Source organism: Zalophus californianus, chromosome 4, assembly GCF_009762305.2.
Source record: "Zalophus californianus isolate mZalCal1 chromosome 4, mZalCal1.pri.v2, whole genome shotgun sequence".
In the NCBI taxonomy this organism is placed as follows: domain Eukaryota; kingdom Metazoa; phylum Chordata; class Mammalia; order Carnivora; family Otariidae; genus Zalophus; species Zalophus californianus.
The window spans coordinates 42281406-42509438 of NC_045598.1; the positions used below are offsets into that span (position 1 = coordinate 42281406).

The following is a 228033-nucleotide window of genomic DNA, read 5'->3' on the forward strand; positions in this document are numbered from 1 at the left end:
TTAGCTTTCAGAGTAAGCCTTTGGAACAGGTTTGGGGAAATGGCACTAGTAGCCAGATGCTGCAAGTGAATGGCTTACTCCCCCCTGCATTCAGTAGGACAGCTGTTTAAACTTATCTTGTAATGACTCAGTCAAAGACCATCTCTAGTAAGTATCCCTCCTAGACTGGGATGTGAATATAAGAGCTAAGAGTGAAAAAAAACTTTGCTCAGGCGCCTGGGTGGCTCAGACAGTGGAGCAAGCGACTCTTGATCAAGAGTGAGCCACACGCTGGGCATAGAAATCACTTAAAACAAAAAACCTTAGATCTCCTGTCACTTCCCATTAATACACATTATAAAAGGAACCATTTCAATTACATACGAATGGTGATTGTCATATGTGAATATGGAAATTAAGGAGTTAGCAAACACATTTTCTACCTAATTCTCCCGTCTCATCAATTCAGCTTTAAACAAAACACTTCAAAACTGCAGATATTATGAATAATTAGCCAAGTGCTGTGTTTAACTCTCAAACATCTTGTAAGGGAAGATAATTATCCCCTTTGAAGGGAAGGCTAAAGAGGTCAACCGACTTGCTTCAAATCATAAGACAGTACGGAGGAACTTGGAGATTAAACGTAGACACTTTTCACACTAGGGTCCCCACTATTGGCAGAACCTTGGCTACTTTGTAAAATACTAGTACTGATGTCTTTCAATGTGAAGGCAAAGGTATAATTATAATTATAATTATAATCAAAAGCCCTCTGAAACAGCTCATGAAATAAATCACATTGTTTGTGGATATTAGCAATGGATTTAAAGACTTTTCCCCTTTAAAGACCTATGGGAATAAATCAGCCATAGTTTAGGATGTGGGGTCAATCAATTAGCACTATGCAGCAAGTACTATTGTAGGGGGTCTATAATTTCAAATACTACTAGTTATTTGATAGATTCCAATGGTTGACTTGGAATTCCAATATAACCAGAAAGTATATCAAGGCAAGCACTATGCTAAGCCGTTTTATATCTATTTTCTCAGCTAAGCCTTGCAATAACCTTGTAAAGATGATAATTATTCCATTTTATGGATACAGAAATTGTGAGGTATTAGATAATTTTGCCAAGGTCACAAGCTATTAGGTGTCAGAGTCACACATAAGACTCAGGTCTGTCAGACTCTGAAATCTATGCTCTTAATCACTGTGCTATGAAGAGGGAAAATCCAATTTAACCTTTAAGGCCCATCTCAAATCCAATTTAAACCTTTCCTGTTTAGAGCTCTGACACTTTGTACTCTTCCGTGGTTCCAGTTTCATTCTTTATTTCCTAGGCATGCTTTTCCCATAATAAAGGCTTTATTGCTGATCACTACAATGGGAGAAATAAACCAAAGCTAACAGACATAGATATGGGTAAACCACCAATGTTAATAGCTTATTTTTGTGTGTTTCTTTGATGCCCAGAAAGAGACAAAGACTTGCTCAAATTTAGACCATCACATGACCCTTTCCCTTAGAAAGCATCCTTTCTATTTGAGAAGCCAAAAATAACACATGGGGTAGATGTTCTATTAGTTTTTGAAATTCTGCAAGTTTGGTATTTTTATTAAACTCATTTTCCAGAAAAGGAAACTGAAGCTCATAGGTTAAATAACTGCCCAAAGCAGAGGTGAAGTGGAACTTGAATTCAGGCTTTTTTGACATCAAACCTCGTGATCTTTCCCCTATACTTCAGGGCAACAAAGCTTAAGAGATTTTATAAAGTCCTTTTTTTTTTAAGATTTTATTTATTTATTTGACAGAGAGAGTGAGAGAGCACAAGCAGGGGGAGCAGCAGAAGGAGAGGGAGAAGCGGGCTCCCAGCCAAGCAGGAAGCCCGACGCAGGGCTTGATCCCAGGACCCCGGGACCAAGACCTGAGCCGAAGGCAGACGCTTAACCATCTGAGCCACCCAGGCGCCCTGAGATTTTATAAAGTTCTTAAAAAAATTCTACCATAATTTAAAGCGATCTTGACTAGGGTTTTCTAATTTTATTTCAGAAGTTTAATTTCTTTAAACTTCTCAATTTGTCTGCATCTGCACTATCATTCCCCTACCTTTTCTTCAGAGTTGGCAGGAAGAGGGTGGGGTATGTCAGTAAGACTTTTTTTTAATTTTTTTTTTAAAGATTTTATTTATTTGACAGAGACACAGCGAGAGAGGGAACACAAGCAGGGGGAGTGGGAGAGGGAGGAGCAGGCTCCCCGCTGAGCAGGGAGCCCGATACGGGGCTCGATCCCAGGATCCTGAGATCACGACCCGAGCCGAAGGCAGACGCCCAACGACTGAGCCACCAGGCGCCCCTCAGTAAGACTTTCTAGAGGAAGTGAGATCCAAGTGAGATCTAAAGGATCAATAGGAATTAGTAGGGGGAAGTAGAGTGGATAACAACGAGTGTGCAGAAGTACATTTTGGTAGTGAAACAACTTCAGTACACAATGGCCAAAGGAAAGGTTATAATGAGAGTATTCATGGTTTAGACTAGAGAGGTAACCAGGAGCCTGATCATGAAGAGCCATTGAAAACCATTCTAAGAAGTTTGGGTTTCATTCTGAGGACAATGGGGACATGGAAGTGTTTTTGTGTGTGTGTTTTTAAGATTTCATTTATTCATTTGACAGAGAGACACAGTGAGAGAGGGATCACAAGCAGGGGGAGTGGGAGAGGGAGAAGCAGGCTTCCCGCTGAGCAGGGAGCCCGACGTGGGGCTCGATCCTAGGACCCTGGGATCATGACCTGAACCGAAGGCAGACACTTACCGACTGAGCCACCTAGGTGCCCCATGGAAGTGTTTTAAAACCGGGAAGAAAGGTGATCAGATTTGTGTTTTATGTAGAGCACTCACTGAAAGTGGGTGAAGAATTAGAAGGGATGAGTCTGGTAACAGATCAATTAGGACCATGGACTCAATCTTCAAAAACGGTTAAACTGAATTGAAAAACTGACGGGGCACCTGGGTAGCTCAGTCGTTAGGTGTCTGCCTTCGCGGCTCAGGTCATGATCCCGGGGTCCTGGGAACAAGCCCCGCATCAGGCTCCCTGTTCAGCAGGGGGGTCTGCTTCTCCCTCTCCCACTCCCCCTGCTTATGTTCCCTCTCTCACTGTCTCTCTCTCTCTGTCAAATAAATAAATAAAATCTTAAAAAAAAAAAAGAAAAACTGACAAATTGGTGGGGGGATAGGCATAGAGGAGATTAGGGGAGGAAGGGACAGAGGAACAGGTTATCACAAAACTTATCCCTCCCTAAATAGAGGCAATCTTGTCTGTGATTTCAGAATGAAACTTTCCTCTAGAGCTACAATTCATTTTTTTTTCAGGTAGCCATGTATTTTTTCAACAAATATTACTGACCACCTTCTAGAAGTTAGGCACTGTTTTAGGCTTGGGGATACAACAAAGCAAAGTCTTTGTCCTCATGTAGCTTACATTTTTTTTTTTCCCCTTAGAGAGGGGCAGTCAGAAAATTAAAAGAAATAAAATAAATAGCATGACAAATAGTGTTAAGTTTGAAAGCAGAGCAAAAGGGACAAGCAGTATGGGGATGGTGTGGTGATCGTTGTGAGGATTGCTATTTAATGTATCCCAGCCAGGGAAGTCCTTATTGATAAGGCAGTATTTGAGCAAAAACTTGAAGGAGGTAAGAGAGCCATCCATGAGAATAGCAAGGAGTCCAACAGAGCTGGGGCAGAATAAGCACAGGGGAGAATGGCAGAAGGGGAAGGGAGAGAAGGGCATGAACAGAACAGACTATGTAGAATCTTACAGATTCCAGACAGGAGGATATTGTAAAAGTCCAAGTGGGCAATGATAGGCACTTGGCCCGGGGAAGAGTAAGACATAGTCTCTAGATATATTTTGAAGATAGAACCAACAGAATTTCTTACTAAATAGGATATGGGGTATAAGAATAAAAGATGAGGGGGCACCGGGCTGGCTCAGTTAGGAGAGCATGGGACTCTTGATCTGGCAGCCTTGAGTTCAAGCCCCATGTTGGGCATAGCGCATACTTAAAAAAAGGGGGGGGGGCACCTGAGAAGATGCCTGCCTTCAGCTCAGGTCATGGGCCAAGGGTTCTGGGTTCGAGTCCTGCTTCAGGCTCCCTGTTCAACGGGGAGTCTGCTTCTCCCTCTCTCTCTGCCCCTTCCCACTGCTCATGCGCATGCTCTCTCTCTCTCAAATAAATAAAATCTTTAAAAAAAATTAGAAGAAAAGAATAAGAGTTAAAAATGATTTCCAAGAATTTATAAGCAACTGAAATGAAGAAGTTGGCATATGCTGAAATAGGAAAGACTGAGAAGAAAAGCAAGTTAGGGAAGGATATCAAGAGTTTACTTTTGGACACATTAAGGCTGTTTACATAACCAGGTGGATATGTTGAATAGACAGCTGGATATGAGCCTGAAGTTTTAAAGTGAGGCATAGGGTAGACACATTCAAATAGGGATACATCAGCATATAGATTGCTTTTAAAATTGTGAAACTAGATAAAATCCCCATGAGTAAAAGAGAATGGCTAGAGGAGAGGTATACAAGTGCTAAATCCTGGCATACACAAAGATGTAGAACTCTGAATCAGGAGGATGAGAAGGAGCAGCCAATGAGGTAGGAGGAAGAGAGAAAGAAAGAAGAAAGACGTAGGGATGGGAGAGGAGGAAGAGATGTGTTCTGGAAGCCAAATGAAAGTATTTTAAAGAAGAAGAAATCACTTGGGTCAAATGCTGCTGAATTGTCAAAACAAAGAAAGAAAAGTGACCACTGAATTTAGCAACTTGGAAGTTGACAAGAACTGTTTAATGGAGTGGTCAGGGTGAAAGCAAAGGGTACGAGACAGTGAATACAGACCATATCATGGAGAAGCTTCTCTGTAAAACATAGGATATGGGGATAATACCTTGTCAAAAGTTCAGAAATAATTGAAATAAAACAAATGAATCACCAAAGTAGTGATTAGTAAAAGTTTATTGTGCACACCAAAACTTTGCAAACCAAGAGCACTCAAAACCAAAATATGGAGTGAGGCTCAGGGGTTATAAAGCAGCTTGTATAGTGAGAAAGCGGGGATTGTTTACTCTTCACAGTGGTTGGTTATAATACTAGAGTTTTCTTAAATGATAGGGAATTGGTCAGTGGTTACCACATAGGAAACTTGGGAAACAGTTTAAGTTCTGTGGGTTTTTGTTTTTTGTTTTTTGTTTAAAGATTTTTATTTATTTATTTGACAGAGAGATAGAGAGCGAGCACAAGTAGGCGGAGTGGCAGGCAGAGGGAGAGGAAGAAGCAGGCTCTCCTCTGAGCAGGGAGCCAGACGTGGGGCTCAATCCCAGGACCCTGGGATCATGACCCGAGCCGAAGGCAGCCGCTTAACCGACTGAGCCACCCAGGCGCCCCTGTTTTTTTTTTTTTTTTTAAGATTTTATTTATTTATTTGACAGAGAGAGGGAGAGTGAACACGAGCACACAAGCAGGGGGAGCAGAAGAGGGAGAGAGAAGCAGGCTCTCAGCCGAGCAAGGAGCCCAATGCTGGGCTTGAGCCCAGGACCCTGGGACATGACCTGAGCCGAAGGCGGACGCTTAACAGACTGAGCATGCAGGCACCCCCAGTTTAAGTTTTGCTTATGATTTTCAGAAGCATAGGCAAGAAATGACCCAGGCTAAGTTAGCTTTGCAAAATAAGCTAAACTAAACTGTTTTCTTCTGTTCAGGGAATGAATTTTCTTTTTTTTTCTTTTTCTTTTTTTTTAAAGATTTTATTTATTCATTTGAGACACAGAAATACAGAGAGAGAGAGAGCGTGCATGAACAGGGAGAGAGGCAGAGAGAAGCAGGCTCCCCGCTGAGCCAGGAGCCTGATGTGGGGCTCGATCCCAGAACCCTGGGATCATAACCTGAGCCGAAGGCAGACGCTTAACCATCTGAGCCACCCAGGCGCCCCCAGGGAATGAATTTTCAAAGCTGGTCTCCATTTGTTTTGATTTTAACAACCTGAATAGAGAAATTAGGTTAAAAGAAGTATTTTTGTTTTTAATTATGGGAAAAGTATCAGTTTGACTTATTATTTATTTTTACTTATTTTTAAAAGATATTTATTTATGTACATATTTGAGAGAGAGTGCACAAGCAGGGAGGAGGAGCAAAGGGATTGGGAGAAGCAGACTCCCCACTGAGCTGTGAGCCCAATGCGGGGTCCATCCCAGGACCCTGGGATCATGACCTGAGCCCAAGGCAGACGCTTTCACTGATTGAGCCACCCAAGTGCCCCAGTTATTTATTTTTTTTTAAAGATTTTATTTTTAAGCAATCTCTGCACCCAAAGTGGGGCTGGAACTTAACAACCAAAATCAAGAGTCCCACGCTGCACTGACTTAGCCAGCCAGGCATCCCTCAGTTTGTTTGTATGCTGGTGGCAATGATCCAAGAAAGAGGGAAAAAATGATAATGCAGGAGTAAGAAAGGACGCTGCTGGATGATATCTTTGAGTAAGCAAGAGGGGATGAGATCTAGTGGACAAGTCCAAGTGCAGGAGTTGGCCGTAGGTAAGAGCAAAATAGGTGATAGTAATAGGTGGTAAGGCAAAGACAGCCAATATAGATAGGTGGGTAGATGTGATGGCGGGAGCTTGGTACCTTTTTTTTTTTAATTGCTTTTCTTTTTTCAGTAAAACAGGCAGCTGAGAATATGGTTGGGGGAGGAGGTGTTGGAAGTTTGAGGATAGAGGAGAAGCTATGAAATAGTCCACTGAAAACCCCCCGAACATTTACTGGCTAGGAGTTAGAAAACTGGATTTTGACTGTCAGGTTTTCCACTCATCAGGTGGGTACAATTTACCTTGTCTTTTCAACCTCTCAGGTGTTCAGTTTCTCTGTGGGTAAAATGGAGATACCTACTGACAAGGATTTTTTTTTTTTTTTTGGTATAAGGATTAAATAAAAGAATAAATGTGAAAGGAAAGCATTTTGCAAAGTATTTGTACTTTGAATCCACTTATCAAGGACTTACTATGTGTCAAGCATTATGTTTTTTATGTACATTATCTTGTTTAATCTTTACATAACTCTCTGTGCTAAAACATTCTTACCCTACTTTACCGATGAGGATGTTGAGTTTCAGAGAAATTAAGAATCTTGCCCAAGGTTTACAACTTAGTAGATACGGCTGAGCAGGCATTCCAATCCAGGATTCAAATCCAAGGTTCATACTTTTAGAACTACCCTTTTCAAGACATATTTTTTCTTTCTTTTTTTTTAATTAACTAATTAATTTATTTGAGAGAATGAGAGAGAGAGAGAGAGAGAGAGAGAGAGAGAGCATGAGAGGGGGGAGGGTCAGAGGGAGAAGCAGACTCCCTGCTGAGCAGGGAGCCCGATGTGGGACTCAATCCCAGGACTCCGGGATCATGACCTGAGCCGAAGGCAGTCGCTGAACCAACTGAGCCACCCAGGCGCCCTGGTTTTGGTACTTGATTCGTCCAATGTCAGGAGCTGAAAAAGCGAAGTCTGATGCAATAGAGGTGCCTGTGCTGGAGTTTTAGGAGAAAGGTCTTTAAAGTATATATTCTATATATATATTTAAAGATTTTATTTATTTGACTTTGACAGAGAAAGACACAGCGAGGGAGGGAACACAAGCGGGGGGAGTGGGAGAGGGAGAGGCAGGCTTCTGGCTGAGCAGGGAGCCCGATGTGGGGCTCGATCCCAGGACTCTGGGATCATGACCCGAGCCGAAGGCAGACGCTTAACGACTGAGCCACCCCGGCGCCCCAGTATGCGACTCTTGATCTTAGGTCCTGAGTTCGAGCCCCACGATGGGTATAGAGATTACGAAAACAAAAATAAAAACATATTCTATTTCCCAACTTCATTGAAGTGGTCTGTGGGCAGGCTTTAGAGCGGCGACAGAAATGCGCTATCAATCTTTGAGGTATAGGTATCTGTGAAGTTGGTCTCAGAGGGGTGAGTAGGAGTTGGGTGAGTGGCACAGCAGGTATTTAGGCTGCTTGCGGCGGCGACGGGGTGCCCGAAGGGGGACGGTTGGGCCCTGACAGGGTGGGGTAGTGGTCGGCTTTGGTGGGGGAGGGGAGAATAGGCGAGGGGAGAGCTCATCCTGGGGGCGGGGTCTGCGGCGGTCAGGCCTCCGCGGGAGGGGCGAGGCTGCGGCGGGCGCGTGCGCGCCGCCACGCCGGGCGTTTCAAAACTCTCGCGGCCGGGACGGACCGGCGTGAGGGCTGCGTACGCTGCCTAGGAGCCGGCGCGGCTCAAGCTGCCTCCCGGCTGGAGTGGACTCCTCCTCTCGCGGGATCCTGGTCAGGACTCGACTCCCGGCTCGTCGCCCGCTCTCTCCTGACGCCCCACCGAAGGGGGTCGCCATGGTTCACTTCTTGCACCCGGGCCTCTCGCCCCGGACCATCGTCCCTCCTGACGCTCAGAAGGATGCGCTGGGTTGCTGCGTGGTGCAGGTGAGCACGGGGGCGGGGACGCGGACCTCGGCGGGACGCCACGCTCGTCAGGGAGTCGTCGGGGACTGCGCGGGGGCAGTTGCTGGTTCGTTTGGCCGACGCGGGGGTAAAGGCAAGGGCTGAGCCGCGGCTGGGCTCCTGTCGTCGCTGGGGAAGTGCTTGCTGGAAGGGAGTTTTCTGCCCAGGGCGTCCCAGCCTCCGGGCCGAGCGCGCTCACCTCACGCCTTAGCGTGGAGGCGCGGCGCGGGCAAGTGCCGTCCCTCGGGTGACCTTGGGGAGGGGGTAGGCCTCTCCTCGGGTCTCCGACTCTTACCTGTTTGCGGAAGGCAGCCGGTCTTTTGCAGGGTGGGATAAGTTTGGACGTAAGCTCTGGTCATAGCACTAGGCTTGGCCGGCAGTAGACGGTGGCGCTTATTACTGTCAAAATGGAGCCAGATGGCCCAAACCTCGACCTTACTGCCACGTGCATTGTGGACGTGGTACCCCACAGAGGCTGTGACCCAGCAGTCCCTATTACCCAAGGCCTTGGGCCTGGCAGCTCTAACTGGAAGGCCCTCCTGAGCCCGGCGAAGAGAACTGGAACCCCAGGACTGAAATTCCTTCATTTCACGTGTTCTCCCTCCCCCCGAGCCCCCCCCCCGGGATTCCTATTAAACTAAACTAAACTTACGCAAACCAAAAGAGTGTATTTGCTGCTTACTGTGTGTTGTGTCTCGTTTCTAGAGTAATTTGGTTATCTCCTGTCTTTTGTAGGCATTGATAGTCTCCATTTTACTGGTGTGTGGAGAAGTTGAGAACTCTGAAAGTTAGTTGATTTGCTCAGGAACCTGAACCTGACATCAGGTGTTCTGAAGTCAGACTCCACATTCTACAAAGCCCCAAGGGTCACCCTCGTAGAACTCAAAATCTAGTGAAGGTTCTAGTGAACCTAAAATACGGAGGGAAGGAAATATTCACTGAGGTTGTACTTTGCATACAGCGCCTTGTTGGAAGGCTTTTGTGCCCTGCAAAGATCTTGCCTGTGCTCCTGTACTTTTTTGGACTCACTTTTAAATGCTGCTATATGATTTGTAAATTTGTTTGTACCTAATGGAACAGCTGGGTTTTTAAGCGTGTGCTAGCACAGTATCTCAAGCACATTTTTTGTTGCCGCTGCCTGAAGTTAAAACAAATTTCCTTAGAAAAGTGATCAACCCGTTTTCTCTCTGGTTCCATAGTGTACTGTATACAGTTGTATTATTTATAAGCTTTTATTTTTAATTAACTTCAAAAATTAATACAGTGCACGAATACATTTTTGCTTATGCTGTTTCTCCATTTGTGTATGTTGCCTTTATGTGTTGTGGTTTTTGATATAAAGGTCTTTCACATATTTTGTTAAATTGATCTCTAGTTTTGATTCTGTAAATACTTTTAAAAACAATACAATTTTTTTTTGATGTATTGATCTTGTGTTCTGCAACCTGCTAGGTTCACTTTTCTCTAGTTTTTTTTTTCAGATTTCTTAAGGTTTTCTTCACAGTCATGTCATCAGCAAATAAAGACAGCTTTACTTTATTCCCTTTTAGTTCAGCTTTTTGTTTTTTAAGTTTATGCTTTCTATTTCCTTCCCCCCACCTTTTTTTTTTTTTTAAGATTTTATTTATTTATTTGGAGTGGGGTGGAGAACACAGGCTAGAGTGAGAGAGAGAAGCAGACTCCCCTCCAAGCAGAGAGCCGGAGTCCGGGCTCAGTCCCAGGACCGGGAGATCATGACCAGAGCTGAAGGGAAACGCCCAACCGACTGAGCCACCCAGGCGCCCCCTTGTTAACTTTTTCTAAATTGCATTTTCTAGGACCTTTGTAGAATGTTGAAGTTGTGAGAGTAGACATCTTTGTATTCTAGGTCTTTCACCTTTAAGTATGATACTGGCTGTAGGTTTTTCCATAGATGCCCTTTATCAAATTAAGGAAGTTTTCTTCTATTCCTGCTTTGCTAGGAGTATTTTTTAAGTTATGAATGTGTGTTGAATTTTATCAAATGCTTCAGCATTTAAGACTGTATTTTTGTTGTTGTTGTTGTTTATTCTGTTAATGTGGTGGATTTTATTGTGAATTTAACTTTACATTCTAGAAATAATCCCCACCTGGTCATGATGTATTTTTTATATATCACAGGATTCTGTTTGCTGATATTTTGTTAAGTATTTTTATGTCCATGTTTATGAGGAAAATTGCTCTCCAGAAAAGATTTTATCTAGTTTTAGTATTAGGATAATACTAGCCTCAAAAAATGAATTGGGAAATGTCCCCTATTCAAATTCTTTTTCCTATTCAACTTTTTTAGTTTGTGGAGCATGGGTATTCTTTTTTTTAAATTTTTTCTTTTTTTTAAGATTTTATTTATTTGAGAGAGAGTCAGAGCGGGGTGGAGGGGCAAAGGAGAGAGGGTCTTTTTTTTAATTTTTTTTAAAGATTTTATTTATATATTTGGCAGAGAGATAGACAGTGAGAGAAGGAACACAAGCAGGGGGAGTGAGAGAGGGAGAAGCAGGCTTTCCGCCAAGCAGAGAGCCTAATGTCGGGTTCGATCCCAGTACCCTGGGATGATGACCTGAGCCGAAGGCAGATGCTTAACAACTGAGCCACCCAGGTGCCCCAGGAGAGAGGGTCTGAGGCAGACCCTGAGCTGAGTGCGGAGCCCAGTGTGGAGCTCGATCTCACAACCCTGAGATCATGACCTGAGCTGAAACCAAGAGTCTGGCGCTTAACCAACTGCGCCTTGCAGGCACCCCCTATTTATTTCTTTTAAGTAAACTCTACCTCCACTGTGGGGCTTGAACTCACAATCCCGAGATTATTTCTTCCTTTGATGTTTAATAGAACTCACTAGTGAAGCCATTGAGACTTGAATTTCTTTGGGAGAGCTATTCATATACTTTCATTTTATATTTATAAAAGGGTCAGTTTATCAAGAAATAAGTGCACATACGTTTAGGAATGTTATGTCTAACAGATTGTCAGTTTTTGTAGTTTGTTATTCTAGTAATTTCTGTATTTCATCTGAATTACCAAATTTATTGGCAAAATTGTTCATAACAATTCCTTTATTATCTTTTTAATGCTTATAGGGTCTGTAATGACGTTCAGTCTTTTGTTCCTGGTACTGGTGTTTTCTCTTTTTTCTTTCTCTTAGTCTTTGTTAGCAGGGATTTGGTAATATTATTAGTTTTTTTGAAGAACTGACTTTTGGCTTTGATTTATATCCATTGTACATCTGTTTTCTCTTATTTCTGCTCCTATCTTTATAATTTCTTATGTTTACTCTGGGTTTAATTTAGTCTCTTTTTTATCTCTTTAAGGTGGGAACTTAGGTCATTAATTCTATATCTTTCTTATTTATAATAGAAACATTTAGAGCAGGGCACCTGGGTGGCTCAGTCGTTAAGCGTCTGCCTTCAGCTCAGGTCGTGATCCCAGGGTCCTGGGATCAAGCCCCGCATCGGGCTCCCTGCTTGGCGGGATGCTTGCTTCTCCCTCACCCTCTCCCACTGCTTGTGTTCCCTCTCTCGCGCTCTCTCTCTCTCTGTCAAATAAATAAATGAAATCTTTAAAAAAAAAAAAAGAAAGAAAGAAACATTTAGAGCTATACATTTCCTCTAACACAGCTTTGGTTAATACCCATAAATTCTGATATATTGTTCAAAATATTTTCTGATTACCATTATGAGATCTTATTTGAGCCATGGGATATTTAGAAATGTATTGCTTCATTACCAAACAGTTGGGGATATTTCACAATTTTTTTTAAATTGACTTCTAATGTAATTGTCAGAGAACTATGATCATAGAACTATGTCTCTGATTTTATTTTATTTTTTTTTAAAGATTTTATTTATTTGAGAGAGAGAGAATGAGAGATAGAGAGCACGAGGGGGAAGAGGGTCAGAGGGAGAAGCAGACTCCCTGCTGAGCAGGAAGCCCGTTGTGGGACTTGATCCCGGGACTCCAGGATCATGACCTGAGCCGAAGGCAGTTGCTCAACCAACTGAGCCACCCAGGTGCCCTATGTCTATGATTTTAATCCATTTATATTTATTGAGATTTGTTTTATGGCTCAGATATGGTCTATCCTGGTGCACATTCATGTGCACTTAAAGAATATGTATTGTACTTTTGGATATAATATTCTATGAATGTCAGGTCAAGTTGGTTGATAATATTAATTTTCTATATTCTTACTCATTTTCCAACTACTTGTTTTTTATCAATTGCTGAAGGTGTTTATTTCTAACTGTAATTGTGGATTTTTCTTTTTATTTCAGTTTTTGCTTCATGAATTTTAAAGCTGTTAGTAAGTGCATATACAGTTAGGAAGTATGTCTTCTTGATGATTTAATCCTTTTATTTTTATGATTTCTGGTAATATTCTTGCCCAGAAGCCTTCTTCTTTTGACACTAATAATAGTTAACTCCATTTTCCATATGATTAGTGTTTAATAGTCTTGTATTGTTTATGTTTAAAGCACATCTCTTGTAAACAAAAGTCTTTTTTATCCAGTTTGACAATGTGTGCCTTTTAAATTAGAGTAAATGTAATTATTCAAAATTGTTAGGTTTAAGACTACTGTGTTACTATTCATGTTCTATTTGTCCTTTTGTTTGTTTTGTTTCTTCCTTCCCTGACTTTTTTTTTTTTTAAGATTTCATTTATTTGCAAGCAGGGGGAATGGTAGGCAGAGGGAAAAGCAGGCTCCCTGCTGAGCAAGGAGCCCCTCCATCTCAGGACCCTGGGCCAAAGGCGGATGCTTAACTGACTGAGTCACCAAGGCGTGCCCTTCCCTGACTTTTGAATTGAACATTTTTCTAAGTTCCATTTTATCTTTTCTATTGACTTACTGTTCTGTTCCTCTCCTTTTTTTTTTCTTTTTCCCTTCCCTCAGTCTTTAATGGTCACTCAAAGGTAACAGTTGTTTTGTTTTGTTTTGTTTTAATATTTTTATTTCATTCTTTTTTAAAAAAATTATTTATTTATTTATTTGTCAGAGAGAGAGAGAGAGAGAGAGCAAGCACAAGCAGGGGGAGCAGTAGGCAGAGGGAGAAGCAGGCTCCCTGCTGAGCAAAGAGCCCGACTGGGGACTTGATCCCAGGACCCTGGGATCGTGACCTGAGCCGAAGGCAGACGCTTAACCCGACTGAGCCACCCAGGTGACCCTAAGACTCCATTTTCTTAAGTTACACACTAATGAATTTGCAAAACGTAAAACAGTGCTTCTTTTATCACTAAACTTAAAAAAAATTGCTTTTGAAAATGTTTTTTAAAATTGTTCTTTTAAAAAAACTGTTCTTAAAAAGGGGGCGGTGCCTGAGTGGCTCAGTCCATTAAGCATCTAACTCTTGATTTCAGCTCAGGTCATGATCTCAGGGTCATGGGCTTGAAACCTGTGTCAAGCTCTGTGCTCTGCAAGGAGTCTGCTTGAGATTCTCTCTCTCCTTCTCCCTCTGCCCCTCCCCGTGCTTGTGTGCACACTCTCTCTCTCTCTCAAATAAATAAGTAAATCTTTAAAAAACACATTTCAGGGGCGCCTGGGTGGCTCAGTCATTAAGCGTCTGCCTTCGGCTCAGGGCATGATCCCAGGGTCCTGGAATCGAGCCCCACATTGGGCTCCCTGCTCCGCGGGAAGCCTGCTTTTCCCTCCCCCACTCCCCCTGCTTGTGTTCCCTCTCGCTGTATCTCTCTCTGTCAAATAAATAAATAAAAATCTTAAACAAACAAACATATTTCATTGGGGAACCTGGGTGGCTCAGTTGGTTAAGTGTCCAACGCTTGGTGTCAGCTCAGGTTTCTATCTCAGGGTCATGGGTTCAAGCCCTGTGTTGGGCTCCATACTGAGGACAGAACCTACTTAAAAAAGGTAATTCATCGTCTTCTGGCTAGTCTTGCATCTGATAAAAATTCAGTGGTCATACTTTTAAAAAAAGAACTGCCACAATCCACCCCTCAACCTTCCATGTTAGAATTTTTCTTTTCATTGTTGGTTTTTAGACATTTTCCATATTGTGGGATCTTTAGTGTATTTCATTTTGGGTCTGTTTTGCTTCTGGGATCAGTGGGTTTATATTTTGTATCTAATTGGACATATTTTGACTTTTTAAAGAAAGCCATCACATTTGTTTAAATTGTTCTTTGTACTCAGTGAATTAACTGTGAGATTCAATTAATATTTAACAAAAACAACTGCATACATTCCAAGGATAGGACAGTGTCCTTGTTGACCATTATTTTAAAAAAAATTTTTTTTCCCTCTGTCTCCTGTCTTCGGAAGTTTCAATCACATGTTTATTATATTAGACTGCTTAAGATTGGACTTGTGGCTTTATGCATACTTTATTTATTTATTTTTTGCCAACATTTTCCTGTTTCAGTTTAAATAGTTTCTATTGCACTACCTTCAACTTCACTGATGTCTGATTTTGTAGTGTCTAATCTGTTAATCTCATCTGATGTATTATTTATTTTAGGCATTTTACTTTTCAACTCTAGAAGTTCCATTGGGTCTTTTTCAGATCTTCCATTTCTCTGTTGAGATTCCATACTTATTCTCTTGTTATGCTCATGTTCTCCTTTATATCCATGAATTATAATATCTGTTTTAAAGTCCTTGTCTTTATTTTACATTTTTTTAAGATTTTATTTTTAAGTAATCTCTACATCCATGGGCTCAAACTCATGACCCTGAGATCAAGAGTCACATGCTTTCCTGACTGAGCCAGCCAGGTGTCCCTTAAAGTCCTTGTCTTTAAAACATGTTAAATATGGTTGGCTCAGTTGGTTAATTGTCCAACTCTTGATTTTGGTTCAGGTCATGATCTCAGGGTTGTGAGGATTGAGCCCTGCATCGGGCTCTGTGCTCAGCACAGAGTCTGCTTGTCCCTCCCCTTATGCTCCTCCCCCTGCTTACTCACGCTCTCTCTCTCTAATAAATAAATAAAATCTTAATAAATAAAACATGTTTATTAGAGCTACATGGTACAGTTTATATTTTAGAAATGAGTCTAGACTCCAGGTAGAGATGGATTGGAAAAGGATTAGGAGCAAAAGTAGAGAAATTAATTTATAATTTCTCAGTATTCTAGGTAAGATATGGTAGTAACTTGGATTAGAAATTGGTAGTGTAGGGGCGCTTGGGTGGCTCAGTCATTAAGCGTCTGCCTTTGACTCAGGTCATGATCCCGGATTCCTAGGATCAGCCCCGCATCGGGCTTCCTGCTGGGCAGGAAGCCTGCTTCTCCTTCTGCCACTCCCCCTGCTTGTGTTCCCTCTCTCGCTGTCTCTATCTGTCAAATAAATAAATAAAATCTTAAAAAAAAAAAAAAAGAAATTGATAGTGTTAAAAAAAAGAAATTGGTAGTATAGCTAGAGAGAAGGGGATGGACTAGAAATTAATTTGGAAGGTGTAACAGGCATATGCACAGCAAGAAATAGATGACACATTCAGAACAGGGATAATTCAATGAGAATTTAATTAAAGGACTACTTCCAAAGATAATAGGGTGAGTTATGGAAAAGCACAATAATGTATTACTCAACTAAGTAACTATTGCCATCGTTGGGCCCAGATGACCTCCCAGAAGGAGTGTCTTAGTCTTCAGCCTGCCATAACAAAAATACCATAGACTAGGTGACTTATAAACAAAAGAAATGTATTTCTCATAGTTTTTTTTTTTTTTCCCCCTCATAGTTTTGGAGGCTAGGAAGTCCAAGATCAAGTCCATGTCTGCTGGTAGATTTGGTGTCTGGTGGGAACCCACTTCTTGTTTCATAGATACTTTTTGCTGTGTTCTTACATGGCAGAAAGGGGAAGGGAGTGCTCTGGAGTCTGTTTTATAAGGGCACTAATTCCATTCATGAGGGCTTATGACCTAATCACTTCCCAAAGGTTCCTACCTCTAAATATCATCAAAGTGGGGGTTAGATTTCAACATAAGAATTTTTGAGGAGCACAGACATTCAGTCTATAGCCAGGAGAGAGAGCTAACTTTAAAGCAGTAATTGGCGGGACACAGCCCCTCAAGGCAACCTTAAAGAGAGAGAGCTGGGGAAATAATCTGTAGTGGGTTGAACCATGCCCCCCAAAAACATGTTCACATCCTAATTCCTGGAATCTGTGAATTTGACCTTATTTGGAGATAGGGTCTTTGCAAATGCAATTAAGTTGAGAATCTTTTTTTTTTTTTTTAAGACTTATTTATTTATCCTAAAGAGGGCTAGAGCACAAGCAGGAGGGGCAGAGGGAGAGGGAGAGAATCTCAAGCAGACTCCGCACCAAGCGTGGAGCCCCACATGGCTTGATCCCACGACCCTGGGATCACAACCTGAGCTGAAACCATGAGTTGGACATTCAACAGACTGTGCCACTCAGGTGTTCCTAAGTTGAGAATCTTGTTGAAATTATCTGGATTTAGGGTCCGCCTAAATCCAGTGACTGGTGGGATCTTTATGAGAAAAGGGAGGAGATTTGAGACCTAGAGACACAGGGAGGAAGGTCATGTGAAGATGGAGACAGATCAGAGTTATGTTGCCATAGCCAGGGAAAGCCAGGAGCCACCACAAGCTAAGAAAGGAACAGTTTTTGCCTAGTGCGTTCAGAGGAGAATGGCCCTGCTCACAGGGGACTTGATATTTGGACTTCTGTCCTCCAGAACTCTGAGAGAATAAATTTCTGTTATTTTGAGCCATCCCATTTTTTGTGGCATTTGTATAGTCACACTAGGATAGGAATACATGTTCTAACTTAATTCACCCTCCTGTCTTCTTTGGGAGTTTCACATTGTCAGAACCAAACTGATAGCAGGGCAAGGGGATCTATTCATGGGATCCATTTACCTCCAGGAATAGAGAGCAGGGTGAAGAATAAGGGGGTGAATTTGGGTGGGAGGTAGGTGGCAAGTTGAAGCTACCCGATAGGTAGAACTGTTAGGATTTTGCTAAGTATTGGAAATGTGTATTTGTATGGGGTGTTCATTAAGAACAAGAAAGTATCAGTAATTTCTCTGTTGGTGGAAGGACCTAGACTTCTTAGCACGCAGTGTATGTGCATTACCTCTGTAACCTTAGATTAAAATTCTTTTTTAGGAATTGTGGAGGTTAGTGATAATCCATCCACATTTATATAAAACTTCATGTGTCACACAGCTGCTGACTCTAAATCAAAGTTTGTGACAATGGAGTTTGACTTGGTGGCTATCCTGGACAGGGAATTGATTTATTCCTAGAATGTATAGGTATTTATTTTATTTATTTACTTATTTTTAAAGATTTTTATTTATTTGAGAGAGAGTGAGAGAGAGAGAGAGAGAGAGAGAGAGAGCACAAGGGGGGTGAGGGGCAGAGGGAGAAGCAGGCTGTCTGCTGAGTAGGGAGCCCGGCCTGGGACTAGATCCCGGGACTCCGGGATCATGACCTGAGCCAAAGGCAGCCGCTTAACCAACTGAGCCACCCAGGCGCCCAGAAAGTATAGGTCTTTAAAGTGAGAAATAATGGATTCTATATTATGCTTAAATAGAATGTCACATTCACCATTGGTATAGCATGGGCTTTGAATGTGATCTTGTAATAATCACATACTACAAGGAGCATTTTCCAAATTCACAAGAATACTTTATAAAATTGTGTATTTAGAATATATGGATAGAAGTGCTTACTTCAGCAGCACATATACTAGAATATATGGATAGGAGGGGTGCCTGGGCTTAGTCAGTAGAGCAGTTTTGATCTTGGGGTCATGAGTTCAAGTCCCACATTGGGTGTAGAGCCGACTTAAAAATAATGTATTTATGGATAGGATTTTGTTTTAAATTAATTTGAATTTATGGTATACCTTCCATATAAAGAAAGCATCGTCATGTAAAACAAAAGAAATAGAAACAATGGGTTTTGATAGGTTGCTACTGCTTCTTCTCCCCAATTCTGTTCAGATGTTCTACTCTTTATCAAATTGTGTTATTAATCCTGAGAAATCTTCTTTCAGTACTGTTCCATTCCCCAATATGTCTGTATAAAGGAATGGTTAAAAATAAACATTTGAATGTACAGGTACTTCACTTTTTAGTTATTTATATTTATCCTCTTCATACTTCCAAAATGAATTTGAGATATCTTCATATTCTACTTTTATAAAGAATGAAACAACAATAACAAATCCAGTATCATCAAAGTTATGAAATAGATAAATTAGGAAATTATTCACATTCTAACAAATAGTTACCAAACTTTTCTTTATAGGATGCAGTAATGCAAGGTCATCTAGATAGCAATTCGTATAGCAAGGTAGATTGGTAATGAAATAATTAATTTATTTATTTGAGAGAGAGAGAGTGGGTACTAGCAGGGGGTCAAGGGCAGAGGGAGAAGCAGGCTCCTCGCTGAGCAGGATGCCCGATGCAGGGCTTGATCCCAGGACTCCAGGATCATGACCTAAGTGGAAGGCAGCCACTTAACGGACTGAGCCACCCAGGCACCCCAAAATGAAATAATTTGTAAAGATCATATATGTAACTTTTTTTGCAACTTGATCTATTGCCGAAAGTAAAGCGTCTGTGAATACTTCTTACTTTTTGGTACATACTGTAAACTCTTGAACCTTGACATTATTTTTATTGTTTATTCTTTTAACGTGCTCATTGAGGCTTTGCTATGTGTCCCGGGTTGTACTCTTGCTGGGGAAAAGTCATATAAAGACACAGCTGCTTTTCATTCTAATTTCAGCGTTGGGGAAATTTAATATCTGAGTGAAAGGTTGTTGACGGCCTATTGGTGGGTCAGAATTTGTTTTCATGTTCTGGTTTTCAAGAGTTGGTACTTGAGCACAGCAACTAGTTCCCATGCATGCTTTATGACAGCTGATAAATAGAATTAACCACCCGTAGACAATTATTGATCTTAAATTGGTGTGTCTTATAGAAACACTGTTAAAAATTCTCTGTATTACAAGGAATTAAAAATAGTGTTTTTGAGTGCAAATTTTTCTTGTTACTCTGTATCCATCCAAGACAGTAGAAGGAACACAATTAGCCATTATGTTAGTTTGTTTGAAAACATGCTATTTTTAGCACACTAATTTCTAGAAAAGGGGGAAATGTGATTAAAATTAGATTGCTCTCTATCTCTCATTCTCTCTCTCTCAAGTAAATAAATAAAAAAAATCTTAAAAAAAATTAGATTGATCCAGATTGCAATGTGAGCTTATATTGTTTGATTCTCTTGGAAGATTTAGAATTGATTGTAAGAAAGGGTTTGGCAAATGATGCTTTTTAAAAGAAATGGTCTTGTTTCTTGTGTGCTCTCAACGCATTGTGGAGATCAAAACTCTAATGCCATATGTAATTGAAATGCCAAAGGTGAGCTGCAGCATGACAGCCCGACAATGTGGTTATGATTTGATTCAGCATTTGAATGTATTTTCTAAATTACTAGCCATGGCAGTAGTTTAAGAGGTTCTTTTTTTTTTTTTTTTTAAGATTTTATTTATTTATTTGAGAGAGAGCACAGAGGGAGAGTGAGAAGGAGAAGCAGACTCCCCACTGAGCAGAGAGCCTGATGTGGGGCTGGATCCCAGGACCCTGAGATCAGGACCTGAGCCAAAGGCATGTGCCTAACCAACTGAGCCACCCCAGCACCCCACTTTTTTTTAAAGTAGGCTCCAGGGGCGCCTGGGTGGCTCAGTCGGCTAAGCATCTGGGATCGAACCCCATGTTGGGCTCCCTACTCAGCGTGGAGCCTGCTTCTCCCTTTCCCTCTGCTGCTCCTCCTGCTTGTGTTTTCTCTCTCTCTCCCTCTCTCTGTCAAATAAATAAATAAGTAAATAATCTTAAAAAAATAATAATAAAGTAGGCTCCATGCCTAGCGTGGAGCCCAAAGCGAGGCTTGAACTTACAGCCCTGAGATCAAGACTTGAGTTGAGACCTAGAGTCAGATGCTTGACTGACTGAGCCACCCAGGTGCCCCTAAGAGGTTCTTAATATAAAATTACAGGGGATACTGACAAGTAAATATCTGCTGTTGTTGATCAAAAATTAAAGCCTAAACAAGGAAAAAAAAAGTACCAGTAAAGATTAAACAACTAAATAGATGTGATGCCATTTTATTGAGCAGTAAAAGACTGGGGAAGTTCAGTTTTCTACATGGTGAATTTGATGTATTTGTGACAGTTAAGTAGACATGTCAGGGAGGCAACTGGGTATCTAAGACTAGCTTAACGAGAGATACGACCTGGGGATAATCTGGAATTCATTGGGTTTATAGATTAATACCTATTTATTTTTAAGTAAAGTCTTTTCCAGCATGGGGCTCAGACTCATGACCCCGAGGTCAAGAGTCGCATGTTCCACTGACGGAGCCAGCCAGGTACCCCTATAGATGAATATTTAGAGTCATGTAATCAGTAGTCAAATAATACAGAGGTAGAGGCATTAGTCGTTAGTGGTCTTGGTGGAGGGTGGAAACCTAATAGAGTGATTTGAAGAATGAATGACATAGGATGTTTCTCTAAAACATACACTGATTTATGAAATAAAAACCAGTAGCAGATTACTGTAGTATAATTCTGTTTGCATAAAGTTCACAACATGGAGAACTAAACAATATTCAAGATGATTGTCTCTGGGTGAAGGGTTGGGAAATAACATCAGGGAGGGACACAATAAGGGACTCCAACCATATTGGTATGTTCACTTTAAGCTATGGGGTATATAAGAATATTTTTTTAAAAAGATTTTATTTATTTATTTGACAGAGACACAGTGAGAGAGGGAACACAAGCAGGGGAGGGGGAGAGGGAGAAGCAGGCTCCCCGTGGAGCAGGGAGCCCGATGTGGGGCTCGATTCCAGGACCCTGAGATCATGACCTGAGCTAAAGGCAGCCGCTTAACCGACTGAGCCACCCAAGCGCCCCTATATAAGAATATTTAAAAATAGATTTATATTGTTTATATTTTATTACATTTTTATATTTGAATGTTTGATATCTTATATGTGGATTTAGTCTTTAATATACAGTATTTTTAAAATGGGGCTGTCATGTTCAGCAATATGGCAAATAATGTCAGAAGGTCTTAAGACTAAATATTCAGGATAAACTGTTACAAACACTCTCAAAGTAAGAGAAATCCCCAGCATTCCCACCTAATTCAGAGAAGCTGGAAAACAACACTGTAAGCAGACCCTGAAGTTTTGATATTTACCAATGTCAATAACCAGGGATTGGAGGCTAGGCTTTTCCCAAAACCAGGTAGGGAATTTGAATGGAGACTGTAACTATAACTATATGTATAATATAATTAATATGGGCTAACAAAGGCTGGCTTTACTTTAGTGAACTGGTATATCTAAAAAAAATCTGCTTATGGGAAAGGGAATTGGGGAATCTTGTCAGTTTTGGCTTGGATTTTGAGTGGAAAGCTATCTCCTAAAAATTTGCTATCACAGGCCTGTCTTCACACAAATTCAGCGTTTTATTTTATTTATTTTTAGTTTTTTTAAAGATTTTATTTGTCAGAGAGCACAAGCAGGGGGAGCGAAGCGGCAGGCAGAGCAGAGGGAGAAGCAGGCTCCCCACTGAGCAAGGAGTCCGATGTGGGACTCCATCCTAGGACTCCGGGATCACGCCCTGAGCCAAAGGCTGCCGCTTAACCGACTGAGCCACCCAGGTGTCCGAAATTCAGGGTTTTAAATGACATATGTTGCTTGGTTCAGGAAATCTGTAGCTGAGAAATTATCAAAGTGATCCCTGGTAATGCCCCTGGGGTAACTGGTGTTTAGCAGAATCTCTCTGATGTGACATATATTCTACTCAGGCCTCATAGGAGTCCTCCAAATAAAATCCCACTAAAGATGCACTCACAGTCTTGATTTATAAAGCATTAGTCTCCATGAGTAAAAATCAATGACTAAAAGAGTTATATTCCAGGAGACCTCAGAAAATGGAATTGTGGGGCACCTGGGTGGCTCAGTCAGTTAAGCAACTGCCTTCAGCTCAGGTCAGCAATAAAGAGGAACTAATTACAAAAACACACAACATGGATGAATCGCGAATGCATTATGGAAAGTGAGAGAAATCAGATTCAAAAGGCCTACATACTGTATGATTCTATTTATATGACATTTTGGAAAAGGTAAAACTCTGGGGACAGAACACAGATTATTGTTGTATGGGGATGGTGGGAGGGAGTATCTACAAAGGGACACTAGGGAATTTTGGGGTCATAGAACTGTTCTCTATATTGTGGTGGTACATGATTGCGTTTGTTAAAACTTACAGAACTAAGGATACAACAAAAAGTAATTTTTTTGCTATATGTAAGTTACACCTCAATTAAAAGAACAAAAACAAAAATGAATAGGAAAAAGTGATTACAGTAGTCCCCCTTTATCTGAGGTTTCACTTTCTGTGGTTTCACTTACCCGAAATCAACTGTGGTCTGGAAGCAGGTGATCTTCCTCCTGTTGTATTGTCAGAAGGTCATTAGTGTCATTTACCTAACTACATTTCATCACATAGGCATTTTATCATTTCATATCATCACAAGAGGGGTGGATTATAGTACAATAAGATATTTTGTGAGAGACCACATTCATATGACTTAATACAGTAGGTTAATCTCTTACAGTGCCTAATTTATAAATGAAACTTTATCATAGGTATGTATGTATAGGGAAAAATAGTGGGTATAGGGTTTGGTACTGTTGGCAGTTTCAGATATCCACTGGGGTCTTGGAACGTATCCTCTGCAGATAAGGGTGACTACTCTATAGCATGTGAACTTATCGGAGAAAGTCAGTTATGAAGAGGAGTAACTGAAGAGAATATGGGGGTCAGCAGAAGGTTTTTTTGTTTTTAAGGTATATAGTAGTGCATAAGTTATATGTTAAGAATGATCTATTTGAGGGGCACCTGGGTGGCTCAGTCGTTAAGTGTCTGCCTTCGGCTCAGGTCATGATCCTGGAGTTCCAGGATCGAGTCCTGCATCAGCCTCCCTGCTCAGCGGGGAGTCTGCTTCTTCTGATCTTCCCCCCTCATGCTTTCTCTCTCTCTCTCAAATAAATAAATAAAATCTTAAAAAAAAAGTGATCCATTTGAGGAGAGTTTGAAATATGTGTGTACGAATGAAGAAATGACAAGAGGAACCAAGGCAAAGAGGGATGAAATCCAGTCAGCACATAATGGAAGTGTTGGCTTTTTCAAGGAGGTACATGTTCTCCATGTAAGAGGAGAATAAAGAAAAAATCCATGTGGCTTCCAGCTAAGTTTAATGGTGAGATGGCTTCATTTTTCTCAGTGAAGTGAGTCAGATTATGATAACAGCATAAAATGTGTTTGAGGAACAAGTGGAAGCCAAGGAATAATTCTTGCTTGATGTTGGGAGAGTACGCTGTCTGGAAGAGATCTTGTGAACAGAGCTGTTGTCTCAGAGCTACTGAGGGCTCATTTGAAGTTAAATGATTATGAATTTCCTGTGACACACTATGTTATGTGAGTCTTTCCCCTCTCCATAGATGATTAGCTGCTGCGTGTTGCTATAAAAACTGGATAGTGGAGTTCTTCCAGGAATGGAATTTTGTCTGGAAGAGGGAACAAGGAGTTGAGGGTATTTGCAAAGCAGTAATTTAAACTTTGGACCATGGAGGTCAAAGAATTATTCCATGTTGAAGCCTTTGACAAAGGTAACAACCTCAGTTTGGCCTTTGTCTAATACAGTTGTGTCTAACACAGTGCCATGCCTTTCAAATTGTTGAATGAACAAATGCCAGTTTCTCTTAGAGGAGAAAGGGACCATAGCTCTCACCTCTCTTATGGTTCTCATCCTTCTACAGCACCCTGGGTATAGCAGCCCTTTACATTGTGAACACTTGAGGATAATAATAGGCTTTCCTTCTTATCCTCTGGGACATAGTAATCACTGAATAAATATTTGTTGAATGAATGGCCATGTGATCTCTGCTTGAGTTGTCCCTTGTGTTTTATTGAAATTGTCGGATTTCTTGGTTTTATTCCCCACTAAACTGTAGCTCCAAAAAGATTAGAACTATATTTTGCTCATCCTGTATTTTCAGTGGCTGGTACAGAACAGGTGATGAGTGAAGGATTGAGAGAACTTAATTTTTTTCAAGTTAGAACAAAGTATAATAGATAAAATTTTCCATTCAGTTAACAGTTGGAATAAGGTGGTTTCATTACATATAGATCATATAAATCACTATTAGGGTAAAGAGAATGTATCTTCAGATATCCTCATCAAGTAATTAGATGTATTTTGCATGACCACTTTTATGTTGAATTTTTGTAGATGTATTCTAACAAAGTTTGTTTTCTAGGAGGAGGCATCTCCCTACTCTTTGGTCAATATCTGCCTGAACGTCCTGATTGCTAACCTAGAGAAATTGTGTTCTGAAAGATCTGACGGAACCTTGTGCCTTCCAGAGCACTGGAGTTTCCCTCAGGAAGTAGCTGATCGATTCCTTGGGGTAATGACATGGCAAGGTAAAGATAAAGCTCCTTTATTTTTATTTAATTTAATATTTTTTGATAAGGCTCCTTTATATTGTACTCTTATAGCACTTTACTATTTGAAAAGCACTTTCATATACAATTTCTGTTTTGCTCCTCACAACAAGTGGATGGGAAATAAGGAAATTATTACCATTTTATTTGTGTGGAGATTTGAATCTCTGAGTCTTTTGGGGATCCCTTGATGGAAATTTATCTTGCTTCTAGGCTTATGGCTATTGGCTTAGCAGAGTGAAGATGGTGGGGAACTAAACCAAGTTCCCACTCCTCCATCTGCTCTCCAGCTTCTGAAATGCTGTTGCTGTAGTTTTGTCTCCTACTCTTTTTTTTTTTTTACGTTTTACTTAAGTAATCTCTACACCCAACATGGGGCTCGAACTAATGACCCCGAGATCAAGAGTCACATGCTCTTCTGACTGAGCCAACCAGGTACCCCTCCTACTCTTTTCATTGTGAATATGAGATTTTAAAAAAAATTTTCTAGGGCACTGGGTGGCCCAGTTGGTTAAGTGACTGACTCTTGATTTCTGCTCAGGTCATGATCTCAGGGTCCTGGGATTGAGCCCGCATCTGGCTCCACGCTTGGTGAAGTCGGCTTGAGATTCTCTCCCTCTACCCCCTCTGCTTGTGCTCACTTGCTCTCTCAAATAAATCTAAAAAAAAAAAAAAAAACCCTTAGAAAATTTTTTCCTTTACTTCCCACTGTAGTCGGGCCTTCAGGGGCTATGTTTAATTTACCATGTTACAGTTTTTTTTTTTTTTAAGATTTTATTTATTTATTTGAGAGCAAGTGAGCAAACATGAGCCAGGGGAGGGGCAGAGGGACAAGCAGACTCCCTGCTGAGTGGGGAGCCTGACACGGGATCCCGAGATCATGATGCTTAACTGACTGAGCCACCCAGGCACCCCTACAGTTTTTTCTTACTAAGAAGGCTTTTTTGTAACAAATTATTGAGAGATAATTTCACATACTATATAATTCCCCCTTTTAAAGTGTACAATTCAGTGGGCAGGGGTTTGTTTTGTTTGTTTTTATCACAGATTTGGGCAACCATCATCACAATCAATTTTAGAACATTTTCATCATCTTTTTTTTTCTTTTAAAGATTTTATTTATTTATTTGAGAGAGAGCATGAGAGAGAGAGAGAGCATGAGGTGGGGAGGGTCAGAGGGAGAAGCAGACTCCCCGCTGAGCAGGGAGCCCAATGTGGGACTCTATCCCGGGACTCCAGGATCATGACCTGAGCCGAAGGCAGTCGCTTAGCCAACTGAGCCACCCAGGAGCCCAACATTTTCATCATCTTAAAAAGAAACTCCTAACCCGTTTCCCCAACCCTAAACAACTACTCATCTTCTTTCTATCTCTATGAGTTTGTCTTTTCTTAACACATAATATAAATAAAATCATGCAGTATGTGACCATTTATGTCTGGCTTTTTTTACTCAGCATAATATTGTCAAGGTTCATCCATGTTGTAGCAGCAGTCACTACTTCATTTTTATGGCTATGATATTCCACTGTATGACTGTACCACATTTTATTCATTTATCAGCTGATGGACATTTGGGTTGTTTCTGCATTTTGGCTATTATGAATAATGCTGCTTATAAACATTCGTGTACACATTTCTGTGTGGAGATATGTTTTCATTTCTCTTGGGTGTGTACCTGGGAGTAGAATTGCTGGGCTAAACAGCAACTCTATGTTTAACTTTTTGAGGAATTTCCAAATTGTTTCCCAAAGTGGCTGCACCATTTTATGCTTCCATCAGCAGCATGCAAGCGTTCTGATTTCTCCACAACCTCACCAAAGTCATTGTTTGACTTTTTGATTATAGCCATCCTGGTGGGTGTTAAGTATTTATTGTGGTTTTGATTTGCATTTCCCTAATGAGTAATGATGTTGAGCATATTTTTATATGCTTTTTGGGCATTTGCATACCTTCTTTAGAGAAATGTCTATTCAGATCCTTTGCCCATTTCTTAATTAGATTGTCCTCTATTATTGAGTTGTGAGACGAGATTTTTTTTTAAGATTTTATTTATTTAGAGTGTAAGCAGGGGGAGAGGCAGAGGGAGAGAGAGAATCTCAAGCAGATTCCATGCTGGGTGTGGAGCCCATCGCGGAGATCCATCCTATGACCCCGTGATCATGACCTGATCCGAAACCAAGAATCAGTTGCTTAACCAACTGAGCCACTCTGAGCCCCAAGAGTTTTGTTGTTGTTTTTTTTAAAGATTTTATTTATTTGACAGAGAGCACAAGCAAAGGGAGAGAGAGGGAGAAGCAGGCTCCCTGCTGAGCAAGGAGCCCGATGTGGGACTTGATCCCAGGACCCTGGGATCATGACCTGAGCCGAAGACAGATGCTTAACCGACAGAGCCACCCAGGCACCCCAAGTTTTTTTTTTTTTTAACGAAGTATAATTGACATCATTAGGTGTGCAACACAGTGATTCATTGCATATGTTACAAAATGATCACTTTGGTAAATCTAGTTGCCATCTGTCACCATACAAAGATTTTACACTGACTATATTCCCTATGCTGTACATTATGTCTCCATGTCTGTTTTCTTTAAATATTCTAGATGCAAGTCCCTGATCAGTTATTGGCTCGCAGTTATATTCTTCCATTCTATGAATTCTCTTTTCACATTGCTGATAGCATTCTTTGACTCACAAAAGTTAATTTTGATGAAGGCCAATTATTCTGCTTCTTTTATGGCTTCTGCTTTTGGTACCCTATCTAAAATTCCATTGCCAAATCCAAGGTCCTAAGTATTTACACTTGTATTTTCTTTTTCTAAGAGTGTTGGTTTCTTCTCCCTTAACACACTCTAAGGTTTTTGATCCATTTTGAGTTTATTTTTGTATATGGCATGAGGTGTAAGAGTCCAGCTTCATTTTTAACATGTTCCTGTACAGTTGTCCCATCACTATTTGTTGAAAAGTCTACCTTTGATTATTGAGTGGTCTTGGCACCCTTTTTATTATTTTTTATTTTTACTTTTTTTATTTTTAAAAATTTAAGTAGGCTCCACACCCAACATGGGGTTTGAACTCACAACCCTGAGATCAAGAGTTGCAAGCTGTATGGACTGAGCCAGCCAGGTACCCCTGGCCATCCAGTTTTTTTAAAAAGATGCCAATGGGGTGCCTGGCTGGCTTAGTCAGAAGAACGTGAGACTCTTGATTGCAAGGGTGTGAGTTCAAGACCCACACTGTGTATGGAGATTACTTAAAATCTTAAAAAATATATTGGAAGACCAGAAAGGCACAGGTTTATTTCTTACTCTCAGTTCTGTTCCATGGAACAATATATCTGTCCTAATGTCTCTATGACTCTGTTAATGTTGCTTTGTAGTAAATTTTGAAATTGGAAAGTGCGAGTCTTCCAACTTTGTTCTTTTTAGGATTGTCTTGGCTATTCTGGGTCCTTTATATTTCCATATAAATTTTAGAACCAGTTGGTCAGTTTTTTTGTTTTGTTTTTTTTAAGAATTTATTTATTTGAGAAAGAGAATGCACATGAGAGAGCACAAGCAGGGGGAATGGCAGAGAGCAAGGGAGAAGCAGACTCCTCACCAAACAGGGAGCCCAATGCAGGGCTTGATCCCAGGACCCTTAACCGACTGAGCCACCCAGGCGCCCATCCCAGTTGGCCAGTTTCTACAAAGAATCCAGCTGTGGTGGGGCACGTGGGTAGCTCAGTCATTAAGCGTCTGCCTTTGGCTCAGGTCATGATCCCAGGGTCCTGGGATTGAGCCCCAAGTTGGGCTCCCTGCTCCGTGGGAAGCCTCCTTCTCCCTCCCCCACTCCCCCTGTTTGTGTTCCTTTGTTTGGCTTTGTCTCTGTCAAATAAGTAAATAAATAGTAAAAATAAATAAAAAATAAATCCAGCTGTGGGGCTCCTGGGTGGCTCAGTCAGTTAGGTGTCTGCTTTCGGCTAGGGTCATGATCCCAGGGTCCTGGGATACAGCCCGGTGTTGGACTCCCTGCTTGGTGGAGAGCCTGCTTCTCCCTCAGCCCCCCGCTCGTGCTCTCTCGCCATCTCTCTGTCTCTCTCTCTCAAATAAATACATTAAAAAAAAATCTGTAGTTTAAATAGCCAACCCAAACTCAAGAATGAAAGATTTCAAATTGTTAAGATGGCAAAACACTGGTGAAAATAATTAAAGAGGATCTAAATAATGAGACACCATGTTCCTAGATCAGAACACTTAATACAGTTAAGATGGCAATACTCCCCAGATTTACATACATATTTGATGCAATTCCATTTCAAATCCCAACTGGATTCTTGTTTTTTGTTTTTTTAAGATTTTTTTTTTTAATTACTAGATTTTTGGGGCACCTGGGTAGTCCAGTTGTTAAGCGTCTGCCTTCGGCTCAGGTTATGATCCTGGGGTCCTGGGATCGAGCCCTACATCGGGCTCCCTGGTCCACGGGAAGCCTGCTTCTCCCTCTCCTACTCCCCCTGCTTGTGTTTCCTCTCTTGCTGCCTCTCTCTCTGTCAAATAAATAAATAAAATCTTTAAAAAAAAACTAGATTTTAAATTTTTAAAAAGATTTTATTTATTTGAATGAGAGAGAGAGAGCACATGAGTGGGGGTGAGAGGCAGAGGGAGAGAGAGAAACAGACACCCAGATGAGCAGGGAGCCTGACGCAGGGCTTGATCTCAAGACCCCCGAGACGGATGACGGGTACTTAATCAACTGAGCCATCTAGGCGCTCCTTTTTTTTTTTTTTTTTTTAATTTCCTTCAACAGTGTTTTCTAGTTTATGCATATAAGTTTTACAATTATTAAATTTATTTTTTAGGGGCGCCTGGGTGGCTCAGTTGGTTAAGCATCTGCCTTCAGCTTGGGTCATGATCCCGGGGTCCTGGGATTGAGCCCCATGTCACACTCTGTGCTCGGCGGAGAGTCTGCTTCTCCCTTTCTTTCTCCCTCTGCCCCTCCCCCTGCTTGTGCGCGCGCTCTCTCTTTCTAATAAGTAAATAAATAAAATCTTCAAAAATTTTTTTTATTTTTTAAGTTTTTGTGTTTTTTTGTTTTGAGAGAGAGAGAGCAAGAGCACATGCACTTGCAGGGGGAGAGCAGAGGGAGAGGGAGGGAGAATCCCAAGTAGGGATTTGATGATGCAGGGCTCGATCTCTTGACCCTGAGATCATGACCTGAGCTGAAATCAAGAGTTGGACACTTAACTGACTGTGGCCCCCAGGCACCGCAGTATTTTATTCTTTTGATGCTATTTTACATGGAATTTCTTTCCTTTCTTTCCTTTCCTTTCCTTTCCTTTCCTTTCCTTTCCTTTTTCCTTTCCTTTTTCCTTTCCTTTTTCCTTTCCTTTTTCCTTTCCTTTTCCTTTCCTTTCCTTTCCTTTCCTTTCCTTTCCTTTTTCCTTTCCTTTTTCCTTTCCTTTTTCCTTTCCTTTTTCCTTTCCTTTTTCCTTTCCTTTCCTTTCCTTTCCTTTCCTTTCCTTTCCTTTCCTTTCCTTTCCTTTCCTTCCTTCCTCCCTTCCTCCCTTCCTCCCTTCCTCCCTTCCTCCCTTCCTCCCTCCCTCCCTCCCTCCCTCCCTCCCTCCCTTCCTCCCTTCCTCCCTTCCTCCCTTCCTCCCTTCCTCGCTTCCATTTGACAGAGAGTATGAGCAGGGAGAGGGGCAGAGAGAGAGGAGGAGCCTGACCTGGGACTCAATCCCAGGACCCTGGGATCAGTCAGAGGCTTAACTGACTGAGCCACCCAGCCGTCCCTGGAATTGCTTTTTTAATTTCATTTTTGGATTGTTCATTTTTAATGAACAGAAATACAATTTTTTTAAAAAATACAGGCTCCACACCTAATGTGGGGCTTGAACTTACGACCCAAGATTAGAGTGGCATGCTTTACTGACTGAGCCAGCCATCCCCTACAATTGATTTTTTTTCTTATGTTGATTATAAATCCTGGAAACTTGCTGAACTCATTTATTAATTCTTAACAGTTTTTTAGTGGATTCCTTAGGATTTTCTATTATAAGATGTCATCTGCAATGAAGATAGTTTTACTTCTTCTTTTCTGTTTTGGATGCCTTTTATTTAATTTTCTTTTCCAGTTTCCCTGGCTAGAGCCTTCAATGCAGTTTTGAAGTATTGAACATTGAAGTTGAAGTATTGAAATGGACATGCTTATCTTTTTTCTGATCTCAGGGGGAAGGCATCTAGTCTTTCACTATTAAGTATGATGTTAGTTTTGGGGTTTTGGTAGCTGCCCTTAACAGACTGAGGAGGTTTCCTTCTATTTTAGTTGTTGGACATTTTCATCAGGAAAAGTGTTGGCTTTTTCTTCATATGTCAAAATGCTCATGGTGGTTTTGTTTTTTATTCTATTAATATGGTGTATTATGTTAATTCCTTTTTGGATACTAATGCGGTCTTGCTTTCCTGGGATAAATCCTACCTGGTCATGGTGTGTAATTCTTTTGTATGTTGCTAGATGGTTTGCTGCTATTTTGATGAGGTTTTTTTTTTTCTTTTGAGATTTGTCCATTATTTTAAAGGATTATTGGTCTGTTCCGCTTTTGTGATGTCTTTATCTGGGTTTGGCATCAGGATAGTACTGAGTTGGGAGGTGTTCCCTCTTCTGTTTTTTGGAAGAGTTTGAAGAATTGTTATGAATTCTTTAAATGTTGGTGGAATTCACCAGTGAAGCCCTTGTGGCCTCCTTGTGTGAGTAGGTTTTTTTGTTTTTTGTTTTTTTTTTTCAAGTAATCTCTAGGCCCAGTGTAGGGCTTGAATTCACAACCCTGAGATCAAGAGTTGCATGCTCTACCAGATGAGCCAGCCACATCCCCCTGTGTGGGGAGTTTTTTTGTTTTGTTTTATTTTAAAATTTTATTTATTGGATGCCTGGGTGGCTCAGTCAATTAAGCATCTGACTCTTGATTTCAGCTCAGGTCATGATCTCAGGGTTGTGAGATCAAACTCCACATCAGGCTCAGTGCTCAGCTCAGAGGCTGCTTGAGTTTCTCTCTCCTCCCTCTGCCCCTCCCCTTCCCGTCTGCCCCCCTAAATAAATAAATAAAAATCTTCAGAAAATTTTCTTTAAAAAGATTTATCTATCTTTGTCTATCTGAGAGAGATGGAGAGCAAGTGCCTGTGAGCAGGGGGAGGGGCAGAGGGAGAGAACCCCCTCCCTTTTTTAAAGATTTAATTTTTATTTGTCAGAGAGGGGGAGCAGCAGGCAGAGGAAGAAGCAGGCTCCCCGCTTAGGAAGGAGCCTGATGTGGGACTCGATCCCAGGACCCTGGGATCATGACCTGACCCAAAGGCAGATGCTTAACCTACTGAGCCACCCAGGTGTCCCAGAGGGAGAGAATCTCAAGCAGACTCCCTGCTGAGCATGGAACCAGATACGGGGCTTGATCTCATGACCCCAAGATCATGACCTGAGCCAAAACCAAGTCGGATGCTTAACCAGCTGAGCCACCCAGGCGCCCCATGGGTAGTTTTTTGATGATGAATTCAATCTATTGTTATAATAATGAGTATTGTTATATTGTCTATTCTTTTTTTATTTTTAAAAAAAATTTTTTAAAAGATTTTTATTTGAGAGAGCACAAGCTGGGGGAGAGGTAGAAGAGGGAGAAGCAGACTCCCCCTTGAGCAGGGAGCTCTATATGGGGCTCAGTCCTAGGACTCAGTCATCATGACCTGAGCCTAAGGCAGATGCTTAACCAACTGAGCCACCCAGGTGCCCCTATTTTTCTCTTTTTCTCCCCATTTTTCTTGTTAAAGATTTTAGTTTAGTGTACAGATTTATTTATTTATTTTGGTGGGGAGAGGGGCAGAGGGAAAGGGAGAGAAGTAGACTCCCAGCTGAGTGAGGAGCCGACCTGGGGCTTGATCTCATGACCTTGAGGTTACGACCTGAACCAAAAGGAAGAGTCAGATGGTTAACCAACTGAGCTACAGGTACCCCACGATTTTATTTTTACATAATTGCTACATCCAGTGCAGGACTTGAACTTAGAAGCCTGAGGTCAGGAGTTGCATGCTCTACTTAATGAGCCAGCCAGGTGCCCACATAATCTATTTCTTGAGCAGTTTTGGTAGTTTGTGTTATTCTTTGAACTTGTCCATTTCATTTAAATTATCTAATTAATGGCATATGATTGTTCTTAGTATTTCTTTATAATATTTTATTTCTACAATGTAAGTAGTTCTGTCCCTTTTCATTTCTCATTCAAGTAATTTGAGTCCTCTCTTTTGGTTAGTCAAGCTAAAGGTTTATCAATTTTGTTGATCTTTTCAGAGAACTAACTTTTGATTTCATTCTTTTTTTTCTTTGTTGTCTTTTCTATTCTCCATTTCATTAATTTCCGCTCTAATCTTTATTATTTCCTTCCTCCTACTCACTTAGTTTGCTTTTTCTTTTCCTCTGTGTATTAAGGAAGAAGGTGAGGTTATTGATTTGAGATCTTTTTTTTAATGTGATTAGAATGACAGATTTTCCTTAAGTACTGCTTTAGCTGCGTAAGTTTTTGTGTGTTGTCTTCACTCTGCATTCATCTCAAATAACTTTTGATTTCTTTCTTCCTTTTGATTTCTTCCTTGGCCCATTCTGTTTTTAGGAGTGTATTGTTTAATTTTCACATAGTTGTGATTTCCCAAGATGTCTTTGTTATTAATTTTTAATTTATTGTAGTTGGAGAACATACTGTGTTTTATTTCAATTCATTTAAATTTATTGGGATTTATTTTGTGGCTTAATATATGGTTGTTTCGGGAGAATGTTCCATGTGGTCTTCAGAAGAATGTGTATTTTGCTGCTACAGGGCCAGTTACTCTGAAGATTTCTGTGAGATCTAGTTATTTGTTTATAAAAAGATTTATATATTTGAGAGAGAGAGCATGAGTGGGGGGAGGGAGGGAGAAGCTGAAGCAGACTCCCCACTGAGCGCAGAGCCAGCTGCAGGACTCCATCCCAGGACCCAAGATCATGATCTGAACCGAAGTCAGCCACTTAACCAACTGAGTCACCCAGGCACTGCTGAGATCTAGTTGTTTAGAATGTTGTTTTAATTGTCTGTTTTCTTGTTGGATCTTTTGCCTACATTGATAAAGTTTTGAATCCTTTTTGTTATTCATGCTAAATAGGATACACCTGTACTCTTAAGAAATTTAACAGGGAAAAAAGAAAAAGGGGGGTGGGTGACTTTTTATGAGGGTGCAGGTGGGGGAGGGGATAGCATGGACCTATTGCGTGGAAAAAGAGAAAAGCCAGTGAAGAGGGAAACATTCAAAATATAAGAGCTGAAAATTGATGACACAAGGTCCTGGTGGTGACTGAAGGACAAGAATCATGAGCCTAGGTGTGTAGGGTTTGCCTCAGAAGGAAGAAATGACAGATAACGAAAAGGAAAATAGCGAGGGTGGAATAAGAGCTGTGTTTGATGTTGGTGCGGAGGAATGTCATTCTGAAAGATTCTAAGTTATTTGCTGGCCGAGGGGAGGTGAGGTGATAAAGAGAAGGAGATAAAAAGATTTATTTTTCCAAGTTGAGGTTGGAGATAACCAATTTGTAAAGTCAGTGTTTCTTGACTCACTCAATTTATTTATGGGAGGCAGGACCCTAGTGTTCAGGGATCCATAGGATAACTTCAGAAGGGTACAGTTCCTGGTGGATTGGGTGACTGAGGCTGAAGATTGGGAAGTTTCGTTCTGTGGTTTAATTAGGAACAACCCCCCCCCATCAGTTTTTCCCAATTGAGATAAGCAATATATCAGCCATATGTTATTAAGTTTATATAATAATAAAGCCATTAAAGTTATAATGGCTAACATTTTGACAGACACTGTAGTAAGAACTTTTTGTATATACTGTTACCTCTTTTTTCCCCCCTCTGTTATCTCTTTATAGATGAAGAAACCGAGGATCAGAGAGATTAAGTAACGTTTGGTTCAAGGGTCATATAGCTCAGAAGTGGCAGTCAGGATTTGAGCCAAGGCCCTCTGGGTCCAGACACAGTGGTTTTTTGTTTGTTCTTTACCATGCTGTCTGTGCCTTCATATGTTCACTTCATGTGCTGAATTGTTTGGCTAGAATTTTCCTAGGTGACAGTTTGATAACCTTTTCAAGAGACTTGTGGCAAATTTCTTACAAATAACTATGTGCATATAGCTATTTTTACTTCTTAATTTATCAAGTCCCTACTACTCACCAGACACTGTGCTAGGAGCTAAAGCTATGAAAATAAACCCCGAGCTCTATTCCCCTTAAGGAGTCTCTGAAAGTGCTACTTTGTATTCAGTCCCCCCCCATTTTAGGTATTCAGTGTTATTTATTTTATTGTATTTTTTTTTAAGTAGGCTCCATGCCCAACATGGGGCTTGAACTCATGACCCTGAGATCAAGAGTTATACGTTCTACTGACTGAGCCAGCCAGGCACCCCTCATATTTACTTTTAATATAAAGATGCTATATGCCACCAGTTAAAAATTTTGCAAAAAAATTAAAAGAAAATGCATTTGGGGCGCCTGGGTGGCTCAGTCGTTAAGCGTCTGTCTTCGGCTCAGGTCATGATCCCAGCATCGTGGGATCGAGCATTGGGCTCCCTGCTCAGCGGGAAGCCTGCTTCTCCCTCTCCCACTCCCCCTGCTTGTGTTCCCTCTTGCACTGTCTCTCTCTCTCTGTCAAATGAATAAATTAAAAAAAAAAATCTTACAAATGAAAAAAAAATGTATCCTATGATGTGGCTTTTACCCTCGGAGCGGCATATATTCTTCAGAGTGTATATAGTTTAGTAAGAAAAGAAGATAAATTTTATATCTTCTAATCTCTCTGTAGCTTTGAGTTTTTAAAAACTCTATTACGTAAATGTTTTGAAATGTACAAAACTAGAGAAACTAAACCTCAGTATATTCAACTTAGACATTATCGACTCATGTCCAATCTTGTATCATCTATACCTCTACCCACCCTTGTACTGCCCCCACATATTTTGAAGTAAATCCTAGATATTCTGTCATTTCAACTGTAAGTGTAGTTGGGGAGTGGGAACTTGTTTGCATGTGTGTGTGTATATATATGTGTGTGTACGTATATGTATATACATAACACCATAATTTTAATCTCACACTTAAAATTCTAATATTTTTAATATTATCAAGTATATAGGGAGTGTTCATTTTGACTGTCTTACAACTTTATTTTTTTAAAAGATTTTATTTTATTTTTTTTTTTGTTTTTTAAAGATTTTATTTATTTGAGAGAGCGCACAAGAGCCAGGACAGGGTGAGGGGGAAGAGCGGGGGTGGGGGGGGGTGAGAAGAGAAGCAGACTCTCTGCTGAATGGGGAGCTCCAGGCAGGGCCTCGATCCCACGTGACCTGAGCCACACGGGTGCCCCTTATTTATTTTAGAGCGAGAGAATGGGGAGAGGGACAGAGGGAGAGAATCCTGAAGCAAGCTCCCTGCTGAGCATGGAGCCCACAGGGCTTGATCCTAGGACCCCGAGATCATGACTTCAGCTGAAATCAAGAGTTGGCTGCTTAACCAACTGAACCACCCAGGTGCCCCTGTCTTACAACTTTTAAAAAACCTTTGTTTTAATTAGTATCCAGGTGATGTCCATATATTGTGATGGTTGATGGGGTTTTTAGGACTCTTTTATATTTCTTGTATTATTTTGCAATATGCATGTTGTGCGTGTATTTCTATCTTTGTATGTGTATTTTTTTAAGACTATTTTTTAGAGGAGTTTTAGATTTACAACCGAATTGAGAAGGAGGTACAGAGATTTCTCATTAATTCTGCCCCCACACATGCATAGCCTCTCCTGTTGTCAATATCACTTATCAAATGGTACTTTTTTTTTTTAACCAAGGGTGACTCTACATTTGACACATCATAATCACCTAGAGTCCATGTTTTACCTTAGGGTTCACTCCTGGTGTTGTGTATTCTGTGGGTTTGGATGAAAGTATAATGACACATTCATCATTATATCAGAGTATTTTCACTACCCAAAAAGTCTTCTGTCCTCTTCCTATTCATCTCTTCCTCCCATTCCTGGCAGTCACTTATCTTCATACTGTCCCCATATTTTGCATATTTGGAATCATACAGTATGTAGCCTTTTCAGATTGGCTTCTTTCACTCAGTAATATGTGTTTCACCATGTCTTTTATAGTTTAATAGCTTATGTCTTTTTTCTTTTTTTTAAGATTTATTTTTTATATTCTTTTTTTTAAGATTTTATTTATCTGAGAGAGAGAGAGAATGAGAGAGAGAACACGAGAGGGGGGAGGGTCAGAGGGAGAAGCAGACTCCCTGCTGAGCAGGGAGCCTGATGCGGGACTCGATCCTGGGACTCCAGGATCATGACCTGAGCCAAAGGCAGTCGCTTAACCAACTGAGCCACCCAAGTGCCCTAAGATTTATTTATTTTAGAGAGAGAGAGCACACAAGCAGGGAGAAGGGCAGTGGCAGGGGCAGAGGGAGAGGATCTCAAGCAGACTCCCTGCTTAGCATGGAGCCTTACTCGGGGCTGGATCTCACGACCCTGAGATCACGACCCAAGCTCAGACTAAGAGTTGACCACTTACTGACTGAGCCACCCAGGTGCCCCCTAGCTCATGTCTTTTTAGTGCTGAATAATAGTCCATTGTCTGGATGTGCCACACTTTATTCATTTACCTACTGAAGGATGTCTTGCTTCCAAGTTTTGGCAATTATGAATAAAGCTTCTATAAACATCTCTGTGCAAGTTTTTGTGTAGGCATGTTTTCACTTCCTTTGGGAATGCGAGTGCTAGATCATATGGTAAAAATATGTGTAGTTTTGTAAAAAACTGACAAACTGTCTTCCAGAATGGCTTAGGTACCATTCTTCGTTCCCACTAGCAATGAGAGAATTCCTGTTGCTTCACATTCTGCCCAGCTTTGGGTGTTACCAGTGTTTTGAATTTGGGCCATTCTGATAGGTGTACAGGTATACAGTAGTGACTTCTTGTTGTCTTAATTTACATTTCCCTAATGACAGATGATGTGGAGCATCTTTCTGAATGCTTATTTGCCATCTACATGTTGTCTTTGGTGAGGTGTTTGTTCAGGTTTTTGGCCCTTTTTTTTAATTGGGATGTTTGTTTTCTTACTGTTTTTTTTTTTATTGTTATGAGTTGTTTGTATATTTTGGATAAGTTATTTACCAGATATGTGTTTTATAATGATTTTCTCCCAGTCTGGCTTGTCTTTTAATTCTCTTGATATACTCTTTCACAGGGCATAAGATTTTAATTTTTTTTAATTAATTTATTTGAGTGTGAATGAGAGTAAGAGGGAGAGAGAACATGAGGCAGACTCTGCACTGAGCACAGAGCCTGACATGGGGCTCAGTCCCATGACTGTGAGATCACAACCCGAGCTGAAACCAAGAGTTGGACACCCAACCGACTGAGCCACCCAGGCACCCCAAGATTTTATTTTAATGAAGTCCAGCTTATCAATTATTATTTTTTATAATTTTATTTATTTAAGTAATCTCTAACCCCTCCCATGGGGCTCTAACCCATAACCCTGAGATCAGGAGTCATATGGTCTTCCAACTGAGCCAGCTAGGTGCCCCTCAATTATTTCTTTCATGGATTGTGTCTTTGGTGTTGTATCTAAAAAGGCATCACCATACCCATTGGTTTTCTCCTATGTTATCTTCTAGGAGTTTTATAATTTTGTGTTTTACATTTAGGTGCTGCATGATCTGTTTTAATTTTTGTGAAGGGTGTTAGGTCTGTGTCTAGATACGTGTTTTTTTGTTTTTGTTTTTTTCATGTGGATGTCCATTTGTTCGAACATCATTTGCTGAAGATACTGTATTTGAGCCATCGAATTTCCTGTGCTCCTTTGTCAAAGATCAGTTGACTATTTCTTGGCTCTCTCTTCTAGTCCATTGATCTCTATTCTTTCACCAGTACCACACTGCCTTGATTACTGTAGCTTTTATAATAAGTCTTGAAGTTGAGTTAGTAGTGTCAGCTTTCCAAGGTCGTTCTTCTCTTTCAGTATTATGTTGGCTATTCTGTGTCTTTTGCCTCCGATTTAAACTTTAGAATCAGGGTGCCTGGGTGGCTCAGTCGGTTAAGCATCTGCCTTCAGCTCGGGTCATGATCCCGGGGTCCTGGGATCAAGTCCCGCATCGGGCTCCCTGCTCAGTGGGGGGCCTGCTTCTCCCTCTCCCTCTGCCTGCCATTCTGTCTACTTGTGCTCTTTGTCAAATAAATAAAATCAAAAAAAAAAAGGAAAAGATTAAAAACAATTTAAAAAATAAACTTTAGAATCAGCCTATTGATATTCACAAAATAACCTGCTGGGATTTTTCTTAGGATTGCATAGTATCTGTAGATGAAGTTGGGAAAAACTGATAACTTTTTTTCTTTTTCTTTTTAATTCCAATGTAGTTAACGAACAGTGTTATATTAGCTTCAGGTGTACAACTTTGTGATTCAACAGTTCTGTACATCACCCTGTGCTCATCACAAAAAGTGTATTCCTTAATCCCCATCACCTATTTCACCCCCCCACTCCACCCCCCCCACCCCCCGCCCCGTAACCATCAGTTCTCAGTAGAGGCTGTTTCTTGGTTTGTGTGGGTCTCTCTCTCGTTCTTCCCCTCTCCTCATTGTTTTGTTTCTTAAATTCCGTATGAGTGAAATCATACAGTATTTGTTTTTCTCCAACTGACTTATTTCATTGAGCATTACACTCTCTACCTCCGTCCATGTTGTTGCAAATGGCAAGATTTCATTCTTCTTTATGGCTGAGTAATGGGAAAAACTGGTATCTTGATGATATTGAGTCTTCTTATTTGTGAACATGGAATATCTCTCCATTTATTTAGTTCTTTGATTTCATGTTTTCTAGTCTTCCTCATATAGATCTTGTACGTATTTTATTAGGTTTATACTTAAGTATTTCATTGTTTTGGGGTGCTGATGTAATTGTATTTCTAGAAAGGAGTGGTGAGAGGGGACATCCTTGCCTTGTACCTGATCTTATTAAAAATTTTTACTTTCTCACTACTAAGTAGATTAGTTGTAGATTTTTTTTTTTTTTTTTTTTTTTTTTTTAAAGATTTTATTTATTTATTTGACAGATAGAGACACAGTGAGAGAGGGAACACAAGCAGGGGGAGTGGGAGAGGGAGAAGCAGGCTTCCCACTGAGCAGGGAGCCCGATGTGGGACTCGATCCCGGGACCCTGGGATCATGACCTGAGCTGAAGGCAGACGCTTAACGACTGAGCCACCCAGGCGCCCAGTTGTAGATTTTTTTGTAGGTAGGCTTTTCAAATTGAGCAAGTTCCTGTAGTTTATTGAGATTTGTTATTAGGAATGAGTGTTGGATTTTGTCAAATGCCTTTTTTTTTTTGCGTCTATTGATATAATCATGTGATTTTTCTTTTTTCAGTCTGTTGATATGATGGATTACATTAATTGATTTTTTTTTGCATTTTATTTTACATTAATTGATTTTTGAATATTGAACCGGCTTTCCCATACCTGGGATAAATTCATTTGGTTGTGGTGTGGAATTCTTTTTATACATTGTTGGATTTGGTTTGCTAAGATTTTGTTGAGGATTTTTGCTTCTGTGTTCATGAGATTTATTTGTCATTAGTTTTCTAACATCTGTGTGGTTTTGCTGTTAGGGTATTGCTGGCCTCAAAGAATGAGTTAGGAAGTATGTCCTCTGCTTCTATCCTCTGAAATAAATTGTGGAGGACTGGTATAATTCCTTGTTCAGTGTTTGGTAAAATTCGCCAGTAAACTCATCTGGACCTGGTGCTTTGTGTTTTGGAAGGTTATTAATTATTGATTTAGTTTCTGTAACAGGCTGTTCAGATAATCTATTTCTTCTTGAGAAGTGTGAGTTTTGGCAGATTATGTCTTTCAAGGAATTGGTCCATTTATTTAGTTTATTGTATTTGTGGGTATAGAGTTGTTCATAGTATTCTTTTCTTACCTCCTTTTTTTTTTTTTTTTTGCTTTTTCTTATCCTTTTAATAGTCAAGGGATCTAGAATGATGTCTTCTCTTTCATTTCTGATGCTAGTAATTTGTCTCCTGTCCTTTTTTTAGTTAGTCTGGCTAGAGGCTAACTTTTCTTTAATTAGCCTGATTTTTTAATTTTTATTTATTTGACAGAGAGAGGGAAAAAAAAAAGCACGTGTGCACAGGTGCACAAGCAGCGGGGAGCAGGAGAGGAAAAAGCAGGCTGCCCACTGAGGAGGGAGCCCGATGCAGGGCTCAATCCCAGGGTCCTGGGATCATGACCTGAGCCGAAGGCAGATGCTTAACCTACTGAGCCACCCAGGTGCCCCAGTTAGCCTGATTTTTATAGATCTTTTCAAAGAATCAGCTTTTGGTTTTGTTGAATTTTCTCTATCAATTTCTGTTGATTTCACATTTTCAATTTTCTTGATTTCTGTTCTAATTATTATTTCTTTTCTTCTGCTTACTTTGGATTTAATTTGTTCTTTTTCTAGTTTCCTAAGGTGAAAACTTAGATGATTGATTTTAGATCTTATTTTTCCTAGTGTATGTGTTCAGAACTATAACTTTCCTTCTAAGCACTGCTTTCACTTTATCCCACAAATTTTGATAAGTTGTGTCTTCATGTAGTTCAAAATTTAAAATTTCTCTTGAGATTTCTTCTGTGATCCATATGTTTATTTAGAAATGTGTTGTTTAATCTCCATGTATTTGGGGATTTTCCCGTTTTTTTTTTTTTTCAAAGAAACATGGTGGTTTGTTATGTAGAGTTTTTCCAGTCTGGATTTTGCCATTGTTTGACAGTACTATGATTTTTGACTTTTCCTCTGATCCTTGTAATTCCTCTAAATTGGAAGTTAGATGTAGAGGCTTGATCAGATTCAGGTTTGATGTTTTTGGTAGGGCCCAATACTTAAGGGGGTTAATTAAGTTTGGTTGTCTGGTTTTGTGACTTTGGTGGCCATAAATGAGCATTACGTAGATTCATGAAATCATCAGGGATTCTTGTATCTTTGACTTTTAGTATTAATTACTCTTGACGTTTCTGACTTAGAGTATTCATTTTTTTTAAAGATTTTATTTATTTATTTATTTATTTGACAGAGAGCACAAGCAGGGGGAGGAGTGGGTAGAGGGAGAAGCAGGCTCCCACTGAGCAGGGAGCCCAATGCGGGACTTGGTCCCAGGACTCTGGGATCATGATCTGAGCCAAAGGCACACACTTAACTTACTGAGCCACCCACGTGTCCCGAATATTTCATTTTTCTGTTTTTTTTCCCCCTTGTATCATTGGTTACTCTTCCACAATTTCCTTTGTATGCTGTTGTTTTTCTGTATGTATCTTAAGTGTTTTATGTTCCTTGAGGTTCCATCTTGGGTACCCATCTCACTTTGAACGTTCCTTAGGCCTTTTTTTTTTTTTTTTTGGTTTAGCTACCACTTCTACTCTGATTCCCCAGAGTTCCCAGCACATTTCTATTCTAAACTTGAGAACCATATATCCAGGATGCATCCTGCTCATGCTGTATTTCTTTTCTGGGCTGCTCAATCATCAGATTCTTCTGGTTTTCTTCCTGCCTCAGTGGCTGCTGCTAATCTGTTTCCTTATCCAGCTTCCCTTGAAAGGAAGTACAAATTAAGGTTTAAGAGTTCTGGTTCTGGTGTCAGACCATTTGGGTTTGTACACTGTCATGACTATTAGATATGTTTCCTTGGGCCAGTTACTTAACTTTCCTATGCTTCAACTCATCTGTAAAACGTGACCACTAATAATCCCTTCCTCATTGGATTTTATGAGCATTTAGAGAGTTTAATATATCTAAAATGTTTAGAACATTCAGCAGCTGTTATTTGCTAATATGACTTATTCCTCATTCTACTGACCTTAAATCTAGATGTTTTCAGTACTTCATCCTTGCTCCTTCTCTTTCATTCCCGTATCATCCATTCCCATAGCTTTAAATACTGTCTCTATGTCAGTTAATTCCAAGTGTTTATCCTTCAGTCTCGTAGGTTTAAACTCTATAGAATCTAGAATACCTCAGCTGATCTTTGGGGAATCCTGAAGGTGGAACAATTACTCAGATCTGTATAGAGTTGGAATGTGAGGGCTGGACCTTTATACCTCCCAACTCAGTATATGGGTCTGCATGGGAAATGGTGTGACCTTGGGTTATTTTAGCTGATGTCCCATGGATGAGGGCTCTTAGCTGGTGGCACTCCCAACAGCTCTAGTAGTAAGTCCTTTGTTCCTATAAAGGATCTCGGTGTCCCATTACAGCATCTACTGTACTACCATTTCCCCCATCTCCAAAATGACTTGGCCATCCACCTCCTTGTTTAATGACTTAGAAGGAGTCATTTTTCATTTTTCCTTCTTCTCTCCTTGGTTCTTTTGAAACATTTTCTACCTTCAAAATATCTGTCTCAAACATTCTTTTTCCTCTTAGCTCCTATTAATGACACCTTTCTCTTTCCTCTCCCCTGACATCACAAGTGCCCTCCTTACCTCCTCTTTTGCCCCTTGCCAAGCTCTGCCACATAGCAAACAGCCCTCTTAACAGATCTGGCCACTCCTCTGTCACCCTTGAAAGGCTTCTCCTTGTACTTAGGATAAAATGTCAATTTTTTGCCCTGGTCTGCAAGATCTGACTTTTGCTTTTGTCTCAAATCTGTCAGATGCTGGTATCCCCTTCATCAGCCGTGCTTTAGTCTCATTGGTTTCCTCTCATTTCACAGAAAAAGCCTATCTGTTTCCCATTATCAGGTTTTTAGCTCTTCCTTCCATCTAGAATGACAGTGACCTTTACCTTTCACGTCCTTTAGGTCTTAGCTTAAAACATCACCTCCTCAAACTCCACAGAGAGACAGAAAATTCTTGTTACCCTTCTTTCTTTCCTTACCCCTGTATTATGTTCTTGTTTCCTTTAAACACTTACTACATTTTTTAAAGTTTTTATTTAAATTCCAGTTATTTAACATACCATGTACTATTAGTTTCAGGTGTACAGTTTAATGATTCAGCCATACATCACCCAACACTCATCAGGACAGGTGCACTCCTTAATCCCCATCACGTATTTATAACCTGTCCCCCCCTTCTCCCAGTAACCATCATTTTGTTTTCTATAGTTAAGGGTCTGTTTCTTTTTTTTTCTTTTCTCTTTCCTTTTCTTTCTTTTGAGAGAGAGAGAGAATCCCAAGTATGCTCCCCACCCAGGGCGGAGCCTGCCTTGGGGATTGATCTTATGCCTGAGATCATGACCTGAGCTGAAATCAACAGCTGGACACTCGACTGAGCCACCTAGATGTCCCAAAAGTCTTTTTCTTGGTTTGTCTCTCTTCTTCTTTTTCCCCTTTGCTCTTTTGTTTTCCTTTTTTTAAGCAGGGGGAGCAGGAGAGGGAGGAGCAGGCTTCCTGCTGGGCAGGGAGCCTGATGTGGGACTCGATCCCAGGACCCTGGGATCATGACCTGAGCCGAAGGCAGACGCTTAACGACTGAGCCACCCAGGCGCCCTTTTGTTTTGTTTCTTAAATTCCACATATGAGTGAAATCATATGGTATTCATTTTTCTTATAACTTATTTTGCTTAGCATAATACTCTGTAGCTCCATCTATGTTGGTTACAAATAGTAAGATTTCATTCTTTTTTATGGCAGAGTAATATTCCATTTGTGTGTGTGTGTGTGTGTGTGTGTGTGTGTGTGTGTACGTGTGTACGTGTGTACACATGTATATGTATATGTATATACATACCTCCCTTCTTTATCCATTCATGAGTCAATGGACACTTGGGCTGTTTCCATAATTTATCTGTTGTAGATAATGCTGCTGTAAACATCAGGGTGCATGTATCCCTTTGAATTAGTACTTTTGTGTTCTTTGGGTAAATACCTAGTAGTACAATTGCTGGATCATAGGTAGTTCTATTTTTAACTATGTATTTTTTTTCTCACTATATATATATATTTTTAAATGTTTTATTTATTTATCCATGAGATTCAGAGAGAGAGAGAGCGAGAGGCAGAGGGAGAAGCAGGCTCCCCGCAGAGCAGGGAGCCCGATGCGGGACTCAATCCCAGGACCCTGGGATCATGACCTGAGCCAAAGGCAAACGCTTAACCATGTGAGCCACCCAGGCGCCCACGATATTTTTAATATTAGTAGTTTTCTGCTTGTTCAGTGTTCTCCCTCTAGGGTGTAAACTCCGTGTTGGGAGGAGCCATGTTTGTCTCATTCACCATTCTTAGCACTTAGCATAGCTAGCACTTCACATACAGCAAACACCCACTATTTGTTGGATAAATGTATGAATGAATGTACTGAATTCTTCCTCAAAGTCTGAAGTATAGGGACTTCCTTCCTCCTGTCTTGGTAGCATAACCCAGTTCAAACTCAGAAGCTGGGAATCAGCTTATGTATATATATATATTTTTCCTCAGTTCTCCCCCAGTCTGTTCAGCCACCATGTTCTGTCAGCCTTAGTTTAAACTTTTATTTCACATTATAAAAAGCATTAATAAAATCTTGCCCCATCTCACTCCCACCAGACACCATCTTAATTATTTTATAGTCACATAATTGGTTTTTCTTTTTTTAAAAGATTTTATTTATTAGAGAGAGAGCAAGCATGAACGGGGGAGGGGCAGAGAAAGAGGGAGAAGCAGACTCCCCGCTGAGCAGGGAGTCCATCGTGGGCTCAACCTGAGCCGAAGGCAGATGCTTAACTGACTGAGCCACCCAGGCACCCTGGTCTTTCTAAAAATATAATTGTGACCATTTTTTTTTTCCTGCTTCAAAATTGAATTGTCCATAGCTTTGTGTACAGTCCCCCATCTGCCTTTACCTTGCTTTCCACTTTCCTTCCTTGGTTTTACACGACTGTGTCCCAGTAGTGTTGATCTACTTAGGGCCTTTCCAAATAATCTGCTGGTCTATGCCTCCTTGTCTTTGATATGTCCTTCCACCCTTCATCTTCTCCCCCCACTCCCCCAAACTGATATTTAGTCTTCAGAACTTTTCCCAAAGTTAATCTCATCTGTTCTAGTTCAATAACTGGTACAAATCAGTACTGCACGTAATACACTATTATAATCATTTATTTGCCTGATGTGCCTTCCGAGACTGGAACTCCTTGTGGCCACAGGGGTCTAATCACCTTGTGTGCCGATTACTTAACACAGGATCTCACACATAGATGTTTAGTAAATCTTTTCTAAGTAAAATCTAATATAATTCATTTATTTTATAGATGAGGAAAATGAGGCCCAGAGAGGTAAGTGAATTGTCAGAGGCTATTGATTAATTTGGTTAAAAGTAATCATTAGTAGTGTTATTTGTATATTATATATCCCGTACTTATTTACCTATTTTCTTTCGTTTTTTTTTTTTTTTTTTGTGAACAAGGTTATTGTGGATAAAACTGGGCTCTGGAGTTGAACTGGTTTTGATTCCTGATTCTGCTACATATTTTGGCTTTGAGCAAGTTACTTAACCTCTTTAAGCTCTAGTTTCCTCACTTATGATAGTAGTAATAATAGTATTATAGTATTATTATGGTATTATAAAGAATAAATGAAGTAATCTGAGTAAGGGGTTTAGAACAATGCTTGGCACAGAGTAAGCAGTAAATATAGTCACTGTTATTAGCATCTGTCATTGTTCATTGGCCACAATGCCTGCTGAAAAAGGCATGAGATTTAGTTATTATTACAGCTGGTTTTGGTTCTCTTATAGGCAAGCTGACTGATAGAACAGCAAGCATTTTCCAGGGCAACCAAATGAAACTGAAGCTGGTCAATATTCAAAAAGCTAAAATCTCAGCAGCTGCATTCACAAAAGCCTTCTGCCATCACAAAGTCATTGAGCTAGATGCTACTGCTGTGCACACTGACCTCCCAATTCCAGACATCATAAGCGGACTCTGCAGCAATAGCTGGATCCAGCAAAACCTTCGGTGTCTCCTATTGGACTCGGCAAGCATCCCTCGAGATTCAAGACTGCTCTTCTTTGGCCAGCTCATTGGTCTTCGCATTTTAAGTGTTTTCAATGTTTGTTTTCATAGTGAAGACCTGGCTAATGTTTCTCAGTTACCAAAACTGGAAAGCTTGGATATCTCCAATACTCTGGTCACTAATATCTCTGCACTCCTTACCTGTAAGGATCGACTCAAATCTTTGACAATGCACTATCTGAAATGTCTGACTATGACCAAACCACAAATTCTTGCAGTTATTAGAGAACTTAAATGTCTGCTTCACCTTGATATTTCTGATCACAGGCAACTCAAATCAGATTTAGCTTTTCATTTGCTGCAGCAAAAGGATATTCTGCCTCATCTTGTGTCACTGGATATTTCGGGGGGCAGTTGCATCACCGATGGAGCTGTAGAACTGTTTATACGGCAGAGACCTGCGATGCAATTTGTGGGACTGTTGGCTACGGATGCTGGTTATTCTGACTTCTTTACTGCAAAGCAAGGCTTGAGGGTTTGTTTTTTATCTGAAATAAGTTTGTTTCCTTTGTTCAGAAGGTTACTAGGTTTTTGTTGTATATAAGAATGTACACGAGGGGGCGCCTGGGTGGCTCAGTTGGTTAAGCGACTGCCTTCGGCTCAGGTCATGATCCTGGAGTCCCTGGATTGAGTCCCCACATAGGGCTCCCTGCTCAGCAGGGAGTCTGCTTCTCCCTCTGACCCTCCCCCCCCTCATGTGCTTTCTCTCTCTCTCATTCTCTCTTTCTCAAATAAATAAATAAAATCTTTAAAAAAAAATGTACACAAGGTATTATGGTTACAGAGACAGATAAAAAAATCCTTAAGGAGCTTAATAATTACTCTCTAGCTACCAAACAAGATATGATCCTGGCCTCCAGGTCTTCTAGTCTAGTTTGGTATGGTAAGTATAGCCATTTATACATTCCCTCCTATGTACCAGATGCCACATTGTGTACATTGTTTTCCTCTTTAACCCTCCCATTTTACAGATGAGGAAATGGAAGCTCAGAGTTAAGCTAATCATATAACTGTGTATTAAATGGTAGAACTAGGACTTGTATCCCAGTCTTTGTGATTCTAAAACTTGTGTTGTTTACCTAAATATAATTAGTAAGGCCAGGTGATCAATGTTTTTGGTGACAGTACGAGAGAAAACAATTTTGAAAAGAGTCTTAAGACGGGGTGCCTAGGTGGCTCAGTTGGTTAGGTGTCCAACTCTTGATTTTGGCTAATGTCATGATCTCAGGGTTGTGGGACCGAGCCCTGCATCAGGCTCCATGCCCAGCCAGGAGTCTGCTTGAGATTCTCCCTCTCCCTCTTCTTCTCCCTGTTCTTCTGCCCCTCCCCCTGCTGGCACAAATTGTGCTCGCACTTGTTCTCTCTCTCTCTCAAACAAGTCCTTAAAAAAAAAAAAAAAAAAAGGAAGAAAGTTTTGAACATTGCCAGAATAAGTTTATAGCCAATCATGGTGCTATTTTTTAATTTTTATTTATTTATTTATTTTTAAAGATTTTATTTATTTATTTATTAGAGCGAGAGAGTGCACACATGAGGGGGGGAGGGCCAGAGGGAGAAGCAGACTCCCTGCCGAGGAGGGAGCCCAATGCGGGACTCGATCCCGGGACTCCAGGATCATGACCTGAGCCGAAGGCAGTCGCTTAAACCAACTGAGCCACCCAGGCGCCCAAGTGTTTCACATTTAAAAAATAAAAATTGGGCGCCTGGGTGGCTCAGTTGCTTAAGTGACTGCCTTCGGCTCAGGTCATGATCCTGGAATCCCGGGATTGAGTCCCGCATCGGGCTCCCTGCTCAGCAGGGAGTCTGCTTCTCCCTCTGACCCTCTTCCCTCTCGTACTCTCTCTCTCTCATTCTCTCTCTCTCTCAAATAAATAAATAAAATCTTTAAAAAAAATAAAAATAAAATGTGAAACACTTTACAAATTTGCATATTATCTTTTCGTAGGGGCCATGCTGATCTTCTCTGTATTGTTCCCCAGTTTTAATATATGTACTGTTGAAGGAAGCACTCATGGTGCTGTTTTTAAAACAGCATATATTTAAATATTTATGTTTCAGAATATTTCTTTTTTAAAACAGTGGTTCTCTACCTTGGTTGTACATTGTACATTTGGAAGTTTTGAAATGTACTGATGCCTAGGTCTGATCTCCCAGAGATTCTGATTTAATTGGTCTGGGACTTGGCGTGGGCATCAAAATTTTGAAAGTTCCCAGGTAATTCTAATGTGCAGCCAAGGTTCAGAAACACTGCTTTAAAATGCTTTATAATTACACCATATGTAATTCCTTCTAGGATGAGAGAACAAAATGATTTGCAATCATTAGTTGTATTTATTTATTTATTTACTTACTTACTTACTATACCCAGCCTGGAGCTCGAACTCACAACCCAAAGATCAAGAGTCACGTGCTCCATTGACTGAGCCAGCCGGGTGCCCCAGTTTGTTTTCACATTTTTATTCTCCCCCCCCAACCCCCCAACAAAAGGTCTCTCATGTTAATTACTGAACCAGCCTACTGGTGCAGAAGCATAGTGACAGAGAAGAATCATTTCCCCAATAAAATATATCTATTGTGATGTTTACAGAGTGATAAGATATGAGCTCATGACCTTCATGTCGCATAAATGTATGTACCATCTCATGTGCGATTCTCTTTAGACCCAGCTTGGTTCTTCAATGCCTCTTCTTGGAGTTTGTACTGGATTTTATTACCAGTTTTCATCCGAATCCACTGGGGAATGGGACGCATCTGCTTTTGTTTCTTGGCCAGGAATTGCTTGATCCTGAAAGTCTTGTGAGAAGACATGGCAAAGGACATTCAACTGCACACACCATGATGGCGTAGAAAAGGAGAGAGCTGTTTTCACATTTTTATTCTTTGATTTGAAAATAGCAATTGTAGGGGCACCTGGGTGACTCATTCGTTAAGCATCTGCCTTCCAGCTCAGGTCATGATCCCAGGGTCCTGGGATTGAGCCCCGCATCTGGCTGCCCTGCGCAGTGGGAAGCCTGGTTTCTCCCTCTCCCCGCTCCCCCTGCTTGTGTTCCCTCTCTCGCTGTGTCTGTCTCTGTCAAATAAGTAAAATCTTCAAAAAAAAAAAGATATCTTTTTGAGATCCTGTTTTCAATTCTTTTGAATATACCTAGAAGTGGAATTGCTGGATCATATGGTAATTCCATCTTCAATTTGTTGAGCTATCACACTGTTTCCCACTGCAGCTGTACAGTTTTATATTTCACAAGTGGTTCATAAACATTCCAATTTCTCTGCATCCTTGTCAACACTTGTTATTTTCTGTTTTTGCTTTTGAAGGTAACAATCCTAGTGGGAATGAGGTGGTATCTCATTGAAGTTTTGATATGCATTTCCCTACTGATCAGTGATTTTTAAGCATGTTTTCATGAGCTTTTTGGCCATTCTTTGTCTTCTTGGAGAAGGTTAAGTCCTTTGCCCATTTTTGAGTAGGGTAGTTGTTGTTTTTTGTTGTTGAGTATAGTTCTATATTATGAATATAGGTATCTATTCATGTATCTGTCCCTTACCAGATACATGATTTTCTGGTACTTTCTCCCTTTCTGTGGATTGCTTTTTACTCTGTTGATTTATAATTTGAACAAATTTAAAAAATAAAATTTAGGTCCAGGGTGCCTGGCTGGATCAGTTGGTAGAGCATACGACTCTTGATCTTAGGGTTTTAAGTTCAAGCCCCACACTGAATATAGAGATTACTTAAAAAATTTTTTTCTTTTTAGGTCTGATATTTAGATTTTTTTCTTTTATGCCAGTCTTGGTATCCTATCTAGTAAATCATTGCCCAAATCCATTGTCATGAAAATTTTTTTTTTTAAGATTTTATTTGTTTGAGAGAGTGAGCAAATGAGAGAGATAGAACATGAGCAGGGGGAGAAGCAGACTCCCCACTGAGCAGGAGCCCACTGCAGGGCTTGATCCCAGGACCCCAGGATCATGACCTGATCCAAAGGCCGATGCCGTAACCAACTGAGCCACTCAGGTGCCCCAAGGAATTGTCATGAAGCTTTTGCTGTAGGTTTCCTTGTAAGAGTTGTATAGTTTTAGGTCTTATATTTAGGTCTTTGATCCATTTGGAGTTAATTTTTTATATGGTGTATTTATTTTATCCATTTGCATGTGCATATCCAGTTTACTCAATACAGTTTTTTTTTTAATTTTATTATGTTAATCACCGATACATTACATCATTAGTTTTTGATGTAGTATTCTATGATTCATTGTTTTGCGTATAACACCCAGTGCTCCATTCAATACATGCCCTCTTTAATACCCATCACCAGGCTAACCCATCCCCCACCCCCACTCAGCACAATTTCTTGAAAGACTGTCCTTCCTCGTTGAATGGTTGTGGCACCCTTGTAAAAAAATCATATGATCACATATATGACCATATGTGCAAGGGCTTTCTATTTTGGAGCTTTCTGTTCTATTCCATTGGGTCTATATGGCTGTCTTTATGCCAGTACCACACCGTGTTGATTTCTGTAGCTTTGTAGTTAAGTTTTGGAAATTAGGAAGGTGACTTCTCCAGTCTTGTTCTTTTTTAAGGTGGCTTTGTCTATTTGGGGTCCTTTGGAACTCCATATGAATATAGGATGGATTTTTTCTGTTTTGGTAAAAAAAAAAATCTTAGGAGTTTGGTGGAGATTGCATTGAATATGTGGACCACTTTGGGTAGTATTGTTGTCTTAAGTCTTTGATCCATGAACATGTCTGTCCGTTTATTTATGTCTTCTTTCATTTCTTTTAGCAGTGTTTTGTAGTTTTCATTGTGTAAGTCTTTCACCTCCTGGGGTTAATTCCTAAGTACTTTATTATATTATTATAAATGGAATTGGTTTTCATAATTTCCTTTGCAAGATTGTTCATTCTTATTGTATAGAAATGTAGCTGACTTTTTAAAAGATTTATTTATTAAGAGGGAGTAGGACTGTGGGGGGGAGGGGCAGAGGGACTGGGGAGAGAATCCATATGCAGACTCAGCACTGATGCAGAACCCAATGTGGGACTTGATCTCATGACCTGAGATCATGACTGAACTGAAACCAAGAGTGGATGCTCAACTGACTGAGCCATCCAGGTACCCCGAAATGTGCTGATTTTTTATGTTGCTTTGTTTCCTGCAACTCTTAGTTCATTTTTAGCACTAATGGTGCTTTTGTGTGTGTGGGATCTTTAGGGATTTCTGCATATGAGATGATACTATCTGCAAACAGATAATTTTACTTTTTCCTTTGCAATTTGGATGTCTTTTATTTCATTTTCTTGCCTAATTGTTCTAGCTAGGACTTCCAGTACTGAACAGTGGAAGTCATGAAAGTGGGTAGCCTTGTCTTGTTCTTGATCTTAGAGTAAATGCTTCCAGTCTTCTACCATTGAGTATGATGTTCACTGCAGGTTTTTTTTTATACATGGCTTTTAAATTTTTTTTTTTAAGATTTTATTTATTTGACAGAGAGACACAAAGAGGGAACACAAGCAGGGGGAGTGAGAGAGGGAGAAGCAGGCTTCCCTCAGAGCAGGGAGACCGATGTGGGGCTCTATCCCAGGACCCTGGGACCATGACCTGAGCCGAAGGCAGATGCTTAACGACTGAGCCACCCAGGAACCCCTTTTATACATGGCTTTTATTAAGTTGAGGTAGTTTCCTTCTATTTCCAGTTGAGTGTTTTTGCCAGGAAAGGGTTATCGGATGCTTTTTCTGCATCAGTTGAAACGGTCATGTTTTTTCCCTTAGTTCTGTTAACATGTATTACACCTTTCAATTTCTATATGTTAAACCATCTTTGCATTCTAGGAATAAATCCCACTTGGCCATGGAATATAATCCATTTAATATGCTGCTGAATTTAGTTTGCCTGTATTTTGTTGAGTCTTGACGCACTGTTCATAAAGTGTATTTATCTGTAGTTTTCTGGTAGTATCTTTATCTGGCTGTCGTATTAGGGTAATGCTGGCCACATTGAATTAGGAATTGTTTTCTTTTCAATTTTTGTTAAACTTTATGAAGGATTGGTATTAATTCTTCCTTAGATGTTTGGTAGAACTTAATAGCAAAGCCATCAGATCTGACTTTTCTTTGCAGGAGATCTTTGATTACTGATCGATTGTCCTTACTAAGTTACAGGTCTCTTAAAATTTTCTGTTTCTAGAAATTTGTCCATTTCACCTAGGTTATTCAATTTGTTGTAGCATAATTGTTCATAATCTCATAATTTTTTCTTTATTTCTCTAGAATTGGTAGGAATGTCCCCACATTTCAGATTTTAGTATTTTGAGTCCTTTTTTTCTTAGTCCATCTAGTAGCTAATGGTTTGTCAATTTTATTCAAAGAACCAACTTTTGCTGTTACTAATTTTCTGTGTTATTTGTGTATTCTTTATTTCATTGATCTCTGCTGTAATCATTATTATTTCCTTCATTGTGCTAGTTTTGGGTTTAATTTGTTCTTTTTCTTGTTCCTTAAGTTGTGAAAAGATAGGTTGTTGACTTGAGATTTTTCTTGTCTTCTTAATTTAAGCATTTATAGCTATAAATTTCCCCCAGCACTGCTTTCACTGGGTCCCATAAGATTTAGTATGTTGTGTTTTTTGTTTTCATTTGTCTCTAAATATTTTCTAATTCCCCTGTGATTTCTTCTTTGGTCCATTGGTTGTTTAAGAGTATGTTATCTAATTTCCATAAATTTATAAATTTTCTAGTTTTACCTCTGTTATTTCTAACTTCATCCTCTTGTCAGAAAAAACACTTTGTATGATACTTGTTTTTTTAAAATCTGTTGAGTCCTAATTTGTGGTCTGACATATGGTCTATCCTGGAAAAGTCCCATGTGCACTTGAAAGAATGTGGATGCTGGTGGTGTTGGGTAGAGTGTTTTGCACTTTTAGATCTAGTTGGTTTATTGTGTTAAGTCCTCTGTTTCCTTACTTCTGTCTGGTTGTTCTATCCATTACTGAGTGGGTTGTTGAAGTCTCCATTATTGTAGAAATGTCTATTTCTCCCTTTAATTTTGTCAGTTTTTGTGTCATGTGTTCTGTTGGTCTGTCATTAGGTACATAAATATTTATGCTTATATTTTCTTGCTGTACTGAACCTTTTATTAATATGTAATGTCTGGCTTTGTCTCTTGTAACCTCTTTTGATTTAAAGTCTACTTTGTCTGATAGTAGTATAGTCACCCCTGCTGTCTTTTGGTTAGGTTTGCATGAAATACTGTTTTCCATCCTTGCATTTTCCATCTAGCTGTGTCTTTGGATCTAAAGTGAGTCTTTTATAGACAGTGTATAGTTGGATCATGTGTTATTTAATTCATTCTTCCAATCTTTGTCTTTTGATTATATATAGCATTTAATCCATCTACATTTAAAGTGATTAGTGCTAAGGAGGGACTTACATCATTTTGCTCTTTGTTTTCTATATGTTCTGTAGCTTTTTTCTTCCTCATTTCCTGCATTACTGTTTTCTTTTTTGTTCAGCTGATATTTTTTTTAATTTTTTGAGAATGAGTTTCCTTTTTTTTTAAGATTTTATTTATTTGAGAGTGAGTGCAACAGACAGCACAAGCAAGGGGAGGGGCAGAGGGCAAGGGAGAAGCAGACTCCCCACTAAGCAGGGAGCTGATTTTTTTTTTTTTCTTTCTTTACAGGGACAGTTGCTGTTGATTTCTTTTTCTTTTCTTTTCTTTTTTTTTTAAAGATTTTATTTATTTATTTGACAGAGACCTAGAGAGAGAGCACAGATAGGCAAAGCAGCAGGCAGAGGGGAAGGAGAAGCAGGCTCTCCGCTGAGTAGGGAGCCTGACATGGGGCTCGACCCCAGGACCTTGGGATCATGACCTGAGCCGAAGGCAGACACCCAACCAACTGAGCCATCCAGGCACCACCCCTTTTTTTTTCTTTTTTAAGATTTTACTTGAGAGAGGGAGAGGGACAAGCACACTCCCCACTGCACAAAAGCCCGATGGAGGGCTCTATCCCAGGACCCTGAGATCATGACTGGAGCTGAAGTCAGGCACTTAACCTACTAAGCCACCAAGGCACCCCCTAGATAATAGTTTTAAATATTAGTTTGTTTTCCCCTCAGGAACTTCAGGTATTATGCATCATGGATCTTTGTCTTTTTTCCATATCAACATTCAATCTTAGATCTTTTGTACTTCTTTCTTTTAAAAAATTTTCTTGTTTTCAGGGCACCTGGGTGGCTCAGAGGGTTAAGCCTCTGCCTTAGGCTCAGGTCATGATCCCAGGGTCCTGGGATCAAGTCCCACATCCGGCTCCCTGCTCAGCGGAGAGCCTGCTCTCCCTCTCCCTCTGCACCTCCCCCTGCTCATGCTCTCTCTCTCTCGTATCTCTCTGTCTCAAATGAATAAATAAATAAATAATCTTTAAAAAAAATTAAAAAAAATTTCTTGTTTTCTTGCATTTCTTCCCCTTACTAAATTTTTATTCAAATCTGTCCTTCCTTGGGTACTTTTTTTTTTTTTTAAGATTTTATTTATTTATTTGAGAGAGAGAGAATGAGAGATAGCATGAGAGGGGCGAGGGTCAGAGGGAGAAGCAGACTCCCTGCTGAGCAGGGAGCCCAATGCGGGCCTCGATCCAACAGTCGCTTAACCATCTGAGCCACCCAGGCGCCCTCCTTGGGTACCTTTTAACTTAGTTTTTTTTTTTTAAGATTTTATTTATTTGACAGAGGGAACACAGGTGGGGGAGTGGGAGAGGGAGAAACAGGCCTGCCGCGGAGCAGGGAGCCTGATGCGGGGCTCGATCCCAGGACCCTGGGATCAAGACCTGCGCTGAAGGCAGACGCTTAACGACTGAGCTACCCAGGCGCCCCTTTAACTTAGTTTTTATATTTGATATAATTTTGTCTTTTTCTTCCCTTTTTAATGAATTGTTTTTTCATCTTTTTGCTGAAGGTATTTTTTCACATCCCAAAATGCTTATTGAGGATATTTAATTCAGTTTAAGTGCCGTGTGAAAATTTTCTTCTGATTTGTTGAGTTTTTTTGTTTTTGTTTTTGTTTTTAAAATAAGCTCCACACCCAGCATGGAGCCCAACACAAGGCTTGAACTCACAACCCTGAGATCAAGACCTGAGCTGAGATCAAGAGTTGAACGCTTAACTGAGCCACCCAGGGGCCCCGGTTGTTGGTTTATTGGAAGAATTTTTCTCAGCTGAAATGTGTAGATTTGCTGCTTAAATATTTCTTATAATAGCCTTACATGGAATTGGTTTGAATTTTTAATTTTTTGTTATTTAATTGACATAGTTCCTAATTCAGAAGCATTGTCCATTAGTGATATCAGTTAGCAATGTTAGGTTTCTTGAGTGATGTTGTTATTGGTCATGGTAGAGTAGAGAGGGGAGTGTTTTTCTTTTCATTTTTGCAAGATCGGAGTTTCCCCCTTTATTTTCTTTTTTTCCCTTCACTATCTAGAAATGCTGAAAATTGGGTCATACCTAGTTTTATTTGCATTCCTTGTTAATTTTATGTTTTGGATCTGGGGGTACCATTATCCTCCAGACCCAAAGTCTATGTATAGATTTTTTAAAAACTATTAGCTAAGTGGTAGCAGGAAAAATTATGTTAACATTTAATTAATAATAAAATAATATTACTACAAAAAAGTCAATTCCCTTTTTCATTTTCGTTGTTTTATGTGGCCTTTTACCTTTCTCTTATTGTCTAATTTATTCTATATGAGTAGTACTTAGAAGATACGCAGTTTTGGGCGCCTGGGTGGCTCAGTTGTTAAGCATCTGCCTTCGGCTCAGGTCATGATCCCAGGATCTTGGGATCGAGTCCCACATTGGGCTCCCTGCTCTGCAGGAAGCCTGCTTCTCCCTCTCCCACTCCCCCTGCTTGTGTTCCTGCTCTCGCTATGTCTGTAAAAATAAATAAAATCTTTAAAAAAAAAAAAGAAGATACGCAGTCTTGGTTTTGATTGTTTAAAAATTTATATGCTACCCATTGTTCAGTTGAAGTCTTAACTGTAATGTAGTTGTAGGGAGATGGTATTTGAATTTGGCTCCACTACTTAATTGGTTTGTTACATTTAGCACCATACTTCATCTCTCTGGCCCCATTGTAAAAATGAGGTTGAGGAGAACATTTACCTATTAGACTTAGGATTCGTTTAACTTTGTAAAGCCCATGGAACATTTAATTGAACACCTGTCATTGTTTCAAACACTCAAAGCCCCTAAAAGCCTGAACTATGAAACCTATTGGTAACATCTTTGTTTTTCAGGTTGCTGGAGGAGCCAATATGAGTCAGATTTCAGAAGCACTGAGCCGATACAGGAATAGGTCATGTTTTATGAAGGAAGCACTCTACAGGCTCTTCACAGAGACATTTTCAATGCAGGTAACCATGCCTGCTATTTTAAAGGTAACTACACTGCAGAAAGGTAGTTTTTGTTACTGCTTTTTACTTAGTTCAGTTAAAGGTGTTCACCAAACACACGGAGTACAGTAACTTATATGCCTTATTCTATAGTGAGCCAAAGTACCCTCACGGAGAAAGGAAAACAGTGTTAGGCTTAATTAACTGCCTGATCGTCTCTCATTTTCAGCATCTAAGTTAGTTCAAGTCATCCAGTGTTTTGATTTAGTCTGAGAAGGAGATATAGTACATATGTACTATTTTGCCTAAAATAGGAGATCTTAATCTATAAACAAAGTATTCACTTTGCTGTAAATGTTTCTTATTTATTCATTCATTTACTCTTTAAAACCTAACATCTGGTTTTCTAAAAGAAAACAACAGTGTCTTCAACAAGAACAGAGCAAAATACAATAATTGAAGGTGCCAGATTTACCATATAAAGTATTTTGTGAATAAAGTAAAATTACCAGTATTGATGGGGCCAAACTTTGCTTTGGTTTATAGAAAAATGAATTTGTTTTAAATGTTACTGGAAGTATTAAGTGGTTTGGGAAAGAAAAGTGCATTTATTTAAGGTGAAATGTAACATGAAAATGAAGACTTGAAGTCACTTTGTCTTTATTATTATTTGTAATTCTTTATAGTTCCTTAAAAAAATTGGGTATTTCTGCACTGTGGGAGATAAGCTTTGTTCATAACTTAGAAGCAGTACCGTATAAAGTGAAAAAAACTCTGGACCTTTGTTTCCCATTTGTAATGAGGAGATTGAATTAGATATTCTAAAAGTCCTTTTCATATCCAAGATTCTGTGATTTTTGAAAATCATGTTTTGTGTTTTGCTTTTTTTTTCCCCCTACGTATTTAACTTGGATGATGGCAATCCAGTGAAATCCTAGGAGCAATTTAGCAATATAGAGAAAAGTCATTTTCTGTAGTGGAACTGTGTCCCAGGTCTGTCTCTAGGCTCTGTTACTTCATGAAGCTGTCAGAGTGAGGGGCTCTGGTCTCTTAAAATCATGGTTCATGCCAGTATCAGCAGACTGGTTTCTGAGGTCCATAGAGATGGACAGAACAGATTGCACTGTCCCTGAATGTTAGCACAGGTGTGGTCTAAGCTTAGTACAACGCCTTCATGTTTCATTTGTGTTGTAGGTCTTCCACAGTCTGTCTTCTAATGACCTTTCTCATGTTATGTTTGCAGTTTTCAAAATCTTTCAAAATTCTGTTAAATTCAAATTTTTTCCTCCTCTATTGGATTCATCCCATCCTTTTGTCTGTTTTGTGTATTTCCTTATCACATTTCCATTCCTTAGGAATTCCCTTTTCATTCCATCCCTATCTCTACCTCCTTCTGTCCAAATCTTATCTGAGACCCTGCCTTAAATGTGCTCTCTGAATGAAGAATTCTGTTCCATACCAGAAATGAATGCTGCTTCCACAACTACCTTAGGTAGCACTTTATATATACGTTTATGATTTTTTTTTTTTCCAGTTTCATGTTTTGATATCCCTCACAATGTTATTTGTTTACATACCGTATTTTTCTCACAGGGCTTTATGCTAAGGAATAGGGTGTAATTCATGTTTGTGTCCTGTAGTGCTTATCACAATGCCTTGTATGGAGTGAGGTTCAATAAATGATTATGAAATCATGGAGGAAATGGAAGTCCAAAGAAGGGAATTGACTTGCCTAAAGTCACACATCTAGTTAACAGCTTCATTTGGATAGGAAGGTATTGGTGTTGCCCTAAAAAATAAATGCTAAGGATAGGGAAAAATCTTTTACTTTCTGTCCCAATGAGCAAATATTTTTGCCAACACAAAAACAAGACAGTATAAAGAGTGTTCGGGGCACCTGGGTGGCTCAGTCGTTAAGCATCTGCCTTCAACTCAGGTCATGATCCCAGGGTCCTGGGATCGAGCCCCGCATCAGGCTCCCTGCTCAGCAGGGAGTCTGCTTCTCCCTCTGCCTTTCCCCGCCCCCCGCTTGTGCTGTCTCTCTCTGTCAAATAAATAAAATCTTAAAAAAAAAAAAAAGAATGCTCATGTTGTCATATGCCACTAAAAACAAGTTCATCTTCAGCTTGTGGCTATAGGAATGAGGAATCATCCATTGGATTTGCCAGTGCAGTTCACAGCCAGTGCTTGCACCCTCAACTTAACACGCCAGGGCCTGGCCAGGGGAATGCCTGTTCGTCTGTTGTCAGAGGTCACCTGTCTGCTTTTCAAGGCTCTGAAAAATTTCCCCCATTACCAGCAGGTAATTGAATACTTGACTGCTTCTTACTTCAGGACAAATAACATGAAAAAAATTATTAGTATTAGTTAATATGAGCTATTATTAATATTAGCATTATTTTGTTTCGATTTTTCATCCTCCCTGAGAGAGAATAGATAAGGAATTTATGTTATAGAAAAAAATAGCAAATTTGGATTAGCAATTGGGTTTAAATTTTTAAAATTTTTTTTAGAAACCATTGACCCAGAAATCCATATACTGTTAACACTTCAGTACATCCTTAGAGGCTTAACATCATATGTGAAAATTAAATTAAAAAAAAAAGTTGAATTGAATCATAGATATAAATATAAAAACTGAAAACCATAAAACTTCTAGAATAAAACAGGACAAAATATTGGTGACCTTGGAGTAGGCAAAGTTTTCTTAGGATACAAAAAGCACATGTCATGAAAGAAAAATAATAAATTAGAATTCATCAAAATTAAAGGCTTCTCATATACATACACATACACATTGAAAAGGGTAAGTCATGGGATGGGAAAAATGTTTATATGAGAAAGGACTTTTTATAAATATAAAGAACTCTTAACTCTGCATAAGACAAACCCATTTTTTAAAAAGGCAAAAGATTTGAGCACTTAACTGAAGAAGATTAAACAGATGACAGATGAGCATGTGTAAAGATGCTCAGTGTTTTTAGTCATAATGGAAATGCAAATTAAAACCACTTTGAATTAACCACTGCATGCCTAGATACTACTACACACCCTCTAGATTGGTTGAAATTAAAAGACTGACAATACAAAATGTTAGCAAGGGTGTGGAGCAACTGAAATTCTCATATATAGATGTTAGGGATGTAAAATGATAGAACTACCAGTTCAACAGTCTGGTAGTTTCTTTCAAGGTTAGACATATACCTTCTTTACTACCTAGTCTTTCCACTCCAAGAGAAATCAAATCGTATATTCATACAAAGCCTTTTGCATGAATATTTATAATATCTTTATTCATAATATATCCCCTAAAACTGAAAACCTTTCTATTGTTGAATAGCAGGTGAATAGATAAACAAATTGTGGTATATTCATATAAGAAACTCCTCTATTTGGCAATAAAAAGGAATAAAGTACTGATACATGCAACATGGATGAATCTTAAAAGCATTATATGCTAAGCAAAATAAGCCAGACACAGAAGAGTAGATATTTTATGATTCTAGTTATGTGAAACTTTAGAAAAGATTAATCTGTAATGACAATGTAATTTTCTGAGGTTGGGATTGACTAGAAGGTGGTACAGTGCAACTCTTTGGGTGATGGAAATATTTTTTATCTCATTTATGGTGATGGTGGATGGTAGTGGTTATACACCTGTATCAATTTGCCAGATCTAATTGAAGTGTGTACTTACAATGGGAATTTTTAAAAAATACAATAAGGAAGGTGGTCTTTCTTCAGTAAAAAAAAATCTGCATTTTCACTTTCTCTTGAAAAGTTGGAAGCTCCTTCACAGTTTAGTGTTTATTCCTTCATGGAAGCCATCAGTTGGAGTAACAACTGCCCCTATAAAAGGGCATGAATTCTCCAGTTCATAATTTCCACCACTGCTCTGCTGTGTCACACTCAGCCCTCTTCATTTGTTTCTGTTACTGCCTAGTTCCTGTTGGCATTTCAGGCTTGCTGCCCCTGCCTCCTGGCCTACTTATGGCCTTTCAAAGAGATGGTGTATTTTCTGTTGCTACAGCTTTCTCAGGAGGCCTTCTCTTTCTTTTCTATCTGTAAAGGCCCAGTTCAACCCTACCAGTCTTAGGTTGCAAGTACAGCTCTATCACAGAGTTAGTTATAAGACCTGGTGAGGACATTTGTAGATGGCAGGCTTCAGGTAATTGCCACTAGGGTTCATGGGGAAGAGACCCCCTGCTTTGCCAAAAAAAAAGTGGGGGCAGATTATTCTTTAGGCAGAGGTGAATGTGACAGAGTAAGATTACCTGAAGAACTTGGAGAGGGCCAGGTACACAGTGAGTTCTCAGTAAGAAAAGCTCATTAGTAGCACCTTCCAAGTGCTTAGAATCTTTATTTAGAATGGGGTATCCCTTTGCTCAAAATTATTTTTCTTTATTCCCTTAAAGTTACAGAAGAATTGTCTTCTCTCCTTAACTAATTCCAGGATTCTTGTGGATGTTCCATTTGACAGGCAAGTATAAAACTTGGTCATCTGATTTTGGGGTGTTGACCAATGTTACTCTGAACTTTGATGGCTTTTGGTTATTAGCTTATTAGCAAGCTTTTAATTAAGGCTGGGCTAAGGTGTTTGAGGAAAATGTTCTGTAGAGCACCTGCCAGAGAGGTGATTGGAAGTACCCTACAGATGACCCTTGAACAATGCGGGGATTAGGGACACTGTTCCCCTCACCCCCCCCACCTGCACAGTAAAAAATGCATGTGTAACTTTTGAGTCCCCAAAAACTAAACTACTCATAGCCTGTTGTTGACTGGAAAGCCTTAGTGATAAACAGTCGATTAACACGTATTTTGTATGTTAAGTATTATTATATTCTGTATTCTACAATAAAGTAACCTAGAGAAAAGAAAATGTTATTAAAATCATAAATGAGAAAGTATAATACATTTACAATACCATAAAAGCTTACATTATCTGTTTATAAGATGAATCCTCCGTCAGTACCTACATCAATATCATCTTACATCATACAAAACACTGTAGATGTATGTATTACTAAGACTAGATATCAAAAATGAAAAGGAAGGGGCACCTGGGTGGGTCAGTCGGTTAAGCGTCCGACTCTTGATTTCGGCTCAGGTCATGATCTCAGGGATATGAGATCGAGTGTCAGGCTCCATGCTCAGCAGACAATCTTCTCTCCTTCCTCCTCTCTCTCTCTGCCCCTCCTCCTGCTCACGCACTCTCTCTAAATAAATCTTTACAAAAAAAAAAAAGAAAGAATGACAATGTAGGGCACCTGGCTGGCTCAGTCGGTAGAACATGTGACTCTTGCTGTCACGGTCATGAGTTCGAGCTCCACGTTGGGGATGGAGTTTACTTAGAGAGAAAGAAAACAATGTGAAAAAGAAATACTTATTTACAGGGTACCTGGGTGGCTCAGTTAGTTAGGCACCTGACTCTTAATTTTGGCTCAGGTCATCATCTTGGGGTTGTGGCTCTGTCAGGCTCTGCCCTGAGTGTTCACGTGTACACACACACACACACACACACACACACACACACACACACACACACACACACACTCTCTCTCTCTCTCTCTCAAAAACAAAACAAAACATGTATATATATTTATTTACAGGTATATTCATGCCCCGATAATGGAGAAGCAGCAATATGATTGCTTTATGGTAGTGTTGTATAATCAATAGACTTGCTTCATGGTAGTGTAGCCTCCCACTAATGAATGAATTGCTATGAAATTTTTATGGCATACAGTATAACAGTCATATTTATAATACGATATTGGAAACACTGTTACATTAAAAAAAATAAAACTACTGGGGCGCCTGGATGGCTCAGTCGTTAAGTGTCTGCCTTTGGCTCAGGTCATGATCCCAGGGTCCTGGGATCGAGCCCCGCCATCAGGCTCCTGCTCAGCGGGAAGCCTGCTTCTCCCTCTCCCACTCCCCCTGCTCGTGTTCCCTCTCTCGCTGTGTCTCTCTCTGTCAAATAAATAAATAAAATCTTAAAAAAAAAAAAAAAACTACTTACCTGTGGTGATAGGCTGATAAGCAGTTTCTCCAGTTATGACAGAAAGGCATACTGTATGGTAATGTAATTCTTTGAAAGCAAAGTTATAAGCTGTAAGAAAACTAACACATTATTAATTTTATATTAAATATCACTTACCTTATGCCATATAAGTATAGGCTGTCCACTTCCGGTCTCGCATGTGATGTTCTCCATTGTGAATACTTAGGTAATGATGATAATGACGACACAGAAACATCTCATACAGTTCTTGCTGTGCAGTTATTAGATGTTTACATGAAGATACATACACAACAGATAAGTTTATTAACTGTAAGCATGATGGTTATTTACTGCTCATTAAGTGGAAGTGGATCATCATAAAGGTCTTTATCCTCATTGTTTTCATGTGGAGTAGGCTGTGAGGGAGAAGAGGAGGGGTTGGTCTTGCTGTCTTGGGGGTGGACGAGGTGGAGGGATTGAGAGGGGAGGCAGGCACACTTGGGGTACCTTGACAGAAATACATCATAATTTCTGTCTGACTTCTTTGCTTTTTCATTTCTCTAAAAATATTTCTATATAGTACCAATCCTTCTTCTACCATATGCTTTAGTTTCTTTGCCCATATCATAGAAGGGTCCATGTTATAAAAGAAGTCAAAAGCAGTCTTGAATAATCAGGACCCTTCTGCCAGATTATCTAATGTCAGTTTATTTTCTGGCACTGCTTCTCCTATGTCTTCTTCCTCATTGTTGGACACTGGTTTGGAAGAGCTCATGTCCATCAAGTTGACATCTGTTAATTCCTCCGGTGTGGGGTGTATCGAGCTCTTGAATTCCTCCAAGATCCATATCTTGAAACTGTTCACTCCCCACCCTTTTTTGGCCTTATCTACAATCTCTTTCATGATTTCCTTGATTGGCTCTGTTATAAATCCTGTGAAGTCACGCACAGCATCTGGACACAGTTTTCTTCAGCAGAAATTTATTGTTTCAGGCTTGATGGCTTTTTTTTTTTTTTTTAAGGCTTGATGGCTTTTATGGCTTTTTCGATAACAACAGTGGCATCCTCAGTGGTGTAATCCTTCCAGACTTTGATGACGTTCTATTAGGATTCTCTTCCATAGCATTGACAGTCCTTTCCATAGAATACTGTGTGTAATGAGCCTTAAACGTCCCTATCACCCCCTGATCTGGCTGAATTAGAGGCGCTGTGTTTGGGGGCATATAGACCACTTTAGTGCCTTCAGTTTTGAACTCATGGGATTCTGGGTGGCCAGGAGCATTATCCAATATCAAAAGAACTTTAAAAGGCAGTCCTAAACCAATATTGCACTATATAAACTAACTAGAATTTAAAGAAAAATTTAAAAATTAAAAAAAAAAAAAGGACAGTCCTTTACTGGCAAGGTACTTCCTGACTTCAGGGACAAAGTATTGATGGAACCAATCCAGAAAAGGGATTTTTTTTTTAAGATTTTATTGATTGATTGATTGATTGACAGAGTGAGAGTACAAGCCAGGCGGAGTGGCAGGCAAAAGGAGAGAGAGAAGCAGACTCCTCACTGAGCAGGGACCCCCCCCCCACGTGGGGCTCAATCCCAGGACCCTGGGACCATAACCCGAGCCAAAGTCATACATATGCTTAACCAACTGAGCCACCCAGGCACCACCAGAAAAAGGATTCTTGTTTAAGCCTTCTTCTTGTACAACCAAAAGACTAGCAGCCAGTGTTATCTTTTCCCTTCAAGTCTTGGGGATTAGCAGCTTTATAGACAAGGGCAGTTCTTATCATAAAGCTAACTATTTGCACAAACAGTAGAGTTAGCCTATCCCTTTCTGCCTTAATTCCTGGTGCTTGCTTCTCTCTCTTACTAATAAATGTCCTTTGTGGCATTTTTTCCCCCCCGGAATGGAGCATTTTCATCTACATTAGAAACTTGTTCAGGATAGATCTCTTTCTTCTCCATGATTTTCTTAATGGTGTCTGGGAACTCATCTGCTGCCTCTTGATTGGCAGAAGCTGCTTCTCCTGTTATCTTGACATTTTTTTAATTCAAACCTCTTTCTAAAATTGTCAAACCATCCTTTGCTGACATTGAATTTTGCAGTTTTAGATCCTTCACCTTCCTTTTGCTTTAACTTGTCATGTAATGAATTTACTTTTTGTCGAGTCATAATAGAGTCTGTAAGTATGGCTTTCTGAAAGCAATCCTGTACCCACATAAAAGCTGCATTTTCAAAGAGATAAAAAGGTGTTTTGCAAAAAGTGCAAGGTTTTCATTTCTGCTGGCATAGCTGCAACAACTTTACAAATTTCTTTTTCTGTTTTTACAATGGTCCTTATACTGGATTCATTTGTCTTGAAATGATGGGTACCCCCAGCTGCAGACCTTAGTCTATGGTAGATATCAGGCAATCAGCTTTTTCTTGTAATGTCATGACTTTTCTCTGCTTCTTGGGAGCACTTCCAACATCACTAGTGGCACTTTGTGTGGGTCCCCCCATGATGTTACTCAGGGTTTACAGTATTTCACTAAACACAATGAAAAATATGCGAGAACTGTAAGAGATTACTTTTTACTTTTCAAATTACTGGAAAGACGAACTGCTCATATGGAGTGATTAGTTTTGCATGGCATTTTAAGTGAATACTCACAATGCTTGAGCTCACCCCCGTATTGACAGGAGGTGGCTGCAAAATAATAATTGTATAGTATGTACTACAGTTAATTTTATGCTGTTACCATTTAATACTGCATCTTTATGTTTGTTTACATTTCTCTTGACTGAATGGTCAGTGTTTGTATAAATTTTAATAAATTTTAACCTTTTATAGTAGAGGTGTGTATATTTTATGGTTATAAATAGTAAAAGAAACTACTACCTAGTATCTACATATATTTTATGCATTTATAAGCACCTTTTTCTTAATTTTTTTGATGTTTCTAGACTATGCAGTTTGAGTTTTTCCAAATTGTCGCAAATCTCCAAAAAATTTTCCAGTATATTTATTGAAAAAAATCTGTGTATAGGTGGACCAGTACAGTTCAAACCTGTGTTATTCCAGGGTCAGCTGTGCTCACAAATGTCTCCCGAAGTGATTCCAGTTCAGGGTAGTGAGTGGTAGGAACATGGGCTCCAGAGAGTCAGACATACTTGGATTCAAGTTCTAGCCCTTCCATTATCTTTGTGCATTAATTTCCTCATAAAATGGTGACTCTTCTGAGGGTTAGACAGGACAATGTAAAGTACTTACGGCAGCGCCTAGCTTAAGAAGTAGAGTCTGTTCTGGGGCGCCTGGGTGGCTCAGTCATTAAGCGTCTGCCTTCGGCTCAGGTCGTGGTCCCGGGGTCCTGGGATCGAGCCCCGCGTCGGGCTCCCTGCTCCACGGGAAGCCTGCTTCTCCATCTCCTACTCCCCCTGCTTGTGTTCCCTCTCTCGCTGTGTCTCTCTCTGTCAAATAAATAAATAAAATCTTAAAAAAAAAAAAAAGTCGAGTCTGTTCTAAACATTAGTCATTCTTATTATTTTATTGATAATAATTAAGAAAATCGTCTTTGTAGACTCCAAAGGGGCTCCTCCTGAGGCCTTTATAGTCTTCCAGATTCATAAGCTCAAAAACATTTATAATAGTTGCTGCTAATGGCAGGAAAATTAAGCACAGGCTAACATGAACAAAGCCTGTGATACGTTGGCACAGAGTTGTAGACTAAGCCATTCTCAAATCTAATTGAGATGTGTACTTAAAATGGGAGTTGACTTTTAAAATTACAATAGGGAAGATGGTCTTACTGATTAAAAAAAAAAATCTATTTCTACCTTCTCTTGAGAAGTTAGATCTTTCTCAACTCAGTCTTCATTCCTACAGTTGCAATCAATAGGAGCTGACTACCAGCTACCCCTTTAAAAAGGCAGGCATTCTCTCTAGCTATGTGATGTGTTTGCTGTGGCATTTTAGCATTGTCTACAATTCAGATTATAAATTACTACCTCTAGGGGAACTTCTTTCCTTTTTTCAGACCCATCATAGTAGAAACTGAATGCTTAAAATAAGTCTTTCTTAGATCTGCTTATCTTTCTTTGAATTCTGTGCATTTCACTTACATTCTTATTTGCCTGCTCTCTTCTTCTGATCTTCTCTTTTTGTCAGATGCTCTTTATTTTCATAGTTGAGGCTTTAGAAACCTAAGATACAGGATTTGTTGGGGATGCTAAGTGATTTCCTCTTTCCTTATGTACAGTTTAAAACTTTATTGTGAGAAAAATACTGCTTTTCAGGTTCGATGCTGCCAAGTTTGTTATGAGATGGCTCTGTAAACATGAGAACCCCAAGATGCAAACAATGGCAGTGAGCATCACCTCTATTCTAGCCCTGCAGGTATGTGATCACTAAAGGCAAGATTTCTGTCTCTAGTCTTGACGGAGCTCTGATAGACCTCCAGTATTTCACTTTCGGCTTTTTGTTTGCTTATAGCTCTCACCTGAGCAAACTGCACAACTTAAGGAAGAGCTCCTCATGGCAGTTAAGGTAGGTGGGTTGTCACTTTCATAACCTTTTTTCTAATAAAATTTATGAACATAGTTTAAAAAGTCAAATCATTCTAAAAGACTTATAAAATGAAAAATCTGTAAGACCTCCTCCCCAGAAGAAACTACTTTCTACTCTTGGAGCTACTTCTAGTATCTACCTCCACATCTCTAAATAAAATGCTTTTAACTTGATTTATCAGTTTTAGATGTTTCCTAGTGATTCCGCTGCTATGGTAAATAAGAACTTAGCTCTCCCATCTTTACAAATTACCTCCCTTCCCAACACATTTATATCCTAATTTTTTTATTCAAATTCAATTTAATTAACATACTGTATTATTAGTTTCAGAGGTAGAATTCAGTGATTCATCAGTTGCATATAACACACAGTGCTCATTACTTCAATATATCATAATTTTTAATCAGTATTTACATTATGATTGTGCTAACATTGCTCACTAAAAAAGCATACATTTTTGTTTTATTTTGTACTTATTTTGAGATGAAGCTTGCGATAACTCCCCCTCCCCCCAGTCATTTATGTTTCCTGTGAACTATTTATTCATGGCCTTGATATGTTTTCCCTTGGGTTGCTCGCTTTCTTCTGATTTATAAGGTTTCTATTTATATTAAGGAATTGGACCTTTGTGATATGAGATGCATCTATTTTCCCCACTTGGCTGTTTGACTGTTTTTACTTTATTTATGGCATATTTTGCCATGCAGTAGTTTATAGGATTGAATTTATTATTTTATTTCTCTGACGTTGATGGCACATTTTGAAAGTATTTCTAAGAATTTCTCATGATTTTTAACATGTAAATACTTGATTTACTTGGAGTTTTTTTTTTTTTTTTTTAGATGTAAAGGTCTGTTTGTCTTCTCAGTGTCTGCCTCTGCACCTTTCTTGAATGAATTATCTTTTCTCCACTGTTATGCATTGCTGCCTCTATCATATATTAAATTCCTATATCTGTTTGCATCTATTTCTGGACTTTGTGCTGTGTTAATTTGTATGTCTGTTTATATGCTGATATCACACTTTTTATTTATTGGCTTTATAAATCCCTTAGTAGTTAAGATCTTTCCTTGGGTTTCTTTAGTTATCCTTTTGTTTTTTTAATGTGAACATCAGAAGTATGTGGTGTTTTCTTCCTGTTGATACTCTGTATTTCTTAAATTTATTCCTAAGGCCTTTACCTTTTGTATTGCTGTTACAAGTGGAATCTCCTGAGTATTTGGTATCTAGTCAGCAGGTTTGGGGGTAAACATCAGAGTGATTTTCGACGTGTTAAGTTCTGAGATGCTTGAGATGTCAAGGAGGCAGTTTGATAGAGGGTGCAGCTCAGAGGATTGGGTGGGCAGGGCTAGAGAGTAATTTGAGTCATCAGTTCTGATATGGGGTGCAAGTACCTACCTAAAGAGTGTGGAGTATATAGAGAGAAAAGAAAAGGACTGGAATGAGTATGTTGGAAGAGAAGGAGGAGCCAGGAAAAGAGAGAGGAGTGTCCAAAATGAGATAGTAGAAAAACAGGAAAGAGTGATGTCTTTGAATCCAAGAGAATTATTTCAAGAAAAATTGAGCAGTTATGTCAGATGCTATTGAGTGGTTGAGTGAAATGAGGATAGAGTTGCCAGTTGGATTTGGCAAGATGGAAGTCATTAGTTGTCTTGTTTACATTATGTTGGTGCAGTAGTGGGACAAAACCTGTTTGGACTACATGATGAGCAAATGAGAGATGAGAAATGGAGGCAACTTTTGGTATATTTTATTTTTTTATTTTTAAAGATTTTATTTATTTATTTGTCAGAGAGAGAGAGAATACAAGCTGGGGGAGCAGCAGGCAGAGGGAGAAGCAGTCTCCCCGCTGAGCAGGGAGCCCGATGCGGGGCTCAATCCCAGAACCCTGGGATCATGACCTGAGCCGAAGGCAGACGCCTAACAACTGAGCCACCCAGGCGTCCCTCGATATATTTTAATGAGAAAGAAAGAAAAAGGAAGATACTACATGGGCCAGTAGTTGTTTTTTTCCAAGATCAGTTACATTAAGATGTATTTTATGCCCGTGAAAATAATTCTGACGAAAAGGGGAAAACTGATGGCAATGGCAAGACAGAGGGAAATAATTTGGTGCCAGATCTTTGTGTGTGTATTGGAATTGTACAGCAAGAGTAAAGATGTTGGCTTTAGACTAGAGCAGAAGGGAAAGAGGAATACATTGATGCAAGCAGATAGGCTGGGAGATTTTGTTAGGAAGAACAGCAATAGTTCTCTGAAAAACTAGATGAAGTGATCAAATAAGAAGAGTAAAAAGATGGTGATTAAAGTTGGAGGAGAGAGAGAATGATGAAGAGTAGTCTTGGGAGCAAATTCATTGAGAAATAGAGTAGAATTTCCAGATACAGTGAATGCCCTCTTAAAGCATTTTGGCAAATATTGAAAGTGAGACTCAAGCATAGTCCTTTTTCAGTGTTCAGATGTTTGGGCCTGGGGCATAAAGTAGGGTGTTTAACGCAGCAGGGTTTTTTTTTTTTTTTTTAAAGATTTTATTTATTTGAGAGAGAGAGAATGAGAGATAGCACGAGAGGGAAGAGGGTCAGAGGGAGAAGCAGACTCCCTGCTGAGCAGGGAGCCTGATGTGGGACTCGATCCTGGGACTCCAGGATCATGACCTGAGCCGAAGGCAGTCGCTGAACCAACTGAGCCACCCAGGCGCCCTGTTTTGTTTTTTCAAATATTTTATTTATTTATTTATTTGACAGAAAGACACAGTGAGAGAGGGAACACAAGCAGGGGGAGTGGGAGAGGGAGAAGCAGGCTTCCCGTGGAGCAAGGAGTCCGAGGCAGGGTTCTAACCCAGGACCCTGGGATCATGACCTGAGCCGAAGGCAGATGCTTAATGACTGAGCCACCCAGGTTGCCCCCATGGGTAAAATTTTTTTTTTTTAAGATTTTTATTTATTTATTTATTTGAGAGAGAGAGCACATGAGATGGGGGGAGGGTCAGAGGGAGAAGCAGACTCCCTGCCAAGCAGGGAGCCCGATGTGGGACTCGATCCAGGGACTCCAGGATCATGACCTGAGCCGAAGGCAGTCGCTTAACCAACTGAGCCACCCAGGCACCCCCCATGGTTAAAATTTTTGAAGTGGTTTCATTTCTCTTGAAAATAGACATACCCTGATTTGTTTAGTGCTGTTATATTTTATGTACCTTTTCATTAGGTGGCTGAGTGAAAACACCTATCTTTTTCCTCTCTTATGACAGTCTAATATGCTTGAAAGAAAGCATGGATACTGGCTTGTGTCCAGAAATATTCTGATCTGAAATGGTGTTTTAGAATCTGTTCAAGTGAACCCATGATTTCTTTAAGCTATTAGGACATATGGTTGTTACAAGTGGAATCTTCTGAGTATTTGGTATCTATTGTCAGTAGGTTTGGGGGATAAAAATCAGAGTGATTTTAGGGGCGCCTGGGTGGCTCAGTCGTTAAGCGTCTGCCTTCAGCTCAGGTCATGATCCCAGGGTCCTGGGATCGAGCCGCACATTGGGCTCCTTGCTCAGAGGGAAGTCTGCTTCTCCCTCTCCCACTCTCCTTGCTTGTGTTCCCTCTCTCCTGTCTCTCTCTCTGTCAAATAAATAAATACAATCTTTTAAAAAAAAAATCAGAGTGATTTTAGATGTCTTAAGTTATGAGGTGCTTGAGATGTCAAGGAGGCAGTTTGATACAGGGTGCAGCTCAGAGTATTGTATGTATGTATGATATGTACTACAACATATGGTTGTAGTACTAGTGTCACCCTCTAGCCATCCTGATCTGCTCAGTGACCTAGAACAGCATACTTTTTCTTTGGCCTGGCTTAACCCGCCCCCCTGCCCCCCGCCCATGTCTCCATTTCTTGCTTAACTCACATATCTCTCTTTCTCTGCTTGTCTCATTTGTCTCAGTTTACATATTACCTTTGCAGGGAGGCTTCCCTTTCCTACCTTTTCTAAAATAAATTGTTAGGCTTTTATGTGTTTCCTTCAGAACATTTACCAAAACTTAAAATTCTTTTATTTAGATGAGAAAAACCAACTATTTTTTTAATCTGTGTCACTTACCTGAATAAGTGCTTGATTTCCAGGTGTTACTAAACATTCTCAGTAAATGAATAATGGAATAGTTAATATGTACTTGATTATGAGTCTTATTAACAAGGACCAAGAACTAGGTTAAGTGCTCATAAAACTTTTTTTCCCCCCTTTAATCCTCATAAAAACCTTAGGAGTTAGGTGTAACTCAGAGAAAAAATGGATCACAAAGCTATTAAGTGGCATAACAACTGTTGCTTTTCTTATATTGTAATCAAGTCAGTCACAGGGGCATTTAACTTTTTGTCTCTTTGGTTTTTAGGAACTTCTAGCAATAGTAAAACAAAAGACTACTGAGAATTTAGATGACGTCACCCTCTTGTTTACTTTGAAAGCACTTTGGAATCTTACAGATGAGTCTCCAGCTGCCTGCAATCACTTTATGGAAAATCAAGGATTGACAACCTTTATCCAAGTCTTGGAGGTGGGAAGACAGGATTGAGTTCGTATGTAAAGTTCTTTTCTTCATGATAAAGTAACTTGTATATTCTTTTGACAGACTTTTTCAGAGTCAGCAATACAAAGCAAAGTACTTGGTCTTTGGGTAAGATGTCTTGTTTTCAGTTAATTCTAATTACTAAAATAAAAAAGTAAATAAAACTAACACTTATGTAGCACCTACTATATGCTAGGCACTTTTATAAGGAATTTCTGTGTATTAACTCATTTAATCTTCACATGATTCCCTATAAAGTAATACCATATCAGTCATCTGTTGCTGTGAACAAACTACAGCTAAAACAATAGCCATTTTATTTACTTTCGAATCTGTGGGTCAGCACATTGAACCCAGCTGTACAGTTCTTCTGGTCTCATGTGGAGTTACTCATGTTGCTGCTGACACCTGGTGGTGTCACCTAGGGCTAGAGCTAGATGCTCTAAGATGGCTTGACTCTTGCTGTGACAGTTGGTGCAAGTTGTTAGTTAGGACTTGTATCTCCATGGGCTTCTCTATTTGGCAGTTTCAGGGTAGCAGTAGAAGGCAAGTCCCACTATATAAGTGCTTCTTAAACCTCTGCTTATGTTACATTTTCTAATGTCTCATTGGGCAAAGCACGTTAGGTGGTCTGGGGTATTTCCTAGTAATCACTTCTCCAACTCTCCAGTAGCAACTGGATATCCTACAGTTCAGTTCAATTCAGTTCTTATATTGAGTGCCTGGAGTTATCATCAGATCCCCCAAGTTAAAGGGCTCAGTTGCATGAGACTGCGCCCACTTCAGTTGCCAGTCATTAAGTCTTGGGCCACCCGTACTTCTGACTGACTGGCTGTAAAGTAAGGGTTTCCACAACCCCCTCCTCAGGTTGATAATTTGTTGAATGGCTCACAGAACTCAGGAAGGCACACTTTACTTGCTATTATCAGTTTATTATAAAGAATACAACTGAGGAACATTGAAATGGAAGAAGTGTATGGGGCAGGAAGGATGGGTACATGCAGAGCTTCCATACTCTCTCTGGGTACACCATGTCCCAGCACCTTGATGTGTTCATCAACTGAGAAGTTCTCCAAACCCATCAGTTAGGATTTTTTATGGAGGTTTCATCACATAGGCACAATTGATTATTAATTCAGTCTTCAGCTCCTCTCCCATCCCCCAGCAGTTATAGGGTGGGGCTTAAAGCCCAGGCTTCTAATTAAGGTGGTTTTTTTGGCAACCAGTCCTCATCCTGAGCTGTTTAGGTGCCTGACAAGAGTTGCCTCATTAGAACAAAGACGCTCCTATCACTTGGGAAATTCCAAGGGACTTAAGAAATCCAAGGGATTTCGGGGCGCCTGGGTGGCTCAGTCGTTGAGCGTCTGCCTTCAGCTCGGGTCATGATCCCAGGGTTCTGGGATCGAGCCCCATATCGGGCTCCTTGCTCCACGGGAGGCCTGTTCTCCCTCTCCCACTCACCCTGCTTGTGTTCCCTCTCTCACTGTGTCTCTCTCTGTCAAATAAATAAATAAAATCTTAAAAAAAAAAAAAAAAAGAAATCCAAGGGATTTCAAGAATTTGGGACAATGACAAAATGTATATTTCTTATTATATGCCCATGGTTAAGCCCAGATTAAAGGAGGTGACCACCCCTTGATGGGAGAAGCAGGGAAGTCACATGGCTAAGTCAAACAGGGATAGGAAAAATTGTGCCATGTTCTGTACTCTACCACACATTGTTAGTTACATTTTATAGACACAGAATCTCTGAGGTACAGAAGTGCCATTTACCCTATGTTACCTAGGTAGTAGGAGGCAGAATCAGAATTCAAACTCAGGCAGTCTGGCCTAGACTTTCTGATATTAACCACTTTATTATACTTCCTTTTTATCAAGGCAGTCAGTTGTTTGGAAATTTCTTTGGGGCACCTGGGTAGTGCAGTCAGTGAAGTGTCCAACTCTTTGGTTCAGGTCTTGATCTCAGGGCTATGAAATCAAGCTCAGTGTCGGGTTCCATGCTCAACGTGGAGTCTGCTTAAGTTTCTCTCTCCCTCTCCCTCTGCCCCTCCCCACCCCCGCACCCCTTAAAATAAATAAATAAATCTTAAAAAAAAAAAAGAAAACAAATTTATTTGCTTATACTGTTATACTACCTCTCAATCAGGATATCCATAACTGAGAAATTTCTTTGTTTCCAAAAGATAAATGTGAAGATTTACAGAAAGTAATGAAGATATACTATAAGTCCCTTCAGTTTGCCGTGCGTAAAATGTATCAAGCTGATGGTCTTATAACATGTGGGAGGTGGTGTTAGGTATACAAATAGCTTTCCAATTTAAGATTGACTATGGTAAGTGCTAGAAAAGAAACACAAAGTCTCATGGGAGCTTTTGATTCTAGATCATGCCTCCCTTGAAAGCAGGGACTATATCTTTTCCTTTGTATCCCTAGCACATATAGGACTTGGAACAGAGTAGAGAGGATTAAATGATTAATATTGGAAATCTGGAAGGTATAGAAAAGTAGAAAAGAGGGACCAAAGAAGCAGGAGACAAAGGTCTTTTGGCTAGGGAAGATGAGAAAATGTAATCATTTGAGGGACACTGTAATACAGAATATCTAGAATTTTGGGAGATGGTAGGAAGAAGAAAAGCAATAGGAAATAAGGCCAGAAAGGTGGATTGGAGCCTCATATATGCTATATAATGTTAAGTGTCCTACTATTAGCTAACCTTTTTTTTTTTTAAGATTTATTTATTTATTTTAGAGAGCAAGGGGAGAGACAGAGGGAGAGGAGAGAGAGAGAGAATCTCAAGTAGACTCCCCGCTGAGCACAGAGCCTGAAACAGGGCTGGATCCCATGACCTATGAGATCATGACCTGAGCCAAAACCAAGAGTTGGATCTTAACCAACTGAGCCACCCAGGTGCCCCTCAGCTAACCTATTCTAAAAGATCTTTTGCTTTTTTTCTGAGAGCCTCTCAGAATGCTGAGGATTTATGAGGTTGCCCCCTTTCCTTCCTTTTTCTGAATGAAGAAGACCCATATTCTTCTGTAGCTTGCATCTTCTCAACATTTTGTTTATAGACTCTTGAAATGAAAAAGCTGCTAGAAAAGTAGCCTCTGCCAGGCTTACAAGAGAAATCTTGAGATTCACCTAAGGTGTCCTCAGTTATGCTAAGGATGCTATTGTGTTGTCTCTCCTTGTTCAGGGCTTCCATCTGATCAACTTAATGTTGAAATCCTGCTACTGGTGAGGATATGTATAGCTGGCTTTGGGGAAAAATGGGTAAATCTCAGAATAGTGCAGTTTCTGCTGAAATCAATAGGGTATAGCTGGTCTTGTGAAAAACTGGGGGAAGTGAGCTCAGAACAATGCAGTTTTCTGCATGGCGCCGTATGCTTGTTTTTAACATACTAGTTTCTAGGGTATACTTTTCTGAAAGCTACTTCAGAAGGAACAATAACTGCTGTGTTCAATTTAACTATGTGTTTCACTTCTAAACCTTTGTTTTTAATCTCAGTGGTAGGCAGACCCTAAAGTGACCTCCAGTGATTCTTCTCTCCTGGTGTTCATGTCTTTGTGTAATGCCGTCCTGTCAAATGTGGGCAGGAACTGTGACTTGCTTCTTACCAACAGAATATGGCAAAGATGATAGGACATCACTCCCATGATTATGTTACAATGTATATACAGTAGACACACCCCCCATCCACGGTTCTGGTTACTTGCAGTGTGGAAGCAGGTGATCCTTCTTCTGACAAATGGTCAGAAAGTCAGTAGTAGGCTAACGCTATGTCACATGCCTATGTCATCCACCTCTTTATCTTGTCATATAGGCATTTTATCATCTCATCACAAGCAGAAGGGTGAGTACAGTAGAATAAGTTATTTTGAGAGAGACCACATTTGTGTAACTTATTATATTGTTACCATTGTTCTATTATTATTGTTGTTAATCTCTTACTGTGCTTAATTTATAAATTATACTTTACCATAGATATGTATATATAGAAAAAACATAACATAGTATATATAGGGTTTTGTACTATCTGCAGTTTCAGGCATATCCACTGGGGTCTTAGAACATGTCCTCTACAGATAAGAGGGGACTTCTGTATCAGTCCTTCTTGCTAATAGGTATGCAAAGAGACTCTTCTTAACTGTCTTTGAAAAAGCAAGCTGCCATGAAATAAGTGGTTGGAGAAGGGAGAAGCCCACGTGGGAAGGAACTATGAGCAGCTTCTAGGAGCTAAGGGTGGCCTCCAGCAAGAAACTGAAACCCTCAGTTTTGCAGCTGTAAGGAAATGAATTTTGCCAACAGTCTGAGTGAGCTTGGCAGTAGGTTTCCCTCTAGCGGAGCCCGCAGATGAGAATGCAGCCCAGCCAGCACTTTGTGGCTTTGTGACATCTCAGAGTAGAGGGGCCAGCTAAGCCATGGATGAAACTGAGAGAAAAAATATTTTAAGCCACCAAGTTTGCAGTAGTTTGTTAAACAACAACATAGAAAACTAATACATATAAAATACAATGCCACCTGTCTTTCATTGTTACTGTTAAATTTCAAGCTAATGTAACATATAGTAGGCCCTGAGGAACTTTAAGTATTCAGTCAGGCCTGGATTTTATTCTAGTTCAACCAGTTATTAGCAGTGTGAACCTGACAAGTTCACTGACCGACAAGTTAAGTCTTGCTGAGTGACTTATTTATTTGTACAACCGTGTTAAAGATTAACTGAGTGGATCCTGGGGGCACAGTCAGTTGAGCGTCTGACTCTTGGTTTCGGCTCAGGTTGTGATATCAGGGTCGTGGGATCAAGGTCAGTGTGAAATCTGCTTAAGACTCTTCCTGGGCGCCTAGGTGGCTCAGTTGGTTAAGCGACTGCCTTCGGCTCAGGTCATGATCCTGGAGTCCCTGGATCGAGTCCCGCATCAGGCTCCCTGCTTGGCAGGGAGTCTGCTTCTCCCTCTGACCCTCCCCCCATCTCATGTGCTCTCTCTCTCTCATTCTCTCTCTCTCAAATAAATAAATAAAAATCTTAAGAAAAAAAAAAAAGACTGTCTCTTCCTCCGGCACCTGGGTGGCTCAGTTGTTAAGCGCCTGCCTTTGGCTCAGGTCATGATCCTGGAGTCCTGGGATTGAGCCCTGGGATTGGGCTCCCTGCTTGGTGGGGAGTCTGCTTCTCTCTCTGACTCTCCCCCTTCTCATGCTTTCTCTCTCTGTCTCATTCTCTCTTTCTCTCTCTCAAATAAATAAATAAAATCTTAAAAAACAAAAAGACTCTCTCTTCCTCTCCGTTTGTGCCTCCCCACTCTGCATGCTCACACTCTCTGAAATAAATGAATAAAGCTTTAAAACAAGATTAAATGAGATAAGGCAGATAAAAAGACTTTTGTCTAGTACAGTGCCTGGCACTTAGTAAGTGCTTACTCAGTGATTTGTCGTTACTGATCATCCTCATCATCAAGGGGTGGGATTGTGGGGTATTAGGCTAAATTGAGAGGGAGGAGGATGGGACTAAGTGTTCTGTCTGTATCTGAGCTAAGCAGTAGGAGAGGGGGAGGAGCCAGTGTCTGATTCTGTCTTCCTTTCTATCCCTGATATTTTCTGCTTCATCTGGCCTGTAGAACAACATAGCTGAAGTTAGAGAACTCTCTTCCAAGCTGGTGACTGAAGATGTGCTGAAACATATTAGCAGCTTGCTCCATAGCAAAGAAATGGAAGTCAGCTATTTTGCTGCAGGCATCATAGCCCACCTGACATCTGACAAACAGCCCTGGATGTCCCATGTCCTTCAGAGGAGTGCTCTTCTCCAGGATCTGGTACAAGGACCATTCCTCTTTACAAAATCTGGAATAATCTCTCCTTGCAGGAAACTTATTTTTCTAGATAATAAGAATTTTAGAAATATGTTTTCATTGTAGAAAATGGGAAACATAATAGAAAAGTATAAAGAAAATATTCTAAATCACTTATACCCTACCATCCAATGCTAACTTTGTTAACACTTTGTTACATTCCTTCTGATATTTTTCTTTTATAAAAGTTACCATTGCAAACAGTTGTATATGGTTTTACCAGTTCTCTTTCCCACTTTCAGCTCCTTTTCAGGCTATTTCTTTTGGTATTTGCCTCCATATCTCTAAATAACATCTGTTACTACTTCTTGACTTTGCAGTAATAGGCATTGTCTGTTCATTCATTTTCCCTCTCTGGAAAATGAAGATTCTTTTTCTCATTGTCTCTACGCACACCTTTCCTATACTCCAAGTATAAATCTCCTTTCAGCATAGTCAAACATACTCTATCCATTTCAGCTTCTCAGAGACTTTTCTCAGAACCTTCTGTTTTCTTCCATCTGGTCTGCTTATTTGTGTATCTGCCATACTGCTCTCATCTTGGGATATTCCATTACTATCATTGTGGGGATCCTCTTTGCCTCTGTTGGGTCATATCTAGTAGTTTCCTAAGACGAAATGCATGAAATAGAAAACTTCAGACCTCTGTTTGAAAAGGCCGTTATTTTTCCTTCACGTTTAATTGGTCACATGGTTGGGTATAGAATTTTAGTTTTGGAATATTTTCCCTTCAGAATTTTTAAGCCATTGGCTTCTTTGTCTTTTCTTTCTTGGTATCACTGTTAAGAAGCCACATGCCATTTTCCTTTGGGACCTTTAAGATCTTTGTCCTCAGTGTTTAGAAATCTCAGCAGTGTGCGTTGATATAGGTTTATTTTCTGTTATGTTGGCTACTTATTGCTCTGGAAGCTTGTTTCCTTTAGTTCTGGGAAATTTCTTTCTTTCTCCCTTCTCTCTTCTCCCCTCCTCCCCACCTTCCCTCTTCTCTTTTTTTTTCTGGGTTGTCAGCCTTCATGGACTCAATTTTTTCTTGCCTATTTCCCTTTTTGTCCTTTTTAAAAAAAATCTTTTTAAATTTCCACTCCTATTGGATTTTGCATTTATATTTTTATCTTCTATATTTCATTATATAATTATATTTTAATGTAATTTTATATATTATAATTTTTATAATATGTACATTTAATATACCTTTATACTTTGTATATAATACATTTTTTAATGTTTATTATGTATACTTACATATTTATTTTGTATTTATATATTTCTGTTTTTAATTTCTAAGAACTCTTTTTTTTGTTCTGAGTGCTTTTTTTATACAATATCGTACTCTTTTTCCATGGTTGCTGTATCTGTTATCTCTTTAAAGGTTTTAATGATTAGTTTGGGTAGTTTTTTTGTTTGTTTTTTTAAGTTTTTCTCTTCCTTCAAGGTCTCTGCTTCCTGCAAGTTGCTTTTTTCCCCCTATTTGGTTCCTTTATGTTACAGATTTTCTTAAACTATATGGTGATCCTCAGCTGTCCAGTCATATCTAAGAGTGGGGCTGTTTGGAAGCTGCGTGTGGATGGGTAGAACTCGTCAGCTGTGGGTTTCACTTAGAGTGATCTGGATTAGTCATTGTCATTGTTACCAGATCTTTTGTCCTGAGCTGGTTGGAATTTACCTGAGGAAGAATCTTCTGTTCTTCTGACTGAAAATTACAAGCTTGGTTCCAACGGTCTGAAAGCCCATTAGAGGAAGAGAGTTGAGGACAGGGGACTCTGAGCATTTATCATTTAGATTTTCACTTCATCCTCTGTTTTTATCATGGTACTCTTACCCTCAGTTGTTTGCAAGGTTGCCCAGTCCAGAAGTTTTTGTTAGGAGTGGGGGAGAAGATCTGGGAGTCTTGATTCTTTAGCACTTTAAATCAGTCCTCCTGTTTTCAATCTTACCTCTAATCTCATTTCCTGAAGTAACGAGTGTGCCAGTTTAAGTCTCTTGTGGGTTCTGTTCAAATTGGTTCATTTTTTAACATTCTCCAGTGCTAGATCTATTAAATCAGTTACCATTTTCCTTCTGCTTTGTTCTTGTGTGTTTGCCTTCTTTTATCTTAAACCATTTGTACTATTCTGTTCATGGGATTTAGGGAAGGAATGGATGCATGCTCAATCCTGCATCTTTAAACAGAAGCCCCTTTTGCACTATTTTCCACACGACTTTGTTCATATTTTACATATATAATGGTTATCTAATTGATATTTTGGCAGGTAGGGATACCTTAATTTGGGTAATCATTCCCATATTTTGAAAATTTGTTTTTTCATATACATATAAGTATAAATGACATAAAACAGCCTATTATGGCCTTTTAAAAATTATGGAACACAATACTAGAATCTCGGTTTCTCTTCCTGTATAGTATGCAACCATCCAGAATTGGCCAAGTTCAAGTTGTAAGATGACAGCATTGGTGACTTACAGGTAATCTCGTGATGGTGTAGTACTTCTCTTAAAGCTTGTCCTCATTGTACTATGTAGAGGCCATGGTACAGTGATAAAATATTACAGTCAAATAACCTTGTGTTCAAATCCTGTTTCTATGATTTTGGGAAAATCACTTTTAGAAGATCTCTGAGACTCAGTTTTTCTCATCTGTAAAATGAGGCTATCTGATAGTCTGCAAGATTGAGGTTGAAATGAGATATTGAATGTAAAGAGTATCTAACACAAATGCAGTTTCTTAAACATTAGCTTCTGATATATGCTCAACAATGTGTCTGTCTCAGTGAGGAACTGACCCTATGTGGAAAAGATTGAAAATAATTATTATATCTCTGACACTAGCCCGAGTTTTGAATGAACTTCTTTGTGCCTTTTTAGATCCTTCAAGGCATTTTTCCCGCTCCTTGGCAACTTCTCTCAACCAGCAGTTCAGCTCTGGGCACTATGGGCAATGTATCATGTCTGCAGTAAAAACCGTATGTATTCAAAACAATACTTTTCTTTTTTTTTTTTTTTTTAAGATTTTATTTATTTATTTGAGAGAAAGAATGAGAGAGAGAGAGAGAGCACATGAGAGGGGAGAGGGTCAGAGGGAGAAGCAGACTCCCTGCCAAGCAGGGAGCCCGATGCGGGACTCGATCCCGGGACTCCAGGATCATGACCTGAGCCGAAGGCAGTGGCTTAACCAACTGAGCCACCCAGGCGCCCCAAAACAATACTTTTCCAGCTATTTTTCTGTATAAAGACTAAATTCAAGATGGAATTTTGGAAATGTGTTCACCTGTGTACTGAATTTAACTCTCCTGTTTTATTTTAATTTTTTTAAAGATTTTATTTATTTTAGAGAGAGGGTGTGGAGGGAAGAGGGGCAGGAGGAGAGAGTCTCAAGTAGTCTCCTCATTGGGCATGGAGCCCGACGCAGGACTTGATCTCATGACCCTGAGATCATGACCTGATCTGAAATCAAGAGTCAGACGCTTAACCAACTGAACCACCCAGGCGCCCCCTGTATTTAACTCTTTTAAAAAAGAAATTGCAAAATGTTTTTGTTTAAAAAATGCTACAGAATTGGGGGAATGAACTGGGGGATGGGCATTAAAGAGGGCACTTGAAGTAATGAGCACTGGGTGTTGTATGCAACTGATGAATCACTGAATTCTACCTCTGAAACTAATAATATGTATATGTTAATTAAACTGAATTTAAATAAACAGTTTTTTAAAATGCTGTAGAATTATATATTTGGGGGTTGATGTCAAGCTGTATAGAAAATGAAAGTTGGCTTCCACTCCTATTCTCCACAGGCAAGTACTGTTAATAATTTGATAACTATAACTGTCCTTCCAAATACTTTTCTATACACATACCGTAGTTAATATATAGAATATGTAAATATGAATGTTTTTAAATGAAATGGGCTCATTCTGTGTTGATGTCCTATAGCTTCCTCTTTTCACTCAACAGTTTATCATGACTAATACTTTTCCTATAGTAATACATACATCTACCTCTTTGTAATGGTTTTTGGGAGGCTGGGGGATCAGGAGTCAGGGGCTGTTTCCCAGCCAGATTAAATGTTTTTCCATATTTGGCTGTTTTGGGCATTGGGGGCTTACATTCTCTGCTAAGGATTATTGTAAAAAATTATTGCTCTTGTTATAAAAGAAATATAGGCTATATTTTTATGCTAAAAAACTCAAGAGCTAACTTTTAGAATTAAAGGACTAGCTACCAACAAAAGTATAAAATACCAAAAATAACTTTAACAAATATGAGACCTATATGCAGAAAATTGAGAAATAATTGAAAAACCTGAAGTGATTATGAGACATACTATATTCCTAGATGGAAAGACTTTTTAAGAGACAGATGTCAGATCTTTTCAATTTTTGGATATACTATAATTCAAGTGGATGAGTGTGATACAAGGGATTTGAAAATTATTCTAAAGTTAACCTGGCAGAATAATCAAGAAAGAACTGACCAAGAAAAATGGTTTTTAGGAATCTCCCTTAACACTTCTCTTTAAATTGTAAAAAAGTATTCTGAGGGGTGCCTGGGTGGCTCAGTCAGTTAGGAGTCTGCCTTAGGCTCAGGTCATGATCCCAGGGTCCTGGGATAGAGCCCCATGTCTGGCTTCCTGCTCAGTGGGGAGTCTGCTTCTCCCTCTGCCTCCCCCCACTCGTGCAAGGGGACTGCTCTCTCTCTTGCATTCGCACATAAATAAATAAAATCTTAAAGAAAAAAAAAGTATTGTGAATGGTGCTGGCGTATGAACAGATACAGGCAGATTTGCCAGTCAGAAGGCCCTGGAACAGACTTTAGTATATAGCAATAACTATAACAACTAGAACTTAGTTGAGTACTTTCTCTGTGCCAGGCAGTATTGCAAGCTCTTTATGAGTTAACTCATTTAATCTTCACAACAACTAGAAGAGGGTAGCATTATTATTATTATTATTATCATCATTATTATTATTATCATTATTATTATTATCCATCTGTTACAGATGAGAAAACAAGGCACAGAGAACTTATGTAACTTGCCCAGAGTTAAAATAGCTAGCAACTGGCAGAACTCCAGATGACGACTATGAATTAAACTGCTTAGTATTTCTTCATTATATGGATCCAGTTTGCTTTAGATGGACATTGTTTCTGTTTCTAGTCTTTTCTATTGTAAGCACTACTTTAGTGAATATTAACATATTCATATACAATGAATAGACATTTACACACTATATCAGGTGAAGATGCACATGTGGGTAATTAGGAGGACAGATGCTAGAAACAGACTATCCTCTCTGTTCCCAGTTTCTGCCATTTACTAACTGTGGGAACTTGAGCAAGTTACTTGACCTCACTGTGTCCCAGTTTCCTTATCTATAAAATAATACTTACTTCATAGGGCTGTTATGAGAATTAAGTGGGTTAATATTTAAGCATTTAAAACACTGCTTGGCTCATAGTATTAGCATTTGTACATAGCATAGTATTAGTTCACACAGAGTACATAGCATTTATTAAATAAAATATATCATTTTGCATGTGTGTGAGTTCATCTGCAGAATATGTAGAATTGCTGAGTCAAAATGTTAGGAACACTTATAATTTTGATAGTTATTGCTAAACTGTTTTCCAGAGAATTGATTACCAATTTTCATTCCTGCCAGCAATGTATGAGAGCTTGCCAGTCGCCTTACATTCGTACAACAATGTTTAATTGAACTTTTTGATCTTTGCCAATCTAAGGTGAAAGTGATAGTCTCACTTGACATTTTAAATGCAGTTAACCATCTTATATTGAAAAGTCCTTTTCTTCCCTTGAATTGTCTATTGATATTCTTTATTCACCTTTTATCTATTGTTTGTTGGTCTTTCTCTTTTTAATTTGAAGGAACTCTTGCAAATATTTTTTCCCAGTTTATCGTCTTGACTTTGTTCATTGTGTTTAGTCAGCCTTTTGTTATATGGCCTCTGGATTTCAGGTCACAAACTTTTCAAAATTGATGAAAATTCTCAGCTATTTAAAAATATTACCCTTTCCCTATACTTTCCTTATGGAATGTCTATCAGAAGTATCTTGTATCTTCTCTCACTTTATCCTACACATCCTATAGACTTAAAAAATAATTTCAGGGTGGGCGTCTGGGTGGCTCAGTTGGTTAAGCAACTGCCTTCGGCTCAGGTCATGATCCTGGAGTCCTGGGACTGAGTCCTGCATCGGGCTCCCTGCTCGGCGGGGGGCCTGCTTCTCCCTCTGACCCTCTTCCCTCTCGTGCTATCTCTCATTCTCTCTCTCTCAAATAAATAAATAAAATCTTTAAAAAAAAAAATAATTTCCCAGGGATGCCTGGGTGGCTCAGTTGGTTGAATGTCTGACTCTTGATTTCCGCTCAGGTAGTAATCTCAGGGTTGTGGGATTGAGCCTCACATGGGGCTCCGTGCAGGGCGTGGGGCCAGCTTGTCCCTGTCCCTCCCCCCTTCCTTACTCTCGCTCACTCTCTCTCTCTCAAAAATAAAATATTTTTTAAAAATGTTTAAAAGAACAATTTCCATGTCTGTTTCTTTGTGCTACATTCTTGGTAACTGCAGTGTTTTTAGATCATTATATCTCTCTGTGTCTGATTGGCTTTTGGACTGATTAAGAGAATCTTTTCTAGGCTGCGTTGTAGACATGTTCCTTCAGCAATTTTGTATTTGCTTCTGTCAGGTGCTCTAGAGGTTTCTCTGGGATTGAACTAATTTTTATGTTAACTTCTCAGCTCAAGGGTTCCCAGAACATTTAGGTGTAGGATAAATTCAAATCCTATACCAACTCAGTACTGTGGTTAGGAATTCTTGGGAAAGACTTGTCCAGCCCACTCCTGTGTACCCACCTAGAGCCCAGACCAATCTTAAAGATGTTTCATTGTCTTATCCCTTCTCCTGTATAGTCCTTTGAGGGACCAGCTTTATGCACTGATATATATTTTATTATATATATATTGCTTCTAACTTCGTAAGTTAAAACCTAAATTCTTGGATTACTGAAACTCACAGTCCCTTTCTGCCCCAGAATAACTCTAGGTAGTTATATGAATTTAGGTGCTCTCTGCTCTTTGTATCTGGCTCCTGGACAAATCCTTTACTTTGTACACATGAATATGCATTTAAATTTTTGTTACATTTTTATTCAGCATCTGGTGTTTTCAGGTTATCTAGGTCAACATAATGCCTGACCTTGAAATGTTTATTATATATATAATAAAAGAAGTTCTTATTCTTTTAGCTAGGATTAGAGATTTTGAAGCTTAGAGTTGTCTGGAAGTAAACATACTAAAATAATCATTTGTTATCGCACTACACAAGTCAAGCATTAAGTTTTGACATATTTCTTTTGAATTGACTAATTTTATCTGTTAATTCTCATGTCAGGGGGCTTAAACCTTGGTACCCTTTCTTCAAAAAAGTGAATGTGGTGACTTGGGAATATTTAAAATGCCAATTTGTCCACCAAGTTTCTTTGATTTTCTTTCAGCCAGCAAATACTGCAAAATGTTAGTTGAAGAAGAAGGATTGCAGCTTTTATGTGACATCCAGAAGCACAGTGAGGCAGACCCCCAAGCACAGCAGATTGCAGCCTCCATTCTAGATGACTTCAGAATGCATTTCATGAACTATCAGAGACCCCTTCTGTGTTGAATGCCCTTCTTAACCTCTGGGGCTTCAGAGGTGCTCTCTGTTCTCAGTGTCAGGACTTCTGCCTTGCCAGTAATTGAATGTTGAAACCACTTGTCATTGGAGTTTGTGAGTTGGTTGCCACACTGGCCTTTTATTGTTGATTTTCTGTAGGCTACAAAAAGGTTGGATTTGAATGGTAGCCATAATCCCAAATCAAGTTGGAATCATTCTGAGAGCACCCCTTCAATAGTTTTGCAAAATCAAAAAAAAAAAAAAGTTTTGCAAAATCAAGTCTCGGACTCTGTGGGAAGGTCTGTGAGCTTATGTTTCAACAGCCCTGCCAGTTACTTTTCCTAACCCTGGCCGGTTTCTTAACTGGGGGGGTTTGTCAAACGAAGGGGAAAGAAAGACCAACGGGAGACCTTCGTATTTGTGTTAAATTTCATGTTTGAAAGAATATCCTGAGTTGTTACTCCTAGTTATGTGAAGCTAATAGAAAAGTATGTGAAAAAGTTCTGGGAAATACATGCTTATTGGGAGGCAGAATCTCCACTGGAGGGGAGGAACAAGGTGGGGGGAATTTTTTTAAAATAAATATTAAAGTATCTTCCACTTGTGGGGGTAGAGGGAAGAAAAATAACCTTTTTTTTTTTTTTTTTACAATTTTGGATATCTGCCTCTGGCCTTTCTTCCTCCAACTTTACACATTAGACTGAGTGAACATAGCATTCTATGTAAGTGGGTGTGGTGGTGGAAAATAGTAGCATTTAGGACTTCAAGTGGCGTGTTTAGATGAAGATTGTATAGGGACTATAAATCTTGATCCTGTAAGGTTTTGATTTTAGTGGGACTGTGACCAACCCAGGAGGAGGAGGAAGCCAGAAAAAAGACTTTACTATAGATTTCAAGAGTGCTCTTGCCTAGAATGGAGGCAAGAAAAATAGGGGCTTTTGAGAACCATCCTCAACTGCAGTATACAGTAGCAGAAGCTTCTGTTTGTGTCCTTTGCAAACCTCCTCTGTGGAACAGAGTATCGATTCCTTCCTTATTACTGACAGCTAACGAAATGTGTCTTGCCATTTATCTGTCCAAAGAACAAAAGTAAATTCCTTTTTGATGAGTAGCATATTTTCATACTAGATATTTGTGCTTTTAGCTGGCCAGACTCTTAACTGGAGTACTGTATACCATCTTTTGGAATCAAATGAGGCTTATCCTTACTCTGAATCATATTCCAGATTCTTGCTCACCAGTGTCCCACTGGATAAAGGGCATTTGTAACCTGTTTCCTTCTACAGTTCTGAAACTGCACCATATTTTCTCTTATTCAGGGTTCTGCATAATTCCAAATGGCTGTCTTCATTTCCTGACCTGGGTTCTAGTACTTTAGAACATTCTGTTACCAGATACTAGCTTGTGCTACTGTGAGAATGTGGTAGGAACTAGTGCCTGCTGAGGCACCCCTCCAAGTTTCATTTCATTCACAACAGTCCTCTGGGATAGATAAGTTGTATTCTCCTCATTTAACAGAAGAGAAAAAGGACGTTCAGTAAGGTTGTTACTTTCTGGAGTAGTTACAGCTAATGCATAGTTCCAGCTAATATGGTTGGTTCTGGTTTTATGGCCTGGACTTTTCTCTTACTCTTCCTTCCAGGAAAAGAGCACCCAGCCTTGGGCACACTTATATTTAGCAGCATATCAACAATGCGGGGGAGGGAGTATATATCTGTGCCCTTCACTTAGTGTCTCTAGGTCAGGCCTAGGCCCGGGAAGCTCAGATGAATCAAAGAAGAGCCATAAGGCCGCAGCGTAAGATGCAGCCTTCTCTACCTTGGTCCAGGAGGAGGGCTAGCTAGTGTGCATATGTATTTATCAGGCCCCATCATTTCTAAGTGTGTCGTCCTCTTGCTAGCCTTCACTCTTGCTGTTCCCCTTCAGCCCTCTTCTCCTTGCCACAAATGTCTGTTGAACCTTCAGGCTTCACTCCAGTGTTACCTGCCCATTTCCTTTGTTCTCTCCTTCAGACTTAATGCTCCCTTCTCAGTGCTCCTGAGGGCTATGTACTTCAGCTATCGAAGATTGCCTGCCACCCTATAGAGTTCACAAAAAGTTTTCTCAGTGATAATTTCATTTGGTTCTATTAAAAACACTGTACATTAATCATAACTCAGGTTTATTGAACATGAGGCGTAGGCTTTTTTTTTAATCCTCACAGCAGTTTCATTTTGCAGATGAGGAAGCTGAGGCACACAATGAATGGCAGAGAGCTGGGATCTGCAGTCTGATTCCTGATGCCTGTTCAGCCACTACCAGGGTTTCTGTGTTCTCTCTGTTGTACAGAGGAAGAAACTGGAGGGTTCTTACAACCTTTTGCCATCTCTGGTGAGCACCCGATAACTGAGAGGCAGAGGTCAGGCCTGAGAGCCAATAATACAAAGGCCCGGATGGTCTGTTTTAATCCTTAGTTTACCATTTGAGTAGGGAGAGACATATTCTCCAAAGCCAACTTGATCCCAGTGATTATCTAGCCAGGATGAGGAATTATGAATATAGCTGCAGGTGGCATGGGCAGGACCTTGGTATCAAACACCATTCCAGTTTTATATCTGTCCTTGTCATTGTGAGGAGACTAAAGCCCAGAGAGGTGAAATGATGAACAGTCACCCTGCAAATTTTCCTTTTGGATCCTGCCCTGGAAGGCAGGCTTCTCCCATGCTTATAGTTAAATGGGAGTCACTTGCCAACAAATCTGGGGGGCCGCTTCTCCCTGAAGGCTGCCATGCCCTCTAGGCGGTCCTGAGTGGGGATGTTCTGAAACAACAAGACAGAGTATTAATTTTGCGGGGAGCTGCAGGGCCAGAGGCCAATAAAGACTTGCTCAAACTTGTCTACCCCCTGACAAGGTCAGAGTCCACGTCTTCCCATTGTCTCTTGACTCTGGTAATGGGCCAGGGAGAGGTATGGGCCTCAGTGCCTCCTTGGTTTCCTGGGGAAGGCAGGCCACATCTCTGGCTCCGTGGCCTATCACATTAGCCTCCTGCACACTGCTTACATGCCTCCAGAGAGATGATAGTCTGCAGCAGTCTGATATGCGGCTGCTTAGTAGAGAAAAACAGTTAAGTTTTGCAGTAAGAAATCTGGCTTTGAGTCTGGTGTGTAGTTAGTTCACACCAGGTTCTGCAAGTTCCAGGACTCCTTGTTTAAGAGTACTGTGGATATTTGTTAAACTCTAGAGATTAGTATTTTTGACTCACCCAGGAGTCCAGGGCTAAATAAGTCAGCCCCAGGTCACCCCCACCCCCACCCCTCCTTCCCCCTCCTTCGCCCCCTCACCCTCATTGAACACACAGCCTGCAGGCTATAACCAAGGCCGTGACATCCCAACTCCAGCCTGGCCTCTACAGCAGCCACTGGTACAGAGAGTAGAAGTGGTGCTTTGTCAAGTACCTACCTGTGTGCTCTGTGAGTCTGTGTGCACCTAGTGTGGCAGGATGTACCACTATTAGATGGCTGGGGAAACAGTCCCAGAGAGAAGCAGTGTGGTTTCCCTAGGACTGCCCCAGGCTAATTCTAAGAGGGAGTGGTCCAGAGTCTAACTCTTCAGGTTAGGAGGAACCTACTAAATTGGTTATGTATGGCACAAGTCTTCCCACTTTGGCCTGGCCTCTGCTTGGAAGTGTGCGTGGACTGGCAGCGGTCACATACCTGGGCATAGCATATTCCTTCAATGGCCATCCCTGATGAGATGTCCACCTGTGAAAAAGAAGTGGTGCCTTGATCAGCCTGACCTTAAGCCACCTCCGTCTGCACTGGGTGCCAGCCCACCCTACTGCGTATACCCCCATTCCCTACTGTTCATGGATTCGTCTGGTGCAGTATTACTGAGGCTTACTGTATGCTAGTCCATCTGGACAGAGATGATTATGATAAGGCAATTCCCACCTGGAGAGGTTTAACACCGTTTGTAACAGTGATAAAACAATGTTGGGACAAAGGGGTGGGGGTACTTTGAAAACAGCGGGGAGGATGGCACTCGGCCTGGAGAGCTGAGGAGGAGGGTAAGTGTGAGCTTTGCTTGCACAGCCAGTGGCCCCTTTTCGCATCCGGCCGCCTCTCCATGCCCCGGGCCCTCCTGGTAAGGGAACTTCACAGGCTTTCCGTTGCCCTGAGGAATAATGTCCTAGGCTTCTATGGCCGGGCCTCTGGCAACTTTCCAGCCTCTACTGCCCAGTGTTTACTGCTCCTACCACTTATAAGCCCTGTTCTAAGAGAAGTACCTTGTGTGTATGAACTCATCTACTTTTACAGCGAGGGTTATTATCCCTACTATACAGCTGAGAAATCAGGCATAGAAAGTAAAGGTCACAACAGTATACGGAAAAGCAGGTCTTTGAACCCAGACAGGCTAGCACCAGAGCCTTTGTCCCTACCTTCTGTGCTATGTAGTTTCACTCATTCCTTACTCCCATTCAGTCAAGTTGCTTGTTTATACACTTCTGTGCTTTTGCTCATACCATTCTTTTTCTCAAACCCTAATCCTTCCCAAGGCCCAAATCTACAAAATATCTCTAACCCAACACTACCCAGTAGTAACCACTAGCCACATCGATATCATAGCTCTCACCCTTCCAGGGTATCCTCTTGATACTTCCCTTTTTTTAAGTAACCTCTGTACCCAGTGTGGGGTTCGAACCCATGACCCCAAGATTAAGAGTTGCACGCCCTACTGACCAAGCCAGCCAGGCATCCCTGCTTGGTATCCTTAACCTTGTATTAGTGATTCTGTGTGTATCTGTCCTCTCTCCACCTTGGTGACAGTGACCGTATTTAACTGATCTCTGTGTCCCAGTTCTCAGCTCAGGTCTAGATTCAGTGTGTAACGAGTGAATTGATGAGTAAGTTGTCTAAGGATGGATTAGTTTGCATCCAAGACACCACCCTGAGCTCTGTCCTTGAGGTCACCTTTACCACCAGCACAAACCCGAGAACATGGTCTGGGAGCCACACAGAGCTTCGTTCTTATTACTCACTTACTCTATGACCCTAGACAAGTCATTTACCCTTTCTGGACCTCAATTACCTTCTCTCTAACAGAGAGAGATGAAAATAAAATGTAATTCAGAATGTCATCTGGCCAAACTTTACATTTCATGGGTGGGTAAACTAAGGCACAAAGAGAGAGGTCATACTCAATGTCTGTTAGAAGAATCCCGTTTTTTAGTTTTTCCAGCTGTGCTTTTAGCCTGCATTGGTATGAAAGCACTGCCTCCTAGCCCCCCCCACACTGACTTCAGTGGACCCAAGTCCTGACCCAGAACCTGCTTACCTCCATTCCTCTGTCAATGGCTACTTTGCCCAGCCGCACAGCAATGGGTGCCTAGGGAAAAGAAAAAAGAAAAGGCTTGGTTGAGGGAATTAGTGCTGATAGTTGGCGGGGGACGGGGGTTTGGAATAAAGAGAGGGACATAGCTTCGTGGTGGGGGAAGAGTCATGGACAGGTAGATCGGTCTGGGTCAAGTTCCAGCTATTCTACTGACTTAGATTTTGTTAGTGTTAGTACCTACTCCTTCTTGGTTGGTAGTCTTTTTTTTTTTTTAATGTTCAGTTAGCCACCATATTGACATTCTTAGCTATAATGAAGGAAGCCTGACTGATCCCTGATCCTCCCAATTCTGACTATCTGAGGTTCTTGTCGTTAATCCAGCCCACCAATGTGTATAACATGCTACCATTTACAAAGTGTTTTCCTACCCACAGACTTGTCTAATGGTGCTACCCACCCTTCAAGGATGGTGCCATCTTTAATTGAGGCTCAGGGAGGTGAAGCACTTGGCCATGTTTGTCCAAAGAGTGACACTTGGACACCTTTCCCACCGTTGCTCTGTTCCCCTACCCCTCTCATCTTGGCAGATAGAAAAGCCTCCACTGCAAGAAGGTTTCATCCCAGCAGAGTAAACAAAAGGTCAAGATTAGGAACTTGGGCTTTGTGGAGTCTGACCGGCCTGGGTTGAGATCCCAAGGGGCCATTTTACACAGCCACTTGGAAGCAAGTGCATCAAAGTGGCCACCTTTGCTTCACTGATCTTGCTTCTAATTAACTTGTGCCGCTACAGGGCCTGGCACTCCATGCCCAGCCTCACTTCCTGGCAAAGACTGCATTTACTTACTCTGTTGCTTGTATTGTATTATTTGAGGTTTTTGTAAGTACAACTTTCTCAGAAAAAAAGATTTTTAAGTCTGTTAACATAGAAGCTATAAATGAAAAAGCTAGCTACATAAACATGAATGACCTCCTGTAGGGAAAAATGCCATGAATAAAAGACAAAAGTAAAAAACTGAGAAGATACATTTGTGATGCCTTTTATTTTTTAAGATTTTATTTATTTATTTGACAGAGACACAGCGAGAGAGGGAACACAAGCAGGGGGAGTGGGAGAGGGAGAAGCAGGCTTCCTGCCGAGCAGGGAGCCCAATGTGGGGCTCGATCCCAGGACCCTGGGATCATGACCCAAGCCAAAGGCAAACGTTCAGCAACAACTGAGCCCCCAGGCACCCTGTGATACTTCTGACCAGCAAATGTCCTTGATTTACAAAGATCTGGCATAATTTTTTAACAAATAATTCACAAGGGTAGTTCACAGAAAAGGGGATATAAGCATAAGGATTTTTTCAGTTTTACTCTTAAAGAAATGTAGCTCAAAACCATGAGGTGCCCCCTTTCACCTAAGAATAGGTAAATCGTAAAATGCTGATAATGCCCACTATTGCTGAAATTCAGGAAATAGGTATTTGCATACATTATTAATAGAGTAAATTGGTACAGTGCTTCTGAAGGCAACTTGGCAAGAACTGGCAAATGTTATTAGATGGATGTATGTACCCTGATACTGTAATTCTGTGTAGGAATCTACCTTATAGATGTACTTCTAGAAGTACATGAAGATGTTTAGTTATACACTCCAGCTATTTTGCAGTAGCGAAAAGCAACATAAATGTTCATTATTAGAGTACTGATTAAGTAATGATGGCACATCTGTACTGTGAATGAAAAAGTGTGCAGTTATTTAAAAGAATGAGGTCGGTAGTATGTGCTGAAATGGGAAACTCCAAAATACTGGGTGAAAAAAATGAAGGTGCATACTAAGTATATTGTTATCTCGTTTGTGTAAAAGATGTTGGCATGACATGCCTTTGGGAAGAGGAGAATGGAGAACTTCACTTTTTGTTTTATACTTTTCCAAACTGTTTGAATTCTTTACTATGTGTATTTTAATTTCATGTTTTTCAAATGTCTCTTAGAACTGGATTAGCCTCTAAAGGTGTGTTCCTTGTCCCCCAAACCATCTTAAAAGGAATTCAGAGTTGTTTAGATATGTGAGTATATGTGCATAATATATATTCTTATATATACAATGAAAATTTCTGGAAGAGTGTGTAAGTTGACAGTGGTCATCTCAAAAAAAAAATAAAACAGTGGTCATCTCTGGGGAGAGGGATTGGGGAATTGAGAGCTGTTTTGGTGACCACGTATCCTGGTTTGCCAGGAACTGAGAGTTATCAGGATATGGGACTTTCACTTTTAACTGGGACAGCCTTAGGAAGACAAGATCACCTGGGTCACCCTACTTTTTTTTTTTTTTTTTAAGAATTTATTTATTTGAGAGAGAGAATGAGCACAAGCCGGGGTGGAGGGAGCAGAGGGAGAAGCAGACTCCCTGCAGAGCAGGGAACCCAATGTGGGACTCAATCTCAGGACCCTGGGATCATGACCTGAGCTAAAGGCAGATGCTTAACTGAGCCACCCAGGCACCCGACCCTATTTTTGATTTTTCTTTATGCCCTTATATTCTTCTGTTCTATTTGTTTTGCTTGTCATGAATATGCGTTATTATTTAGGTAACTACCTAATAAACTGATTTCTCACCAAAGAAAAGTAAAAACTATATAGATATGGTATGTGTGTATGTGCTGAAAATATAATATTTTTTTCCTGAGTGTGTGGATATATATATATATACCATTTGGCTCCCTAGTCTTGGTGGTTTATCCACTAGAGAACAGCTAACTACCACACCATCCCCAACACTCACCCCATCCAGGAACCCTCTCATTCTTGGCACCCAATAACTCTGCCAGGAATTAAAGATTGGGATTAGTGAATGTACAACTAATTTTTGGTAAGCTGTTGTCTTGGTATACAAAGCTACTTTTAAGTACTGAAATACTAGTAATTATATTAATAGGATACCATTGCTTCAGTATATTAAAAAATCTGAAATCTAAGTCCTCTTGCATTCAGTTCATGCAAAAAGACAAACCCCACAGTCCCCAAGTCTTGCTTGCTATAGCCACCGCCCCCCTTCCGCGCCCGCCTGTGGAAGTGCAGTCAGCCATGTGCTACCTTGAGTCACTCAAGAGTTTTGTGTTGGTTCAGAGACTTTTTGCTCAAGTGTAACAGAAACCTGACAGCATTAAAATGGTCTAGGTAACAGCATCAGATTCCATTTGTATATGATGAAGAAAAAAGAAAAGACACATGCTTTCTTTTAGACCGAACTCACTATTAATTTTTAAAAGTTACAATCTTTACCCTCGGAGAAGACCTCAAAGTTAGAACAAGAAGGATTATATAAACTTAAGGGAGACAGATTTTTTCTGAAATAAAATACTTTAGTGATTAATTAAAATACTTTCATCTGTTAATATTAAAATAATATATAGTTAACAGTTTTATAAGCTTTTATCTTTATTTTGTAACATGTTTAATTTTTTTGTGTTGGAAATGCATTTGATATTTAGTTTGAGTTTAATATTCTGCACTCTTTTTTAAAAGGGTACTATACATCAGTGGTTCTTTTTTTTTTTTTAAGATTCTCCTCATTTATTTGACAGAGAGAGAGCACAAGCAGGGGGAGCAGCAGAGGGAGAGGGAGAAGCAGGCTCACCAAGCAGGGAGCCCGATACAGGGCTCAATCCCAGGACCCCGGGACCATGACCCGAGCTGAAGGCAGACGCCCAATGACTAAGCCACCCAGGCGCCCCCTGCACTCTTTAGAATACCAGTTTTTATATTGTATTTTGTATTATGCAAAATAAAAGCCCAAATACCAGTACTGTCTTTTTCTGGTATTGCAATCACTTTTTTGTGACCTTGATTGAGCAAGTCACTTAATGTTTCTGGGTCTGTTATATCACAGATACAACAGGGATAATCAACTCAGCTGGACTCTACTAGTAATTCAGAGACTTTTAAAGTACATAGGATTGTGTCTGATGGCTAAGTCAGTATTTACTATAAATTATAAAACCTAGTTCCATTTCAAGCTGCTTTCATGTGGAAACTTGGGACATCCCTCTTGGTCCTCTTAGAGTAGTAAGAAGCCAGCAGTGAGAGGCTCCCAGGTCCTTGAAGACCCCATCAGCCAGATCCTGTCCTGGTACACGTAGGCTGAGTCCTAACACATGTCTTACATGATGCATTTCAGGAATTTCTCCACCCTGCAGTGTGTCTGAAAAGATAAGCTGGTTGTTCTTTATCTGCTTTAGAATTTTGCTTTTTTAATTTTTGGGACATTTTATTGCAGTACTGTCCAATATAGTAGGCACTAGCCACATGTCGCCATTAGCATCTGAAATGGGGAAGTGTAACTGAGAAACTAAATTTTTTTTATTTTTAAGTAATCTGTACACCAGTGTGGGACTTGATCTCAAACCTAAGATCAAGAATCGTGTGTTCTACTGATTGAGCCAGCCAAGTGCCCGGAGAAACTAAATTTTTAATTCAATTTAAATATAAGTCTGGGGGGCGCCTGGGTGGCTCAGTCGTTAAGTGTCTGCCTTCGGCCCAGGTCACTGTCCCAGGGTCCTGGGATCAAGCCCTGCATCGGGCTCCCTGCTCAGCGGGAGGCCTGCTTCTCCCTCTCCCACTCCCCCTGCTTGTGTTCCCTCTCTTGCTGTGTCTCTCTCTGTCAAATAAATAAACTCTTTAAAAAAATAAATAAAATAAATATAAGTCTGGATAAGTGGATCTTGTGTGGCCCCATGGGACATACCCCCCTGGCCTCCCCACAGTTGCACCCCCCTCCCTCCCCCATGGCACAGGCCCTCCCTCCTGTGCTGGGCTGCAACCACACCTGGGGCAGGATCTCCTGGGCCAGTTCCCGTGCCCGATGGTAGGCGGCGTTGCCCTCCTCATTCTGGGAAACAGCGTGGTTCACCAGCCCCAGGGCTTGGGCCTGTGCACCACTCAGTCTTCGGCCTGTGAAGATGAGCTCCTTTGCCAGGGCCGCCCCCAGGCATCGAGGCAGCCTCTGAGTCCCTCCTGCCAGGATGGAGCAGGGTTAGTAAATCCACATGGGAAGTGGGAGCCCAGAGAAGCCCAGTTTGGGAGTCAACCAAGACTTCTCAGAGGAGCAGATTCTGAGTGAGGATGGAAGGGCAGAGCCCAGAGTACAAGGCAAAAGAGGAAAGCAGGGAAGTAACCTGGAGAGAGTGGGATTAAGTAAGAGAAGGATGGGTGCAGTGGGTACAGTTACCTGCTCCGGGGAGGAGCCCTCGGGTAGTCTCGATCAGCCCCATGACAGCTGAGGAAGCTGCTTAAACAGAACAGAGTGAAGCACCCACACTATCCTGCAGTGCCAGTCCCCAGAGGGAAGAGACATCTGCCTCTAGGCTCTGCTCAGCCCTCCAGCCAACCACTTCATGAGCTGGCCACAACAGACCTCTCCAGACTCTGCCTTGGGAAGAGCCCTAGCACGGAAGTCAGGAGGCTCAGGCCCTCATCTACTTCCCAGGGGTGGAGGTATGCATCCAGGCCAATCTCACCCTGAGCCTCATTCACAGGTGGAAAAAATAGTGTTACCCCTCTCCTGCCTTCATCAGAGAGCTGCTAAGGATCAAATGAGGTAATGGTGCTTGTAACAAGGGATTCTTGGAAGTTGCCCAGTGCCTGTTAGTGGGGTAATGGATTCTCTGTCTCACTGGACCCTTGCTCCTGCTCCTACCAGTTACTCCCTCAGCTTTTCACCAGCCTGTGTTTCCCTGAGTTCCAGTCCACATCTCCTTCCGAGTTCTGTGTCCTCTAAGGAGCTCTCCTGGAGCATCCCACCCCACAGGCTTCTCCTGAATCCCCTCACAGGCCATCTGAACCATACAGTGTGGCCGCAGGGAATGGCCATTACTCCTGCCTATAAGGGTTTTATATTCTCTCCGCTACCTACCAAAACCCTGCAAGTTAGTTGCCCTAAACATGGGCCCCTGAGAAGCAAGTTGGAGCATCACCTGACTTGGTATTTTGATGCCTTCTCATGTAGATAGAAGCTACCTCTATGCCTGGAGGTACATATTTCTAAATGTTCTACCTGGAGTGGCAAGAGAAAGCAGCAAGGGGAAGTGAAGAGAGTGGCACCAGATAGCACTCGGACTTTTTCTAACTGCCTCCTAGAAGGGCAATCAATTATTTTCTTCCCCTCCCTCCACTCTTCAAAGCTCAACTGCTCTGAACAAGTAATGCAAACCTTGGCTGGTGCCACAGTGAACCAGAAGGCAATGTTCCTGCCCAGGTATGTTTGTGAGTAGCTGGACTGGTGACAAACTGCCCCTGTGACTGTCTTTTTGCAAAACATGACACAACAGAATTGGCTTGCATAGAACTGGAAAGTTGAACAATTAATCTTTGTCCTCAGTCTCCCCTCTCTGTCCTCTTTTTGTTCTCTAGCCAGTTGCTCTGGGGTTGGTAGAAGCATTCCTGAGATGAGGGAGGCTGGTTCTGAGAGGTGACAGGTGCTACAGTGGTCGATGGCTGGGCCAGGAGGGGAACCAGCTTACACCCAAACTCTCTGGATCTCCCACGTCACCTTTCTCTAGTTTTGCTGCTGTTTGGAAAGCCCAGAGTAGTGGCTCACTTTGCAGAACACCCAGACTTACTCTGTTTTACTTACGCTTGCCTCCTCACCCTACCCCACCTCTCCTCCTGCCCAGTACCTGCCACTCGGAGGTCACAGGCCAGGGCGAGTTCCAGGCCTCCGCCCAAGGCAAACCCGTCCATAGCTGCGATGGTGGGCGCAGGGAAGGCTGCTGTGGAGATGAAGAAGGGCTCAGCCTGCACGGCCCTGGCAGGACCAGGACAGGGACTCAAGGCTAGGGAGGGGCAATGGCCTCATTGGTCCCAGGTTTGGAGCCTCACCTGGTACCTCAGCCAGGTTATCTTAGAAGTAGGTTTTCCTATTGGGGAAAGTTGGGGAATCAGCCGGGGTACTAGAGTGGGGAGATGGGCTAGGTGACCCCCGTTCAAGCCCACTTTCCTGTTGGCCTCCCTGGGACCACCCTTTCTGTTCTGTGTTAAGCCCTATACTCGGTGGGCTGGGAACATAGAACTGAATAGACATGGGGAAGGCAGACCTATAAACAGGCAATGATGACCCAGGGTGATCAGTGCTCTGATAAAGTTTAGAGATAAAGCTTCCTGGTGGTCTTAAAGGATGAGTAAAAAGTTCAGGTGGCCAAGGAGGGAAATTCCAGGCAAAAAGAACAGTAATTGTCAAAGCCTGAAAGCATGCTTGGTGAAATTTGACTCCTATGGAATGCCCTCCTCCAACCCACTGCAAGAACCTCACCAATCTCATTCATCAGGCCTCGGAGCCGCTGGACAAAGATCCCCACTTCTGCCTCACTCATCTGCTCCCGCTCCTTCAGGTCTGCACCTGCAGATGGTGAGGGGTTGGTGACAGCCTTTGTGACATGACCCATTACTGAATCCCAGGCTGTTGAAGGATCCATCCAAGAAACTTGAGGAGAAGCAGCCAGACAGGAAGGTGAAACATCAGGAAAGCATGGTCAAGGAAGCCAGGGAGGAAAAGGGGGGTTGTGTGTCAAAAAAGGACAGGTGCAACAACAACAAAAAGGTAAGTTGGACATCAGAATTAAAAACTTTTGTGCATCAAGGGACACTATCAAGAGAGTGAAAAGACAACCCACAGAATGGAAGAAAATACTAGCAAATCGCATATCTGGTAAGGTAGTAATAATCTAGGATACATAAAGAACTCCTTGAACTCAACAACAAAAACCACAAAGGACAAGGGACTTGAATAGACATTTCTGCAAAGAAGATGCAGACAGATGGTCAATAAGTACAAGAAACGATGCTCAACATCATTGTCATTAGGGAAATGCAAGTCAAATCCACAATGAGAAACCAGCTTCACACCGTTTAGGATGGTTATTATAAACAACAATAACAGAGGCAGAAAACAAGTGCTGGCATGGGTGTGGAGGACCCTGATACATTGCTGGTGGGAACGGGAAATGATGCAGCTGCTAAGGAAAACACTCGGGTGGGTCCTCAAAAAGTTATACGTAGAATTACTATATGCAGCAGTTACACTCCTAAAAGAATTAAAAGCAAAGACTCAGAGACTTGCCTGCTGTGATTCATAGCAGCATTATTCACAATAGCCAAAAGGTGTAAACAACCCGGTGCCCATCAACGTAGATAAACAAGGGGCACCTGGGTGGCTCAGTTGGTTAAGCATCTGCCTTTGGCTCAGGTCATGATCCCAGGGTGTTGGGATCGAGCCCCACATCAGGCTCTTTGCTCAGCAGGGAGCCTGCTTCTCCCTCTGCCTTTCACTCCCCCTGCTTGTGCTCTCTCTGACAAATAAATAAAATCTTAAAAAAAAAAAGATAAACAGAATGTAGTATATATACAATGGAATATGGTTCAGCCATAAAAAGGAATGAAGTCCTGCCATGCTACACTATGGATGAACCTTGAGGACGTTATGCTAAGTAAAAGAACCCAGACCCAAAAGGACAAATGCATGATTCCACTTGTATGAGGTACCTAGGATAGGCAAATTGATTGAGATAGAAAGTACAACAGAGATTATCAGGGGCTGGTTGGGGGAGGAGGAATGGGGAGAGATTGGTTAATGAGTACAGGATTTGTTTGGGATGATGAAAAATTTCTGGAACTGGACAGTGGTGATAGTTGCATGGCCTTGTGAATGTACTCAGTGTCACTTAATTTTATACTTAAAAATGGTTAAAATGTAAACTCTGTGTACTGTATATATTTACCACAATTTTAAATGTATAAAATAATATTTAAAATGTATTATTTCTTTCCAGTTTTATTGAGAAATAGCTGACATTATTTTTTAACAGGAGGGGTCAGTGTGGTCCAAGGAGGCTGAGCAGTCAGGTAAGATGAGAGCTGAGAAGCAAGGGGCAGGACCCAGTGGCATGGAGGTGGGCAAGGACCTTGGTGAGAGTAGTGTCATCTAAGGCCAGATGGCAGGGGGCTGGAGGTAGGAGTAGGGGGTGAATATATTCTCTCCAAGTCTGAGATTAGGAAGTCAGAGCTGGGAGCCCTAGCAAGTCTTTGATTAGTTCCAACCCCTCAATGACAGATGGAGAAACTGAGGGCCAGAGAGGAGTAGGGGCGATCCCAGGATTCCAGAGCAAGTCAGGGACAGACCTAGACCTCCTACAGTGCCCCATGGCCTCTTCCCACCTCCCCATTTACCACTGCTGTCCCTTCCCCAATCACCCAGCATGGGTGCTTAGCTCAGCCCAGCATACCTCTCACTCACTTGCTTCTTGTTGTGGGGATGGGACGTTTCTTGTCTTTGAAACAGAAGTTCATGGTGCTTGTCCTCTTGTGAGGACCAAATTGTCCAGGGGCGGTGGAGAGCTATGGTGACAGGGACTGAGATCTTGTGGGTGGGCAAAGGGGCACAGAGTCCCATCTTGGCCACGGACCTTGTGAATGTCGCTGGACTCAGTTTCCTCATTTCCTCAATGAAGGGTCAGAACAGAGCATGGTGTAGCAGAAAGAATAAGGATTTGGGGGTCAGAGGTGCCAAGTTAAAATTCTGTTCTGCCTCTTAATAGCTGTGTAACACTAGGCAAGGAATTTTATGTCTGAATATTTGAGTTCACATCTGTAAAATGGGAATAGTACGTCCTATGCGAGAGCTGACCTAAGCCCCCAACCTCCTGTAGGCTGGGGGTATCTTGCTGAGCCCTGGGGTAGGGGCAGGGGAGGAAACCCACCTGCACAGAACACACCCTTCACTCCACTTCTGAATAGCAGAACACGCACTTGCTGGTCCTCCCGTAGCTGGGCCAGAGCTTCCAGCAGCTGCAGAGGAGACCTTGTCAGAAGCCTCCCAGCCCAGCGCCGGCCCAGCACCCCCGCACCCGCTCCGGGGTCTGCCCTTTCTCACCTCGCTGACCAAGATGTTCCCCAGGGCGTTGCGGGCACTTGGTCTATTCATCAGAATCTCAGTGATTCCTGCAGGTGACAGGGCAGCCTTGGGTGAGCCAGTAGGCCTGCAGCCGGGGTTCTGGGCAACCTCTGCCCTTCATGAGCACCATGACTTCAGGCAAGTCACACACACCCAGGCTTCAGTTTCCCTGACTATAAAATGGAGAGAATGACCCCTTATTCTTTCTGCCTCACAGAACCGGAAGAGCTTGTACACCCCACGGATCGGTCTTTGTCCTGCACCTTTGTGAGCAGGTGCTCTCTCAGCCCGGGAGTCTGTCCCGTTGCTCCCTCTTCCTCCCCCATGAAATTTACTCATTCTCCGTGACCAATTCAGCCTCTAAAATAGATCTCAGATCTTTTGGCTAATATCCCTCTCTGCAGCCAGTCACCTGGTAAGGGCTCTCTTCTACTACATGAATCACCCAACTGGCCCTCTTGCCTTCAGTCTTGCTCATCCTACCCCACTCCACATTCATTCCGTCATTTGGGTCCGAATCCTCTTTCTAACCCAAATCCAGCCATGTCCCTCCCTTTCTCTTTTCACCAAAATTAAGTCAAATTCCTTAATACCACCCAAAAGATGCCCCCTTTCCCCAATCTGGCCATTGCTTCCCACTCTAGCCTCAACTCACCCCCACAATACGGGCCAGTTGTAGGGAAGAGAGACTGGCTCTGGGCAAGGGCTCAAATACTCAACCTTCTTGGCTGTTTTCCCTCCCGTGTTTACCAATCCTTTAGCCTTCAAAGGCCTCTTATTATTTTATCCCAGGGTTCTTAGCCTTGTCTGTGGAATAAGCAGTATTTATTAAGATGGCATTCTCAGTGTGAGTTGATTTGTGACACAGGGAAGGGACAATGAAAGTTTCAGGGCTCTCAAGGGACAGAGTTTCCAGCCAGGAGTTAGAGAACTGTGGTTCAGGACAGAAAACCGTAACATTCAGACTAGGTGGGTTCCTTAGCCTCCCTAGAAACCTTCAAAAAGTTCTTTGAGCTCAGCAGGCCTGGAGGTCTCACAGAACGCAGATGTGCCCAAGGTCTTCTCCAGCTCTAATGCTCCAGAAAAGAAAATGCTGCAACTTTGGGGAAGGGAAACTCTGGTAGATAGAGAAAAACCATGTCAGAGTGTAGAGGTCCAAGGTCTTTGTGGCAGACAGACCCTAGACGGGGCCCAATCTTCATATCCTCAATAATCTTCCCTGGAGTGTGGGCAGGAGAATTGCTTTTAACCAACAGAATGCAGCTAAGATCATAAAATGTCACTTCCAAGATTGGGGTTCAGTTATATGGCAGAGGTGGTGAGGTATTAGTTCCATGATTAGGATACAATGTATGTAAGACTCTGTCTTGCTAGGGTACACTAGACAAACTAGTGGCCTACAGAGAGGGTCATGTGGCAAGGAACTAGAGGCAGCCCCCAGGAGCTGAAAATGGCCCCCAGGCCAAGAGGAAGAAAACAGGGCTTCAGTCCTACAACAATAGGAGGTGAATTCTATCAAGAGGAGAAGCTTGGAAGCAGATCTCTCCTCAGTCAAGCCTATGATGAGACCACAGCCCTGGCCAACTCCTGGATTGCAGCTCAGTAAAACCCTGAAGCAGAGAACCCGGCTAAATTTAGCTTGGACTTCTCACCTACGGAAGCTATAAGATAATAAATGTGTATTATTTTAAGCAATAAAGTTTGTGGTAATTATGTGGCAATAGAAAACTATCATGGTCATGACGTTCTGAGACTGATAGAAACTTTCCTCTCTCCTCTTCACTTTCCTGTTCTGTCTCCTTTCTTTCTGGCTGTCTCCCATATTTCATCTCTATCTGTTCTCTCCATCTTTATCTCCTCCCTGCAGAATACAAATAGGATACTTGGCTCAAGTCACAGCTTAGCCATTGGCCTTGGGCAAGTTGCTTTACTCTTCTGGCCTTCAATTTCCTGATCCATAAATAGAAACAATAAAAAGGCTGTTATGAGGATTTAAAGAAATAATGCCTTTAAAGAAATAACACCTAGCTGGCTCAGTTGGTAGAGCATGGGACTCTTACTTAATCTTGAGGTTGTAAGTTCAAACCCCACACTGGGTGTACAGAGTACTTAAAAATAAAATCTAGTCCACAATAGCAAAACTGTGGAAAGAGCCAAGATGTCCATTGACAGATGAATGGATAAAGAAGATGTGGTATATATACACAATGGAATATTATGCAGCCATCAAAAGGAATGAGATCTTGCCATTTGCAATGACGTGGATGGAACTGGAGGGTGTTATGCTTAGTGAAATAAGTCAATCAGAGAAAGACGTATCATATGACCTCACTGATATGAGGAATTAATCTCAGGAACAAACTGAGTGTTACTGGAGTGGTTGGGGGTGGGAGGGGTGGGGTGGCTGGGTGATAGACATTGGGGAGGGTATGTGCTACGGTGAGCGCTGTGAATTGTGCAAGACTGTTGAATCACAGATCTGTACTTCTGAAACAAATAACGCAACATATTTTAAGAAAAAAGAAAAAGAAGAAGATAGCAGGAGAGGAAGAATGAAGGGGAGTAAGTCAGAGGGGGAGACGAACCAGGAGAGATGATGGACTCTGAAAAACAAACAGGGTTCTAGAGGGGAGGAGGGTAGGGGGATGGGTTAGCCTGGTGATGGGTATTAAAGAGGGCACATTCTGCATGGAGCACTGGGTGTTATGAACAAACAATGAATCATGGAACAGTACACCAAAACAAATGATGTAATTATATGGTGATTAACATAACAATAAAAATTAAAAAAAAATAAAATCCAAAAAAGGAAAAAAGATAATTTCCTATAAGTGCTTAGCCAGAGTTTGTGGGTACAGTGAGCAGGAAAAGGGCATAGATGCTAGAGAAAATTCCAGGGTTCAATAGAAGGAAAGAATTTAAAGCTGGGTGCTGTGAGGAGCCCGACAGGGCGTCTTTGGCTTTCATTCAATTTGCACTATTCCATGTCAGGTCCTGGAGAAATAAGAGAGGACTCAGCCATGGTCCTTAAGTTTTTAGTTGAGCCCTGATTCTGAGAACATTGCCCTTACGGGACCTCTGCAGTGGGGATAGGTCTGTACCACACCATCTCCACTCTTACCAAACCCACCATGCCACTGGTTAATAATTTCCTTAGCAGCTGACCTCGGGTCACTTATGTCTGGATGGCCTAAATCACAGGCTAGTAGTTACGTAATGTAGGTGGGAGTTGTAGGGGCCATGGGCAGGCTGCTTTGGGTCACTTTGGCATGAAGATTATTTGAGTTAAAAAGCAATCAAACCCAGGAGACTCAGGAAAAACTCTTTACCTCCCCCACAACTGCCTAAAAAGAATTCAGATAGAGGATCTGATCCGGGAAGAGAGCTATCACCACAGATAACTACATTACTATGAACTAGGTATGGTAGACCGGGAGGAACCTAGCAAGATCTGTTGTTTGTTTGTTTGTTTGTTTTTTAAGATTTATTTGCTTGAGGGGCATCTGGGTGGCCAGTTGGTTAAGCATCTGGCTTCGGCTCAGGTCATGGTCTCAGGGTCCTGGGATTCAGCTGGAGCCGGGCTCCCTGCTCAATAAGGAGTCTGCTTCTCCCTCTCCCTCTTCTGCTTCTTCCCCCACTCGTGCTCGCTCTCTCAAATAAATGAAATCTTTTTTAAAAAGATCTTAGAAGTAATAAGATAAAAAGATTTATTTATTTGAGAGGGAGAGCTCGGGAGAGCAAGCAGGGGGGAGGGGCAGAGGGAGAGGGAGAGAAAGTCTTAAGCAGACTCCTTGCTGAGTGCTGAGCCTGAGCTGAAACCAAGACTCAGAAGTTTAACTCCTTAACTGACTATGCCACCCAAGGCACTCCATGGCCTGTTTGATCAAAGTTCTCTATGTCCTATTGTTTCTGGGTGGCCCAGCAAACATTTGTTTACCAAACATTTACTCCTTTTAGATTCCTGTGAATTGCATTCCCTCCCTCTGAAGTCCCATACCCCTACCCTCTTCTTCTTAGTTTATAAGAGTGACATATATATCTCATTTTGCCTGTTTTTGGAATTTCCATTCTGTGTGAATTCCCTGTACACACAAAATTAAATTTTATTTTCTCCTGTGTGAATTCTCATGTCAATTTAGTCCAGCTAGAAAGATCTTGAAGGGGACAGAAAATTCTTGCTCCCTGAAAGTCAACAGAGAGCTTTTTCTGTATCTTCACTTAATAGACTTCTCTCCAGGGGCGCCTGGGTGGCTCAGTCGTTAAGCGTCTGCCTTCGGCCCAGGTCATGATCCAGGAGTCCTGGGATCGAGTCCCACATCAGGCTTCCTGCTCATGGGAAGCCTGTTTCTCCCTCTCCCACTCCCCACTTTGTGTTCCCTCTCTCGCTGTGTCTCTCTCTGTCAAATAAATAAATAAAATCTTTAAAAAAATAAACTTCTCTCCGTTGTCAAAACAAACAAAAACAAAACAAAAAAACCTTAGACTCAAGCAGGGAAAAAAGGAAGAAATAAATAGAAGATGTATAGTAGGACACCATCTATGTACATTGGCTCAGTTGGTTAAGCGACTGCCTTCGGCTCAGGTCATGATCTCGGAGTCCTGGGATCGAGTCCCACATCGGGCTCCCAGCTCACTGGGGAGCCTGCTTCTCCCTCTGACCCTATCCCCTCTCATGCTGTTTCTCTCTCTCTCTCTCTCTCTCTCTCAAATAAATAAATAAATAAAATCTTAAAAAAAAAACTATGTAAATTAAAACACAAACTATGTTACATCAAATTTAGGGAGAGGGGCTGGGACTGGGGAGAAAGTAAAGCCAAGAAAATGGCTTTGCCCTGATGGTAACAGGCAGCAGACTGAGGCGTGTGAGTAACGCCACTGCATGCACTTTGGTCTCCTCTCACCCCCCAAAAAACAACAGAACCGGTGCAATCGGAAAATGTTTTCTGCTGAGGGAGCAGAAGGCAAGCTGAGGGCAAAGCACAAGCTAACACGCGGCAGCCTCCGCCCCAACCCCCGCCGGCCCAGGTGGAATATGTGTGACATTCCTCAGGGACTTCTGGCCGCCCCAGCACAAAGGAAAGGGGGGAAAAAATGGTTAACTGATAGGGATCACAGTCCCGCAGGACTTGAGTCTCCAGCAGTTTGCAACTGTCTTAATGATTTCTAAAAAAAAAAAAGCAATCGCCAGAAACGTATAGATTCCTGGAGCCCTAACATTACCCACCCCTCCATAGGACAGAAAATCTTATATAATCAGTCACTCCTCACAACCCCAGGGCACTTTCTGTCCGCGGGTCCTGTCCCTGCGCTTTAATAAAACCACTTTTTGCACCGAATTCGCATCCAGAATTCTTTCTTGGCCATAGGCTCCAAACCACGTCACCAGGGACCAGCGGGAACTTCCTCTTTGACTCAAAAAGGCACAAAAGTCGGCCAGCGTGGGCAGGGCCAGAGCGCAAGGAGCCGTGCGCCGCTGACGCCCCATCCTCTGCTCTCCTCTCCCCCCTACTCCGCCCTGCCTGGCCAGCGGGATTGGCTCCGCCGCCTGCCCCCTGGAACCGAGCCAGGACTCTAGGCCAGGACGGACAACTGGCCTTTTAAAGTTACTGGGGTGGAAGCGGTGGGTCGCTGGTGCCTCATCCTATCCCTGCGCGAGTTCACCTCCCCTCCTTCACAGCCCCAGGTCACCGAATGGGGGACTGAAGGGACTTTGGTTGACGTAGAGTCCCACCACAATTAGGGGTCGGGGCGGCTGGCAAGGTGGTCACCCACCTCCCCGGCCTTACGAAAGGCTTGGGGAGCCTTGATTGGGAAACCGCAGCCGGGGATCAAATCCTCAAAGGCCGCGAGCGGCCCGCCTTCCCCTTACTGGTCTGTCTTCCCGCGTGTCGTGGGCGCGCTGGCCATGGCTCCCGCGCCTCCTGGGCGCTCCCCAGGACAGCGCACTTATACCTTGGTCGCGGCCGGTCAGGGCGCGCACTTGGATCTCCGGGTCTCCGGTAGCTCCGTGGGAGGCGCAGCTGCGGGTGCGAAGGGGCCTCCAGGGGCGTGGAAGGCGCAGGGTGCTGGTCAGGGCGCGCAGCATCTGGGCGCAGGCTGGGGAGGTGCCAAGAGCCCCTCCACTACTCCGTCCACTGCCGGGGAAAGCTCGCAGCTGGGCCGCCGGTTTTCTCCACTGCTCCACCTCCCGGCGCAGAGCCCAAAGCGGTTCTCTATGCCTCTCGCCTTTTGGAGACTTGGAGCCCTGGCTAGGCGAAGCCCAACCAGCTCCGCTGAGCGACTGCGGGCAAGGATGTCAACCTCTTTAAGTGTCAGTGTTGTCATCAGTAAAGCGGGGATCCTAATAGTGACTACTGTCAAAGATAAAGGGGGAGGCTGGATTTGCAACGACATGGATGGAACTGGAGGGTGTTATGCTGAGTGAAATAAGTCAGTCAGAGAAAGACATGTATCATATGACCTCACTGATATGAGGAATTCTGAATCTCAGGAAACAAACTGAGTGTTGCTGGAGTGGTGGGGGGTGGGAGGGATGGGGTGGCTGGGTGATAGACATTGGGGAGGGTATGTGCTATGGTGAGCGCTGTGAATTGTGCAAGACTGTTGAATCACAGAACTGTATTTCTGAAACAAATAATGCAACATATGTTAAGAAAAAAGAAAAAGAAGAAGATAGCAGGAGGGGAAGAATGAAGGGGGAGTAAGTCAGAGGCGGTGACGAACCATGAGAGATGATGGACTCTGAAAAACAAACAGGGTTCTAGAGGGGAGGAGGGTAGGGGGATGGGTTAGCCTGGTGATGGGTATTAAAGAGGGCACATTCTGCATGGAGCACTGGGTGTTATGCACAAACAATGAATCATGGAACACTACATCAAAAACTAATGATGCAATATATGGTGATTAACATAACCATAAAAAATTTTAAAAAAGGGGGGAGGCTGGTTATGGGTTTTACTCAGTAATATAAAATATACTACAGCAAAAGGGACTATCCAGTGTGAACTGAACCCGAACTTTTTTTTAAAGATTTTTTAAATTTACTTGACACACACAGAGAGAGAGACAGAGAGACAAATAGGCAGAGAGCAGGCAGAGGGAGAGGGAGAAGCAGCCTCCCCTCCTGAGCAGAGAGCCCGAGGCAGGGCTCGATCCTGGATCTTGATCTGAGCGGAAGGCAGATGCTAAACCAAAGGAGCCCAAACTTCCATTTGTACAGAGGGGGCTGAGAGTTTTAAAGGGAGAAGAAGGGAATATGGAGGTGGGTGAACCAGGCCTGTATAATAGAATCAGGGAAGTGAAAAATTACAAAAATCATGGAACGCGTTTGGCCAAGTGTAACCTGCCTGGGTCAGTTAAGGGAGGCTTATCCAAAATTTAGGCTCCCACAGAGACGGGGTGGAGGTTTGGGTTGGGGGGGTTGTCTTCAGGTGTTGGCTGGAACAAGCAGTAAATTCTTTTGGCAGTGTTGACCTTAAAAATAAAAGTTATTTTACCAGCAAAAATAGGTTTATTTGGGAATAGCAGAGAATTGCAATTTGAGACAAACAAGCCACAGGATACAACCATAGATTAGTCCAACAGAGGAGAGAAGTTGGGAGGGGTTGTTTTGAAACCAAAACCCACTGGAGAAAAGCAAGAGTTCAGGGTGACAGGGTTTCTCATCCGCTGAGCTGCTGACCTACTGGATTTCTTGAAGGAGATACAATGTACATCCTCTCTTGATGGCTCTATAATTGACAATTCTTCCTGTGATTGATGTCCAGTGGTATGGCACCTGAGCTCAGCCTTTCAGCCTCCTGACTGCATTTTAGTAAGGTTTCTCTCTCTCTCTCTTTTTTTTTTTTTTTTTTTGATAACTTAATGTTTTGTTTGGTTCTGTTTTACAGGGAAAATCAACACCAATATACTCACAGTTTCTCTTTATTAATGTCTATAGCTGGCTTATATTTCTCATGCAGGCACTTTAAGGGGGGCTAGGGTCATCTTAGGAATGTGGCCTGGAGTTGCTAGAAACTATATTAGTGTTTAAGTCTTTGTAGGTCAAGGTTGAGGCCTAGAAGAGGGGTGTGGCTAGAGTTTGGTGAGGCTCAGAGGAGTGTGGCTAGAGTTCGGTGAAGAGTATCTTTGTTACTATGTCATGGTGGTATTATGATGACTGAATGGGGGGGGTGTGAACCTTGCTTACATAAATGCCCAATAAATGTTATTTCATTTTTAAAATGTCATTTCACTTATTCATTCTGGCATTGTCTGCATTCATGGACTTCACTCCCTCACTGCTCAGTTATGCTTCAATCATCCCAATTTTATGCTCAATAATTAGATTGAAAAAATATTTGTGAATGTGAGTCCCTAGCTTCTGCTCCACTATCTACCCAAACTGCTTGTGCAGAAGTTGCCCTGTTTAGTTCATTCTGGGTGGATCTAAAGAGTATTCAGTGCACACTCTCCCTCCTCCACCTTCCACTTGTTAATGACCCCAAAGTCACTAACAATCCACACCTCCAACCAATGGCTGGACTGTTAGGTGATCTAGAAATAAAATCTTCTCTTTTTAAAGCCATTGGTGCTTGCTGGGGTCATCACTATGTCCATTAAGGTTTAAACAAAAATGGGTTCTCATCTCCTTCCTGGGTCTAAGGGGAAAATCTAAGTTCCTCTCTGTGACCTAAAATATTAATTGGGGTTTATAGCAGTCCTAGTCATTTTTGATCCCTTGCCTTTGCTTCCAATGAATTAATTGCTATGGCTCATCTGGCCATCACTCTGTGTCCCTTTACTATATATTCCTGGACACAACTCTAATTCTTTCACTCCTTAAATAATAGACTGCATGAGAAAGAAAGGCTGAGGAGCAACTGTGGGACTCCACTTCTCATACTTAATGAGGTTAATGCTCACTGTTCTGGACTGAGTTATGTCCCCCCTAAATTCATATGTTGAAGGCCTATTCCCTACTATATCACAATGTGACTGTGTTTGGAGATAGGGTCTTTAAAAAGTAATTAAGGGGCGCCTGGGTGGCTCAGATGGCTAGGCGTCTGCCTTCGGCTTAGGTCATGATCCCAGGGTCCTGGGATCGAGCCCCGCATCAGGCTCCCTGCTCAGTGCGGAGTCTGTTTCTCCCTCTGCCTGCTGTTCCCTGTTTGTGCTCTCTCTCTCTCTGTCAAATAAATAAATAAAATCTTTAAAAAAAATGAAAAGGTAATTAAGTTAAAATGATGTCATTAGGGTAGAACTTCATCCAGTATGACTGATGTCCTTGCAAGAAGTGGAGATTTGGACACAGATAAGTAGACAGGATAGAACATGTGAAGACAAAGGGAGAAGACAGCCATTTGCAAGCCGTGGAGGGGGCCTCAGACAAAATCAGCCCTGCTGCCACCTTCGTCTCACACTTCTGGCTTCTAGAACGGTGAAAAAACACATTTCTGTTGTTCAAGCGACCCAATCTATAGTACTTTATTATGACAGCACTAGCAAACTAATACACCAATCACAGAATTTCTTTGTTAAGAGGAGATCTGGTGCCTGGTTTTTAAAATAACAAGGTGCCCCCCTTCCTCTACATTATTTTTGTTCCTGGGACTCCAAGGAAAATCAGCAGAGGGGCAATGGGGATGGAACAGTGGTAATAACAAGTGGTAATAACAATATGGCTATCAGTAATAATATTTTTGTCCTTTTTAATCCTGCTGGTTTTAAGCAGAAGTAATTCCTCAGTAATCTCTTCTGAATTATAAGTTTTTGAAACTATTGTTTTAGGGCGCCTGGGTGGCTCAGATGGTTAAGCGTCTGCCTTCGGCTCAGGGCATGATCCCAGGGTCCTGGGATCGAGTCCTGCATCGGGCTCCCTGCTCCTTAGGAGCCTGCTTCTCCCTCTGCTTCTCTCTCTCTCTCCCTCTCTCTCTCATGAACAAATAAATAAAATCTTTAAAAAAATAAATAAAAAAATAAAACTATTGTTTTAGGGGCACCTGGGTGGCTCAGTTGGTTAAGCGTCTGCCTTCAGCTCAGGTCATGATCCCAGGGTCCTGGGATCGAGTCCTGCATCAGGCTCCCTGCTCAGCGGGGAGCGTGCTTCTCCCTCTGCCTGCCACTCTGCCTACTTGTGTTCTCTCTCCCACTCTCTCTCTCTCTGTCAAATAAATAAAATCTTAAAAAAAATAAAACTATTGTTTTAGTTATAAAAGAATATATGCAAATACTCTCACATTGCTGTAGGAATGTCTTTAATGGAGAGCAATTGGCAATATATATCAGAATTATAAATCATCTCCTTTTTGACCCACAAATTCCATTTTTAGGAATTTAACCTATAGGCATACCCACACAGGTGTGCAATGATACATGCACATTGCAGCATGCTATATAATAGCAAAAGACTGAAAACCATCATTTTTTTAAAGATTTTATTTATTTATTTGACAGAGACAGAGAACATAAGCAGGGGGAATGGCAGACAGAGAGAGAGGGAGAAACAGGCTCCCTGCTGAGCAAGGAACCTGATGAGGGACTTGATCCCAGGACCCTGGGATCATGACCTGAGCTGAAGGCAGATGCTTAACGACTGAGCCACCCAGGCACCACCGAAAATCATCTTATTATCCACCAATAGGGGAATGGTTAAATAAAGTATGGTACATCCATAAACTGAACACTAGGAAGTTATTAAACACACACACACACACACACACACACACACACACACACACACACAAGCAGCTCTTTATGCACTGATATATTCTTCAAAATCTATTGTTGTATGAAAAATTTAAGATGTGAAATAGCATGTAAAGAAAGCTAAAATGTGTGTTATAGAGGGGGATACCACACCACTCAGGTGTGCATGTACAACCAACATTACTTGGTTGTAGTTACATAAAATATTTCTAGGATAGGGAGAGGAACTGGGAAACTGGGAATAGGGGTGGAAATAGGGGTGGGAGGGAGAATTTTGGCAGTTTGACCTTTTGTACTTTCTGAATCTTGATTCATGTGTTGAGTATTATCTACCCCCAAAATAAGTAAAATGAAAACAAAATACAATGACAAAAATTAAAGACATGATACAGTAAAAATAAAAGTAATACACAGGGGCACCTGGGTGGCTTGGTGGGTTGAGCACCTGCCTTCGGCTCAGGTCATGATCTTAGGGGTCCTGGAGTCCTGTGATCAAGCCCCATGTCGGGCTCCCTGCTCAATGGGGAGTCTGCTTCTCCCTCTGCCCCTCCCCCCCAGCTCATGCTCTCTCTCTCTCTCAAATGGTCTTAAAAATGTAATACACAAAGTCAAAACATTCAAACAGTACAGATGGGTATAAAATTAAAAGAAAAACGCCCCTCCTCCATACTGTATGCATTTAAAAGAATTATTTATTGCATTTTATCCAGCATATCTGAGTGTTTCTTGGCAGGAAAAAATTCTTTTTAAAGATTTATTTATTTGAGAGAGAGTGAGAGAGTGCATGTGAGCAGGGGGTTGGTTGGGCAGAGGGAGATGGAGAGAGAATCCTCAAGCAGACTCCCTGCTGAGCACGGAGTCCAATGTGGCGCTTGATTCCAGGACCCTGAGATCATGATCCAAGCCAAAATCAAGAGCCAGCACCTCAACCAACTCCTAGGTGCCCTGGCAGGAGAATTTTTTGATTATCTAGTCCTCCACATTGAAAATGGAAATGTTCTTTCCCAATCTTTTTGGCATTAATGGCAACTTTTATTATCTTACTAGTCCCTCTCCACTTCCATGGACTTCTATTTTTTTTTTCTTATGAAATAGTAAAAATTAATTTTATTCAATTTCATCCCATGAGTACATATCTTTTTAATATTCTGTGTGACAAAATGGGAAGTACACATCAAGCACTTCTGCTACAAGCCAAAGTATAATCGTCGATCCCAGAAAACACTTGTGTGTTTGAGTTACCAGCTGAACTAGCCACATACATATAGAATGCCAATTTTACTTGAATGAACAGCTAACTATAGTTATTCAGACTTGGGTTTTTCACAGACATTTTTCTCAAATATGTAAAAAAAAGTGAGTCTGTCCCTTCAACAAAACAACTGACAATATTTTTTGCCCAAATGAAAACTTGTTTCTACTACTTTGAGTTTAGCAGGTTAAACTTTTTTCTAAAAAAATGAGATAGGTGGCGATATTAACAAATGTGATTTTCTTGATAGTATATACTGACATTCCACTTGATATTACATTATGGAATTTGAAATGTCAACATTTGGAAGATTTGCTTAACTCAGTAAACTAACATTTTCCAAATAACCAATGCCTAATGTAATAAAATCATACTTGGGTAAAATATCTGAACAAAGGGCAAGATAAACCAACGGATTTTTTTTTTAAGATTTTATTTATTTGACAGAGCACAAGCAGAGGGAGAGAGAGGGAGAAGCAGGCTCCCTGCTGAGCAAGGAGCCCAATGTGGGACTCGATCCCAGGACCCTGGGATCATGACCCGGGCCGAAGGCAGCCGCTTAACAGACTGAGCCACCCAGGCATCTCAAACCAACAGATTTTAACGTAGAAGAGTACAGAATTCATCAATATGGTTTCAGATGGCACGCTGTACCTACCCTTCAAGAAATTACCACTTGCTAAGTTTTAGTGTAGTATCAAAAAAGAATGTCAAAAAAAAAAAAAGGAATGTCTACAGTTATTTGAAAAGGCAACTAAAAATCTGTGTGAGACCAGACTTTCTTCATATACATCAGTCAAAAGACACAGCAGTTTGGTTGCTGAAGCAGAAACGAGAGTCTATTTTCTATCAAGACAGATACTGAAGAGATTTGAAACAATGTAAAATAATGCTACTCTTCCTACTAATTTTTTTTGTGGGGGAGCATAGCTATTTTTCATTAAAATTATTATTTATATTCAGAAGTAGTGGGTTACTGTTATTTTTTAAAGATTTATTTAGAGAGAGAGAGAGCAAGTGCACAAGTGCAGGGAGGGGCAGAAGGAGAGAATCTTAAGTAGACTTTCTGCTGAGCATGGAGCCCAACACCGGGCTGGATCTCAAAACCCATGAGATCATGACCAGGAAGCGGATGCTTAACCAACTGAGCCACCCAGGTGCCCCAAGTTTACTGTTATTCTTAAATAGCTGATAAATGAATGTTTTAAGATTTTCTCTGCTTTAATTTCTGTTGTGGTAAATATCATAGATATAATATACACAAAACACTTTTGAGGTAAGAGCATAAAGGTGTCCTGAGATCAAAAAATATTTGAGAATTGTTTTGTAGCAATGTTGCATTGATCTTTCCACAAGGCAAACTGCAAATGACATTTTATAATACCTCTGAAGTACAAAAGACACAGATGTCTTTTAAGTACTGTTCAATTAAACAAAAATTTTCCCACACTGCATTGAGTGGATACAAGGAACAAATTCCCGGAAGGGACAGTGGTGAAATGAGAAAAATGATCTGGATTCTAACACAGACGTAACAGTCTGTTTAGACATTAGTCCCCCTATCTTCAAAATGAGATCAGAGTAGCCTATTTTTAGATTGTTTTCAATGGTCAATTCCATGAATCAATTCAGGGAACCCTAAATAGTGGCCCGCGGGAGGCATCTGGCCATCTGGTCGTCAGACTGATTGGCTGTCATTGTTTTAGAGAAGTGCCCGAGGAAAAAAGTCGGTTGGAGCTGAGTGAGCCTTCCTTTCAAAAGGGTAATTGATTTTCACTTACAACCCAATCCAACCCATCAGACTTGCCCCTGCAGATATCTGCATTTGCAGCGCCTGGAATGAAGGGCTTCTGAAACCCGTTCCAAATCTCAAACTATAATTTAGTTCCAGAGACAGAGTGTCTGGGTTTCCTTCTCACTCTGCCACTTGCTGGCTATTTGATTTGGGGCAAATTAACTTCTTTGAGCCTGTTTCTTCATTTGCAAAACAGGATAACACCACTGACCTCAAAGCGCTGTTAGGAAGCTTAACGGGGGGGGGGGGGGGAGGGTGGCCCAGTGAGTTAAGCATCTGCCTTCGGTTCAGGTCATGATCTCAGGGTCTTGGGATAGAGCCCCACATCGGGCTCCCTGCTCAGCAGACAGCCTGCTTCTCCCTCTCCCTCTCCCCCTGCTCGTTCTCTCTCTCTGTGTGTGTCAAAGAAATAAAATCTTTCTCTTTTTTCTAAAAGAAGCTTAAGGAGGTGTTGCTTGACAGCGCTTATAGAGTTCCTGGTAGCGAACAGTACTAATTATTAACATCAAAGCTCAGAGAGAGTATGCCCTCGTCTTCCCACACCCACCTTAACCAACTCCGTTTTCCCAGGAGCTGACGACCGCACTCCCCAGGATGACGCTTACCCCCATAACAACTCCCAGATATCACAGTTCCACATCCGACGAAGACATACAAGATCCCCCTTCAGATTTCTACTTCTCCTTTCCACTCAACCTTTCCTGAGCCCCTGGCCTGTACCGGGTTCCTACCCCAACACAGCTCTGCACAGTTGCCAAACCACTGACCACTGCCCCCAGCCTCTTCTTCCCATCCTGGACCAGTAGGGCTCCCTTTCCCTCTGACCAGGGACCACCGTGGGTCAGGCAGTGGTGGCCCAGGGCTCTCTTGCCTAAGATTCTGTCTGAGGGAGCCTCAGGAGAGACGGGAGAATCACTGCCCGAGGGACGGTTCCGGGGGCTCGAACCGGAAGCAGCCCCTACACTGTTTGCAGTTCCCTTGGTTACTGCGGGGTTCCAGACCAATGGCGGTGGAGCCCCGCGGACTGAGCCCACCCCCAAAGGGCGTGATGTCACGCCAGCGCTCTGGAACTCCTCTTCTGATCTCTAGGTCCAATCCGCGTCCCGGGGCTGCGGATCTTAGTGCGTCTGCGCGCTGGAGGGCTCTTTGTGTCCTGGTGCCCAGGCGCCCGGGGAGCTGCAAACTGAGGTAGCAAAGGATTCTCTGGAGTCGTTGTTAGACGAGGTGGCCCTGGAGGGGCTTGATGGCTTGTGTCTGCCCGCGCTATGGAGCCGTCTATTGATGCTAGTGCCTCCCTTCCCGCTGCCTTTGGAGCCGTACACGCAGGAGTTCCTGTGGTGGGCCCTTGGCACGCACCCGGGCATCAGCTTCTATAAAGAGCCTCGGGAGCGACCCGACTTCCAGCTCCAGGACCGGTCAGCGCCTGGCCCTGAGGCGAGCGGGCGGGCTCAGAGGCCAGCGTCTTGGACTTCTGTTTTGAAGCCAGTGTCCAGTGGACGGCGAGCATTTGTTACATAATGATTAATCTGGACCCTGTCACTTGTTGTTCTGTTGGGTTGGTAACCCTGTCTTATCGGCCGATCACATTGCTGTCTTTATTGGCTAATCAGAGATTCAAGAAAGAAATCTCCACTTAGTAAAAGCCTCTTCAGTGCCTTGCTTTATGCTAGGCTCTAGGGATAGGCAGGAAAGGGAGATTCTTTGCCCCTTCTCTGAGCAGCCGGGGATTTTACTAAATTGACCTAGTCCTAGCCCAGTAGTTCTTTACCTAACACAGTGGGGGCTTCTTAGAATCACCTGGAAGAATCGTTCTAAATATTGATGCCTAAGCTCTACTTCCAGAGGCTCTGATTCAGTAGGGAATGGGGTCTGGATGTGGATGTTTTGAACCTATGGTGGTTTTTATTGGAGGTGGTATGGTGGGTATAATCCATATAACTTCTATAAGGCTTTTTGAAAAAATGAAAATAGCCTGTGAACTCGACGTCCATTTGGTTCAGTTTCCCTCCTGGTGTAAGGCTATCTTCTGCAGTATCCTTGAGACTGGTCAGCATCAATTTGAACATGTGCCTTCCCCCAGAGACAGGGGACTCAGCCCCCTGCAGAGGCAGCATGCTCAGCCTCAGAACATCTTCACTTGCCCCAAGTTCTTCCTTTGGTCTTATAGCTACCCTTTTCCCCCTCCTGCCCAATGGCTCCTCAGCCAAGGAGTTTCTGCTAAATGAACCCCTGGCCTTGCAGTCCTAGGAACAATTACAGGAGGTTTCCTAGAGGGAGTGACCTTCCAGTTGTTCTTTTTTTTTTTTTAAGATTTTATTTATTTGACAGAGAGAGGGAACACAAGCAGGGGGGGAGTGGGAGAGGGAGAAGCAGGCTTCCCACTGAGTAGGGAGCCCAATGTGGGGCTCCATCGCAGAACCCCGGGATCATGACCTGAGCTGAAGGCAGACGCTTAATGACAGAGCCACCCAGGTGCCCCCTTCCAGTTGTTCTGATGCTTTATGTCACAGAGATCTGTAAGGGGCTCTTATCACAGACCCTTAGGGCAGGAAGGCGCATCTTTATACACACACACACACACACACACCCCTCTTTTTTTTGTAATAGTTATGTTCTAAAAGTTGCTGTGAACATTAAATTAGTGAATACTGAGCCATTGCTCCTAGGAAAAATACAGGATTAGACTTCTGCAAGCCTCTGGTTTTGTCAACCTATCAACACATAACCTTTCTTGTTTTATGTTTCAGTTTAAAGGCACCTTATTTAGTATATATTGTTGATTCATTAACATTGAACTGAAGGCCAGTAGCACTTAATTCATGTCTGAACTAAGTTTATCTAACACCTATTTTCTTCATAAGGCATATCATACCCTTTTTTTTTAGCAATTACTATATTGGTTTAGTTAATCATATTTCATAGAAGCTGAAAACACTCATTTCTCCTTTATATGAATAACCCAAAGCACTATAAATTACAATGTGCAGAATACTATATAAAAGAATTCTCATAAAAACTGGCTCTTTTTCATCATGGGGCAACTACTGTAGTCTCCTCTGACTTGTACAGCATCTACCTGAATGCATATTCTTCTTTGTGACGATGTAAATTTAGGTAAGTACAAATCATAGCAAAAAAAAAATGACCTTGGAAATAACATCTATTTCCATGACACCAATACTACAGTTTTTGGAGTCACAGTAAGATACACAGAATTACATCTGTAATTAATATGAATGCCAACATTTCGAGCAATAATTTGTTACACGGCAAACAAAATCAAGAAAGCAACCATCAAACAAAAGAGACTCATAGCTTCAGACAAGGCAAATTCCAGGATAGCAATGAGGACAGCTACTACTTCGGTGAAAGGTTTCTGGCATAACCAACGATAAGGCTGCCAAAGACTGTTCCAATACCAGCACCAGAACCAGACACTCCCACTGTTGCAGCAACTGCACCAAGAAATTTGGCAGCAGTATCAATGTTTCTGCTGATTACACTGGTCTGAAACTCCCTTTGGATTACTGAGACACACCATTCTGGGCCCCATTAAATACCATAGAGCCCTTGTGGGTTTACTTAATTTCTATTCCTGCTATCATCTCTCCAGTCCTAGCCTCTGGGCAAGATAACGCTGATGGAGAAATTGGTCTGTATGCAACTCTGGATCCAACTCGAATCAGAGTGGGTGTGCAGGCAAGCTTGATGCAGGCGAACATCTTATGCAGGGCAATGCAGCTGGAGGACCTGGGCGATGGGCGACCTGGTCTCCTCTCCCGAGCTTCCCTTCTTCCTGGGGGGTGTCTGCCACAGTGACGCTGCAGAGATCAAAGGATTGGCCCCTATGATGCCCTTCACGCACTTAGGAACACTAGACAGTACTCCAGGCACTATGCTTGTGTGCCATTTTAAACAGCAAAAGCACAAACAATAAGCACAAAAACATGAAAAATGTAGCACTAAATATCATGAGACAGACACTTGTTGGCAGCATGGGAGTTGAAACAAGAAGGCAGCGGGTGTGGTATTGTTCTACCTCAGCTGGGAACAGATGCCTGGGGCAACTCAATTTTTTTGGCCACCTCGGGAACTCTTGAAGTACTGATTTTGGGGTTATAAGTAAATTTTTGTGAGTAGGCAAATTTGTAAATTCAGAATCAGCAAATAAAAATCATCCTACATGTACATATATATTCCTTCCATTAAATGCTAAAGGTTTTGCTGCTGTCACCATTTCATCCTCACAAAACAACGTATGGGAACTGTGTATTGGTTTAAGATGTCAAATCCACTTGTTTATGACTTAAGTGCACTTGTTTTGATCTAAGTGTGAATTTGGAAGGCCATATGAGGATGATAGCAGCCAAGCTGTTGTGCTACCAGGTGCTTATAGGTAGGAACATATGGAGAAGCAACTATGACATAATGGACATTTAAACTTTAAATACCAAGAATTTATGAGGACTTACTGAGAATGTTCGGTCTGGGCAAGGCTACTCTTTGCTGATCTAAACAGATCTCTGAAGATCTTGAGACATTTGTTCCTGTGGTGGCCAGGCTACTCTTGGTCCTCAGTGGTGTTAAAGACACAATGGTCTGAGAAAAGACATCTTTTCCTGCCTTGGTAAGGCAGTCTTTCTGGGTGGTGGTCAACAGTGCCAGCTAGCTGTGTGCCCCAGCAGCAAGGAACGGAAGCTGGCAGCTGATCCCCAGCTTAGTTGGAAGGATTGATTCACAGAGGACCAACTCGTAGACAAGCACATCACAACTAAACTTGGACTTTATTTCATCTCCTTTTTGCCTGGAATTATAATGTAATTAATCTATCTTTGGTTTGGAATATATTTTTTTTATTTTTTAAAAAGATTTATTTATTTGACTGGGGGGGAGCCAAGTAGGGGAAGCGGCAGTCAGAGGGAGAGGGAGAAGCAGGCTCCCCACAGAGCAGAGGGCCCCATGCAGGGGATCAGGGCCTGAGCAGGAGGCAGACGCTTATCCAGCTGAGCCACCCAGGTGCCCCGGGAGTATGTTATTTCTTCATTAGCTTATTAGGAGACATTAACCTGTATGCTACTGGCTTGTGAACTACTACTGTTATAAACTAGAGTCCCTACAGGGAACCTGTGCTATATAAACTATTGGCAAAGACAAATCTCAGTTTCTGGGCATAATTTGCTGGAGCGAAACAAGAGTGAGTTTCAGAGATTAACAAAGGTGGTCACATAGCTAGTAAATGATTTTTGGTTGTTTTAGACAACCAAATACTCGCCACGCTCTTGGTGTACAGCCCTACGAGTTTTAACACCTGCACTGACTCTTCTAAGTACCAACAAACACTAACAGAATACAGAACAATTACAACACTCCACAAATTTGTCTCAGGCTACCGTTTTGTGAATCTGGTTTCAGGCCAACGCCAGTCAGGCCAACTCTCAAGTCAGTCTCGGGTGCTGTTCCAGGCCACACTCCCTCTCATCATAGAGCACTTAAACCCCAATGGCTGTACTAAGTTATAAAAGTTTTTCTCCAACGTTTGATGTGGACTTCTTCTCCGACCCGCTCCTGAGCCGGGGACCAGAACTTCGGTGGGCTAGAAGTAGAAGAACTACTCACTCCCTTCCGCCACTTCCGGCGCCTCTGCGCACGCGGAGGGCCCTTCCTCTCTCTTTCTCTCAGCCTCTCCCCCCTCCCCTCCGAGTGCCCTCCCCCCGCCCCCTCACCGCCTCCTGCCCCGCCCCCTCGCCGCCTCCTGCCCCGCCCCTGGCTCTGAGTGATCGCTGGCGTCGCCGCTGTTTCAGTCTGTGCAAGCTCGCGTCAGCTGCTTCAGGGCCCGCTGCACCCGCCTCCGCCCTGCACGACCTGAGCCATGCCTCTGGCCACCTCAGAGCCTTGGCCTCTGCGCCGGGTGTTCGTGGTGGGGGTTGGGATGACCAAGGTAAACAGAGCCGCGGACCCCCAGAGGCGGGGGTCCTCTCTGTCTGGGAGAGGCCGGGGAGTGGGGGACCCCCGAGGTTACCGGGAAACGGGGGCCCAGGTCAGGGCCAGGTGCTGTGCGGTGGTTTGCCCTTCCTACGGGGCGGGGTTCCCGGGCGTCCCACTGCTCAGCTCCGGCGTCTTGGCTCTTGGCGACTCGGAGGGGTTGCAGTTTAGGGTTGTCTCTGAAGTGTGGTACTGTTCGGGGGTTATTCCTGCGGCCATTGCTTTCCCGTTCCTCCTTCCCTTTTTTCCCTGGATTAGAGTTAGTGACGGACGCCCCAGTAAAGCCCACACTTCCTTTGATTCTGAGTGGAACCCCAAGGTATGTGGACCTTTGATGAGGCAACATCCTCCTTACACTGGAAAGGAAAGCGGGTGGGGACGGTCCCCGGCTCTACACACCCAGGAATACTCTCCTGTAGAATCCCTTTACAGTTAGAAGTGAGGATGAGGAGGAGAAACAGTGATGTTCAGTGTCTTGGCACAAGTGGCAGGTTTTCTGGATCCTCTGACCTCCTTTCTGTTCCTCAAATGGTACTCTGCTTGGTTCTTAGGAAGCCAGGGTCCCCCAGTCTCATTTCTTGTCACCCTAACCACTCCCATGTGCTAGTAATGCCAAACTGCTGTTAGTTTCACCCCACACTCTGTTTTATGCCTCTCCTGCTTTGCTTCTCTTGTTCTCACTACTTGTACTTGGTTGACTTCTTTGTGTTTTTAAAAGACCAGTTCATCTTCTCCCAAGAAGTCTCTTGATCCTCCTGACTTTCGCACAGAGCCCTGTACTTACCTTTGCTTCAGTGCAGCTATCCCCCGCTTTTGGAAAGTTCAAGTTCCACCACTTGACTTTCACAAAAGGCATAGGTTACTACCTATTTTTGTTAACTGAAATTCAAAGAGGATTTTTGCTTGTAGAAAAAGGCAAAACTTGAAAATAGCATCCAGCATTTGCTCTGCAGGGAGATGTTACTGAGGCAGTGAGCAGCCCAAGCAGCTGCCAGAGTGGGACTGCCGAGCTCCTTCCCTGAAAATACATTCAGCATCTCAGCATTACGCTGCCATAGCTTTGAACTGTGTCTGTGAGCATCTGTGCTTTTTCTTGATTTATTTTGTGCATTCATTATCAAGATGTGTCCTAAGGTATCAGAAAAGCCTAAGAGGTTATGTTCTGGGGTCCAAGAACACTCAAGAAAATTTCCAGATAAGTTAACGGTAATTGCTTCTTCATGTTATGCCATTTCAGTTTATGAAAGTTTTCGGAGGAACACGATATTTTTGATAGCAGGGGAAACCCGGACTTACTATGTTATACTGAAGTTCTCTGTTTATATGTTCATATTCTTCCTTAGTATGTAAGCTCCTCCAAGGTGTGTACCATGTCTTAATTTGTTGCTGTATCTGTAACACCTTGAAAATGCCTGGTTCCTGAAGATCCTAATGAATGTTAGTTAGTTGGACAGTACTAAATGGATATACTTTGTGAAAGAGAGTTTCTAAGGGGAAGTTCTCTTTCTGAGAAAACAGCCTTAAAATTTTTATTATCTTACCAAATGGGGTGAGAGTACATACTTTGATCAAAACATGTGAGTAGAAAAGTCAACTAATCATTATAAAGCAGATACTTGGAGTTCATCCTATTGTTTCATGGGAGAGGGGACTTCTAATATAGGTGGACAGTAAAAGCTTTTTAAGTATGACATTCATGCAGTCAGGTCCTCCATTGGCTGTTGAATATCTGATTATATTGGCGGTGTAGAAAAGCACAGAACTTTCTAACCCTTTGGGAAGTAGTTTGTTTCTTTTTCCAAGTTAGGAGGTGGAGGTGTGGGCAGTATTAGTTACAGTATTGAGGGAAGAGATTGGGAGTGTGAAGAACAGCTTTATTAATGTACTTATTCCAGTTCCTTCTAGGTTAGATATTTTGGAACTTGGGACAGGGTTTGACGTAGAGGGAGAAACTTACTAGATAATACTTTAAGCTCTATTGGTAAATGTCTAATGGTTGGGTTCCTGTGTTATGGTTCTTAATTTGAATAGCTGAGTTCCCGATACAACTTGAAGTTCCCTTAATAAGGTTTTATTATCAGTGTAGGAAATAAGTTAGAATTCCTATGGTGGATGTCAACAGGTTTTAATACAACTAAATCACCACTACCACCAGGCTGACAGCAGGCCAAGTCCCTTTGCTTATGCTGCCTACCTTCTGATATGCCCTTTTCTCATAGATTTTCATTCTACCTATTTCAAGAACTGATCTGACTTCATCTGTTTCGGCTGCAATATAACAGCAATACAAACAGAGTGGGTAGCTTAAAAAACAAATATTTATTTCTCACAGTTCTGGAGGCTGGGAAGTCTGAGGTCAAGGCACTGGCAGATTCAGTGTCTTGTGAGGTCTTGCTTTCTGGAGCATGGACAGCTGTGTTCTTGCTGTGTCCTCATACGGCAGAAGGGGTGAGGTCTCTCTCTGGGGTCTCTTTTATAAGTGTATTAATACCATTTGTAAAGGCTCCATCATTATGACCTCCCAAAGCCCCCCACCTCAATCATTCAATCACATTGGGGATTAGATTTCAATACATGAATTTTAGGAGGACACAGACATTCAGTCTATAGCAGAGTCTAAGTTCTATATTTTTTTTATTTCTATTTCTTCATATTGCTCTAAGTTATTCTGGTTACCTTTTTTTTTTTTTTTTTGACATTCTGGTGCCCTTGTAGTTGGGACCAAATAATTAAGCACTTAATTTTTCTAATAATTTTATGTGTGATAATTTCATAACCCACAGAAGAAATACATCTTATATTACAACCTCATACACACACACACACACACACACACACACACACAACTGAAACAGGTTTGCTAAAGCAACACTTATTTGGGGAAGCTCTAGGTCAAATGTTCTAGGTTCTGAAATAGATATATTGAGAGGAAAACAAAGTAGTGGAGGAGGACCTGTAGATTAAAAAAGAATTAAAAGAATCATAAAATTTTCATAAACGGGCAAGACTAAACTGTAGTGCCTACAGATACATACTTGGATGATAAAATTATGAAATATTACAAGAAAGTGATTACTGTAGGAGTGAGGATAGTAACTACTATGGGGGTGGAGTGGAGACTGAGATTGAGAAAGAGTGCTTAGAGAAGTTTCTGCTAGAAGGCAATGTTCAGTTTTTTGGTGGGGGTGGTGGTATCAAAGATAAGGAATGGCACACACTAGGTAAGGATTACCTTACATTGGGTAATTAGGAAAGTTTTAATCAGTAATATATTATTGGGAAAGGGAAAAAGTCCCGAGTGAACTCAACTCAATTTTGATTTATACAGAGGTGACTGGGTGTTTTAAAGGGAAAATGAGGGAATAGGGAGTGAGTTGGGGCTCAGTAGTGTCAGGGAAGTGAAAACTTATAAAAAGTGGGAAGAGGGGCTTGGTCCATGTGAAAGCCATCTGGGTTTGCTAACTGGCATTTATCCAAACTTAGGCTCCTACTTTCCCACAGGGAGTTAGAGACAGGGACCTTATCTTCTGGTGTTTGTGGGAACAAATAATAACTTCTTTTTGGTAGCCTTAAGGCACTTTAAGTAGGGCTAGGGTCATCCTAGGGATGTGGACTTGAGCTATTAGAAACTGTGTTAGCGTTTAAGTCTTTATGGGCCAAGCCAGAGGCTTAGCTCTCAGAGAAGCCTGGCTAGAGTAGAAGGGGAGAAGGGAATCTTTGTCAGTGGTGGCAAGAGTGTTTGCCTTACAATAATTCATTAAGATAATATATATATTTACTTTTATTATTTAAATAAAAACTTTAAACAAAGCTAAAACTTTATTTTTATTTTTTAAAGTTTCATTTATTTATTTACTTATCTATTTATTTATTTATTGGTGCAAAATGGTAGTTTTATTCAATCACCGGGACAAGAACTGTGGGCAGAAAGAGCTGATGCCTAATTTATTTATTTTTATTTATTTATTTATTTTTGGATTTTATTTACTCATTTGAGAGAGAGAGAGAGACAGACAGTGGATGAGCAGGGGGAGGGGCAGAGGGAGAGGGAGAGGGGAAGCTGAGCTGGGAGCCTGATGCGGGCTCAATCCTAGGATCCTAGGCAGAGCTTAATCCCAGGACCCTGAGATCATGACCTGAGCTGAAGTCAGATGCTTAACCAACTGACCCACCCAGGCGCCCTTAAAACTTTTATTATTATTATTATTTATCATTATTTTTTAAGATTTTATTTATTTATTTGACAGAGAGAGACACAACTAGAGAGGGAACACAAGCAGGGGGAGTGGGAGAGGGAGAAGCAGGCTTCCTGCCGAGCAGGGAACCCGATGCGGGGCTGGATCCCAGGACCCTGGGATCATGACTTGAGCCGAAGGCAGACGCGTAATGACTGAGCCACCCAGGCGCCCCTTTATTATTATTTTTTAAAAGCTTATTTATTTATTTATTAAAGATTATTTATTTGACAGAGAGAGAGAGAGAGAGAGAGAGAGACAGCAAGAGAGGGAACACAAGCAAGGGGAGTGGGAGAGGGAGAAGCAGGCTTCCCGCTGGTCAGGGAGCCCGATGTGGGGCTCCATCCCAGGACCGTGGGATCATGACCTGAGCTGAACGAAGGCAGACGCTTAACAACTGAGCCACGCAGGCGCCCTTATTTATTTATTTTTAAGTGATCTCTACACCCAGCGTGGAGCTTGAACTCACAACCCTGAGATCAAGAGTTACATGCTCTATTGACTAAGCCAGCCAGGTACCCCCAAAAGGTTAAAACTTTTAAGAATGAGGCAGTTGATAACTCTAGGGGAAAAAAATGTACCTTAAAGGAAGTGTAATCATAGCACACAACTTGGCCCAGTGTTGAGACATATTTACTTAATAAGGTAAACACTGAGTACTGATTTAGTAAAAAATTACTTATTCAGTTGTATAAGTGGGATGGGGGAAGTGTAAATGTATATGTGAGGGGGTCTAAGAGACCTAATCCTTACTGGCCCGTATTAGAGATTGTGGTATAATTTCTTAAATTGTTTAAAGAAGTAATAGTATAAGAATATTTAGGGGCGCCTGGGTGGCTCAGTTGTTAACCATCTGCCTTCTCACTGCCTCCAGCCTATTTCTTCATTCATTCTCCACATTGCATCTGAAATGATCTAAAATGCAGGTCTTTTCAGGGCGCTTGGGTGGCTCAGTCGTTAAGCATCTGCCTTCGGCTCAAGTCATGGTCCCAGAGTCCTGGGATCGAGCCACATCAGGCTCCCTGCTCAGCGGGAAGCCTGCTTCTCCCTCTCCCACTCCACCTGCTTGTGTTCCCTCTCTCGCTGTCTCTCTCTCTGTTGAAAAATAAATAAAATCTTAAAAAAAATAAATAAAATGCAGGTCTTTTCATCCCAGTCTCTCTCTCTGTTTTTTAAAAGATTTTGTTTATTTATTTGAGAGAGGGGGGAGAGAGAGAGTGTGCATGCGCGCACACACACAAGAGCACATGAGTGGTGGAGGAGGGGCAGAGGGAGAGGCAGACTCCCCACTGAGCAGGGAGCTTGATGCGGGACTCCATCCCAGCACCCCGGGATCATGACCTGAGTGGAAGGCAGATGCCTAACTGATTGAGCCACCCAGGCACCACCCCCCGACTCTTTTTTAAAAAATAGGGCTTTATTTTTCAAAGTAGTTTTAGGTTTTAGGTTACAGCAAAATTGAGCAGAAAGTAGACTTCACATATGCTCCCTGCCCCCACACATGCCCAGCCTCATTCACTATCAGTAATCTGCACCAAAATGGGGCATTTGTTATAATCAATGAACCTACACTGACATATTATCACTCAAGATGGGTTCACTCGGTGTTGAATATTCTAGGTTTGGACAAATGTATAATGACATGTATCCATTATAGTATCATATGGAGTTGTTTCACTGCCCTAAAAATCCTCTGTGCTCTGCCTATTCATCTCTCCCTTTCCTCAACCCCTGACAACCACTGATCTTTTTACTGTCGCCATAGTTTTGCCTTTTTCAGAATGTCATATAGTTGGAATCATACAGTATGTAGGCTTTTCAGATTAGTCTCTTCACTTAGTAACATGAATTTAAAATTACTCCATGTCTTTTCATGGCTTGATAGCTCATATCTTTTTGGGGCTGAATAATATAATATCCTGTTGTTTGTATTACCACAGTTTATTCACCTACTGAAGACATTTTGGTTACTTACAAGTTTTGGCAATTATTTAAAATTCCTATAAATATCCCTGTGTGGGTTTTTGTGTGGACATAAGTTTTCAAATCATTTGCATAAATACCAAGGAGCACAATTGCTGGATCATATGTTAAGAGGATGTTTAGTTTTTTGTGTGTTTTTTTTTAAGATTTTATTTATTTATTTGAGAGAGAGAGAGCGTGCACAAGTGGGGAGCAGGGAGCCTGACGTGAGACTTGATTTCAGAGCTTCGGGATCACAATCTGAGCTGAAGGCAGACGCTTAACAACTGAGCCACCCAGGCACCCGAGGATGTTTAGTTTTGTAAGAAAGTGCCCAACTGTCTTCCAGAGTGGCTGTACCATTTTGCATTGCCACCAGCAGTGAATGAGACTTCCTGTTGCTCCACATCCTTGTTAACATTTGGTATTGTCAGTATTTGGATTTTGACCCTTCTAATGGGTGTGTAGCAGTATCTCATTTTTTCCCCTATCTCTCTCTCTTTGTTTTTTTTTTTAAGATTATTTATTTATTTGAGAGGGAGAGAGAGTGAGCGAGAGAGAGAGAGAGAGAGAGAGAGAGCAGGGGGAGGGGCAGAGGCAGAGGAAGAAGCAGGCTCTCCACTTCAGAGAGAGCAGGGAGCCTGAGCAGAGAGTCCGATGCAGGGCTCAATCCTGGGACTCTGGGATCATGACCCAAGCTGAAGGCAGACGCTTAACCGACTGAGCCACCCAGGCATCCCCAGTCTCTTTAGAAAAAAAGAAAAATCCATTGTTTTTAGAATAAAGCCCAGACATCATAGGAAAGCATATAAGTTCCCTTTTGAATTAGCTCTAGAACCAGACTGTCTGAAATTTCAGCTTCACTACTTAATTAGCTATGTGTCCTTGGGCAGATTACTTAATCTCTCTGTACCCTTTCTTGTTGTAAAGTGATGGTAATAATAGTACCTACCTTTTAGGATTATTGTGAGGATTAAGTAAGTTAAAACATGAGAAGTGCTTAGCATAATGCAGAACACAGTAAGTGCCCAATAAGCATTAGTAGTTATTATCATTTGGTCCTAAGTTACTTTTCTGTCCCTGTCACTTGCCGAATCTTATTTGTGCTTCAGCTTCTGCAACATAAAATTGTTTACAGTACCTAGATTGAGCCATATTCTCTCGCTTCTAGGTCTTTGTCCTAGAATTTTTTTTCTATCACTTGGCTAACTCCTACTCATTCTTAAAGACTTAATTTAAATGTCAGTTCCTCTGGGAAGCCTTTCTAGTCCTCATTTTGAGGCTAGGTAGTTTTCTTTCCCAAATTATTCTGTACTTAAGGACACGATAGTGCAATTGCCTGTTTTCCACTGGACTGGAAGCTCCCCAAGGGCAACGACTGTACATTATTTATTATCAGAGTCTAGGAGCATGTTAGGTGCTCAGTGTGTTTTTGTTTAAATTAATTGATAAATGAATTTTTGGAGTGCTCTGTTGTGAGAAAAATCTAACTATATTTGCTTCTATTTATTATCTCCTTCTGTATTTCTAGTTCATGAAGCCTGGACTTGAGAATTCAAGAGACTACCCTGACTTGGCAAAAGAAGCAGGTAATATAGAAAATTTAGCTCTTTGAACATTGGACTTATTGTGTCATCTGCCTTGATTGTGGAACCTTGGAACCGTAAAAAGAAGCTGAGTCAAGGGAGAAGGACCTATACAGACAATTGCCTAGTGATTCATTAGGAAGGACAAAGGGAAAAGAGCTTGGGCATTCTTAGCTAGATAACCATGGCAAACAGTGGCCTGTGATTTTATGTACTGTCCAACTATTTGCTGGGACATCAAAGGGCTCTGTGGGAGTCTCCCTTTCCCCCCCCCACAATAATGATATTCTTTCCAACTTTGTCCTTTAGATGTGCAGTGGAGCCACAGAGATGAGTAAGGACCTTGAGGTTAAGGAGCTTTAAGACTTTGGGATTTAATATATTTATAGTTAGGTATACAGTTAGAACAGAATATGTTAAGTATCAAAAAGGAGGTGTGAAAAAAGTAGTAGCTTAGCAGAAGAAACAGTTACTTCTGAATGGAGAGATCTGAGATGAATTGATGAAGGATTTGTCATTTGAATTGAGCATAGACTATTTAGAGGCAGATCTACTCTGGGAAAACTAAACTTAATTTTGACCCACCTAAGGCAAATACTTAAAGCACTCTTTGATAAAACCCTTTTGTTTTTGTAGGCCAGAAGGCTTTAGCTGATGCACAGATCCCTTATTCAGTAGTGGAACAGGCATGTATTGGCTACGTTTATGGTATGTGGTAAACTATATATTTTAAAAATGTTTCACCTAATCTAGCAGCAACTTCATAAACAATGCAGAGGCATTTGTGAATTTTAACCCTCCAAACTCAGAATTCAGAGTCTTATTTCCATCATTCCTAGATTTCCCTTATGTGTCAGCCTAGTTTAACATATGTTTTTTGCCATTGTTTATTGCCAAAACAGGAGATAAATTAAAAAACATTGTTTATCTTTAAAAAAGAAAAAATTACCCATAGTTCTACCATGTAAAGATAATTACTATTCAGAAGATAAATTTTTGTTGTTATCTTAAAATTTGTATTCGTTGACTTTTTATATCCAATACATTTTTAAAAAGATTTTATTTATTTCTTTGACAGAGAGAGAGCACACAAGCAGGGGGAGTAGGAGAGGGAGAAGCAGGCTCCCCACTGAGCAGAGAGCCCATTGTGGGGCTCAATCCCAGGACTCCAGGATCATGACCTGAGCCGAAGGTAGACGCTCAACCACTGAGCCACCCAGGCACCCCCAATGAAAATTTTTCATTAAACTTTTTCCTAACTAGGAAAAGAGTATATACTAATTGTAAAAAAAAGAAAGAAATAAGGAAACACAAGAAAAACACAAGAAAAAAGTCACCTTAACCCTATTGTCCAGTCCAGAAGTTATTACCATTAATTTTTTTATGTTATCCTTAGTGAATATGAATGCATGTGAGTATGCATGCACAACGAATTTTCTCTTAAAGAAAATAAGGTCCTGGGGTGCCTGGCTGGCTCAGTTGGAAGAGCATGCGACTCTTGATCGCTGGGTCATGAGTTTGACCCCCATGTTGGGTGTAGAGATTACTTAAATAAATAAAACTTAAAAAAAAGAAAAAAAAAGGATCCTAGTACTTTTTGGTAATCTACTTTTCTCTTTTAGTAGAGTCCATATTCCCCACTAAATCTTCTTTTAGGGGCTCCTGGGTGGGTCAGTCGTTAAGCGTCTGCCTTCGGCTCAGGTCATGATCCCAGGGTCCTGGGATCGAGCCCCACAATGGGCTCTCTGCTCAGTGGGAAGCCTGCTTCTCCCTCTCCCACTCCCCCTGCTTGTGTTCCCTCTCTCTCTCTCTCTCTCTGTCAAAATAAATAAATAAAATCTTTAAATAAAAAAAAGATTAAAAAAAGTCTTCTTTTATAGTACCATTAACATTTTTTCAATTAAGTTTTTTTTTTTCTGGAATAGATAAAATATGTGCATGGTACAAAAATGCCAATGGTGGATGGTTATATGATAGAGAGTCCCACTCTTATTCCTGTCTCCCTGTCTCATGGTTCCCTTCCCTTAGAAAGCCAATTTCACTAATTTCTAGTGTATCTTTGCAGAGGTGATTTGTACATATCCAAGTATGTGTGAGTGTGTAAGTTCATTTTTCCCCTTTCTTTTGTTACACTCATGGTAGCATAATAAACTCACTGTTTTGTATCTTGATTTTTTTTTTTTTTTACTTAGTAGTTCTTGGCTACTGTTCCAAGTTATATCGTTAAGAGCTTCCTTGGTCTTTTTTTTTAATGATAACATAAAATTCCATTGAATAGATATATCATATAATCCACTGCCTTTTAAATGACATTTAGAATGTCCCCGGTCTTTTTACAGCATTTTTCATGGCTGCATGCTTTTCTAGTCTTGGGGATGTTGTAATGATATCCTGTTCTTGGACATTTATTTATTTATTTATTGGACATTTTTAAATTATTTCTAATTTCTAGTTATCGTAAAAGGCTATAGTAAGCATTACTGTAGATGAATCTTTGTGTTTATCTGTGTTTATTTTTTTTGAGATTTCAAGATATCAAGAGCATCCTCAAATTTACTAGGTCGAAGAGATGCACAATGTATTTATTGGAAAAGAAGGCCCTGAACCTTGCTGTTTCCCTGAAGACTTCTGGAGAGTCTGTCCCTTCACATGTTCCCATCACATTGCTCCAGCATGTCCTGCCTTGATGATTTTGTTACTTGGGAAAGGGAGTCAAATGTATATTCAGCTTGGATCACTGTTTTTCTGGAACACCCTGCCATACAGGATCTTTTAAACTTTTTGAAGTTGTAGAACCTTTATATGAAGAGAAAATCACAGCCTTTTAATCAATTGATGTAGTTTTAAAGATTTATATCTGAAGTAGAAATGAAACATTGCTTCCTTTATCATGTGGTCCTAGACAGATTGAATTGTTTGCTATTACTTGGTCATTTCTCTACTCTCCTATGTGTGTGACATGTAAAGAAAGTACACATATACTGTGTTTTGAGGATTTTTCATATTTGGAGTGTAAATAATGCTTAATGCAAAAACTGTTTCTGAATAAGATGTCAATAGTTTACTGTTGTTCCTGTGTTATATGCACAAAGGCACAACACTGAAAAAAAAAACCCATAATGTGGTATCATGTTGCATTGCAGCTTCATAAATTCCCATGTTGCAGATATTATAGTTTTTGTTTCTTTTTCTATACAGGTGACTCTACCTCAGGGCAGAGGTCTATCTATCACAGTTTGGGACTGACTGGAATTCCTATAATAAATGTCAACAATAACTGTGCTACTGGTTCTACTGCTTTGTTTATGGCCCGGCAGCTGATTCAGGGTGGTAAGGATCGCTTCTTTGTCTAGTGTACTGAAATAGATATGGGGTTATTGCTCTCCTCTTTTATCAGTTCTCTACATGACCATCAGAGGGATTGCTTTATACCGTATTGAGGTCTAATTTATGTACCAAAAATTCATCTTTTGAAACTATACAATTCAGTCTTTTTTAGTAGAATTGCAGATTTTACGAACCATCATCACTATCTAGTTTTATTTTATTTTATTGTTATTTTTTAAAGATTTTATTATTTATTTGACAGAGAGAGAGAATGAGGGAGCACAAGCAGGTGGAGCGCAGAGGGAGAGGGAGAAGCAGGCTCCCTGCTAAGCAGGGAGCCCAATGAGGGGCTCGATCCCAGGACCCTGAGATCATGACCTGAGCCGAAGGCAGACGCTTAACCGACTGAGCCACTCAGGTGCCCCTCCACTATCTAGTTTTAGAACATTTTTATCACTGAATAAAGAAACCCTAAACCTATTAGCAGTCACTCCCCGTTTTCCCCTCTCCTAAGCCCCTGGTAACTACTAACCTACTTTCTGTCCCTGGATTTACCTATTCTAAACATTAAGTGAATGGAATCATGTAATATATGGCCTTTTGTGGCTTCTCTCACTTAGCATAATGTTTTCATTGTTCATGTTGTAGCATGTATCACTATTTCATTCTTTTTTATGACCAAATAATATTCAATTGTATGGATAGACCACATTCATGTTGTAGCATGTATCACTATTTCATTCTTTTTTATGACCAAATAATATTCAATTGTATGGATAGACAAATTGATGTTTAAACAATTATCAATTAATGGGCATTGGATTGTTTCTACTTTTTGGCTATTATGAATATGCTACCATAAATATTTATGTACATTTTTTGTGGCCATATGTTTTCAGTTCTCCTGGGTATATAGCATATTCTGTATTTCCAAATATTCCAGGGTCTTTTATTAGGCCCTGTATTCTGTTCTACTGCTTGATTATTGATTATTACTCTACTACTCAGTGTTTTATTTTTTTTTATTTTTTTTTTAAAGACTTTTTATTTATTTATTTGAGAGAGAGAGAGAATGAGAGAGAGCACGAGAGGGAAGAGGGTCAGAGGGAGAAGCAGACTCCCCGCTGAGCAGGGAGCCCGATGTGGGACTCGATCCCGGGATTCCAGGATCATGACCTGAGCTGAAGGCAGTCGCTTAACCAACTGAGCCACCCAGGCGCCCCTACTCAGTGTTTTAATTGTTGGAGCTTTATAATGTCTTTTTTAAAAATTTTATTATGTTATATTAATCACCATATATTACATCATTAGTTTTTGATGTAGCGTTCCATGATTCATTGTTGGCGTATAACACCCTGTGCTCCACGCAGTGTGTGCCCTCTTTAATACCCATCACCAGGCTAACCCATCCTCCCACCCCCTCCCCTCTAGAACCCTCAGTTTGTTTCTCAGAGTCCATAGTCTCTCATGGTTCGTCTCCCCCTCCGATTTACCCCCCTTCATTTTTCCTTTCCTACTATCTTTTTTTTTTTTAAACATATAATGTATTATTTGTTTCAGAAGTACAGGTCTGTGATTCAACAGACTTATACAATTCACAGCGCTCACCATAGCACATACCCTCCCCAATGTCTATCACCCAGCCACCCCATCCCTCCCACCCCCCACCACTCCAGCAACCCTCAGTTTGTTTCCTGAGATTAAGAATTCCTCATATCAGTGAGATCATATGAGACATGTCTTTCTCTGATTGACTTATTTCACTCAGCATAATACCCTCTAGTTCCATCCATGTTGCAAATGGCAAGATTTCATTTTTTTTTGTTGTTGTTGGCTACATAATATTCCATTTTATATATATACCACATCTTCTTTATCCATTCATCTGTTGATGGACATCTTGGCTCTTTCCATAGTTTGGCTATTGTGGACATTGCTCCTATAAACGTTGGGGTGCACGTACCCCTTCGGATCACTACATTTATATATTTGGGGTAAATACCCAGTAGTGCAATTGCTGGGTCGTACGGTTATTGTTTGATAATGCTGTTGTCTTCTGTCCCCCTCACCTTATTTTTCTTTCTCTTCCCCCTTCCCCTCCCCTCCCCTCCCCTCTCCCTTCCCTTCTCCCCTTCCCCTCCCGTCCCTTGCCTCCCCTTCCCTTCCATCTTCTCCCCTCCCCTTCTCTTTCTTTCCCTTCAGTAGGCTCCATGCCCAACATGGAGCCCAAGGTGGGGCTTGAACTCACAACCCTGAGATCAAGACCTGAGCTGAGATCAAGGTTCTTAACCAACTGAGCTACCCAGGCACCCCTTTTTTTTCTTTTCTTTTTCTTTTTTTTTAAAGAAAAATTTTAGGGGCGCCCGGGTGGCTCAGATGGTTAAGCATCTGCCTTCAGCTCAGGTCATGATCCCAGGGTCCTGGGATCGAGTCCCGCATCGGGCTCCCTGCTCAGCGGGAGCCTGCTTCTCCCTCTGCTTCTCTCTCTCTCTCTCCCTCTGTCTCTCATGAATAAATAAATAAAATCTTTAAAAAAAAAAAAGAAAAATTTTAGTAATTCCTGTTTTGATGTTCAGTTGAACTTTAACATCATTTTTTTAGGCATCCCCTCCCTCCAGAAGTAATTCTGTTAAGATTTTGATTAGGATCCTTTAAAATTTTTTTAAAAATTTTATTTAGTGTTTTAAAATTCAAAATTAGCTGTTTATATTTCTTTTCACTGAACCATATCTCCATATTAATAAAAAGTTTTATTAACATATTGGGAATCAAAAGAAGAATTCAATACTTTCCTAATTTTTCCTCTTATCTAGAATCATGTAGGGCACCTGGGGGGCTCAGTCAGTTAGGCATCTGCCTTCAGCTCAGGTCATGATCTCAGGGTTCTGGGATTGAGCCCCATACCAGGTTACCTGCTGGGTGGGAAGTCTGCTTCTCTTTCTCCTGCTGCCCCTTCCCACAGCTCATGCTCTCTGTCTCTCTGTCTCTTTTTCTCAAATAAATAAATAAAATCTTTAAGAGAAATAGAATCATGTAAGAACTTTCCCTAATTTTTCACTTATTAAACATTTTGTAGGATTATAGCATCTTTTTCCATTTTATATAAATTACTTAAAGTATTTAATGGTATTTTGTTAGGTGTCTGAAAATTTAATTTTTCATAATAATTACATTTTCTTTCAAGGTATGGCAGATTGTGTCTTGGCTCTTGGGTTTGAGAAGATGGAGAAGGGATCCATTCAAACAAAAGTGAGTCTTATTTACTGTTATTCTGGAGTTGTTATAACACTGTGAGAAAACTTTTCCCGTTTGACTACTATGAATAGAACCTGTTAATAAGCAACATAAAGCGTAACTTGGCATAATTATTAAATGAGCTGATAGAATTCACAATCTGAAAAGTGACATTGCCTATGTATGCATAAATTCTGGTATGTCAGAACAGTAAAGAATCATAGAGATGATTTGGTTTAGCTTCTTTACATTGTCAATGATGAAACTGATGTTCAGAGAGGTCAAATAATTGAATTTGAGGTGACTTACCTATTTAATCTGAGAGTCATTAATTCAAAAATTAATTCCATTTAACAAATTGAAGAGGATTACTAAAGTATGGGACTTCTGATTCTGGTAGTGGGAAGCCAGGTTATTTGAACCAGTTCTCCTGATGACAACTAAAATATTTGAATAGAATCTAAACAAAAAATCCTAAAGGGATTGAAGTGTTAAAGAGAGAAGAGGAATTGCAGGTGAATGCCAGAGAATTAAGATCAGTGTTTGAAGCTGCTTTTGCCTTGAATGCCTTTTCATCAGGAAGCTGTGAGATTCAGTTTTGACGGCCCCCTAAAATGAAGAGGAAAGTAGTCAAAATTCAGGTCTTCCTATGATCAGAAGTGTAATAACCACTCCCCACAATAAAATACGGGCTCTGTGGGAATAAACCCTTTGGGTCAGGGTGAACCCAAAGAAAAACTGTCCCGTCGCCTATGTCCTCTTTTCTCCATTTTCATGAGATTACAAGGAGAATTGACGTGGCACTGAGCAGAACAAGGGAGAAAAGAGAAGGAAAGAAATCCCCCAGAAAAACCTTTCATTGATAATTAATAAACCATAAGCTATTCCTCATTGAGATTGCTACCAAAATTCTTATTACAGGGCAGTCAAAGAAACCTCAAACCTTGAATCGAGTCTAAATTGGTTCCAGAAGGCACTTAACAGACACAAGTGTGAATTTGCTTTGGGAGCGTTTTCTTTTGGAGGCTTTGAGAACTCTTCAAGTAATTTTCTAAGACACACAGTCTAAGATAACCAGGCATTAAAGAAACAGGGCACCATAACTGAGCACCAGGAGAAAGAAGGCACAGTAAAAAGTGATCTCTGAAGACCTCAGAAACTGGATTTATTGAATACAGATTTAGATGCACTTACCAAGTTTGAAGAAATAAAAGACAAACTTGGAAATATCCTACGGGCATAGGGACACTGTGAAAAGGGACATTATAGGCATGAAAAAAATAGAGTTTATAGAAAAGAAAAATAATTAAAATCAAGAAATCAGAAGATAGGTTTAATAGCAGATTACCCATAACTAAAAAGAAAATTAGTGAAACTGGACTAGATTAGAAATAATTATCTAGGGGCGCCTGGGTGGCTCAGTCGTTGGGCATTTGCCTTCGGCTCAGGTCATGATCCTGGGGTCCTGGGATCGAGCCCCACATCGGGCTCCCTGCTTCTCCCTCTCCCACTCCCCCTGCTTGTGTTCCTTCTCTCGCTGTGTCTCTCTCTGTCAAATAAATAAATAAAATCTTTAAAAAAAAAGAATTATCTAAAATACACTCTAAAAAGTATTCTTATCTTTTAGAAAAAAGATGAAAAATTGGCAGGAAGTTAAGATAAATGGAGGATAGTGTGATAAGATATAATTATGTTTAATTGAATTAATGGAGAAGAAGTGGTGAGAGAGAAAATAAGGCATGGACATTTTGTCTTCTCTAAAAACCGGCCTTGAGTTTCACTGATCTTTTCTGTTTGCTTTTTACTCTCATTTATTTCCAACCTGATCTTTGTTATTTTCTTCTCTCTACTAACTTTGGGCCTAGTTTGTGTGTCTTTTTCTTGTTCCTTAAGGTGTAAAGTTAAATGTTTTGTTTGTTTTTGTGTGGTTTTTATTGAGATCTTGTTTCTCAGTGTAGGAGTTTATCATTATGAACTTCCCCCTTAGAACTGCTTTTGCTGCATCCTGTAAATTTTGGTATGTTGTATTTCCATTTTTATTCATCTTAAGATTTTTTTGATTTTTTATTTCTTTGACCCAGTGGTTGTTCAGTAGCGTGTTGTTTAATTTCCACATATTTGTGAATTTTCTAGCTTTCTTCTTGTAATTGATTTCTAGTTTTATACTATGGTTGGAAAAGATGCTTGATGATTTCAGTCTTCTTAAATTTATTAAGACTTGTTTTGTGACCTACCACATCATTTATTCTGTTCCATGTGTACCACAGAAGAATGTATATTCTATTACTTTTGGATGGAATGTTCTGTATATATCTGTTAAGTCCATCTGGTCCAATGTTTCCTTATTGATTTTCTGTCTGAATAATCTATCTATTGATGAAAGTAGGGTATTAAACTTCTCTATACTATTATTGCATTGCTGTCTGTTTCTCCCGTTAGGTCTGTTGACATTTGGTTTATATGTTTAGGTGCTCCTGTGTTAGGTGCATTAATAATTACAGATGTTATGTCATCTTGTTGGATGTGGATGGCTGGTTTTGAGGTTTTATTTTATTTTTTTAATTTTTATTTTTTTAAGGGTTTCTTTTTTTTAAATATTTTATTTATTTATTTGACAGAGAGAGACACAGCGAGATAGGGAACATAAGCAGGGGGAGTGGGAGAGGGAGAAGTAGGCTTCCCGCAGAGCAGGGAGCCCGATGCGGGGCTCCATCCCAGGACCCTGGGATCATGACCTGAGCTGAAGGCAGACGCTTAATGACTGAGCCACCCACGCGCCCTTGGTTTTGAGGTTTTAAACCTGAGTTAAAATAATAAGACCAAACATAGTTATACTTTAATATGTATAGCAACATGTGAATGTAGAGAAGAGCCAAAATAATGAAGTGTTTTTCTTTAGAATGAATATTTGAATCTTAGGTGTAACAAATAGAAGTGGGTTTTAGTTTATCCTATATAATGACCTTTGTCTCTTATTATAGTCTTTGTCTTAGAATCTGTTTTATCTGATATAACTATAGCAACTTTAGCTTTTTTTTTGGTTTTCGTCTGCATAGAATGTCTTTTTCCATCCCTTTACTTTAATCTGTGTGTCTTTACATCTGAAAGTGAGTCTCTTATAGGCAGCATATGGATGGGTCTTGTTTTTTTACCCATTCAGCCACTCCGTCTCTTGATTGGAGAATTTAGTTCATTTACATTTAAAGTAATTATTGATAGGTATGGACTTATTGCCATTTTGTTAATTGTTTTCTGGCTGTTTTATAGAGCATAGGCATTATTTGAAGAGATAATGGCTACTAATTTTCTTGAACTGGCAAAGGACACTATCTGCAGATTAAAAAATCCCAGTGAATCCAAATTAGGATAAATAAAAAGAAACCCCACAATGAAACTGCAAAACAAAACAAACAAAACAAAACAAAAGCAAAGGGAATAGTGGGGTATTAGTATTGTCTTTTTTTTTTTTTTAAGATTTATTTATTTGAGAGAGGGAGAAAGAGCATGAGGAGGGGCAGAGGGAGGGTGAGAGAGAATCCCAAGCAGATTCCACACTGAGCATGGAGCCTGATGCGGGGCTAGATCTCACAATCTTGAGATCATGACCTGAGCTGAAACCAAGAGACAGATGCTCAACCAACTTTGCCACCCAGGTGCCCCAAGTGTTGTCTTTATATGAAGAATATTACTAGAACAGAAGGTTATAGATATTTGTTTTGTATATGTATGGATATTGAGTTTTGGGCTTATGTCACCTTTAGAATAGTCTTACATTCTGTTTGTAAAAACACAATTTTAAGAACTTTTTTTTTTTTTAAGTAAGTTCTAGGCCCAACATGGAGCTTGAACTCACGACTCCAAGATCGAGAGTCACATGCCCCACTGAATGAGCCAGCCAGGCGCCCCAGTTTTTAAAACTTTTCAAAGCAGTTTTAAAGCAATTGCAAGCAACTTTTAAAGCAATTTTTGACAATTTAGTAATTGAAGGCCTTTGAGTTTGATTATCAACATGATTTTAAAGATTTCTATTTTAGTTTAATCCTATTGTCTTCATTTTAAAAGTAATCTCATTTTAGTAATAATCATTTAGTAATGGTTCCTACTTTTTAGTTTTGTTTCTCTAGTGGCAAGTAGGCAATTTCTAATATATATGTACTTTTTTCAAGGGGAATTGCTTCTTAAATTATATACTTGATGACTGTTTAAAATATGAATATGTAGGAATTGATCTCTGGTAAATACAGATTTTTCTATAGAAGGCACTATGATATAAAACTAGAAATTTTGTGTGTGTGTGCTTTTAAAAAGATTTATTTATTTATTTTAGAGGGGGGCAGGGACAAAGGGAGAGGGAGAGAGAATCTCAAGCAGACTCTATACTGAGCCAGGAGCCTGATGTGGGGCTTGATCCCATGACCCTGAGATCATGACCTGTGTTGAAACCAAGAGTCGGTTGCTCAGCTGACTGTACCACCCAGGCGCCCTTTTTTTTGTTTGTTTGTTTGATTCATTTAAGTAATCACTATACCCAACATGGGGCTCGAACTCATGACCTCAAGATCAAGAGTCCCATGCTCTTCTGACTGAGCCAGCCAGCCTCCCCTAAAACTAGAATCATTGTTAGAAAATGAGTTGAAGATCACTTTTAGCCTCTTCATCTAAGATTATACTATCATTTAACTTATGAGATCAATCTGATTCAGTTCTCTCTGTTCAAACATTAAGGGACCTCTACATCAAATAAATTAAATACATGTAATAATATCTCTTAGTAATCGTGGGAGTGTCTGACACATAATAGGCATTCAAATCAACAAGAGCTATTTCCCTTTTTCCCTTAGAGAACTTTTTAAGAAAGTGGGAAATGTTAGGTTGAATCTTAAAGACAATAAGAGATAATAATTACATGAAATTATTATATAAGTAAGGATAATTATAACAATAAAATAAAGATAATTAAAGATAGGGAAAGGTGAGATCTTTCTAGGTATGGGAGAAAACATCATGAGCCAAGTCATAGATATTGGAATGAACATAATATAATATGTTCAGGGACACCTGGCTGGTTTCGTTGGTAGAGCATGCGACTCTTGATCTCAGGGTTGTGAATTCAATGCCCCATATTTGGCACGGAGCCTACTTAAAAAAAAAAAAGGATAATATGTTCAAGGGATAGTTTGAAAAACGGGATTGGAGGGTGGCAACTGGAGAAGAATACAAAATAAGATTATTAGGTGAGTCCCTAATGGGAGTACCTAACATTTATGACACATGAAAAATAGATTTTTTTAAGTAGTGAATGATAAATACCTTGATAACTTTTATTTGAAAATTATTAAAAACCACATCTAGGCCTGGAGTTTTCTTTATGGGAAGGAAGATTTTTAACTTTTTAAGTTCAGTAGTTCAGTTTCTTCAGTAAATATATTACTATTTAGGTTATTATTTTTTTTAAGTGAGCTTTGATAGTACCCATTGAGGAATTTGTCCATTTCATTTAAATTCTTGAATTTATTGACAAAAGGTTGATCGTATTATTCCCATAGTATACCTTTAAGGTAGGATCTTTGGTCTTCCTTTGATATTGTTAATCTTCGTCTTCTCCCTTTTTCCCATGATCAGTAAAATAAAAGGTGTTTACCAACTTTATTAATCTTGTCAGAGTACCAGCTTTTATTTTCATTGATTTTTCTCTTTTCTATTGCTAATTTCTATTCATTCTATTTCATTCTGTTCATTTTTTAGTTAGATCTCCTGTGATCCTGAATATTTCCTTTTTCTTACATTGGGTTTAATTTGCTCTTTATTTTTATAGTCTATTAAGTTGGAAGCTTAGGTCATTGCTTTTAAATCTGTCCTTTTTTCAAATGTAGGTATTTGATGCTGTAGATTCTTTTAAAACACTGCTTGAGCAGGGGCACCTGGGTGGTGCAGTCAGTTAAGCTCCCAACTCTTTGTTTTCAGCTCAAATCATGATCTCAGGATTGTGGGATTGAGCCCTGCTTCAGGGTCCGCACTCAGTGCAGAGTCTGCTTAAGATTTTCTCTCCCTCTTCCTCTGCCCCTCCCCACACCGTGCTCTCTCTCTCTCTCTAAAATACATAAAATAAATATTAAAAAAAAAAACAAAAACACTCTTAAGTAGCATGCCACAAATTTTCTTATGTCAAGCTTTTATTTTCATTTATTTCAAATTATTTTAAAATTTCCAAAAAAAAGGGATGCCTGGGTGGTTAAGCATCTGCCTTCGTCTCAGGTCATAAACCTGGGTTCCTGGGAATGAGCCCTGTGTCAGGCTCCCTGCTCAGTGGGAAGCCTGCTTCTCCTTCTCCCTCTGCCCCTCCCCACTGCTTGTGCTTTCTCTCTCTCTCTCAGATAAATAAATAAAATCTTAAAAAAAATTTTTAAAAAAAGAAAGAAAGAGATAAACCAGGAAATAGACTCAACTATAGAGTACAAACTGATGGTTACCAGAGGGACGCTGAGTGGGGAGGATGGGTTTAATGGGTGATGGATATTAAGGAGGGCACTTGTGATGAGCACTGGGTGTTGTATGCAAGTGATGAATCACTAAATTCTACACCTGAAACTAATATTATACTGTATGTTAACTAACTGGAATCTAAATAAAAACTTGAAAAAAAAATTCCATTGTGATTTTTCTCTCACCCATGTGTTAGAAGTGTGTTGCTTAATTTTTCAAGTGTTTGGGCATTTTCAGGTATCTTTCTGTTATTTGTTTCCATTTTAAATCTCTGTGGTCAGAGAATATACTTTGAATGATGTGAATACTTTTTAATTTACTGAGACTTACTTTTTGGCTCAGGATATGGTCTGTTTTGATAAATAGTCTCTGTGCACTTGAATATGTACTCTGATGTTATTGGGTAGAGTGTTCTATAAATGCTAAATCACACTGATTCTTAATATTGATCAAGTCTTCTATATCCTCATTGATATTTCTGTCTACTTGTTCTATCAGTTATTGAGAGGGGGTATTAAGATCCACTAAATCTGTGGGTTTGTCTATTTCTTTCACTTCTATCAGTTTTTGTTTCATGTATTTTGAAGCTCTGATATTAGGCATAGTAACATTTAGGATTGTTAGGTACTTGCTAAATTGACCCTTTAATCATTGTGGGATAACCTTCTTCTGTCCCTTGTAGTGTTCCTTGATCTTAGATCTATTTTGTCTGTTATTAACATAGGCATTTGCCTATTTCTGTCTTTATGTTTGAATTAGGTTTTTTTTTAAATTGAGGTATAATTGACATACACAATTATATTAGCTTCAGGTATACAACATAATGATTCAATGTTTGCATATATTGTGAAATGATCATCACAATAAATCTGGTTATTGTTTGTCTCCAATTATAGTTATAGATTTTTTTTGAGAGGCAAATGAGCATTTATTTGGGATTAAAGAATTGCAATGTGGGGAGGAAAAATTCAAGTAAATACCCAAATAGGATTCCCACTTGTCGGGTGAAAGCAACAGGTTTTTAGAGGAAGAGGTAGGGAGCAATTACCTGAGTTGAATAAAAGGGGAAAAAAGGTTTTCTATTTATGTTTACAAGCCAAACTACTCTGGGTTATACATTAACTGTTGACTTTTTCCCCAGAAAGTCCGTAACAATCAGTCTTGTAATCAGGGTGTCTGTTCTCCTGGTGACTTCTCAAACAATTGCTTAACGTAATTCCCATTTTGTCCAGAAGGTTTCAGCCAGTTCAAACAAAAGCAAGTAAGGCAGTTTCTCTACAATGTCTGCTCCGACTCTGTTTTAAAGTGGCTCCAGTCCTGTCAGTTTTCCACAAGATCATGAGGCAGGTAGACTTGTTTTCTTATGATGAGAACTTTTAAGAACTTTTTTTAAGATTTACAGTCTTAGCAGTTTTTGAATATGCAATGCAGTATTATTGACTATAGTCACCATGTTGTACATTATATCTCCATAACTTTTTAAAAGATTTTAATTTTAAGTAACCTCTATACCCAATGTAGGGCCTGAACTCACAACCCTGAGATCAAGAGTTGCATGCTCTACTGACTGAGCCAGCCAGGCACCGCCCCTATGACTTTTTTATAACTGAAAGTTGTACCTTTTGACTACCTTCAGCTATTTTGCCTACCTTCTGCCCCCTGCCTCTGACAACTACCAATCCATTCTCTGTATCTATGAGCTTAATTAATTTTTAAAAATTAATTTTTAAAGATTTATTTATTTGAAAGAGAGAAAGCATGCATGCATGTGCGAGTGGTTGGGGAGGGGCAGAGGCAGAGAGACAGAATCTCAAGCAGACTCCCTGCTGAGTGTGGAGCCTAACACAGGGCCCGATCTCATGATCTTGACCCGAGCTGAAATCAAGAGTCAAATGCTTAACCCCCTGAGCCACCCAGGCACCCCTTATTTATTTTTTTAGATTCCATGTATAAGTGATATCATATGGTATTTGTCACTCTCTAACCTATTGCACTTAGCATAATGTCTCAAGTTCCATCCATGTTATCATAAATGGCAAGATTTCATTCCTCTTCGAATTTTTTTAAAGTTATCTCTACACCCAATATGGGGCTTGAATTCACAACGCTGAGATCACAGGTCGCATGCTCTACTGACTGAGCCAGCCAGGTGCCCAAGAGTTCATTCTTTTTCTTTTTATCCCCAGCACCTTGAGTAGTTATGGGTACCTACTGGATTCTTTATTTATTTTTATTTTATTATTATTTTTTAAAGATTTTATTTATTTATTTATTTATTTGAGAGAGAGAGAGAGCAAGAGGGAGAGGGAGAGAGAATCCAAAGCAGACTCCATGCTGAGTGCAGAGCCCCATGCTGGCTCGATCCCCCACTGTGAGATTATGACCTGAGCTGAAACCAAGAGTTGGGTGCTTAACCGACTGAGCTATCTAGGCGCACACCCTACTGGATTCTCTATAAATATTTCCTGAAAAATTAATACTTCACTTGATTATTTTTCCTTTCCGTGTTTCCTTGCAAAGCATTTCCTGACTGATTTTATTCACATTGCTTATTTTTGCTTTACTATGTGCTTAGAATATGCATATGTCTTAGTAACACTGTAATAGTTGAAAGAGACCCTTATCATATCAAGTACTGATTGATTTTTTTTCCTCTCTCTTAGTCTTCACAAAGGACCAACCCAATTGATAAACATCTTGAGGTCCTGATCAATAAATATGGATTGTCTGCCAAACCAGTTACTCCTCAGATGTTTGCATGTGCTGGAAAAGAGCACATGGAAAAATACGGTATGTTAAAAAAATTTTAAGGCCTGTTGGTAGTTGTATGCATGTGATGAGAAACAACAAGAATTTATTCAGGATCTGTGGACAATGCCAGGATATATAAAATATAAAATGGTTTTTGAATTAAATTGAAGAAATAGTCCACAAAGGATTTAGTTGTAGAGAAAGTATTATATATAAGAAATCATATGGGAAGTACCTAGAATGATCCATGCCAAGAAATTGAAATAGGAAAAATAACATAAATCTTGTCCCCTTTAATCGTGAATTATAAATTGAGGTTTATAAGTTCTGAATATGATGACAAAGTATGCTGTTGGTAATATGTTTATATAGCCAAATTTAATTCTTAGTACTTGAATTCACCAAGAATCCATCATCTGTCATTCCATAATGTTTTATTAAATTTAAATTTCATAGTTGATTTGTATTTTATAGGTTAACATTCTAATTTTTTGACTGATGATCAATGATTGGCTTGCCTTAGACAGTTAGTTAAAGCATGAGATAGTGCAGATGGGATTTTTTTTTTTAATTGTGTGACCCTGTACCAGTGCCTTGCTGTGTACTACTGGATAAGAAAGGAAATGATTATACTCAAAAGTTCAACATTCCTCTTCTCTCTAGGAAAAATATCCCAGGTTGTTTGATAGATCAAATCATTAGAAAGGAAAAAAATCTTCAAAGAAGAATGGTGGAAGGAACATTGCCAGTTTTTGACCAGGAGAATTTTCTTTCCTATAGCTGTTTCCTACATTTTTAAACTCAGTCCATTCCAGTCTGGCTTCCCTCCTTTCTCAAGGCTACCATTGAACACCATGTTGCCATATCCTAATCCTAATTTAACAGACCTCAGCGCCATTAATCCCTTTGACCACTTCCTTCTTGAAACATACTCTTCTCTTGGCTTTCATGACACCTCATTCTCCTGGTTTTTCTTACCTCTTTGGCTATTCCTTGTCCATTTCCTTTTCAATTAAAATATTATTTGAGCTCTCAATATATTCTAGGCACTGTTCTAGGCATTGGAATATAGCAGTATATCAGTTTGCTATTGCTTTGTAATAAACTATGCCAAAACTCAGTGATTTAAAAAAATAATTATTTATTATTATAGTTAACTAGTTAGTAGATTGGGAATCAGCTCATCTAAGCTGAGCTCAGACCTTATTTGGGTTAATCATATGACTGTAAGTTGGTTGGAAGCTCTGTTCCACTCTTATTTGTTAGGGTCATATGTCTCTCCTCCTCCTGGGACCAGAGAGCCGGCCCTGACATGTTCTTTTCATGGTGACAGCAGAAGGACAAGAGAGTAATTTGCAACATGTAAAGCCTTTTGAGACTTAGGCTGTTGACCAAAGCAAGTTACATGGCAAACTTGGAATCAAGTGATAAGGAAATATATTTCATTTCTTTTGTGATAGGAAACTACAAAGACAGACCTAAAAGGACATTTAAGAGGGAAAAATAATTAAGTATGTTAGTGCATTCATTCACAAGCTATCAATAAGCAGATGAGATGTGACATTTTTGCTTGAATTTCTAGTTTGGGACATACAATATGAAAAAAAATGAAGATAATTTCAGGTAATTATTAGTCCTGTGAGGAAAAAAAAACAAAGTAATATACTTATGGGAAGAGGGGGATAAGAAAGGAAATGATTATACTCAAAAGTTCAACATTCCTCGTCTCTCTAGGAAAAATATCCCAGGTTGGATATTTTACTCCCTCTTTACTCCCATATCCAGTTGGCTGGCATCTTGGATCTCTGCTTGTATCTTTAATAGGCATCTCAAATTTAACATGTTCATTTTTTTTTTTTGTCAGAGAGAGCACAAGCAGGGGGTGGGGCAGGCAGAAGGAGAAGCAGGCTCCCTGCTGAGCAAGGAGCCTGATGCCAGGGCTGGATCCCAGGACCCTGGGATCATGACCTGAGCTGAAGGCAGACGCTTAACTGACAGAGCCATTCAGGCATCCCAAATTTAACATATTCAGATGTAGACTCTTAATTCTGTTCTCCCATAATTTTAAACTTGTTCCTTTTCTAGTTTTCTTGTCACAGTAAGTGGCACTTCCATCCATTCAGATGTTCAGAGCAGAAACATGAATCATCTTTGACACTTCTCCCTCCTTTCCCCCTATTCCAGTCCCTCATTATGTCCTGTCAATTCTACCTGCAGACTTCCAGTGTTTCTTCCTTCCAGTTCCTTTCACTACCACAGCTCTTATCCTAGATTTTTCAATCTGTGGGTTGTGACCTGCTAGGAAATGATGGAATCAAGTTAGTGGGTTGAACCCAGCATTTTTTTAAAGTCAAAAAATTTTCAGTGTTGGGTATTAAAATTCAATACAGAAAAGTACACGAAACATAAATATACAGCTTAGTGAATTCTCACAGAGCTCCTCACTGTGACCAAAAACACCTACGAGGTAAAAAATAGAATGTTAATACCCAAGAATCCTCTCTGTAGATTATTCTTATCTTAAGAATTTTGTGGGTCTCTTGTGAATCTTCTTGGGTCACTCCATTAGACAAAAAGCTACACCCACAAATCCCTTTGAGATAAGCTCTCTCCTTCCTTGGGTCCTTTCTGAGATGGCTGAGGGACAACATTCTTAAGCTTCCTTGTAGTTCTTATCAATCATGAGAGGATTTGTGAGGCACAGCCCTTTTCTCTTTAGAGGGCTTTTTTTCTGTTCGAACTATATTCTGAGGCATCTCTTTTGATCTGAGATCTTTTATTTTTTTTAAAAGATTTTATTTATTCATTTGACAGAGAGAGACACAGCAAGGAGGGAACACAAGCACGGGAAGTGGGAGAGGGAGAAGCAGGCTTCCCGCTGAGCAGGGAGCCTGATGCGGGGCTTGATCCCAGGACCCTGAGATCATGACCTGAGCCGAAGGCAGACGCTTAACGATTGAGCCACCCAGGCGCCCCTGATCTGAGATCTTTAACAAAAGATTTGTCACACCCTGGGCCTCATCTTTGGACCATTTTTTCCTGGCAGTGCCCTGGATTTGATCTTTGCTCAAAGGCCATTTCTTAATTTTAGCATCTCTTCCCATTTTGAGAAGCTTGAATTTTCAAAATCATCAAGTCCTGAATTCTTTTTGTTTAATAGCCCTTTCCTCTATATAGCAATATAGATTTTTACTATAAAAAGCAAGAAGAAACCATGTGGCACCTTCAATATTTTCCTTATTATCTAATTTTCACATAACTGCAGATAATAGTGTTATTATAATTTCTGCTCCTTTTGTAGCAAGGATCTCCTTTCCTCTAGCCTTCAGTAAGGTTTTATCATTTTGCAAACCCTCACCAACAGCATCCTCAAAGGATCTGGAGGCTTCTAGTAATAGTTTCTTTAAGGCACTTTAGGCTTTCACTAGCAGTTTCCTTATAACCACCTCCTGTTCCCCAAACCATCCACATATTTTACATTTTTTGTTTAGTGTAACCCCAATTCCAGTATATTAGTCTGCTCAGGCTGCTATAACAAAGTATCATAGACTGGGTGGCTCAAACAACAAAAAATTTATTTCTCAGAGTTCTAGAGGCTGGGAGGTCCAAGATCAAGGTGCAAGATAGCTTTTATTCTGAGGTCTTTTCCTTTGGCTTGTAGCTGGCTGCCCTCCATTCATGTGTACTCAGATTCATGTGTACTTCTTTTGTGCAGGTGCAGAGAGAGAGAGAAAGAGAATGAGAGAGACAGAGTGAGAGAAGGAAACATCTTTCTCTTCCCCTTCTTAAAAGTATTATTGTAAGGGCACTAACTCATCATGAAGACCTCACCCTCATGACCTCGTCTACCCTAATTACTTCCCAGTAGTCCTGTTTCCAAATACCATCACATTGAGGGTTAGGGCTTCAACATACGAATTTTGTCAGGGACACAGTCTGTAGCATTTAGGTACCAAAATGTGTATTCATTATTTGTTATTGTATAATAATGAGACTGTGTATTTTAAAAAATAATTTCTTATTGTTTTCATTCTGGTTGTATTGTCTCCTGGGTTTAAGCACACTGGCCTTTTTGTCCGTGTCTTCAGTAAGCCCAACTGTTTTCTGCCTTAGAATCTCATATTCCCTTCCCTTTGGCTACAGCGCTCTTTACTCCATTCTTTCAAGGTCAGCTGTTCTCATCCTTTTTTTTTTTAAGATGGGACTTGAACTCACAACCCTGAGATCAAGACCAGAGCTGAGATCAAGAGTCAGATGCTTAACTGACTGAGCCACCCAGGCACGCCCATCCTTTAGGTCTTAAAAAAAAAAAAAAAAAAGGGTGCCTGGGTGGCTCAGTTGGTTGAGCGACTGCGTTCGGCTCAGGTCATAATCGTGGAGTCCCGGAATCGAGTCCCGCATTGGGCTCCCTGCTTGGCGGGGAGTCTCCTTCTCCCTCTGACCCTCTTCCCTCTTGTGCTCTCTGTCTCTCATTCTCTCTCTCAAATAAATAAATAAAATCTTAAAAAAAAACTTGTCTCATATATCCAACACTTTGCAAAACTATCTCCACTTGGATGTCAAAGAGGCATCTCAAATTTAATAGGTCTAAAACTGAAGCCCTAATTCTTTCCCTTTATTCCCCCTTTTCCCTCTGTTCTTTCTGAAGTTTTCCCCATTCAATAAATGGTAACTCCATCTTTCTAGGACCTTTGGCCAAAAACCTTGAAGCTGTTCTTGATTCTACTTGAACTTGACATTCACTGTATTGGCAAATGCTTTCACTCATTTTTCAATATCCATTTCTTACCCTTTCTACCACTTACACTATAGTGCAAGCCACCATCATTTCTCACTTGAATTGTAGGAGTCCTAACTTTTTCTGCTTTTGCTTATGTATCTCTACAGGCAAATCTTCACGTTATAGCCAGAGCAGTGTTTTGTTTGTTTGTTTTGTTTTTTGTTTTTTAATTCGAGAATCACCAGTCAAATCAATATTTAATTTTATTGATATGTATGAGACCAAGCATCCCTGGCTGCTACAGGAGTATAGCAGACAGATATAGTTAAGAAACAACTTTATTTTGAGCAGGGGGAAGGACAGCGCAGTATGTAACAGCTATATTAGAGTCTAAATCCTGCTTCAGAGCAGTGTGTTTAACATATAAGCCAGATCATTTCACTCCTCTGCTCAAAACTCTCCATGTGTTCTCATCACGTTCAGATTGAAACTTAGAAGTCTTACTATAGCCTGCAAACTTCTACACAATCTGATCCCCCACCCTCCTTAGCTTTCTGACCTCATCTCTTACCATTTTTTTTCTTTCACCACATTATCCTTTCTGTTTTTGGAAAACAGTAAGCACATTCCTACTTCAGGCAGGGCCTTGCTGTTTCCACTTCTGGAATGGTGTACCCTAAGATCTCATCAGTGCTAGCTCCCTTATTTCAATCAGGTTTTCCTTAAGTATTGTCATCTGCTTCTTTCATCACCCTCTTTCCCAGAACTCCCTATCCTCTGTCTGCAGCTTTACTGTTTTACGTAACACTTATAAAAATCTGGCATATGTATTTTTTCTTATTGACTGTCTCTTCCAGCCAGAATCTAAGTTCCATAAGGCCACTGATTTTTGTTTTATTCCCTGTTCATTGACTGTTATTGAGAGCAGTGCCTGGCACAAAACAGGTATTCTGTAATTAATTAATCTTCAAAGAAAGGCTGTCTTTGACCATTCAAATTGAAGTAGGTCTCTCCTGTTATTCTTGTTCATAGATAGCCCCCTATTGCTTTCCTTCATAGCATCTAGCACTGTTTATTTTCATATATATTTTGTGTGTGGTTTTATTTGCTTAATTTTTGTCTTCCTCATTATTCTGTAAACTCCATGAAAGCAGGATCCCTGTCTGTTTTATTTACTTTCAATATACCCAGCTTAGTACAGTGCTTGGCATGTAATCTAGACAGAAGAAAATTGTTTTGTTTGTTTTTTCCTTTCTCTTCTACAGTCCCTAGCATATGTAAATACTCAATAAATATTTGTTGAATGAATTCCCATGCCTATATTGTCTTCCTCAATTCTCATAACAATCCATTATGGGGGATGTTATTATCCCATTAAGTAAGATTCTGACTGCTGGCTTCAGGATCTTTTATATATATGTATCATTTTGTTGTGTTCAGAAAGTATTCGTCAGTTGTTTTCTTGAGTTTTTTTTTTTATCTTTCAGGAATGGGAAATTGTATTTTGTTAAAGGCTTTTTCCAGCATCTGTTGAATTAATTGCATTATGTCCCTCATTTAGATCTATTATTAGAATATTTTATTAACGGATTGCTGATATTAAACCAACTTTGCATATCTGGAATGAATGCCACTTGGTCATGATGTATTGATTTTTTTTTTTTTTTTAGTGGGGGGTTAGATTCTGTCACTATTTTATTTAGTACTTTAAATCAATATTCATAAGTGATATTGATGTATAATTTTCTTTTTTTCCTGTCTTTTTTCCTTATCTTTTTCCTTTTCTTTTTTCCTTGTTTTAATACCAAGTTGTATTAATTTTATACTTGCTTTATAAAAAGAAATAGGAAGACTTTCTTTACTTTTAATTCTCTGATACAATTTGTGGGGTATTGGGACTACCTGATCTTTGTAGGTTTGGTAGAATTCCCTGTGAAAACATCTCGGCCTGTTTTTCTTTCTCTTTTTTTCTTTTTGGTAGTTGCTTGGTAATTTATATATTTCTTTATGTTTAAACATCTTATCTTTAGTGAGGTCGTTTTGGGCAGTCTATATATCTCTAGGAAATTATCCATTTCATTTAGATTTCCAAATCTTTGTATAGAAGTCTGAAAAGTAGTCTTTTACAACTTTAAAACTTGTTTCTATTTCAATGGTATTTCCCTCTTGTTATTTTTTTTAAAGATTTATTTATTTATTTGAGAGAGCAACAGAGTGCATGAGCATGAGCAGGGGGCGGGGCAGAGGAAGAGGGAGAGAATCTCAAGCAGACTCCCCACTGAGTGGTGAGCCTGTCTTGGGGCTCGATCCCAAGACTCTGAGATCACGACCTGAGCTGAAACCGAGTCAGATGCTCAACCAGCTGAGCCACCCAGGTGCCCCTCTCTTGTTATTTCTTATTTTTGTGTATTCCTGCTTTCCTTTTAAATTACTAGTAGTTTGTCTATTTGTTAAATTTTTCAAAATAACAGGATCTTGATTATGTCTGCTCTTTTTATTCTTTACCAAATTAATTTCTGCTTTTATCTTCTTTGTGCTTTCTTTTAGTTTACTTCAGTTGTTCTAGTTTTTGAATTGGAAATTTAATACATTTTCTTTCTTTTTAATGACAACTTTATTGAGATATAATTCACATGCCATAAAAGTCACTCTTTTAAAGTGTACAATTCAGTGATTTTTACTATATTCAGAGTTGTGCGACCATTGCCACTACCTAATTTCAGAACATTTTCATCACCCCAAAGGGAAACCCCATACCCATTAGCGGTCCTCTCCATTACCCTCTCCTCTCAGGCATTTGGCAACCACTGTCTGCTTTCTGTTTTTATGGATTTGCATATTCTGAACATTTCATTTAAACGGAATCATAATATGTCGCCTTTTGTGACTGGATTCTTTCACTTAGTATAGTGTTTTCACTGTTCATTCATGCAATCATAATATGTCGCCTTTTGTGACTGGATTCTTTCACTTAGTATAGTGTTTTCACTGTTCATTCATGCGTAGCATGTATTAGAACATTATTCCTCTTCATTGCTGAATAATATTACATTTTATCATTCTTTCTGTGTTCAGTGCTATGTATTTTCCTGTTTACTGCTTTAAACTTATCATATTGATTGTGATATGAGGTGTTTTCAGTATCATTTTTCACAGAAGTTTTATAATTTCCATTCTCATTTCCTTAAAAAAATTTTTTTTACCTAAGAGTTGTTTCATGGAAATATTTTTTAAATTTCTAGATGTACTTTTATCTTGTTTTATTTCATTTCATTTTATTTTACTTTATTTTATTTATTTATTTAGAGAGAGACAGCATGTGTGCACACATGTATGAGTGGTGGGGGTGGGGAGGGGCAGAGGGAGGTGGGGAGAGAGAATCTTAAGCAGGCTCCATGCCCAACTTGGAGCCCGATGTGAGGCTCAATATCAGAATGCTGAGATCATGACCTCAGCCAAAATCAAGTCAGATGCTTAACCAACTGAGCCAGCCAGGTGCCTCTTAATTTTTTGAATTTATTAATAATTTTTAGTTTTTTATTGCATTGTGATTTGGGGTGATTCCTGGTTCTATGGCTCCCTCTTACGTCAGTGTAGTAATGTCTTATATCTGTAGTGGAGTTTTTCTGAAAGATGGGTTGTGTGTCCTCTGATTTCTCTCTCTCTCTTTTTTGTCTTGCAGGACCCTAAAGATTTCCCCTTTTGCTTCTTTCCTCTTTCACTATCCAGCTACCAAAGGACACCTTTCCCTTTCTTTTTGCCGCCTTTTTTTCTCCCAGAGCTATGCTTTTCAAAGATTACCACCTTGAATCTGCTGTACTTTTCAAACCCTTTCTGCAGTCATGCTTTGATGTGTAGTAATGTTGTTCAGTATTTTCACATTTGTGGGGGAGTCTTTCTCTTCCCAGTCGTAGTTTTGTTTTTTAATTTTATTTTATTTTTAAGGATTTTATTTATTTATTTTTGAGAGAGAGAAAGAGTGAGCATGAGTGGGGGGAGGGGCAGAGGGAGAGGCAGACTCCCCATTGAGCAGGGAGCCTGATGCAAGACTCAGTCCCAGGACCCTGGGATCATGACCTGAGCCGAGGGTAGACACGTAACTGACTGAGCCACCCAGTTGTCCCCCTTTAATCCCCTTTTAGACATAACACATATGTAATAATAATAAAGGCTCTGAATGTCTTGCTATAAAGAAATGTGTTTAACTTTGTTTAACCCAGTATTATCTAAACTTATTTGACAGAAGAACCTTCATTTTTAAATTTTTATTTAATTTTTATTTTTTTAAAAGATTTTATTTATTTGTCAGAGAGAGAGAGAACACAAGCAGGGGGAGCTGCAGGCAGAAGGAGAAGCAGGCTCCCTGCTGAGCAGGGAGCCCCATATGGAACTTGAGCAGGGAGCCCCATACGGAGCTCGATCCCAGGACCCTGGGATCATGACCTGAGCTGAAGGCAGATGCCTAACCGACTGAGCCACCCAGGTGTCCCCCCTTGTTTTTTAGTAACATCAAAGTGCTCCCCCAAACAAAAGAAAAACCAAAACCCACACTATAGTATTTCCTTACCTTGTCCCAAAAGATGTCCTAAGAATTTCAGTTTTCTTGCTGATATACTGATACTGTGTTTCGTCTGATCTACCAGTCAAACCAATCAAAAAAAGATATAAATCTACTATGGCTTGTTCTTACTGAATCCATATTGGCTGCCTCCTGATCATCACTCTTATTGGTATGAGATCACTAATGTGGACTCTACTTTCTTCAAGATTTGCTGAATTATATGTATGTCATTTCTGCTCTGAAGATCATCCTCCTGACAGAGAAGATAAAGATGAAGCAGAAATGGGAACTCTTCATTTTCCTGTGCCATGCATTAACATAACATTATCAGCTCCTATCAGTGGACTTTACTCTGTCCTTGGCCTTTCTGGCTCTAAAGCAGGATTCAGAACATATCTTATGCTGCTTTGTCTTTTTAAAAGTAGTAAAAAAAGGGGGTGGGCGCTTGGGTGTCTCAGTTGGTTAAGCATCTGCCTTCGGCTCAGGTCATGAACCTGAGGTCTTGGGATGGAGCTCCGGGTTGGGCACCCTGCACAGCAGGGAGTCTGCTTTTCCCTCTCCCTCAGACCCTCCTCCCTGCTTGCAGTCTTGCTCTCTCTCTTGCTTGCGCTCTCTCTCTCAATTGAATAAATACAAAATCTTTAAAAAAAAAGTAGTAAAAATTTTTTTCATATTTTACTTTCTTAACGTATGCTTTTGTTTTCCTGACATTAATCTTTAAGCTTTCTGTTAAGGAATTTAAAAACATACATATTTCTTGTTATGCTGTAACTTTTCTGAAGACCCTTTTGCCTTATCATAAGGAAGGAGAAGGATCAGGTCCTGGAGGGTGTGAGTTGTAAAATTCACTTAGTCTAGGGGCATTGGGATGCTTTGGCAGACTCCTTGAAAAATTTCTGGCAGTGCTTTCCTCCCTTATATCCACTGTTAATCCCAGGCTATATTTTCTGTTTTTTGAAATTGGACTCTAGTTATACTAGGTAGAATTGGCCAGTTTGAACTGTCTTCATGTCATATGCTTATTAGTGGATTCAATTATACTCAAGTTTAATTAAAGAAGTATTTATGTGAGGGATCAGTGTTGAAGTTGTCAGTACTGATAATGTGTACCAGGGAAAAGGTAGAAATATTTGGCAGGACATTGAGTACCATTGCAACGTTTGTTAATAAGTAATAGGAAGGCATTGACCCACTAATAGATGTTTGGTTTCTCTACAGGAACAAAAGTTGAACAGTTTGCAAAAATTGGATGGAAAAATCATAAACATTCAGTTAATAACCCGTAAGTATTTCAGAAATATGAAATAGTGAAAATCTGGGTTATCCTGCTATGTAATATGTAACTTTACACTTGAAAGGTGAATGCAAGACCTCAAAGATATTAACTAGAATGTTTTATTGTCTTTCAGAAAAAGGCTTGTGCCCACATAAACTTTTGACTACAGTTTTAGTTTTGGGTCAGTTTGTATTTAGGATTCCATTTACGTTTACAAAAGAGTGTGAATGGTTGTTAAAGATGTAATTGGTCATACATTGCAACCGCAGTATTGAAATTTATTGTGATAATTTTAGTTGAAAATAACCAGTGACCATTTTAAACCATTCCTTAAAACTTTTCTTAAAGTGTTCATAAAATGCCTATTAGTAGCCATTTTAATTACTTTCTATTAAATTATTTGTATTACTTTAGTAATGTGTTTTAGTTATGTCAGTGTCATTAACTCTTATTCTGGTAGAATAATATGATTATTATATCCTAAATGATCTGAAGTAAAATTACATCCTGTGTATTACAGATCATTCATCTTTGAATCCCTCGTGCCTACTGCAATGCTGGGCTTATAGCATGTACTTAATGGTTGCTGAATAAAATTGGTTCACTGGCAATTGAATTAATCTCTACAAAAGCAATACCACTAGGCAAGAAGAGAGTAATAGCTAGCTTTCTTAAATGCCAACTGTGTGCCACTGTGCTAGGTATTTTTATGTACATTTTGATTTAATCCTCTCAAGGACCCTATAAGGTAGATATTTTTATTCTCATTTTATAGATAAGGAAAATGAGGTTTACAGAAACGAAGCAACTTGCACAGGATCATTCTAAGTAGTGGTAAAATAATATTTATATTTCCTCCTACTAGATTGTAAACTCCTTGAGGACCAGAGCCATTTCTTCCTGATCTTAATGCTTAGCAGAGATCTTGGAACATGATAGGTGCTCAGTAAATTGTTTCTGAACTATTAAACAAATTTTGTCATATTTACTAATGTAAAACCATGACAAGGAATATTTTATACCACAAATGGATCATTACCACATATTTCTAATATTTCATGCTACTGCTAGTTCTCCTGATTCTCCTAATTTTAAATTGATGTTTAAGTTTAGGGCATACTTAATTAACAAGTAATATCTAATCCTATGCCCCAGATCAAAGGATATTTTATGAAAGATGTAAGGGTATTGCAAAAGCTTTAGTGAATTTTCATTGCTTATATGATAAAATACAAATTCCTTCATATGAGATAAGATTGTTATAATTTGGCCCACTCTACTTTGCCAGTCTTACTTCCTGCCACTTTCTGGCTATTCCCAATCTCTAGCCTCATCAGACTACTTTTTTTCCCCCAAGTATAGTATATAATACTCACTTTTGTGTTTTTTCTCAGGCTGTTAGCTCTCCCTGGAATATCCTTTTGCCTTTCTTTTGTTTGGTGAATATCTACTTACCCATCAATCCCCAACCCAAATGTCATTTCTTCTCTTAATATCTTTTTTTTTTAAAGATTTATTTACTTATTAGAGAAAGAGAAAACAAGTACAGGAAGGGGTGGAAGGAGAGGGAGAAACTTTAGCAGACTCCTTGCTGAGCTCAGAGCCCAATGCAGGGCTTGATCCCATGACCCTGAGATCATGACCTGAGCTGAAACCAAGAGTTGGATGCTCAACTGACTGCCACCCAGGGGCCTCCTCTTAACACCTTCTTAAAGCTTCCTGGGCATAATTTTTTTTCCTCATGAGCTTCATTGCAGTATCTGTATACCTCTATTATAACACATCACACTATCATACTTAGTTATTTATAAGTCTTTCTTCTTTGATGATGATGGTCCTTGAGCAGAGATTCTGTTTCATCCTTGGATCTTTACTATCTTACATGGTATTGGAACATAGTATATGTTCAATAAAACTTTGCTGTTACCAAATAGTAGAGTTTGGATGAGTAGTCTTAAGTCCATAAAGATGGTCTAAAGCTGAATTCTTTGTCCTCAGAACTTGGAAAACCATTAAAAGTCCTTGTGATTTCCTTGGGGCGCCTGGGTGGCTCAGTTGTTAAGCGTCTGCCTTCAGCTCAGGTCATGATCCCAGGGTCCTGGGATCGAGCCCCACATCAGGCTCCCTGCTCTGCGGGAAGGCTCCCTCTCCCTCTCCCACTCCCCCTGCTTGTGTTCCCTCTTTCTCTGTCAAATAAATAAATAAAATATTAAAAAAAAATCCTTGTGATTTCTTGAATAGTAAGGAACTGTACCACCATATTGAGGAATTGACAGCATTGCAATTTCTTGGCTTTGAGGCTCCAAGGAGTAGTTTTTTTTTTTCTTTAAGGATTTTATTTATTTGAGAGCGAGAGAGTGAGAGAGAGAAAGCATGACAGGGGGAAGGGTCAGAGGGAGAAGCAGACTCCCTGCCAAGCCGGGACCCCAATGCAGGACTTGATCCTGGGACTCCGGGATCATGACCCGAGCCAAAGGCAGACGCTTAGTGGACTGAGCCACCCAGGTGCCCCCAAGGAGTAGTTCTTAACTTTCCCTTGAGAATCAAATCTTCTAAGTCTTTCTCTTACTTACCACACTGCCTAAATAGGCATCATTTATCCACTCATTATGGCATTCTTCTAAAGGAATTTTATTCACTCAACAGCTATGTATTCAGTAGCCTACTATGTGCAAGACAGTTCTTTAGCTACTAGTGATATAGCAGTGAACAAGACAGTTAAGTTCCTTGCCCCCATGAATCTTCTATTTCATATTATAAGTTCTCAATTATGTTGAATAGGCAAATGTTGTTTCTGGATGTCAGTTTCATCATATAAAACTCTTTGAAACAGCCAAGAATAGCCTTCTAGGTTTTGCTCAGAAATTTCAGATGCCAACTTTTTGCACTAGGTTCTGCTTGGTTAGGAAAGAAAGAGAATCCTGTGTTTGCTGACCAGTCATTATAGATACCCTGTTACATATTTCTAAGAAGGTTGAATTACAAAAGTATTCTCAAATGTTTTCTCACAAATTACTTAGATGCTTCACAAGTGCCTCAGAGTCAACATGTCCATGCAGAATTTATCCTTTCCCCTCAACCCTGTTTTTCTTTCAGGATTCTCCATGAATGACATCAATATATACCTAATTATAGAAAACTAGAAGTCATTCTTTTTTTTTTTTTAAATATAGGCTCCACACCCAGTGTGGAGCCCAATGTGGAGTGTGGAGCCCAGTGCAGGGTGTGGAGCCCAACATGGGGAGAAGAGCCCAGCTTGGGGCTTGAACTCATGACCCAGACATCAGGACTTGAACTGAGATCAAGAGTTGGATGCTTAACAGACTGAGCCACCCAGGCACCCCAATTAGAAGTCAGTCTGAACTCTGCCTTCTTCCTCAGTGTCCTGTGACTTGCAGATGAGTTGAGGATGAACAGAAGCCTAGTGATTCTGCCTCCTTACTGTCTCTTGAAATCATCCCTTCTCTCCATCTTTTACTTTCAATTCCCTACTTTAGGCCCTTATCATTTCTTGCCTTTATTATTGCCCTAATCTCTTGGTTTAGTTGCTTTTGGTAATGCCCTTTACCATCCCTGTTCCATATCCTAGCCTTCTTGTTTAAATACAAGTCTAGGGGTGCCTGAGTGGCTCAGTCAGTTAAGCATCTGCCTTTGGCTCAGGTCATGATCCCAGGGTCCTGGGATCAAGTCCTGCATCGGGTTCTCTGCTCACAGGGAGTCTGCTTCTCCCTCTCCCTCTGCCCCTCCCCTCCACTTGTGCTCTCTGTTGTGCACTCTCTCTCTCTATCTCAAATAAATAAATAAAATCTTTAAAAATAAATAAATAAAAGTCTGATTGTCATACCACAGCTTAATATCCTTTAGTAGTTTCTCATTGTTTTTAGTATAAATTGTAAATACCATATACTGGCCTTTCATGATCTGATCTTTGTTTATTTCTCTTATTCTATCTTTTTCACCTTGAGTCCACATTTCCTCCCAAACTTCACACCCTAGCTTCAGTGACCTACTTTAACTCAAGAGGCTTTGTGTGTACTGATCTTTTTGCCAGGAATTCTCAATCTCCTACTTTCTCTTACTTGCTAACCCCAGAGAGGAAGCTCCCTTTGGTATCTGGGTCTGATGCCCATCCTGTGTGCTCCCATGGAACCCTGTATAACATTTCTTTTTTTAAATATTTTATTTATTTATGTATTGGAGAGAGAGAGAGAGGGCATGTGTGCACGCATGTGTGAGCATGTGGGAAGGGCAGAGGGAGAGGGAAAGGGAGAGAATCTCAAGCAAATGCCATGCTGAGTGCACAGCCTGACATGGGGCATGATCTCATGACCCTGAGATCATGACCTGAGCCAAAACCAAGAGTCACATGCTTAACTGACTGAGCCACCGAGGTGCCCCCCTGTATAACATCTCTGTCGTCTTATTTATCATCTTATATTTGTTTGCCACAGATTCAGACTGAATTCCTTGAGGGTAAGAACCCATGGGACATACCCATGTCCCACGAGCCTAGCACAGGATCTGGCACAAATTAGGTGTTTTTCAAAGTTGGTGATGGTCAAAGCTAACTTTAGAAGCAAAGGTACAGATGCTAGTATACAGATCTAAGTTACATGGGCTTTATTTCTAAACATTTGAATTGCTTATTAATTACCATACCAGTTGAAATTTGCTTTTAGAATCTCCTTTGTGGTGTCTGCTGTTTCTGCTATTTGTGCCAGAGCAGTTTCTGAAACCATCTGATTTTATTTTTTAAAATATTTTATTTATTTATTTGAGAGGGAGAGATAGAGATAGAGAGAGAGAGAGCATGAGAGGGATGGAGGGGCAGAGGGAGAAGGAGAGGCAGACTCCCTGCTGAGCAGGAGCCTGACATGGGGCTGAATCCCAGGACCCTGGGATAATGACCTGAGCTGAAGGCAGATGCTTAACCGACTGAGCCACCCAGGCACCCTTGTTTTGCTTTTAAGGAACTAGTATTTAATAATTCTCCAGGGGAAAAAAAATGATACCCTATTTTAACCCCCAACTGATCTGACACCTACTAGGTGTACTGCGATTCAATTCTGTCACTAACCACTCGAGTTGATGCAGACCCCCTGAATTAAGGACTTAGTCCTCCACAAGACTGCCCTCACTTAAGATGGCAGCCACAAGTAGGGTCCCCAGGCCACCTGTACTTCTGACCAACTGACTGTAAATTCAGGGGTTTCCATGATCACTCACATTTGATAATTCACTAGAGTTACTTGCAGAACTCAGGAAAGTGTTATACTTATGATTACAGTATTATTATAAAGGATACAACTCAGGAACAGCCAAATAAAGAGGCACATGGGGTAATGTCTGAGAGAATTCCTAAAGCTGAGTTTCTGTATCCTCTTCCCATGGAGTCAGGACACATCATTCTCCTGATACATGAAGGTACTCACCAACCAGGAAGCTCCAGCAAGCTTCAGTGTCCAGAGTTTTTAGTTGGGGCTTTATTATGCAGGCATACTTGATTAAATCATTGGCCACATGACTGAACTCAATCTCCAGCCCTCTCCCTTATCCTCAGCAGTCAAAGTGGTTCAAGAGTCCGAATCCTGTATTCACATGGTTGGTATTTATGGATGACCAGCCCCTTGCCTTCCCTCCCCCCCTCCCCAGTTAACAAGGGGCCCACTATGAGTCACCCTATTAGCATAACAAAGACACTGCTATAACTCAGAAAATTGCAAGGGTTTCAGAAGCTCCATGCTAGGAACCCAGGACAAAGATTAGACAAATTTTTTATTATATAGCATCTGGTATTTTGGAGATTAGATTTTTAAAAACTTCAATTCAAACAACTTATATTAAAGGTTGAAACCTCATAAAAGCCTGTCTTTTGGTTGTAAAAACAATATTTACATATTATTCTCTGACTTTTGGATCAGAATATTTTCAACAAAATTGTTACTGCTACCTCATATTCTGTAACTACTTATTTTGTACTTAGGTATTCCCAGTTCCAACAGGAATACAGTTTAGACGAAGTGATGACATCTCGAAAAGTTTTTGATTATTTGACTGTCTTACAATGTTGGTAAGAAAACCACATTTTAATATTTATTTATTCATTTATTTTTTAAAAAAGATTTATTTATTTATTTGGGGGGGGAGGGAGATTGCAGAGAGAGAGAATCTTCAAGCAGGCTCCCTGCTGAGTGTGGAGCCCAGTGTGGGGCTGGATCCCATGACCCATGAAATCATGACCTGAGCTGAAACCAAGAGTTGGATGCTCAACTGACTGAGCCACCCAGGTGCCCCCACATTTTAATATTTAATAGAGAAAAATAATTGCTCCCTCCCCCCCGCCTTAGGTAAACCATAGGCTTTGTGTCTGGGTAAATCTGTATCTGTATCTGCTTCTGCAGCACTCCTGCTAATGTGTCCTCCCTCTGGAGGGAGGACCTGTACTTCTCATTCATATCTAGAGACAGACTGTCTTTTCTCCTGGGAAATTCTGTATTTTATTTCCTTCTTTCATGAGTTCTACCTACTTTTTAAAAATTGTATTTTATTCATGTAAATGTGGCTTAGGAGGCCAGTGGAGTCCAGAGTTTCTCCCTTAAGCATTTTGTTTTCTCTGCTCTATGCTTCTACCTTAGGAAGTGTTACTCCATTATAGTAACTAAGAGTAAATGTGAAACAAGAAAAATGAAAAACAAGAGAAAATAGCTCTAATAATGGTAATCGTTGCATCTTGAAAATTGCTCGACAATATCTGTCTCCTGGAAGATACTGGCTAGGATGCAAGTGAACAAACGGGGTCAGCTTTTATCTGTTGCAATATGAAGGTCTGCCCATTTATAAATCCAGCTGAACTCAGAGAAGGCTTTTTGTGTCTGCCACTTTCCTTTACAGCTTGCTATAAGGAAAAGAGCTATTTTGAGGAGATCACCAGAGTCTTAACTAACCACTTTCTGGTTTGGACTTTCTGGTATCTTGTATCCCATCTTTTCCCAGTTTTCAAAAGGATTCCATGACTGGTTATTTGGGAAACAGCAAAGCAGGAGCTAATCAGGCCTATAGTGGAATTTTTATTGTACTAGGATAGGAATAACCTTGTGGACTCCTCAGAAGTCACTATAAGATGCCTTATGCATGGGCAGAGGCTAATCCAGGATTCTTTGCAATGAGAACTTTTTGGGAGAGACTCTTAGAGACCAAGCAATGACTGGTAGTATTTAAGTTCTGATAGAGGTTCAGTCCTCAAGTGGGAAGCATGTATAATTTTTAACTGTAGATTGCACAATGAAGACAGTGCAATGACTAGCAAACATCCTGTTTTTCTTTCCACATAGAAAGAACTCCTAGTCTATAATCCTAGGATAGAGGTAGCCTGGGTGTAAATAATTGTTTTTACCTCCTCTTAGTCCCACTTCAGATGGTGCTGCAGCGGCAGTTTTGGCTAGTGAAGTATTTGTACGGAAGTATGGCCTGGAATCGAAAGCTGTGGAAATTTTGGCACAAGAGATGGTAACTGATTTGCCAAGCTCATTTGAAGACAAAAGCATTATTAAAATGGTATGTCTGAGATTCTTTTTTTTTAAATTAAGTTCAGGTAGCCAACATATAGGGTATGAGATTCTATTTTATCAATTGAGGGATTTCTGTTTAAAAATTTTTAGGTGAAATCATGTTGTCACTCGCTCTAGAAGTTATTTACTTGAAAAAAAATCAGTCCAGAAAATTTAATATTATAACACATCCTTAAGAATCTGTTAAGGGAAAAAAACTGATGAGAACATAATGCTGCTTGTGATAGAGCCACGCATGCATTTTTAACTAACTAAACGTGCTATTTTGGTGGGCTTTTTTCTTTTTGAGTTGACTGGATATGCCCAGAGCTCCTTTCTTACACAGCTGAGGGAAAAACAAGGATATTTTCAGGGAACTTTCTTGACCCTTAGCACTTTAAAAATGCTGATTAAAGATTGAGTAAATATGGAGGAAGTTAAAAAAATGAGAATTCAGACCTAGAGTTAGTTGAATATTTGAATATACACACATACATATTAAAGAAATGCAAAGGTGCATATATACGCACGTATATAACAATCAAAAGGTAATTAGAGTTTACAAAATGATATTGCAACAATGCTTTGAATTTGAAAATGTCTCTATAACTTGCCAAGATCACAAAGCTGGGATGTGGCTGAGGTAGAACGTCTCAGGTTTTCTTTTTTTTTTTTTAAAGATTTTATTTATTTATTTGAGAGAGAGAGAATGAGAGATAGAGAGCACGAGAGGGAAGAGGGTCAGAGGGAGAAGCAGACTCCCCGCTGAGCAGGGAGCCCAATGTGGGACTTGATCCGAGGACTCCAGGATCATGACCTGAGCCGAAGGCAGTTGCTCAACCGACTGAGCCACCCAGGCACCCGTGTCTCAGGTTTTCTGAGTACAGTACATTTACACCACAATTTTATTCCTTGGAGAAAAGTTGACTTGTTATTATCTGAGGTCAAAGGGGTGTTAAGAGCAAGGATTTGGAAAAATGGTATCCTATATTGTTTTTTTAAATGAAGATTGTTTATTTTCATGTAGAAATTTTTAGTGTATCTGAGTCATAATGATCTATTGATGTATCTCTTCCAACCTATTTACCACAACAACGTATTGTAGTTTGATAAGAGTTTTTATAACTGCACAAGATATGGCCCGAGGAATTTTAAGTCCTTTTTATATATCTTATTTAAAATTCTGTTCTTTATAGTATAGAATTTAATATGTATATTCTCCATTCTGAATATTCTTTTATTTTGACTTTCTGTGTAATATAGAATCAACTGAGATTTCAATATGTGCATTCAGTTTTCAGCTATTAAAGGTTATACATATTAATCTCTTATGAATCTTATATAAAAGTCCCAGTTTTGATGCCCTTAATTTATTTATATGTGGTTTTGGTTTTAGGTTGGCTTTGATATGAGTAAAGAAGCTGCCAGAAAGTGTTATGAGAAATCTGGCCTGAGACCAAATGATATTAATGTTATAGAACTTCATGATTGCTTTTCTGTCAATGAACTCCTTACTTATGAAGCCCTGGGACTCTGTCCAGAAGGTAATATCTTTGGTGAGATGCAGATTAACTTAGTAAATTTCACTGAGGAAATTTCATTTTTGCCATTAAAAAGAGGAATTCACTAATTGCTTTTACCTCCATGTTGGCTCTGCCATATTGTGCAAAATGAATGTAAGCTATCTTGATACTAGACTTTTTAGAACATGTAGTCTTGGACAATACCAACACTGAGATAACAGATTATACAAATAATTTGTATTGTGTAAACCAGGGGTACTTATTATGAACCATTAAGTAAAAAAAAAAAAAAGGATAAAAATTACATACGTAATTCCAAATATTTCATATTGTGTTTGAATAAATACTTGCAGAAAGGAAAATGGAAAAACTGGTTGTTAAGATCTGGAGGATTTTTTTTTTCTTTTCATTTCCAAAGTGGTTGTATTATTTTTCATTAATATCAATAGTGTATGAGAGTTTTAGTTGCTTCACATCCTCACCAATAGTTTTAAACATTTCAGCCACTGAAAAGAGTATTGTGTGTCCTGCAGCAATCAGATAAGAAAAAGAAATAAAAGACATCCAGATTGGTAAGGAAGAAGTAAAATTGTCACTATTTGCAAATGACATGATACTATATATAGAATACTCTAAAGACTCCACTAAAGAAAAACTATTAGAACTGATAAATGAATTCAGGAAAGTTGCAGGATACAAAATTAATATACAGAAATCTGTTGCATTTCTATACCCTAATAATGAAGTAGCAGAAATAGAAATTAAGGAAACAATTCCATTTACATTATACCAAAAAGAATAAAATACCTAGGAATAAATTTAACCAAGGAGATGAAAGTGTTTTATACTCTGAAAACTCTAAGACATAGATGAAAGAAATTGAAGATGATACAAACAACTGAAGAGATATACCATGCTCATGGATTGGAAGAATTAATATTGTCAAAATATTCATACTACTTGAAGAAATCTATAGATCCAATGCAATCCTTATCAAAATACCAATAGTGTTTTTCACAGAACTAGAACAGATATTCCTAAAATTTGTATAAAGATTCCAAATAGCCAAAACAGTCTTGAGAAAGAAGAACAAAGCTGGAGGTATCACAGTCTCAGATTTCAAGATATACTACAAAGTTATAGTAATCAAAGCAGTATGGTATTGGCAGAAAAATAGGCACATAGATCACTGAACAGGAGAGCCCAGAAATAAACTCACATTTGTATGGTCAATTAATCTACAACAAAGGAGGCAAGACTATATAATGGGAAAAGACAGTTTCTTAGATAAGTAGTGCTGGGAAAACTGAACCACTGTCTTATACCATACACAGAAATAAACTCAAAATGGATTAAAGACCTAAAGTTGAGACCTGAAACCATAAATCTTTTAAAAGAAAACAAAGGCAGTAATCTCTTGGACACATTAGCCTTAGCAGTATTTTTATGGATATTTCTCCTCAGGGAAGAGAAACAAAAGCAACAATAAACTATTGAGACTACACCACAATTAAGCAAAGCGTCCATCAACAAAACAAAATGGCAACTTCTGGATGGGAGAAGATATTTGCAAATGATATATCTGATAAGGGGTTAAATATCCAAAATATATAAAGAGCTTATACAACTCAACATCAAAACCCCCAAATAATCCAATTGAAAAATGAGCAGAGGACCTGAATAAACATTTTTCCAAAGAAAACATGCAGATGGCCAACAGACACATAAAAAGATGCTGAACATCAGTAATCATCAGGGAAATGCAAATTAAAATCACAATTAGTCAAAATAGCAAATATCAAAAAGATAAAAAATAAGTGTTGGTAAGAATGTAGAGAAAAGGGAACACTCATGCACTTTTGATAGGAATGTAAATTGTCTGTGTCTCTATCACATAAATAAAATCTTAAAAAAAAAGTATCAGTCATAAAAAATTCTGTGATTAGTGTGCTTCAGTTTACCAATGGAGAAACTTTTTGTGTTTTTTTGGTTTGTTTTGTTTTTTTAAAAGATTTTATTTAGCGTGCCTGGGTGGCTCAGTTGGTTGGGCGGCTGCCTTCGGCTTGGGTCATGATCCCAGAGTTCTGGGATCGAGTCCCATGTCAGGCTCCCTGCTCAGTGGAGAGCCTGCTTCTCCCTCTCCCTCTGCCTGCCTCTCTGCCTACTTGTGCTCTCTCTGTCAAATAAATAAATAAAATCTTTAAAAAAAAAGATTTTATTTATTTGACAGAGAGAGACACAGTGAGAGAGGGAACACAAGCAGGGGGAGTAGGAGAGGGAGAAGCAGGCTTCCTGCAGAGCAGGGAGCCCGACGTGGGGCTCAGATCCCAGAACCCTGGGATCACGACCTGAGCCGAAGGCAGATGCTCAACTACTGAGCCACCCAGGTGCCCCAACTCTTTGGTATTTAAAGGCAATAAAATATTTGGTTAAGAACACAGGCTATGGAGCCAGGCTACCTGATAATTAATCCTAGATCAATGCCCTGCTGTTGCCTTGGGCTGGTTACTTATCTATAAAATGAGAATGATACTACCTACTTCTCAGGGTTAAGAATTAAATTATGTAAATATACGGAAAATAATTAGAACAAGGCCTGACACAGAGTGAATACTTAAAAGTTATTAGCCACCTGTAACAGCACCACAACCACCTTTATCATCTTTCTTTGGAGATTCCACTTCATTATATGGATAGAAGAATATTTTATATAATGCATGCATTTTAATTTATTTCTTAACCACCTGGAAGAATCACCAGAGAATTGATAGGAATGTTGAAATCACCAAGCACGTAATTTTCATTTTCTTTTAAGCTTACATTTATGGTTTAACAATATTTTCAGCCACTTCCTTTCATTTCATGTCCTCTGCCCTTACCCCACCCCCTACACTCTCCCCTCCATTTACTAAGAATGTTTATATAACAGTGCAATTGAAAATGAAAATGGGGGCACATGGGTGGTTCAGATGGTTAAGCATCTGCCTTTGGCTCAGGTCATGAACCCAGGGTCCTGGGAATGAGGTGACCCCCACCCCCCGCCCTGTATCCATAGGGCTCCCTGCTCAGTGGGGAGTCTGCTTCTCCCTCTGCCTCTCTGCCCCTCCCCCCTTGTGCTCTTTCTCAAGTAAATAAATAAAATCTTTTTAAAAAATGGAAATGAATATATTGGGCAATAAATGAATATATTGGGCAATACAAGCTGATATAATTATTTTAGTTATAGTATTGTATCCAGTTTCATTCTTTAGGTATCTGAATCTCTGTTACAGTTGTAGCAATTTTGGAAGCCAGAGAGTTCTTAGGAACTAATAAGAGCTCTGTTTCATGCATGAAATTTTCTGAAAATATAAACCTTTATTACTCAATATTTTTTATGTAACTTTTTTCTTTTTCAGAGAGAGAGCATGAGCAAGGGGGGAGGGGCTGGAGAAGAGGGAGAGAGAGAATCTTAAGCAAGTTCCATGCCCAGTATAGAGCCTGATGTCGGCTCCATCTCACAACCCTGAGATCATGACATGAGCTGAAATCAAGAGTCAGCTGCTTAACCCACCGAGCCACCCAGGCACCCCTATCATGTAACTTTTAGAAGTGCTTATATCAATTTAATGTTTGGGCTATTAAGAAATGTTTGCTATAAGAAAATCTTGGCTATATTGAAATTAAAAAACAAAACAAAACATATCATTTGGTCCAATGTGGTTTTTTTTTTTAAGTGGGCTCCATGCCCAGTGTGCAGCCCAATGTGGGGCTTGAACTCACAACCCTGAGATCAAGACCTGAGCTGAGATCAAAAGTCAGACACTTGGGGCACCTGGGTGGCTCAGTTGGTTAAGCGACTGCCTTTGGCTCAGGTCATGATACTGGAGTCCTGGGATCGAGTCCCACATCGGGCTCCCTGCTCAGCAGGGAATCTGCTTCTCTCTCTGACCCTCCCCCCTCTCATGTGCACTCTCTCTCATTCTCTCTCTCAAATTAAAAAAAAAAAAAAAGACTCAGACGCTTAACTGAGCCACCCAGGCGCCCCTGGTCCAATGTTATTTTTAACATTCATAAATATTATTTTTCCTTCTTTAGGACAAGGTGGAAGACTGGTTGATAGAGGAGATAATACTTATGGAGGAAAGTGGGTCATAAATCCTAGTGGTGGATTGATTTCAAAGGGACATCCACTGGGAGCTACAGGTAATACTACACACAGATTTCCTAAATTTTTGTTATCATTTTTGACATAAATATGAATGGTTTAGCCATTGATTTGAATGAAAGATTGTATTCACTGAACCTGGTAGCCAGTGCTTTAAGTGATTGTTTAGTCGTAGTATTTTTAATTTTCCTTTAAGTGTAGTGTACTTCAGTAATAACTGATGAGAATTTGAATTAGTTGAAACTCTAAATTCAACAGTATGTATATTTTTAAAGTTTTATTATTTTCAAATAGGTATACAATCTAACTTAAAATGTTTCCAAATAGAGATCTTGCTAGACCTGCTGAATAAGAATAATTTGAAATGAGCACATTATTTGTATATAGTTGTATATGTCGTTGGTATTACATGGAAATTTTTTTCTCTTGAGAGAGCTGGACTAAAAGTTATGAAATAAGAATTTTAGGGGCGCCTGGGTGGCTCAGTCATTAAGCGTCTGCCTTCGGCTCAGGTCATGGTCCCAGGGTCCTGGGATTGAGCCCCCGATCAGGCTCCATGCTCAGCGGGAAGCCTGCTTCTCCCTCTCCCACTCCCCTGCTTGTGTTCCCTCTCTCATTGTGTCTCTCTCTGTCAAATAAATAAATAAAATCTTAAAAAAAAAAAGATTTTATTTGAGAGAGCGAGAGATCAGGAGAGAGAGTGAGAGATTGGGAGAGAGAGAGAGAAGGCTTGAGCAGGGGGAGGGGCAGAGGGAGAAGCAGATGTCCTGCTGAGCAGGGAGCCCAATGTGGGACTCAATCCCAGCACCCTGGGATCATGACCTGAGCTAAAGGCAGATGCTTAATCAACAGAGCCACCCAGTAACCCTAATTAATTAAAATTTTTATAAATTATTGTAAATTCCAAAATAAAGAAGTTAGAATGAACAGTGTATTCATTACAGCAATTAACTTCAGTTTGTTTCTGTTTATGACTGAAATTTGGTAAGTTTATAACCTGGTAGAGAAAATAGATGTGTGTAGATAAAGAGTAAGAGATAGGTAGACAGGTATGCACACATAGATAGTTGCAGTACAATGTGCTACTTTGCTGTTTGTCTTGTTTGTTCTTTGGGTCTTTTCTCTTTTTCATACTATCTTTTTATTAATTGGGTATTTTATAGTATTTTTTCTCCTGTTGAATTATTTCTTTTTCTTATTTTTTAGTGGCTGCTCTAGGATGTACAACATGCATCTTTAAATTAACCACAGTCTACCTTCAATTAATGTTATGCTATTTCACATGTGATGTAAGGGGTTTTTACAACAGCATATATCCATGCACTTCTGAATATATTGTAAACCCCACAGTATACTATTGTTATTATTTCTCTAAACAATCTAATATATTTCAAAGTAATCTGAAAATGAGGGGGATGAGAATATCATTGGGAGTGATGGAATAACAACACCTGACAAATACTCTCCTTTATAAAAGTTGTAAGAACACTTGTAAAAATTGTCAAGATCAAGTTTTTACAGAACTTTGGAAATTAACCAAAGACTTACAACAATCTGGGGGAACATTTTTAAAAACAAACAGGTGAATCTCCGTAAGAATACTAAGCTTTATGGCATTTTACCTTGCTCTAATACCACTCCCCCTTTCCCATGGTAGACTTGAAAACAAGAACCTGCAATCCTCCTAGCCAGCACTGGAGGAGTCAAAATGGAATTGGAGCTCTTTCAAAGCCCCATTCTCAGAGAATTGTCATTATTTGATCTGTCTGGCAGTTCCCTGGTAAACCATTCTTAAAAGCCTTGTCTTTATGTAACCTGACAGAGAACTTGCGCCAGTGCAAACAATATTTTCTTCAGAGTCATTTGCTAAGAACAATTAGCAACAACTGGCTTAACAATATAGCTGCCTGAGGTGCTGTTAACAATTGGGGCAAACAGCCCAACCAAAAAACTTAAAAGAAAAAGCTGAGGAATGAAATGTTTATAGGGGTCTTTGAAAAGATCTGACATATCCCTGGGAATCTAGAACACCAAGTATATACATAAGGCTGTGTGTATGTTCGAGGCTGTCCTCATGTTCAGAAAAGACCTGAGAAGGTCCTAAACTTTATCTCTGGCTAACCTTGGGGCTCTGTACAAGCAGGAAGTAGAGGCTAAGGTGAAGTTGTAAACTGCCTAGCTGAGAGCCCCAACACACAGACAGAGCCTCAGCAAAGACTGAGAGACTTACTAGTTCCAGACATTTAAGAAAATCTCTGTCCAGCCATTAGCTAACCACTAAGCTAACCCAGAAGAAAATTTAGTGATCAATTGTGACAAAGAATACAGACTTTACAGAATTAGTTTGGTAATGCCACTAGGTCAACAACAACAACAAACTCTGGGAAAGGGGAAGAATCTGATTTCTAGAGTTGCCACATTATATTATTTAAAATACCCAGTTTTCAAAAAAGAAAAACTATGAGCCATACAAAGAAACAAGAAAGTATGGCCCATACACAGGGGGAGGAGAGTAGTCAATAGAAATTGAGGTAGCTCAAACATTGGATTTACTAGACAAAGACAATCATCTACTTAAGTATGTTCAAAGAATTAAAGGAAACTATATATAAAGAACTAAAGGAAAATATCACAATATATTACCAAATAGAGAATATCAGCTACTAGGTAGAAATGATAGAAAAGAACCAAATAAATTCTGGCATTGAGAATTATAGTAACTGGAATGAAAAATGCACTAGAGGGGCTCAACACCAAATTTGAGCAGGCAGAAGAAAAAATCAGTAAACTTTAAGGTAGGTCAGTTGAAATTATCCAGGCTGAGGAACAGAAGAAAAAAAAAAAAAAAGAATGAAGAAAAATGAACAGAGCCTCAGAGACCTGTGGGACCCCAGCAACTCTAACAACATACACATAATAATGGCCCCAGAAGGAGAGGAATGAAAGGGACAAAGAGAATATTTGAAGAAATAATTACTAATAACTCCCCAAACTTGAGGAAAAAAACTTTTATATGCATGTCCAAGAAGTTCAACAAACTTCAAGTAGGAATATCTCAAAGGAGTTTATACTTAGACACATCATAATCAAACTGTTGGGAGCAAAATGCAGAATATTGAAAACAACAACAGAGAAAATTCATCCTGTAGAAGCATTCCTCAGTAAGGCTTAACAGCTGATTTCTTTTCAGAAACCATTGAGGCAGTGTGATGAAAGAAAGTGCTAAGCGAGAATTCTATGTTCAGTGAAACACCCTTTAAAAATGAAGGAGAGGGCGCCTGGGTGGTTCAGTTGGTTAAGTGACTGCATTGGGCTCAGGTAATGATCCTGGAGTCCCAGGATCGGGTCCTGCATGGGGCTCCCTGCTCGGTGGGGAGTCTGCTTCTCCCTCTCACCCTCCCCCCTCTCATGCTCTCTTTCCCTTCATTCTCTCTCTCTCAAATAAATAAATAAAAATCTTAAAAAATAGGGGCACCTGGGTGGCTCAGTTGGTTAAGCAACTGCCTTCGGCTCAGGTCATGATCCTGGAGTCCCGGGATCGAGTCCCGCATCGGGCTCCCTGCTCAGCAGGGAGTCTGCTGCTCCCTCTGACCCTCCCCCCTCTCATGTGCTCTCTCTCTCACTCATTCTCTCTCTCTCAAATAAATAAATAAAATCTTTAAAAAAAAAAAAAATCTTAAAAAATAAAAAATAAGGGTGCCTGGGTGGCTCAGTCGTTAAGCGTCTGCTTTCGGCTCAGGTCATGGTCCCGGGGTCCTGGGATCGAGCCCTGCATGGGGCTCCCTGCTCAGCGGGAAGCCTGCTTCTCCCTCTCCCACTCTCCCTGCTTGTATTCCCTCTCTCGCTGCTCTCTCTCTCTTTCTCAAATAAATAAATAAAATCTTTAAAAAATAAAATAAAAAATAGAAATGAAGGAGAGGGGTGCCTGGGTTGCTCGGTCATTAAGCCTCTGCCTTCAGCTGGGGTCATGATCCCAGGGTCCGGGGATTGAGCCGTGCAACAGGCTCCCTGCTCAGTGGGAAGCCTGCTTCTCCCTCTCCCACTTTCCCTGCTTGTGTTCCCTCTCTCACTGTCTCTCTCCCTCTGTCAAATAAATAATAAAAAATTTTTTTTTAAAAATGAAGGAGAGGGGCGCCTGGGTGGCTCAGTCGTTAAGCGTCTGCCTTCGGCTCAGGTCATGATCCCAGGATCCTGGGATCGAGCGCAGGGAGCCTGCTTCTCCCTCTCCCACTCCCCCTGCTTGTGTTCCCTCTCTAGCTGTGTTTCTCTCTGTCAAATAAATAAATAAAAACCTTTAAAAAAAAATGAAGGAGAAATGAAGACATTCCCAGATAAAAATTGAGAGAAGTTACCTATACGAAATACTTTATAAAGAGAGTCATTCAAACTGAAATGAAAGAGCTCTAGACAGTGGAATAAAGGGCATATGAAGAAATAAAGAGCATTGATAAATGTAACTATATTGGTAAATATAAAGAACAATATAAATGCATTTTTCTTTGTCATGTTTCTCCCCTCCTATCCAACTGCATGATCAGCAATAATCTGAGTCAATAGGTATACAATGCATAAAGATATAATTTGTATGACAGTAACAACACAAAGGAAGGTAGAGGGGAAAAAGCTCATCTTTTTTTGTATACTATTGAAATTAAGTTAGTATTAATCCAAACTAGGTTGCTATAAATTGTTAATTATAATCCCTAGAGCAACCACTAAAAAATAACTTTAAAATATAAAGATATATAGTGAAAAAATATATAGTAAAATGACAAAAAATGAAAATGGTACACTAGAAAATACACACAAGAAGTAAATAATGGAGAAATAGAGGGGTTAAAAAACACTACCTCAAAAACTAATGATGTACTATATGGTGACTAACATAACATAATAAAAATAAATAAAATAAAATATACAAAGAACTCTTAAAACTAAACAATAAGAAAATGAACAGTATGGTTAAAAATTGGTCAAAAGACCCAGACAACTCACCAAAGATGATGATATACAATGGCAAATATGCATATGGAAAGATCTTCAACATCATATGTCACTAAGGAATTGCAAATTAAAACCACAGGATACCTCTACATATATATTAGAATCTCCAAAATCCAAAATGGTGACAATACCAAATGTTGGCAAGTTTTTGCAAAGTGAAACATGATGAGCACTGGCTAATGTATAGAATTGCTGAATCACTATATAGTACACCTGAAACTAATATAACACTGTATGTTAATTATACTGGAATTAAAATTTAAAAACTTAATAAAAAAGAAATGAATCATCCCCTTACCATACAATTCAGTGGGCTTAGTGATTTACAAATCAGTGGGCTCAGCTCTGGGAGAGCTGGGCGAGTTATAGGAAACTGTGTCCCAGCCCTTAAAGATATAGTACAACATATAGCCCCATGGAGATACAGTATAAAAGCAGCAGTTTGAAAAACACCTGGGGTATACAGGAGGGAGATTTGTTTACTAATTTCAGAGCCTGTGCTAAAGGGTCAGCGTTCTTTGGGAGACTTCTCTAGAACAAAAGAGTTGGCAGATGGCATTTCCCTCCCCTGCTCCCTGCCCCCATCAAGCCTAGACACGTGGACATCTGTGGGAACCAGCGCACTGCCAACACTCTCCACCTAGCTTGCTAACAGTAGACCTAGTCTCCACAGATCTGTCCCCTCCAACCTGGAGGAGATGTAGCTGACTTTCCTAACACATAGAAACAGACACAGAGTTAAACAAAATAAGGAGAAAGGAATATGTCCCAAATGAAAGAACAAGACAAAATCACAGCAAGAGAGCTAAACAAAACAGAGATAACTAATATACCTGATAGAGATTTAAAAGTAATGGTCATAAAAATACTCACTGGACTTGAGAAAAGAGTGGAAGACTTCAGTGAGACCCTCAACAGAGATAAAAAAAATAAAAAAGAAACAATCAGAGATAAAGAACTCAAAAGCTGAAATTAAAAATACACTAAATGGAATAAATAGATTAAGATTTATTTATTTAAGGGAAGGAGAGAGAGCTCAGGGGGTGGGGAGGGCCAGGGTAAGAGTGAGAGAGAGTCTTTTAAGCAGACTCCATGCTGAGCGCAAAGCCTGAGATGGGGCTTGATCTCACAACCCTGAGATCACGACCTGAGCCAAAACCAAGAGTTGGACCCTTAACCAACTGTATCACTCAGGTGCCCTGAGAATAAACTTACCTTAATGAGCCCTGAGTAATGTGTAGAATTGTTGAATCACTGTATTGTACACCTCTAACTAATATAACACTATATGTTAACTATACTGGAATTAAAATTTAGAAGAAGACCAAAAAAAAAAAAAAAAGAGTTGCATTTTACATTAGAGATAGTGATTTAAGTTTTTTCAGACAGGTTTCTCACTCTCATATAAAAAACTTTTCATCAGGAGATGAATATGGCATTTCAGGTTGTTTTTATTGACACATAACTTTTTTCTCCTCTGAAGGAACATATTTTTATTATAATTAACTTGTTTGCCATCCTGAGATATTTTTGTTCTGCCATTCACTGAAACATTCAGAAATCATTCTTTGTAGTTACAATACGATTTTTCATGTCCATATTCTTTCTTAAAATTGAGGTGTAATTTTCACATAATAAAATACACAGTTCTCACAAAACACAGTTTTTTATAGCAGCATTATTTATAATAGCCAAAAAGGTGAAAACAACCGAGATGTCTGTCATCAGGCAATATACATGTGGTATATTCATACAATGGAATATTCTTAGGCCATAAAAGAAATGAAGTACTGACAGATGCTACAACATAGATGAAACTTGACTTCCCTCAAACATCTTCCCCATTCTCCAAACTTTTCTCCCTCAGGCAGGCTAAGACTGATCCAAATTTTTCTTGTATCAGCAGCTCATCCTTTGTTATTGCTAAATAGTATTCCTTATACCACTTTGTTTATCCATTCTCCTGTTGATGGACATTTGAGGTCTTTCTTGTTTGAGGCCATTATGAATAAGGATGCTATGAAACTTTTTGTACAAGTCTATTTGTGGACATACCTTTTGCATTTCTCTTGGGTTAATAACTCAGTGAAATGGCTCAATCAGAGGGCAGATATATGTTTAACTTTATAAGAAGCTGCCAAATAGTTCTCCAAAGGTTTGTCATAAGGTTTTTAATATTATAGCAGGATGACAAATTTTAACATTTAACATGTCTTTCTCTTCCTTCTTACCCTTAGTTCTATTCCTCAGAGTCAACCTCTTTTACTATTTTTTGGGGGTATTTTCCCCAAAATTGTTATGCTTTAACAAATGCATATTTATATGTGTGGTTATACAATCTTTCTTTTTTTTTGTTATGAAGTATAGTTGACACATAATGTTACATTACTTTCAGGTGTACTACATAGTGATTGGACAGTCTGTACACTGTGCTATGCTTTCCACAAGTGTAGCTACCATCTGTCACCATACAACTTTATTACAATACCATTGACTATATTCCCCATGCTGTATCTTTTATCCCAATGACTTATTCATTCCATAACTGGAAGCCTGTCTCCCATTCTCCTTCACCCATTTAGCCCATCTCCTCATGCCCTCCCTCTGGCTCCATCAGTTTGTTCTCTGTATATATAGGTCTGTTTCTGCTTTTTGTTTGTTCATTTGTTTTGTTTTTTAGATTCCATACATAAGTGGAATCATATGGTATTTGCCTTTCTCTGTCTGACTTATTTCACTTAGCATAATACCTTCTAGGTATTGTTGTTGCAAGTGGCAAGATCTCATCCTGTTTTATGGCTGAGTAATATTCCGTTGTGTATATATACCTCATCTTCTTTCTCCATCTGTGGATAGACACGTGTTGCTTCCATATCTTGGCTACATACAACCTTTTGTGTCTTTTTTTTTAAAGATTTTATTTATTTGACAGAGAGAGAGACAGTGAGAAAGTGAACACAAGCAGGGGGAGTGGGAGAGGGAGAAGCAGGCTCTCCACCAAGCAGGGAGCCCAACGCGGGGCTCGATCCCAGGACCCTGGGATCATGACCTGAGCCGAAGACAGTCACCTAACGACTGAGCCACCCAGGCGCCCCATATATAACTTTTCTATATGTATGTGTCATATATGTATATTTACCACATTGTAGACAGCGTTCTTTACTTACATCTTAAAAATCCTTTTATATTACCACTTAGAGATATTGTTTATTCTTTTTTAATGCCTGCACAGTATTCTCATTATAAGAAATTTACCTAACCATACCTAGCAGACATGTATGTGGTAACAGTTTTGCTATTATAAACAATGCTGCAATAAGCATCCTCATGTCTTTGCATACTTTTGCTTGTATACTCAAGATAAATTCAAAAGAATGGACTCACTATGTCAAAGGATAGTATATCTTTAAAAATTGGTAGACATTGCCAAATTTTTTTCAAAAAAGACAATGTATATTCCCAACAATAGAGTATGAGAGTACTTTTTAAGAAAAATAGTATAATATTTTATTAGTCAAATTAGTAAGGTTTTTTTTTTTAGATTTTATTTGTTTATTTGAGAGAGAGAGAGAGAGCTTGATCATGAGCAGGGGGAGGGGAAAGGAGATGGAGAAGACGACTCCCCGCTGAGCAGGAAGCCTAATGAAGGGCTCCATCCCAGGACCCTGAGATTGTGATCTGGGCTGAAGGCAGACAGTTAACTGAATGAGCCACTTAGGCACCCCAAGAGTACTTCTCTTTTAATAATATTGTCAACATTAGATTCTTTTATCAAATGTAAACAATTTTGTCAGCCTTGGCCAGGTCATCTACTTCTTTCCCCTGGCACTGAAAAGCTAACCTAAAACACCACAGGAAGATAGAATTTACTCAACTTTTAAATACTTCAAAGAATGTCACACCTTCTGCAGTATCCTTTGAAAACACTTTCCAATATTTTATTTATTTATGTATTTTTGTTGTTGTTTTTTAAGTAGGCTACATGCCCAGCAGGGACCCCAGTGTGGGGCTTGAACTCACAACCCTGAGATCAAGACCTGAGCTAAGTTCAGGAGTCTGACACTCAACCAAAGGAGCCACCCAGGCACCCTTTCCAGTATTTAGTCTACACTGTTGGTAACATTTTCCTGTTATCATCAGTCATTAGGGATAATGTTTAATGGTGGGGTAGCATTTTGGGGGAAAACCTTACGGATCTTGCTGATTTGATTAGTAGCCTGAATAGGGATGAGGAATTATTGAATTGTAAATGTTTACTTGCTACATATTGAGGATGTGGATATAGTTCAAATAAATCTGACACATGGCCATTAGCTGTAGTCCAAGAAAGAATTCAGACTCCTGGAAAATATATTAGAATGACAGCTCTGAGTGGTTTAAATATTTTTCCCTGGTTACTTGGATAACAAATTGCAATAGGATTCTAAGAAAATCAGAAAATGGTCAAGTGCTTCCAAAACATACTAACTTATGATGGGGTGGGGACGGTATAAGGTTCTCTTCTACAAATGGTGTTAGTTTAATTGTAAGATATTGATACTTTGGTGGGAACTCAGTGTTGGGAAATTAGCTTTAAAATTAAAACTTCATGATATGGTTTCCAAGTTTAACTTGTCCAGATCTGGATAAAAAAATCTTCTAGTTGCCATAACAGTACCTATAATAGAAAAAAAAAAAAAGATAGATTTAAGTATTTGAAGTGAATATTTTGTTTATTGTTAGTTTAAAATCATGAATTCCTTTTAGATTTTTCTTTCTTTTTAAAAATTTATTTGAGAGAGAGAGAGCGGGGGAGGGGGTGTCGGGGGGGACAGAGGGAGGAGGGGGGAGAGAGTCTCAAACAGGCTCTGCACTCAGCATGGACCCTGATGCAGGGCTTGATCTCATAACCCTGAGATCATGACCTGAGCTGAAACCAAGAGTCGGATGCTTAACTGACTGTGCCACCCAGGCGCCTCCCTTTTGGATTTTTCAATTAGAAAAATCACATTAAAACTTAGATTTTTAAATTGTTAGCACTCATATAATAGTTTCATATTTTATTTCAATTTTTAATGTGCTTTCATATATATTGCATTAATGCTTACTGAACTCTTGTTTAAAATGAATAAATAAAATTTGACTTTATCCTATTATTAGTTATCTCTGATTTTTGAAAATGCATATTAATGTTTTTGATTTGCTGAAAGGCCACGGAAGTGATTTGAGATGCCGCTTCTTACAAGGGATTGTTTTTTTGAAGCTGGAAGATGGTTATTTAGTTTGGCCTTTTGTGCCAATTAAGCCTGGCATTTAGTGCCTTTCCAGTATGGCTTCAACCTAGTTTTAGATCCTGATCTTTCATTTTTCAGTCCATGAAAGTTCAGCAAATGCTTATTGTGTGCCCACTTTGTCATTAGGTGATCTAAGTAATTGGTTCTCTTTTTGATTTTTAATTTATTTTTTAAAAAGATTTTATTTATTTATTTGAGAGAGAGAAAGCACAAGCCGGGAGGGGGGATGGGCAGAGGGAGAAGCAGACTCCTTACTGAGCAGGGAGCCTGATGTGGGGCTCAATCCTAGGACTCTGGGATCATGACCTGAGCTGAAGGCAGATGCTTAACCAACTGAGCCCCCCAAGCGCCTGTGTAATTGGTTCTCAAATATAGTGTCTACTTATGTACTGATTCAGAATCTCCTGTAGCTTTTATTTCAAAAAATATATTTTTTATTTACTTATATGCCAGAGAGAGAGAGAGAGAGAGCTTGCACAAGCAGGGGGAGTGGTAGGCAGAGGGAGAAGCAGGCTCCCCGCTGAGCAAGCAGCCCGATGCGGAACTCGATTCCAGGACCCTGGGATTATGACCTGAGCCAAAGGCAGATGCTTAACTGACTGAACCACCCAGGTGTACAAGAGGCAGATAATGTGATAACACAAATAGTTATTATACAAGGCAGAATGCATAAATTCAGGCAAAGTATAAACCAGAACTATGAGGAGAAGAAAAAGGGAAAGAAAAGTGGTGGGGTGAAGATTTACTAATTTCCTACCACAGGCCAGGTTTTGTGCTAGCATTTATATCTAGCTGGGTTTTGGGTGAAACCAAAATGTTTAAATGTTTAAATTAAAATGGACTGTTTCCTTCCCAAACATCTTTAGTTCCTTCTCACTGCTGCAAACTCTTATCTTTGATATTTTCTGAATAACAACAACAGCAAATATTTACACAGTGCTAAGTACTGGGCACTGTTCTAAGTATTCTTCATTTAATTCTCATGTCTATTTTTGTATTTTATAAAAGTTGAAAATAAAAGCACAGAGTAACTTGCCCAAAGTCACCAAACTAGTGGCAAAGCTAGGATTCAAACCTAGGCAGTGTATTTCTAGAGTCCAAGCTCTTAACCACTACACTCACTAAAATGCTTTTTTCTCGGCGCGCCCAGGTGGCTCAGTCGTTAAGCGTCTGCCTTTGGCTCAGGTCATGATTTCAGGGTGCTGGGATGGAGCCCCGCATAGGGCTCTCTGCCCGGTGGGAAGCCTGCTTCTCCCTCTCCCACTCCCCCTGCTTGTGTTCCCTCTCTCGCTGTGTTTCTCTCTGTCAAATAAATAAATAAAATCTTAAAAAATAAATAAATAAAATGCTTTTTTCTCAGGAGAAATGCCCATCTTCAAGGTCCATCTCAAGTGTTATCTGCCTTATGAAGCTTTCCCTAATTTCTTCATCCTTTCCATAGATTGAATTATTCTTTCCCTTTTCTGAACTCGTTATACTTTCAATCGGTACTTCTTTTTTGACATTTATACTTATAGTATATATTGTAATTATTTGTGGCTTAAAAAGAAAAAAAAATCTCTGCATTTGACTAAGGGCCTGTAAAGGCAGAATCCGTATTTCCTTTGTCTCTGTACCCTGAGTAGTGCTCAGTACAATAGTTTGCACATGTAAAGGGGATGGCTGAATAAATTTTTGTTCCTTTAACATCTGAAAAGTGGTATGGGGCAGAGGGGATAAACTTGTCTAGTGTGGGAAGAATTAGGAAAAATTCATGGGAAGCTAGATTTGGGGCTGATACAGGAAATTAACTGTCGAACATGACTTCTCCGAAGTGTAGTAGGTTGCTTCCTGATAGCATGTGTTGCCTGTCATAGGGGCTGTGTATGAAAAATACAAGTTAACAACCCGATGGCAGTGTTGTGAGGGCAATTGCCCATTTGTTGGGGCCTGAGATTCGATGAACTCTTCGATCCTTTCTAATTCGAAGATGTTCTGATCCCGCAAGGTGATATAATTATTTCTCCTACTGAATTCACATTGTTCTTGATGTTTTTAATGGTACACATATTATTCTCTCGTGATTTTTGTTTACATATTTTAATACCTTTTTAGGTATCATAAAGTTAGGTTGTAAAGATTTGGGTGAAAATGAAATGAGAGTAAGTGGAATCTGAGCCAGGAGACCTAGCATACTCAAACTATGGCTTACCTCTTCTACTCTGTGAAAGGTCACTGAAAGAAATATATCCTAGGATGATGACTGGCAAGACCTAAATCTAATACTGACTCTAAAAAGTCAGGAAGTCAGTAAGGCCTAAATAGCTTTTTGTTTTGTTTTGTTGGTGCAAAATGGTGGTTTTATTAAAGCATGGGGGTAGGACCTGTGGGCAGAAAGAGCAGCTGCCCTAAATAACTTTTTACCAAAGCATCTATTTTAGCCTCTCGTCATGTCCTATAGGCCACCTATCCTCATTCCCATTGCCCAGAATTTTGCATTTTTGCCACTGTGATGTGAGGAAAGTTAAGTTTTATCATTAGATTCTTTTTTTTTTAAAGATTTTATTTATTTATTTGAGAGAGAGAGAATGAGAGATAGAGAGCACGAGAGGGAAGAGGGTCAGAGGGAGAAGCAGACTCCCCGCTGAGCAGGGAGCCCAATACGGGACTCGATTCCGGGACTCCAGGATCATGACCTGAGCCGAAGGCAGTCGCTCAACCCACTGAGCCACCCAGGCGCCCTATCATTAGATTCTAATGAATACTCTCCAGCGCCAGGGGAAGTGGAACCCAAGTGAGAGTGTTTACTCTTGATACCTGTTGGCAGGTAGAGATAGCTGGGAGCAGGCCCCGGCTTTTATTGGACTTGCTAAGTAAAAGTAACGGGGAAGGAAAATCATGCCTATATAGCTCATATTTTATTTTATTATCTTAATGGCTTTATTGAGGTAAAATCAACATATAATCAACTGATTTTAAAATGTAAAATTTAATAAGTTCTGACATACATATATATATATATCTGTGAAACCATCACCATACTCAAGATAGTAAACACAGCCATGAACCAGAAGTTTCTTCATATATACTTCTGTGTAATCCCTCCCTCTCATTACTCCTCACCCCTCATGCAAAGCAGCCACTGATCTTGCTTTCTGTCACCGTAGATTAATTTGCATTTTCTAGGGTTTTGTAAAACCCTATAGTTTTAGGTGTATACACCCTATCGTATGTATTCTCTGTTCTTGTCTGCCTGAGATTTGTTTATTTTTGCATGAATCAGTAGGTCATTCCTTTATATTACTGAGTAGTAGTTCATTGTATGGCTATATCACAATTTATTGTTGATGGGTATTTGGGTTGTTTATAGTTTTTGGCTACTATAAATAAAGCTACTATGAACTGTGAACATTCATCTATAAATCTTTGTATGAACATTTGGTTTCTCTTGAGTAAACACCTAGGAGTGGAATGACTGGATCGTACGCTAGGTATGTGTTTAACTTTTTTTTTTTAAGTTTTTATTTAAATTCCAGTTAGTTACCATACATGTAATACAATTTAGTGATTCAGCACTTCCATTCAACATCGGGTGCTCATGAGGATAAGTGCACTCCTTAATCCCCATCACCTATTTAACCCATTCCCCCCCACCCACCTCCCTTCTGATAACCATCAGTGTGTTCTCTATAGTTAAGAGTCTGTTTTTTGGTTTGCCTCTCTCTTTTTTACCCCTATGATCATTTGTTTTGTTTCTTAAATTCTACATATGATTGAAATCATATGGTATTTGTCTTTCTCTGACTTATTTCACTTAGCATTATACTCTCTAGCTCCATCCACGTCATTGCAAATGGCAAGATTTAATTCTTTTTGATGGCTAAGTAATATTCCATTGTGTGTGTGTGTATACACACACATACATATACACACCATATATATATATGTGTATATATATATTACACACACACACACACACACACACCACATCTTCTTTATCCATTTTTCAGTCAGTGGTCATTTGGGCTCTTTCCATAATTTGGCTTTTGAGTGGTCATACCATTTTATGTTCCCGCTAGCAGGGTATGAGAGTTCTCATTCCTCCACATCTTCATCAGCACTTCGTATGGTCAGTCTTTAATTTTAGTCATTCTAACAAGTGTGGAGTGGCATCTCCTTGTGGTTTTAATTTACATTTTCTTTTTTTTTTAATAAAGATTTTATTTATTTATTTGACAGAGAGACATAGCAAGAGCAGGAACACAAGCAGGGGGAGTGGGAGAGGGAGAAGCAGGCTTCCCGTGGAACAGGGAGCCCGATGTGGGGCTCCATCCCAGGGCCCTGGGATCATGACCTGAGCCGAAGGCAGCCGCTTAACTGACTGAGCCACTCGGGTGTCCCCAGCTTATTGATTTCTATTAAAAAAATCTTCCTGGGATTTTTGGGGGGTTATGTTGAATGCATAGATTTTTTTAGGGGGAATTGACATCCAAACAATAGTGAGTTTTCTGACCCATAAACAAAATATATATCTCCATTTCTTTAGGTCTTCTTTATCTTTCTTCAGCAATGTATTATAGTTTTCACTGTATAGGTCCTACACATCTTTTGTCAGATTTATCCCTAGGTATTTCATGTTTCTGATGTTATTGTAAGAGATATTTTTCAGTTTCAATTTTTGCTAGTATGTAGAAATACAATTTTTGTATTGTACAATTTTTCATCTCCTGTCCTTGCTAAAACTACTTATTAAATTTATTAGCTTTAAAAAAAAAACTCCCATCAGGTTTTCTATATAGACAGTCATATCATTTGTGAATCAAGACAGTTTTATATTTATCCCTTTATCATTATGAGATGGCCTTTTTTCCTTGGTAAGTCTTTGCTCTGAAATCTGCTTTGGTTGATTGAATATAGCCATTCCAGTTTTCACGTTTTAATTAGTATTAACATGGTATATCTTTTTCCATCCTTTTACTTTTAACCTATTTGTGACTTTATATTTAAAGTGCTTTAAAAAAAAATAAAGTGCATTAGCATTGGGTTGCCTGGGTGGCTCAGTTGGTTAAGTGACCAACTCTTGATTTTTGGCTCAGGTCATGATCTCAGGGTCCTGGAATCGAGCCCCATGTCGGGCTCTGTGCTCAGCCAGGCATCTGCTTCAGGATTCTCTCTCCCTCTGCCCCTCCCCCTGCTTGCTTGCTTGCTTGCTCGCTCTCTCTCTAAAATAAATAATCTTTTTTTTTAATTGAGATATAATTAGCATACAACTGTATCAGTTTCAGGTGTACGGCATAATGATTTGATATTTATATACATTGCAAAATGATCACCATAAGTCTAGTTAATATCTGTCACCACACATAGTTACAATTCTTTTCCTTTTTTTCTTATGATGAGAAATTTTAAGATCTACTCTGTTAGCAACTTTCAAATACACAATACAGGATTATTGAGTGACTAGAGATTTTGTAAGCTATAAGCAAATTAGGATGATATACATTTTCAGACTTGATTCTAACTGGAATAATGACTCTCATTAATTTTAAATGATGGGCTTTTAAATAATGATAATTTATTTAAATATATTTGTCCCAACATGATTTGCCTGCTAACTTCATAAATGTAATGTTGGTCATCAATAATTAAAACAATAACAAATTAGGTCTCCTCATGCTTATTTTTGGGGATTTTGTTCATAGTGTATAGGAAGCAAAGCAAGAACCACTGCAAAAACAGTGATAGTATGGAGAAAAAATGCTATATAAGAATCCATTTGAAAATTTGCATTTAATAAATGAGTAACATATAAGAAAGTGAACATGCTATTACTATACAGATGGAAGAATTTATTAAGTATCTTTTTAACTATAAAATAAATCATCTTTAAAAAAAATTAGAGTGCATTATCATTTAGTTGAGTCTTGCTTTTTTTCTTCCATTCCGGCGATCTCTGCCTTTAATTGGGGTCTTTAGACTATTTACATTTGATGTGATTATTAATAATGGTTGGGTTTGAGTCTGTCTTTGTTATTTGTGTTCTCTTTGTCCCTGCTATTTGTTATTCCCTTCTACCTTTTTTTTTTCCAGGCTTCTTTTGGATTCCTTTGTATGACTCCATTTTATTTTTATCTTATTTAAAGAGATTTAAATAATTAAAAAAAGACCCTGGGGCGCCTGGGTGGCTCAGTCGTTAGGCATCTGCCTTCTGCTCGGGTCATGATCTCCCCATCCCAGGATCGAGCCCCACCTTGGGCTCCGGCTCCGCGGGAAGCCTGCTTCTCCCTCTTCCACTCCCCCTGGGGAGGAATCTGCCTCTCCCTCTGCCTGTGCTCTCTCTGTCTCTCGCTCTCCAAATGAACAAATAAAATATTTTAATAAAAAAATAAAATATTTTAATAAAAAAAAAACTCTATTTACCCATGTAGTTACCACTTCCAGTGCTCTTCATTTTTGTGTAGATCCTTTTTTCCATCTGCTATCATTTTCCTTCTGTGTAACAGACTTCCTTTTTAACATTTCTACAGTGTGAATGTTGCGGTATGGTAATGAAATCTTTCAGCTTTGTATGTCTAAAAACGTCTTTATATCACTTTTGGTTTTGAAATATATTTTGTATTTGATAGCATTCTGGGTTGGTAACTTTTAGAGGGAAAAACTGCTCTTACATAAATATGCGTCCTTTAGTGCATGCTGAGTCCATTAAAGCTTTTTGTTCTCCAAGCTCAGCAAACCTTTTCTTTCTCAAAAAACCAGGCTCTGATAGTAGAAGACCATGCTTTTTTTTTTTTTTTTTTATGTTGTTTATGCTAAGGCTTTAGATGGCTAATGTAAACTAAAGCTGAATTATGACTTCTTTGCATTTGGCTGTCTTTATGGTATAAGGAAGAGTGATGGGTTCAGGGAAGCAGGAGAAGGAACAGACCTCAGGTAGTATCTCAAGATGTTTTTCCCTGTAGTTTTTCCATCCTGAGGTTTTCCATTGCACTTAGTACTTACCTTTATTAGCACTTTATATTACAGTGTCAATTCTTTATATATTTAATACTTAGTGGAGTGCTTGGTATATATTTGGATGGTTTATTTTCAGTAGCAACCAGACTATATGTAGTGGAGTCCCAGGCTAATGCTTTCGTAACTGCCAAGCAGTGCTTAAGATATATATTCTGTAAATACATACATACTGCTTGGAACTAAGAAGTGGCAGTTAAATTTCTTGAGGAGGTTGGGGTTTTTAAATAACAAAAATTCAACTGAGTGAATCTTAAAGACCTAGTTTGGCTTTAATAAATGATTCATGAATTGGGCAATATCCCATTTAGCAAGTAGAGGGGAGGCTCTGAAGGGTTGTACAAAATGGAAGGTTTTTATAGGTGGGCGGGGCAAAACAAGTTATTAGCAAAAGAAAAGGATTGTTCCAAGCAAGGCTGTTTTTGCTTAGGTGGAAAAGCAAGGGGTCTTATCATGCAGGTTACCTCATCTTTGGGGGATGCAGAGGGCCCAAATGGCAGACTCAGTGGCACTGATCAAAAAATTCCTGACTAGTTAAGACTGCATTTCTTTCTTTCTTTCTTTTTTTTTTAAAGATTTTATTTATTTATTTGACAGAGAGAGAGGGAACACAAGCAGGGGGAGTGAGAGAGGGAGAAGCAAGCTTCCTGATGAGCAGGGAGCCTGATGTGGGACTGGATCCCAGGAGTCCGGGATCATGACCTGAGCCGAAGGCAGACTATTAACCACTGAGCCACCCAGGTGCCCTTTAAGACTGCATTTCTGAGGGAGGTTGAAACTATAATAAGATGAGGATTTAAGCCTCGGTTTGGGAACTTGGTCTAAATGACACCATTTTGGACCTGTGGTTTTCTTTTTAACAGGTTCATAAGTAGGATATTGTCACAGGTACTCAGGAATCGGAAGCGGTGGAAGAACAGACATTGTAGGTAGACCTGCATAGCTCTGCCTTCACGATGGTGGAACCAGTCTATCCTGTTAGAACATTCTTAACTCAGGTACCCTTGAATAGCTGGTCTGGTAGAAAGAAAAACAAATGTAAATCAGGAGACCGTGGTTCTAGTGTCAACTCTAGATTAGCCTGCTTTGTGACCATTCACGAATTACTTAATCTTACACTTTCTCAGTCTGACATTATTAAATTCTTTCCAACTCTAAAGACCTTTGGTTTTATTATCCAGGGGATAAATGCTATTCTTTTTTTTTTTTTTTTTAAGATTTTATTTATTTATTCATGAGAGACAGAGACAGAGAGAGAGGCAGAGGGAGAAGCAGGCTCCCAAGGAGCAGGGAGCCCGATGCGGGACTCAATTCCAGGACCCTGGGATCATGACCTGAGCCGAAGGCAGACGCTTAACCATCTGAGCCACCCAGGCGCCCTAGGATAAATGCTATTCTTATGAAAATCCATTCTTGTTGAGAACTCTTCCGGGGGGGAAATCATAGGAAAATTCCCCATACTAGCTAAACTTTTTAGGGAAAGTGAACTCCCAAATCCTAGATTCTTTCCTTTTTTTTTTTTTTTTTTAAGATTTTATTTATTTATTTGACACAGAGAGAGCGAGAGCAGGAACACAAGCAGGGGGAGTGGGAGAGGGAGAAGCAGGCCTCCCGCCAAGCAGGGAGCCGGATGCAGGACTCGATGCCAGGACCCAGGATCATGACCTGAGCCGAAGGCAGCCGCTTAACGACTGAGCCACCCAGGCGCCCCCACTAGATTATTTTCTTTTGATACATTAAAAATGGTAAAATTAGTTAAATTACTTTTATGCCATTTTGCCAGAGAAATGTTCAGTGTTTTGTTTTTCAACATTTCCAAAAAATGACAGGTTGGAATTTTAAAGAGTGCAGGGAATTTCTTAAGCCTGAATATTGTCTAAATACAGACTTAGGAGGGGAAAAAAAAACTGTCTGCAGAAACTCTCATGGTTTTTAAGAGAAGTTATTATTTATGCAAACATTGTCTTGGCTTAATTAAATATTTTAAAAAGTTACGATTCAGTGTAAGCCCTTGTCTGGCTTGAGAAAGCTGGTCGGGGCAACTTTCAATAGCAATGGAACTTGACTGCTCTGTGTTCGATTTGTTAGGTCTGGCTCAGTGCGCCGAACTCTGCTGGCAGCTGAGAGGGGAAGCCGGAAAAAGGCAAGTTCCTGGTGCAAAGATTGCTCTGCAGCATAATTTAGGCATTGGAGGAGCTGTGGTTGTGACGATCTACAAGATGGGTTTTCCTGAAGCTGCCAGGTGAGTGGCATTCTGGATTTTGTCTGTTAATGAATCCTGACTTTCCGCAGCTGATGACGTTGTACAAGTAGCAAGTCCAAATTTTATTGTCTTAGTACTGAGTAAATATCCAATTACTTTGCTTTGGTAGCCTGACTTTAAAACCTTTAAACTGGCAATTAGCTTTCAAACCTAACCAGCCTTAGGAAAATTGTGTTCAAAAAGGAGGCAGCATAGGGGCTCCTGGGTGACTCAGTGGGTTAAGGGAGGGACTCTTGATCTGAGCTCAGGTCTTGATCTCAGGGTGGTGAGTTCAAGACCCGCGTTGGGCTCCGTGCTGGTTGTGGAGCCTACTTAAAAAAAAAAAAAAAAAAGAGGCAGCATAGTCAAAAGAGAGTGCTGACCTAAAACTACTTGTCTTAGACCTGCCAACCGGAGTGATTTTAATTTAGGCAAGTTCACTTTTTTGGTTTTCTTTCTCAAAATTGCTTTCTCCCTGCATAGCTTCCCAAGCTTCTGAGGTTGTTTGGAGAAAGTTATCAAATATACTAATTGGCTCTCTGCACGTGTATGTTTCTGAATGCCCTTCAGCCCTCACTGCTGCTAGAATCCCTTTTATTTGTCTCTTGCTGATTTTCTTCCTGTCCTTACCAAATGCCTGTGCTCCTCAAATCTCCAAGCGCTTTCTGTTCCAAGCCTTTCAGGATCCCTGAACTTCCTTGCTCTTGTCTCAGAAGTGCTCATTCATCCTTCCCAGAGGCAAAAAGTCCCTCTTCCTTTCCAAGGCCTGGCTGTAGTCTTCACATGCTTTTGTTTCCAACCAAGTTCTGTAACTTTGTTCCAAGTATTAAGTATACCCTCTCCCTTTTGGATCTTTTCATCTTTGCTTTTCTGTTAACTCCTTTCCTTCTGTTGCAAACATGGTCAGGTCTTACATATGATAAACATTTATTTTTCTTCCTGCCTTATTTTCTGTTGTGATGAGCCTTTTATACTGGGCCGGTTTTTTTTTTTTTTTTTTTTTTTTTTTTGGTCCATGCTAAAATATCTATCTTACGGTCTAGTTTTTGACCTCACCACAGAGGTCAGGTAAGGCTACCAGTGATCTGATTATGAAATGTTTCTATCTTTGTTTTCTGTTTTTGTTCTCTTTAACCCTGCTGTAGCTGTCAACACTAATTGGCTCCCTTTTGTCCCCTGAAATTCTTGGTAATTATTTATTTTTTCACACTTTTGGTTCCACAAAGGATATGTGACACATTTTTCAGAATCCATTATATTATGTTTTACAAGCTCTAGAGTCTCTTCTGTCTGTCCTTTCACTTTTCTTTCCCTGCCTGGAATATCATTTCTATTGTGAAAATTCTATCATTGAAGGCCCATCTCTGGTATCATCTCCCTTTAAATATCCACAACACTTTGTACCTCCTTGGACTCATATCCAGTTTTGCCTTAGTATATCCACATTTTTATTCCCCTTATATGAAATCCTTGAGGCCTAAGGCTATAGTGATTTCTCTCCACCCCTGTAAGAATCTCTGACATAAACAGTGAATGTTCCTTGAATTGAATCAAATAAAAAGTTGTTAAAATGTTGAATTTTCCAGTTTCCTCCTAAAGGTGATCACCAGTCTGTACCGTCTTCTAGAATTTCATCCAGTTCATATTTGACGTTAAAAACGCTCAGGAAAAGCCAAACTATAAAGAGCTACTGGAGTTGGCATATTAGTATAGTATCTAATTTGCTCAGATTAGAAGTTTATGAATTTGGGACAACACATTCTGGGATATTAAGTTGGTTCAAAATACCTACAGTGATATTTGTGGGAGGGCAGAAGCATGAAAAAAATCCAGATGATATACAGATTTCCCCTGCTATCTAAAAGTAGAACATTCCTTTGAAATTTTTCTTAAGCCAAAATGGGGTAAAGCGAAGAAGCAACTACCATTAACTTATATGGAAAAATTCTTGAGTGTTTCCCAGACCTCCAGAATAACCTCTTTTAGGCTTTTCTGATACCTTAGGACACATCTTGCTAACGGATGTACAAAATAAATTGAGATAAAGCACAGATGCTCACAGACACAGTTCAAAGCTGTGGCTCCCTGCTGAGTGTAGTTCTTGGGGAGAGAACTTGGGGGAGGTGCCACTCTCCATATGCACCCTGCCTCTAAAATGGCTTGCTGCAAAACAGTGAACGCTATTATCTCTTCTTACTTTTTTTTTTTTTTTTAAAAACCAAAATCCTCTTTGGATTTCTTTTGGCTAGCAAAAACAAGTACTAGTGTAGGTCTTTTGTAGAAGCAAAGTGATGTAACGTGAACTTTTGAAAAGCAGGGATATCTGGATCCCAGGGTCCTGGGATGGAGCTCTGCATTTGGGTGTCCTGCTCTGCGGGAAGCCTGCTTCTCCCTCTCCCACTCCCCCTGCTTGTGTTCCCTCTCTCGCTGTGTCTCTCTCTGTCAAATAGATAAATAAAATCTTAAAAAAAAATGAAAAGCAGGGATACCTGTACGAATGGCTAATAAGAATTAATGACTAATAAGAAAATCCTGAGGGTGTTATTGATAGTCTTAGTGATACAGCATAACTCACTATAAAGGCCAAAGTTGGGAAAATGATTCTGAATCTAAGGGTACAAATATAGTTTTAAAGCAAGGTTGTGGTTTTGTTTTGAACAAGGTCATTTTAAGGTACTCTTTTAGGGTTCCCAGACCCCGTTCCAACATGGAGAATGGGAGTTCCCACAACCTGTCCCTAGACACCAAACAATTCTCAGACACCAGTAGATCTGAATTCATCTCAATTCTGACACTATCTACCCAGAGAGAGCATCAGATTCCACAGCTTAAGGGTTCAGCCCCACAAGACTGGCCCCCTCCCACCACTTCAGATGCAACACAAACCTCAAACTGCTTCTGACCAACTGGCTACAAGTTGGAGGTTCCAATGACCTCCTCCTTAGGTTTGACTAATTTGCTAGAGTGGCTCACAGAACCCAGAAAAACACTTACTTATGTTTTGCCAGTTTATTAAAGGACATGATAAAGTGTACAAATCAATAAGAAGATGAAGAGATACATTGGGTGAGGTCCCAAACAAAGGAGCTTGGGGCCTGGCTTGGTGGTATGAGGAAAGGTTCTGGTTTTCTAAGTGTGGAAGCTCTGTGAAAAGGACCAAAAATCTGCCCTGTTGGGTTTTTATGGAGGCATCAGTACATAATATTATTGACCAAGCCATTGGCTATTGGTTCATCAACCTCCAGCTCCTCTCCCCTCCCTGGTGGTAGTGATGTGTGGTGATGGGGTCCATAAGTCACCTTCAGTAATAACAAGACACTCATTTCATCTTTATGGCTTTGAAGCATTTTCAGGAACTGTGGATGGAAGACCAAATATATCTGAGAAACATATTTTAGTCATCTGAATGACCAAATAATATTTCTTATAAGTCATTATACTTCCGGTAACCATTGCACATGATCTGATTTAGTTTCTTATTTAGTTAACTTTGATGGAGCAACTGCTACATGCTTAGCACCCCCCCCCAAATACGGTCCTCTGTGTATGTGGGGAAGGCAGACATAGTTTTTTCAAAATGCTGTTGAAGGCCAGAGGAAGAAATTATTATGAAGAAGGTAAATTTAAACCAGATGACTAGGATTGTCCAGCAGAAAGGTAGAGGAAGGTATTCCAGGCACAGAGATTTGAGATATAGGGTTTGGTGAGTGGTTTGCACTGTGTGGATACAGAGTAGATTATTTTGTATGTGCCTTGGTAGATGGGCAGAGTCAACAGTGTGGTGGTGACAGGAGATACAGTTGTAACTGTTGGGTTATGGTTTTGAAACCTTCAAATTCTCTACTCAGGAGTCTGGAACTGAGCCCACAGAATGAGTTTTATCAAAATATCATGTGGTTATATTGCCCTTTAAGCAGATCAGTCTCGGATTACTTTGAATTGAATGGTGGAGGAACCAGAGGCCAGGAATCCTTAGGAGGCGGTCGGCAGCAGTGTGGAGAAGAAATGTTCAGTGCTGCAGTAGGAACTGAGAAAATGAGGAGGAGAGGTCATATTTAAGAGCTGTGACCAATTGCATTTAATTTATAGTTAAACTTTAATTTAGATCACTTTTGAACAGTATTTTGTTTTTTTCTGTTATTACTTTTTGATTTTGAGCTCTTTCTTGGATAAATTGAGGCCTGCTTAGTCTGTTCAAGTTGCTATAACAAAATTTGTCCTCGGCCCCTCAAATTCATGTCTTTCTCATGTCATCACCTGAAAATGTCATTTCTCTCTCCTCTTCACTCTTTCACTACAATCTGTCTTCTGCCTTCCCTCACTTCTTCAAATTGTTTTTGTCAGAGTCACCTGTACTCTCCATGGTACCGAATCCAGTGGGTATTTGACCTTTGGCAGCAGTGGACATAGTTTATTCCTCTCTCCCAGATTCTTCTCCCTTCTCAGCTTCTGCAACACCATGCTTTTCTGGTTTTTCCTTTTGTATTATTGGCTGCTCCTTCCTCTTTCAATAATGGAGTTCCATAGGAGTTCCATGTTGTCCCCATCTGGGTCCCAGCCACCACCAGCCTGCTTGTGGTATGTCAGAGGAATTACCTAACACCCTCCTCTTCCTCAGACCCCTCAAGTTTCTGTCTGTATCTAACACTTGAGGCTCTGGAGCCTTTACCAGTCATGCTATCACTTTTTACCATGGGCTTCAGGCTCTGCTAGGTGCCTCCTCCTCCCCAGGATTCTGTTTAATTATGCAGAGTCATTGGCCCTCTCCACCTTTTTCCTACCTCCCCACCAGAGGTGCATAGAGGTAAAGTTATCTACTCGGAATCATATAGTTAGTGAGTGGAGGAAACCCTTGGGATTCAAACCCAGGCCTTTGTAGCTATAAAGACTATGTTCCTTCTGCTACATCAGGTCATTTATCTATAGTGGTTCCCTAACTATCAAACAACCAGTAACAAATGGTTGTTAAATTCATCTCTGTGTCACAGGTCAAATACAAATCTTGAGTCCAACCTCTGCTTATGATTCTGTTCTAATCACCATCATCTCTTACCTGGACTACTGCAGTAGCCTCTTCACCAGCCTCCCTGCTTCCCTACTTTGCAGCCTTACACTTTTCCAGCTGGAAATTTATATATTAAAACATATAAATCAGGGGCGCCTGGGTGGCTCAGTCGTTAAGCATCTGCTTTGGCTCAGGTCATCATCCCAGGGTCCTGGGATCGAGCCCCGCATTGCGCTCCCTGCTCCACGGGAAGCCTGCTTCTCCCTCTCCCACTTCCCGTGCTTGTGTTCCCTCTCAACGCTGTGTCTCTCTCTGTCAAATAAATAAATAAAATCTTAAAAAAAACATATAAATTGGATCTTGCTACTCTGTAGCTTATACCATACAGTTCTGCTCATTATACTTAAAACCCAAACTCCTAACCATAATCTCTAAAGCTCCTTATTATCTTGCCCTGCATGTTTCTGTGACCTTGGATCCTTTACTTCTCTGCTCTGCACCAGTCATACTGGCCTTCTTATAGTTCCTTTAACTGCCAAGTTAGTTTTTTCCTCAAGTTTTTTTATACTGGAAGTTTAGAACTGGCTTTCCCACCTAAATCTTTACATGGCTAGCTCATTTGCATAATTTAAGACCTAATTTAAATATCACCTCCTCAGAGAGGCCTATCTGACCAGGCTATCTAAAATAGAACACCCGGGGCACCTGGGTGGCTCAGTCATTAAGCGTCTGCCTTCAGCTCAGGTCATGGTCACAGGGTCCTGGGATCGAGCCCCGCATCAGGCTCCCTGCTCTGCGGGAAGCCTGCTTCTCCTTCTCCCACTCCCCCTGCTTGTGGTCCCTCTCTCGCTGTCTCTCTCTGTCAAATAAATAAATAAAATCTTAAAAAAAAATAAAATAAAATAGAACACCCTATCGGAAGGGAGGGAAAAATAAAATAAGACAAAATCAGAGGGAGACAAACCAAAAGAGACTCTTAACTCTAGGAAACAAACTGAGGGTTGCTGGAGGAGAGATCGGTGGGGGGATGCGGTAACTGGGTGATGGGCATTCAGGAGGGCATGTGATGTAATGAGCACTGGGTGTTATATGCAACTGATGAATCCCTGAACTCTACCTCTGAAATTAATAATATACTATATGTTAATTTAACTTAAATAAAATAATAAAATAGAATACCCAACACACACGTATACTTTCTCTGTAGCCTTTCAACCTGCCTTATTTTCTTCATTTTTTTAAAGATGTTATATATTTATTTATTTAAGAGAGAGAGAGAGAAAGAGAATGAGCAGGGCGGGGGGGGGCTGTGGGGAGCAGAGGGAGGGGGGCAAGCAGATTATGCTCTGAATGTGGAGCTGATGTGGGGGCTGGATCTCACAACCCATGAGATCATGACCTGAGCCGAAGTCAGGGGGCTTAATCCCGTAACCCTGTGATCATGGCCTGAGCTGAAATCGAGAGTTGAGCGCTTAGCTGACTGAGGTACCCAGGTGCCTCGTTGTTTTTTTCATAGTAACTGTATTCTTTCTTTTTTTCTTTTTTTAAGATTTGTTTATTTGGGAGAGAAAGCATGTGCGCAAGAGTGGGGGGAAGGGCAGAGGGAGAGAATCTTGAAGCGTACTCCCCGCTGAGGTGGGAGCCTGACAGGGCTGGATCTCACAACCCATGAGATCATCACCTGAGCTGAAACTAAGAGTTGGATGCTCAACCGACTAAGCCACCCAGGTGCCCCTGTGTCCTTTATTTTTTTGCTTGTTCATTGTCTCTCTCCCCAACTAGCATATAAGCTTCATGAGGATGTTTCTTTGGTTTACTGTATTTTTAAGGACAATGCCTAGCACCTAGTGAGCATTTACTTAATACTTGTTGAAGAAAATGGGAAGAAAAGCTTGTTTTATGGACTTAATTGTGATTTTCTTTGGGTAAGAGCCACAACATCTCTATTCTTGAGTTTTTTTTTGAAAACGACTACTGTTAAATGTCGAAAAACCTAGTATCTGTATGATTCCATGGATTGAAATTGATTGTTTTCCCCAGTTCTTTTAGAACTCATCAAATTGAGGCTGTTCCAACCAGCTCTGCAGTTGATGGATTTAAGGCAAATGTTGTCTTTAAGGAGATTGAGAAAAAGCTTGAAGAGGTAAGTGAGATTTATATAAAATACTGCCAAGAGGACCTTGAGGCTAGAGGAAGCAGATATAGATTTCTGGTGTTGCCATGAAATGATACAAGTTAAAAATTTATATAATATTGTCAAGTATTGAATGTATTTTAGATTTCTGAGTGTCTATTATAGTTTCTTTGTAATTCTGATAAGAGTGCATTTCATAGATGTACAAATCTCCACACTTGAGTTCTGTAAAGAACTATGGTAAAATGCTGTGACGGTCTGAACTGTAGAGGAAAGGCTAGTCCTTGTCACTCTCCTCAGTCCTCTCCTTGTCAGGGAGATAATAATTTTGGACAAAGTTCATATGTAAAGGGATTCTCCCTTATTTTGGTGTAAATTTCCTTCTGAATTAAAAAGACCTTACTTAGGGGCGCCTGGGTGGCTCAGTTGGTTAAGCGACTGCCTTCAGCTCAGGTCATGATCCCGGAGTCCCGGGATCAAGTCCCACATCGGGCTCCCTGCTCAGCGGGGAGCCTGCTTCTCCCTCTAACCCTCCCCCCTCTCATGTACTCTCTCTCTCTCTCATTCTCGCTCTCTCAAATAAATAAATAAATCTTAAAAAAAAAATAAAAAGACCTTACTTAGAACCATTTAAAAAGAATAATATTTAAAGTGAATCTTTAGGGGCACCTGGGTGGCTTAGTTCATTAAGCAACTGCCTTTGGCTCAGGTCGTGATCCCGGAACCCTGGGATCAAGTCCCACATCGGGCTCCCAGCTCAGCAGGGAGCCTGTTTCTCCCTCTGACCCTCTCCCCTCTCATGCTGTTTCTCACTCTCTTCCTCTCTCTGTCAAATAAAAAAAGAATTAAAAAAATAAAGTAAGTCTTTAAAGGTACCTAATAGGGGCACCTGGGTGACTCTGTCGGTTAAGCATCTGCCTTTGGCCCAGGTCATGATCCCAGGGTCCTGGGATCGAGTCCCACATCGGGCTCCCTGCTCAGTGGGGAGTTTACTTCTCCCTCTCCCTTTGCCTACCTCTCCCCCTGCTTGTGCTCATTCTCTCTCTCTCTCTGACAAATAAATAAATAAAATCTTTAAAAAACATTCACACTGAACATATGAAAAAGAAAAATTAAAAAACTCCTGAAATTCCATTACTTAGTGTTCACTAAAATGTTAACAGTGGTAGACATTGTTTCAGACCTCTCTCTGTGTATGTGAGTATGCAGTTCTACATAACTAGGATCGTACGATACATGTTGGGCTTTTAAACTGTGTTCTGTATACAGATTTATTTTTATGTACAGTAATCAGTACTTTTTTTTTTTAAGACTTTATTTGAGAGAGAGAAAGAATTAGAGAGAGAGCACATGAGAAGGAGGAGGGTCAGAGGGCGAAGCAGACTCCCTGCCGATCAGGGAGCCCGATGCGGGACTCGATCCAGGGACTCCGGGATCATGACCTGAGCTGAAGGCAGTCGCCCAACCAACTGAGCCACCCAGGCACCCCAGTAATCAATTCTTGATAGATAATAATCATATTAAGGCCATCTAATAGTAACTCTTTTAAAAAAGAGAGCTATTTTTTTTTTGAGAGTTCTTCTCTTTAAGCAAAATTACATATTTACATCATTGTTTCAAACCTAAAAGCATCTCGGGATATCATTACTGATTTTAATTTTCAGACTAATAAGGCACACTTACAGCCACAGTCACACAATTCCAATTACACATCTATTAAGCTGCCCGAAGGGGGCTGAAATAAAAGGATTCAGAACAGTTAAGCTGTGTATTTCATTTGTTCTACAGTGTGAAAGGCATACATTGTGCATATCTCCCAACTCCTTCATTGTAGCACAAAGAACTTAGCATCTTTGCACTCACAGTGCAAGGTGATTGATTGCACTGTGAGTGGAAAACAGTCAGTGCATCTGATGTGTCTTGACAAAGGACCCTGTATTTCTAGGATTTTCATGATCAGGACCTTCCTGAGGTAGAGAGGGCCAGGTTTGCCAGTTCTGGGCAGGCAGGCCCTGGTCCAGGGGCTGCAGACCTGTCCGGCCACCATCTTGTGGGGATACAGCTGCATGGGTGGTTATACGTGTTTTATAACCTGCTTTTTCTCTTGACAGTGTTCCATTCGCATAAGTATAAATCCTTACCATCAGTTTTAATGACCACCTAGTACACTTTGAATTTAATGTATCATGATCTATTTAACTAGCCTCCTTCGATGAACATTGCTTGTATTTAAATTTTGCAAGTAAAGTAGTGGTATAATAAATTTCCTTTTTTACTCATCTTAAATACTTAATGCCATGATCATCTTAGCATAAATAAAGGGGGAAATTGTTGAGTTGTTGGATATGTGTATTTTGCCTTTTGGTATATATTCCCAAGCTATCCACCAAAAAGGGTACTAGTTTACAAACTTAATAACAATTCATGGGAGTGACTGTTTTTTCCTCATACCTTCTCCAGTGCTGTGTGTTGCCTGGATTTTTAAAAATCTTTGCCAATCTGTGGGGCACCTGGGTGGCTCAGTTGGTTAGGCATCTGCCTTCGGCTCTGGTCATGATCCCAGGGTCCCGGGATCCAGCCCCACATTGGGCTCCCTGCTCAGCAGAGAGCCTGCTTCTCCTTCTCCCTCTGCTGCTCCCCTTGCTTATGCTCTCTCTCTTTCTATCAAATAAATAAATAAAAATCTATTAAAAAATAAAAAAAAATCTTTGCCAATCTAGTAGGAAAAAATATCTCATTTTTGGTTTTTTGTTTTTTTTTTTTAAATCCCCAACATGGGACTCAAACACCTGACCCTGAGATCAAGAGTCACATGCTCTCCTGACTGAGCCAGCCAGGTGCCCCTCTTGTTATTGTTTAATTACCTTCATTATATATGTCCACTGAACTGAAATTGGACTCTATCAGGGCTCAGCTTGAATTTTTTTTCTTACCACCAATATTGTCTGTAGAGCAACCCATAGGATAATTGCTTCTGCCAAGTTGTCCTGTTTCTTTTTCCAATTTATTTTGTCTAAAAAAATCAAATAAAAATAATTAGTACCTGGTAAAGTATATGTCAGTCATTGAATACTTCATTATTGGGATTAACAAAGCCGGACTGTTTTTATTTCACAGTCTTCTTTTAGCTTTGCAATTGTATTCCTCCTGCTCCCATTTTAATTCTTTTCTCCTCCCTCCATAACCTCACTTGTGTGGACCTTGTCCCCTTGTTTTCTTCCCACGATTGTAAGTTTCCTAAATGTGAGGACTAGAAAGTGAAAGTCTTGGAATCTTTTGTCAATTCATGCATTTTCTGCATTAGCAAAGGAAATCTGGCCAGAGATTTTATTTCCACTTTTGTCTGTTAGCAATACCCCATTGCCTTTCTTTGAATTCTGCCTTAACTTTTTGTTCCAGTTAAGTTTGAGACAGAACCCACTCCTTGACCTTTTGCCTACTCAGAAAGAAATACTTTTTTTTCACTCAAGGAGGCACTTAGAACTTTCTTAGTACTAATGATCTTTAGTTTCTCAACAAATGTGTATTTTCTTTCCTCTTTTAACTCTCTCCTTGCCCATTTCCTTACCCTGTCTCACTTCTTCAATGAAAAATGTTATTTTATGAAAGGATCAGTTCTTAAAAGTAACGACAAGTGTAAAATTAATCTACATCTGTTTTAAGGAGGTGGGAGGAATTTCTCTCCAAGTATGCTAAGTAGAATTTCTAAATGTTTGCTGGTGTTTTCCTGCTCTGACTTGTTGATGTCTATTCCTGAGGCATTATGCATGCAGATGGCATGGATGCACCTAGAAATTGTCATTCATGGGCTGCTGGCCCCAAAGGAAGCCTGGCTCTTGGGTGGCCCACCACACTGGGATTATCAACCCACTCTTTTATTTATTTTTTGTTTTGTTTTGTTTGTTTGTTTTTAAAAGATTTTATTATTTATTTATTTGACAGAGAGAGACACAGTGAGAGAGGGAACACAAGCAGTGGGAGTGGGAGAGGGAGCACAAGCAGGGGGAGTGGGAGAGGGAACACAAGCAGGGGGAGTGGGAGAGGCAGAAGCAGGCTCTCCACTGAGCAGGGAGCTCAATCCTAGGTCCCTGGGATCATGACCTGAGCCAAAGGCAGATGCTTAACGACTGAGCCACCCAGGTGCCCTAACCCACTCTTTTAGATTGTCTTCACAGAAACTTGAGGGATAAAATATTCAAGGAATATGGAGAAGACTTGAACTTAAGATTCATTTATGGAGACACCCTGCTTTCATAGGTTTAAGCTGGAAGTATTAATGTAACCTACTTTGCAGTATGGTATGGTCAAACAACAAGAGCATTGAATTAAAAGTGAAACCAAACTGGAACTGATTGGTTGTACTACTTACTAACCACACGTCCCTGCCCTTCAGGGAACAGAGTTTAGTGGAAAGATAGACATGGAGAGATTTTCCCAGGAAAGAAAAATACGGCTTTAACAAGAAACATGGATGCATGTGCAAAGGGCTATCAAAGTGTCCAGTACAGGTAGAAAAGCCTTCCCAGAAGAATTGGCAAGTGAGCAGGGACTTGATGAGGTTGGGGTGGGAATGTGAATAGGAGGTGAGTGAGCTGGGACAGGGCATAAGCAAGGCCATGGAGGCACATATGTTTATGCAATTCAAGATGATTGGTATTGTTGGAACATAAAGCCTGAGGAGGATGAAAAAAGTGGCTGGATAGGAACAGATAAATATCCCTCAGATTATGAAGAATTTGAATGATGTAAAGACAGACTTTCTCCGTAGGCTCTGGGGAGCCACATTTAAGAAATTCACACCTGGAAGTGTTAGATGGCTTATGTTAGTGTTAGATGGGTTACTTGGCAGCAGGATAGAAAATAGTCCGAAGGGTTCTTTTTTTTTTTAATAATTTTTTATTGTTAAGTTAATCACCACACATTACATCATTAGTTTTTGATGTAGTGTTCCATGATTCATTGTTTGTGCATAACACCCAGTGCTCCATGCAGAATGTGCCCTCTTTAATACCCATCACCAGGCTAACCCATCCCCCTACCCCCCTCCCCTCTAGTCCGAAGGGTTCTTAACCTTTATGAGCCTCAGTTGTTTTTTCTGCTCAATGAGCTAATAATAATACCTGTCCAACTACTTACAAGGTTTTATGGAGATTAAAGAAATAATGTATATAAAAGGATTTGAAAACTTTATAGCCCTAAAAAGAGTATTGTTGTCATTAATAATTAATTTCAAAGCTAACTTAGAATAATTTGAGTGAGATATTTTAAGGGAAGCCAGAATAAGAGAATTTCTCTGTAAAAATCTGACAAGAAATGTTGGTTTCTTGGTTTAACTAGGAAGTATTGATAGTTAATTCCAGAACACCCACATGTAAGAAATGCTCCCGTGATTGTTGAGATAAGTAGGCCTAGACTAAATATTTTTAGAATAGCTTCTTTGGAGTCTAAGACACATGATTATTTCTGAATAGGTTCAGGTGTGTTACCTAGTATAAGAAAAAGATTGACATACTCATTAACATTAGAAAGACAAAAAAGCCTGTGCCTGGCTGGTTCAGTCAGAAGAGCATGTAACTCTTGATCTCAGGGTCATGAGTTTGAGCCCCACACTGGGTGTAGAGGTTACTAAAAAAAGTTAAATAAACTTAAAAAAAAATAAAAAGACAAAAGTCTGTGGGGTGTGGAAAAATTGGAACCTTCATTCATTGCTGGTAGGATCGTAACATAGTGTGGCTACTTTAGAAAACAGTTTGGTAGTTTGTCATAAAGTTAGGCATCACTTTATGACCCAGAAATTTCACTTCTAAATATATACTTAAGAAAAATTAGAGCCTGTGTTCATATAAAAAACTTGTATACAAGTGTCCGTGGAGTATTATTCATAATAGCTAAAAAGGGCAAGCAACCAGCAGCTGATGAATGACTAAATGAAATGTGCCGCATCCATATAATGGAATGTTATTTTGTCATAAAAAAGGAATGAATTACTGATACATACTTCAGCATGGATTGGATGAATCTGAAGAACATTTTGCTAAGTGAAAGTCACAAAAGACCTTGTATTGTGTGATTCCATTTATATGATATGTCCAGAATAAGCAAATCCACAGAGATCAAAAGCAGATTGGTGGTTACCAGAGGCTACTAGCAGGAGAGGAGAAGGGGGATGACTACCAGTGGCTTTGGGTTTCTTTTTGGGGTGATAAGAACATTCTAAAATTAGATAGTGGTGTTGGTTGTACCGCTTTGAATATACTAAAATACCACTGAATTGTATACTTTAAAACAAACAAAACACAACAAAAAGAAAGAACTTAGGCCAGCCTCTCTGCTTACATAGAAACAGAAGTTAGTATCTGATATCAGTCTATGCAAGTTCCTCAGGGATAATAATTATTTGAGTATTTCAGGTACTTATACCACAGTGCCTAAACATATCAAACACTTAAATCTTTTTTAAAAGAATGAGTATTAGACAAACCCTAAGAAACTCTAGGAAACAAACTGAGGGTTGCTGGAAGGGAGGTGGTTGGGGGATGAGGTAACTGGGTGATGGGCATTAAGGAGGGCATGTGATGTAATGAGCACTGGGTGTTACATGCAGTGGATGAATAACAACTCTACGTCTGAAATTAATGATTTAACTAATTAAAGTAATTGTTAACTAATGATATGTTAACTAACTGAATTTAAATAAGTTAAAAAAGTAAAAGAATGAATATTATGATACCAAAAGGAAGAATCTTGTATCTAAATTATTGCAGGAATGTAAGGCTGAAATTAAGAAGGTGGGAAATAAAAACTATTAGAAATTATAAGAGGTAGCCAGTTCCAAAATAAACATTCAAAGATTAATATGTTTTTTATATATTTGCAATAACCCATGAAATGCAATAAAAATATTAAGAGCAGTATAAAATATAAAACACCTAAGAATGAACTTGGTAAGAAATGTACAAGAGCCTATGTGGGAAAAAATTGACAAAATACTGCCAGTGGACATCAGAGAAAACTTGAAGATATACCATATTCATGGATGGGAGGATTTAATATTGTAAAGTATTCTCCCCCAAACTGATCTAACAGATTTTATGTAACCCCATGTAAATCCAAAGCATTTTGGTGGGGAGAAGAACTAACTAAATTATTATAATGTACATGTAGAGGGGGAAAATGTCCAAAACAAGTCCAGCAATATTTGGAAGAGAGGAATTATAATGGGGATTTATTGTACCGAAGTATAAAGTACATTATAAAACTAATATTGGCACAGGAATAGCACACAGATCATAGAGTAAAATAACAACAACAACAACAAAATGCTAACATGTATTGAGCAGTTACTCTGATTTGTGGGTCTTTAAATACCATACAACTCTATGATGGTAGCTACTGGCATCTCCATTTCACAGATAAGAAGAAAACTGAAATTCAGAGAGGTTTAGTAACTTGCTCTGGGTTATGAAGTACATGGCAGGAATTTAAGCTTCAATAAACAAGGCTATGTAAAAATATTTATATTTTTATAATATAACAATATTCACAGCATTGTTAACAAGTGCCAGAAGTAAGAATTAATCTAAATATCAAGGAAGAGTATTGGTTAGATGAAGTATAGTACATTTTCACAAATAAAGACTATATGTGGTCATTTAAAATTATGTTGAAGAATATTTAATGACACAGAAATGACGATAATGATATGAAACAGAAAAGTGGATTACAAAACAATATATATAAAATATGATCCCATTATGAAAACATATGGAGAGAAAAAAGATGAAGGGGATTTAAATCAAAATATTATTTTCTCTGAGTAGTAAAATTATGAGTGATTTATATTTTCTTTTTGCTTATCAACATTTTCAATTTTTGGGGGTGCCTGGGTGGCTCAGATAGTTAAGCGTCTGCCTTCGGCTCAGGTCATGGTCCCAGGGTCCTGGGATCGAGCCCCGCATCTGGCTCCCTGCTCTGCAGGGAGCCCGCTTCTCCCTCTCCCTCTGCTATTCCCCCTGTTTGTGCTTTCTCGCTCTCTTTGTCAAATAAATAAATAAAATCTTTAAAAAAATTTTTTTTTCAGTTTTTTTCCACAGAAAATGTTTCTTTCTTTTTTTTTAAGATTTATTTATTTATTTCAGAGAGAGGGCACAAGGGGAGGGGCAGAGGCAGAGGGAGTGGGAGAGGGAGAGAGAGAATCTTAAGCAGGTTCCACCAGCGCGGAGCCTGACATGGGGTTCCATCTCCTGAGATCATGACCTGAGCCAAAATCAAGATTCAGATGCTTAACTGACTGAGCCACCCAGGCACCCCAAAAATGTGTTTCTTTAAAGAAAAGTAATTGCAGTAGAATTACCATGTTTTTGGTTTCTTTTTTAAGAAAGGTATGTGAGCTTGTTGTCACCCTTTCATTTTTCACCCTGCCAGTGGCCTTAGCTTAGTTAGTCCCCTGTGCTGTCATAGTGATTGTAGTGATCATTTACCTTCTAACTCCTACTTCTGTATTCTCAGTACCTAGAACAAGGTCCGGTGCCAATCATTGTTGTGATCAACAAGTATTTCTGTAAGGAATGATGAAAGAAGTAGGAATGAAGGGAAGAAGGAAGGAGGAAGGAAACCAACCTACAGAGATAGGGGTCTGAGGTTATTTTTTCAGTTTCATTCCTTCAAGATTCGAAAGCAGTTGGTGGTTGGTATATTACTTGTATAATTCTTTATACTAATCCAGAAAATACGTTGTCGCCTCCCTTCATGCCCCTGCCCCCGGAATAAAAGACTTGCTCTCAGAACCCCTTATCTTTAAGTTATGATTGTGAGAAACCAGAAACACATGCAAAGAAATTTACCTGCAAAAAAAGAGGGAATGGGGGGTTCCTACATTTAGATAGGCCAGAGTGAATCTTTCAGAAATTATTGAGATAAAGGAAAGCTACTTCAGTAGAACGTACTGCTGTGCAACCCCTATTCTCCCTTTCCTTCCACCAGTTGTATCCGGAAAGCCATTTTTAACAAAAGATTTGGCAGATGAGGGAGTTGTTGCCTGTTGCCTTTCAGATTTTTCTGGGTAAAAGATCCTGAGGGAGCTTGGGGACTGTGGCTGGCCCAGCTGCTCACATCATGTATCTATTTAAACATTCAATTTAGAGAAAAAGCCAGAGAAACAAATATAATATAACTCCCAGCGTTTTGTTGTTTTGTTTTGTTTTTCCTTTCCAGGAAGGGGAACAGTTTGTGAAGAAAATCGGTGGTATTTTTGCCTTTAAGGTGAAGGACGGCCCGGAGGGTAAAGAAGCCACCTGGGTGGTGGATGTGAAGAATGGCAAAGGATCAGTGCTTCCTAACTCAGGTCAGTGCAGTGATGACTTCGTTTACAGGAGCACTGACAAATACACAAGGCGAAATGTGGATCTGCTTTGGTGTTTTCCAAAAGGTCTGGCTTCAGAGGTATAGGACCCTGTTAAAAGAACTAGTGAATCCTTGGGAATAGGAATAGGTCACGGCTGCCTCCTCCCAAAGATTGGGAGGCTCTATCACAGAGTTGCCAGTTTTAGGCTTTAGAATTAGACAAACTTGGGTTGGGGTCCTGGCCATTCACAGATTCTGGCTTTGAACAAATTATTTAACTTCTCTGAGCCTCAGTTTTCTGATCTGTAGATGGGAATAATAAATGGTACTTATTTCATAGGGTTGATGCAAGGATTAAGAGAATTATCTCTCTTAAGTATCCTGTAAAGCACATGCTCCAGCATATGGTTACACTGCCTTGAAAGTCCTGTCTATACTCACTGTCTCCACTTCCTCTCATCCCAGTCTTTCTTGAACCCACTCCAGTCAGCTTTTATCTGCATCACTGTTCCAAAACTATTTTGTCAAGGTCACCAGTGACCACCATGTTGCTAAATTCAGTGGTTCATTCTCAGCCTTCATGATATTATACTTCTAGGCTTTCCTCTTACCCACTGGATGTTCCTTCCTGGCCTCTCTTTCTGTTTTCTCATCTCCAGATTTCTTAATGTTGGCATGCTCCAAGCCTCGGTTCTATCTCCATTCACTCCCTAGGGATCCCCTCTAGTTTCATGCTTTTAAAGCCATCCCTACACTGATGACTCCCAGATATCTTCAGCATGGACCCAGCCACTGAACTCCAAGGTGTATATCCAACTGCTTAATTGACAAGTTTACTTGGATACTTGATAGGTATCCCGAAGCTAACATGTATAAACTCCTGATTTGCTCCTACTCCCCTTTAATGATGTATTCCTCCCATCATCTTCCCCATCTCCAGAAATTGGTTCTCTGTCCTACCAGATCCTTGGTCCAAAATCCTTGAGGTCCTCATTGGCTCCTTTTTTTCTCACACTACAGTCTAATCCATCAGCAAATTCTGTTTCCCTCTTCTACTACCACCTTGGTCTAAGCCTCCATCATTTTTTTTGCCTGTTCTCCCTGTTTCTAACCTTGCCCCCTGCAGTTCTTCTTCATGCACCAGCTGGAGTGATCATTTTATTTATTTATTTGGGAGTGATCATTTTGAAACTTAAGTCAGATTGTGATTCTTCTCTGCTCAAAGCCATCCAAATGCTTTTAGCTCACTCAGTAAAAGCCAGAGTTCTTATACTGGCATTACATGATCTGGCCCCACTTTTCTCTGTTTTACTACACTTGCCCTTACTTTGCTTTAGTCACACTGTTCTCCTTGCCATTGCTGAAACATAGGGTGTTCCCAGTTTAGGGGCTTTCTACTATATTCCCTCTGCCTGGAATTGTCTTCCCTTAATATCCTCATGGCTTTTTCCCTCATTTCCTTTGAATATTTGCCCAGATGTCACCTTCTCAGTGAGCCCTTCCTTAACCATAATGCTTTTATTTTATTTATTTATTAAAAAATATTTTATTTATTTATTTGACAGAGTACAAGCAGGGGGAGCAGCAGAGGGAGAGGGAGAAGCAGGCTTCCCGCTGAGCAGGGAGCCCAATGTGGGACTCGATCCCAGGACCCTGGGATCATGACTTGAGCCAAAGGCAGACGCTTAACTGATTGAGCCACCCAGGCGCCCCAGCCTTAATGCTTTTAAATCACAGCCCTGTTAACCATTCCCTATTGTCCTTTGCTGTCTTATTTTTCTTTATAGCACTTACTGCCATCTGATATACTCTATAATATTTTACTTATTTCCTTATTGTCTGTCTCCCCCACTTGAATTGTAAAGTGCACGAAGACAGAGCTTTTTGCCTGTTAGGTTCCCTGCTGCATCCCCATTGCCTACAATAGTACCAGATACATGGTAGGCCTTCAGTAAAATAAATAATTTAAAAATGAACAGCAAAATAAATGAATGGTGCTTAGTAAGTATTCACCAGGTTACATTTTGTATGTTGTATTTTATGTTTCATTTATCTTGTTGGAGAGAGCCTGGTGCAATTAAAAAATATGATGTATGGGGACCACCTTTTTGGAAAGCTTAAAATACCATGCTATGAACTTTGAAAGTGATTTGATATATAATCAATCCAGTTAAAGCTTTGTAGGTAGAAAAGTGAAAGTCAGGACTGTGTTTTAAGAGGATGAAGCTGGTGCATTAGATCTGATGAATTGGAAAGGGAGAAATCAGGCACAGAGAGAGCAATTGGGAGGATGGATATTGCCACTGTCTAAGTGAGCAAAAAGGATAACCTGAGTGTTGGCAGTGAGAAAAAGAAGATGTTGTTACATCGTAGTTACCAGGGTATTTGGGGTGAAGTTGATGGGACCTGGAAGCTATGTAGGAGAAGGAAGTCTATCAAAGATGGGAGAGTTTTGTTACCGACACATTATTGAGGGAGGTCCTGGAGGAGTGGATGATGTCAGGAGCACAGGGGGAAGGAGGGACGATACTTCTTTCTCTGAGAGGGTAGATAAATATTCAGGGGCATTTTGAGGTAGAAAGGAAGTTGGCAGAGCTTTTGGAATAGAGTTTAGAGCTTGGAGACAGGAGAAAATGTTAAGAGTGGCGTTGTTGAACAAGGATCAACTAGAGATTCATGAAGGAAGAGGCAGTAGTAAGGGCATCTTGTGTGGGCAGCATGGTAATGTGGTGGAGAGTTCCCGAATTACATATAGTCACTTTTTTCCCCTCAAAATCAGTAGGCAGAAAAATAACTATGAATTTGCATTTTTATGAGCTGCCACTCTGATGTGGTGTAGGAAAAAAAACTGAATGCTTCATCTAGATTTAAGCTTTTAAAAATAAGAACTTTGGGAAAATAGTTATTTTAGAATTAGATTCTGATGTGCGCAGGCAGATGATAAGGTGATAGTAAAAAAAAATTTCTCCTGTTTTTTTGTTATTATTGTTTGTCATGAAAGATAATATGCTTATGGAAAGCTATTAAATAGTTTCAAAAAACCTTACTCCCTGTGTATATATTCTGGCCGTGAGCTCTCCCCATATTAGGTGCCCCATACTAGACCTGAAGGGAATTTACCCTGGAGCAAGGTGATTTCTGCTGAAACTGACACCTGTTGGCAGCTAGGAGTGGCGTTGAAATGTGGACTTACCCAGTAAAAGCCACCACTGGAAATTGCCAGATCCTTTTACATCAGCCAACAAATGCCCATTTGTTAGAGATCAGCTATGTTAAAGCATTAATAACCTGTCCTAGTTTGAACTAGCATCTTAAAGAGAATTGCTAGTTCTTTCGTCATATACACAGTGTTGAGAGGTTTACCTACTGTTGATGAAGTAAGCTTTCCTAAAAAGAATTTCATTTGCTTATATTCTAAGAGTTTGGTAATGATTATACAGATGGTTATATTAAGGACTTTTAGATTTTCTGCATCTTCCACAATCTTTTCCTCCTGCCTAGGTGTCTTTGTCTATGAATTCTGCCCCTCCCTCCTCTCCTTTAAAACAGCTCATATAGCATATCTCTAGGAAGCCAACTTTGATTAACGCATTATCTTTCATTCCTTTTATTCTGCCTTCTTAGCATCGACTTGAGTTCTCAACCCTGCCCCTTTGTGGGCAACATGACATGGAAGGCCTCAGCGGCTCGTATCCCCAAGGGACAGTAGAAAGAGCATAGCCTTTGGAGACACCCAAACTGGGCTCAGACCACAGCCCTGTCACTTACTAGGTGTATACCTTCCCTGAGTCCAATTGTCTCATCTAGAAAATAGTGAGAATAATTTCTATCAATGGAGCTGTTGTGGGGATTAAATGAGATCTGTCAAGCACTTCAGCATTTAGTAAGAGTGCAGTAAATCATTGCCTCCTCCCCAGTACACATATTAAACATTAATTTTGCTTGAACACGAGAGACTTGTCTGAGACTCTGCAAAAGGGCTTGGGGAACTGAGAAAGCATCTAGATTCATCAGATACTGATGAACTGGTGAAGGCCCAATTAAAACTGAGTTGTTGGGGCACGTGGGTGGCTCAGTTGGTTAAGCATCCCACTCTTGATTTCAGCTCAGGCCTTGATCTCAGGGTTGTGAGTTCAAGCCCCACTTTGGGCATGGAGCCTACTTAACACAACAACAAACTGAGCTGTTCAATGTTTGTATCCTTCCTGTAACAATTGGAAGCCATAGAGCTTGGGAATAATGGGCTTTAGCAGCAAGAATCTGCTTTCAGATCTAGCTCAACCTCTTTAGCTGTGTGATTGTGAGCAAGTTGTTTGATCTCTCTAATCCTCATAGGGTTGTTATAAAGATCAGATGAGGCCATGGATGTGAAGTGCTCAGCATGAGAGCAATAAATGCTGATAATTACAGCAGCAGCAGACTTCACTTCCTAAACTCACTTTTTTTTTTTTTTTTTTTTTAAGGTTGGGGGAAAGCAGAGGGAGAGGGAGAGAGAGAGAATCCTAAGCAGGCTCCGTGCTGGGCATGGATGTGAGGCTTGAGGACATGAGGCTTGATGTTACAATCCTGAAATCATGACTTGAGCCGAAATCAAGAGTTGAACACTTAACTGACCGAGCCACCCAGGCTCCCCTAAACTCAGTTTTCAATGACTAAAGAGTTCTTTCTTGAAATATTAGGATCAAGTCCAACTATAAATCAAGTCCAGAGATCTCAATTTACTAGTTTTTTTTCTCCCTGCTCTTTGATAATATAAATCTACATGGGAACTGAATTTTTTAGACTATACATCCCTTCATTTTCAAAGCTTCACACATTTTTTTTCCCCCAGTAATAAGAAAATTTTGTTAGAAGCTAAGATGGAATAGCCATTGAATCTCAGTCTTTTTAGGGTCTATCCCTGAGTTCTAAGACATACAATAAAACCTTTTAGCTTTCAATCTTGTTTTAACTATTTAATAATATGGGCATGCTGTGCTTTAATAACTTAACTACTATCTTAGTCTCTTTGGGCTGCTGTAACAAAATACCACAGACTGAATAGCTTATAAACAACAGAAAGTTATTTCTCACAGTTCTGGAACCTGGGAGTCCGAGATCAAGGTGCCAGCTGGGTCACTTTTGGTGAGGGCCCTCTTGCTGGTGTATAGCCAGTGCCTTCTTGCTGTGGACTCATATGGTAGAAGGGGCTAGGAGTCTTTTTGGAGACTTTTTTATAAGACACTAATCCCATTCATTAGGGTCCATGGTCCTGACCTCCCCATCTACTAATACCATCACATAGGGCCCTTTGCGGGGGACACAAACATTCAGACCATAGCAACCCCTAATTTCTTATTAAGGCACGGATTATCTGATTAGCTGTTAGGCCATGACTTGATAATCTTTTGAACTCTACATAATCTGCTTATTCAGCAAGTATTTATTGATTGCCCTTTATGTGTCAGGCACTCTTCAAGGACCCGGGCATATAGTAGTAAACAAAACTGACAAGGGCCCTGTCCCTGTGAAGTGTTTGTTCTAGTGGACAAATACAGAAAACACATATACAGATAAGTAAGGTAGTTTCACATAAGTGCAATAAAGAAAAATAAAACAGAATAGTAAGCTAGAAAGCTACTTGGTTTCAGGGAGAGGCCAAATTTAATTTGAGGAGGAGCCAACTATTAGAGGACTATGGTTATATTAATTGTCTAAGACACTGATTGCTGACAGATTTTTTTCTTGAATTTTTCCTTTTGCACTTGAAACGTCTTATTTGTCCAAGGTAGACATGGCTGGTTTAGCAATGAGATATTAGAGTCTTTGTTGTACAGTCTTTTTATTCGTTATACTTTGATATTAAAATTAATATTTTTAGGGACACCTGGGTGGCTCAGTCTGTTAAGTGTCTGACTCTTGATTTCGGCTCAGGTCATGGTCTTAGGGTTGTGAGACTGAGCCCCGAGATGGGCTCCTTGCTGGGGGTGGAGCCTGCTTAAGATGCCGTCTGTCCCTCTCCCTCTGCTCCTCCCCTTGCCCCACGTGCTTGCACTCTCTCTCTCTAAAAATAAATAATTAATTAAACTTTAAAAAATTAATACTTTAAAATTTTTGTAGTATAAGTATAATTTACTTAAGTGTAAAGAACATTAGAAAAGATAGAGAAACAAAATGGAAAAATTACTCTCCTATAATCCCACCATCTATGTTAGGGGTTGACAAACTGTTTATTTGTTTTGTGTAAAATTTGTATTGAAGTCTAGCTTATAATAAAAGGCATAAATTTGAAGTGTACAGCTTGATAAATGTTTACAGATGAATATATCTCCCAGATCAAGCTGCAAAATGTTGCCAGCATGCTAGAAGCCTCTCTCATGCCCCCTGCTATCACCATTCTATCTCACAAGAAACCACTCTTCCAAATTCTATCACCATAGATTGATTTCATTTATTTTAGAAATTCATTTACATGGACTCATACAATATTTACTTTTTTAGGTTTGGGGTTTTTTTTGCTCAGCATCATAAGATTCTTTAATATTGTTGTATGTAGCAGTAGTTTGTTTTTGCTATGTGAATGCCCCAGAATTTACTAATTCCATGGTTGATATATCTTTTCAGTGTTTCCATTGTGGGGCCTATGAATAAAGCTGTTATGAACATTCTCATATGGGTCTCATAGTGGATGTGTGTGCTCATTTCTATTTAGCGTATAACCAGCAGAAATATTAGGTCATAAGGTACAGTATAGCCAAACAGTTTTTGACGTGGGTATACTATTTTACATTATCTTGCACATTACATGAGAGTTTCATTTGCTCCACATTTTTGATAGTACTTGGTACTGTTAGTTTTTTTTTTAAGTTGGCTTCAATGAGGTATAATTTAATAAAATAGTCTTCCCTTTTTAGATGTATAATTCTGTGAATTTAGGCAAATGCATATAGTTGTGTAACCATCACCAAAAATCAAGAGATAAAATTTTTCCATCATCCTAAAAAGTGTTCTCATGTCCTTTTGTAGTCAGTCCCCTTTTCCTATCCTCACACCCTGCAACCACTACTCTGATTTCTGTCCCTTTAGCTTTACCTTTTCCAGAATGTCATATAAATGGAATCATACAGTATGTAGTTTTGTTTTGTTTTAAGTTTTTATTTTCAAGTAATCTCTACACCCAATGTGGGACTTGAACTTAAAACCCGAGATCAAGAGTTGCACACTCTACTGACTGAGCCAGCCAGGTGCCCAATATAGTTTTTTGAGCCTGCTTCTTTCACCAAGATTCATTCATATTGTTGCATGTAACATCAGTAGTTTGTTCCTTTTTAAATTTTTTTCCAAAGGTCAAATAATTGCTGTTTTATATTGGGACAGTTGAATTTCATATTTCAACCAAAAGACAAAAATGCAATTAAACACAGAAAATAATGGCATCTCCCAGATGCTTTTTTTTTTTTTTAAAGATTTTATTTATTTATTTGACAGAGAGACACAGTGAGAGAGGGAACACAAGCAGGGGGAGTGGGAGAGGGAGGAGCAGGCTTCCCGCTGAGCAGGGAGCCTGATGCGGGGCTTGATCCCAGGATGCTGGGATCATGACCTGAGCCGAAGGCAGACGCTTAATGACTAAGCCACCCAGGCGCCTCAAGATGCCTTATTTCTAAATCAAAGAAATACACAAATTCTGTTCCCTTCCCTCCTCCAATGCAATACAGCATCTAGCATCTTGGACTTTGTGAAGCACTTGAATGTAGAAATTAAAATGCTTGAGAGAGGGACGCCTGGGTGGCTCAGTCAGTTCGGCGTCTGCCTTCAGCTCAGGTCATGATCCCAGGGTCCTGGGATCGAGTCCCACATAGGGCTCCTTGCTCAGTGAGGAGCCTGCTTCTCCTTTGTTTGCCCTTCCTCCTGCTTGAGCATGCTCTCTCTCTGTCTCTGACAAATAAATAAAATCTTAAAAAAAAAAAAAAAAACACTTGAGAGGTCTAGCAAATGGCATTTGAAAGGGACCTCAAAATGCAGATATATCTTTTCAAACATATTACAGACTGAGCTGGCTCTTTGAACACTATCACTCTGCTTAAATTCAAGAAACAGGCTTTAAAAATGAAAAAGGCACACAAGTTGTATCTCAGTACAGATCTTCAGCTGGTCATCAGAAAAAATTCCAACAATAAAAAAATATCCTTGGTGTCACCTGCCCCTCCCTCCCACCCAAAGCTGAAATGAAGGAAAAAACAACAAAACAAAAACAGAAGAATTATATGTAACTTTGGAATCCTTTAGGAATCCACTACTTCCGATTAAAAATTTTTTAATACATCAGAGAATCATTAAAATGAAAAAAAAACACAAAAGTCATCTTGCTTTGACTGCTCTTCATGTATAGAATGAGCTGCTGTGTAGAGTGCATTTGAACTGAGTCCTTGTGGAAGGTGGAGGCGTTGCGAGGCTGGGGCGGGGGGTATTTCTTTTTTGTGGCTGAGTAGTTTATCCATTCACCAGTTGATGCACATTTGGTTTTTTCCCAGCTTTTGGCCATTTTAATAAAACCGCTATGAACATTCACATACAGTTTTTTGTGTGGACATATGTTTTCATTTCTTTTGGGTAAACACCTAAAAATGGGATTGCTAAGTCATATGGCATATGTATGTTTAGCCTTCTAAGAAACTTCTAGACTCATTTTTAAAGTGGCTGTACCATTTTACTGTCCCTCCAGCATTATACTGACCTTTCGGTTGCTCCGCATCCTAATCAGCACTGGGTATTGTCTTTTTTTCCCTTTTTGGCCGTTCATTCTAGTGGGTATATAGTAGTATCTCATTCATGCTTTTAACTTGCATTTCCCTGGTGAGTAATGAAGCTGAACACAGTTTCATATGCTTTTCTGGCCATTTGTAGATCTTTTGTACAGTGTGTATTATTTGCCTGTTTTTGTTTTGGATTATCTAACCTTTTCTAATTGAGTGATAGGAATTTTTTTATATATTCTGGATACAAGTTTGTTGTCAGACATATGAATTGCTAATATCCTCTCCTCTGTCTACTACCTGTTTTTTGGTGATTTTTTTTATTATTATTAACATATAATGTATTGTTTCAGGGGTACAAGTCTGTGATTCATCTCTTACATAATACACAGCGCTCACCACAACACATACCCTCCCCAGTGTCCATCACCCCTGTCTACTACCCGTTTTGAAAATCTTGGCACACAGCCACACTCACTTGTTTATGTATTATCAATGGCGGCTTTTGTACTACAGAGGCAGAGTTGCGTAGTTGTGATAGAGACCTAGTAGCTTTTGGCAGAGGCCAAAATACTTGGTGTCTGATCTTTTACACGAAAAGTTTGATAACCCCTGATATACATAACTGTACTCTTTATTTCTGTATATCAAATTACCACAAACTTAGTGGCTTGAAACAACACACACATCTATTACCTCACAGTTCCCATGGGTAAGTTGGCTGAGGAGAGCTTAGCTGGGCCCTCTGCATAGGGTTTTACAGCCTGCAGTAAAGGCATTGGCTAGGGCTGGGTTCTCATCTGGAGGCTTGACTGTGGAAGGGTGTGTGTCCAGGTTTACTTAGGTTGCTGGTGGAATTCATTTCCTTGCAGCTATAGAGAATGATCACTTTGTTTTTTTTACTGGCCATAGGCCAGAGTCTGCCCTCAGCTCCTAAAGACCAGCACCCCACCACATGGCCCTTTGCATATGCACTTTACAGCATAGCTACTAGCTTATTCCAGGCCAGCAGGAGAGAGAGTGAGTCTGCTAGCAAGACAGAGTCTTATATAACACAACGGAACCACAAGCATGACATCTCCTTTGCCACATTCTTTTGGCTAGAAGCAAGTCACAGGTCCTTTCCACACTCAAGAGCAGATCCAAAGGCATGAACATAGGAGGCAGGCATCACAGGGGTCACCTTAGAGTCTGGGGGCCACAGTAACTATTAATATAGTGGTGTCTACGTTTATAAATGTTTTTTCCTATACATATATAACTGAATATCTGTTTTTAAGCAAAAATGGGACCGTGCTCACAGTTTGTTTTGTAACTGGCTTGTGTAATGGTATCATGCATGATACAGTAGAACGTGAACATTTTTTCAGGTCAATAAATGTAGATCCACATCATCTAATGATTGCATCGTGTCCCATTATATGAATATGATAATTTCTTTTAAAGATTTATTTATTTAGAGAGAGCACAAGTGGGAGGGGCAGAGGCAGAGGGAGAGAGACTCTCAAGCAGACTCCACACTGAGTGTGGAGCCCAACACAGGGCTGAATCTCACGACCCTGAGATCACAACATCACAACCTGAGCCGAAACCAGGAGTCGGACACTTAACCGACAGTTCCAGCCAGGTGCCCCAATAATTAATCGATTCCCTCTTGTTAAATATTAAGGTTGTTTATAATTTATGCCACATTTTACCAGGCTGCCATAGAAGAGTACATGAGTACCCTTTTCCCCCACACTGCTCCAGTATTGGAGGTGATTTGTTAAAGTCAGTGGCTTTTGACTAGAGTGTATACACAAAACTGAGTACTCCCCTTTTCTCCTTTCTTTCCCTACCTATCTCTGTTTTAGATAAGAAGGCTGACTGCACAATCACAATGGCTGACTCGGACTTATTGGCATTAATGACTGGTAAAATGAATCCTCAGTCGGTAAGTACGATGGAGCATATTTCCTCCTAGTAGGTGGGTCTTTTAGTCCATTCCGTTTCATCTCCTGCCTCAGCCTCATACCATAAAGTGCAAAGTGGTCAAACCCACAAAACTCAGTGTTCCCTAAAATGTTCGCTTAACAAATGACAAACATTTGTGGTGCAGGCAATGTGCCAGGCACTGTCCCGTGTGCCGGAAATATCCAGATGAATAAGCAAGAGTTCTGCACAGGGCATTCACAATTTGGTATGGGACAAATCTGTAAAGGAGTAAGTGTATCCGAATATCCAGGGTGCCATGCCTTGGTTGTGGACGGCGGTGGGGGGCGCCATGTCTTCCTGGTCATCACAGAAAGTCGCACAGAGGAAGCGACACTTAAGCTGAGTCCTAAGAATGACCAGAAGTTAGCAGTGTGCGGATGGAGAGCAGGAGCCATCTAGGGGGAGGGAGCCATGTGAACAAAGGCATGACCTTTTACATATCCTGTCTTTGCCCATGCTCTTTTTGTCTGAACTGCCTTCCCTGACAAACTCCTTTCCTTTCAAAATTAGCTCAGATGTTACTCCCAAAGACCTCCTTACAAGTTGCCAGGGAACTGTAGCCAGTCCCTTTTCTGGGCCATCTCCTGGAAGCAAGCTTAGCACTTGTCACATTATATTAGTTATGATGCACCTATTTCCTTTCCATTAGATTGTGAGTGTCTCAAAGGAACAAACCATATCTTATTTGCCCTCATGTCTCCAAAACTTAGCACGGTGTCTGACATTTTTAAGTTTTCACTAAACAATTGCTGGATTAAATTGTATTTGTCTGAAGTGTATTGATGTCTTGTATGGGTTTTCCTGGTCCCCAAATCATCGAGGGTCTTCTTCTACTCATTAGAACAGACTTGATACACTGAGCTTTCATTAGCCAGAGAAAAAACAAAAAGAAACTGAGATGCTGCTTTGCATTGTGAACTTATTTTTCTGTTGCCTCAGCCTGATCTGTTTTAGGTCTCATTCCTACAGCCCCCTGGTAATCCAAAAGACTGGCTAAAACAACTAAATCTGGTGCACACTAGTATTCCTTTCTAAAATGCTTTCTCTAAGCAGCTAAGCCTATTTCAGTTGATGCTCTGACAAGTGAGAGACTTGCATCTGTGATGTTTCAGCTTAATATACAGCATTGGCATGGACATCTCCACCCACAGAGCCTGCTCCAAAAATCTGGACAAAACAGAGGCCACCAGTATAGGAGCTGGCTGTCTTCCTCCTTCCCACCCACTGCTCCTCGTTCCACTGTGCAGTTCATGCACTTCCTTGGCAGGGTGATCAGACTTCACACATCAGCTGCCCTCGTTCTCAGTTTATCTGTTCACCGCCCATTTGGGGGAGCAAAGGATCAGCTTCTTGAACACCTGTTAGCACCCAAAGGAATTAAAGATACAAATGGCAGATATTTCTGTTAATATGCTAATGGTCTTCCCTTATGCTTAGAGGATTTGACTAGAAACCATTAAATGCGTTGGAAATTATAATTTCAATGTTTGGCTACAGTTGAAACAAAGCAGTGTTCTCTCCACTGTAAAGCACACACGAAGAACCCCTAGGGGCCAGATTAAACTGATCCTTATGTTTGCATTCCCTAAAGGGTGAAGACTCATGTTTTCTCTATAATAATTAGTAAATAAAAAGTCATTTTCTCTTTTAATTTTTTAAAAAAGGAAAGTTGGTGAATTTCTCTTTTAGGTACTGCTGGTCCATATTTTTTAAGGACATATGTTAAATATATTGTGTTCTGAGACACCTGACCTTTAAGTCATCAGACAGAAGGCTGTGTGCCATATAGAAAGGAAATATTTAGTTTGTCCAGACAGAAGAGGGGGGGAAAAAAAAGGAATTAGTCACCCTTACCAGAAGGTGTAGAAAAAGCGGAGTTCTGTGCATTCCCATGGATAAGGCAGAAGAGTTCCTAACTTCGTAATATACTTGCTTAAAGAGCTGAGACTACCAGAAACTTTTTTCATCTAGCTCTTCCTTATTTTAACAATTAAGTCAAAAGACTGAGATCATAGCAGGGAAATCATGCTATGTTCCCAAATTTGCTATTATTTCTCTAAAGTTTTCCCGGGATTTTGTTACATGATAAATTTAGCAAACATCAAGTGATCTAATCCCAGGCAGTTGTTAAATGGAACAAATTGTAGCTCTGCACTTTGGGTTGGTTTGATTCTTCTTCTTGAGCCAAAGATTGACACCAGCACCTCAGTCTCAGCAGGCTGCCTGTTCTCCCTCTCTAGGGATAAATCCTTTATCATGTAGACCAAAAAAGGAAACAAAATTGGTGACATTTCATCCACATTGTATTGAATCCCAGGAGTATCTAAGTGTGTTATGCATGTGCTTTTTTTTCCTAGCAGACTACTGAAAATTTCAGTTCATACTCTTTTTTTTTTTTTAGATTTTATTTTTAAGTAATCTCTATACCCAGTGTGGGGCTGGAATTTAGAGATCAAGAGTCACATGCTCCACCGACTGAGCCTGGTGCCCCTCAGTTCATATTCTTGATCCACATGTAGTATTTTTAAACAAAATTGATCTAGTACGAACCCACTTTACCTACTATTTGGAAAATGTACCACTGGTGATGAAGGCAGATAAAGGTAGACTCAATTTCTAAGTGAAGACATTTGGGAAAGATGTGTCGTGTGACTGCTCTTTGTAAAGTGAACTTTTAACATAGCCTTCCCTTTGAGGAATCCAGTTCTAAATCTATTCCAGAAAGCCAACTTTCATATTTTGAAGAAAGTTTAAGAAACCTGGATAAATAAATGATCTCAGGGCTGGATCATCTAGAAATATCAGCAATCACAAAACAAAAAACACCAAGTAATAAATTTTCTTTCTTCTTCCAGGCCTTCTTTCAAGGCAAATTGAAAATTACTGGCAACATGGGTCTGGCTATGAAGTTACAAAATCTTCAGCTTCAGCCAGGCAAAGCTAAGCTGTGAAGAACTCCCTTTGCCTACCTTTGAAAATTAAGATGAGATATATAGATATATATCCATATATTTCATTGTCCGAACTTATACGGAAACTACACATTGGCAAATAGTGTGAGATTTGTTTTTAAATGGGTGTGACCGGTCCTGTTTCTCCTAAGCTCTGGGTAGACAGGGCCCGATGGTGTACTACTGCTTGCTGAATTGCATACAAAACTGTGCATTACAAAGTTCATGCGGTAATTATGGTTTAGGGTAAAACTTGAGTTTCAGAAAAAAATTAGGGACAGCAAAATCTAAAAACTATGTAAACAAAAGCTCTCATTTTGCTTATAAAGTATATTTAAAGATCATTCTGCTGAAGATTCAACTTAAGTTTTCCTCTGGAGAACTAGGGGAGAAGCCGAATACCAGGAACTGGCCAGTGGTAATTACTGTTGTGAATTAATGTCCTTAATCTATTTTCCATTAATAGTTTTTAAAATTCTGTACTGAGATGTTTAAAACAAGACTTAAATTTTGCTTTTCATGCCATCAAAATGGTATTTTTTTTCCCAAATCAAAATGAACCTGATCAGAGCTTGGGGGGGAAAAATCTACAGCTGAACACAGGCCTATTCTTAAAATAAAAATGTTTTTAAAATGACTTTCCTTCTTGAAAAAATCAGTGTATTGGTCGTAAAACGCTGTTGTTAAAAATAATTGAACAAATAAAGGTTGCTTTGAGATGCACAGTTTTCAAAGTATCTATCTGTAAAGCTCTCAGTCCTTTGTTCTCATTTTCCTTTTCCATATAAGTTTAGTTTAATTATCCACATTTGATTTATCTTTCTTCCTGTTTTTTTTCTAATGCTAATGTTATTTCTTATAACTCAGTAAGATACGGGATAAAATAATGCTTTTGGAAGAATGTTTAGTAGAAAATTAAAATAGCTCTTCCTGATCTCCTTTGTGTACATTGTGTATGTTCTCTTTGTTCAGGGTCTTCTCACTGATGGAGAGTAAGAGCAACGTTGGGGGATTTACAGTCTGTTATCTAGGTGTTATGTACCAGTTACTCTGATATAATCACTAGCTCTTGGTTGGGGAGGCAGTGTGTTGTAGTGGAAAGAGCACTCAACTAGGAGCCAGGAGTCTTGCTTCTTTGAGGCACGTAACTGCCTGCTGGGCCTGTTCACCAAACGGTTAAAAGAGGGGATTAAGTAGATGGTCTCTAAGGTCCGTTCAGCTCTGAGAATCCTGTGAGTCTACTCAACCCGGCAGCACTGTTCTGGGAGTTACACAGACCCCACCTTTCTGCTGTTAACATGTTACTTCACCAAAAGGTGGTCAGAGGTAAAAAGCCAGGTTCATTTGTTAGATATTTGGAGCCTGTGCTAATCAGATCAGGACTATGGGTCAGATCCCCTTCGACCATTCAACTTTGCATGTTCTGTGACTGGCAGAAAAGCACCTGGTGAGGGGGAAAGACAGTATAGTAAACCAATATAAATTGATCTCAAGTTCTTCTTCTTCTTTTTTTAAGATTTTATTTATTCATTTGAGAGAGAGAGAGAGAACACAAGCAGAGGGACAGAGAGAGAGGGAGAAGCAGACTCCTCACTGAGCAGGGAGCCCGATGTAGGGCTCGATCCCGGGACCCAGAGACCATGACCTGAGCTGAAGGCAGACGCTTAATTGACTGAGCCACCCAGGTGCCCCAATCTCAAGTTCTATAAAATGAACTCAGAACAGAATTCAGACCTACTTCTCAATTGTAGTAGATTCTTACCCTGAAAAGAAAAAGATTTCAAGAAGTTCTAAAACAATGTCTGATTTATCTGTAGTTTGGTTTTGCTTTATCATTCTGCTATACTTGTCCCAGATAATAAGAGATACGTGAAATAGGCTTTAGGATGAACCTAAAGAAAAAAAAAAAGATAAACACAAAAAAACTGATTCTTGGGGTAGAAATGTAATTGTATATATGCAATTCACACATATGCTAGAAACTTAATGATGAAATACAGTTAGTAGCAGTTTAATTTCTAGGGAAGGAAACATCATCGTTTGGAGGAAAGGGTAACAGGTCTGGGCTAAAACTGCTGCTTTTACAGGTTTTGCTGCTTGAGCAGGTTGAGTCTCAGTTGCCTGATCTATAAAGTGAAGATATTAATATTGGCTTCCTAGGATTATTGAGAATCTAGAGAGAGAACATAAGTAAAGCACCTATTAGTGTTAGGTCCATCATAGTCACTCAGTAAATGTGAGTTCCTTTACTGTTCCCACAACTGCTACCTCTCGCCTTTGGGATAGGCGATAGTCTGTGTTGTTTTCTTAGGTCCCATTTTTGGAATCTTTTTTCATTTGTTCACTCATTTAACAAGTATTGAGTGCCTACCAAATACAGGGTAATATATTGAAGGTGCAGTGCTACGCACTGCAGGTAGTGATGAGCTCTTCCCCTCATGGTGCTTACAACCTAGAGGGAGAGACAGTTTACCAACGAGGTGGATAATTATTACAGACTGAAGGAAATCCACGAAGGAAATGGTCAGGGTGCTGTGGTGCAGAATCGCAGTGACGGGCCTTCTTCGAGAAAGTGGTCAAGGGAGACCTGAGGGGGTAGTATTTAAGCTGAGGTGTAAAGGTTGAGGAGCAAACCTTGCAAAGAATAGTGCATGAAAGGGGGGGAAGGGGGCCAATGTGAATGGAATGTAGTGAGCTGGAAGGACAGGTCCAAGATGAGGTTGCATAGGCAGGCATGTAGAACTAATTGTATTGGAATTTGTTCATTATGGTAAGGCACTTGGGATCTGTTGAAGATGTAGCCCTACATCCATTTATGTCTCACTCATGCTGCATATCCGCTTTGCCATTATATCCTAAGTCTGGGAGTTACACAGACATTTCTGAGTCTAGGACCCAGGCTAATGGAGCAGCTATTACCTGGAGCATTGTGATCGTCAAGGCAGAGGAAGAGAAAAAGGTGAAGTAGTATATTTGGCTCTTAAAGTTTCCACCCCAAAGTGATAACATATCGCTTTTGCTCCTGTTTCATCGTCCAAAGAAAGTCACATGCCCCACCTAACTCCAGAATCTTACCGTGTACCAGAAGGAGAGGATAGAGTTAAAATATTTGTGAAAGAACTACAACAGAAGGGCTAGAAGCAGGGAAATGAAATGATTTAAACTGTCGCTGTGGCGGCTGTGTGGAGAATGTACCCCTTTACTGGGGGAAGGGAGCTGGAGAGTGGATGTCCAGGTGCAAGAAGACGGTGTCCTGGACGAGGGTGTTGGTGGTAGAGATGGATGTGGAAAAGTCGGCAGAGGGACTAGAGGTAAGGGCAAGAATGACCCCCAGGTGTCATGACTGGTATGATGAGGGGACAAGCAGATTTTGGGGAGAGCGGTTGAAATAATAAGCTCTACTTTTGAACTTGTTAACTTGGAGATACCTGAGAGATTGGCAATTGGAGATACAGAGAGGCAGTTGGATTTATAAGACTGGAGCTCAGAGGTGAGGTCAGCTCGGAGATACACCTTTGGAGGTCATGGGCATCTGGGCAGTATTTAAAGCTATAGGGATGGTTGCTGTCACCTGGGGAGGCAAAGAGGGGGGTGGAGTAAGCCTTGAGGAACTTCAGCTTTAGAGCTCAGGTAGAGGAGGAGGATCTGGCAAAGGGGATGAAGAAAAGGGGCTAGAGAGGTTGAGAGATGTTTCTCAAGAAGAGAGTATATATAGTCAAAAGTTGGGAATGGTCATCTGTGTCCTTTGCTCTGTAAGGTCAAGCAGGATGATGTCTGAAAGTGTGTATTGGATTAAATTTGGCAACGTGGAAGTGACTGGTGATCACTTACAAAATCAACTTCAGTGGAGTAGTAGAGATAAAAGCTAGATTGAAATTGATTTCATAAAGAGCTATGAATAATAAGAACAGAAAAATTCCATTTGGTAGTGATATGCTAAGTTTCCAAGTGATTAATACAGAGCAAGCACATTAGCTAATGCTTTTAGTTCTAAGTTAGGTCATCTTGCATACCACGCATTTTGCAACAACAACATCTTGCTGTTCTCTGTGCCCACCCTCACCATTCTCCCCCTGCCCCCACCCCAATCCACTTGGCAAATTCCTTTTCCTGTCTTAGCTTTCAGGAAGCTGTCCCTGTTTGCCACAAGTGGAGTTAATCATTCCTTTGTAGTAATTTCTGTTTCCCCTGAACAGACACTGCGTCTCATGTGTCCATTTCGATCCCCCCAGCACAAAGTCTTGGCTTGCTGTCATTAAGTAAATGAATGAGAGAAGTTGAATAACAATTTAAAAACAATTCACAGGGGACATTTCTGAGTCTAGGAACCATGTCACAGAAACGCATTCTCTATTACAATGACCTTCTGTTGCCCTAACGATGAAAGAGGACATTAAGAGTTCTCCTTTAGCCTGACTTACCTGCTCTTTCTTTGAAAATATTTGCAGCTTCTTAGAACAGTCTCTCGATTTAAGATTGAAGCAGCCCGAGCAATAAAAGTCAGTTATTTATATTTATTACGGTTTTAAAAACAAAGTGGCCCAGTGGGTTCTGTGTGCATTGAAATCATCAGCCTTGTTGCTGTGCTTGTCCAGATGAATTTGGACTCTCTGATTTCTACAGTCCTTGTTGAATTTATAGAGAAACAATAATGGAGAGTATGATTAGGAAGTGAATGTGGAAGCAGGCTGTGGAAGAGTCACTGAGGTGTGATCAGAAGAATCTCGATCAGGTCCTGTCTGCCTCTGGGAAGCTAAGTCAGAGCAAGGCACTTAGACCTCACCAGTTTTTAGTTTCTTCCTCTGCAAAAGGGGGACACTTAATTCTTTTTTAATAGTCTCATTGGACTGTGAACACCTTGAAGGTAGAAACTCTATGTTATTCATCTCTCTGTCTTGTTTTAATACAGTGTCTACCAGAGTAAGCATCAGGTAAAGTTTCTTGAGTTTTAGACACTGATCATTAAAGTTCTTTTTATTTTTATTTTTTTAAAGATTTTATTTATTTGAGAGAGAGAGAACGTGCAGGGGGGAGGGGCAGGCAGAGGGAGAAGCAGGCTCCCTGCTGAGCAGGACCCTGGGATCATGACCTGAGTTGAAGTCAGCCACCCAGGCACCCCATTAAAGTTCTTTTTAAACGGGAAATCCCTTTGAAAGGTTCAATCACATATAAACATAAACCCATTCTGTTTTCCCCATATATGTCACCTTAGAAAAAAGAAATATGAAATTAAATCCTCTAATGAATAGCTTTATCTTCTGAAACTTTAGCAGTTTCAGAAAATAATACTATAGAGCAGGTTTTGGTCCAGGCTCTGGCACTTAAACAGCTTTGGGACCTTGAGCTAACAATAAGTAAGGGTTCTGAGCTTCCTTCTCCCTTTGTAAAAAGGGAATAATAATTCTCCCTTGCTGGCTGTGAGGGTTAGCAATTATAGCTGTAAAATGTCAAGCCACACAGTAGGTACTCAATAGAAGTTCCTAATGTTATTCGAGAAATTTTTTTTTTAAAGATTTTATTTATTAGAGAGAGAGAGAGAGAGAGAGAGAGAGAGACGGCTAGAGAGGGAACATAAGCAGGGGGAGTGGGAGAAGGAGAAGCAGGCTTCCCGCAGAGCAGGCCCCTGGGATCATGACCCGCACTGAAAGCAGACGCCTAATGACTGAGCCACCCAGGTGCCTGTATTTGAGAAATTTTTTAACAGGAAGGAATTTATTCTTTGAACACTTCGTGACAATCTTTTGAGTTCAGATAACATGCTAGCTTCAGGATTGGGGACAATTTGCATATTTTTATGGACGGTCCACATCCTTACATTTTCTTCAGGAATCATTAAAATTTAATAGTCTCTGTAACTTAAGTGAATGGATAGAGAATTATTTAGTTTGACTTACAGAAGGGTTTGCATTTCAGCCAAAGATTACAGTTCTAGCTGCCCATGGCATAGCTGCTTTCTGAACACAAAGACTTTGCTGGATGTTGTTGACCAGAAAAAAATGGTCATCAGCCAGATTGTAAATTACTGGGTAAATTACCTTGTGGGACTGGGTTTGTTTAGAGACCACACTGACATGAATTAGGAATTGGGGGTATGGTACTAAATAGCTAATAAGGGCCCTGAAAGAATTATGTGCTATCAGGAACCACAGCTGCATCTGGCCAATTTTAAGAGTTTTTCTCAATAGAGAGTTACAAAATCTACTGGAAAGGTCCAGTATTAATATCTATCTGGAGACTGTTGCAAACAAACAGCTCTTTAGTTCTTGGTTAGAACAGAGAACATGGAGCCAGATTTCTGGCCCTTAAGAAATATGGTGTCTGATTCTATTTGGCAGGCAGTTTAATCTGGTATGGAATTTTAGCCAGATTTCTTGGAGAAATATTTTTTTAATGTATCATATCCAAAATTTATTGCAAAAAGTGATGTCCATTTAACCTAGCCTATTAATGGTCACTTAAATACTTTGTAAATATTCACAGTGCTGTTTTCAGCAGCACGTAGTATGCATTTGACCTTTTATTTACTGAATTTGTAGCCATAAACTTTTATGCAAAACTGGGGGAAATTCATTGTAGTCTGCTGTTTATTTAAATTGCAGGCTGAGAAGCGGTAAGTGCTACAGTTTTCTACCAAACAGCAGTATGTTTTCTTTTTCTTTTACGATTTTATTTATTTGAGAAAGAGAGAATGAGAGAGAGAGAGCATGAGAGGGAAGAGGGTCAGAGGGAGAAGCAGACTCCCTGCTGAGCAGGGAGCCCGATGCGGGACTGGATCCTGGGACTCCAGAATCATGACCTGAGCTGAAGGCAGTTGCTCAACCAACTGAGCCACCCAGGCGCCCTGTTTTCTTTTTCTTTGTAAAACATTGTGTAATTTACCTTTTAGAATATAGCAACTTCTAAGTGTGCAGAACACTCTAAATTAGACATTTCATTTGAACAGAAATATAAGGAAAAGAAGTTCAGTTGTGAAGATACAAATAAGGACAAGACTGACCTAGGCGAGTGGACAAGAGCCTTCAACTTGGCAAAGTGATGCCCAAGGGCAGGGTGTGACAACAGTTCACACAGGTTTGAGAGACCAGTGAAAGGGAGGGGTTATTTTGCCTAGTTATTAGAACTAATGGGAAGAACTTTATAAAAGGGGAATTTCAGACTAAAAATCAGTTGAACTTCCTGACAATAAAAACTGGTCAAGAGTGGACTGAAAGGGGCGCGCCTGGGTGGCTCCGTCGTTAAGCGTCTGCCTTCGGCTCAGGTCCTGGGATGGAGCCCTGCATCGGGCTCCCTGCTCAGTGGGAAGCCCGCTTCTCCCTCTCCCACTCCCTCTGCTTGTGTTCCCTCTCTAGCTGTCTTCTCTCTCTCTGTCAAATAAATAAATAAAATCTTAAAAAAAAAAAAGAGTGGACTAAAAGCTCCCAACACAGAGATGTTCCTGAACCAGGCTGGCAAAACAGGGCACCTGTGAAAGAGGTGCCTTAACAGTGGCTAGAAGAGCATCTGAATGGCAGAAAATACTTCATTGACAGCCACTCTCTTGAGGATTTCTCCTTTTGCCATTTATCAAAATCTTCTTTTCTTCTCTGTGTCAGAAAGACTTTTTTTTAATACTTGCTTATAACTTGACTTGTTCTGTGACTTACTAGATATCCTTGGAAGAAAAAGAAATGAGTACTGAAAGCTTTTCAGTTTTCATTGTGTGAAAGCAGCCCGAGTCTGTTTGTTTTTGTCTTTTCTGAAGTCCCCATTTTTACTTAGCTGGGCAGTAGAACCTTAAGGCCATGGCAGGTGCAGTGTAGGTGACCACTCTCCCTGAAGTTGGAACCTGAGTGTGAATTCTGACTCAGGCACTCATTAGCTGGCCACCTGAGCAAGTTACTTATCCTCCCTGAGCATCAGTTTCCTAAAACAGGGCAGCAATAATACAATCAGGCTTGTTGTGGAAGATTAAGTGAAATGATGTATGGGAAAATGCTGTTGTACCATGTACTGGTTTTAGTTACTAATGCTTGTATTAGTTTTCTAGTGCTGCTGTAACAAATTACCATAAACATAGTGGCTTGCCTCGACGTAAATCCATTATCTCACAGTTCTGCTTGGAAGTTTGGGTGGGTTTGGCTGGGTTCTCTGCTCCAGGTCTCTTGAGGCTGAAGTCAAGGCATTGGCTGCCCTGAGCTCTTATCTGGAAGCTCAAGGGGAGAATCTGCTTCCATGCTCACTCAGGGTGTTGGCAGAATTCAGTAACATGCTGCTGTGGGACTGAAGTCTCCATATGCTTGCTGGCAGCCTGGGGTTCTCAACTCGTAGAGGCTGCCTGCATTTCCCTCTTCTTTAACACTAGTGGAGTCCTCATGTTTCACACCTCTCTGATCTCCCCTTCGGCCTCATCTCTCCTGTCTCCAGCCAGAGAATGTTCTGTGTTTTCAAGAGCTCATGTGATTAGGTTAGGCTTACGGGATAATCCAAGATAATCTCCCTATTTTAAAGTCCATAACCTTAATTATATCTGCAAAGTCCCTTTTGCTACATAATGTAGCATTCACAGGCTCTAGCGATTAGGGTGTGGTTATCTTTGGGGCTTCATTCTGCCTACTACAGTCATGGTATTTTAGGGCTGGAAAGGGCCCTTGCATAACATGAAGTGGGGTTCTTGCCCGGGAGGGTTTACAATCCAATGGGGGAAAGAGATGAAAAACATAAAGCAAAAAAGTCCAATAATAAAAGAGTTTCTATGGGATGTTCAAGGAGCCCAGAAGACCTTCTCTGTATCTGACTCGGCCTGTGGTTCTTCCATCATACCCTGCTTGTTCTTTGATGTTTTGTCTTTTATCAAGATCCTTCAATCCATATACACAAAACAACACCATGTGATTTGATCTCTGTCCCGAAAACAAGCTGCTGCCAGAGCTCAGTATTTGGGACTCTGCTACTTAATAAGGAAAGGTCTTGAGCTCTCAGCTCAAAGTAAGAGGAATTATTTTCTTCTCCGATGATGAAGGTATAACAACACCTTATCTCCCCTTCTTCCTCATCAACCTCCCACGAGAGCCCTCTTGTCTTTCACTCCTAGTTCTCTGGTCACGTGTATGTCTTTACTCCCCTCTTTTGAGTTTTCTTGTTTCTCATTGTTTTGAATTAGAAGGTGCTTACCCTGGATAATGCAGAGATTTCTGGTTAATTCTTGCCACTTGTCATTTCTATTTAATAATGTTTCATAGATGCTTAGGCCTCGGTGACAGTTTGGCAGTAATAACAGCTGCCATTTATTGAACACTTACCATGTGCCAGGGGCTGTGAGGAGTTATGTACCTCCATTTTCTCATTTACTTCCAATTTCTTTTAATTTAGACAATCTGTGAGGCGTGGGTACTATTCATATCTCCATTTGAACCCAGCTGGGATTTGAACCCAAATCTAAGTCCAAAGCTTGTACTTGACACCAGGCACTAAAGTAATATTAAACAGGAGCTGAAAATAAGGCATGAAGGAACCAAAGCAGCACAAGTGGATTGGGAACCCTCAATTTGAAACTCAACTCTTTACAGCTATTGGGAAAGTTAGAGGATTTCCTTCTAGAGCACCAGGATCACCTCCATTTTCCACCAGAGACACTCAAAAGTGATTCCTCCATATTCTGTTTCAGACAGGTGATTTTAGTGTGTGTGTCGACAGCACCTGACAGCTACAGAGTATGTGTGGGCACCGGCTTGGCATTCCACAGAAAAGCCTATTTCTCTGGGGGTGAGGTGGGAGAGATGTGGGGTGTGCCCTGTGGCTGGCCCCAGCAGTTACAGGTAACAGAAAATACCTTCCCCTCAGGATTGGAATGATTAAGATATTTAAGGATTTCACACAGCACTTAGTAGGTATTCAGTATGTGCTGGTTCACATTGTCCTTCTAGAAGATTTTTAGTTCATGGGTATTCAAGTCAGTAGAATCTTGTTCTAGCTCCACTTGAATCTAGGCTCAATGTTGAGAAGACAGGAGATACATCTCTGGGTTGGCCCCTGTCCAGTCCTGTG

The 228033-nt window shown here is 40.2% G+C and overlaps 3 protein-coding genes, 2 non-coding genes and 1 pseudogene across 10 annotated transcripts; 2 read left to right on the top strand and 4 right to left on the bottom strand.

Moving 5' to 3' along the window:
- Positions 1–8384: 8384 nt before the first annotated feature.
- Positions 8385–86147, top strand: ZYG11A (zyg-11 family member A, cell cycle regulator). Its single transcript, XM_027602077.2, is given in 14 exon segments — positions 8385–8480; positions 24832–24997; positions 46790–47541; positions 57356–57496; positions 59577–59753; positions 61867–61931; positions 67733–67832; positions 67929–67982; positions 72380–72541; positions 72617–72661; positions 78165–78359; positions 80797–80858; positions 81258–81355; positions 85900–86147. Coding segments are annotated over 14 exon segments (2355 nt in total). The 5' UTR covers positions 8385–8390.
- On the bottom strand, positions 48967–49075 carry LOC113917350. The gene has a single exon (XR_003518212.1). It is a non-coding gene; the product is annotated as a U6 spliceosomal RNA (small nuclear RNA).
- Positions 86148–87376: 1229 nt separating the features above from the next.
- ECHDC2 (enoyl-CoA hydratase domain containing 2) lies at positions 87377–107671 on the bottom strand. Of its 5 annotated transcripts, none has more exons than XM_027610319.2 (10): positions 107246–107671; positions 101273–101340; positions 101100–101187; positions 98657–98743; positions 98025–98114; positions 96578–96634; positions 96176–96363; positions 91369–91419; positions 89748–89795; positions 87377–88853 (listed from the first exon to the last, which is right to left on the bottom strand). In XM_027610319.2, the coding sequence occupies exons 1-10, from the start codon at positions 107376–107378 to the stop codon at positions 88776–88778; spliced, it is 888 nt and encodes a 295-aa protein (XP_027466120.1). In that variant the 5' UTR covers positions 107379–107671; the 3' UTR covers positions 87377–88775. The 5 variants fall into 5 exon arrangements, with proteins under 5 accessions (XP_027466120.1, XP_027466130.1, XP_027466140.1 ...); XM_027610309.2 differs by having other exon boundaries at positions 87380–88853; positions 98025–98117; positions 107246–107666; XM_027610329.2 differs by lacking the exon at positions 98025–98114 and having other exon boundaries at positions 107246–107670.
- A 10617-nt stretch (positions 107672–118288) lies between these two features.
- On the bottom strand, positions 118289–118748 carry LOC113913306 (annotated as a pseudogene).
- Positions 118749–120795: 2047 nt separating this feature from the next.
- On the top strand, positions 120796–218944 carry SCP2 (sterol carrier protein 2). Of its 2 annotated transcripts, XM_027623157.2 has the most exons (16): positions 120796–120964; positions 128737–128794; positions 129428–129499; positions 131990–132121; positions 135303–135367; positions 144499–144625; positions 155086–155149; positions 161127–161213; positions 162547–162697; positions 164087–164234; positions 168291–168398; positions 187716–187869; positions 194915–195017; positions 204222–204351; positions 214939–215018; positions 217915–218944. In XM_027623157.2, exons 1-16 carry the CDS (start codon positions 120896–120898, stop codon positions 218008–218010), a joined length of 1644 nt encoding a protein of 547 aa, XP_027478958.2. In that variant the 5' UTR covers positions 120796–120895; the 3' UTR covers positions 218011–218944. The 2 variants fall into 2 exon arrangements, with proteins under 2 accessions (XP_027478958.2, XP_027478965.1); XM_027623164.1 differs by lacking the exons at positions 187716–187869; positions 194915–195017; positions 204222–204351; positions 214939–215018; positions 217915–218944 and adding an exon at positions 169567–170210 and having other exon boundaries at positions 120807–120964.
- Positions 149578–149709, bottom strand: LOC113917542. Its single transcript, XR_003518268.1, has one exon. It is a non-coding gene; the product is annotated as a small nucleolar RNA SNORA63 (small nucleolar RNA).
- Positions 218945–228033: the final 9089 nt, after the last annotated feature.

Coding starts and splice junctions, on each gene's coding strand:
- SCP2 (XM_027623157.2), top strand. CDS start 120,896: ATGCCTCTGGCCACCTCAGAGCCTTGGCCTCTGCGCCGGGTGTTCGTG. Junction 120,965..128,736: donor TGGGGGTTGGGATGACCAAG/GTAAACAGAGCC, acceptor CTGTATTTCTAG/TTCATGAAGCCTGGACTTGA. Junction 168,399..187,715: donor ACATCCACTGGGAGCTACAG/GTAATACTACAC, acceptor TCGATTTGTTAG/GTCTGGCTCAGTGCGCCGAA.
- ECHDC2 (XM_027610309.2), bottom strand. CDS start 107,378: ATGCTGCGCGCCCTGACCAGCACCCTGCGCCTTCCACGCCCCTGGAGG. Junction 98,118..98,656: donor AGGCCTGATGAATGAGATTG/GTGAGGTTCTTG, acceptor TCATCTCCACAG/CAGCCTTCCCTGCGCCCACC. Junction 89,796..91,368: donor CCATTGACAGAGGAATGGAG/GTAAGCAGGTTC, acceptor TCTTTTTCACAG/GTGGACATCTCATCAGGGAT.